The sequence below is a fragment of the Pseudochaenichthys georgianus genome, chromosome 15 (assembly GCF_902827115.2).
Source record: "Pseudochaenichthys georgianus chromosome 15, fPseGeo1.2, whole genome shotgun sequence".
Lineage (NCBI taxonomy): Eukaryota > Metazoa > Chordata > Actinopteri > Perciformes > Channichthyidae > Pseudochaenichthys > Pseudochaenichthys georgianus.
Genome location: NC_047517.1, coordinates 22,732,188 through 23,013,491, shown reverse-complemented (window position 1 = coordinate 23,013,491; position 281,304 = coordinate 22,732,188). Strand labels below are relative to the sequence as shown.

General features: G+C 40.1%; 26 protein-coding genes and 1 pseudogene across 39 annotated transcripts; 13 read left to right on the top strand and 14 right to left on the bottom strand.

Annotated features, from left to right (window-relative positions):
• Positions 1-28,053: 28,053 nt before the first annotated feature.
• msx3 (muscle segment homeobox 3) lies at positions 28,054-30,524 on the top strand. The gene is made up of 2 exons (XM_034100291.1): positions 28,054-28,579; positions 29,009-30,524. The coding sequence occupies exons 1-2, from the start codon at positions 28,231-28,233 to the stop codon at positions 29,410-29,412; spliced, it is 753 nt and encodes a 250-aa protein (XP_033956182.1). The 5' UTR covers positions 28,054-28,230; the 3' UTR covers positions 29,413-30,524.
• A 176-nt stretch (positions 30,525-30,700) lies between these two features.
• znf511 (zinc finger protein 511) lies at positions 30,701-33,310 on the bottom strand. The gene is made up of 6 exons (XM_034100282.2): positions 33,019-33,310; positions 32,824-32,897; positions 32,012-32,213; positions 31,744-31,868; positions 31,139-31,408; positions 30,701-30,865 (listed from the first exon to the last, which is right to left on the bottom strand). Exons 1-6 carry the CDS (start codon positions 33,292-33,294, stop codon positions 30,793-30,795), a joined length of 1,020 nt encoding a protein of 339 aa, XP_033956173.1. The 5' UTR covers positions 33,295-33,310; the 3' UTR covers positions 30,701-30,792.
• A 981-nt stretch (positions 33,311-34,291) lies between these two features.
• adam8a (ADAM metallopeptidase domain 8a) lies at positions 34,292-45,690 on the top strand. Its single transcript, XM_034100245.2, has 25 exons — positions 34,292-34,506; positions 34,620-34,729; positions 35,020-35,093; positions 35,197-35,275; positions 36,106-36,182; positions 36,600-36,831; positions 37,409-37,486; positions 37,581-37,649; positions 38,266-38,435; positions 38,635-38,716; positions 38,809-38,951; positions 39,044-39,221; positions 40,994-41,083; positions 41,257-41,452; positions 41,881-41,962; positions 42,060-42,240; positions 42,319-42,405; positions 42,978-43,062; positions 43,363-43,471; positions 43,578-43,776; positions 44,047-44,094; positions 44,179-44,229; positions 44,335-44,385; positions 44,488-44,568; positions 44,873-45,690. The coding sequence occupies exons 1-25, from the start codon at positions 34,461-34,463 to the stop codon at positions 44,915-44,917; spliced, it is 2,643 nt and encodes an 880-aa protein (XP_033956136.1). The 5' UTR covers positions 34,292-34,460; the 3' UTR covers positions 44,918-45,690.
• A 66-nt stretch (positions 45,691-45,756) lies between these two features.
• On the top strand, positions 45,757-49,954 carry spef1 (sperm flagellar 1). Of its 2 annotated transcripts, none has more exons than XM_034100293.2 (7): positions 45,757-45,969; positions 46,134-46,245; positions 47,142-47,289; positions 47,433-47,478; positions 48,848-48,932; positions 49,019-49,124; positions 49,740-49,954. In XM_034100293.2, the coding sequence occupies exons 1-7, from the start codon at positions 45,861-45,863 to the stop codon at positions 49,851-49,853; spliced, it is 720 nt and encodes a 239-aa protein (XP_033956184.1). In that variant the 5' UTR covers positions 45,757-45,860; the 3' UTR covers positions 49,854-49,954. The 2 variants fall into 2 exon arrangements, with proteins under 2 accessions (XP_033956184.1, XP_033956183.1); XM_034100292.2 differs by having other exon boundaries at positions 48,845-48,932; positions 49,740-49,953.
• Positions 49,955-53,316: 3,362 nt separating this feature from the next.
• erlin1 (ER lipid raft associated 1) lies at positions 53,317-60,687 on the bottom strand. Of its 2 annotated transcripts, none has more exons than XM_034100284.2 (12): positions 60,584-60,687; positions 59,444-59,567; positions 58,815-58,896; positions 58,084-58,130; positions 57,930-57,991; positions 57,701-57,826; positions 57,483-57,556; positions 57,169-57,227; positions 56,637-56,728; positions 56,429-56,518; positions 56,247-56,326; positions 53,317-55,434 (listed from the first exon to the last, which is right to left on the bottom strand). In XM_034100284.2, exons 2-12 carry the CDS (start codon positions 59,554-59,556, stop codon positions 55,273-55,275), a joined length of 987 nt encoding a protein of 328 aa, XP_033956175.1. In that variant the 5' UTR covers positions 59,557-59,567; positions 60,584-60,687; the 3' UTR covers positions 53,317-55,272. The 2 variants fall into 2 exon arrangements, with proteins under 2 accessions (XP_033956175.1, XP_033956174.1); XM_034100283.2 differs by having other exon boundaries at positions 60,509-60,668.
• A 1,551-nt stretch (positions 60,688-62,238) lies between these two features.
• Positions 62,239-69,902, bottom strand: LOC117459464 (inhibitor of nuclear factor kappa-B kinase subunit alpha-like). Of its 2 annotated transcripts, none has more exons than XM_034100254.2 (22): positions 69,645-69,902; positions 68,949-69,083; positions 68,770-68,867; positions 68,553-68,670; positions 68,397-68,466; positions 68,220-68,308; positions 68,018-68,107; positions 67,791-67,915; positions 67,524-67,631; positions 67,260-67,395; positions 66,945-67,145; positions 65,956-66,058; positions 65,488-65,611; positions 65,259-65,410; positions 65,100-65,161; positions 64,922-65,031; positions 64,706-64,755; positions 63,962-64,070; positions 63,537-63,684; positions 63,346-63,392; positions 62,914-63,013; positions 62,239-62,637 (listed from the first exon to the last, which is right to left on the bottom strand). In XM_034100254.2, the coding sequence occupies exons 2-22, from the start codon at positions 69,051-69,053 to the stop codon at positions 62,584-62,586; spliced, it is 2,199 nt and encodes a 732-aa protein (XP_033956145.1). In that variant the 5' UTR covers positions 69,054-69,083; positions 69,645-69,902; the 3' UTR covers positions 62,239-62,583. The 2 variants fall into 2 exon arrangements, with proteins under 2 accessions (XP_033956145.1, XP_033956146.1); XM_034100255.2 differs by having other exon boundaries at positions 68,770-68,864.
• Positions 69,903-73,407: 3,505 nt separating this feature from the next.
• On the top strand, positions 73,408-77,116 carry plaua (plasminogen activator, urokinase a). The gene is made up of 11 exons (XM_034100279.2): positions 73,408-73,600; positions 74,146-74,250; positions 74,345-74,390; positions 74,479-74,617; positions 74,700-74,782; positions 74,870-74,911; positions 75,004-75,184; positions 75,291-75,436; positions 75,530-75,670; positions 75,750-75,904; positions 76,623-77,116. The coding sequence occupies exons 2-11, from the start codon at positions 74,194-74,196 to the stop codon at positions 76,815-76,817; spliced, it is 1,185 nt and encodes a 394-aa protein (XP_033956170.1). The 5' UTR covers positions 73,408-73,600; positions 74,146-74,193; the 3' UTR covers positions 76,818-77,116.
• Positions 77,117-80,737: 3,621 nt separating this feature from the next.
• Positions 80,738-105,815, top strand: LOC117459459 (vinculin-like). 4 transcript variants are annotated; one of them, XM_034100239.2, is made up of 23 exons: positions 80,739-81,132; positions 86,998-87,068; positions 88,174-88,324; positions 88,913-89,021; positions 89,925-90,047; positions 90,795-90,955; positions 92,403-92,493; positions 92,588-92,735; positions 92,833-92,986; positions 93,564-93,739; positions 94,789-94,979; positions 95,410-95,436; positions 95,729-95,928; positions 96,217-96,345; positions 96,450-96,599; positions 96,705-96,813; positions 97,026-97,328; positions 97,416-97,543; positions 100,258-100,443; positions 101,579-101,755; positions 103,041-103,244; positions 103,562-103,666; positions 103,996-105,815. In XM_034100239.2, the coding sequence occupies exons 1-23, from the start codon at positions 80,965-80,967 to the stop codon at positions 104,140-104,142; spliced, it is 3,408 nt and encodes a 1,135-aa protein (XP_033956130.1). In that variant the 5' UTR covers positions 80,739-80,964; the 3' UTR covers positions 104,143-105,815. The 4 variants fall into 4 exon arrangements, with proteins under 4 accessions (XP_071061823.1, XP_033956130.1, XP_033956132.1 ...); XM_071205722.1 differs by lacking the exon at positions 101,579-101,755 and having other exon boundaries at positions 80,738-81,132; XM_034100241.2 differs by lacking the exon at positions 95,410-95,436.
• A 603-nt stretch (positions 105,816-106,418) lies between these two features.
• On the bottom strand, positions 106,419-111,238 carry LOC117459478 (AP-3 complex subunit mu-1-like). The gene is made up of 9 exons (XM_034100277.2): positions 111,051-111,238; positions 110,043-110,320; positions 109,508-109,679; positions 109,255-109,392; positions 108,683-108,768; positions 108,450-108,583; positions 107,981-108,188; positions 107,482-107,626; positions 106,419-107,401 (listed from the first exon to the last, which is right to left on the bottom strand). Exons 2-9 carry the CDS (start codon positions 110,313-110,315, stop codon positions 107,301-107,303), a joined length of 1,257 nt encoding a protein of 418 aa, XP_033956168.1. The 5' UTR covers positions 110,316-110,320; positions 111,051-111,238; the 3' UTR covers positions 106,419-107,300.
• Positions 111,239-113,156: 1,918 nt separating this feature from the next.
• Positions 113,157-122,835, top strand: LOC117459476 (adenosine kinase-like). 2 transcript variants are annotated; one of them, XM_034100274.2, is made up of 11 exons: positions 113,157-113,520; positions 115,166-115,240; positions 117,479-117,532; positions 119,144-119,222; positions 119,353-119,528; positions 119,817-119,925; positions 120,129-120,299; positions 120,415-120,450; positions 120,541-120,652; positions 121,150-121,236; positions 121,339-122,835. In XM_034100274.2, exons 1-11 carry the CDS (start codon positions 113,243-113,245, stop codon positions 121,461-121,463), a joined length of 1,302 nt encoding a protein of 433 aa, XP_033956165.1. In that variant the 5' UTR covers positions 113,157-113,242; the 3' UTR covers positions 121,464-122,835. The 2 variants fall into 2 exon arrangements, with proteins under 2 accessions (XP_033956165.1, XP_033956166.1); XM_034100275.2 differs by lacking the exon at positions 113,157-113,520 and adding an exon at positions 114,055-114,465.
• Positions 122,836-123,139: 304 nt separating this feature from the next.
• Positions 123,140-126,955, bottom strand: LOC117459493 (dual specificity phosphatase 29-like). Its single transcript, XM_034100297.2, has 4 exons — positions 126,789-126,955; positions 124,584-124,771; positions 124,285-124,508; positions 123,140-123,498 (listed from the first exon to the last, which is right to left on the bottom strand). Exons 2-4 carry the CDS (start codon positions 124,760-124,762, stop codon positions 123,275-123,277), a joined length of 627 nt encoding a protein of 208 aa, XP_033956188.1. The 5' UTR covers positions 124,763-124,771; positions 126,789-126,955; the 3' UTR covers positions 123,140-123,274.
• A 1,238-nt stretch (positions 126,956-128,193) lies between these two features.
• LOC117459496 (dual specificity protein phosphatase 13B-like) lies at positions 128,194-129,551 on the bottom strand (annotated as a pseudogene).
• Positions 129,552-131,451: 1,900 nt separating this feature from the next.
• LOC117459494 (dual specificity protein phosphatase 13A) lies at positions 131,452-132,682 on the bottom strand. Its single transcript, XM_034100298.2, has 3 exons — positions 132,464-132,682; positions 132,083-132,300; positions 131,452-131,987 (listed from the first exon to the last, which is right to left on the bottom strand). Exons 1-3 carry the CDS (start codon positions 132,586-132,588, stop codon positions 131,776-131,778), a joined length of 555 nt encoding a protein of 184 aa, XP_033956189.1. The 5' UTR covers positions 132,589-132,682; the 3' UTR covers positions 131,452-131,775.
• A 352-nt stretch (positions 132,683-133,034) lies between these two features.
• On the bottom strand, positions 133,035-134,322 carry LOC117459413 (dual specificity protein phosphatase 13A-like). The gene is given in 5 exon segments (XM_034100193.1): positions 133,035-133,137; positions 133,139-133,208; positions 133,478-133,689; positions 133,752-133,902; positions 134,313-134,322. Coding segments are annotated over 5 exon segments (546 nt in total).
• Positions 134,182-140,414, top strand: samd8 (sterile alpha motif domain containing 8). 2 transcript variants are annotated; one of them, XM_034100273.2, is made up of 6 exons: positions 134,182-134,266; positions 137,105-137,728; positions 137,817-137,912; positions 138,043-138,160; positions 138,332-138,482; positions 139,034-140,414. In XM_034100273.2, exons 2-6 carry the CDS (start codon positions 137,109-137,111, stop codon positions 139,336-139,338), a joined length of 1,290 nt encoding a protein of 429 aa, XP_033956164.1. In that variant the 5' UTR covers positions 134,182-134,266; positions 137,105-137,108; the 3' UTR covers positions 139,339-140,414. The 2 variants fall into 2 exon arrangements, with proteins under 2 accessions (XP_033956164.1, XP_033956163.1); XM_034100272.2 differs by lacking the exon at positions 134,182-134,266 and adding an exon at positions 134,759-134,898.
• A 4,860-nt stretch (positions 140,415-145,274) lies between these two features.
• On the top strand, positions 145,275-149,818 carry LOC117459473 (neuropeptide Y receptor type 4-like). Its single transcript, XM_034100271.1, has 2 exons — positions 145,275-145,415; positions 147,352-149,818. The coding sequence occupies exon 2, from the start codon at positions 147,422-147,424 to the stop codon at positions 148,775-148,777; it is 1,356 nt and encodes a 451-aa protein (XP_033956162.1). The 5' UTR covers positions 145,275-145,415; positions 147,352-147,421; the 3' UTR covers positions 148,778-149,818.
• Positions 149,819-150,316: 498 nt separating this feature from the next.
• On the top strand, positions 150,317-187,012 carry mcph1 (microcephalin 1). Of its 3 annotated transcripts, none has more exons than XM_034100252.2 (15): positions 150,317-150,410; positions 152,087-152,141; positions 152,236-152,327; positions 152,418-152,536; positions 152,809-152,893; positions 153,323-153,434; positions 153,512-153,643; positions 154,770-154,850; positions 155,236-156,315; positions 157,818-157,942; positions 161,185-161,222; positions 161,357-161,519; positions 161,611-161,688; positions 186,246-186,483; positions 186,574-187,012. In XM_034100252.2, exons 2-15 carry the CDS (start codon positions 152,108-152,110, stop codon positions 186,585-186,587), a joined length of 2,391 nt encoding a protein of 796 aa, XP_033956143.1. In that variant the 5' UTR covers positions 150,317-150,410; positions 152,087-152,107; the 3' UTR covers positions 186,588-187,012. The 3 variants fall into 3 exon arrangements, with proteins under 3 accessions (XP_033956143.1, XP_033956142.1, XP_033956144.1); XM_034100251.2 differs by having other exon boundaries at positions 186,570-187,012; XM_034100253.2 differs by lacking the exon at positions 154,770-154,850 and having other exon boundaries at positions 186,570-187,012.
• Positions 170,753-182,218, bottom strand: angpt2a (angiopoietin 2a). The gene is made up of 9 exons (XM_034100270.2): positions 181,710-182,218; positions 177,790-177,945; positions 176,622-176,743; positions 176,302-176,540; positions 175,879-176,006; positions 175,435-175,536; positions 174,864-175,030; positions 173,525-173,655; positions 170,753-172,036 (listed from the first exon to the last, which is right to left on the bottom strand). Exons 1-9 carry the CDS (start codon positions 181,977-181,979, stop codon positions 171,864-171,866), a joined length of 1,488 nt encoding a protein of 495 aa, XP_033956161.1. The 5' UTR covers positions 181,980-182,218; the 3' UTR covers positions 170,753-171,863.
• Positions 187,013-188,300: 1,288 nt separating the features above from the next.
• agpat5 (1-acylglycerol-3-phosphate O-acyltransferase 5 (lysophosphatidic acid acyltransferase, epsilon)) lies at positions 188,301-203,625 on the top strand. Its single transcript, XM_034100280.2, has 8 exons — positions 188,301-189,073; positions 190,029-190,098; positions 190,177-190,292; positions 191,479-191,568; positions 192,762-192,852; positions 194,013-194,174; positions 200,942-201,065; positions 201,540-203,625. The coding sequence occupies exons 1-8, from the start codon at positions 188,855-188,857 to the stop codon at positions 201,763-201,765; spliced, it is 1,098 nt and encodes a 365-aa protein (XP_033956171.1). The 5' UTR covers positions 188,301-188,854; the 3' UTR covers positions 201,766-203,625.
• Positions 203,626-204,658: 1,033 nt separating this feature from the next.
• Positions 204,659-208,418, top strand: tmem14a (transmembrane protein 14A). Of its 2 annotated transcripts, none has more exons than XM_034100303.1 (5): positions 204,659-204,753; positions 207,265-207,347; positions 207,446-207,547; positions 207,632-207,719; positions 207,900-208,418. In XM_034100303.1, the coding sequence occupies exons 2-5, from the start codon at positions 207,272-207,274 to the stop codon at positions 207,940-207,942; spliced, it is 309 nt and encodes a 102-aa protein (XP_033956194.1). In that variant the 5' UTR covers positions 204,659-204,753; positions 207,265-207,271; the 3' UTR covers positions 207,943-208,418. The 2 variants fall into 2 exon arrangements, with proteins under 2 accessions (XP_033956194.1, XP_071061778.1); XM_071205677.1 differs by lacking the exon at positions 204,659-204,753 and adding an exon at positions 206,663-206,683.
• Positions 208,419-208,490: 72 nt separating this feature from the next.
• LOC117459491 (glutathione S-transferase 3-like) lies at positions 208,491-210,570 on the bottom strand. The gene is made up of 7 exons (XM_034100295.1): positions 210,504-210,570; positions 210,287-210,407; positions 210,125-210,176; positions 209,776-209,908; positions 209,553-209,688; positions 209,293-209,418; positions 208,491-208,797 (listed from the first exon to the last, which is right to left on the bottom strand). The coding sequence occupies exons 2-7, from the start codon at positions 210,371-210,373 to the stop codon at positions 208,660-208,662; spliced, it is 672 nt and encodes a 223-aa protein (XP_033956186.1). The 5' UTR covers positions 210,374-210,407; positions 210,504-210,570; the 3' UTR covers positions 208,491-208,659.
• A 1,650-nt stretch (positions 210,571-212,220) lies between these two features.
• LOC117459465 (serine/threonine-protein kinase ICK-like) lies at positions 212,221-221,593 on the bottom strand. Of its 2 annotated transcripts, XM_034100258.2 has the most exons (14): positions 221,427-221,593; positions 219,591-219,844; positions 219,436-219,490; positions 218,319-218,440; positions 218,149-218,228; positions 217,924-218,056; positions 217,673-217,844; positions 217,071-217,238; positions 216,568-216,984; positions 215,906-216,114; positions 215,600-215,742; positions 215,092-215,208; positions 214,885-214,992; positions 212,221-212,982 (listed from the first exon to the last, which is right to left on the bottom strand). In XM_034100258.2, exons 2-14 carry the CDS (start codon positions 219,689-219,691, stop codon positions 212,831-212,833), a joined length of 1,977 nt encoding a protein of 658 aa, XP_033956149.1. In that variant the 5' UTR covers positions 219,692-219,844; positions 221,427-221,593; the 3' UTR covers positions 212,221-212,830. The 2 variants fall into 2 exon arrangements, with proteins under 2 accessions (XP_033956149.1, XP_033956150.1); XM_034100259.1 differs by lacking the exons at positions 219,591-219,844; positions 221,427-221,593 and adding an exon at positions 218,908-218,940.
• Positions 221,594-224,444: 2,851 nt separating this feature from the next.
• Positions 224,445-230,257, top strand: fbxo9 (F-box protein 9). The gene is made up of 13 exons (XM_034100276.1): positions 224,445-224,604; positions 225,489-225,560; positions 226,440-226,571; positions 226,677-226,734; positions 227,103-227,202; positions 227,414-227,541; positions 227,640-227,754; positions 227,944-228,062; positions 228,839-228,929; positions 229,010-229,105; positions 229,219-229,312; positions 229,580-229,734; positions 229,819-230,257. The coding sequence occupies exons 1-13, from the start codon at positions 224,602-224,604 to the stop codon at positions 229,925-229,927; spliced, it is 1,272 nt and encodes a 423-aa protein (XP_033956167.1). The 5' UTR covers positions 224,445-224,601; the 3' UTR covers positions 229,928-230,257.
• Positions 230,258-235,509: 5,252 nt separating this feature from the next.
• elovl5 (ELOVL fatty acid elongase 5) lies at positions 235,510-247,321 on the bottom strand. The gene is made up of 8 exons (XM_034100288.2): positions 247,235-247,321; positions 243,878-243,942; positions 243,371-243,558; positions 240,302-240,379; positions 239,561-239,732; positions 238,878-239,002; positions 238,056-238,190; positions 235,510-237,761 (listed from the first exon to the last, which is right to left on the bottom strand). The coding sequence occupies exons 2-8, from the start codon at positions 243,933-243,935 to the stop codon at positions 237,633-237,635; spliced, it is 885 nt and encodes a 294-aa protein (XP_033956179.1). The 5' UTR covers positions 243,936-243,942; positions 247,235-247,321; the 3' UTR covers positions 235,510-237,632.
• A 2,845-nt stretch (positions 247,322-250,166) lies between these two features.
• On the bottom strand, positions 250,167-260,714 carry gclc (glutamate-cysteine ligase, catalytic subunit). The gene is made up of 16 exons (XM_034100263.2): positions 260,088-260,714; positions 259,024-259,136; positions 254,477-254,659; positions 253,944-254,057; positions 253,489-253,547; positions 253,197-253,333; positions 252,990-253,064; positions 252,716-252,832; positions 252,372-252,510; positions 252,158-252,270; positions 251,985-252,077; positions 251,762-251,866; positions 251,585-251,666; positions 251,255-251,364; positions 250,994-251,114; positions 250,167-250,885 (listed from the first exon to the last, which is right to left on the bottom strand). Exons 1-16 carry the CDS (start codon positions 260,235-260,237, stop codon positions 250,704-250,706), a joined length of 1,893 nt encoding a protein of 630 aa, XP_033956154.1. The 5' UTR covers positions 260,238-260,714; the 3' UTR covers positions 250,167-250,703.
• A 1,231-nt stretch (positions 260,715-261,945) lies between these two features.
• Positions 261,946-265,873, bottom strand: klhl31 (kelch-like family member 31). Of its 2 annotated transcripts, none has more exons than XM_034100261.2 (3): positions 265,784-265,873; positions 263,794-264,996; positions 261,946-263,698 (listed from the first exon to the last, which is right to left on the bottom strand). In XM_034100261.2, exons 2-3 carry the CDS (start codon positions 264,966-264,968, stop codon positions 262,966-262,968), a joined length of 1,908 nt encoding a protein of 635 aa, XP_033956152.1. In that variant the 5' UTR covers positions 264,969-264,996; positions 265,784-265,873; the 3' UTR covers positions 261,946-262,965. The 2 variants fall into 2 exon arrangements, with proteins under 2 accessions (XP_033956152.1, XP_033956153.1); XM_034100262.2 differs by having other exon boundaries at positions 263,794-264,993.
• Positions 265,874-267,241: 1,368 nt separating this feature from the next.
• Positions 267,242-272,173, top strand: eloal (elongin A, like). The gene is made up of 11 exons (XM_034100260.1): positions 267,242-267,340; positions 268,077-268,133; positions 268,219-268,331; positions 268,424-269,300; positions 269,388-269,493; positions 269,565-269,732; positions 269,818-269,915; positions 270,643-270,823; positions 270,976-271,090; positions 271,568-271,683; positions 271,911-272,173. The coding sequence occupies exons 1-11, from the start codon at positions 267,263-267,265 to the stop codon at positions 271,970-271,972; spliced, it is 1,971 nt and encodes a 656-aa protein (XP_033956151.1). The 5' UTR covers positions 267,242-267,262; the 3' UTR covers positions 271,973-272,173.
• Positions 272,174-281,304: the final 9,131 nt, after the last annotated feature.

The window sequence follows — 281,304 nt, the reverse complement described above, 5'->3', positions numbered from 1 at the left end:
TGCAAGATTCGGGTTTCCCACATGGTGGTGTTGATGGTGGACTCTGTCCTTGGCTGCAACTCGCGGGCGGAGTCTTGGCTTTTCTCTGCTCCATGGCTAGTTTACAACGGTCGTCTTAGTGAGGTCCTTCGTTTTAGATGATTTGCTGAGTGGAGGGTGGGGCTTATTGCGTTGAATGGGGGTAGTCAATTATAGAATTGAGAGTTTTTAGAAAAAAGTTCTTTAAGCGTTGTAGATTTTTCATCTCATCTCCAGCAATAGGTCATCATTTAAGAACAAGTAATAGTTTTGTCAAGATTCTACAGAAAAAAGTCAAAAAAGTATAGAATGTCTGAAATATGGAAAAGTCATTGTGTACAAATAGTATGTTGAAAATCAAAAAAGAAAAAGAATACTCAATTCAATACAAATTAATGAATATTTTACCCTGTTCTAAAGTTTTGCACCCCTTAAAGAAAAACCCCTTCCTTACCAAGTACTTCATATTATACCCTTTGTTAAGTGTTGCGTACATCAAGGTGTATCTTAAAGTATCTTGGTAACAGAAAATAACTAAAATATGTAAGGTTATCAGAAAAAGAAAAAACCTTGTTTATCTGAACAAGTGTTGCATACACCAAAGTGTGTCTAAAAGTATCTTAGTAACACAAGAAAAAAGAGAAGAAAGCGTTGATGTTAACAAAAACTGGATTGTTCCACTGAAATAATAAATAAATAATTTCAAAAAGTGCTCTTAAAAAGAACAAATGTATTCAGATAAAAGTATTTTGTTAGACTATTAAGTCCAAGATGGTTACATTTAACCCCTAACCCATTTGTATTATATGTTTGTTTTCCTAATAAAGCCAGAGTCACCTGAATTAATTTTGTCTCCATATCTTTTATTTTTATTTTTTACATTTTGTAACAATCTTTAAACCTTTGTAGAGAACAAACACTGTGGTTAAAATGAGTGTCTTTATGACGTCTCTCACACCGTTGTTTTTTCTTCACAAAATTCATTTTTAAACACATCATCTTGATACAGAGATAACACATTTTCGTAAGACAACCCCGACACTCTTTTTACATAGGTAGAATACACAATGTTTTTCTTTGAGGGGTCCTTAGTTTAAAATGATCTGGTGAGGAGGGTGTGACTTGTTATGTTGAGTGGGAGGCGGAGTCCTCTGTAATGGTGAAATAATTTTTCACCATTATAATGTCCATCGATGTCTGACTCTGTTTAAAAAGTTCTTTAAGCTTTGTAGCTTTTTCATCAATCATTTTCAGCCAAGCAGTCAGAGGCACCCGCACAGATGTCTGAGTTAAAATACTCCAAAACAAAATCATCAGAGGGGTCCTTCCCCAGCGTTTCCAAATGGCTTGCACGGTAATACCATCGCCCCGATGGTCCGCTTTTAGTTTCCCAGACGGTGCTTGTCAGGACTCTTCTCACTTCTGGCAGCGGGGAAATAACTCTTTCTTCCTCCACATTGAGGGGCGGCGGTGAAATCTCTTCTTTGATCTCGCATGCTGTCTGTGTTTCTTTGCTTTTCTTTGCAAATATCTTGTACACCGCTGGTTCCACTATGGTTTCTTGATGCACTACTTCTTCCGATACCGTGGTTGCGTGGAGATCTCTGGAAGACACCAGAGTTAACACAGCCCAATATGTTGAGGTCAGTGTCGCTTTAACACTGCGGGGTCCATACGTTTCTCCATTCTTCAGATTGTAGAAATGCAGTTAATTCACCATATAGTTGAATACATAACCCCAAACATCGCCATTTTTCAGAGTCCATTCTTCATGAAGTTCTTCGGCTGGAGGTGTCTGAACCCGGCCCAGATACTGCATTTGTTTCTTAATTGGCGCTCCTAACGGGTGGCTGTACGTTGTCACAGGCGTCTCGCAGATTAAACCCATATCTATGCTTCTCTTGACCATTTTTATTTTTTGAAAAGTGACTTGGTGATTGGAAATGACTGGCCTGTTATTTAGTTTGAGCGTATTTATTTTCATCTATTTCCATCTCCTTACTTTTAAATGTTCTGGTGAGGAGGGCGGGACATGTTATGTTGAGTGAAGGCGGAGCCTTGTACAAGCTGGAGGCTTCATGGAGTGAAATGGAGCAGAAACACATTCTTTATGGGTACAGCAAAATTATAATATTATCCCTAGTACAACCTCACACAAAACTTAATATTGGGTTTCCTTATAGTGGTGTAAAGTAATTATAAAAAGACAAAGATCATGTTTTTAAAATTGTTTTATTATTTCCCCTCTTCAGAGAGACTTTTCTTATAGCTAGTAAAAAGTAATTACACATTAGTTCACAGTCGCTACAATTAAAAAAAGAGAATATCCTCACACAATATACTTGTAACTTTTTTATAGGGCTTCAGATATTTTGCATGTCTGCATAAACACGGGTTTCATCTTTCTTGAAACTGTCCATTTTACAAAAGAGTGAAGAATAATGGCTATTTTCTGCTTCTTCATCCTCTGAATTTTCCTCCCCCATCCCTCATCCTTCTCATCTCACAGATAGTGTTCTAAATCTGCATACCTTCCCTGCACTTTTGTGTATAAAAGCTGAAAAAGTAGATAATGAAGTGCTATGTTTTATTAGATTTCGTCGAGCATCTGACTCTTAATGTCAGTTTGTGATTTTGAGGCTATTTCAGTGAAAACAAGGCTGTTTTGAACATTTGACAGATTTATGCTTAAATTCTCTGAGAAAGTTACTGAAAAGATACACTTTTGTGTATAAAAGCTGACCACTACCATGAAAGTACTCTGTTTGAGGAGATTTCGTTAGGATTCTGACTCTAAAAAGGCAAGTTTTTTTATTTAAAGACTTTTTTACAGACACTCGGCAGATTTATGTGTAAAGATTTCGTTAAGAATCTGTCTCTTAGCCCCCCATCCCCCGAGAGCCAAAACATACTCAACCCCTGCAGCAGCTCGGGTGTGAACTCCCATACAGAATGTCAGTCACTGCGTAAAACTTTTTAGTGACACTCTGCAGATTTGTGTGTAATTCTCTCACAAAGGAACTGTAAGATACACTTTTTTATGTATGCAAAACCTGTCATTTTGGAGAAACCATCTCGAGTGAGCTATAATTTGAAAGTACACAACCGGGGGGGAAATATGCCCCTTCCTTCAGACTTCCTTACAGAGCCCCTCCTCCAACACACATGAACGCTCACATGACCAAAAAAGAGGGCACGAGATAAGTTTGTGCACAGATCTTTCGGCTGTACTCTGAACCCCGCACTGCTGCTGCATTCGTTTCTTGACTGGCGCTCCGGATGGTTGACTTGGTAAACTGTCACAGGCTGATTAAACCCAATTCGAGGCGTCTCTTGCCATTTTTCTTTTTTGAAAGGTGACTTGGTAAGCTGAATTGTCTGTCTTTTTTAATTTAGTTTGAGTGTATTTCTATCTTCATCTAATTCCACCCCCACTATCTGCTGGCTTCATAGCCATAAGGAAGAAGTGGGGAAAAGGGGGGAGGCTGGGAGGGGGCGGGTAGACAGTCTCACGCATAACTTCAAAGAGACACCTAGATTAACATCAAAGGCTTTCACCAGTGTGAAATCACACCTGCCTGTTATAGCACCTCACATCAAAGGGCAAACATCAAAGGCTAATTAGATTAGATAACAAAGGGCTCTGAGGGACAGGGGCCAGACAACATAACTTCAAAGAGTCTGCCTTAATCAACACATCAAAGAATTAGACAACAAAAAGGCACTACACAGGGGGGCTTTTCACACCTACCTGTTATAACACACATCAATGGACTAGACTACAAAGGGGTGTGAGGGGACAGGGGCCAGACAACATAACTTCAAAGAGACTGCCCTAATCAACACATCAAAGAATTAGACAACAAAGGCACTACACAGGGGGGCTTTTCACACCTACCTGTGATAACACACATCAAAGGACTAGACTACAAAGGGATGGGAGGGGACAGGGGCCAGACAACCTAACTTCAAAGAGACTGCCCTAATCAACACATCAAAGGGTCACGCACTCTCTCACTTTTTTGATTGAAACAGCATCATTATAACTACTTAGTTTATAACCCACTATATTTGATTTATTCAGTTTATGAAAAATACTTTATTAAGTCTTCTTAACATGACTCCAGATTAATTTGCTAAAGGCACTTGGGCAATATTTGCCCTTTTCCCCCCTAATTACATACACTGTATGTAAAGTATTTGTCGGTAACTATAACGTCTCCTATCCATAGGGTTGCAAAATTCCGGGAATTTTCAAAGATGGAAACTTTCCACGGGAATTTATGGGAATAAACTGGGAATTTTCAAAATGTAAGGTTGGCTCTTCATAGGGAACTTAAATATAGTTGGGGAAAGTATATTTTAGCATAATCTTGACAAAAACAAACAGATGCCATTCAAGTACACTTAAATATCCATGCCATAGCACACGCTTACTGCATGGCTATTGAGACACAAAGGTTCGCAACAGGCTCACAAATGTGAGAGTGGAAAAACTGGTTGGCATTTGGGCAAACCTATGGCTCTTTGAGCCTGACACAGAGCCATCCTCAACAAGTCTAGACAGTGACACTGAAGAGGAAGACTCATAGTTGGATGTTGATGAGGCCCAGGAAGAGCCTGTTGACTGAAAGGGTTTAGCCAAAATGCAGAGGATCGCTTGAAGGAAGATTTGCATGTTTAATGGGACTTTTTGGAGGGAGAGGGGCTCTTTTCATTAAACATTTTGAATGGGACTTTGTGGGGATTTTTGGATGGGGGGTGCATTTTTGTTCATTTTTTAATGAGTGGGGTTGGGGGGGATGAGTAACATTTAACTCAACATTCCTGTTTTCGTTCTTCAATGAAACAAATAATTGTTCAATAAAATAATTAAAACTTGTTCTGTTCTACTTAAAAAATGTAATTCAATTTAAAATCTGTTGAAATGTCATGTTTTTTTGTTTAATTTTGCATCGAATATTTCCAAAATTCCCCAGCTTAACTTCCCATGGAAACTTTCCGGAAATTTACCGGAAACTTTCCGCCCCTTTGCATCCCTGCCTATCCAGACATATTTCATATTGAAACAATTGTTTTTCAATATTATGATTCATTATATTTTATATTTTTAACAAAACATTAACAAAGGTTATATTTAAGCAATAGCTCATGACAGGCCGTGGTATATGCGTCGGGCCGAACCACGCCCCTTAGCTGTGATATAATGAGCATATACCACGGCCTGAAGTGAGCTATTGCTTTTATAAAACGGTTACCAAGTGTGGCAATATGAAAGAAAAATACACACTCTAATTTAAATAGTTTTTATTAGTAAATAATGATGTTCAAAATAAAATAGTCCCTCCGTTGCCTTCTGCACGAAACGTAGTGCGAGGTGGTTGCTATGCAACAACACTAAGCTAGCGAACATATTAGACAGAGAGCGTTGATCCATTATTTGGCTATTTATTTACATTCATTTGTATGTTGCCGTTTATTGTGCACCCACTGAAAAACTGTCCAGCATCAGTAGAATGGCTTACGTGGTTACTTGTATAGGTTGAGGTTGTTCTAGGCTGTTGCTTGGCGTGGCGAGAATATTGCTCCACTTTCTCCGGTCCCCCGAGATTTGACATAGTAAGACCCCCCCGGAGGTCGAAGTTAATCTTAAATGTTTCCATTTTATGCTTTGTAAGTTTGTTTCGTAACGGAAGAAATGTAAATATATTTATAAAACTGACAAGTCAAATCAAGCAATCTGATTGGTCGATAGTGTTTTTGCGGACCTTTTTGATTACAGATTTGAAAACATCGTTGCTTGCTTTAAAAGTAGCACAACTCATTATGTCAAACCTTGGAAAGTATCTAGAAATCCCTGCCCTAATGCCAAAGGAACTGCACACTGAATATGTTTTGCCGTTTGATGTCTATGTCTGGACCGCTGCGTAAAAAGGAGGGTTTCTGCCCCGTTACTTCGCTGCTTTCTTGTTCTCAGATACCAACGGTATACTGTTTTTCTCAGACGCGGAGGGATACTGATTTGTTGTGAAAAGTAACTTACAATTCTACCCGTGGTATACTATACGCTCAGTATATCACGGCTAAGAACCAATCAGATTGCTTGATTTGACTTGTTCGTTTTATAAATAAAAATATAATAAATATACTCGTTCAACTACGTATAAGTGTGTAACCCATTTCATTATTATTTAATCTCATCTTTTTTTTCCCTCATTGTACAATGAGTTCTACGCTCTGCGCCTCACAAAGTTGCTTGGATGACTTTTTCAGGTTTATACGTCTTCATTGATAATAACAGTATAGCAATAATCTTTACTTCCTGTTTTCTGTTACTGTGACCTGACTATTGTTCTTGCATTGGAGGCTCCATGTGCAACACACTCTCACTCCCTAAGCGTCCAGGAGCGACGTTTGGTCAGTGTCCGTAGCGTCCAATTGTGACGCTCCTAGGCTCCTTCAGCGTCATAAAGGGACGCAAATAGCTTACACTACCCAGAATCCCCAGCTATCGTTTGGACTACACCTTGTTGCTGGCGTCTCTGTCACGTGATCTTCAAATTTCTCCCTGCAGAAAAAGAAAACATGGCCGAACTTCGTTTTATTCTCGGTGGAAAATGCCTATTTTAAAGTTAGTTTGGCCATTAAAATGCGTTTTGATGTCATTTGATGCGAGAAATATGAGTTGTTATTTCAGATTATGTGTGCAGTGGATATACATGATCTTTAGTTTGCTAGTTATTACGAAGATTACTTCAGGAAATCGCGACGTTTTCATTGTTACCAAGGTGGTTGCTAGGGACGCTGCTATCGATATTATTTCTGTTATGTTGTGTAACTGTTTAATGGTGTTATCTTTATTGCTACCCCCTTCCCCGTCAATGTATAGTGTTGGTCCACAGCGCAAACATATTAGTTTAACAAAATCTGCATCTAAAGATGGCCTACGTTATTTTCCCCTGTGCAATTCCAGTCTCACATCTCACAGCACATCGTCATTAACAAATACCGGAAACAGACTGAAAACATTTGAAATTGTTACGTAAATGTGTGTGTCATCTGCATAGCTATGGTAACTTATTTTGTTGTTCTTCATTATCTGAGCCAGTGGTAGCATGTAGATGTTAAAGAGAAGAGGCCCCAAGATGGAGCCTTGAGGAACCCCACATGTCATATTTGTCAACTCAGATGTGTATTTACCTATAGAAACAAAGTTGTTTCTGTCCTTTAAGTAGGATTTAAACCAATTTAGAACTGTTTCCGAAAGTCCCACCCAGTTTTCCAGTCGGTCCAGTAATATGCTGTGGTCAACAGTGTCAAACGCAGCACTGAGATCTAATAATACTAACACTGAAGTTCTGCCACTGTCTGTGTTTAAGTGGATGTCGTTAAAGACCTTTACAAGAGCAGTCTCAGTGCTGTGGTTTGGACGAAAGCCTGACTGGAACACATCGAAACAACTATTTAAATGCAAGAAATTACTCAACTGTTGAAAAACAACTTTTTCAATGATTTTACCTAGAAATGGCAGGTTTGATATGGGCCTGTAATTGTTCATTACTGAAGCATCTAGATTATTCTTTTTTAAGAGCGGTTTAATGACTGCAGTTTTCAGGGCCTGTGGAAAAATACCTGAGTGAAGAGATTTGTTTACTATATGAAGTAGTTCTGAGGCCATGCAAGGCAAAACATCTTTGAAAAATCCTGTTGGAATAATATCAAGGCAGCAGGAGGAGGATTTCAGAAGTTGTATAATGTCCTCTAGGTTTTTATCATTAATCTGATGGAATTGTGTCATGGTGTCTGAATTGATATTAACTGGACACAGAGACAACACATTTGCTGTTCCTGATGCAGAGGCACTGACTGCTTGTCTGATTTTCTGAATGTTGTCAGTGAAAAAGGAGGCAAAATCATTGCACGCCCTGGTGGATAGAAATTCAGAGGCTACTGACACTGGGGGGTTAGTTAGTCTGTCGACGGTAGCAAACAAGGCACGTGCGTTGTTTTTATTTTTGGTAATGATGTCAGAGAAGAATGATTGTCGTGCGTTTTTCAATTCCAAATTATAAAGGCCAAGTCTCTCTTTATAAATTTCAAAGTGAACCTGGAGATTTGTTTCTCGCCACCTGCGTTCAGCTTTTCGACATTCTCTTTTTTCTGTTTTAACGGTCATGGCCTTTCTCCATGGAGATATTTTCTTCCCAGTCACTTCCTTTACCTTAATTGGAGCAATGGCATCTATAACATTTTTAATTTTTGAATTAAAATGATCTACTAGCTCATTTACTGAGGTGTTAGCAGGGGCAAGTGTGGAAGAAAAATTCTGAGTAAACATTTCCCTAGTATTTTCAGTTAAACATTGCTTTGTGGTTACCTCTTTTTGAACACTTGTGTGAACAGAAATAGAGCTCTCAAAGAAAACACAGGAATGGTCAGAGAGTGCAACATCAGTCACCACAACCTTAGAGATATTCAGACCCTTTGAGATAATTAAGTCCAGAGTGTGCCCCTTATTGTGCGTGGGCTCCGTCACATGCTGAGTCAGTCCATAGCTATCAAGAACACAAAACAGTTCTTTAGCCCCTCTGTCCTGGGGGTTGTCAACATGGATGTTAAAATCACCAACAATGACTAGACGGTCAAAGTCAATACACACTATAGACAGCAGTTCAGTAAGGTCATCAAAAAAGCTTGCACAGTATTTGGGTGGCCTATAGATATTTAGGAACAGAGCTCGAGAGGAGCATTTCAGCTGAAGGGCCACATATTCAAAAGAATCAAAGTTTCCATACGATGTCTTCCTGCATTGAAGGGAATCATTGAACAGAATAGCAACTCCACCCCCTTTCTTATGCATTCTTTCCTGACTCATAAAGCTAAAGTTGGGAGGGGTTGATTCGATAAGAACAGCTGCACTGTTATTTTGTTCAATCCAAGTTTCTGTTAAAAACATAAAATCAAGATTGTGCTCAGTGATAAAATCATTGATTAAAAATGTTTTTCCTGCCAAAGACCTGACATTTAATAAAGCTAGTTTAAGTTCATTAAACACACTATCAGTCGTGTTTTTTGTAACAAGCTGTGGCTGACATGGAATCACTGCTAAATTAGATAAACTTACACAAACGTTTGAGTGCTTCCTGTATCTAAGATGATTCACCGCTCTTAATCTATTACCTATCAACACAGATATCGAAGCTACTGGCAGGCAGGGCCCGGGCATGTCCTGGAAAGAGTTGAGAGTGCCATACGCCCTTGAGCCTGGACCCAGCAGATATCAGTTTGCAGATTTAACTGTTACACATGCTGATGTAACGCAAATGTTCCAACTTGGGATCAATAAAGTATATCTTATCTTAAGCTGATCGATGGCTACTGCCATATTTGCAAAATGTGCCTCTGAACCTTGACAAGTGCATGTTTCAGGCTTATCAATTAATGTAATGTAATGTTATCACAGGGGTCACAAACATAAGACCAGCTGTTAAATAAAGCTCTTCTGACCTTAGCTGGCATGTGGGTATATATATTAATACTGCCCATAATGGGCACAAGCAATTTTCACCCATTTATTAATTATATGTTTTAAATGTCAGTGTTTCCTATCCCCTAAACCTACAGGGATGTACACAGTTGAATATTGGCAACTTCTTATTATGGGAAATACGAAAACGTCTTTTAAAACTACAACTCCCAGTAGAGACGTGCCATAGAGAACATGTTGCGAAACACAATAGCCAGCATGTGTAGTTCTGGGGACTGGGTGGGGGAGGGGGGGACGAGGTGGACCGTTCAAATCCAGTTTTGGACAGTCTGCCGTGGTTCCATCCCATTTCAAGTGCTGTTCGAGAATCGGGTAACCCTCGGAGCACACTCTCCAATCACAGAGCTTGAGGACTATCACGGGGTTTGTCAAACAGAGCACATGGTGTAGTCCAAACGATAGCTGGGGATTCTGGGTAGTGTAGTGTCTTCTGCCATCCTTTACTCAGAAAAAATATTTGTTTCTCCGAATCGAAGGGGAAAAATACAAAAGCATTGCACACAATTTAAACCAATCAATGTTGTGTAATTAACAAGGATAATCTGGTGTTTTTTAGTCGATGAGTAGTGCAGATATCACTGTAAAATCAATCGACAGTAAGAGGAATACTTACTTCCGGGTGTACAATTCTCCGTTATCCAATGGGAATGGACGCTCACATTGCCTTTAAGGGCAGCCGACACAAACGAATGCCGTGCTTCCATGAGCGTCAAATCCCGCCGCAGATGGGAATACATTGCAATCAGTTGAAAGCTATTTGCGTCCCTTTATGACGCTGAAGGAGCCTAGGAGCGTCACAATTAGACGCCACGGACACTGACCAAACGTCACTCCTGGACGCTTAGGGAGTGAGAGTGTGTTGCCATGTGGGTCATTTTCTGTATACAACAATGCAGACTCCTTTGCTGGTAATTAAATACCTCGTTTAGGATTTATGTGAACCAGTATATCATTTTGAGTTGAATCAGACTTTTTATATGAAATCTATGACCATGAAGCAGCAATGCACACTCCCCCTGCTTGGCGTGCCTTCACAGGAACTTTCTCAGACAGACTCCCTCCTGCATACAGCTTTAATCATTTAAAACAACTAATTACACTTCACATACACACTGTAGGAGGACAGATTGAAGACAGATGATGGATCTGTGATCTAAACGCTCGCCACAACATAACTGAAGCAACTATTGAATATGTCAGCTTTAATCAACCTCTGCCAAGATCCTATCACACTGTAAAACTCACCGTTACAGAATAGAAAACGCTCTCTGATTGATGTACAGAATAATAATTACAACTCACTTTATGAAATGTGATATGTGGCCATTAGAGAAATCTTTGAGACTGCCATAAACTAATTTACTCTAATCTACATATACATCCTTCAAGAATTTGATTTAATTGCAGATCCCTATCAAGCTGTTTTGATGCTGTGCATGGGAGACTTTCATTCTTAAGAGACTATTTGGACTGTGAAGACTCTTTACTCTCCTTTTTTCACTATTCATAATAGCCTACAGTAGAAGAGTCATTATGGGTTTATAATATTAATGACAACAATATCATCAATTTAGTGGATGGCAGTGAAGTCCTCTGACTGCTGACAGTCTGTGAAACGGAGTAAAGAGACCAAATTGAATGTCTGTTGAATATCCAGGCTCAATCTAACTTCACCGCAGTGTACAGTACAACAGGAGCAGACAGACACGCCACACACTTCCTGCTCTGTTCAAGGGATGGCTCCAGTGCGTCTGCTGGTTATCTACCCTCTCTATCAGAACCATATGTACAGGTCCAATCTTACCCCTAGCCCCACTCCCAGGTCACTGAGTGGCCCAAAAAAGGCTTTCCCTCAGCAAGTAAATGCCAGACATCTTTAAGGTTAGTCTGTGAAATATGGAAAAAGGAGCGCCTGGCCTTGATTCTGCTTTTACTACACACTTAGACATTTAGGGAAATTTTCTTTGTTGCAAAGAGTTTCATGAATCCGTTATGTACACGTATATCACATTTTCTACAGGGTCTTGTTGAATACTTGACTCTTTTTGGATAATCAGCAGTCTGATACCACTGATATGATAAACAGATCATTGCTATGGAACCAGTTTTATAGATTTCTTCAGTAAGAATATGTGTTGTATGCTGGATAATGTCACTGAGCCATCCTTTTTGCTAAATGAACTCCAACAGAGTTGAACACAACACTGTAATTGATCCCCTTGTTTAAAGTGTTCAAAAACTACTATTTCTTCAAATGTTAGAAATATAAAAAAAACTGGCATTTATACCTCTCCTGTATCACACATACTTATGACTGTTACTCTGAAAAGCAGCCTCACCTACATTTTCTACTAATAGCTTTTAAACTATCCAACACTTCATCACCTTAGTGGAGTGACCGAGACACAACTCAGTCCGATGGAGAGCCGTGGATCTCTGCCAACCAGAGGCTGGTTAAACCACAGAGAGCGTGTTTTCCTGTAAGCCTGTGGGGCCATCAGAAGTTCAGGGAGCAGAGTCCTGTGGTTAATGTGCTGGTAGCTACCGGGCCCCCGGGCTTCACATAAAAGCTGCTTCACTGATGTGTGCGGGGGGGGAAAAAGCTTCAGAACAATTTATCCATCAAACCTCACTTTTTAGGCTCGAAGCTACAGGATGTTTTTTGTAGTTTCTGCGAGACCGACAGCATTTCCACAAAGGCTCACATTATGCTCTTCAATGTCACTTTAATAGTGTACTGTATGTTTGTCACCAGTAAGAATCTGGCAGCAATTGTCTTCATGAAGACAGTCTTATTTAAAGGAATAGATTGAAATATGCTGAGGTCTGAGAGAAGTGGTATGCAAAAGCCTTGCTAAAGTCTGAGTCCTTCATTTAAAACACTTTTTTTTATATATTAAACAGTTATCTCAACCTGGGATTTACGGTAATAGAGAAATACCAAGGCAATTTGGTTCATTCATTGTGACATTTTTGGTATCTGCAATTGAACCTGGAATACTTGGTTTGGTCAAAGTGATGCATGGTCTGAAACTTTTCGAAACGTCTGGATTACATAAAAAGAAAATACAGTCAACAGAAAAAAATGTAATATCCTCATGAGTTTGTATTGCTTTGATATGCTCATACAACAGAAGTAATTGAATAACTCTGGGATGATATTTCCCATGTGTCACTACAATTAGTTTTACCTACTTTGGTGGTGAAGAAGTATATGTAGACTGGTTTAATTATCAAACCTGAAGGCGAAACAAGCTCTAGAGATAATGGAGGTTCCACTGTCTTTAGGTGATGTAAAGATACTTTAATCTTCATAATGTGGGATTGAGCCCTGACACATCTCAAAGTCATCAGAGACTTGTGTCACGCCCTGGCTCAAGGACGGACAAAGGAAGGAGACCACACATGATTCATCCAATTGAAGTGCATTTATTTAAAGAAACTAAATTAACTATGAAGTCAGTTAATCAGTAATGTGTGTAGTGTGAACATGCATCAGTATAATACGAAAGAACAAACAAACCAACCAACCAACCAACCAACCAAGGTCCAGTAGAGCCTAGCAACCCAAGAGGAGAGAAAGACTGACTGCTCAGGCACCCATACTTGTAGCTGAGCAGTCAACCCAAATCAGGTGTCAGCAATCTCTCCTGATTTGGGGAGTGGCTAACCAGGGACCTGAGTCTAAGGCCTAGGGGCCGTCACACCTCCCCCCTTAAGAATGAGGTAGCACCTCAGATCCTGAAACAAAACAAGAATATTAGACAACATTTTCTTCCAATTCATAAATCTGAGTAACACGTCTCAGAGCACACACAAACTGCATTATAAGCCTATCAAAAGCGATACTAGGCAAAGAAGGAACTATGACCAAAAAGTACCTGAGGTGACTACCGAAATTTGCACAAAACCCGCAATCATTACAGCCTAACCCCAGGAAAAGCAACTACTGCTGCTTAGTGGACGAAACAGGGAATGCCTGTACGGCCAACACTTCAAGAAGAATGGGACGAAGCTCCCCTTGCCTACCCCATCTTACCCAAAGAGGTTACTGTATCTCTCTTTCACATACTTCCGTGTGTTACAAATGTTGCACTCTGACCTTCTAGCCCAATTGACATTGCCACATGTTTTGCACTTCCAATCATATACACTGAAGAGACCCCTGCTCTTTCCAGCCAGAGTTTTCCAACTATCTGTTCCTCCAGCTTTCATCATCTGTGCCCTCATGGGTTTCTTCCTGCCACATCTGTAACAACTGCTTCTTCTAGCAAAGTTCATCATTCCACACTTATCCCGGACGAGCCCCCATGTCACGCCCTGGCTCAAGGACGGACAAAGGAAGGAGACCACACATGATTCATCCAATTGAAGTGCATTTATTTAAAGAAACTAAATTAACTATGAAGTCAGTTAATCAGTAATGTGTGTAGTGTGAACATGCATCAGTATAATACGAAAGAACAAACCAACAAACCAACCAACCAACCAACCAACCAACCAAGGTCCAGTAGAGCCTAGCAACCCAAGAGGAGAGAAAGACTGACTGCTCAGGCACCCATACTTGTAGCTGAGCAGTCAACCCAAATCAGGTGTCAGCAATCTCTCCTGATTTGGGGAGTGGCTAACCAGGGACCTGAGTCTAAGGCCTAGGGGCCGTCACACTTGGTTTGCAACATTTGTTCCATCTGCCTGTCACACTGCATTCTTCTGCTTTTACAATATGTTAGGTGTCTGTTCTGTGATGTGCAAATGCAGATGAATCATGTGAATCACAAGCATTTTGGAAAATAAAACAATAACGACCAGGGAGTTGTCAGCAGGTAATGATCCCTGCCAATAAAACTGTGAAACACACACAAAGTCACACAGTGTTATTGCACAAAATGTTAGGAGTGCACCAAGAATAAATTGCCAACTATTTATATAAAGCATTAGGTCATGATTTTTGCCCAGAAACATGCTCTAAATGTGGCAGCAATGTATGGGGGAAACCACCAGAATGAATATTTGACTAAATTCCCATTTTACAATAAATGATCTTGGCTCCATTTTGGTTCTTTTTCTTGCCACACAGTTGTTGTACATCTATGTATGTGTAAATGCACATGTGTACTGCAATACTTATTTACACATAGCATCATGTTAACTAATCAGGAGATTAATATGTAATCGGCAGTGATGACAACACTGAGTAACTTTAATTGCAGCATCTGATCTCCTGGCTCCGTCTCAAAACCAATAACAGCTTATTACTGATAAGACTGTGAGGAATGCAGCTGTCATGTTTCTACTTGACTTAAAGCTGCGTCTTCAGCAAGATTTCTCCACAGGCAAAGAAACAAAAAGAAAACAATGAGTGGTAGACATCAGACTCCACGCTAAAACCTCAACCTCATACTGTCACGCTGTTTGAAAAGTCATAATGAATATACTGTAGGAAAACACAAAAGTCACTCCTCCACACTAAAACAATCATCAGCACCAAAACCTCATCATCACCGTCATTACTATCAGTAAATCTCATAAAGGTCCTCCCGGGGCTCAGGGCTGTATTTGAGGCTAACCACCCCTCCTTCTTTACTCAGACAGTCCCCCGTCATATCCCCCCACACTCACAACATTTAGGAAAGCTGGGGTTTTCTAAATAACTAAAATTAACTCAATGATCTACAATTAACTTAATTGATGCCTCACCAACACCCATTAAACACACATTAGACATCTCATGATGGAGTTAACTGCACCAATTACAGGGCTGGGGGAAGGACCTCCATGGAAGATTGGAGGCGAACATGAAGTATTCTGATGACGGTCTGGTGAACGGGACGCTGTCAGACTTGTGAGACGGCCGCAGGAAGAATTAGTGAGGCATCTGCTCAACAGTTGCATTCAGGCACTTCTGAAGCTGCCTTAAACTCTCAGTAGGCCTACTGATGCTTGATAAAATGTCTCCTCAATGGACAGGTGGGGTTTTAGGGGGGGTAAAATGAGCGGAGTGATGAGCCAGTCAGTCTGGGGCCCACTTGAATATCTGGCTCCACAGGTAATGCCCGAGACAGTTTTCCAGCAACAATAGCTCTGATGACAGCCGAGGCAGACGAGGGGAGGAGGACCAGAAGCTGCACAGCAGACACACAGAAAGAGGAACTTTCCCCTTTTGTCTATTATGTAACTGATGACAGAAAACTGAGAAGCCTTTTGTCTGACTAGGAGGAGACGCAGAGCAATAAGGTTGACCTTTGTGTAATCTGAAAAGCTGATCTGAGTATCTGTGTGAAAGATGGCCATTAGCGACGCTAGTGACACGGAGCCAATACATTGCTTTGACAGTGTGTATCAACCATGGACATATTATATTATAGATGCAATAATGAGAGAGAAAGTTCTGGTGGTCCCTCTCTCTCTCTTACACACAGAAACACACACACATCTCATAAACTCAGTAAACATGTGGGAGCTGTTAGAGCAACTTTAATGGCTATTTACTGTGTTTTGGACACTTCTCATTAAACACATTTTCCACTCGAGGAGAACTAATGTTTTGGAAAACTCACATCATGCCAATACTTGGCACATGTGGCTCAATAATTATAATATCTGCCCTCCACAGGATAAACCGAGGAACTGCAGAAACTTGACTACTGACGTGCTCACAGAAGTTCCACATATATAGCTTTATCTGCTAAACCTTCCATTATTAATATGCTTGGCCCCTGAAACAAACTGTAAATACAACAGTGACATATCACCACCGTCTAAGATAATATGGCCTACTTATATACTAGTAAATAGTAGACATATCAATGCTAGAATTCACTGGAAGTTGTGTTTCTGGCCACCTGATGAATGTAAGAAACATATTCACTGTTTTTGGTGTCACCTACTGAGATAAAGCTGGCTCTAGCAGCTCAATGTTGTTTGTTTTTTCATTTGGTCCTGTGCAGAAAAAACAACAACATGAGAGCTTTAAAAGTGAACCGAAACAGTAAATTATTAACCGGAAAACCAAAACGATGAGGTATATTCAGAGGTCTCCTATTTTACTCTTTTTCATCAATATATTATAGGTCTCGGATATATACAAAACATGTCTCTGAAGTGTTTGGCTCCAAATACCAAACAGATCACCCATTGTAGCATCCTCTGTTTCAGCCCTGTTTCAAAAGTGCTGATTCTCTGTCTGTTACTTTAGATGAAAATGAGGAGCCACTCCCCACGCCCCTCTGAGAGATATTTGGTTAAAAACACCACAATGGTGCTCTAGGAGGAGATTCAGGTGATAAGGAGGGGGGGGGGGTTACCTTGGTTGGTGATTGGCTAATGGTTACACAAGCCAAAACATCGTTATGACATCATAAAGTGGCCAAAATCTGATCAGCTCATTTTCAGACAGGTTTTTATATAAATGGATCAGGACAAAAAGTGAGCAAATCTTTTTTCCAGAAACTTTCAGAATCTCTTTACACAGAGGGGACACGTGTTGTTGTATAAAATATGGATTTTGCATAATAGGTGACCTTTAAAATATTGATTAAAGCCATTTTACCTAAAGCTATACAGAGGTAGTTTCTAATGCTATGTGGTTTTTTTGGTGCTTTTCTAACATCTGAGAATGGTGGTTTATGTCAGAAGGGCAAAGGAAGGCCTTGAGGGGTGGAGTACATCAAACAAGACATGAAGAGAAACAACTTTGGCCTCCTCTCCCCCTCAGCCTCCCCCTCTCCCCTCCTGCTCTGGCCACTGAATGCCTCCTCACTGGAGTCCACTGCGGCCCTGGATGCCAGCTGGAGTACCCCTAACCTCTGACCTCTGACCCCCAGCACCACAGAATTCATCAGAGCCGCCAGCTCGATGCACTCAGCGGGGAGCGCATCTTGTGAAACACTGGCATAGAGTACAGGTGTTACAGATGTTCTTAACTGCTGACCCTTCCCCTGATATTCACAACACATTCTTCTGTAAGATCACTAAATTCCTCTCATGTTCGTCACGCTCTGTGTGTGTGTGTGTGTGTGTGTGTGTGTGTGTGTGTGTGTGTGTGTGTGTGTGTGTGTGTGTGTGTGTGTGTGTGTGTGTGTGTGTGTGTGTGTGTGTGTGTGTGTGTGTGTGTGTGTGTGTGTGTGTGTGTGTGTGTGTGTGTGTGTGTGTGTGTGTGTGTGTGTGTGTGTGTGTGTGTGTGTGTGTGTGTGTGTGTGTGTGTGTGTGTGTGTGTGTGTGTGTGTGTTTGCGTGTCACAGTCCCATCTGTCCTGATGCTTCTGGGTTAAAAGAGGATCCTGCTGTTCCTAGATGGGAAGCTGCCCGCTACAGAGAGATCTGGTTACAAGAGCGCCACGCTTTCATCCTTATTAAAGAAACATGTGGACGCTCTGTGCAGTTGAAACATTTTAGTCTCTCCTCTCCTTTTTCACAATAAAGACAGATACGATGTGACAGAACTCTCATATTTCGAGGTTCATAATCTTAAAACATAACAAACTCAGCATATGAGAATATGTAAAGATGAATAAAAGTTATTTGTATCTCAGTGATTTAAGGCCTGTGCATCATCAAAGTTGAAATACCAATGGTTTCTTTGTTACACAGTGAAAGAAGATTGTCAGACCCTGACACAATACAACATAATTACTTAATCCTTAGTCTTCCTCATTTATCCACAACTAATTGTTGCACTGCTTCAACTGCTGCTTTCATTAACAGACTTATAGGAAGATTGTTTTATATTGTGTAATGAAAATCAATGTTGTTGAACAAGATTATGTTATCTGAATTGCAGGGAAATTATGTACATTTTTCAAACTATGTTCTGCTGCCACTTAAAGTTAAAATGTTAAAGAAAGATTATTGCTATTATATAAGATATTTATATTGAATAGACTACATGTAATGCTATAATAGTAGTATAAATAGCCTCCTTGTATCTGATTTAAGGAGTATCGTTAGAAACAATGCATTGTTCATCAACTAGCTGCTACTGTGTAAGACCCTATATTCAAGTCAGATTGAAAAGTTGCTCATTACATTCAATGCAGATCAGATTTCCTGCCACCACTATCCTTGGCACAGTCACAGGATGTGAGTCAGATCTTTGAATAGACTACCAGACTTTCATAAGATGAAGATGACCGTGCCTAGATGTCTATCGCTATAGATTGTAGCTGCCATGCCGACGCTCTGCTCCCCCCCCCTCGGTTCCCACGCTGTGCCCTGCGGAAAGCCTGGCTCCAACCTTTTCAAATCATAATTACATACCTGCCCAACGCAGACAACAGACACAGCATGAAAGGGAAAGCGCTCACCATCACTGATATGTGATGACTTACTGCCACTTACTCACTGCTGTATCTACTTTGCCTTACAGGACAGATCTAAAAATAAGTCTCTTGAATTCATTGCTTATTGCTTTTCTGTCAAAACTGAGAATAAAGTGGCAGTATCAGCTCAAAGTATCAAATAAGCACCAGTGTCCCATGGTTACATATGTCTCCAGGGATAAGGTTATTGCTGTTGGACTTGTTTACAGAACATAGATAACAACAAGTTCAGTGATAGAACTGGAGCAGAAGTTAAGATGTAAAAGCAGAAGCCAGATAAGATGACACACTGTTTATAGTTCTTCTGTCTGATCTGATTATGAGAATAACCATGTGGAGCTTAAACTGTAAAGAATATTAGGTAACATGTATTAAACCTACATCCTATTAATGCTAATAAAAATCACACATTTGTTGAAAGGGATATCTGATTTGAAATGTCTGTCTGAGCTCAATTTGCTTTACATAATTACTGACAAATTGCTCTGATCACTGTTTAATTAGATGTCAAGTTGTCTATTTAATGTTTTTTTTACAGTATAGTGCATTGTGAAAGGCATAACTTGAAGAAATACACATTCAATGTCAGGGATGTTTCACATATTACTTTTTTTTTCAAAAGCAGGTTCAGAAGGAGAAGCTTAGAATCGTTGGGCTTTGATTCACTCGAAAGTCATAAATGCCGAAAGTAATATTAAGAATCTTCATCATTAGTAATGAGAAGTGATGAAGTGGAAAAAGCTATGGATTAAGTGCTCAGACATAGAGCTGGGAGGTGCAGAGAGTTACAGACATGCTATAGGGGCCTAAAGGCACACGGCAGGAGCTTCTTTAGCATTCATAAGAGCAAAAAAGTGGAAGGCACCAAACTGAAGTATGTACTGTACTGCATGTACTGTACTTCAGGAAAAATTAACACAAACAAAGATACAGAGAGAGGTTTAACTCAAAATTCACAGCGATCTATGAAAATTAAACAAACACAATAATGATGCCCTGTGTCCTCTCCAAACAAGCCAACACAAAATGAGACTCACTAAAGAGGGTTACTATTACATTGTTGGTTTACATAGCCCTATGAACTTATCCCGGAGGAAAGCCGCTTGCCAGAACGGGATTTAACTAATGTAGCTAAATCACTCCCAGCTGGCCTGACTGCAGGAAATGCTTCTTTCTTCTCAAAACCTCAGAGCAAATGGTACATGAAGTGTGGTGCATTCATGGACATGTCTGTCCTCAACTTATAAGGAAATTCTGTCCTGGAATTCAAAGTGTTAATGTCCTGCAGGGCTGCAGCCACTACTTAACCTTTCAAAAGTGGTCGAATAACTTCAGAGGAAAGAGTTCAAGGAGGTGTGAGAAACGTCAGATCAGTGAGCATTGATTCCTTAATGATGGCAACCACCGCCGTGAGGTCAGCAATGCAGAGACTGTGGGTCTAATAGACATTTCTGCAGGCTTTAGTGTCATGCTTGTGAAAGCAGTTTAGCAAAGAGGTAAATAGCCCGGGGCCAGCAATAACAGAGTGGAACTGATTAGAGGAGGAGAAGGAAGAGTGAGACTGATAGCATCTCTTTACCCAACTTAATTATATTAGACAGCTAAAGGCTCCATAATCTCTCAAAGGACTGTGTGTTTGAAATCTCACGTGAATGTAAACAATAAGAAAGCATATGCTGCAGAAATATTTCTGGAGCATGGAGAAGGGGCAGAAAATATGGGCAACATTTCTTTTTGAAAGGAGTCTTTGACTAAATTAATTATAAACAATGCTAAACATGTAACCTCATGCTCATAACATTAAGGGGTTATAGTGGTTTACCAAAGCATAATAGTACACGTTTCAGAAGAACTACATAGGTTAAAGTATTCTGATTTCATGCTGAGGGTCACAAAAAATGTAATCCAAAGGAATTCAAACTAACAAATAACCCCCCCTCCCTTTGGTTACTCAGATGTTGCTCCTCATTCTAAAAACAGTGTTTGATAAGTAGCTAGATAATTAAGCCAAATGGACCATTTTGCTAGACGTTTAGATATTTCAGCTATAGATTGCATAAGGAGCGATATGTGATCAAATCAGAAAGTAAATGTATGGACTGCTGGGTGAAAGTAACCATGAAAAGTCTTCACTCTGAATGTGGTTAGTAAGACCATAAACCATAGTAGTGAATTAGCACGCAGTCATCATTTTAATTTAGGGATTATAGTTGTCACATGGGTTCTTTTTCTTTTTTTCTAGTGGGACAGGATGTGGTCATGCTGCAATTATCCACAAAGAGAAGGACTAACAATTTTTTTCTTTCCTTTATTTGCGCCTTTCTCCCTCCCCTCCCTCGCCCAGTCTCTCCGTTGCCAACTCCTCATATGTCAGTTAAAGCTATGGCTAATAAAAGTTACAAAGTATGACGAGGAGGTGAGAGTCAGCAGAGGGAGGTGCATTCTTCCTGCTGGCATGGGAAGAGTTTTGCCAGGATGAAGGGAGTTCCAGTGGTCGGGATGGGAGAAGTGGATAGCAGCTGAGTGTCACCCTCGTCAGCCCAGGACACGGAAAAAACATTTAGTTTGTAATAGGTTTCAAAGGTGCAGTATTACCATCAGAGATGCAGGATGACAGGACATCAAGAGCTACGTCTGCAGAGACTTAACAGGGAGAACTCATCCTCTCCTCTCTTCTCTCATCACCTCTGCTTGACATGGCTATAAGCAGCACTAAAGCAGCGCCCCAATAGCTCATCTCCATCTTCTCTGTGTCCAGAGAAGCCGGCCATTGTGAGGCTGTTCCTCTCTCCCCAAGTCAGTTTCCTATTGAGGCTCTGAAAGGGCCTTTGAGGGGCCCTGTTTTGGCTGTGCAGCTCACCTGCAGAGGGGTAACTATGGGTCTATTCTGCAGCCCAGCAGCTGCCAGGGCAGAGAGGCTGGCACCCAGTGGGACAGAGAATAGCAGCCACAGAGTCTTTCAATATGAAGCCACTTAGTAACAGAAGGCATGTGCCAAGCCTGCAAAGCCAGAATGAAGAGTCACCCTTTGGACTGGAGTTCACTAAATATCAAAAACCCATCCTCACTCACAACGTTGTATCTTCAGCTGTCTGTTTTTTAACTGGCTTTTTATAGTATATGAATCCACAGGTAGCAGCACCCAGAGAACATATGGGATGCAATATATACGCCTTAAATCAGGAGGAAGGAGGGAATTAAGGTAAAAGTTTTGTTTGTGGTTAATACAGTTCAACAGTGAAGCACATCTGCAAATAAGTACACACAAATGCTATCCAACAATTTCCACGCCCATGTTTAAGAGTAACCGCCAAACTCCTTGTCTTGCGACAGATCAAGCCATGACACCACTGTGAGGATCTCAGTGGCTGCAATCCTGTGAAGAACCCTTTACCGCACAAAGCCCCTTTTCTGTCAGCAGGCTAGCTCCCACACTGGCGCTAATTTACGATGCCCTCACAGCAATTTCCACAGTCAGAGAAGTTCAATTGTGTTTTCCAGCTCATTAAGCATCAGCACAACAAAGCTTTCATCTTCTCCTTCATCCCCCTCTTCTTTCTCTACACCCATCTTCCTCGCTTTATCCCGCTGTCATCTAATCTGCCTCTTTTCCCAAGCCTCCAATATAAAAAAGATTAAGCAGTAAAGGTAAAACGGGCTTCAAACTCTTTTCCCCTACATTCAGCTCCGTTTCGTTGTGGTTTTAGTCAGTTTAAAAGCACGGCCCCCTGGTTTGAAGCTTCTCCAGATACAGGCGCAGGGAGAATTTAATGGTTGTTTATTCAGGGGCCTCTGCTGTGCCCTCCCATCTCTTTCAGAGGTTCATGAGACGACGTGGAATCTATTGTAATCTCCGAAGAATCAACTCAGCGTATTTGTTCAGGTTGTCACTGGGCTGAGATCACAGGCACACATTCACATTCTCATGGAAACCCTAAATATATTTTAATAAAACAACACTTTTTAATGTACAATCTGTATTCACATGTGAGATGAACAAGACAACTAAAGCATATCCTTTGCCTAAAGTAAGGAGGTATGCGTTTGATGGCCTGAGAAATCTGTAGGCGAAAGCAAAGGGCTATTCCCACCATCGAGAGCCAGCACAAAATGCCCCTAAGCAAATCATGTGACCCTAATTTGTTCCACTTTTGGGTCCTCTGTGATCAACATTATTAGAGCCTCGGGGGTAATTATTTACTATGATTTATTGGCATCGTCGACTTGCCTAGAACATCTTTTGAAGTCAGCGTGAGTCACAAGCTTCGAGGAAACATGTCAAAGAAATCTGAAACTGTTTTAGAGGGAGATAAGTCACTCTCAAGACATGAGGTAATTTGCACTGATTACCCATTTTCATTCAAAGTCAAAGTTGGGGTTCTACAGACTTTTTAAGACTTTTTTTAATGCCACCCTGAATGAATAAAGGAAGAATGTTATGCACAATGTTCCACCTACCCTGGTCTTAGGTTTGCTAGATTGAATTGAGTTTCCTAACAGGTGCTGCTCTGTGATTTGTCGCAGTTTAAATTGTCACAGCATGTTGCAGTGCAGCTGCCATCATTTGGGTGGTTTCAGAGAAGTCAATTGTAATATTGTCGGGAAATGTTTAACCTAATTTGCAAAGAGTCAATCGGCAACAGCTGTCACAAACAGCTTGAATCAGATCTGTGCTCCTTTCTCAGCTCCCAGTGAGCCAACACCAAACTGTGTTGAGTCCCGTCTCCCAGTGTGCTTTGCGCTGACCTCTGCAATTCATTGAGGAACTGACTCTGTGACACAGACATTTGTAATTCTCTATTGATATAGGAATTTGAACAGAACAGAAACAGAATGGGTGTAGAAGATACATTATTATAGGTTGTGGTAACATTCTCCATAATTTGACTACAGAATAGCTACTAATACTGCAAGGCCCCGCTGTCCCGCTGTGACCCACAGGAATGCTGCTCTTGTTACACTCAGAGACTTGTTTGGTTTACAGTTTAGCTTCTCTATATTTCAAGACTCAGACACTGCATGGGCTAGCTGTGCCTCATTGTGTGTGTGTGTGTGTGTGTGTGTGTGTGTGTGTGTGTGTGTGTGTGTGTGTGTGTGTGTGTGTGTGTGTGTGTGTGTGTGTGTGTGTGTGTGTGTGTGTGTGTGTGTGTGTGTGTGTGTGTGTGTGTGTGTGTGTGTGTGTGTGTGTGTGTGTGTGTGTGTGTGTGTGTGTTTTGTGTGTGCATGTGTCAGGTTTCTCTGTGATGTCCTCTGCTCCTCAGCTGTCATCACTCTCATACTAAAGACGCCTACATCTGCTATCATGGCGAGACGATAAAGAGCGTATGATAATTTAACATCCCTATCCTCTGTGGGTCATTCTCTAACATCATCATCAGAGTTGTTATCATCGCAGAGTGCAGGCTTCTATATGAGTTCCCCCCTACTGTCAGCACTGTCACAGAGCTCACCCCAACCCCTGGCTCGCTCCAGGTCCAGAGAGGGTGTCCGGTTCCCTTTGTCCCCCCCTCCCGTAACCAAACCGCGACAATACAGCCACAATATCTCTGTGTCCACCTGTTAGCACCTGGCACTGCGTGCAGGACTCACTGCCGAGTCGCCATCAGCCAAACACTGTGCTCTACTCTGTCAGACGCCATGTGGAACGCGCCTTCCTGTCACCAAATCCAATATCCTACATACAAAACACACAGAGGCATAATAACCCGCTCGCTGCTTGCCTGTCAACGCTGGCAGCCAAGTCATGCTAACATATAGAGGATAAATGAAAAGCACTTGACCAATCAACAACCCATCACATAATTACAAAGGTTTTAAGCATCATCTGCTCTCCTGCATGTCCTCCGAAAGGAGAATATTACTGACCTATCATCCTCACAACGAAAGCTTCAAGCAGACAACCTCAGCTAATGCTAGTTTTCAAGGTAATGGCTAAAGAACATCTGTATTCTGAGTTTCAATAGCCTTAATTTAAACAAAAAATATGTTGTACAAACAAGTGCAGAAACATGATTTCCTCCCAGGAGTGACTGTATGCCACTGCAATTCATACGATTATTGTGTTTGTAACAGTTTCTTCTTCAGACGTGTTCTTTTATACTTGGTCATGTCATAACAAACAAATGCTTATTTTGCTAGGGAATTTTTAGCTAAAAATTTGTTTTTCAGCAGTATTAAAAACCAATGGCCCATGTTCATGCAACTTGGAGAAAGGGAGAATGAAGAACCAATTTGGAGCAGATCTGAATTAGCCTATAGTTGCGCAAGTTACACAAGACTTGTTATTTTGCTTATAGAAAAGGCCTGGTCTGCGCTCTCTTCATTTTCTTCACTGCGACCTCTTGATTCTGCCACATCATCATAAGATGCCAGCAGATTAAAGTTTATTTGAAGTATATAAAAATTTGTTTCCCTCAATAATGTTGTAATGGTATAAACTACATTTGATTCTTGGGAGACCCAATTTGAATGTGATTGAAATCCAGCTTTGTATTAAAAAGAGGATGTGGACAGCTTAAAAATGTAAATAAATATTTTTGGTGATTTACATTTCGATTTGAGACTTACTGTTACTGGTAATTCAAGACGAGAAACCGATTTAAAGCTGACTTGGTCATAATGGACAGAACGGTAATACTTGTGCGTATGGAAATCAACCCTTCAGTTGGTCTGTGAAGATAAAGAGAATTCTTAGAAAGTGGGATTTATTGGAAATGTCATGAAAAGGAAAAGTTTGTGATCCATTGACATTTGAACATACTAATGTTGGCAGGTCTACTCAGACACAGGATAATGTTCTGTTATGCTTCACCGAGTAGGCCTCCCTTCTCTTTTGAAGACGATACACTTTCACCGCAAAGTTCCCCGCTGTGTGTTTCATAAATGTTTATCCCACAGGACTCCAGCCCCCCTCCCAAAGTTTGCTTAGGATTGCTGTAAACCCTGCCAGCTCGCATCAAAGAGAAAGATTTAAAAAACTGAAATATATAAAGCCTGCTTCAACATGTTTGGTTTGAAAGAAAACTCTTTTGGAAACCACAATTACCTCCTTAAACAGTTCTCCACTTTTGAGAGTGGGCAAGAGAGAGAGAGAGAGAGAGAGAGAGAGAGAGAGAGAGAGAGAGAGAGAGAGAGAGAGAGAGAGAGAGAGTTGAAGTCGTGAGGCAGACTTTATCAAGTGTATCCCTCTATCTTTTTTTACATTTCAATATTACTATTGTTGTTTAACACTGGTCTTTTTTTAGCTTTTAATATGAGGACATTGGTCTGACGCTCCCCCGATTTTTAAGATTGAACTTTTGGATGGATTGCAATACAATTGTACACAGACACAGACTCATAATACTAACCCACTGAATTAGTGTGCTGTTGGGGGTGTCCATGAACACTTTCTAATTCACAATGGGATTTTTTGTTCAACTTAAAATGTAAATAAAGTGACAGGCTTACCCCCAAAATGCATGTTGTTTTTTATTAGTTGGCCCCTGGCCTCCTGTCAAAAAGATGTGGCTTTTTTTCCTCTTTTCTTTTTTGTATCCCTATACGAGCATCAGCAACAGGTCAACATTTTCACTTTTTCAGTGAGGCACAACATTTTCAGGATAAACTGTCTTTCGATTTTTGAAATATATATATATTTTGTTGATTTGTAATAAAAAAGTACTGCACAGACAGCGAGACATAGACAAAGAGATACTCCATTACAAAAAGTTGTAGCGCAGCTAATGCACTATACAGTGAATAAATAGGTTCTTAAACCAAAATACTCATTGTACTCTTCTTGCATGTGCATGCTACTCAGAGAGAAGAAGGATATCTAATTTACTCGTTCATTATAAAACAATTGAAAAGGAACACACCGCCTTACATCCCTTTTCAAACAGGAGAATAGTGAGAGTGGTAATATTCTCGGTAAGTAGAGGAGAATGTAATGTTGTTGGGCACTAAATTACAGTCATTGAAAGCTTGTATGGTTACCCAGCGATCTATCACTGTCACACAGTGAGGGAGAGGGGGAGAGAGAGCAGACAGGCGCCAGTCGCAGCAGGATCAAAGCAGAAATGTACCTCAGGGAGAGAAACAGTTAACTCCATTTAACCAATTGTCCTACAGACAGTCAGTCAGTGTGCTGCTGCAGGCCCAACAACAGTTCCCATAAGAGAAAAGAAACTCTCACATATTGGGTTTCACTGAAAATAATTTGACTTGATTTGAAGAGCTGCAAAACAAGGCCAATTTGGAAGGGCCTCTTCAATGGGCCTCTGCAACATTAGTTGGGGTTTTACTGTCTCACAAAAGGGTTAGAGACAATGAACACAATAGGATGAAGTATAGGCAATACACAGCCATTGATAATTTGATTACAGACCACATGATATGTTATTTATAGTGACAGTAACTCTGAAGAGTATATTCAAAATCCGGTGAATTAAAGCCCGGATTGTCTTACTGTTTTAATGAAACACCGTGATAAAGTGTTGTAACATGTAAATCCAACCTTTCAGACAGGGTCCTACAACAAGTTAAAGCACTTTTGGTCTCATAACAAAACATTTAATAACATTAACCTTTTTTGCAACTGACTCTTTGTGTCTCTATTTTGTAACTGTTTTCATTATTTTATTTATTTGGCCCTTCGGGGGCAGTGGAACAAGCTGTTAACACGTATCAACATATCTTTGCCTTATAAAGTCTTAGCAAACAGTTGCCAATGTCCACTTTCTTAAGCCGCAAAGCAACAACAGCATGCATTTGGAGTCATGCTTGCTCAGATTGTGGTCTCCACAGAAAATATATTAAAGGAAATATCTGTTTCTTTAGCTGCTAAATGCATCACTATTCTGACCAGATAGTAAGGTGTATAATTACACGGTCAATATTTAACTAAATGTTTCAGGCAATACTGGAAGCTAGCAAAGAAGTATGTGCAAATAAATGTAAATATGATGTTATCTTCAAAGTTACATTAAATTATACCAGAGCATCAGAGAGGGATCTGATGTAGCTGAGGGGGGACAACAGCAAAAAATGGGAGGGAGTCATAATTCTGCGCCCCGCCCCTGATCAGAGGTTTACATCTGTAAAGGCACCACAGGCACAATAAGTGGACCACAACACTGTCATTACAAGCCTGGCCTATCAGAAACAGTTTTAGCTGCGTCACGTGGGAACATGGACAGACTGATAGGCAGGCGGAAAGATGAGAGTGCAACTCATGGCACTTCACTCACTGAAGGAGAGACAAGTCCGTGCGTAAAAGCTGAAGTTTAACGCTGCTGCGCAACATTGGAGCAACCTGGGAGATAAAAAGAAAAACAGCAACGGGGCGAGCGGCAGGATATTTGGTTGTATGGCACCTCAGTCGTGCGTAATGAATCCTGAGCAGGGATCACCGCCCTCGGCTGCTCTGGGGGAGACCTCACCGGAAGACCGAGCCGCTGGATGCACAGGAGCCAACGAGCTGGACCTGTCATCTGTCAGAAGGTGTAAAACAAAAAGCTTAGATCTGCCTTTCAGTGTGGAGTCCCTCATATCAGACAGGACGCCGGACAGGAGACTCCACTCCCATAAACATGGTTCAGCAGAGGAGACCGAGTGTGCGTCACCCAGCGGACTGTACCGCTCCAAACCCGAGGCTGTGGACCTCAGTGACAAGGAAACGAGCCCCTGGTTGCAGACTCCTTACGCATCCCCTCCAAGTGAGTGTAGGATACACTTGTTTTCTAAAATATGAGAAACAAATATCTTTCAACGTTGAAACTGTCAAAATCTTTCTTTAATTTGCCTATATGGATATCCTTTATCACTAACCTTGCACGAAATACGACAGTGCATGTTGACCTATACAAATTAATCCATAACCAATGTCTTTTTACAATAGTGCACTGATGAGAAAACTCAATGTAAAAAGCCACTTCATAATCTATATTTTTCTATAACTAAAGGTGATGGAAATACTATTGCATTTAAAAGGCTTCAAATAACAGCTTCTGCAGCCTAATTATTCTGTGAATTAAATGGCTTGACTTGTACCCATACATGAAGTAAAGTTATAAAGTCACTTTTAAGTCATATCGATCATTTATTTTTATTTGCAATAATCTGACTCTCTATATCCACACTTTCAGGACTTCCCAGCCCCTCATCGTGCAATCTACGTAAACACAAGAACAACAGGAAACCCAGAACTCCCTTCACAACCTCTCAGCTGCTGTCTCTGGAGAGGAAGTTCCGTCAGAAACAGTACCTGTCCATCGCAGAGAGAGCGGAGTTCTCCTGCTCCCTCAGCCTCACAGAGACCCAGGTCAAGATCTGGTTTCAGAACCGCAGGGCCAAGGCCAAGAGGCTGCAGGAGGCCGACCTGGATAAATTCAAGCTGGTCGCGAAGCCGCTGCTGCCGGCCTTCAGCTTCCCCTTCCCCCTGGGCCCCATGGGTGCTCCGTCCCTCTACGGGGCTCTGACCGGACCCCGGCCGGCCTTCCCCGTCCCGGGACTATTCGGTGGACCATATGGGATGTACTACTTGTCCTAACCCTCACTAACTCTGAACTGCATCGTCTGGAAAGCTTCTATAAAAAACGCCTTGATACAGCAAATTACCAACACTGCAAAAAATCCACCATGAGTCAGACTACCTGTCGTGAATCCTATATTCGAACAAGCATATATGATATTTTCGTTATAAGGAAAAATGTAATATTTGTTTGTACACAAAAATACTGGTAGAACAATCTCGGCCACTAGTCCTTCATTAAGGCCTTAGAAACACGCGAAACGGAACTAAGTGGGATATTTTCACTCCATTGGCATTTTTAAAACACATCTTTATAATAGGCTAAATTACTTTTCTGTCAACAATTAAGCATGTGTTAACATTTTTATTTGCAGTGCATTCGGTATTATCTTTTATTTTATAACGCAGACTCACTGAGTTTATTGTTCGGGCTCCATATTCAAACTTCATATATTTTAAGGTTTTCTACTCCGTAAATATTTAAGTCAGTAGTTTTAAAGAGATTACACGATTATTTAAAACCCTGAAGTTTTGTGGTTTTAAGCAATAATTGCTTTTTTAAAGCACTTTTTACCTACATTCCCGAGGCCTTTGATTGTACGTTAACATACGACCAGAGAATATAAAGAAGAAATTAAGAAAACAAATTAAAGAACATTATTCTAAAAGAACATCCATATAATCAATGAGACCCATCATGAAACCCCCCTGGAGTGCTCCTTAGTGCCTTTTCATCACTTTTGTAATGAAGTCAAAAGTTTAGAAAGAACCTTTTCCTTATTTAAAAATATGTTTATCTTTGGCATTACTTGATTCTTTTTTTTTCATTTGAACCATGAGAGCTTTCAACGAGAATGTATTAAACAACATAATTCCCGTTAGTTTCTAAATTCTTAACACTTTTCTGTTTCAAAAATATAAATCAGCTATAAAATTAATCTGTTAATTAATGTTATTTAATTGTATTTACAGTACCTCAAAAGGAAAACTTTTTTGCACAGGTGTTCAAAGAGCTCTTAAAAGTCCTGTTTCATTACTAAAATGTAAATAAAAGTCATCAGCTATTTTTGCAAACATTCAAAAATGCTAAATGAATATACAGTGAATTTTATATCTGATGGGTAAAGAGATGTTTTGTACAATTATTAAAATCTTTTATGTAAATTCTGCCATCTGTAATTTTTTCTCTTGCAATTTGTCCATATAATTTGTCATTTAAGCATTGCCTTGCAGCGCTGCTTATCACCTGAATGAATATATATATATACACATCAAATATTTGTTGTAAAAAACATTTTATTTGAAGTCAGCGTCCCATATGACAGTAAATATATTGTGTTACATGACAGTGTATAAAGTTATTTATATTCATAGAACAGAAAGCAGAATTCTGTTGGTTTATTTCCTCCTTCCCCGCCGCCCTCTGAAGCCCCGGACAGAGCCGCGACCAAAACACACATTTGTGGGGACCCTGGGAGACAAAAACACAGCTGCCTCAGATGTCATTTAAATACTCTCGAGAATATTAGGAGGATTTCAATTCATACATTTTAATTATATAATATTGTGTTTAAATAAGACAAAAATCTCTTTCTGCAGTTTGCTAAACCTTAATTTAACTACATAATTGCACCTTAAAAGTTAACATTAAAACATCTTAAAAATGGCTGAATTTAAGCCTCCCTTATTGCAGCCGAAAGCTGCCTGGGACATCCAGTGCTTTGCAGACTTGTTAAAGACTAACCTGTAGGAGTATCGTGGTTCCAGTGGGTCGCTGCTTGAACTCTCTGTGCTGGGAGCTGCAGCATTAAGATCAGCATGCTCCTCAGTAGAGGCCGACTTTGCCATGCGAGCAGCTTCTTCCTCGGACCCATGCGTCTCCATGGATTCTTCCTGCTCGGGTTGGTGGGACAGACCATCACACATAACCTCACACACACCCTCAGACTCACACACATCGTCCACGACGTCCATGGTTGTGTCTTTCTGCGGCTGTTTCTTCGTCTGCCGGTTTCTATTAACAAAGACATGAATTAAGAATATACGCAAAACATTATATTTAAATACAATTATAATGATTTTACACTGGTTTAAGCAATATTATGGCTTATTTTTGTAAAACATTGTGTTAAACAACAATTATTGCCTTATATCATATTATGTTTACATAAAAAAATGAAATAGCTGATTGAAAAAAGACACATTGCTTCAACTCAAGACATTTTATAAAGAGGCATGAATCCTGTTTACATCAATAAACACCGACTCTCCAAGACCGAAAACTTGCAAAGAAAACTATTTCTTACTGAGGTTTTGCTGCCATCTAATGGAGAAAATATGCATTCTTACCCTTTGTCCTTTTTGGTTTTGTCAAATCGGAAGTCTGGAGGATACTTGTGAATTTTGATTAGGTGGTCCTTCCTGTGTTTACTCGTGCTAAACTTCTGTCCACAGCCCTCCACCAAACACTGGTACTGAAAAATGTAAAGGAAGTGTCATGTAAAACTTTAAAGACTCAGTGTTCATTTTCAAATAATGTTAGAGGGTTATGCTTATAGTTTAAGAGCAAGACAATAATGTGTCATGGGAAAGGACACAACCGCAGACTTTTGCTTACCATATCTTGCCTCTGAGAAAGGATAGTGAAGAGAGAGTCGTGCCACTCCTGAATGTGAATGTCTAGGAGCCGGGCACTTGGCAGGGAGCGGCAGCAGGAGCAGCACACGTGTCTGTGAAGGGAGTTGTAGTGGTGCTCATACTCCTCCAAAGTGCTGAAGATTGCACTGCAGCCGGATATGTGACAGGCAAACTCTGAAACACTGAGAAAAGATAACAAGAGGAGGCTGGTGACTTACAGTCAGACCCACACTGACAATACAATCCACATTCGTAAGTTAAGGAATATCATTCCTGGGGCACATTTGTACACGGCTGTTACATTGTTCTAATTTCTGGAGATACCTGTATCTTATCATTTAAGCTAATTGTTGTTTTTATGTATTTGTTTCCTAACCCCATGTGTTTTGGGTGTTTGTAAAGTTAACCCCGCATGCATCTTTATTTACTTGTATTTCCTCGTTTGTTGTTGCTTTAAAGTTAAGTTCCTACACTATCCTCCCTGAAATGAAATGGCCTAAATAATATATGTAGCAGTATTTATATTTGATACATCTGTTTTTTCATTAGTTGTAATTGTTAGTGTGATAGACACTAGGAAGTGTTTTATTGGTTGTTGGTTTTAATGTGTGTACATTATATAATCTGGCATATAGCATCTCTTCTTTTTTTTAGATTAATGTATGTTTATACATGGACCTTGTTCAATACAAATAAACATACACAATAGTTGTGTTTGTTGTTTGTTAACCACAGTCAGTCACACACAAGCTCACATTTTTACCAAAGCTAACCTTGGTTTTCTTTGCATACCTGAGTGTTGGCTTGTCCTCAGCCTCTGAGATGTAGAGGTCTTGCAGGTACATGTGTCTGTGAATGTCCCCATCCTGTAAAAACATTCAGCAGCAGTGAGTTATGCTGAAAAGGTAAGCTAGCTAATGTTGTAGCCACGGTTATATATGTGCTTCAGCAGAATGAGTACGGTTCATTTTGTTGTTGCTATGTTACCTCGAACAGCTGGTGGTCCTTGTTCAGGTGTATCAGCTGAGGGGTGTAGTTGAACGGGTTTCCCTCCTCACCCTCTTCTCCCTCACTCTGCCTCGGCTCCTGAGTGTTTCCTGTCAGACAGTCTTCATCGCAGCTCTTTACTAAAACATGTCCCTCTGTCAGAAGTCGTACCAAGTCTGGCTGCAGCATCGTTTTTTGAAACGTCTGTAAAAAGCTGCAGTGAATGTGAAGAGTTTTTATGTTTTGGTTGTAGTTGTCGCGGAATGACGACGTCATCTAGTATTTTGGCGGTTGTCAAATCCAAAATGATGCGTTGTCGCCATCAATTGGCCAGAATCAGCCTCAAGATGCAAAGTCCAGTTCAAAAAGGTTGGGATCGGGATATTTGATTTAATGCGTGTGGTATAATGCTCCACAAAAAATATAACGTTGCAAGGTTAAGGGTTAATTCGCCATGCGTCAACATATTTTACTGCATTATCTATTTAGTTTAAATATATTCTTGCTGACAGTGTAAATATTCCCGTGTAACGTTGAATGTACATGTAATTATTAGAAACTTTTGCTGCCCCACGTTAAGTAAATGTTTTTCAGGTTTTTTATATTTAAAAAGAGTGACATTAAGTATGTTTCCTCTCTGAATTAGAAGCCTGCTGGAGCGACATTATTAGTAGCCTAGAGAAGCGACATATGTATCTCTGAAAAAATAATGTTATTGTTGAAGCTGCTGTCTGGGACTTTTTTAATTTTAATTTAAAAATAATAATTTGAGAAAACAGCCTTCGATAAATCATCTCTCCAGTAGGTGGCGACAAAGTCCACTAATGGGCTTTGAAGGATTTACTATTATACTTCGCTATGTTCTGCTGTCAATATATTGAGTTGGCTACTGAAGATATTTTAATAAATAAGAAGTTTCCTATGTGTTTTCCTATAAATCTGCCAGCAAAGTATTTCTACATTCAGCGGAAGGCCTACTTAAGTTGTAATCTAGTTCACATTTAAATAAATATAGCATATGTGTAACTCTAACCTACTAGTGGTAAATGGGAAAATCAAATCCTCAGTGAAAGATACACTTAAAAATTCCCCATAGCCACGTAGAAACTTCAAAACCAAGGAGGGGAACTTTAAGGCTGAGCCCACTGTCTTTTTTTCACTGGAAAACGTCCACCCATTTCTAACCGATGTTCATCACTAGCTTAATTTCCGGCAAAAATCATGTCTGTAACCTAAACATTGGATCAGCACCTTACACAATTTATATAAATGTTGTAAAGAACAACGTTGGACTTTTCTAAAGCTCAGTTAATGACTCATGTGGTTTGTCAACCTCAAATGGTAATTTTCAGGATATTACACAGCAGAGAGGGGCGGAGAGCTGAGAGCCTATTTCCCTCAGACTACAGCTCACAATGACAGAGTCCGTCCGGTAGAGCAACATGCAATATTCTGGATATTTCATATGGATTTTCTTCTCCTCGTGGGGTACGAGTTTTCTTTATTTGTTCTCTTTGTCATTCTTGCTTTTTCCTGTTTGTTTTTTCGTTGTTCTTTCTTGTTTTTTGTCTCATTAAATAGCCTCTCCCTGGTACTTGCAGGAATAATAGCGGACAGCGTGAGGACTCTCCCTCATGTGATGAAGTACCAAACTGTGATACCTCAGAGAATAAAGGATTCGTCTCTCAGTAATGAAGCTGCTAAACATCAGGTAACACTCACTCTACAGTTCAACTTTTGATATATATTTGTTAAGAAATTAAAACAATATCTAAAGTTTAAACACACGTTTTAAGAATGTCTTAAAGTATCTTTGTGTGTGTGTGTGTGTGTGTGTGTGTGTGTGTGTGTGTGTGTGTGTGTGTGTGTGTGTGTGTGTGTGTGTGTGTGTGTGTGTGTGTGTGTGTGTGTGTGTGTGTGTGTGTGTGTGTGTGTGTGTGTGTGTGTGTGTGTGTGTGTGTGTGTGTGTGTGTGTGTGTGTGTGTGTGTGTGTGTGTGTAGACATATCCAGATGTGCTCCAGTACTCTTTGACGATAGCAGGGAAGAACTACACTTTGCATCTGGAAAAGAACAAGTGAGAAAAACTAAAATGTTGTTGGAAAAGTATATTTTTTCTGTATTTTTTCTTTCTTGATGTGTAAATACTATTGCCATAAAAAAACCTCTGTACTTTTCAGAGATCTTGTCGGGGAAAACTTTTCTGTGACACACTATTCTGATCAGGGCACCCAAGTCACAACTACTCCAGATCTGAGGGTATGTTGCTTAAAAAATGTTCACTACTATTTCACTATAAAAGAATCAATGTCATCATGCTTGCATTATGATGTGTTACATCAGAAACACATGCCTGTGCTTGTTAGCCTCAAATGAAAGCTGAGTACCACTAGTAGCACTTAGCCTGTTAATCAGAAGTCCTTTTTTTCTCCACTCTATTCATTCTGTTGAAATCGTTGAATAAATTAAGATGTGGGCGATTCAGCGGTCTGAATTTTACTGTACAGGCGTGAGATAGGTACGTGCAGGATATCCTGTGACACCTGCTCTGCCAGTTTCAGTTTTTTGTTTTTACATTGGCTTTCCTATGTTTTTTGTTTTTTTTAGTTCTGTAAAACGAGGGTTTGGCTATGTTGTTGAACTATTAAATATAAGAAACAGGGTCCAAGAAAATGTAAAATGCAAGTATTCCTTCATTTTGGTTACAGTATTTCCCAAATATATTAAGCTAACTGTCAAGTAACCCCCACAAATTAGTACATTCATATCTAATTGTCTTAGATTATATGAAAGACCTGCCTGTAACTTCTTATTCGGAAATTTCCGATGTCGTGATAAAAGGAAGTTGCCCAACTTCAAATGTCCTTTTATAAGAGGTGACACAATCCACTGAAATACTTGAGTCCAATGTGGAAGAGGAATTTACGTATATGGTTAAGACATTTCACAAGACATTTCATCTGACCATGACACACATCGCACAATATCTTCTTCTTCAAATTGGGCCAATTTCGCATTGTGCTTATGGAAAAAAAAGTGTGACTTAAATCTCTCCTCTTCCCTCTGACGAATAACTGCTGTCTGTTCAGGTTCACTGCTACTACCATGGGCACATAGTGGGAGTAGAGGACTCCTCTGCCAGTGTGGAACTATGCTCAGGAATAAAGTGAGTATTGCTGGAAGTCATTTTTTTGTTATTTCTCATTAAAACAAAGTTATCGTTTTTTGGAGTACTGTGCAAAACTTAATCAAGCCCATGATGATTTGACTTATCACAACAGTGTCCAATCAAAAGAGAGGATCAGTCCCTCATCATCCATTTCTCCTATTACAAAGACCATTAAGACTGCACCGTGTAGCTCTGCATCTGTAACTCAATCAACAAAGGCCATGCAAAGCTGCCTTCTGTCTTGCTATAAAATACATGTCTATTAGTGTCAGTATCTGTGGAAACTTGAAAGCTTGATAAACAAACACATGTCTTGTAGTCAGTTGCACTGAGATCTGTTTGAGAATTAGAGATGCTGTAGAAAAAGAAAAACTGCTTTGTGGGTCTCTAAGAACTTCCTGCTCTGCACTACAGGGGGTTTGTGCGTCTCCAGGACCAAATGCATCTCATCGAACCTTTGGCCGGCGCCAAGGTGGGACAGCAGGACGACAGACAGAGCTCCCAGACTCACAGTGACGAGGGGCTTCATGCTGTCTACAACTACAAACACCTGAGGAGGAAGAGAAGCTCCTGTTCCCATGGAAACACAACCACTTTCTATGATCATGGAGCTCTTCCGTCTGGACTGTTCCAGCTCAGCAGCCTGGTAAAGACACACAGAGTACACACATACAGAAATACTCCAGGGCTTGAAGCCGACAGCTGATATCCAATATTTTGTGTATCGTTCTTACATTATGCAATTTTGAGGGAAAAAAGCATAACAAAAAAGCATTGACCATAAAATACTACTTAGCTATAGCTCTGTTAGTGTAATACAACACTCTTCCATTGATATTTTAAAAGTCTTACAATATGAGAACCAACACAAATATGTAGATGTATACAAAGTTGTTTGCACTCCACATTAACAATTAGTTGTTTACAACAAATTAAGATGCAAAAAGGAAATAACTATAGGGAAATTAAGTAAACATTGAAAAGAAGAAGAGATACAGAGACAATATTTGTTCATAAGAATCATTTTGTGTCATGCAGTACTTTTGCATCAGGATAATTAACACATTCCACAGTTTGAATATTTTTGTTTGTATTATTTCATTATTATTTATCAGTTTCGAGAGGTTCTTTACAAATAAACTAATTCAAATAAAGTGTATTTATATAAAAAGCGTTCCGACTCTTTTAATGTTGTTAATATCATCCACCCTTTGTGCCTTCAGAGAAGCAGAGCCCAGACCAAAGACCGTTCAGGGAAACCCCGGACAGTGGAGCTGGTGGTGGTGGTCGACCACACAGAGGTTTGATATATTTCCTTTTTCTGACTGACCCTGTTATTGCAGATGTAGCCAAAGATAATGATCGTTTTACTAATAGAAACATTTTTTTTTTTAGTATAAGAAGTTTGGCAGTAAGAAGACCATTCAGGCTAGAGCGCTTGAAATAACAAACCACGTAGACAAGGTAAGTTTGTTTCTCCGTTGTCTATCACTATAAATGATTCAACCGTGTCATGTTTTTGCTCTGTTAAACAAAAAGCACTGATCGGATTAAATAAATGACCAGGGCCATTCTAAAGTAAACATTAGTATAAAAGCTTACTTCTTTTTAACTTTCTCTGACCTTGGACTAAGTACCCATCCAATTGTTCCAGCAATTATTTGTATTTATATTAGTAAAAGAAAAGACCTTCAACATCTGCCACGTTTCTGGACCCTTAATTTTCATTGTGTATTAAATACCAGAAGTCTGTCCTGATACTATGTGTTCCTCACTGACTGGAATCTGACCAATAATAGCAAAGGGATAGTTCTCTCTCTGTGAAAATCTAACTTTAACTGTGAATCTTCACACCAAAGCTGTTGTGCTTCACACATTTCTCCCAATCCTCATTGCATTCTCTGAAAGAGAAGTGCAAGCATCAGACAGCACTAGACCCAACAGGTGTTTCCTGGGACCGATGAGGCCTTTGGTTCTGTGATTTGTAGCAGTGCTTAATCTTTTGTGTTCTAAAATACTGTTCTGAACATTTTATTCAGTTTTTGGTTCCAGTTGGTGCTAACATGCTGCTGTGTTTCAGCTGTATCGCCCAGTGGGTGTCCGTGTGATGCTGGTGGCTCTGGATATCTGGTCATACAAAGATCAGATGGAGGTCAGCACTAACCCGGAGCATACACTCGCTCGCTTCCTCGAGTGGCGTCAGAGGAGCCTTCTGCCGAGGACCAAACACGACAACGCACAGTTCATCACGTAAGAATGAGCACACTCGAAATGATGGGTTTTTAATCCTCTTTTGATTTTAACACACATACACAGTAATGCTAACAGGAGAATTGAGTCCCTCCAAGGTTTCATGCTCTAGCTGCCAACTGAAAAGACAATGCCAAGATGATGTGTTGAGCTGTTAGAGCTGGCTGCCATCTAAACGTTTGTCCTGTTCTTCACTCAGAGGTGTGGATTTTGATGGCTCCACTGTGGGATTAGCCAACACCAACGCAATGTGCACCTCTAACTCTGGAGCTGTCAATGAGGTGATTATACTACATTTCTGTGTAAAAATATAAAGAGAACGAATTGGAGTTGTGTGATGTTAATCTTGGTTTTGACTCTACTTCACACTCAGGACCATAACACCAACTCAATAGGAGTGGCCTCTACTATTGCCCATGAGATGGGTCACAACCTGGGCTTGTCCCATGATTCTGAAAACTGTGTATGCGGCTCTTTAACATCAAAAAAAGGCTGCATCATGTCCGAGAGTGTTGGGTAAGCTTGCTTGCAGATAAACTGCCTCAAATCCACCATTGTATAAACCCAAGTTAAAGCTTGTATTCACATTTTTTTCTTGATCCCTTTAGCCTTGTGTATCCTGAGCGGTTCAGCAGCTGCAGTCAGGAGCAGCTCAGCAGGTTCTTGGAGGAGGTGAACCCTGCCTGTCTGCTGGACACTCCCACTACTGAGCGCGTCTACGGAGGGCCAGTGTGTGGAAATGCCTTCCTGGAGCCGGGAGAGGAGTGTGACTGTGGCACTGCAGAGGTTTGTGCATGGCGCTCAAATAGTGTATAAACCAGAGGTGTTGACTCGAATCACATAAGTCACACAACAGTCCCAAATGTAATGACTTGACACTTGTCTTGACAAAATAATAATAAAAACACTTAGGCTTTAACACTAATGACTTGTGATTTCAATTGGACTAGATCAGGGGTTCTCAAAGTGCGGCCCGCGGGCCAATGGCGGCCCTCGGAAATGTTTCTGGCGGCCCGCGATAGTTAATGTGACACGCTGAAATGCATGCGTTATATTTTAATCCTCCATGGTTGTATCTAGTAAGAATTAGAATGGAATTTAAGAATGGTAAAACTGCACCCCCTGGGTTGTCATTCCTAAATTATGAATGACAGCTTGTGGAAAGTTTGCTAGACTACTGGTTGCATGGCAACTAGGCATATCGCGAGTTGCGGTAATTGGTTAGTACAATAAAGAAAGGATTTGTTTTGGAATTATTTTGTGTTCCGTTTTTTCTTGGGCGGCCCTCAATCCAATATTGGGTACCTAAATTGGCCCTCACTCATCAAAACTTTGAGAACCCCTGGACTAGATACTTTTACCTGAGCCCAAAGATTAAATGTATGTTATTTCAAATATATTCAGGATTTCCCATCATTTCCTGATTAAACTTAAGTTAACTCTTATTAATTCCCAGGAAGTCAATACTTAATTCTCTTCAACTAATTTGATAGCATCTAATCTAGTTGAAGGAGACAATCATGACAAACTTTCACAAAAGTTACATTACTGCCAGTTTGAAAAAGAATGCCAAAGATCATTTGTTTAAAGGTGACATGTCATGCTTTTCCGGTTATTGCCCGTCCCCTTGTGTGTTATGAAGGTTTTTATGCATGTAAACGGTCTGCAGAGTCAAAACCCTCAAAGTACACCATGTAGCGAGTAAAACTCTAACACAGAAAATACCTCCCCAAAACGCCTCGTTGGAGATACGTCACTGTCCATTTGATTCTTCCGGGTACATCATGATGTCATGTCGTCCCCGGAACGAAATGGACCAATCCGTGGAGCCGTTACGTTACGTCCGCGGAGCCGTTACGTTAAGCCCCCGCCGATTGGTCCAAATTGACCAATCCACGGACTTCCTCACACACTCAGTGCATGCAGCTCTGCTGATTTCTCCTCCCTGGCTGCAGGCTGATAACAGACAGTTGGGATCGGCGGTTTATCAACCTTTTTCTTACTCAATATCAAGCCACCCTTATTGTTTTGACTTCGGCTGTGACTTTGTGTGTGCTCAGGGTGAGTTTGGCTGTGTTTCGCTGTGTATCGCTAAACAAGGAAATCACACCTCCACGGAGCTTAGCGCGATTCACAACGTCCCGACTGGTCCCGACTAATCGGAGCACACTGGGCTCACAGGGAGGGGGGGCAAGAGCTGCAACGAGCCGTTAAGGACAGAGAGTGAATACACATACTTTACAGAGATGCTGTATGCGGAACCAATGTGAGTTTGGAAAATTGCACAGTATAAATCTATTCTAGTAGACCACAACAATGGAATTATGATCAGTGGAAATGGCCATGACATGTGACCTTTAAGTACATAGTCAAAAATGAATTACAGAATGCAAAATGTGCTGTCGAAAATGTTATTAAAAATTGCATTGGGACTTGAATGCAAATATTTGAGACTTGCAAAACAATGACTTGGTCCCATTTCTAGGATACACACAATAACATAATCAAAGCACACAAAGTAGAATGTATCGTAATATTCTGTTTGTCTCACACTGAAGGAGTGCAAGAATCCCTGTTGCAATGCCACCACCTGCAGATTTAATGCAGGAGCCCAGTGTGCTCATGGAGAGTGCTGCCACAACTGCCAAGTAAGTAAAACTTACTATGCCCTCTATATTGTCGATGAGTGAAGTCCCGCTGATACTTATTGTGTTACCATGTAGCTAGACACTGTGTGAGCCTGCCGTCTGGCTGCTTATGTGTGAGTGTTCTTATTTCAGTAGTCGGTACATCCCCATCTGTGTTTCTCTCCGCTCTGCAGCTGAAGCCAACAGGCAGCGTCTGCCGCGCGAAGACAGGAGACTGTGACCTGGCAGAGTACTGCACTGGCTTCTCTGCCACCTGTCCCACTGACGCATTCACCCAGAACGGTCGGTCCTGCAGCCGTGGAAGAGGATACTGCTACAATGGACAGTGCCCTTCACAGCAGGAACACTGCAGGAGACTTTGGGGGCCAGGTAAAAAACACCAATGAAAAATAGTTTGTTCTAGTCTGTAGAAATACTCTGTAACAAGTTAAAGTGCAAGTATTATCCAATTTCAGAATACATGATTTATTGTTTTATTGAATTGCAACTTTTTATTCATTATTTTGCAAGCATCACTTTATGTTTCAGCTGTTCAAGGTGGGCTTTCATTAAAGCCGGGTAGCTTAATGCATAATGACACAACACAATGTTATAGCTGAATCTACAAAGAAAGTAGCCACTAATGTGGCCACAAGGGAGTCAAAAGTGCAGTAAAAGTTTAAAGCAGGAAGAAGTCGGGGAAAAAGTGCTGTTACAGTATCTTCAGCCAATGTACTTGGTTGCTTTCTACAACTGGATATATAGAAAATTAAGACTCCTAGGTCTGCAGCTAACTTGTTTGTCATGATTCTGTTTAGATGCTAAAGTGGCTCCAGATGCTTGTTTCAACCAATTCGGAAACTGCAGAAAGACGCTGTTCAGCCAGAGATGTTCAAGCCGGTATGTAATCAAAATCCAATCAACACTATCAGAGTGTTTATTAACAGTGCGGTATTGTTGGTTTTTGGTATCAATGCTTTGTGGTTCTTGGTTACAGAGATCAATCCTGCGGGACACTTTTCTGCACCGGGGGCTGGGAGTTTCCAGTCACATCCAGGAAGTCCTTCTACAAAGTGGGAAATGGAGAAGTATGCAATGAAGCAACTTTGAACCCTGAAGATAACTACCCTGCAGACCTGGGCATGGTGCCTGCTGGTACCAAGTGTGGCACTAACATGGTAGGAAAACTGTGTGCTGTGAGCATCCACCAAACCTCTGTGGACACCAGATGTTTTAACGGTGTCATCGTCTTTCAGGTGTGCTACAATCAACGGTGTCAAGACATCCCAAGCATAAAAGTGTACGGGACAAACGACTGTTCCGCCAAATGCAACAACCATGGGGTGAGAGATCTGCTGACCTCGCAACACTTTGCAGCGCTGTTAAGCCAGGGTTAAATCAGATTACTAATTCAATGTAGTTAGTTAAATTCAAATGACATGTAGATCTGTAAGTAGTAATGTAATTACAGATAAATTGCATACAAATGGGATACTTTTGGATTAACTCAACACCCAAAAAAAGGTTTCTTAAAAAAAAATTCTAACCTTGCAAATGCAAATAATATGCAATTTGCATATTATGTATCTACAGATGGTGAAATGTGTTTACCCATACAAAACAGTACTTTCACAAAATTGTGTTTTTAAATAAAAGGCCACCCTGAATGTCAGAAGTGCTTTGTATGAATGCAAAAAGTTTCATTAATTTGAAAGGGCTGTATATTGAAGGGAAAAAAAGTTACATTATCAAGTAATCTTTGACAATGTAACTAGAATTTTCTTGAATTTAGTCTGGAACAATTATAGGTACTAATGTATTGTTATCTGATTGTGTAATCTTATTGAATCCTTGACTACCCAACCTTGTGTATAGCAATAATGGCAACTCTGACAGTGACTCTGATCTCCGGCAGGTTTGTAATCATGAGAGGAAGTGCCACTGTGACCCTGGATGGGCCCCGCCTTTCTGCGATGTGGAGCAGTCAGAACTCCCTCAAGGTATTGAACAAGTCTTCATGTACTTGACCTTTTAATGGCTATGCTTCACACACAGGGCTGTTTGTGTCTGGTCTTCCTCTGCTCTGTTTTAACTAAGATTGATTACGTAAAATGCACTCTCAAACAATTGCGCTCTGTTCTGATGAACACTGTACTTAATGGAATTCCCCAGCCAGTCTGTGCAAATGAGGTAATGACGTTACAGTGAATTTGCTTCCTGGGCAATGACGTACTCTGATACATGCTCATCCTTTAGCATAAAGCAATATTGTCACAATCAATGTGTGTTTGTCGTTGCAGAGGCAGGTCTGGTGGTGTTCATCGTGTTGGTGGTTGGTTTGCTCTTGCTGTCGGTCCTGGTTATTGTGAGTTTGATATGCTGCATCAAAAGAAGGCGACCTGCGAAGAGGTACAGAAAACATTTGGTTATTTTTTTCATTTAGTCTATTTTAGATTACTTTGTACAACACTGTGTATGTTGTTCATCTTTAATTTAAGCTTGTATTTCTTGATAGACGACTCCAATCTACCTCTGGACAAACTAACCCGTTGTTTAAGACAAGTGGTTCACGAGGCAGCCCTCGCCTCGGGTCCACACACATCAGCCAGCCTACATTTGTGGAGTCTTCAGCCACTCAAGCCTGCAAACCTCTGTCCTCTGCTGCTGCCAGACCACATACTGGAGCACTGAAACCCAGCAGAGCAGCTCCAGTGGTGAGCAACAACACTAGCACCAACGCTGTTTGTGTTAGCTTCTAATTTAGACATGATATTTACATTGATGGCATCTATGGTGTGTCATGTCATTGCAAAACATGTGCTTCCTGAATCGTGCTATTCCACACACTGACAACCAATAAGATCCATGGATGCTAATGTAAATTATAAACAGGTGTACTGAAGCTACGAAAAATATTAAGGATTATGGTTGAAAAAGACAAATCAAGCTTTCGCCTCCACTCATCTCTCATTTTGTCCTTACAGCCACCTACCAAAGTGTCAGCTGTACCACAGCCATCACAGGTTCAACAGGTATTCAGATCAGTTTTTGTCTTTATTAAATGTTGCAGTCTTTTTGTATTGTATTTTAACCAGTACATCAATGTGTTTCTTAAGGTTATGAGGGCCTTTATGCAGCCTGTTTCAAGCAAGCCAATCTACACTGAGGTAAGTTGCATTTTGAAAATGTTTAATTCCTTTTTAAGGACACTAATGGATTTTTTAAATAGTTTATTCATGTTTGTTTACGTGAATTGTCTTTTTATTTCTCAGAATAAGCCACTTCCTCCATCCAGACCTCTGCCACCACTGGCCTCTAAACCGGTAAGTGACATGACATTTTACTGAAAATCTTCATGTTTGCATTCACACATTTAACTCTTCATGCCATCAGCACTTTTTTTAAATGTACATCTGCTCTCTAAGATCTCGAAGCCAAAGCCTCCGATGCCTCCAGTGAAGCCAAAGCCCTCTGCAGTCCGCTCTTCGCTGCCACACACTCAGCTGGTATGTATTTGAGTCAGCCACACTTTCCTAAATCTTCCAAATCCTGGCAGTTGGTATTCAGACATTACTAAAGTCATTCAAGGCATTCACATTTATAAAGACGTCTGTGGTTTGGGGCATTTTACCAACATAGCAGTGTAATGAACAAGCAGTGACTCGGGGTTAGTGAGTCAGTGAGCATATTCACTTCTCTGGGCCACCGCTGAATAACTAAGAGGCGTGAAACAAAGAGAGAAAGACATCTTGAGTTGTACTGAGAGAAGCTCATCAGCAGTATGTTTGTTAACACCATTTGTTTTTCTAGCTTGCAGCCAGAGCCGCCCTGATGCCCTCCAGCAGGCCCAGATGACAGAGGAATTATTCAACCTGTAAACAATGAGATCCTCTGACAGAGGACACTTTTGTTGTCCCACCTAAGAAGGACCTAGAAATCCTTGAAGGAGACACATGTCTGTTTTTAAAGTGGAAACCAGATCCACAGAACACAAAGTGACAGAGCTTTTCTGTCAAGTATGGTCTGCCTGAGGATTACCACTGTCTGTGTCTTGCTTATGTAAGCCTTCAGTATGTTAATGATGACCTGAAGCCGTAATTGACAGACTCTACTTCTGTGCTTTATAAATGACAAATGGCTAAGCTGCCATGATGATAATTTTTTGTATTTTTATTAAGGGAAATGTCTCTCTTGATCCTTGGATATGTGAACAATGTATGAGGCAATTGCACTTTTGATGCTGTAACTGTAGGTCCTATACCAATTCCCTCACATTGGTTTTGGTACTGCTTTTCTAAGAAATATTGTTAAATAGATACAAATATGGCACCAACATGGGCACTTTACAGATTGTTTAATTAAGGATGAACCACAAAAGTTATAACTTTTCCTTGAAATTGTTTTGTACTATCCAAGATACGCTTCACTTTGTGATACTGAATTATGACATGCTGCTGTTTTGTTTTATATGTTGACTTGATACAAGTTGATTGTAAAGCAGTCTAGTCCTTGATTGATGCCAAATGATTGTGGGATTTCCTTTTGAACGTTATTTTAAACCGTTCTTATTTATTAAAATCTTTTTTTTGTCCGTTTGATGAAGCTTAAAATAAAGTGAATCGAAAGAATCAATGTTTTAAGTCATTTTTCTCCGTCCTTGTCATCCATCAGTCGCTATAATCTGTTGCCATGTAACTATCGGTAGCCTAGCAACGTTTTAAACAACCAGTTGTCGGGACAAGCTAGCAAGCTAGCTCAGTTTACAAAGTGTCCAGAAACAGATGTCGTTTTAGGAAAAATGGACCAAAAACTGAACGAAGAGGAACTGCAAGATTTGTACGCATGGATAGACAACATACCTCTGTCCCGGCCCAAGAGACACATCACAAGAGACTTCAGTGACGGAGGTAGTTATTCACTGAGCTCCGGCCTGGCTATCTCATAAGCAGGCAGGAGAAATACGACCGAGTATAAATTGTGTTTCAAAGTCTCCAGCTACTTGTTTACATTAACGCAGCTTATCAGCTCATATATTTATTTATGTACTGACTCTCTGGTGAACCCTCTGTAGTGATGGCTGCAGAGGTTGTCAAATATTTCTTCCCAAAGCTAGTTGACCAGCACAACTACATCTCTGCAAACTCCACTCAGCAGAAGCTCGGTAACTGGATCCTTCTCAACAGGCAAGACACCAGATACCTTTATTTATCTGTTTGTTTATTCAACGTGTTTGTTGGTTGTTGACGTGACATTGTATTTTAACTTCTCAAATCACTTTTAACAAGTCTTGAGTTTATCTCCTAAATGCAGCAAGGTTAAGGATTGTACATGGAGTTGTTATATTAAGATTGAGCTAAATCCCAAAGTTGTCCTATGGGTTGACTGTCTCAAGCATCTTTTAATTAATTACATATTTCATAAACAAAAGAAAGTCGTACAAAATGTTGATACAGAGGCAGACATATATTATTCGGTGTCTATTTTACTTTAAATGACAATCAGTGTTTTCAGACATACTTCTAAAAGCATAGGAACTTCATTTATGTATGTTTTAAGTATAAGTGGCTTCACTTCTGGACTGGAGAAAGCTAAATAAAGGTATAATGAATAGGATATGAAGTTATTGTATTCTGGTCACTTCCCCTGAGCTGGAAAGATTTACATTTTCACAATTTTGCTCTGTCAATATGTCCACATCTCCCTAGAACATTCTTGCACAAACTTACTACACTAAAACAGTTGATATCGAAATCTCTTAACACAGTAAGTGACTTTTGCTTTTCAATTATTCAAGCTTAACACTGAGACAGAACTTTGGCTATAAGCACTACCAAGGGTCTAGCTGCATCTGGTCGTGAGAACCAATCCAACCCACTCCCACTCATCCTCTCCCAGGCTGCTGATATGGCACAGCGCCAGATACAGATTTATGAGTCTTCACTGTAAACTAATTGTCCCCCATAGTGTTTTAATAATGCATCATCACTTTCAAACTGCTGTTCTGGTTTTTCAGATTGTGATTAGTTACTTTATTATTTGTATTAGAAACATGTGTTGTTGTATTTGTTTCCGTGGACAGGAAGGTATTTTCCAAGCTAAACTTCCACGTGCCTGAGGAGACAGTGAGGCAGATTGTACTGAGCACTGCAGGAGTAATAGAGCCGGTACTGAGCGCCCTCAGGGAGAAGATAGACAAGAAACTGGAGCAGACTACAGAGAATATACTGGTGTGTTTATGCATGTGTGCTAAGAGACATACATACTGTAAGTCGTCCTGTTTGAATGCTTATTACAGAATAAAGGATTACTGTGGTCCTCTCTTTTCCATTGTAGCTGGAAAATAACCACATTTGTCTTTCTTTTAAACCAGAATTTGGAATACTATGACACCAGAAACCAGGAGAAACTTAATACAGGTGGAGTAGTACATTTGTTCTACCATTTAAACAAATCCTGACAGCTTTTATTCCTTTACGCAAACTTTCTTCCACACATTTATCAAACTTTTCTTTTGAATCACATGCCTTTTTTATATTTGACCTTGCATCAATATATCTGCAGAAGTTACAACAATAAGTTACTGTAATTGTAGAAATACAACACCCCCAAAATGATTATTTAAAGTTACTGTTACCTTGAATGCGTCAAGGAAACTCTGTTTTTCTGCATGCATGGTGAACAAAGACTCGAAGAAATGGAATAAACAATTACAATAGGAGCAGATTATACTCTACAAGTTTTTTTTTTTTTTATCTTTTGTTCACTGCGGAGACATTTCTTCAACATTCCGAGGTAACACAGAAGAAGAAGCGATCATTGGGTCATTGTGGGGGAGAAGTGTTCCTATAAGTCAGTGAAATAGAGAAATTAACTGGATTACAAAAACAAAGATTGCTGATTTAACATAAATGTGATGACTGAGTTTTGACCTAAGATTGATGATATTTCCCTCTGTGCGTGTCTCTTGTGGGCTGTATTAGCTGACACAGTGCACAGTCTGCAAGCATGACTGAAGCTCCGCAGCATAAAATGTGCCTTTTTTAGCCCTTGATGGGAAGTTGGTATAACTTTAGACACATTTTAAAGGTGCTGTATACTGACAAATACAAAAACGTAATACTTGAGACACACCAATGTTTTATTTTGTCTTAAGAGGATTGTTTGGTAGCTGCTGTGAAGGTCAAATCTGATCTGAAATCACGTTATTTCCAATATTTTCTTTACTTCCTGCCCTCTCTCTTTGCCCGCCTGTCCTGATATTATCAGCGATTGTGTCCTGCTAACTACTCAGTTCATTCTAATCTCTCCCCCGGATAACAGCGGCCGCACACAGACACAAACCGGCCTACATTTAAGGGCATCACACAGGACTGATTAGAGAATGGCACGACCTTTAGGGAGTGAATCGGTGACGTGTCTTTCCTCCGTTTCCCACACCTCATCCGTCCCTGAAACAACCCTGTACAGCTGACCTCAGACCAGCACCTCCTCCCTGCTCTTTCCTCTTCCATCTACACCCCATCCGCTATCAGTCACACAGCTCAGGACCTCATATCAGCTCCCAACATCACCAGATGGCTTTTATTGCTGGCCTGAGCTCAGCACTGGAGGACTTAAAGGTCTCCTCATTTTTCTCTTTCTCCATCTTCTTATCTTACCATTCTCTTTCATCCTCCCTTTACCCTGCTTGTGTCAATAAGATTTAATGGATGAATGCTTTTAGGTCTCAGTTGTTAGTCATAATTTTGTGTTCACATTATAGTGAGACTTTGTTGTCATCAGAAGGTCCTCAGACTGAAGCAGAATGTGTGGCTGAGCCGGCACGAGATAGCATGAAAAAAGATGAAAAGAGCAGAATAAAAAATGGCGGGTATGACTAAAAGTTACTTTTAATGTGTATTAAATTAATCAGAAGCAGGATTTATAATAATAATTGCTTTGGTTTGTATTTTACAGTAAGCCACAGAACACAGCACAGTTGTACCCAGACATGGACCCTTCTGTACGGCTAATCCTGCAGGAAAAAGAGAAAGATGTCATGGCTTTGCAGGAGACTGTGGAGGTACACACACACACACACACACACACACACACACACACACACACACACACACACACACCTGCAACAATAATTAATGTGTGACACAGCGATACCCCTAGGGTGCATCAAAACGGAAGACGATTTTGTTTACAGATGTTCTGACAGTCAGTCACATATGTGTATTTGTGTGTGTTTGTGTGTGTGCGTGTGTGTTAAACATATGTGTCATAAGCTGTGTCAGCAGTTGTCACTGAGTCAGCTTCTGCTGAGCGGATATCACTTTTTTTTCATTTCTGCCTGTGGCCACATCAGCATGTTGAGAAAGAAAAATGACACAAAGGTGTTACATTTCCTTACAACTTTAGGGAGTTTTCATCATTGAGATAATTCACAGCTTCAGAAATAAAGCTTACGTAGTTTAACTACATCCTTTTTGCAACTGTGTGTGTGTGTGTGTGTGTGTGTGTGTGTGTGTGTGTGTGTGTGTGTGTGTGTGTGTGTGTGTGTGTGTGTGTGTGTGTGTGTGTGTGTGTGTGTGTGTGTGTGTGTGTGTGTGTGTGTGTGTGTGTGTGTGTGTGTGTGTGTGTGTGTGTGTGTGTGTGTGTGTGTGTGTGTGTGTGTGTGTGTGTGGTGTAGATCCTGCAGATGAAAGTGAACCGGTTAGAGCATCTGGTGTACTTGAAGGACATGCGTATTGAAGACCTGATGCGGCATCGGGAGACATACAAAGCTAAAGGCAGTACTCAATGATACACACACATGTACACAGAGAATGTGTAATAGTAGCTCTGTGACTCTCTAACATCACCTCCAATAAACTCTTACTTTGTTAAAAACTTTAATCGTGGTTCATATACATATATACTACTCTGAGGTTATTACTAAAATGTATCACACTTGTGACTGTGAGACAGATGTGCTTTGTCTTAAAACGGTCTTGTTTTCCAAGTTGTATTGTGAAATGATGCTTCAAGAGATGTATCTAATTCGTCTTATACATAATGTAAACATTCTCCAAATCCTCTGTTTGAACACGAGTAGAGAGGAGCAGACTACAGATTTGAAGTATTAAAATGAACAAAATGATAGGCAGTGTTAATATACACTGTGACTGTCACATATTACATCACTCATTTTCTATGCAAGTCTTTTTCCTGCTTAAGTGTGAAGATGGACAAATATAGAATGCAGTTATTAATAACAACTTAATTTCCCCTGATTCAAGCATTAGTTTCAGAATAAACACACAGTGAAGCTGACGGATGACCATATATAGTAATACACTGACACAGATCACAGCCTGCAATCTGTCTATTGAAAGTGTACTTCCCTTTCTTGAAGGCCATGCCAGTAAATTGGGGTTGGGTGGGTTGCTCGATGTTGTCTGTCAAGTGTGTGTCTGGCGCTGTGTTGTCTTTGATGTTGCCCTCAGTTGGTGTGGAATAACAAGAGACAGGTTACCTGCTGAGCTGTATCTCCTCCAGCTGCCTGCTAATCAGGTTGATCATCTATCACCATTATCAGGCTTATAGCAATATTACTGTAACTGTGCTGCTGATATACAAATAAAATAACACTGAGACAAAAATAACTTTTTTAATATTTATACTTACGTGAAACAAATACAGTAATAAATAAAGAACACAGCTCACTCTGTATCTTAGCTACATTGTGGGAGCTATAGGCTATCTAACGTACTCAAAGCATCTGCACACTTACTGCAAACAACTTTTTGTATAGCTTTGGATCAGAAGGGAATGTAGCAGCAGTAAAGGTAAAACAAACATCCCCTGAGCCTTAATGCAGGAAACGTGTGTCAATCAGAGGAACTTGTGGGGCTAAGTATAAAGGGAATTGTAGCCATACGGTAGCCTATGATATACTCCAAGTTAAAGTGTCTGAGAGGGTTACTGTGTATTCAGAGAAATACACTCATGTTGAATGTACAGATGTTTTTATTTATTACATTAGCATTTAAAACATCCTTCATGACTCTAAACTGTGTGGTTAGGTGATGAACAAGTTGGCAAGCTAACTACTAGCACGCTAGCCAGCCAAGACATGCTCCAGCTATTCATTCCAATAAGCTCCAAGCTTCTTCCTGTTTCTCCTGCCATTTACTCCAGCTCTCCAAAAGACATGTTCTTCTACCGACTGTTGCAGACGGTCTTTAAAACCATCTGCAGATCTCTGTTTCGAGCAGTTTATACTCCAATGGATTATGTTGGATAAAGGTGGATGACACACTGCTAATCAGTCCTCCATTTCACCAGTTGACTTCACCCCTGCGAAATGTACCACGAAATTGACCAGTTTTACACGGTGTGACCAGGTCTTAACTCAAGGTAACCCTGAGGACATAATCAGGGTCTTTTTCTCAGAACAAAGCCCTTTTTAGAAATTCTCAAGACAAAATACAAATGTTTCACAGGCTGAGTATTACCCTCAAGGAGGAGACCTTTGTGTGTAAGATTGAGAATGAGCCCTCGGAAGACGAAGTGATCATTCGCAACAGGAGAATAAATGAGAAGAAAAACACAAATCTGTTCATCCAAACCTTTACTCATGACACTTATGAGACACATTACATTTAGGGCCTACATTTTACAGCCGACTAGAATATAACAGCAACCAATTGCATCTTGAAGGTCGCAGAAATTGACTGAGAAACGTGCTGAGAAATAACAAAGCCAATGCTCTTTTAATGAGTGAGTGTATTGCACACACACAGGATAGGAATGCGAGACACACTGCGGAACAGAGCAGCTACTGATGATGGTGCTGACTCCAGCTGATGAATCACATTTATAGGCCTACACGTGAGAGACCACCACACCCTTCTGTCTTCGGGGTGGGGGGGACAGATCCAGGGAGGAGTCGAGGGGAGGAGGATCAGGGACAAAAGGAAGGAAAAGAGAAGCCAAAGGAAGCAGCAAACGTGACCTTGACACCACTTCCTGTGAGGCGAGGGCTTAAAACTTGATGTGTGTGTGGCTGTGCACCCCCTGACATCAAATCAGACCACCCTTTAAAATGAACCCAGACATTCACAGAAAAGCCTGTTAGGTCAACAAGATGCGGATGAGTGAGGTTTATTTACTCACAAACATGTTTTAAGATCGTATTTCTCACTCATTTTGACATCAGGAAAAACCAGATGTGGTTTAGACTAAACACCCTCCCTCTGAAAGCGAGTACTGATGTTTTGGCTGTTTAAGGCCTGGAGGTCATAAGAGGAAGCCATCCCTCATGGTCATTCAGGCAGTGGTCACACGCACTCACACACAACGCTGAGTGCTTCCTGGAAAGCCTTTGTGAGTAGCTGACTGGCCGTGCTGAGGACAGGACTTCAGGCTTGGAGTCAGCCTCTTGGGATAAACATGTTACAGACTTGACACACACATTTCTGTTTTTGTAATGTTAGCAACTCATGAGTTAGAACAACAGTGAGTGTGATAGATTGAGTATGGTTATTCAGTAAATGTTCCTTCTGTCGCCACAAGCGCTCGTATATCTAAATAAATCCCAAGCTAACACATGTACATTGTATTTCAAATGTGTTTGGACTAAAAATGCAGTAGAGTATAATGATAGTGTTTCATGGTGTCACAGGATTTTGAACTTGTGATCATTTTTCACCCTTTATAAACAAGTGGAAAGAACTTCTACACCACAAATCTAGAAAACTTGTTTGGCCTACATTCAAAACCAAAAGCAAACCTTTCATTATCAGTTTAAGTGTCCTTAAAGCTATGGGAACTTTGGGTTTCACTGTCCTTTTCTTCAAATCCTTGTTTAGATTTGAATGTTAAGCACATTTATGCAAGTACAGTACCCAAGCATGATTTTAAAAATTCAACTATTATGTTGTCATGTTATATATCCTTTACCGGCTGCATCAGTAGTTAGAATACAATAATATATTATTAGAATACTTGTGGGCCTTATGAACAAGTACGTTTTCATACCGAGTATACTTTGATGCTAATACGTTTGTACTTTTACCTGAATGCCATGTTTAATGCAGAACTATTTCACTTGAGTATCTTTATACTGCCGTTTTAACTTTAACTTTATTAAACTGATCTTCTTTTGTCTTTCCATCCCCACGTGTCTCAGATATAAGACCAGAGCATTCCGTATCCATGGAGTTAGCTCTCCCCCTGCTGGTGTACATCTGTACTACATCCTATCCACACACAAAGCAGCACAGTTGGAGAAGAGAGGTACCAAAATAGGTTTTATTTTACATAAGAACATTGTCAAAACTTGAAAACATGTTTGCATATAAATCTTTTAAAACAAGGAGATAATGTTGAATTTTCACAGACCGTACAAAATAGACGAAAAAAAAAAATCATTTTCATGAGTGATTAATTCCCCTCTTTTGCATTTCTATTTGAACCCACCACCAAAGCAAATGCAGAAAGAAGCCTTTCGTGCCATTCGTAGGTCAAGTAAACATCACGACATGTTGTGAACACCTGAAGCGCCCACTGCTAGTTCTGTCTCCACAGAGTCTATGATGGTCTTTATGTACATCCAAGCTCTTAAGAGGTCTCACAGTCAAGTTAAAAGGAGCTTTTTAGTATATAAGAATCACTTAATCGTAAGCCTAGGCTAACCCATCAATATTTAAGGCTTGCATTCTGATAGTGGAAGAATTATGTAGTAGAGCTGAACAAAATCCAAAAGCTTAAACAGATCATTAAAACTAGCACCAACTTGCATCTTATTTAAGCCACAGCTTCATCAACATTAACCAAAGCTTGTTATTGTGTAGTACTGGAACTCATATTATCATACAAAACTGATGAGAAGTGTAATTCATTTCTACCTAAGTTAATACTGTAATCAGGAGCTGTGTATTATCTTCTTTAGCAAAGAATGAATAAACTTTGCATTCTATCAATTCTTGGATTGCAGGAAAATATAAACATTGATATTGGAAGTTAGCCATTGTCTTATTCTCTTCTGTTTTTATCCAAGACCTTATTTGCACCGACTGCGAATAGACGGTACAATAAAATGATGGTGGACTCAAAATGACACCTTTAATGTGGATTACCAAAGCTTTGATTATCCAACTGGTGTCACCAGAGTCCAATTTTTAATTTTCAGCAACATTGAGCAACTGTTTCAACAAAATAAAGGTCAATTTCCTGAGAATTTACATTTCACCACATCTGAATAAGCTGCATAACAAGAGTTGGCTGACAATTGCAGGCGCTAATAATCATCTGAATCAAATCACTACACATTTCCACATGCATGGATGGCTCTAATAATCAAAACCAGACGTAGGAAAGAAAGATGTGCCGACGTCTCAACGAGGAATACAAATCCGGACTCCACCCTATAAATCAAATGCTTTATTGGTTCACTCTAATATCAGTTACCTTATTTTCTATGGGTTTAAATGAGCTTTAAGAGGACTATCCTTTAGCTCACAGTTAATGCCACAGCAGGTTTTAGTAAAGCATCTCAAGTCTTTCTGAAGAGGCTGCACTCAACCACATCTAATAACAGCAAACGACCACCAAGCTACCAGAGCATAAACTACATTACTACTAATCTGACACCACAGTTTATTAACTATATAAACACACAATACCCCTCCACCTTTAAAGACTTGAGTATCCGTAAAGTTCTATTTGAAATCAGGGGAAAGTATAACAAAGTCAGGCCACTTTTTCTACAACGCTATTGTTTGAAATAATCTCAGTTTTCATGTCTGTAGGATTTCAGCTTTGAATTAATTAGTGTCACCTGTTAGATTCCAGTCCTACTCAACCAGAAATTAATCCTCCAAAATCATTCATCACAAATCTCTCCTCTTGCATACAACACACAAAGGATGCAGATCTAACAGCCAAGTTAAACACTGCACTGATTGCAAGCACATGTAAATCAGGGCGACTACTTGCTGTCGCTCTCTCGGGCAGAAGCATTGAGTATGCTGTTAATGTTTCACTATGGCATCATTCTCCTTCCTAAAACTTGTCCTCCAAAAAGATTAGAAGGTTAAAAAAAAAAAAGTTCCCTTTTTCTCGCATTTGTCTTGCTCTCACTCCTGCTTGTCATCAATCTATCTCACTCTTTCTTTGCCATTTAGTGCCTTATTATTCACCAAACCATCTGCAAAGCTTTCCCTCCCGTCATCTGGAGTTCAGTGCTCCATCTGAGCGTTGTGGGGGGCGCGCGCTGACTTAGGGGGGCTGTCGGCTCCCTCTACAAACATGTTGGGGATGTCTTGCCCGAAGTAGATCTTACTGTTAGCGGCTATGGATTGGTACTTCATCAGCTCCAGGTACTCCGGGGTTAACTTCACCTGTGCAGACGCAGAAGAAACACAACGATATGGAATAGGACTAGGGTTAGGTCATGGTCACTTCTGGTATGAGTCTAAATGTGACATGATGATTTACAGCATGGCTAAAGCGAATGTAACATTGCAGATGGCTCGCCTGTGGAGCATTTGGTTATATAAAAAAAAAAAGGGGCGAATTCAGGAGTGTGGAGGTGGTTGATAGCATCAACATTCAGAGGGAAGAGCTGAGGCGCTACAGCACACAACAGCAGTACTCCAACATATTAAATACACCGAGCTTAACAGCAGTTTCTTCAGGGTCCATTCAGCTCAGGGGGCAATGATTCATCGATTGCAATCAATCTCGTAATGTTGCAAAAAAAGAAAACAGTTTGGAATATATACTTCCCCCGCCAAATTACCCTTCCCCGTTACCATGGTTCTTGAGGGGAAAAAAAGTTTTTCAGAGAGCTGGGCTCCGAGCGCAAATGAAACCAAAATAGCTAATCAAATACCAAAGGGCTGTTTGTGTCAAATGATTCCTTTAAGTTAGGAAAAGTGGTTGAACAGCACAGGCAGGTTGAGATGTGGGAGAAGGAAGTACCTTTGAAACAGTTTGAGCATCACCAGCTGCACACATGTAACCAAATACATCTATTCAAGTTTCAGTATTGGTGGGCCCAATTTGCATAAATGATACATAAATGATGCTTTAAACGGAATCATTCCAGAGCAACTTTTCCTCAACCACAACGAGAGAATAGTAGATATATTGTTATATAAAGATCCATTAGATGTATTTGGATGAAATGATGCCAACAGCGTCTCTTTACCTTGTTTGATTCAGCAAACTTGGCAGCAGTGTAATATTCTGCATCAGCTCGAGCCCTCTCCCTGGCCAAGAAGGCAGAATCTGAAACAAAGACGGTGTTGTTGAAGATCGACACAGGACAGAGCTGCTCACAGGAACACACACATCATCTGACAGGAGAGAAGTCAAAGCAGGGAGGCTGACCCTCGATTTCAGAGATCTTCTTCTCCGTCTCTTTCTCCATCACTTTCTGCTGGAACTGGATCTCTGCGACCAGAGCCACTTTCTGAGCCTCTGTGTGACGGAGAGACATGCGAGCGTTAACAGATGTAACTTTAGGAGCAACTCAAATTCTAAAATGCAAATGAAGAGTCTTGCTGGCTGCTTTACAGTAAAGAAACATCACATTTACCAATAATGGCCCTCTTCCGTTCGGTCTCGGCCTCCTTTTCCACCACCCTCTGAGTCTGTGCTGTTATCATCAGACGGGTCTTCTCTGCCTCCCTACACACACACACACACACACACACACACACACACACACACACACACACACACACACACACACACACACACACACACACACACACACACACACACACACACACACACACACACACACACACACACACACACACACACACACACACACACACACACACACACACACACACACACACACACACACACACACACACACACACACACACACACACACACACACACACACACACACACACACACACACACACACACACACACACACACACACACACACACACACACACACACACACACACACACACACACACACACACACACACACGTTTTTGCAAATATTCTTCTCTCTCCGTGTGGTCTTACTTGAACTGAGTGGGTGGGGAACAGGCGAGAAATTGAAACTTGCACTAAGACTGCGCTAGTGAGAACAGATGTACACTCACATGAGTTCAAAGTTCCTCCTGATAGATTCAGGGATCTTTGGCTTGGTAACACGAACTGCCTTCATCAGGAGGTTGAGACGGTGCATAGGAAAGAAAAGGAAAAAAAGAGTTTTAACACTTTGCAATCTGCAAATGCATAAAAAGATCACATCAATTGAGATAACATTTGTATTGTGCTTCATTTTAGTCTTGTGTTATTAATCAAGCGAACCCCTTTCAATTACAAAGGTGGACTTTGGTCCCTCCCTAAAATAGAATAGAATCCCAATGTGTGTAGTGTGCCACTCAAGGTATGATTGCATGCATTTGAATACCTGAATTGTAAGCCCAGGTCCCATAATAGTAAGTTCTTTCTGCAAAGCAACCTTCAGGTTCTCATCGATGATGTCTGAAAAACAAAAAACAGCAGCTGTTTGAATACTCAACGTCCTTGGCGTCACATTTTAGGAATGAACACAAAGCACGGGTTGCACTCCTATGTATTGCATCACAATGAAACAATACCGACTGTTTACTGCGAGAGCAGACTCACCAAACAGCTCGATGTAGACTTCCTGTAATGTGTGCACGCTGCAGAACTGGTTGAGTTCATGGTGAATTTTGTTGAAAATGAGAGTTTTGTCATAATCTGCTGTGTAGTTCCTCACAATTTCCACCACTGCAAACAAAAGAACAAATGCAACAGTTGTTTAATGTCGAGCAGCTGGCACAGGCAATGTTTCAACCAAATGAGGGACTTTTGCAATAAGAACGTGTTGTACCTGCTGAGGGGACGAGCATGTTCACAACTTCTATTCTGTCGAAGTAGATCATCACACCACCGCTGTGAGGGAAATTAAAATTTGTTAGATACATAATCATCTTCACGAATGAGTGATCCATTTCTAACAGCTTCATCAATAAGCTCGGCTTCACCTCGTTCCACAAGGCACGTTCTTGATCTCGTCAGTTTGAAGAGTTGTCTGAAACGCACAACAAAAATCTATGAGAATCAAAGCATTGGATCACACATGTTCTGGTAATACTTAAGATTATTATTTTTCTACATGGTGGATCCTTTTATGTTTATTTTCCAGGTTATATTTGCCTAAAAGAATACTACATAAAGTGCATGTTTGTTCTAAGTTAACCAAAGACAATATGCACACAAGTGACACATTAACTTGTTAATCGTGAAAGTTCACAACTAACCTTGTGAAATAGGATGCTTAACAAAATAATGTTTATTCAAAGACAATTCAAATGGGTCATGCAATGTTGATCGAGCTCTGAGCATGAGATGCAGCAGAGAGATAGTCAGTGGACATTGACCAAAGATTGTTTTTATAGTATTTTATTATTGATGTTCAGCCAAAAACGAAGTGGAAAAAAAGATTTGCTTTCATATTTCTGGAATTTCATTTTTCATGCAAACAAAAGCTGATAACAGATTTATATGATATTCAATGTAATTTAGAGTTAAAGGTGGAATAAAAAATATTGTGACTGCAGTCATGGGTGAATTGCAACTGTTTGCAGACTGCTGCTGATTTATTTATAGAAGATCTCTTTCTGGATTTCATGCATCAGCCAACGCCTTCTAGTTGAATCTTACATTGCACAAGGCTATGCTAACTCAGCTAACTCAGCTAACAGGGCACGTTTACCTGCACTGATCTGAAGGTGGTGATGAAAGGCATCATAATGTGATATCCAGGACCGTTGGGAGTAGTCAGCAAAGCTCCACCCCTAAAACAAATACAAACAAATGATTTGGCTATCTCAACATCAGATTATATTTAAACAAAGGTGGAAAAAGAGACGGACTGAAACGTTTATTCAGGTGTAACAGTCATTTAAGAGGCTGTAGTTATGCATTTGTTATATCATTGCTTTACGTCACAGGGTGTTTCAGGGATTCGGTCTATACAATGACCACTCTCAACAGTTACCTCCTATATGTTTTATTTTATAGTTGTGAAGTTCTATTCAGTTTAATTTCCGTGCAGGGACCAGCGAGTGGGATCACAAACATGATGTCATGTACAAACTCAGAAAACTGTAAGAACATGCTCCCATTTGGACTTAACCTTTCTGGAGAGTGTGGCAATGGCCTCTCTTTTTTTCTCTTTGGACAAACAGGTTTGGAGTATGCAAACTCAGTGTCTACGGTTATATTTCCATATCCAAGCAATATTTACATGCATCATATTATCTTACAAACAAATACCTTTCGTATTCTTAGTACATATTTGTAATTACTTTCAGGCACGGATACAATACTACGGTTCTATACCTGTAGTACACAGCGAGGTGTCCTTCTTCTATCTTGTGAATAGAGGAGTGCAGCATGATGGCCATCACTCCAGCTATTGCTCCAAATATTGCCCCTACGTGCGGCATCGTCATCCTTGCTAGAACTCAATTACAGGGAGAGGAAAAAAAAGCATAAACATACAGAATATTTATACAACAATGAATACTCAGGGGACCAATAAGCCAAAGACCCAATAATGTCAGTGGCAGTGCAAACCGCAGTAACCAGTCTCTTGGGTAAGAAAGAGTATATATTAACATGTATTGCATAAAGACATTGTAATAAAAACTCTTAACAGTCTTCGTCAGCCAGCAAGATCAAGTAAATGCTCTGAAATGATTTGTGCTATCACTCTTCAGATACATTATTGTTGTTAATTTCGTTTTTAAACTAACAGCTCAGGAAGTCTTGTAATAAAACATTATACATGCGTCACATAGCTTGCATACTGTATTTGGCTGTTAGTTATCAACACCAGACTGAGTTTGAAAAAGGGAGATGTGCACCCAGGTCAAATGCGTTACTTGAACGCAACCCAGTCATTTAAAGTACTTTATTTAACATATACACACTTCTGCAGTAAGTTTATGCTTCATGCGTATGTGACAGCGAGGTTTAACCCCAACAACGTGACTGCTTTCATAGTTAGTATGTTACATTCTTTGTTACTCAACAAATAGAAAGAACAATTCACAAGCAACGTTTGGCAGAATATGTTGAACCACTAACGTTAATGCTAAGGTACACCATTAGCTGGCGTGTAGAATAAACATATTGCAGGAAACTAGCGAGTCATCTCTCTGTCAAAATATGAAGCAATGTTTCCTTTTATAAAACCAACAAACTGAACCGAGGATTTTGGTTCAGAGTTAGTTACAGCAAAGGCTGACACACAATTCGCTCGGTAACGTTAACCTTGCTAATGTTAGCTCGTTAAGCTAGCTAGCTCTCTGATTCGGGTTGGGTTCGGAAGTCAGCAACTCCGTCAGTAATGTTAGCTTATTGCTAACATTGCTATGCTGTAAAGCGTATGAGTTAACTTACCTGGTACAAAGCTTGAATTAAACTACGAATATCTACGCGTATGAGTAAATGGCTTGTTATGATAAATAAGATTACCACTGTAACGACGCGTATCCTTTTCTGGTTTTATGATGCACCGTCCCCCACAGCCCGCAGGTTTAGCTCTCGATTTTACTTGTTACATTATGTTGCGTTCAGGGACTGTCGGAAACATTATAGTTATTATTGCTCTACTTGTTCAAACTGGTGAAACAAAATTAAATAAACGTCAAATAAAAAACATTCGTCATTAAATAAAATTGAAAAATTGTTCCAAGAGATTAAATCCTGCTTTCAGTTTTTTTTAACATGTATTTAATTGAAACAAATATGAGGGATTACATTAAACATAATGTGGAGAATATTCCCTGTCTCAACGTTCTTATTATACATCCCTTTACTTTATACATGTATGTATATATATATATATATATATATATATATCAACAACATTGAGGAGAGAGAAACTACGCCAAACTATGTTGTTACACTTGTAACTTGAAAAAGTAAGGCAGACTGCCACGTGCAGTGCCTCATTTGGATGTGTCTGACGCTTGGAGCTTAACTTCCCTACGTTTCTCCTACAAATGGGCCTTGAGCTTGTTTGGAGGTTCTAGCAGGGGAGCGCAGCTACTGGTACACCGAAGGATGGTCATCATCCGCCGGGGGAACCGTCCTCTTCCACCGAGCGCGGGGCTTCGGGAGGGACACACATGGAGCGGTGAGGGAGGAAGGGGACACCCGCCTAGCCAGCCAGATCAGCCGAATAAACCCTAGCGATCAATGGGGTGACAGATGTCGCAGCCAGATCGCCCTCACATCCAAAGAGAGTAAAGGGGGCGTGATGTATATATAAGGGAGTAACCTACACACATTTACTGTCATGGTGTCAACGAATATATTGTTCCTTCGCTCCTCGACATGTATATAGTGTTCATGTTATGCGTAAACTACGTCCTCTTCCACCGTGAAGACGTAAAATATGTTAAGGTTATAGTAGAGGCGGAAAGTCGTCTTCAAATGTGACCAGCGAGTCGATTTCCCATGACGTTTAGCGAGAATATGTAAAACAGGGACACTATTTGCTAAAACCAACCAATCACTGTCTTCAGATGTATCGCCATTTACACACTCTTTTTACCCCAGTCTCTCCAACTGGCGCTGTTGCTGTGAGGCTAATAATTCACATTTAAAGATTACAAATATTGTAGTGTATTACTATTTCAGTGCATGGTGTAATAATATGTTGAGGCACTTATTTATGTATTCACTGAAATGTAAAATGACTGGTTTGCAGAGCCATGTTTTAGGTGTATATACCAGAGATTAAACTATACTGGGTTTTATAATCCATGGTATTATTTAAATGTTGAGATGCAGCACTGCTTTGCATGCTATTTTTATTTAGCATTGTTTCAAAGAAGGATTACAGATGACTTGAGTGAATTACTGATGTATGTCCTTCTTTTATAATTAAAACAATATGAAAGACAATATTCTGTTGAAGTAGGAGGGGGATATACTGAATAAGTACACTGAAGGAAAAATGTAATGCATGATGTTAATCATTTTTCTTCTGCTTGTTTTTTGGATTGCAGCAGCTCCCAAGAGAATTTTGAACCCAGGGTTTTATAAACAAGCAATTTCCTGTATGTGTTGAGACAGTTGTCTGGTCCGCTGTGCGAATGTAAATAACCACATACTTTCTACTTTCAACAGTTTAACACTTCAAGAAACTGTATTTATTCACATTCCATCATGCATAGTTTGTCAGCAGCAGTGTTTTACGCTAAATATTTAATAGCAGTAAAATAAATATGTCTTGGTTACAGCTAAAACTCCACAATACACATTTAAGTTAAAACATGAATAGCTTACCATATCATGCTGTCACACACTGTTTTACAGTATTACATGTATGTATTACATAAATGCAATGTAATGTATAGACACATCATGGAATCACAAAGCTTACAGGTAGTGTAACTCTGATTAGGCACTTGTTTACAGTTTATAACTTTGACTCTGAACCCTGAGTCTTTGGTCAGTTTAACTTTCTACAGCTTCTGAGGTTGGGCTGCTCCATATTGAGTCCAGCTCCAGTCCTGATCCTGGGCAGAAAACAAACACATTTAACAAATCAATAATTACATTTAATAATGAATAAATACTAAACATGCTTTTCTTCATCTACCATGTAATCAACATTTTCATGACATTCTGCACATCTCAAAACTTAAACCTTGAACATGATTAATCAATTACAATTATTGGTAGAATACTCAATTGCTAAGAAAATTGATGACTGCAGTCCTAAAAAAACAACATATAAAGAAGCGAGTTATTTTAGGGATCTGAACACACTGCTCAACTCCTGTGTACCATACCATGACACTGTGCTCCAACTCCTGGGTGGCGTCTTGCAGCAGAGAATTAAGTTGACTCAGATAGCGCTGATTCTCATCCAGTAACTGATGAACCGTTTCACTGAAACACACAAAACACTCTAAATTGACTGTATATTTTTGCAGGGGAAGTTTAAACTCTGACACAATAAGTGCCAGGAATGTGCACTAAATAAAACAAATATATTTCAGGAATGGGGGATTCCATAGTATTTTCATCAAGTCAAAGTTATTAAGGAGATTATTATGAGTCTCGCTACCTTTACAAGCTGCATGGTGCATGTGGTGACCTCTTGTGGCAACTTTGTGAATGTACAAATCCGTCAACTAATTTAAAGAGACTATTGAACTATTTCTGCACATTGTAGATTCAAACTCATCTGTGTATCTCCATATTAGTGTTTTAGATCTTACCTGCCAGTAGGTTGTACAGGCGACTGTGGAGGGGAATTGTTCTGGGCCTAAAGACACAACGATACACTGTTTTAGCTACTATATTATTTCACATATACAAAAAATACTGTATTGCAGTATCAAGCTTTACTTTTGAAAACATGGCTGACAGCTGAGAATATTTGCTGTAGGGCCTCTTGTTGTAAACTCACACAGGCAATCTTGAGAAGGTACCAGAACTCCTTCTGTCTCTTCATTTGCATCTGCATCACCGCCGCCTCTGCAGTTTTTATGTTTACTACGGCCCTCTCCAACTTAGGAAACAGATCAACGATGCGTCGCTTACACACCAGAATTGTACTACAGAATAAATGGAAAAAGGGTGAAGGATGGGAAAATTATAAAGGGCACGCAGGGAACTGTAAAATGATACCTTAGCTGTGCTGAACTTTGCAGTGTTGTACAGTATGTTTGCATGTGTGTGTGTGTGTGTGTGTGTGTGTGTGTGTGTGTGTGTGTGTGTGTGTGTGTGTGTGTGTGTGTGTGTGTGTGTGTGTGTGTGTGTGTGTGTGTGTGTGTGTGTGTGTGTGTGTGTGTGTGTGTGTGTGTGTGTGTGGTGTGCCTTGGCTAAAATTACCTCAGATGAGTGTACAAGTCTTTCAGCACTCTGTCCTGGTTCTGAACGGTTTGGAGTATCATCTTCACCATGTCCGAGCTGTCGCTGTAGCCATGTGGAGGGTCAGGACCTGTACACATACTCTTATGATCACTCCATGTAAACATAGACATCATTTATATCTATTAAACCACAGTAGGCCTGTCAGGATAACTCCTTTTTGTTTTAAGAAGATTGTCCCAGAAACATTGTCCCAGAAACAGTTGCAATAAAGGAAAGTAATTTCATTTTGGGACCATTCTGCCACTTACATGATGATAATATAATAGCATAATAATTCAAGTACAAGAGCTATTAACTTTAACTTCCTAACAATACTAAGTCAAATATTCCACACAACTAAATCCATAAATCAAATGGAAAATTGGGCTCTGTTAAAGAAAATGTGCTGTCTGTACTAGGTAAAACCTTGCTGTTTATTGTGGCACCATGTTAGCTAAAATGTTGGTGCAATTCTAGTGTAAACAAGCATGCATGTCAGGCAAAAGTCAGCTAAATTGATTGTTGTGTTCACATATTGTAAGTATAATACTTCAATGTTATTAATAATATAACATTTTGATTATCTTGACAGGCCTACATGCAACCTAATGGTATCAAGAGTACCAATCACTATCAGACTGCATTGTAATTGGCTATAAACAAAACAGGAGAAGCACCTATAAATCATGTCTATATTTTAAATGTGAAATAATTTGTACTAACTTTTGCATTTAGCTTTCAGTTGCTTGTAGAGTTCAATCGCCTTTTCCTCCCTGAAAAAAAACAAAGACCCAAAGTTAACTTTTGCAGACCACAGTTATATGATTGATTCATACGTTCTGAGGTCTGTCTATTAACAATCTGTTTTAAAACAGGCTTGAGAAAATGTGAACTGTTTTAAGGGAATGAATATAGAATTGATATAACAAAGATACTGACAGTTGTTCCATTACATCCCCTTGTCTTCTTGCAATTGGACTCCTCTGCAACTCCACAATCTCAGAATGTAGAGCCACTATATCTTCATCCAGATACCCCACATCTGCAACCTACAGCAGAAAACATCCTTAGAATTTTGTATTTTTAAATAACTGCAGCTAAGTAAGAATGGTCCTACCTTTGTAAACTCATCAGCCTTATCTTCATTTTCCTGCCAGGTCTTCAACATTTTTTCTGAAGCTTCAGAAAAACACACAAAAACAAGGGAAAGTTCAGCAAAGGCTCCCTAAAATTACTTTAAATCATGTATCACAGCATGAGATTAACATCCACTCACAGATACCGATGCTCCTCTGCTTGATGTACTGCTCCAGGTCGTGCTGGATGCTGCTCTTAAAGAAAGCCAGTTTGGCTCTCAGCTGCTGCGACTGGGAGAACAGCAGGTTCTTGTACCGAGTTAAGTTGGTGTTGTAGCGGAGCAGGCTCAGCCTACACACACACAAACACAAGTCAAGTTTGTTTCAGTGTGTGGGTGTATGTTTATGTTTGTGTGGTTGTGAACATACATGGCTGCCCTCTGTCCCTGGTACAGGCGAATGTAGTCCTCCTTCAGTCCGCAGATGTAGCTCACTGCTTCCCCCCACACCTTTCTCAGTGCAGACAGTGGGAGCTGGGTCTTAGTCTCCCTGACTGAGACAACACAACATTACCACATTAACTAAGTAAGATATAACTAAGTATTTGGGGGTTTAGAACATTAACAAAGATCATGCACTCTGAACAACAAATCACTGTAAACCGAGTAGAAAACGTAAAAAATGTAATCCACAAGATGTTTTTCAGTAGATCAGTAATAATCTTATTTGCTAAAGATCTAGCAATTTCTTGTACCATTAGTTTATTCTTTCCCTTTTTTTTTTTTTTTTACAAATGTGACAATCCTAAGTATTTATTATTTTAAATCATGAAGAGGAAACACATTTATACAACATCATTTTACAGTTTAGTAAAGTTGAGTAAGTTTCATATCTCACCTATAAAGTTGACACTGTCCGGCAGAGGTCTGGCAGTCAGCGGTCCAGAGTACTTGGTCAGGCTCTTATCAAACAGAAAGACTAAGCAGCTGTCCCAGCCTTGCTGAAAGCAACGAACAAACAATCTTCTTATATTCATTTATATATATATGTATTTGTCTGCACACATATTGTGGCTGAACGTACTCCTCATCTTCAGAGCTAGTGAAGATGAGGAGTACGTTCAGCCACAGACTCATCCCTCCACAACACAGCACCAAGTGCCTCGGACAGTCCTTTGTGCCTGTAGCCATCAGGCTGCAAAACAAGGGGTCAATAATTTAAAAAATCACTGGACATAAATATATACACTGTTTCCACAACCCATGTTAATATATTAGTAGTACACCAAATATGTAGATAGATATGTCACTATATGTACAGATGTCCATTTTCACTTGTCACTTTAATTCATTTTGAACTTCATAATTTATATGACCAAATATGTATATATGCTGACAGTTATTTTACTCTTACTTTTACTCATCTCCTATTTCATAGTCTTTTATTATTATTATCATTTACATTTTTTTTCTTGATTTGATTTTTGATTTTCTTAATCTGTGTGAATCTGTGCTGTCCTGTTTTTCACGCTTACCCTCTTGCTGCTTGTACAACTGAATTTCCCCACGGGATTAAAAAAGGTCCATCTTATCTTATTTTATCTTATTTGTGCAATTGTGTAAGCGACTTCTTTTCTTTATTTATTTTTTTCTCCACAGAACATCACAAGAAACTACATGTTTACCGTAATGCACTGTTGAAATATGAAGGCAAAAAAAATGGCACAAAAAAACGAGTTGATGTTACCAGAACAGTGTAATCCAGAAGTACCCAACCCAAACACAATATTTATTTAAATATGGAGATAAACATCAGTAGGACTTCTGTGCGTATGTACTTGTGGCTGGGTCGGTTTGACATTAGGTATTTCTGTGTGTGTCACATACCAATCCCTCTGGCAGACAGTGTGCGGGCGGCCTGCGTGGATCGAGGGAGATTCCCGTCTCCAGCAGCACCTCTTGACTCAGCGGGGTAATGTGTGTCTGTGTGGTTGTCTCCAGACGGAGCTGCAGGGAGTGTAAGCTCTCCTCAGCACCCAAAACCAACGAGTGCAGCTGGGCTGACGTCATGTCCAACACATGAATCACCTGGAGAGAAAGACACGCAGCGAGGGGGGTAGTTTTGTGGTAACTGGGAAATATAAAAACCAAAAATGCATGTGTCTTAATGGTCTTAATACAGGCAAGGTTCATATTATTTACCCTCATGTTGAGAATATTCTGTAGAGCTGTGTAGCATGAAGGCTTGTTTGTGTCAGGATCAAGCCCTCCACCACGCGTTGCAGCATCCCACAGTAACAGCATCTGCAGAAGAGACTCCACTGGTTCCAGCAGCGGCCTGTAAACACACACAAAGAAAAAAAAAATTGCAAGTAAGTTACGGCCCGTCCACACAGCGGCGTTGGAATCGGCGTAAGAATGGGAGACACTTGACTGGTATGTTAAAGTGTCTTTCTTTGTCTCTACCTGCTGAGATTGTTTGGATACGGGAGACGTGCGGAGAATCGGACTTCTCCATTCATGTCCTCTACTGCCATGATGTCTTTGGGACCTTTGTTCTTGACTTTACTTGTCCTTAAAAAAATACAGAGAAACATTCAACCTGAGATAAAAGGAAAATAAAGCCAACAATTTTTCAACATTTTCAAATCAAGTTTAGAAACCTGTATAGACCATGTTGCATAGTTATCAATATCAAATCTTGATAATTGCATCACTGCTTTGTTGACTCACCACTGTACGGGCTGCATATGGTGTAAAAATGGCCGAAAGCCACAAGTGCATTCAAAGATCACTGTCCCGAAGCTCCAGTAGTCCACAGTCACAGTGTAGGGTTTACTCTCAAAAAGCTCTGGAGCCTGGAAAAAAACAGATGCATTTTTAAAACAGGGCTTGATTGTTGACTATTAAACAACAGCAACATTGCTTGCAAAGCAAAGCATAACTAATGCAATAATTACCAGATACTGCAGAGTTCCAACAAAGGATGTACACAGACTGCCCTGATCGAGGTCCTTTGCATAACCCAGATCTATGATTTTATGGACAAGCTAGAAGGAAAACCCGTTTTTACAATGAGAGTAAGTTCATTAAACCATTAGATATATAACATTGAAGATTACACAAAGTGCAAAACGAAGTACAAAAATAAAGCAAGTTCACCTTTCCACCAATCTCCTGCAGAACTATGTTCTCTGGCTTGAGGTCTCTGTGAATGATCTTATTTTCATGTAGGTACTGGATACCAGCACCTATGTTTGTAAAGAAAACAATTTCAAATACATCCATGGATCGCATTTGGATTGACATGGGTTGAAGTAAAAGCTGAGGAAACATTACCAATGTCACTGATCAGCATGAGGACTTCACTCTCCTTCAGACCACAACAATGTTCTGGTTTATTCAATACCTAAATAAAAAGGAAAATAGGTTAACATTGCAATGTTTGAAAGCACAACACATTGTTTGGGTCTCTATAAAATACCCACATGGTACCTTGCGTAAGTCTCCTCTGGAGCAGTACTCCATGGCCAACAGAGGCAAGTCATTTAAAGCAATGACGCTCAACTCTTCTGGAACTTCTCTGGCCTGAACAACATTCACATGGTTCAGCCTATAACCGAAAGAGAGCCCAACATGTCATCAAGGGTTTGACAACAAGACAATGTACAGTGAAGTTTATCTATAGGCTTCTTATAGGATTTGCACTCACTTCTTCATGATCTGAATCTCTCTGCCCCAGCGGTCTTTGTTCTTTGAGTTCAGCTCCAGGCGGCAGAGCTTCACTGCAATCTTCTCTCCTAACTCCTGCTCCAAACACATAGTGGGAATATAACTATACGTGTGCTGTTTACATTCTTCTTAGCATGAAGGATAGAGGGCAGAACTTACTAGGTGCTGGTACAGGTAGACGTGCCCAAAGCCTCCCATCCCAAGTCTCTCCTTCATCTCCCAGGAGCCACACAGCTGGCTCTGTTTGAGGGCAGGCCGCTCCATAGTGTCAGGTCTCAAGGAGTCTGACCTCAGCTAAATAGAGACAAAATACAAAACCTGTCATTCTCCAAAAACATTACTGCAGTGCAGATCTTCAGCAAGGTTCTGTTCGTAAAGCCTTTTTTTACATCTACACATTGGCCTCTATGAATCTGCAGGTTGAACAGTGTGACTCTTAGAATAGAAATGTTCTTTACTACATATTAGTATGTATTATAAGTTATAACCCATGTCTTAATTTTAGGTTTTAGCAAACCCTTTCCCACTCGACCTAACATTCTAAAATATCTTTATACATATACTTTCACTCTATTTTGGCTGCTTTTTGTAATATTGTATTGGTTTGTATATTATTTTTTAAATAAACGGCTGTTGATATTGCACATTGATCATACTGCAACTGCATAGATTAGTAAACTTTCGTAGTAAAACAATTGGGAGCCTATTTTTGTTTTTGGATAGCATACATTACATTGTTACAATGTAATGTATGTATGTATGACAGATAGCCACATAGCTTAGACACAGATTGACTATGCTGAACAGAAAGTCCCCTAAAAGCAGTATCTCATTCCACCAACATTATAAACTCACCTGAAAGTCGACAGATGGCTTACTTGAGTTGTCAGAACATTGTTTTTCAGAGTTAGCTAACCCTGTTTACGGTTCGTTTTCTTACATAGTGTATCAGCAAGAAGGTTTAGCCTGCAAAATTATACCTTCACCGTTTACAGTCCATTCACGCGGCTTTCAAATTTGATTTTATGGTTTGTTTTGTTGTAGTTTTTAGTGGAAAGCTACTCGATATCTGAGCAAAGTGAAAGTGTAGTAGAATGACAGAGATAGCGGTTCTGCGCATGGGCGTCCGGTTGTGCTTTTTTTTTTCTGCAGGACTACTCCCTCTGTTGGGGATTTCCAATCACACCCACATCCAGACAAGCAGACAGAATGTAAAACTGATGGATTTACTACCAATAGTGTGTGATCTGATAAATAGGCCTATCTTGGTTCTTTCTTTCTTTCTTTTCTGTGACTTGGACAAGGTCTGAATTTGTTCTCTAGATGGTGCCAAATGCTCATTGGTAAAATAATAATCTGTTGGTGCTTTGTTTAAAATGTTATTACCAATACCTCCTTTTCCAGAGAGACAAATGCACACATTAAAAATCACAAATAAACACATTAAAATCACAGCAGTTGCTCCGCTTCTCTCAGTAGTCATTTATATTTTGCACTTTGAAACTTTGGGCCCTTCGGCCTGTGCCTGGTTGACCCATTCAGTAGATAGTTCTTAAAAGTGAGTCAGTTGTTAAGCCAGATTGCTTTATATGTGTAACATTGAACCGTATACAGTAGATCCTGGTTTTGGTTGCAGTTTTTAATGTTTTATTATGCTGAGCTTTTACAGTTGCATGAACAAGTTTTAAGACCAATACATCTATTAAATTGAAAAAAAAGTCCTACATTTTTTGTATCAACTGTATTAATAATTTAGGCCTTAACCTTAACCTTTTGTTTCATTTGTATTTTCTTTGGTTTTACACGCTCGAAAAATAAATAAACTAAACTAGATTCTGTGTTAGGCAGTTTAGGGTTTCAGATGTTTTCACCAATAAAGGAGAGCTCATAATTTCTCAATCTAGCAAAAGATGAGCTCATGAGAAAATGTGACAACATGGTCAAAGCGATGAATAAAGGCTGACGCAATGAGGGACAGTGCTGTTATTGGTAACAACGTTGACCAGCTTCCACTGTCTCTGCTTTTGTTGTGTGTGTGTTCCCCTCTGTGAGAAATGATTATTGAATGATTGAAGACATTAGTTCTTTGCTTAGCAATTGTTAAACAATGAGTCACATTTATTTTGTCATATATTAGTTTGATTTGATATCACTTTGCTTTCTCAAAAAGTTGCATCAAAAAGTAACCTATACATACATGTTCTGACTGAAATGACAGCTTTAGGTTACAATGGACCAAGTGAAAATAAAACAAAGTGTATTTTATGCAGACAAGAACTTATAGTTGCTTCTCAAAACTGATACGGGGAATTGTTCTCGTACTGAGCACCTTGAAAGAGGTCACTTTTTTCAGAGTGACCTGTTAGTGTCAGGTGATGTAAGTGTGAATAGATTGAAGTGTGACAATGGTTTCCTGTCTATTTACCAGGTATTGTCTCTTTATAAACAGGAGTGTTATGACTTGCAGGGTTTGAGCCACTTTCTTCCACTTCTAATGATCAGAATTCATAAAGTAAATTGACTTCCCTTCCTGCAGTTAAAATAAAGTTCCTTATAGAAGATGAGGTGACCCCCCTTTGATGATCATAGCGGTCAATTCTGTGAAGTCTATTTGAATTTCAGATCTTATTAGGCAGACATAAATAAATAATCACACAATAATCACACTCAGTTTTAGGCTTCTATGTCTCATGTTCTCCTTCCTCTTTTTCTGTGCACTAAGTGTGTCCGCCCACTGTCTCTAGAAAAATATACATGTTACTGTGTAGGATGTAAACCCTAATGTTGTAGGAGAATAACGCTACAATGATCTCACTTCTATGGTTTTATTGGGCTTGTTATATCAAAAATGAGTGTTAATAGTATACAACATAATCTGTTCACATGATAAGTCACGCATGAGGCCTATAACAGATACTCATCAACCTCTCACCCCTCTAAGACAATTGTGAAAAAGAAAGAAAATCTAGAAGAGATTTATAATAGCAAGTTGATGCCAGGAACTTAAGAATGAGTTTTCAGCCTTCGGGCACACAGGTGTCCAGACCGGGCTGTGGGAGGAAGAAAACTTGCGCAAAAATCAACAAACCAGCTGCCTTCAACCACAAAAGTCCCGGGTTTTCCGGGGTTGGCAAATTTCTCTGTATTACTTGCTTCTTCTTTTGGTTAAACACCTGTGTGAAGTTTTAGGTAGAAATGTATCAGAGAATATTACATGGAGTCACCAAATGCATTCATGAGTTTATTCAGTTGTTTCCTGCTTCCTGACTTGATGAATGTTGTCGGCATTTACTCATCACTTAAAGTTCTCCGGTCCGCAAAGCTGACAAAAAGGTGTCATATCTGGCCATTGTCACCATCAAACAAGAGGAAATGTGAGTAACACAGGCGTCAGAGCACTTGGTGAGGTAGACTTTAGAAATCCCCCTCTAAAACTCTTAACAATGTCTAGGGAAGTTGGGCAAAATGTGGTTGTGATGTGCTCTATTACGTGAGGCTTTGTTTATCTGTTGTTAAATGTTCTACATGAAGGCAGATAGGCTACAATGAAAAGTTATATAAGTAGCAAATGAATCAAATACCAATTTCCCTACTGGGACATGAAACTATTTAATCATATCCTAAACTCAGTTATCTAAAAATACTATAATTCTTTCATTTTTCAGGAATAGGTGAGTTAAATGAGTCTTGATTGATGATGCAGCTGCCTGCATGTTGTCACAGGCCTATGATTCAAGAGGATATGTAACTCAGTTAAGATGAATGGCATGGTGTGCTTATGTAAGGAGTGAGATCGCTACAGTATCATTTTACACAAAAACTAATTCATTAATAATGAATAAAGCGCCATCGACACACTCGATTAAGCGTCTGTATTATTTAATGAGGACGAACCCCTGAGCATAGGGATGTTTAAATCACAGAAATATCTTAACCTTAGTTGAAATTCCCCCTCCCCGGAGTCTGAACAAAATGGAATTGATGCAAAAGACATTAGGAAAGGTTTTTCTTCACAGTTATGATGCCTACAAAAAAGAAAAGCTCACTACGTGTTTCCATGGTAAATTGGACAAAGCCAGTACATAATTCATACAGTATGTATCATTGCCATGTGGAAAAAAAAATTGTTTCATACAATATCCTGCAGGACAATTTGAAGGGAACATGTGGAATTCATTAATTCAATTCCAGTTCTACTGAATTCATGTAGAGCACTTGAGTTTGCTTCGATGTTAAAGTAAAACAACAGCAATTTGTACATTAGAACTTCATATTATGGCAATACAAAATTGTCTTTTTTTCTATGATATATTCTTGTCTCTAATTCTCACATTTCTGTTACAGAACGAATGTTTAAATACTATTTCATTCCTGAATCTCAAACCTTGTAGCCTCTAGCTTTGAATAGGATGTGCTCTTCTGCACCCACAGCTACAACAGTTGTCACACATGACCAATTTAGGATATATTATTTTGAACATATCAGTGCAGTTTAAGGGGAAGGAGGGGGTGTTGGCAGCGCATGTGTCACAAGACATGACAAATTATTTGGTCAAGATTTTTCTGATCAGGCTTGATTTCACTGGCTCCAGTGAAATTGTCATACTTCCTCCTAAACCCCTCCCACTTGAAGCTGAGTGTTTTTAAATGGGAGGAAATGTAGGGAGATCAGCACTGCACCACCAGAGAGACCAACAGCACGAGTCCTGACAGGAGAGCATATAGCGGAGAATACAGAGAGGAGATAACAGTCATTTCAACTGGAAGAAAAAACAAAGACCTTCATCGGGATTGCAATTTTGGACAGAAAGGTATTTATGATTTTAAGCTGCTGCATTCAGCAACATATAGCTAGTGTATGACTGATAGGTCAAATCAAGTTAACACACAAATCTGTGAATCAAAAATAAAGTTATAACAATACAACTGTTTTCTTTTATCCTTATCAAGTTGATTCTGTGTCAAACTAATGCAATGTAGGCTTAATAGTGTGAACATACCATGGAGTAATCAACTAAATAAAGTGATATTGCACTCACTGTACAGATAGAGACTGTTTACAGGACCAAGTGCACGCAATTAGCATCATGTATCTGTTCATTTCACATTCAAATATCCACAGCACAGTATTTTCCCCAAGCAAAAAGTGTCAGTCAGCAATCAACAGAAATGTAAAAGGGTGTGAACTGGTGCAAAAAAACGCAGACACAGAAAGCACATGTCCGTTCATTAGACACACTTGTTTCTGTCCTGTCATGCACTTTAAGATTAACTCCTTATAAGGGCACAGGAGTTTCAAACTAAGACTTTCTGTGTTGTTTTGTTGCATCTCAGTTATATTTCTTCTTTTTTTCAGTCCATCTCCAGTTAAAAATATCCCCACAAAAGAGAAGTGAAACCAGAAATGAAGATGAACATTTTCGCCATCATCGCCGTACTTGCTGTATACAGTTTTGATTTGGTAAGCAATGATAAAAGGAAGTCATTTCAAGTGTAATAGTCATACCAAGGGGGGATAAAAATGTCTTAACCAAGTTTGCGTGTGCTTCTTTTAGGCTTTTTCTCGAAGATGGTCACCTAAACCCAGAGGCAAAAACAGGGGTGAGTCAACTTTCAGGACAAATCTTAATATTCTGCATTTGTTGCATCTGCTGAGAGATATTAAATATTCTTTGAAATGATCCTTTAGAGATGTGTCTATCCGGGGATGGCAGCAGTTACAGGGGATTTGAATCGGAGTCGGCAAACGGCAGAAGATGTCTCAACTGGAACATGTTTACAAGCCCTTCAGGAGCTTCAGAGGGACTCGGGGACCATAAATACTGCAGGTAAACTTAAATTCAACAATCTGGGTCCAGATGCGTAAAAGAGGGGTATCGTGTGTTTAATATTGCTTTACTTGAATGCTAGGAATCCTACCCAGAGCTTGATGCCATGGTGCCGTGTCCGAAGAGGAAGGAGGATTATGAAAGAGTTTTGCAACATTCCCAGATGTAAGGTTCAACCAGGATTTTAAAAAACATTGTAGTGTTGTATTTCTGACATTTTTGTAATGATCTCTGTTTTCTGATCCTATGCAGGCTCTACACCAACAGTGAAACCTTCACCGGCTGTGGATACAGGTAGTTTTATTATTAAAACACACTTTCTTCTCAATGTCATCTTGTGATTTCCTTCATTATCACTCACTGATTTGTCCTGTGTGTCCCTGCAGAACTGACATGTGGTGAGAGGACTGAGCGAAGGGCAAATAAAATTGTGGGTGGTTCATTCACACCCATAGAGTCCCACCCTTGGGTTGCTGCTATCTTTCATAAGCGCTCCGGTTTCCTCTGTGGCGGCTCCCTCATCGCACCGTGCTGGGTTCTGACTGCCACACACTGCTTCGTTGACGGGTGAGAAAAAACACAATGCATCATTTCCTCTACTGCAATTCTCATAATGGCAATATGACTCATATGGGTATGTAATTTTACACACTTGTGTTTGTTTTTTGTTCAGAGAGGCGACTAAAACCCGGCATCTGTCTGTATACCTGGGGAAGACTGCCATTAATGAAACAGATGCTGACAGGCAGCAGAACTTCACTGTGGAAAAACTGATCATCCACCAAGAATTCAATGATTACAACTATAACAATGACATAGGTGTGCAACATTGACCTGTGTTTATGTGTGACAGGAAAAGAGTCATGTGAGTGTGTTGTGTGCAGGACTCATAGCTTTGTCTTTGCCTTTCAGCACTGTTGAAGATCAAAAGCAGTAATGGAGGATGTGCGGTGAGGTCAGCATCTGCACGCACGGTGTGTCTTCCTCCTGCTCACACTCAGCTTCCAGCTGGATTTCAGTGCAGCATCGCAGGATTTGGGTTGGAGAAATATTGTATGTATACTGCAAAACCTCTAACCTACAGATTCAAGACTGATCTCTCAGCCAATTGACTAATTCTTACTTTTGTTAGCTGCAGTTGGCAACCGTTACTCACAGTACCTGAAGGAGACCGAGGTGCAACTGCTGTCCAAGTCTGACTGCACAAGGAAATCACAGTATGGCGATCGTCTCACTGAGAACATAATCTGTGCTGCTAGCCCTGACTGGAGCACCGACGCCTGCAAGGTGAGCAAAGAACCCAGTGTAAAGGAATGTCACTCTGAAGGCTTTAAGTGTTTGCACCAAAAACAGAAGTGCTTACAGAACTTAAAGGAAGTTATAATCTAAAATAGCAATATACAACATGTTTCAAGCTTCAGCAGCATTTAAGGCCTGCTCTTTCCTCTCCCTGAGGTTAGAGTAACTACAAGTGTATTCTGCCCTAAGGTTATGTTTATTGTTAATGTTCAGATTTTGGGATCTTCTAACCTTTTTTGCATTTTATATTTTCACGTTCATATGTTGTTGTTGTTGTTGTTGTTGTTACTACATTTCAGGATTGATATGGTCATATGCACAACAATAACCCTCCAAAATGTTCATTTCGATATGTATAAAAATAAAAACATGCACATATAAAATATGAATTTATCACAAATTGTTCAGAAAGGTTCAAACATTTTTATTTTATTAAAGCCTATAGATTATTGAGAATTTCAATGGAGGAATTTAGTTGTGTTGTTAATATTTTAACTCTGCCTTAAATAAAAAGTATATTAATCATACATTTTCAAAAAAGTTTAGAGATATTCTGGTGCACTATAGCTCAAGGGGCCCTAGTACATATAATGCCTACACTATCATGGCTTCATCACTTGGTTTATAGACAGTTGGTGTTCATATGAGCCTTTACAATGACTTACTTTTATCTGTGAGCACTGACTGACAGTTCCTCCCCCCTCAGGGTGACTCTGGTGGTCCGATGGTGTGTGAAGCGTCAGGGCGGATGTTCCTGTTTGGCGTGGTGAGCTGGGGAGAAGGCTGTGCCAAGAGGAACAAACCCGGAGTTTACACTCGAGTCACCAACTACAACAAGTGGATCGCACTAGAAACCGGGCTTCCAGAAATCACCAAAGGATCCATCTATCCCCTAAAATGAAGCTGTGGCAACAGATACGTTTTGGGCAATTCATCCCTGTAATGAAACGTTGGCAGCAGTTCATGTTAAATCAAAATAGTTTGCACAGAGATTTATTGTAACAGGTTTAAATGAATGTTTTTTTAAATATATTTTACTGTATATAGTTTATCCTTTTTGTAATGCTGCTTGTGCATCAAGATTGGAAGTATGGATTTTTTAACAAGCTATTAAAAAATACGTTTATTTATTTATGTAATTTAATTTAAAAATACATGTAATTTTATATAAAGGCTGGCCCTGCTATTGAGTATTTTCTTTATATAATAAATAAAGTATTTGTACAACATGTTTATTGTTTTCATTATTCTCCAAATGTGTAGGTTCCTGCATGCATACAGTCTTCAAATCATGAAGATATTATACACAATCTACTTATCATGGGCCCACAGTCTGATAAGAGCAGCGAGTTCTGCTGGATGAAATACATTATGTTTGTTATAAGTGAAGGGATATATATTTTACAATATTGACTGCAGACATTTAGAAACCTAACACTGAAGTAAACTCAGTGTGTTGAGTTTACTTCAGTTCATTAGGCCTGTAGTGAATGTGTCCTTAAGTCAAACACTGGAGGGCACTGTTGGGTAAAAGATACAGGAAGCCCAGTATCAAACCTACTGAAAATCACAAGTATTTGAATATAAAACAATAATGAAATCCAAACAGAGTGAGTATTTTCATAACTGAAGACAGATGTAGGATTAATCCACACTTGTCACACTTTTCAGAGACTGCAAATTCAGAAGTTTTGACTTTTCAACAAACTGCCATATGAGTCAGACCATGAATACTAAAGAAGACTTTAAATTAAACATTATATTAATTAAACATAAATATACCCATATTCCTGGGCTTTTGTTCTTGTATCTCTCAGACATCATGAATAAATCCACTAAACATCTAAACTATCCAAATGACTCAGCAGCAGATTAATCTTCTTATTCTGTAGTTGGAATAAAACAAATGGCAGCTGAGCTTTTATGCTGTAAATGACACATGGGACAGAAACCTAGCCTTTTGGTTGCCTGACTTGACTTCCAGTCTATATGTGCTGCATGTAATTCTCACCTTCTCAAGGTGAATAAAAGAAACATGCTGATGTTTATCTGGTATAATATAATATATTGTTTACCAAGGACACCATCTCAGTTTAGTGTGTTAGTATACTAACTTTTAATAATTAGCACTGTAAACATACCACATGTGAGACTCATGGGAATTGTAGTGGTTTTGCATACTAAGTCATAAGCCATAAACATTTTTTACAACTTAAAGGTCCCCTATTATACTGTTTTTCATCAATATATTATAGGTCCCAGATATATACAAAACATGTCTCTGAAGTGTTTGGCTCCAAATACCAAACAGATCATTGTAGCATCCCATAATCCCCTCTGTTTCAGCCCTGTTTCAAAAGTGCTGATTCCGTGTGTGTTACTTTAGATGCAAATAAGGAGCCCCTCCCCACGCCCATCTGAGAGATATTTGGTTAAAAAGAACACAATGGTGCTCTAGGAGGAGATTCAGGTGATAAGGTGGGCGGGTGTCACCTTGGTTGGTGATTGGCTAATGGACAAGCCAAAACATCGTTATGACATCATAAAGTGACCAAAATCTGATCAGCTCATTTTCAGACAGGTTTTTATATAAATGGATCAGGACAAAAAGAGGGGACACATGTTTATGTATAAAAGACATGAAAAAGTGTTTTTTTTCATAATAGGTTACCTTTAACGTTATGATGGTGCTATGGAAAGAAAGTGTTGGACATAAATGTATCTCCAAATTTCATGACAACCGAATACAAATTGAAACATTTCACTCAAAACCATACATTTTTTTATCTCATAATGGCAGTAGAAGAAAAATAGGGTGTATCTAAAAAAAATCGAAACCATCTTCTGGGTAGCATGAATGTTCGTACAAAATCCTGTCTGTCCCAGAATCAACTGTAATGAAGGCAAAATACTCTTTAGTTCTTCTATTTTTAAGGAGTCAGTAAGACACTATTGTTTATGCAGCATGGTACAAATAAAAGGAGCTCTACTAAACATCGTTCTGTGGGGAAAGCCAAGCGCCAACTCTTGTCAGACTACTTATGATTCCCAGGAAAGATTCAGTGCGGCGAGTGTTTACATGTGCGGCTGTCTACTGACTCACACCTCAATACCCCATACCTCCAACACCTACACCCCACTCCAAAAAAGCAACAAGTCACAGGAATGCTGAGCACCTTTGCTCCAATAATGAAAAACAATCAATCAATGCAAATAGAACAGCAACATACAGAGAGGAAAGATGTATTGTGGCGTAATCATTTGAAGCAGCTACATTTGAGAGCACTGAACAACCACAATATAGCTGGTCATTAAGACATTGTTAAAAGCATACTTCAAACCTTGCTTAGCAACTTGCTGCAATGCTTTCTATCAAAGTCTGTTTGGACAAGTGCACATATACAGATAGTTCACAGCAGTGCTACTGGAGCCTGTAACAGTTCAGACTATTCCTCCTCAATTACTCACAGAGAGCGGTTTACTTTTATGCTCCTCTACTCTGCCTCCATCCATATATGGATTTCAGATGCTGCGAGTATGAGTCTTACTCCTCTTTAAGGACAATTCCTTAGGACGAGGAGAGGAGGGATGAGAAGAGAGGAGACGAAAGGAGAGGAGAGGGGACAGGTTGAGAAAAAAAGATAGAGAGGATAATAAAAGGACAGAAAAGGAAAGGAGAGGACAGGTGGAAATGGAGACAAAGGATAAAAGGGAGTAGATGAAATTAAATAACACCAAACAAAACAAGAGGAGAGGAGACAGGCGGAATGAAAAGGAGAGGAATAACAGGGTATTTTCTGACAAGGCGGACCAGAGTGTCCAGTCTCTCTGGTTTGGATAGCAGCCGCTTGGCTACACCCAAATTAGGGTACTTTTCAATGGACACAGGGTCTTAGGAGTAAACAATATCACTCTTTTTTACTGCAAGGGGGGGTCTCAAGTTTCAAATCAAACACATATTCAAATCTGGGGTAGCAGAGACAAACACAAACACCCATAAGTTATTGTTAGATCTGATTATTTCTCTTTAATGCAACACGATTTCATGTGCAACCTGTCAGGTGGGTGTTAAACCAGTAGGACAGCTGTTCGTCAAGGTTCCTCTGTGTCAAAGCGAGGAATATGTGTAGCAGTGTAGGTGATGAGCAGGATCTGTGAGAATCCTTCTGCTGGACACACTCCTTCTCTCAGCAGCAGCAGCAGCAGCAGCCAGTTGAATCCTTGGTCTTTATTTAGACCTGGACATTTAGGCCTGGAGACATGAACTCCTGACCCACCTTTTAATGAACACAGATCGTATGTCAGGTGAAACTTTAGCTTCATAAAAACACAACACTCTCCACCAGTTATCTTCAACATCATGCTGCACCACCTGATCTCACCTCCAGTGTCTATCATGCATGTGGAGCTGAGCTTCGAAGCACCCTCCAAACACGGATCAGGTTTACAACCGTGTCCTGTTGTAGCCACCATAACACCTCTTGGAATCACAGTCTTTTCCCATCAAGTTACCTCAACAATTTCCTTTTTGGGGCCACTGGCATGCATGACGTAATTTGGGAAGCGCTTTCACTTGCAGTGTGTGTGTGTGTGTGTGTGTGTGTGTGTGTGTGTGTGTGTGTGTGTGTGTGTGTGTGTGTGTGTGTGTGTGTGTGTGTGTGTGTGTGTGTGTGTGTGTGTGTGTGTGTGTGTGTGTGTGTGTGTGTGTTTAACGTGTATGCGTGCGTGTGCGTGCAGGGAAAGCGTCAGTGCGCACCAACCCGCTTGGCAGCTGTATTCCTTGACTGTGATTGGGCGAAGTGCGGTGATTCCTTCTGTCACGATTTGGGTCGCTCCCACAGGAGGACACCGACCGTCTGAGTCCAGCCTTATTCGAGGTGCTCACCAGAGGAGACGGTGCACCCTGGGAGGAGAGACGCTGGACTGAGAACTCGGGATTTGTCCTCCAGTCGGTGTCGGTGAGGAGAGGAGAGGAGAGAGGGGGATCTTCAGTGCTGGAACCACCAGCCGCCTTTCTTCTTTCGGGGCTGCGGTAAAAGTCGTTCACGATGCCGGTGTTTCACACCAAGACCATTGAGAGTATCCTGGAGCCGGTGGCCCAGCAGATCTCCCACCTGGTCATCATGCACGAGGAGGGGGAAGTGGACGGTAAAGCCATCCCGGATCTGACAGTGCCGGTGGCCGCGGTGCAAGCGGCGGTCAGCAACCTTGTACGGGTGAGTCCCGAGCTGGAACCAGGGCGTCAATTCACTGAAATCTTTAGTCCAAAAAGTGTCTGCATCCAGTGGCATTTATAATCCAAAGTTCAAAATCTACATGTGTGGACACCAACTGTGACTTAGGCTTTTATTTAATCAATTATAAATGAGCCCTATCGGTCATCAAACTACCTTGCACTGCACATGGATCAGTGCGTTTATATATGGCTTTCACAGATTTATTGCAATCCCATCTTGATCTTTGCTCGCCATCAAAGTGATATCAAACTACCACACACACAGCCAGCTGACGCTCGTGCGTGTTTCACGAGCTCCTGCAGTAGTTTTTGTGTGCGTGTCTGACAGAGACACACAGAATAATGTCAAACTCTGTCCATATTGGTAATGATGATGAGCTCAATGAAGTTGGTGGGGCGGAAGGAACGAGTTCTGATTCAATTAACAGGATGCTGTTTTTCTCTCTTTCGCTCTCTCGCTCTCTCTTGCACGCACACACACACACACACACACACACACACACACACACACACACACACACACACACACACACACACACACACACACACACACACACACACACACACACACACACACACACACACACACACACACACACACACACACACACACACACACACACACACACACACACACACACACACACACACACACACACACACACACACACACAGAGTGTAATCGGAAGAGAGGGAAATGTCACTTGTGCCATGGACTCCATTAAACCGAGTTAGAGCAGTTAAGAACCTCAGCCCATTGTTAAACTCATAAATAATATATATTCTCTGTGGTCATTTATCAGACTCCCATCCCCCTTTCATATTAACTCCTTCACTCCTGGTTCTCTCCCAACCCAACCTTGACCCCTCTGCTTTACCCATTTCACCTCCTCTGTCTGGTTTATTTTCGGTCTCCTTGAATCTAATATGTCATTTTTTAAGAAAGAGTCAAGCTTAGGTCAGAGGATGTCTCTTCGGCATGCACTGACTGGAAAAATCAATACGGGCCACATCATTAATGCCAATCCGGGTCATTGTTATTGATGCAGGGGCAACCAGGCCTCAATCACTTAAAAAATAAATCGGCCACATACAGAAGGAAACACTGTCCCGTTTACGCCTCAATTATCAAGAAAAGAAGCTGGTTTCATGTCATTCTGATTTTAAATGTATAGTAGGAGACCATAGTTGATGGGGCAGACTTATCAGGAAAACTGTTAATGCAGGTTGTAAAGATTAAAGATTTGTATACACTCCTTTTTTGAAGCTTTATACTTCTGTGTTGAGCATCAGGACGGATGTATCTTACTCTCACCTAAATGTAAGTGTTTATTGTTCTGAATCACCTAAATACTACGTCCCAAGTTGTGGACCAATGTTATTACAAGTTTAGATGTGAGATGGGTTGGTGTGGCCCCTCTCGTACTGCCCCCCTCTGTTGGCTACTTTTTGGGGAAAAAGTTTGAAATCGTATTAACAGGGGAAACATGATTTCTTGTTGGGAAAGGACTAAACCGCTCGCTGACTTGTTAAAAAATATGTAGTTTTAGCTGTTGTGTATATAATATTCAGCCAGTGAAAGTGTACTTTAGAGGGTTTTTGCAGTGAAAAAACATTTTGATTATGCAAATTCATATTGGGCAGGTCACATTTATCACGGCAATAAAGTACATTTCACATTGTTTGCTTTGTTAAATTGTTCAATTGTACAGGGAATAAGGCCTCTTTTATTGTATAGCTGTCTGGACAACGTTTAGAATGCTTCTGCTTCCCTTTGCAAGGACACTCAAGATCAAGTTGATAAATATCTCATTAGCTGATCATGAAAAGGGCTATTGGGTTTGGTTTAGAAAATCTCCCTTTTACCGATACCATCCGGTCCTTGACATCCCTTTGCTGCCGGGCACACCTCTCCATCTCTCTCTTTCCATCTCCTTTCCATTCAGCTGATTCTTTTGGACAGTGAGCAGAAGGAGGCTATAAGCACCCCAAGGCACTTTGGCGGGTCTCATATGATGAAGATGCAAGGCTACAGGGAGAGAAAAGGGTTGAGGACACAGTGGCACTCAATGGTGTCAGACAGAGGATAATATTGAGGGATACCAGATAAAGGGAAAGTAAAATGCTTTAAAGTAAAAAATGCTGATAACTCTCCTCAGATTTCTTATTTGTCTTGCAAATACAGTTTCCATTAACACTCTAAATAAGAGCACAGCTAAACGCCTACATACAGAGGAGATCAAAAGTAGTTGTGAAGTCCACTGATAAAGTAGTGAGAGTTACAAAGTGGGTGACAAGAAAGTGTTGAAAGGGAGCACAAAAGGTGCTTGAGATCAGAGCTTGTCAAATCAGCACCGGTTGGTTGCTGGGTAGATCAACTTAATTAAATGTAAAAGGCACCTAAAGCTCAAATACACACAAATGAGCACATGCTTTATTTTAGAAAGATGATTCATTCCTACACCTGCGCAGTTTGGGCTTAGATATAACACTGTATACAGCAGCAACATGCCAGCATCACAAGAGTCCCAATACACACACTGATACAATTACATCGTTAACCACGGCCAGGGTGGGCTAGCTATGGGGGGTACTTCAAATCTAGGTCACGGAGACACTTAGACACACACATAAAATGGTGTCAGTCTCAATCTGTCAGAGGTTGTGGTGGGTTTCGACACTACTTAAACTTCAGATCTGAAGGATGCGGCTGGTGTGTTTGGTTTAAAGCGTAAACTTGCCGAAGTTGTGCTAATGACAGAGCGCTTCCTCAGTGTTTGGGAACTATCTGCTCCTGAAGGAGTCAACATAGATCCTGAGTATGTCTGGGGGAGGGGGAGTAAGGAATAAATAGATTTACCGTTGAGTGAAGTAACCACACACTGGAGAGAGAAAGAAAGGCAGAGATGCGAGGAGGAAGATTGTTGACTGAAACTGTTGCGGTGTGATGCAGAATGAGGAAAGAAGAGGAGGGGAGCAAGACGAGGAAAACAAGACACATTTAGTCAGACACCGGCACCCTGTGAGGGTGGGAAAGTGTCTCCGGCGTCTTCAGACCATACTCTGCCTAGCATCATAGCCCCCCCCCCCCTCGATACACACACATACTGTACACACACACATACACACACACACACACACACACACACACACACACACACACACACACACACACACACACACACACACACACACCACACACACTAACTGTCCTCGTCTTGCTCTGCCATGTAAATATGAGCCATCTCTTGTTGCTCATTGGCAGACCGGCGATGGCTCTTCAGTTTCTGCCCATCAGCTTCTCAGTCCATCTTAAATCTACTTCTGGCTTTTAGCAGAATGGTATCCATTTTAATTTTGTTATCAAGTTCTGAAATGTTTAGTTATGAAAACGTTTTTTCTTTTTTTGACAGAATGTTCCCTGTGTTTTACGACCCGAGTTGGTGAAGACAAACTAAAAGCTAAAAAGAGTGATGTATTCACTCCCTTTTTGAAAGAAGCAAAAGCGCAGAACTGAGTATATCTGGATATTTATCGCAATTAATCCAGTTATTGCAAATGTCAATGTTATTAGGCTAACAATGTCTTATACTGTATTATGTCCATATTTTACTTTTTTTCGATTCCTTAACACTACAAAACGTTATAATCTAATACTTCACAGTCAACATTTGAAATCATTCATTATTTAGAAAATTCATAAAAGCTTTACTTGATTTTATTTATTTGGAGTGTGTTCCTCCTTGATTACTATTGTGTTAACTTGTGTCTTTTATCGGACTGGACTGTTATTCCATATAAAATACAATTCCAATTATAATGTATTAGAAAGAGAGTATGAAAGCTGAATCTTCATTAGAGCTGATGCCTGAGGGTCTCTGATGGGCTAACCGATTGTGTCAGCTTTGATTGACAGCTGTCTGCTGAGGCATTCACAGCTTTCATGATGTACACACTCACACATACATCACACTAACAGTCTGTACAGCAAAACACTTAACTTCTCATTAAATATGTATTATTGATTCAGGCTTTGCTGTTTACAGGAAACTCACACAGCACTTTGTGCCGTCACCTGATGTGTTTCAGCAGATCTTCTTAGAGAGCTGCATTCCTCTCTGTTTAGAGTCGGGAGCTCACAGCGTTTGTTATACAAGGAAATTCACCCGGCTGCAATCACTGTAATCTTATTTTGTTTGTGAACATTCATTCTGACATCATTGCCAGACATAAAGGATCCCACAGACATAAATCTAAATTTATTTGTAAATATTGTGAGGGTGAAAAGACTAGAATGCAATCGTATAATTTTAATTTATATTGGTTAAAAGGAAATCACTGTCATTGCTGTTGTTCGTATCTTCACTTTAGTTTGATATAGAAATATAATAATAATAAATGATTATAATGCATTACATTTTTTATTAGAGCGCTTTTACAGGTGCTCAAAGCACTTTACAATTACATATTACACATATTAGACATGTACATGTCATTACTGTGGACATTACCCACAGGAGCAAATGCGGGTAAAGTGTCTTGCCCAAGGACACAACGGCCTGACGCAGTGGCGGCCAAGGCGGGTTTGGAACTGGAGTTCACCAACGCCCCTTGATCAACGCTCTAACCACTGCGCCAAAACCGCCCCAAATATAGATTACAGTAACGGTTTTCTGGTGTTTAGTTTAAGTTCCTGCTTAAAAATCTGAGTTTGGTCCTTTTAAAGTAAGAGTTTTCTGTGTTGCCTACATTAGTTACACAAAGATGAAAAGGTGCAGTGAAGGTGAATCTGTGTTGTCTCAGTCTCTGGAGCCAGAAAGTCTATTAACTGGCTTTCATCGACGCAGCAGCAATAGGCCGATGTCATCATCTCACTGTAATTGCATCTCAAGTGTGTGTGCGGGCGTATGCTTGTGAGTGTGTAGGTTGTATTTTGTGTTTGAGAGCCTGTGTTTTAGAGACATTTGGTTTTTCGGACAGACAACCGCATCACCATGTGAACATCTGCAGATGAAAAGAGTAATGTGTGTGGGGATGGATGGATGGATGGATGGATGGATGGATGCGTTGTGCCATTTCTATGACAAAACAGGCAAACAATAAATAGAATATGGAGGAAAAATACTCATGCCTTACTTTTACATTAACATGAGAAGTTGGTCTTTTTTTGTCAGCGACACTGAAATGTTTAACTGCAACAACAAAAACGGACTCAAAGCATTGTTTTACTTACAAAGTAAAGTACTGTCGGAGTGTACAACTAAATCCACAGAAAAAAAGTTGTCGAGGAACCCAATGTGTTGCAATACATTGGAGGGCATGAAAATGTCAACATTTTAGTTTGAAACTTTCTCAGGAAGAAAACACTGTTCGGCATTGACCGAAAGGCAAAATTCAAGGAACTCTATTAGAAAAATCAATGCTCACAGCGAGGACGCTCAAGTTCAATTACTTCAGTTTAAAAGAGAGAGCTTATTTACATCTAGGTCTCAGATATCATTTGTGCCTGATTTATTGTGGAAGTTATTACCCTCCTAGCAAACATCTTTGGTATTGTTTATGTGGTACTGATGACCATACAGACTTCCAGTCGAGCTGCATAAAAAGTATTTCCCCTGATGCGCCCTCACGCAGAATAACAGAACCCGGAGTCAACCTGAGCCCGGCCTGCCTCACCTCGATCCCTTGAGAGAAATGACATGCCCACATGGTTGAAATACGTGTGAATTGATACACACTCGTTCACCCCACGGACTATTAATAGCACTCACTTAAATAGTATTTCCTCTCTCTCTCTGCAGCTAATGATAATAAAATAAACGGTCCATCTGTGTGTGTGTTGCAGGTGGGGAAGGAGACGGTTCAAACCACCGAGGACCAGGTGATGAAGAGAGACATGCCTCCTGCGTTCATCAAGTAAGTGTGTCTCTAAAGCACTGTGCCAGAAAACAACTTGTTTCTTGATATGCCTCCCCCTCACTCACAGTCACAGAAATACCCAGTGACCAAATCATAGACAATGATCCACTTTATCTCAGCAGACAGAGAAGTTATTAAAAAGAGCATTCCAGACGATGTAATGTCAGGAAACGTGGCTGTGTTCCCAGCTGCAACAAAGAGCCACTTCTAAAGCCGAGGCCGGACTCCCTGCATCCCGGCCGCTGAGAGGCTGTTTGTTGTTTTCCAGCTTGCATCCAAAGAGCTGACATTAACTCAGTGTGCCAGCAGAGAGCTTCTACTCAGCAATACTCTGACCCAGACATCTGGCTTGCAGTATGTGTTGCAGTTTTGTGTATGTTCATGTTTTTTCTGTTTGTTTGATGTCTTTAATTTGTAGGCCTACGTTCCGTGTTTCCTTTTCTATTGTTGCTCAGTTTTCATGTATGAAAAATAAAAAAGCTTCCAGACCTCCAGAAAGTCCACACACTGCTCTCTCAGGCCCATTCGCACATACACGGGGACACTACACCATACATTTCACTCACGGGGCTTAGAAAGGGGCGTGTGGGAATGTGAACCAGACTAAATATAGATGAACCAGCAGCCATCGATACCCTGACCAATGGGGGTCAGAAAGAGGAGGGCTTTGTGCAAGTGCTCTTAAAATCCATCCTCAGGTTAAGATAATCATTGATCTCTAAGGAATAGCTTATCAAATAAGAACTGAAAGCCCAACATGTTAAGCATTTTACTATTGTTGATGAGCATCAGCAGATATAAATACAAATATGTTAGATTATTGGAAACACACTACACCCTGAATCCCAGATTGGATTGCAGGACATCAACCCTTTGTCATTGCTATTTACATGGCTGACACAACATTTAAAATGCATTAATAAATAGAAAAATCTCTTCTAACTCGTTGCACTTGTCTATATGTGCACCTTGTTAACCATCTCTTGTTACAAGGAGTGGCAGATGGTTTTCTTTGCTAGACATGAGATCTGATCTTTGTGATTTACAAGGCGATACATTCCTACGTTTGGTAAGTGTCTTAAGACGGCCTGTGTATTTTCAGGGTGGAGAACTCGAGCTCTAAGCTGGTCCAGGCGGCTCAGATGCTAAAGGCCGATCCCTACTCTGTGCCCGCTCGAGATTACCTGATCGATGGATCCAGAGGGATCCTGTCCGGGACGTCAGACCTGCTCCTTACCTTTGATGAAGCGGAGGTGTGTGTGTGTGTGTACTCATGCGTGCGACCTGGAATCACTCTTACTTTCAGGGAAATAAAGCTTTATATAGCTGCACAGAGGAAGGAGGAACTCAGCTCAGAGCAAGATAGTAATGGAGTCTAAAATGCAGCAAGATCTAATCACTGAGATCAAATGACTTTCCTCTGTCATAACTCAGGATGTGTGTGTCTGGTTCTGTGTGTGTGAGTATATGGGGATATGTACCAGCCTGTATGGTGTGTATTTGTGTGTGTGTGTGTCTGTGTGTTTTAAGTGGAATCACATTGGGCACGTGATTATGCTCGTAGGCTCATCACTAGCCTCATTTTTAAAAGAGCAACTTCACACAGTCACAAGACGTACATCACAAGACTGAACACACACACACACACACACACACACACACACACACACACACACAACATACAAAGAGACCACACAAAGAACAGGAAAACTAAGATTCATGCACACACAGAATTGTGTCCTTAATATTATAAAGAAGTTTGTATCTTAACATCATTATCAAGCCCTGTTTACGCCTGAATACATGATCTGCTTTTGATTATGCGTGTTGTTCTGTCTTAGGTGCGTAAGATCATTCGGGTGTGTAAAGGGATCCTGGAGTATCTGACAGTAGCTGAGGTGGTGGAGACCATGGAGGACCTCATCACTTACACCAAGAACCTGGGGCCAGGTCAGCAGGAGCTTTATTTATTTTCTTTTTTTAATAAAGAACTGCCTTCAAGCTGCTACTCAGATGGACTACTATAACAATGTGGTATCACTAAAACTGAGAATCACAGAGCAACTTTCAAAAAATGTGTTTGCGGATAAACATTGTAGGCATTTTTAATCAACAAAAGAATAATCAATATTATTACTGGACATTAAAAATGTAGTATAAGCAACGGTGAAAAATAGTTTGCGCTGTAAATCCCATTTAGTTTTCAGTCATGTATGAAAATCACGAGTATATTGGCATTTATAAAATGAAAACTGCTTAATGTTTGGAGTATTTTTCTATTGGTTTGTGATTGTTAGAAAGACAAATCAAGACAGGACAAGACAGGACAGGAATTGGACCCAATTTCTTGTCAATTCATAGCACAATTAACATTTGTATTATTTTATTCTGTTGGTTAAAGATCATTCCCTCATGATGAAAAACTAAATTAACTACTGGCCGCTCCTCTGACACTAAGATGCCGTAATTAAAGATCTTTTCATTGGCAGGAGATATAAACAGGCTATTTATCATCAGAGGTAAAAGGTCAATTGTGTTGTCAAAGCACTGTGGCATAATGAGCTGGAGGCAATCTGATGCCGAGGTTTTCCCACACTTGATTGATGCTGTCAATGAACGAGGTCAGTCGTTTGTGAAGTAACGATCTGTTTAGACGTGGTAGAGCCACTCAGGGGGTGAATAACCTGCGGGATGCCCTCAGAGTCTGATTGTTGGGATGTTGGTAAAACTGTGATGCTAACGCTAACAAACCCAAGGTCACGACCTCTTGCTGCTTTCTACCTTCTTGTTGGTTTGATTTAAGTAACCTCTGATGTTCACCGGACAATAAATCCAAATTTTATTTTTCCACAGGGATGACCAAAATGTCAAAGATGATTGAGGAGAGGCAGCAGGAGCTGACGCACCAAGAACACAGACAGATGCTCGTCAACTCCATGGGCACTGTCAAAGAGCTGCTGCCGGTTCTAATATCAGGTGTGTGTGTGTGTGTGTGTGTGTGTGTGTGTGTGTGTGTGTGTGTGTGTGTGTGTGTGTGTGTGTGTGTGTGTGTGTGTGTGTGTGTGTGTGTGTGTGTGTGTGTGTGTGTGTGTGTGTGTGTGTGTGTGTGTGTGTGTGTGTGTGTGTGTGTGTGTGTGTGTGTGTGTGTGTGTGTGTGTGTGTGTGTGTGTGTGTGTGTGTGTGTTTCACTGAGCATGAAACTGTTGTTATAGCAACGCTGATAATTACAGTCTTTAGTTGCTGGGGACAGACTACATCGCCCACTAGCTGCTTTGTATACTGCACCAGCAGAGGAGAGGAACACTCTTACAAATGTTTATTCAAAAACTCCCTTATTCTGTGGCTGTAAAGTCAGAAGGTTTGGACATGTAGCTTTGTCTTGCAGGATCACAAACCACTCTATAACTTTAAGATAAGAGATAAAGATAAGATATACTTTAATTGATCCCAAATTGTGAAATGTTTTTGTTGAAGCAGACAAAGGGTCAAATGTAACATTTTCACATTAAAACGTGAAACTGCCTTATTCAGTGGTTTAAATATAACTGCAGATAATTTGGCATTTTAAACCTCTTTAACGACAAAGGATGAATTCAGCTGTAAAGTATTTAAATTATTATAAACAATGTTACATTTTCTGATGGTAGTTTTCTTTTTGTATTATATATTTGATATTTCTGGTGTCATATGTAATGACAAATACATAAATGTTTCTGTCTTCAGCTATTAAGATTTTTGTATCAACTAAGACCAGTCGCGGTGCCGGTGTTGAAGAGGCAGAGATGAACCGGAGATTTACCTTTGAAAAGATGAGCGCTGAAATCCACGAGATCATAAGAGTCTTACAGCTCACTACATGGGATGAAGACGCCTGGGCCAATAAGGTACAACCTGGTTTGCACAAACTCAGATGTTCTTAATTGTATACCCCTAACCCCAAAAACATACTAAAAATCCTCCCAAACCTGAATCAGAAAATCACTTTTGCTTTTGAGTGCCTGTTTGCACACACATAGCCACCCACTCTATCCACACATCCCTCTGTTCTGCAGAGTACAAAAAGAATCACTCTTTACTTTCTGTCTCCACTTTTTCTTTTGCCTCGTTAGTATAACTCTTGGTTTTTCTTTTTCTTTTCTTTCTTTACCTTTCTCCTCCATTCTTTTCCTCCCTGTAGAAGGTAAGCCTGTTTCTCTCCAGCTCTGCAGTTTCCAGCATGCATGTGTGTCTGTGAGAAAGTGGAGGAAGTATTTCCTTATGCTTAAATATGTATCTGTCATGCTTGGATTGAACAATAAGTGTGTCATGTGTTTTAATCCACTGACCGTTATATTGTCCCTTTGTGCATATGTTTGTCTTTAATTGTCCATTTGAGTGAAATGGCTTGAAACAGATGACAATTATAAGCAAATGTGTTTTTTAAGAAGAACTGCTTTAGAAATGAAAACTGTTTTTAGTCATGGTGTTTTCCCTTCTTGTGCTGCTAATGTTTGTGTAACTGTGTGGTAGAGCTGTCAGTAGTACATAAGATGCAGATTAAGTCTCTCTGAAATTGTTCTTTTTGGCACAAGAGTTAGACATTGTGCCACAAGATCATTTACTGATAGAGTTGAGATGTGTTTCCCTAGTCTAACCTGTAACCCTGCATGTTTCTCTGCACACAGCTTTCAGACAATGATCTGTCTGTTTGTGTGCTTGTGTGTGTGTTTGCTGTTGACATACCCTGTGTATGAGTTGTGATTAGCACTTACTGTCAGTGTGTGCGGTAACAGCAGGCTCACTAGGACTCTTCCTCCACTCAGGTCATGAATTATAGAATAAGCTGCTTGGTGTCCAGACACATCCATAATAGATGAGGTGTATTGAGCGGTTCCGTCCCCTCTGAGTTCGAAAACAGATTTTTTTTCTCTTTACCTAATATTTTGTGGTTAGCTATGAGATGGTTATCCTCGCTTAAATATCTCCTTTGAATTGCTGTATTTAGCCAATCAAATGTCACGATGTATTAGGCCAATCAAATGACTGGAACCAATAGGCATGAGTGCAAATTATTGACCCTAATTATTCAAGATTTATTTAGTACTGCTTTAAAGATAATTTGAGGTTTTTGGATTGCCCACAATTAAGTAGATACATTTGGCTGCAATGCTTAACACAGTAAACATTTGTTTGTGATTTAATTATTATTTGTTTTTAGCACGATTATTGATACAAAATGTATAAATAAAAACGTCCAAAGTTATTCCTGGGAACTCTTTATTTACAGTATCCCGTAATGTGAAGCTGTGTCTTGGTATGTTTTGACAGAGCTACTTTCCTCTCTCCCCTCAGGATATGGAGGCTTTGAAGAGATATTTGGCTATGATTGAGTCAAAGATGGCACAAGCTAAAGGCTGGCTCAAAGACCCCCATGGACAACCAGGTAGCGGGACCTTTTCTGCTCTTTGCTACAAAACGTAATATTTGTTATGTTTTTCCACAATGAGATCCATCCTGTGGTGTGTCGTTGTCCCCAGGAGACCCCGGTGAGGTCGCCCTGCGTGTGATTCTGGATGAAGCTGGCAAGGTGGGAGAGCTTTGTGCCGGAAAGGAGAGGAAAGATATACTGGCAACCAGTAAGGCTCTGGGACAAATGAGTGACCAGGTTGCAGATCTACGAGCCAGGTAGCGTGTCATTAAAAGGGACTGTCAATTAAACTGTTATATTTATTGCCTTGTCTTCATGTCATTTTGCAACTTGTGTGTTTTTCCTTTATGACAGAGGACAGGGCCCGACCCCGGGGTGTGTGCAGCGTGCAGGCCAGTGCTCGCAGGGCTTGGACTTATTATTCGGCAAAGTGGACAATGCTGCTCGTAGACTGGAGGCTCTAATCAATGCCAAGCAGTCCATAGCCAGGAGGCTGGACGCTGCACAGGTCAGATTAAACAGCAACAGCACAGTCATCTATTTAAACCCTCCCTCCTCCCTGTATCCTATTAATACTTTTTCTATCCCATTTGTTCTATTTGATTTAGGGCTGTCCCAATATCAGTTTTTCACTACACAAAATCTTCACTTAAATTGACCTTTAACTTTGTTTATTGTACGTTTCGTCTCTTTTGTTGACAAATGTATTACAAAGTAATGTGAGTGCAGGTAGAGAAAAAGCCTGTAACCACAACTGTGCACAAAAAGAACAATCACCCTAATGGATAGTGAAAAAGGCAACCATATTACCTGATAAATAACACATCTGCATCATATGTATATTATTATTTTGGTATCCATATTTCCTTTTTTTTTCTTTCTCAAAATTCAATGTCAATATCATCAATACCTGTTAATCCTTAGTTTGTATGACATTTCTGTAAATAATTTAAGGTTGTAAGCTAGTGTGAGTCAGCTAAAGGCTACATATACAATGTTAGGCAAACCTTTCCCAGCCATGAAGATACAGATTTATGTTTCAATTTCAATCAGATTAGAACTAAGCCATATATTTACCTTTTTAGGCCTGGCTGGCTGATCCTAACGGCGGTCCTGAGGGGGAGGAGAAAATCAGAGCGCTACTCGCAGAAGCCAAACGCATCGCCGATCTCTGTGAAGACCCCAAAGAGAGGGACGACATCCTGCGCTCCATCAGCGAGATCGCAGGCCTCACCGCCAGACTGGTGGAGCTACGCAGACAGTACGATTTCCTTCTTCTGACACATGCACGACCAATGATGTGTTGTGACTCTATGTAATCTTTAGACCCTGTTTTTCTAGGTTTAAACAGCAACGTCATGTCATCAATAGATGGCATATTCTACCTGCTTGGAAAATCTGTTGTTGCCTGTCGACCATAGGCATCAGTCCTACAATAAGGTTTCTGTTTGAATATGTTGCGGGACAGATGGGTCTTTGGTATTTTGGTGGAGTGTCAGTTACAGTATCGGGGTCAAAACAAGGAAAATACAACTCAAGTTAAGGTTGTGCCACAGAATTTCCTATTCAAAATACAACTCAAATGCAGTCTGATGGCCAGGTAATTTGGTTTTTAACCGTTAATGGTACTTTAGTTCCATCACAGCAGGATGAGTCACTATTACAAATGTATTTTCTGTACTCCAGATCCACTCCGTGTATTGACCATACAAGGAAAACTGAGATAAACATGACAAGCAAATTAAATGAGCCAGCTGTTACCGAGATCAACACAACAGCTATGGATCTTGACTCTCAAAGGAGATAGATGTGGCTCCACTAGTACGCTGACTGCACTAATAAACTGTAAAACTGGCCTTAGATCTGTCATTAATGAAACACTCACAATAAATTACTTGGAGCTGTTGTAGCAGAAATATAGACCTAGATCAGAATTTGTATGAACTTTTTATCATCATTTCTGGTTACACTAATAGAAAATGTATGTTGACAAAAGGTGGCATCAACCTTTGACAGTATTTTCCTTTTAAGGCGGTGTAAAACAGGGGTATGGTGCGACATTTGTCAGGTTTGAAGTCTGTATTTAAGGGGAGACACTACAGGTGAACAGCATAATAAATATTGCGGACTATGGGTGAATTTCTTTCTGCTTGTCATAAAAAAATATTTATTAAAGCCAAACAGCCCAAACTGTTTTGGGCTGTAAAAAACAGTGTTATCCTATAGTGTCTCCCCGATGTATTTCTGTACCACATTGCTTTTACAAATTTAGGTTTTCCCTTTAATCATCTCTATCTGTTACTCTCTCAGGGGTAAAGGGGACAGCCCAGAGGCCCGTGCATTGGCAAAGCAGATCGGAGCGGCGCTGCTGAACTTGCAGTCCAAAACCAACCGCGCTGTGGCCAACATGAGACCAGCCAAACCTGATGTCACCCTGGAGGGCAAGATGGAGCAGGCCCTCCGCTGGGTGAGCAACCCCGGAGTGGAAGACAGAGGAGTTGGTGAGTGGGGTTGGATGACGGCTCTAGGGAGGGCTGATTTAGTAGTTCAAAAATAAACGCTTCCATGCCTTTTGTCAGCCTGTGTGGATGATGGAAAGTGTGTGAAAGTGGTCGGCTCCCAGGACTCTGAGCAGTTATGGGATCATGACAGATGTGAGGTGTTTAAGGTCCATGAGGAAGACACACATTCTCACGTTTTCATCATTCAGCAGCCATTTTAAAACATTTCTAAATTTGGTACAGAAATGACTGTGTTGTTGATTTATGTCATTTCCTTAAATGCCCGCAGTGAGTCACCGAATGACTAACTTATTTAGTCATTTAGGAAGAATTGTGTCGCTTTTAACGTTTTGTTTGATGCCTGTTGCTGTATCCCTGTTTCTTCATTTGCTTGTTTCCTATTTCCTCCCATGCTTCCCTATGGGAGCAGAGTGTGAGATACTACAGTGGAACACAGGTACCCGCCCACTATATGCTTGCTTAGAGGATATTACCACTATAACAATATAGATATTAATCACATCACATTCCTAGAAACTATGACAACTTCTCTAAAACACAGAAGTCATTTCTCACCCCTTGTATTTTTAGAATTTATGAGACCATGTTACCAACATTTACGAAAACACTGTGCTTCCATTCAGAGATGGTTCATGTCTATATAAGGATGTGTAATTATTTGTACTAAAGACACTGGAGTGTATCCAGATGTGATGTGAGAATGACTTGTGTCCTGTGTCACTCCCCAGGTCAGGCAGCGATCAGAGGGATGGTAGGAGAAGGAAAGAGGCTGGCAGGAGGCTTGATAGGCCCATACCGGCAGGATATGATTGGACGCTGCGACAGAACAGAAGGTCTAATGACAAATTTGGCAGACATGGCTGGCAGGGGCGAGGCTGAGGCTCCGCATGCACGAGCTACTGCCGCACAACTGCAGGACAGCCTCAAGGTAGCTCAACGGTCCCACAAACACACACATTTACTACCACAGTGTATCAGTGTTCAAACCCACAGAGGTTATTTAGAAAATGAATGTACAATTGTAAAGTTACTAAATATCCAAAATACGGGAATTGTGGGTTAAATGATGTACAAGACTTATAGAATATTTACATTGATTGCTGCATCCATACAAACATGGAGTAGTGTATACACGATGATGCATGGATGTTCTGTGCTCAAAGTACTGGCTCAGAGCTCCACCTAGAGGACGGATTTAACACTTTGCTTCTACTAGGACCTGAGGCGGCGCATGCAGGAGGTGATGACCCAGGAGGTATCGGACGTTTTCAGTGACACCACCACCCCTATCAAACTGCTGGCTGTGGCCGCAACCGCTCCCCCTGAGGCCCCTAACAGAGAGGAGGTCTGTAGCGTTAGAAAATCTGTGCTGTTAGGTGTGTAAAGAATACCAATCCAAAGAAAGAGGATGGTTAGAGAATTCTAAAGCAATATGAATGTTTGTTGTAGGTTTTTGAAGAGCGTGCAGGGAACTTTGAGGCCCATGCAGGCCGTCTGGGGGCAACCGCAGAGAAGGCTGCTGCCGTGGGATCAGCCAATAAGAGTACAGTAGAGGGGATACATGCTGCTGTGAAACATGCCAGGGATCTCACACCACAGGTGCTATTTTTGTTTTTTCTGTCACTGATATGCACGATTGCAAACGCTGGGTAAACCATGTTCAGTGTCTTTCCTACACTATCTGACATGTTTGTTGATGTCCAGGTGACCATGGCTGCTGTGATCTTGTTGAAAAATCCTGGGAATAAAGCCGCATATGAGCACTTTGACACCATGAAGAATCAGTGGATTGACAATGTCGAGAAACTCACTGGTGAGGATTTTCTTAACATTTCTTGTGTTATTTAAATAATACAAAGCGTAGATTCCAAAGTAAGTAAGTAAGTGGCAAGTATTAAATAAGGTTTATTTCTATAGCATTTTTCAAAGAACAGCATCTCAAATTTCTTCACAAAAAAATTCAAATAATAATACCTTAAAATAGTTAAACAAACGTATAAAACTTGGGTGTTTCCGTGCCCTCAGGTCTGGTTGACGAGGCCATCGACACCAAATCTCTGTTGGATGCTTCTGAGGAGGCTATAAAGAAAGACATCGACAAGTGCCGAGTTGCCATGGCGAATGTTCAGCCCCAAATGCTTGTTGCCGGGGCAACAAGCATAGCAAGACGAGCCAATCGGGTCCTGTTGGTGGCTAAGAGGGAAGTGGAAAACTCTGAGGATCCGCGGTTCAGAGATACGGTGAAAAACGCATCAGACATCCTCTCACACACCATCTCTCCCATGGTGATGGATGCTAAAGCCGTGGCTGGGAACATACAAGATAAAGGTACAGCCGTGCACTATGCAAACACATGTTCAAGATACTGTATTTCAGGCTTATTCACTCTACTACGCTGCACCTGTTCCTCCACAGCTCTGCAAAAGGCTTATTTGGACTCTTGTCTGAGGATCCTGGGTGCAGTCGGAAAAGTTAGAGAAGCCTTCCAACCTCAGGAGCCCGACTTCCCTCCTCCTCCCCCACCTGACCTGGACCAGCTCCATGTAAGCACATTCAAACACACGCTTTTCCTTTTATGCACAGTAAACCTTAAATGACACATAACTTTCCAACACAATATGAACTAACCCTTTAAAACAGTCTACTGTCGGTAATACACTGACTATGAAAAGTACTCGCATAACCCCTGCGAAAAAAGGAGCTATCCCTTTAAACAGAGGGAGAAAGTCATTTGTCATCCTCTCTGGTAGCAGTGTTGGGTGTAACGCGTTACAAAAGTAACGGAGTTACAGTAATATATTACTTTTTGCTGTAACGAAGTAATGTAACGCATTACTAATGAAATGTGGGTAATATATTACCCGTTACAATGCTCAGTAACGCAGTTACAACACATTTTAACCCGAGAATTAAATGGTGTTTTGTTTTTTAACAATGGACTAACATAGCGAGACATTCCGACACCAGACAAATTGTGCGGGTAGATTAGTAAACCTGGTGTTTACCCTTCAGGCTTCGCGCCGGGATCTTCGGGGCAGTTGAATGTTATTCACCCGCTATTCAAAAAAGAGAACGGAGCGAAAAATACTAACAACAAATTGTGTCAGGTGCGCGTGACCTGCTCCGCTGCGCGTGCATCATTTCCAAAGTGCTTCCACAGCAGTGACACACATCTGTGGATAATCATTTATACGAAAATGGTTAAAGCAACCATCACTAAACGCCAGCACCACTGCATCTACTGCAGACCGTAGCAACAGGTCAGATGGGGACATCACGTGACCCTCCGTTGTGGACACTAGCTTACTCCCGCCTGACTCGCCCCCGGAGCAGCAGTCTTCATCGCCCGAAACACCGCCGCCCCTCTGCGGCCCGCAGGTGCCAGCCAGGATACCACGGCAAAACAGAGCCTGCCCAGGTATATCTAAACAAGTACCCGCCTGTACAGTGGGGTTAGGTGGTCATTTTGCAGCTCGTGGTATACAAATAGACAAGGGCTAGAATATGTGAAAATAGTGCCATATTCTGCCATGCCTGTAGAAATGTTGGGTCACAAATAATGCATACAATAGCACAGATGCCTTCACCACGAATGGCTACAAAAAGATCTCATATCCCAAGCTTATCAACGAGCTAATGTTGCAGCTGAAATGATCTCCAGGTCACAAATTCAACCTCACATGATGATGTGATACCAGTTTTCAAGCACAGTAAATATTCTCTTCCCAGAGTATATGATGGGACCAAGGTGATGTTTAGTAGGCTACATGGTTTTAATAATACTTTTGCTTTTCAATGTTTGCCATTTCAAACCATGAGCTGGTTCAAATAATATTTGCCTTGATTTACAATATGTATCATTTGTTTTATCGGTACAGTTTTGAAGCTTTTGGGCTTTTCTTTGCCATAGTCCACTTTGGACTGTATGAGATATTTCAGGATATATATTTCACTTTTAACTCACTTGAAATGTTGTCTCACTTGCTTGGTTTCAAAACATAACAAATGCCATAATCTGTTCATTGGGGACATCAATGCTATTTTTCATTGCTGTTGCCGGCCACTATTGCTCATGTAAACCTACTACTGCTGCGCCCCCTGTAATCTCAGATTCACCCTGAGTCATTTTGTTCTGGAGCCGGGCCTGTACACGGCCATACTAAACAAAATACAGAGCCCATTCCGTGTCCTGTCAGTGTTTACTTCCTCTCTGCCTTATTCTGGTGATTTATCTGACGTCCAGCGCTCCGTCTTTTAACCTCTTTTCCTTTCTCTTTCTTGATCCTCCTTAGCAACCTTCATTATAGTCCTTGACAGTGGTCTGTACTGCTGTATTAACAACGTGTCATATGTTAAGAAGTTACAATCAGAATGGAGTATTCAACTAAGCCGTGTAATACAAGGTGTTAGTAGCCTTAAGGGCCTACACAGTTGTTATGCTATACCACATTGCCTTTCACTGGATGTATAATGAGCTGCACTAAATTACATTTCAGCATTTAAAATACCTAGCCATTCTTTTGCGGTTATTTTGGTGAAAGTAACTAGAAAAGTAACTAAAGTAGTTATTTTAAAAATAATACATTTATTATTCACTCATTACATTTCAGAGACAGTAATTTTGTAATGTAACTTATTACTTTCAAAAGAGAGTAATAAGTAATATGTAATATATTACATTTTCGAAGTAACTTGCCCAACACTGTCTGGTAGTGACCTTGAACTGCCAGCTGCTCCAGTGGAGCTGCTCTGTGTCCTAGAGCAGGACACCCATTAGAGTGGGGAGCCCTCAGGTGTAATTGAAAATGGGAGGGTGGGTGTTGCCCAGTGTATACTCACTAATATTTTCCTGGAAAATTACAGAAATTATATAATATTTACTATAGTAGAGAAATACTTTAAATTTAAATTTGTAACCGGTTAATCAGGGGCTTTCATTTTGAAATAAGAAATGGTCTATATCTCATTACGGTTAGTGTGAAAATTATTTAAACATTTTAAGCAATCAGATTGTATTGTAGAAAAGATAATGTTAGAACAAACATTAAAGACAAGGAGCTTATAGCAACTGCATTTAAATGTGATAAGAGTTCAAACAGGCCCGAAACGTTAACCAGATGTTATGTGTAAACCTTTCTTCTTCATTGGTACAACCACTGCATGTTGCAAATGTCACTTTTTCATTTGTTCCCAAACATCTAATCGACAACATACAATGTGTGTGACTACCAAAAATAAACTATCCATTTTTCCCCAGGTGAGTGATGAGCAGGCGCCACCTAAGCCGCCCTTGCCAGAGGGCGAAGTGCCCCCCCCTCGGCCCCCGCCTCCGGAGGAGAAGGACGAGGACTTCCCAGAGCAGAAGGTTGGGGAGGTGCTCAGCGAGCCCATGATGGTGGCCGCCCGGCAGCTGCACGACGAGGCCCGCAAGTGGTCCAGCAAGGTCAGTTCACATAAACATGGATCAAAGTTAACACATCCACTCCATCAAACATGTCTAATTTCTTACATACAGTTCTGGGTAAAATACACCAGCTGGTTCATAATATCCCTGTGTCATGTTAGTAGGAATGACTGAAGTGGTTTCACTGTTTCCCTGTGTTGGCTATAATACACTTGGTGCCATTTCATATTCTGTAAATATCCTGAAATCAAGTTTTTCCTGGAATTTTGAGTTTTGATGCTGAAATGTGACCCGATTCCAACTTCAGAGGGATAACAGGAAACTCTCACCCGCTCATGCTTATAACAAACGTACACAAAGTATATAGGACAAACAGTCATTTGGAGGAAACAATCCAGCCAACAATCATAACAAGAACACTGTATTTGCAGTAGACTTTGTACTCTTTCTCCTATCACTGTTGGTGTATGTCCTGTATGTGTGTGTCGAGTGTTTTGCATGGAAGAACTGTGTGTAGTAACAATGAATCTGTGAAAATAACTATTCATTATTCAGGAATAATGCCCTCTTGCTGTCTTTCTAAAGCTCATCACTCTTTTCCCCTTTATAGTTGACAGTTTTTCCATAATAATCTATGCATCAGAGGTGTCTTTGGAAACCGGGCACAAAGGATCTCTTACCTTTCGTGGCATTGCGTCACACTAAGCACATTCCCAGCACACTGCTAGCCTCGTAAATACATTAGAAGGATGCAAAGCACTGGTTTGGGCTGCAGTGAGATCTTGTTTTATGAAGCAAATGCTCAGTAAGGCATGTCATCCATCTGCTACCTGCCCACACCATCTACTCTTTCATATGTTTTGCCCCATCTTTGCTTGCGCGTGCAGTTTCACCCCACCCCACCTCTCCCCCCTCCTCCACAGTGCTTGTATTCGCCCCTCCTCCCTCCTGTAAATCCTGTCCTCTGTTCTTCCATTCAGTGCCTCCATACTGTACTAAATGCCTCCTTTTCCCATGCTTCATTCCCTCCTGCCATCCCTGGCTTTCTCCCTTTTCTCCACATTCCTCCTTTTCTTTTCCTCCTCATCCCCCCTTTCTTTGTGTCCCTACCTTTCCTTCCCATCCCAATTGATCCTCCACCCACAACCAACCCACCCCCCTCCGCCCCACCCAGCCTGTGGAGGAGGAGGCAGTAGAGGAGAGAGAGGTTTATGATGAAGATGAGTTTACTGATGGTGAGGATGACTATGAGCCAGAACTGCTGATGATGCCCTCCAACCAGCCTGTCAATCAACCCATGCTGGCAGCTGCCCAGGCTCTCCACCAGATGGCGCGCAAGTGGTCCAGCAAGGTCTGCGCATGCACATGCACATGAGTGCACACACAACCAGACAGGGTCAGGCAGTGTTTGGAAATAGAGCGCTGCAAAGATGATACACGGGAAGTTTGCATGATGCTGGTTTTCTCATAAAAAAGCCAATTGGATTTTGTATCATTGCAGAAACTAAGCTCTGTGACAAACTAGAGTTTTTTGATGTTTACATTTGTTCAGCATGTCAAATCAGCAAAATCTAAGAGTGGGGTATGATCGAAGTATTTTATTTATTAAAAAAGTTAAATCTCATAAGCGTGTGTTTAACCACAGACCATGTTTCAGGCTTCTAACAAAAAAACATCTCAAAGAACCAATCGACTTTGTTATGACGGATCTGCACATGCAAAGAAAATGCTAACTCATTGTTGGGTTTTACGACTCACTCCGAGTCCTACAGCACTATATGGTTCCCAATATTTTTGCGCTGCTGGGATCCATACAGCTGTTTTACCACCAACACACACACATCTACGCATGCGTACAGAAAAGTGCACCACACATCCACGCCTTGCAGGATAAAGTAACACTGGAGAAGCTGATAAGTGTGCACATACTGAGCACTGAATCATGGAAATGCATCGCACTCAGTCAGACATGGCTTTCACACTGTTATGCGGACACTACGCTAAGGTTGCACTAAAGGTTGCAGATTGTTTGAATGGCAAGTGTGTTTGTTGCACCACCTGGATACATGTGCCACTGGCTTCACAAGTCCATCTCTTATAATCATGGTCACTCAATGTCTTGCCAACCTGTGAAGCCAAGGATGACAGTTTCCCAAATAATTCTGGGTGATGTTTTGACATTAGACTGCCTGCTTGCCTGGTATAAAGACTTGCTTCTGCTTCTTAGTATCGGCGTGCGTACTGATGGCTTCAACACTGTGAACATCACCTAATATGTACTTACCTCACAATGGCTGTGATGTGAGGACCTCAACACTGTTTCCCTTCACTATGGATACAAATGTGTCAATAACCTTCTTTCATTAAGGTTCAAATATACGTGGTAACTTGCGCTGACACTGCATGCAGCTTTCTTCTTGTAACTATTGTGGCTGTTTTGCATTTGTAGTTGAAATGAATTCCTACAAAGCACCAGGATTATTATGTTCTCTATCCTACATGATGATAATCACAAACATTTTGAAAAGTTCCCTTTGCATTCCCACCATTTAACCAAAGCCATGCTCCTCTCCTATATCTTTCTCACAGTTCTTACTGCTTCCTCCTCTACCCCCTACTCCTCTACCTCTCTTCAGGGTAACGACATCATCGGTGCAGCCAAGCGGATGGCTCTGCTAATGGCAGAAATGTCTCGGCTGGTGCGTGGTGGAAGTGGGAACAAACGAGCGCTGATTCAGTGTGCTAAGGACATCGCCAAGGCGTCCGATGAGGTGACGAGACTGGCTAAGGAAGTGGCCAAGCAGTGCACTGACAGACGCATCAGAACTAACCTGCTGCAGGTGAGGACACTCATACAAATAGACGGATTGCAAGACAATGGGCACCTGGGAACCGACATACATGGTCCCACGTATCCCGAACAAGACACAGATGTCATTTTATGTCTTTATGGTTGTTAAGATCCTTTTTTTGTGATTATTTTGCATCTCTTTGTGTTAGGTATGTGTCTCTTATAGTGACATTTTGTAGGTGAATGTGGACAATTCAAGCCCCTCTGCCTTTGTGTGTAGGCCCATTAGTTATCTATCTATACACAGACAGATATAAAAATGTTGTCGTATAGAGAATCATTTGCATGTTTTTCTCCTTTCAAAAGGTGTGTGAACGAATCCCTACCATCAGCACGCAGCTGAAGATCCTCTCTACTGTCAAAGCCACCATGCTGGGACGAACAAACATTAGTGAAGATGAGTCAGAGCAGGTAAACTCCATACATTCCACACAATATGGAGTGCCACTTCAATACCAGCACTCTCTCTGTCCCAAGAGTCTGTTTAATGCTAAATGTAAAGCACTCATGATGCATGGGGCCAATTTCAGACCCATATGTATTATATTCCTGGATTATAAATGCATAGTAGAGGTAGAAAGTGGTAAAAAACACTTATATACATGTACCTGAGCACAGTACAGAAGGAATTGTACTTACTTTGCACCACTGCTGAATACTTCCTCTTGATATCCTTTCTTCATTTTGTCTGTTGTCATTTCAACACCGTCTGCTTCAATTCCAAATGTATTCTTGTCCAGGCCACAGACATGTTGGTGCATAACGCCCAGAATCTGATGCAGTCGGTGAAGGAGACGGTCAGAGAAGCAGAAGCAGCCTCCATCAAGATCCGCACAGATTCAGGATGCACCCTTCGCTGGGTGCGCAAGACCCCCTGGTACCAATAATCCAACCTGCTCACTGAAACTGTCAAACTTAGCTCTGATAGCACACCTCGGGTAAAGGTAGCAATGTGTAAACGTGCACTTATTCAAAGAGGAAACTGATGATAGGTACCATGCAGATTTATTCAATCGAGTTCAGCTTTGCTCTCCAGCTCTCTTTATCTGTAACTGTGGAATCACGTTGGCTTATCTGTGACAGTTTATAATATATATTTTTGGTATGTTGTGTTACAAGAGTAGGTATATATTTTTTGCATGGACATTTTTCTATTTTCTAAAGGCAAATTATGACATTAAGATACTGATCTAATAGAAGACATTTACTTTTAATTCAGTTCTTTCAGTGAGAATTTCTTATTGTCTATTGTACATACAGTCATTATTTGTTTAATGGACACTCAGCTAGGAGCTTTATACACTGAGTTTGACTCTAAAGTGTGGAGTCTTGTGTTGGCCGCTGAGCTCTCCTCTCTTCATGTTTACGTTAATAACACTGTTGTTAACTCAAGAATAATTCAAAGGGGAAACATCATCACTGCTGTCCGGTGATTTTTATACTTGAAGAACTAAAAAGGTCTTCTGGATTAAAGTGTTAGGATTTATAGGCAAATTATACAGTTTCAAAAAATGATTGTATATTTAAAAAAATGAATGGTTGTCAATAACTAATGTTGATTGCAGGAAGGTTTGTACTCAGTTGATAAGAGGTTTTCACATGATATTGGCTGCATGAATGTCAGTAAGGGGAAGGAAGAGGTGAGTTGAGATGTTTTTAATGTGTGTTTGAGTTCTTTGTTTAACCTTTATTCAACTTTAACAGTGAATAATGCCAAAGGATTTGTTTTACATGACTGTAAGCTTCATATAATCTATTACAATTCAGGTTCTTGCAAATATCAAAACAGAACTTTTTCTTCTGAGGTACTTTTTGAGGTCTGTTATTTTTTCTTAGCAAAAGAAAAAGTATTTTTTTTTTAACAAATTGTGGTGCTTTGTTTCTTTACTCTCTCTGTAACAGTTGAACTGTTTGGGTAGTTTATTCAAAATTCAAATATCAAAACAAGTCATTTTAAAAGCCATCAACCTCCTGCATTTAGATTTCCACTCTCCATGTGTGAGCTCAGTAGTCCCATCCTAAATGTTCTGAAGCATAATCTTCACACAGACTTAACCCCGGTGGTTTAAGAACAAAAAACATTATATTTGATTATCAGGCAGTGATGCCAGTGTTTTTTATTTGTTGTAGGTTTTTGTCTGGAATAATTACACAGCAGACTATTGATTTATGATTGGTAACTCAATATTAAACGCAATCTGATTAATAAATACATAATTTCAATTGCAACAGTAATTCATCAAGTTGTATTGCACACTTTTACAATGGCTGGGTAAATTCAACTATTACATGGAGAATCTGTATGCGTGTGTATGAGTGAAGCCTCTTCACTTTATCAGTATTAGTAAGCCGTCCCCGTGATGGTTAGTCAGGGCTCTACATGTTAACCACATTTTCCTCTTTATTTGGTCCTACTGAGCATGTAGCAGTCACTGATTCACAACAGGGTGAACTTCTGTGTGTACTTGATGTCTTTACACCCTGAATGTACTCTGATAGCTTCTCGCCCTGCCAACACATCTGCTGTGCCTTGGAAGAATAAAAGACTAATAATGATGAATGGAGTCTGCCTCTAAATTCCCCTTCTGTAAGTCACTGATACCAGAATATAAAATGAGATGTGAGTGTTGTGCGGTAGAAAGATTTGAGAAGCCGTTCAGTTCAGGTATGGAAGCCCATAAAGGACTTTGTTCAAATGATAGTGTAAACTTGAAAATGAAAATGTAATTCCACAGAATAAGGATCATTTCCCCCATATGTACATGACCTTTGAAGCCATGAGAAAATGGAAAAGCTGTTTAGGATGAATTGGAATTGACTAAGAATGCAGTATTTAATTAATTGGAGATTTCTCATTATTACTCAAAAAGCACACGTAAACAATAACTATGGTTAAATTACATGTTCTTTCAAATTTACATCATAAACTTAACCTTCCCAAATGCAGTCTATCATCATGCCAACAGCTCTGTGAAACTGTTCAAAGGCACAAATGCTTTAAGCTAAATGCTACCATCCCTATGCTAACAGTTTATAATTAGTGTGTTAGCATGCTAGCATTTACGAATTATCCCTAAACAGACTGCAAAGCTGATAGTCATTATTTTAGTAAACCAAAACTAGCCATACTGTGGATATGGCTAAAAGAGCACACATGAACACATCATTTTAAAGCTTTTTAAGAAATAGTATACACTGAAATACAGATTCAACTTCATACAGGAGCTTTGAGTAGTATTTTTCACGAGGACAATTGATTGTGCAAATCTTGTGCGAAATAAAGAAGTTGCATTCAGAATTAAGTGAGGATTTCTTTCAGGGTTACTGAATCACTAGCTTGTATGCACTGTAGCCCATGCAGATATAGTTGTACTCAATAAGTCAAATGTACCTTAGATATAAAGATATATATTTTGTAATATACTTTCCCTTAGGGTCTGAGATATGCAGTTTGTGCTGTGACGTAGCACCTTAACCTACCTTACAAGGCCACATTAAAGAGTGAATGTGTGCAAAAATACCTGCTTTAAAAGACACACTGCAGTGACTCAGAATGTAGATATAATAGATTTTTCAAAAAATAAACATTGATGTATAAAACGTTCTACCTTTATATAATGTAAAAAGGTTTTTAAAGGCATGGCAGCTTACTCTCAGGCAACATGCGTGTAAGATTGTATAGGTGTGTTGATTTAGTGAGGAGCAAGGCGGTGCTTAGGAGTGTCCCTTTTCAAATTCCCCATTAGCAATACTCAAAGTGTTAAAAGAAAGAGCAGAAACAGTCCAAAAAGGAAGGAAGAATGGTTCATACAACGAGGCATATTAAACTCTGTATAAGCTAATAGCACTTCAAAACGGTCACATTATTAAGGCTTCCCTTACAGGCCGAATATCCCATAGAGATGTATATATGTAATGCCAGACACATAATAAATAACTGTTCTTAATACAAATGAGTCAGAGGATAAGACATTTTAGAGAGCTGATAAACTTGCCCCCTATTTGGCACATTGAATTGTTGACCTCTGACCCTGACAGTCATTACTCAGGTCCGCACCTGGAAATTCCCCGCTTTAGTCAGGTATTTGACGCCTTTAAACGGTTTGTACTTCTCTCCATTCATTTCAAGACGGCTCACCTTAAGGCCTGTACAGAGAAGAGAGAAGTATAGTGAGCAATGAGGACTCTAATCTTGGCCTCAATAAAACAATAAGAGGTCTGTTTACCTGATATGGCCACCTGCTGAATCTTCAGGTCAATGTTGAGTGAGGGGTTGTCTTCAGGTTTTGGGGCCCCCGACTGCAGACTCAGACTGCCTCGCAAGTTGGGAAGCTTCTGGGGGTTCAGTTTTCCAATGTCCCAAACCAACACCTAATAAAACACAGACATACTCTTAGAAAGGACGATGAAAAGATTTTATTTTTGTCATCAGTTCTTTTTTCTCCACAACACCACCAGTTCTGATCCGACTGATCCCTCACACAACTTGTAAATAATAAATTGAGGCTCATTTATACAGCAGTACTGTATACAGCTTTCATAACACATACATTTTTGCTAAAAGCTTATGAACCTTACATTAGCAACTTTCTATTCTTATATTTGATAAGGTATTCAAGAAAAACAAATTATTTGCAAAAATTCAAGGTAACATGGAGGTAGCAATTCGTACACATATGATCCTTTAAGTTGTTCTTAAGGGTGGCCTTGTAAATACTTAGTTACCTTGGTAGTGAGGTCGTAGCTGTAGTTTCCCTGTGTGGCTGTGAGGTTGGCACTGAGCACAGCTTTAGGCATGTGGATGGTGACCATCAGCGCCTCCACTGTCTTCCCCATGGTCTGCTTGGGTCCTATTGTGATGTCCAGGCGACCACAAGGGCCCGTCTCAAAGAAGCAGATGTTTTGCTTCACGTACACCGGAATGGTCACGAGGCTGAGGAAGGACACAGACAGAATTGACCATGATTACAATAAACAGCCAAGCTCAGCAGGCAGGCAGCAACTAACTTGTGTTTACGACTAAACACGTTAACAATGTCGATTTAAAATCTTTATTGTGGAACATAAACTAGAGTTTTTCTCCACTTCTACCCAAAGAAATAGCACGACAAAGATTGTATTTTTGAGTTACAGAAAACATATTTACACGGATACTTTTTAAGACATGCATGTTTGTCTGTGTCTGTGTGCTTACTTTTGAGAGCTCACATGATAGTTCATGAGTGTGAAGTTCCCATCAGGCGGGATGAAGGAGAGGGCCCGCTCCGACTCCCAGCGCTTAAACCTCACACACGGGTGGAAACTCACGTCATCGAGAAGAGATGGATTCTGTCATCAAAAACGTCAACAATGGCAAGTGAATTTTCCACTCACACAAGTAGACCACATAAGCACAAAAAAACAAAGAGCTGAAAGCAAAGAACACACCATAAAGGTCATAGACAGATCAGGCATCCCAGTGAGACGCACGGAGGCTTCAATTACTCCCTGGATCTCTGCAAACACCGTCGTTCCTGAAATATTGAAGAAGATGCAAGCATGTTTGAAGTAAGGATGCGCCCATTTGATATTAGCCAAAATCGTAAAAAAGTACAACTTCATGTGGTAGAGTGGGTATAGGCTACAATGAGTATTCAGTTATATTCAGTATTTTACACCGAAACCTATTTAGAAAAATCTGATCTAAACTTTGTTTGATCATTTTTATGTTTAAAAAGTTCTGACCAATAAGAAATGCTGCTAAGAGATCTGTGTGGGAAAATTCATAAATCAAAAGCATCAGCAATATTGCCAAGCTTAGTCATTATATGGTTTTGTATTTCCTCTTTTAGTGGAAAACAATGAGTTCACAGTTTGAGCATGATGAGGTTAAGCATAAGGTTTAGCAAGCTGCAACTATTATTACACAATTGATTAATAACAGCCTAGTTGTTTGAGAGAGGGGAGTAACTTCTAACTGGTGCTTTATCTGTGGAGATCCAACAAGAGCTTGTTTGTACCTGATTTGTCCACAATGGCATCTATTTCCTCTATTACGTCAAAATATGCCTCATTATTGGTGTATTTAACACCAGCTCGCCTCCAGGGGATACTGGACAATTGACTTGTTGGTAGTTTATCTCCAACATTACTGCTTCCTAGAAAACAAAACAAAAAAAAGACAAAAAACATAAATGTACACATACTGTAGATAATTAGACAGAGCGTATTACGGTTTAGCCTTTATAACAGAGTTAGGTGTCCTCTGTTTACCTGTGAGCGTATTGACCACTGATCGCAAGATGGTGGGAGGCCTGATCATCTCTTTGAGGACGTTGGACTCTGTTGCGAGAGGGAAGCCGTTGTCCAGCATCTCCTCCAACAGCTCGTACACGGTCACTACATTGTCGTTGATTAGACTTTCAGAGCACTCTCCAAAGTAGTCCTATCAACAAAAATACCTGTTACACTAAAGCACACAGTAGACAGTCATGGGATGATGTGAAAATGCAGTGTCTCCATCATTCTGGCCAACACAACTTTGATTCACAATAATAAAATAAAATATGCTTAAAACTCTTACAATGGTATTAAAACATACTACAAATGACCTTCATTTTGAATCACAGATAGCAAATAGAATTTTTTAGTAGTAGTTTTTAGTCGTCGTTAGTAGTCGTTTTCTTTTAATGAATAATAAGATGTTGGATAAGGTTATAGTCAAACACGATGTCCCCATAGCCCTGCATGATTGATTTATAGATACGTAAATCAATCAATAATCAATACATAAAGAGTTTAATCACACCTGAATTGTGTCTGCCACTCTGTGCAGGAACTCAATGACAAACAGCGGAGGGACTTCAGTCTGGACGACAGACAGGAAGAAGAGCTTGTCTCTGTAAATGGAGATGAGGTAGTGGTGTGGGGTCTGCAGCACGGGGGGAACATTCTCCGGTTCAACTGCCTTCTCCTTTGCCTCGAAGAAGTAATCACACACACTCCTGCTGATGACACTCTTCCAGTGTTTCTCCAGGAAGATGTCTCCCGCGTGATTAATCAGGAACAGACTGTGGATCATCTCAGCTGAAACAATGACATGGTTGTTGTTTAGTAGAGGTCTGTTTTATTGAGTGGAACATAGATTCAGGATAACTTTTATTGACCAAGTATGTATGCACATACAAGGAATCTGTCCTCAATGTTATTACACAGAGACAGTTATCGGGAAGATTAGACAGGACTGTTAAGTACAAGTTTGTGAGAAAAATAGGTGTTTATAGAACATACAAGATGCACTATTGACCAACAATAGAAAACATATAACTTTTCTGAAACTTTAAACAATACAAATGGTGAAAAGGTTACTGAATAGATTACCTTGACTGTTATTTTCAGTATGGCACGAGTCCATATAGTGTAAACACAGCTAATATGTTAAATTATATATATTTATACTTTTTTAAAGGGTGCATCAACAAATTACAATACATAATAGCAGATCAAATCAGCAGAGTTACCCAAATGTTCTTTGTCAAATATTTGATTGTGCCCAAATCAAAACAGTGCAAATGTACGTGTGACGCAGTGTCTTTTGTTGTCAACATTTACCTACTGACATACTATTTAACTAACTTAAACCTCAGGTAACTTCCCCAGCTGGTTAGCAAACAGAGATTGTCAACTTCGAGATTTTAACCATCAGTTTGTTTATCAAAAATAATGAAATAATCGTGAGGGTTAGAGGACTAGCAGCGACATAGCAGAGCAAACAGAGCATAATGTGTAAAAAGTGTGAGATTGTTGGAAGTTTTACCTGCTAACTCCGGTGCCCAAGATATCAGTCAGTTGGTGCCAGGACGGCAGACTGGGTGAGCAGCCGAGGAGACGCCTGTAGATCTATGCACACGTTAACACAACTTAGTCACAAGTTCATATCAATAAACCACATGATAAAGATTCAAACACTATAAGTCAAGAAATACAATTAATTCCGGCCGGTTTAAACAGAGATAAACTCCTTTGTCGACCTGATTGATACTTTCAGATCAAAGTTTCGGACTTTTTAATCAGGCGAAGTTTGCGGGCAACCATTATTTAAAGTATTAGGATGCCCTGAGTGTTGTCTTTCAGGTGTTATTGCATGTCCTTTATTTTTACATGCAACGTCCCAAGGCTAAACGTTTACCCAGGTCAGGTTGTCAGGTTTGGTTTCATATCAGAAATGCAACGAGCTATCATCATTTTATTCTCAGCCATAATAAACCAAACTGTAGAAAAAGTGTAAGATGTATATTTATATTTTAACTTCATTTGGAAAACATTTTACTCACAAATTACTATTAAAGCACTACCCAGTTTTACATTGAGACTTGCTGGAGGAGAGTGCTAAAATATACAAAGTAAAATTATAACCAATATGTAGCCTATGCAACAGCAGGTTATTTTATCTAGTGTAAAGTGGGTTTTTAGAGGTTCTCTTTCCCTTTTCTTTATCTTGTGTTATTTTACTTAATTTGTCCTAAACATTTGATCAATTCTTACTATTGATTAGTTATACTTCTTAATTTAGTGTTCATATGGATAATGTATATTTTCAGTTAAATACAAATGGTGGATTGTGCCGAAGGAGCCACAAATCTGAAGAAGCTTTCAAATCAGTGAAACCATCTGGATGAAGTCAATTTTTTTCATCGTCCAGTACATGAGAATACTTTCACTTTCATTTCATTAGTAGTCAAATGTGCCCAAAGACTTAATATACTGCAGTTCACTAACAATTGTGTAGGCTATATCGAATATATGCACAAATATGCAGTGAAAAAAAATCACATTTATTTAAATCAATTTGAGCTTTTTTCCTGAAATTGGCAAGTGTCATCTTTGATCTTTTCTGCTTGGTACTGTTGGATCATTTTTGGGCACGTGTAAAAGTCCTTTCATAAGGAGTTTTATGAATATTTTATGTGCTTTTAGTTTAGCTTTTTGCACACATCCTCTAATAAAATGAAATACTAAAGTTAATAAATAATAAAGTTAATTTCTTGAATTTACTAAATTATTCCTCCATTTATGAATGCTATTGTTATGCTACATTCAATGCTGGCTAAATATACTGTCTATGCTTGATAGCTGTGCATGTATTATATGTTATGTTATATATTAAGGGTAATATTGGTATATTCTACATATATATATATATACATTATATATTATTGGTATATTAATATATTAAGATATAAGATTATATATTATGCTTATACTTATTATATTATTTTTTAATTATTATATTAATATATTAAGATATAAGATTATATATTATGCTTATACTTATATTATTATTTTATTATTATATGTTATGCTACATTGCTAGCTGTCTATTTAATGTTAAAATGAAGTAAACTGGATATAAACTCCCCAAATAGTTTAAATCCTACCAGTTTCACCAACTGTCTCTGCCACCTCCCGCCATGCCTGGTTCCTCCGGTTTAGGTCCCGGTAGGTGAACAGAGTACAGTCATACAGGACTGGGACATTTGCCACGGCAATGATTAATTTATCCTCCATTTTATGACATATGGAAAATAGTCAAGACCTGCCGTACACGCGGTTTGATTGGCTAGCGCTTGTACTGGCGGGAATTGCATAAACGGGATTTGATTGGCTGATGCCAAGCATCGAGCCTCAAAAGTTGAACATTGTTCAACTTTTGATGCCGATAGATGCTCGCGATGATTGCAAAGCCATGCCATGCTCCCCACAATGCAGTTCGGCGAAATTTAAAAAATCTTCTACGTCACCCCATTCAAATGAATGGGCGAAGCGTTGAAAGCATTTTTTGATGCCTGTAGTGTAGACGGGGGGCTTTGATTGGCGGAGCTCAGTGATTGCGTCACGCGTTGAGGGCTGCCTGCGAGACTGCACTCAGGTACCAAACATCCATTGCATGTTAGCACAACCGCGTTTCCACATCGGTCAATAAAGTGATAGCAACGTGCCCTCTCAACCATGGCCTCCGTCGAACGCAAAGCAAAGAAACGACTCTCAGAGGAGAAGAAGACAGAGTCTCCCACCAAAAAGACAGAGACCATGGCCTCCGACGCACCCAAAGCAAAGAAGGGAAGATTCTCAGAGGAGAAGAAGACAGAGTCTCCAAGCAAAAAGACAGAGTCTCCAAACAAAGAGACAGAGACTCCGACCAAAAAGACAGAGTCTCCGACCAAAGAGACAGAGACTCCGACCAAAAAGACAGAGTCTCCGACCAAAGAGACTACTGACAAACTAAGGTGACCAAAAGTTAAGAATAAATAAGCTAAGAAACTGCATCTGGAGACATGACCCTCCTTACTTGGTTGAATGAATGCTAACGCGCGCAAATCTTATATACATAACAAAGTTAGTTAAAAGGCTATAAATGAGTGCATTGAATGTGAGGCTAAACATTTCTTTAGAATGTATCCGCGTGAAGCAGCAAGCAGGAGAGTTGTTCGCATCTGATAACCATTGTACAACCCTTTTATGATTATCTCTTAAGGTGCCGCTTCACAGCTGCTGTTGTCTAACACATCCTATAACTTGTGCATGGGTGCCAATATCTAATCTTGAATTCAGCGTGACCACCACCTGCCCCTGCATGTTTATAAGTTGCAGAAATAAACACTTGCACCGGGTTGGACACTGCGTTCATCCAGTGCCAAGGACTGGCTCCGCTGCTTGGTGTAGTAACTGATTACTACAGAGAAAGCATGTCTGAGACACCCTGTCCCAGCTCCCAAAACAATGACTTGCGAAGTAGTGGCCGTAAATATGCAATGTGTTGGTGCTTTTCATATCGCAGTCCGGCACGATGCATCTCTCAGAAAACTACGCTATTCAACTAATCTGAAACCCGCTCTTGTTATATCATTGTATATTTGTAGGCACTATCATCAGCACGCTTCTCACGATGTTATAGTTTAAAAAGAGTGAGTGGATTGAGGTTTGTCTGGAAGACGAGCCAATCAGCAGACAGATACGGGCTGTTCCGGCCCTTCCTCCTCCCGATGCCTCCAATCAGTGAGGCCCGAGGGGGAGGAGCTGTTGTTGCAGCGGAAAATCGATCTACCCGGGCACTGAGCTTAAAATTGTGAAGTTTTTGTATGCTTGGCTCTTTCTGAGCCGGTTTGAGGTTGCTCAACAGGTCTGTCAGTGTCTAGCTGTTACACACAGAGAGACACCATGTCTTCTGCAAGGTAAGCTGCTATATAGCGAATGTATGGCTGGCATGGGTTCTGGGTTGGTGTAACTGGTTGCAAAAGCCCAGTAATCTTGTGACTGCATATTGGAAGATGTATGTGATGATGATGATAGGGAGGGTGTGGCATTTATTTTGGTTAGCTGCATTTTCTGTTTTCCTTTGACCAAAAAAACGATCTGCGTAACTACATCTATGTACATTATCATTCTCTCTACTTTCTCTACATTCTTAAATGTTGCTTATGCTTGTTTTTCTCAGGCTAGAAGGCAATGTTTGATTAGTAAATATGCTAGCATATGTTCATGCATATGTCAGGAGACTTGCTCCATGTGGGTTTTCCGGACACCGAGAGAGTGGACACTGGTAACATGAGTTTACATACTAAACACATGTTACCACAGTCTCTTGATGCTTTTGAAGAGTATTGTGCATAGATCATTTAGCATTTATTTTTATAAAAGGAAAAGTTGGAGACTAACCCACAAGCTAATTGGTTACTGATGTGTAAGACAAGTTCCAATGTCGCTGTTATACATTGACACAAAAGGAGAGAGTTGCTGTTTAATTAGGTTTTTTAACATATCAACGGACAACAATTTGATATGAAAGCCAAGCCTCGTGTTCAGTTGTTTGCACAGATTGCTATACCATGCCGTCATGTTAAAGCCCATGCAGAGCCTTTTTTTACATTTCAGCCCTAATACACTCTTTGGGATGGGAAACCCCTTACTGGACATCTCTGCTGTGGTGGACAAAGACTTTCTGGACAAGTAAGTAAAAGTAAACAAATATGACATTTGTTTCCTAGAGAAAGTGCTGTCATCAGGTAGTTCTGAAATCCTTAATAGTTATAATGGCAAAGCAATAATAGGAAACATTCTTCATATTCTCTTTTATGCCATTGTTGAAATAAATGTATATATTTTTAAAAGATTTAGATCCTTAGTCCGCACTTATCAGATCAAGGGCAATACAGACGTCCTGTGTCACAGAGGTCACTCCAATGAGAGACTGACATGGCCCCATCCACACGGACACGAAACGGGTTGTATCTGCTACAGTTCTCTATTGTATGGACGGTTTGTCCACACGAGGCCGCAACGGAACCGCGTAAACGGAGCCCTCAAACGGTAACGGGTCCCAAGGTGGCTAGGTCTGCGGAAGTAACGCTATGGGGGGCCAAATGGCTCCGTGTGTACGTCCTATACGATCATTTCCTGATAACGACGACGTCATAGCCGCGCCTCTCCCCACCTCCTGCTCACCCCCGCGTCACCCACGTCATTGTTGATGTGTTTTCGCCAAACAACTTCTGCTGCTCACTGCTGTAGCATGGTCAGTAGCTACTATCTGCTACTGACCATGCTACAGATGTTAGTGCAAAATCTACAGCTCCTCTACCACAACCATCAGCAACAAGTGGACATGGCGAACTACATGAACTACATGTTGCTAAATCCACCGCGGAGAATAAACAGAAGGGCAACCATGCTCAGGGGTCTTCTTCGCTGCTTTTGGTGAATTTTGTGGCGGAAGTACAACGCCACTTACAGGCCCGGCATATGTACTACAGCGGGTCGAGTGGTCTCGTGTGGACGGACACGCTTCTTGAGCCGATACCGTGTGGACGAAGACGTTTTTGATATCGAATTAGTTTAGTCTCCGTGTAGATGCAGCCTAAAAGAGAGGTTTGACGACGTAGTTCAATCAATGGAGATACAATCTAACTGTTATAAAGGAGAACAGAGCACAGAAAACAGATCTCACTAATCCGCGTCAACAGATGCTTTCTTTAATATATCCATAAATTAATGAGTCATAATACATTTCAGTGAGGTAATACATATTGGACTGTTCTAAAAAAACAAATGATGCCTCTCCCTGTTTTTTATTTGTGTACCATTGTAGTTCAATCACATTTTCTAACTTAAAAGCAGATGGCAAAGGTCAAAAAACACTCCTTTTGAGTTAATGGTGCTCATGCAAAAACCGAATTTGGGTTTTCGGCAAACCAGGGTGCATGAAAAAAGGTGCGAGCCAAAGCATGTCGTTTCTGAGCAGCAGTTTGTTCTGGTCTGTCCGAGCTCTGTCACACTGAGCTGACGAGGGCAAAAGGCTCCTTTGGGTTGCAGCTCAGAGTCCGCTCTCTAACCCCTTGCGTAAACTCCAGGATTAGAGCTAAACAAACCAACCCTAGTTCTAATTCAGTCTCATAGAATAAAGCTGCCCCTTAATCCCCAATTTACCTGTGGGTTTCGAGGAAACTAGACTCTGTTTAGCTTTATTGTCCAACAAATTGGTTTGGACTAGGTGCACCTTAATTCACATTTTCCATTTTAGGGAACAAGCCAATTGGCAGCACCACCATTGTGTCTGCAATGCATGCTATTCTGATTACTTATGGCGCATTTCCACTGCAGCGGGTAGCCCCGTTTAATCGTCCTCAAGCGGCCAGGCCAGTTTTTGGTGGCCTTTCCATATAGCGTAGCACCGGCTAGCGGGTACTTTCCCCTCTTTTTCCGGCCCCATAAACTCGTGGTTCTATCAGGCCAGGGCCAGGCCTGAACTAGTGACGTCAACACTCTCGACTGCTGATTGGTCAGAGAGAATTGTCACAAGATCGCGCGCGAGATCATCCCTAGCGTCGCATATATATATATATATATATATATATATATATATATATCTAGAAGCAAGCTTGCAGCATTTTTATACACAGCATTTTTTGACGTTCCTACATCTCATTGGGAATGATAAAATCCAGCGGGAGCTCGACGGAACAACTCGAAATGTGAAAGTGTTCCAGGATGTCTCTGCACAGATGCCCCGCCTACACTGCGTTGCAACCCCAGGTCCTAAACTGTAATGGAAATGCGCCACGGCCAGCGAGGCAGCCCGAGGCCTGAGCGAGGAGGCTTAGGGACGCTTAAACGGGGCTACCCCGCTGCAGTGGAAATGTGCCATTAGAGAAACTAATGCCTCTTTTTTTCTTCTCTTTCTATTCGTAGGTACACTCTGAAACCCAATGACCAGATCCTGGCAGAGGACAAACACAAAGAACTGTTAGTATCTCCTGTATTGCAAAATGTCTCTATGAAGTCAAGGTTGTGCTTTTTTCTAGTTTCTATAGGGAGAAAGGGAAAACGTCTGAATTCACATCAAGTTTGGTCCTGTCTGTTCTGGTGTGGACTAGTCAAAACAGGCGCACACCAGAAACCACCTCTATTCACCTCCATATTTCTAAAGATGTCCAATGGCAGCGCAGCAGATCCATCACAGACAGACAGTCTGAGCCAATAGCAAAGCAGGACACATCACCTCCCAGTCCCTCTGAGGCGAGAGTAAAAAAACAAATATTTGACAGCGGGAGATAAGAGAGCAGTGTGTGACTGTATGAGAGAGAGAGAGGACTGAAATGACTAAATCTACACAGGTTTTACATTATCAACAGTGCTTTCTTACAATGTACGATTTACATATTTAGTCTATGAATAACATTTGACAAATATGAATAAAAAGAAAAGAGCTAACTTTTATTTGACCACTCAAGGCAGTTACATTCCTATATATTATTTATTTAAGGGAAAATTGTACACATGATTTCCAACTTCCTGCCAGTCTTTTTCCTATTTGTTACAGTCCGCCCTTTCTTCTTCACTGTTCTGGGGTAAAGGGCTAACATGTTGGAGACTTGCCCTAGGGGTAAATACTTAAGTGACATAAAAGACTGGAAGCAATAAAGTACAGTGAGATAATAAAATAGTCACCCCCACTCCATTTCTCCCCCTCTGCAGCCTCTGGCTCAGTCTCAGGACTTCTGACAGCAGTCGCTCTGTTCCTATGGCAGGATGTTCACATAAATCACACAGGCAAATATCTGTCTGTAAGTTGATTTGGCTGCTATATTTAGACTGAATAACATGACAAATTACACTTTAGCCCCAAGTGGACCATCAAAGCGCTGCTTGAATCATTGGGTTACGTAAAACAGGCGTAAATGATTCAAGTAGAATCAGAATGTGTAATGAGTGTTCATTAACGTGTCTGTTGTATTTATGTGGAGGAAATATGGCTTCTGCATAGAGCACAACCAAGCTCTGGATAAGTTACTGGGTGTGAATCCACATCCATCCCCATGCACACCACAGGGGGACACTATTAAAGCTACAACTGAGCAATCACATGCAAAACAGTATGAAGTAAGAAAATTAAATAAGACTTAAAGGAATAGATTTTTTATTTTGAGAAATATAAGTATTTGATATATAACTGAGTGTTAGTTAAGAAAATAGATACCACTCATGTCCCCCATGAAGTATAAAGCTACATCCAGAAAACATTCGAAAAATCTAGCTTGTATTTTGTCCAACGTTTTAAAACATCCACCTAGTAGCACCTTTGAAACGAAATAATTGATGTTATATCTCATCTGTTTAATTTTGACAGAACAAACCTTTATGCTATGCTAAGCTAAGAACGTTTTTATGTTTGGTTTCAGCCATGATTGATACCTTGTGTGTGGTGAGGTTTGAACCTTTCATTTGTGAAGCACTTATCCAGCATTCCCAAAGAAAGGTGAACACACGGTATACTTGACACTAGATCTTCTGGAGAAATAGAAATCATGCAACATCTTACAAATGCATCACCTGCTATGTTTGTCTGTTTCATAGATTTGAAGAGATAGTGAAGAAGTCCAAAGTGGAGTACCACGCTGGAGGGGCCACACAGAACTCAATTAAGATCGCTCAGGTCAGTCAGTCGCACAAACTCACTTTCTGTCCTAAACATCAATGCTGCTTGAATTATTTCTGTAAATGTTGGCCACTGGTAGTAGTGTTAGTTGATGGATGCTGATCAGAGCTGTTGTATCTTTCTATAGTGGATGGTCCAGGAACCCCATAAGGTCGGCACGTTCTTTGGCTGCATTGGTAAAGACGACAAGTTTGGAGGGATCCTGAAGCAGAAGGCTGAGGAGGCTCACATCGACGCCCACTACTACGAGCAGGAGGAAAAGCCCACTGGGACCTGTGCTGCCTGCATCACCGGAGACAACAGGTGGGTCATTGTGATAAAGTCTTTAAATATTTGAAATTACACTTTTTATAAATCTCGACATTAAAAAATGTTTTGTTGATGCGGAGCAGACCAAAAGCTAAATGGACTGGAATAGGGGCGGAAAAAAGTGTTTTTCTGTTTCAATTGATTGTGAAGTCAACAAAGTGACAATATACATTGATTTCTTTGGATATAAAGGTATTCTGTAAACTTTAAAGTTATTGCATTTATAGTAATCACTAATCTCGTATATCCTCCCTCATAATCTCTTGTTTTTATTTTCCTCAGGTCTCTGGTAGCTAACCTATCTGCTGCTGAGTGTTATAAGAAGGAAAAGCATTTAGACTTGGAGGAAAACTGGCAGCTGGTGGAAAAAGCTAAAGTCTACTATATTGCAGTGAGTAGTAGTTACTATAGTACTATATGTGTGTTGTACACGTTTACTGTATTTCAGGTCCCTTCAGAAACCTCAACGTTGTACTCGTGGTAACCCACAGGGGCATTTCTGAACTACTGGTGTTCAACATGTGATTCATTAGAGCCCGTCAGGATATAAAAAGCAGATCAGTCTTGACCCAATTTGTCACCGTTTGCTCACAGGGTTTCTTCCTCACTGTCTCTTTGGAGTCCATCCTGAAAGTGGCAAAGCACGCGTCTGACAACAACAAACTGTTTTGCCTGAACCTCTCCGCGCCCTTCATCTGCCAGTTCTTCAAGGATAACCTCATGCAGGTTATGCCCTACGTCGATGTGCTGTTTGGCAATGAGACAGTAAGCCAGACATTACAGTCCATTCTTCAGATGCTCTCTAAATTAGCTGCATGTTCCTGTGGTGTGAATATAAGCACACATTTAATTTTTGTAAATTCCTTTTTTTGTTTTTCAGGAGGCAGCAGCGTTCGCTAAAGAGCTTGACTTTGAGGTGAGTGGACTGACGGTCTCATTTAGCATTTGCAAATGATTATTGCTGCATTTTTAAATGTATTTGCATTCATTTATATTTTGCCCGTAGACCAAGGACATCAAGGAAATTGCCAAGAAAGCCCAGGCTTTGACCAAAGTCAACAAAAAGAGGGAGAGGATCGTAGTTTTGACTCAGGGGAAGGATAAAACTGCTATGGCCAGTAAGTTTCCTTTTTTGTCTTTATCCCCTTAAAGTTTTTATATTTTAATAACTTATCAGCTGATTACAACAGACAATGGCAAACCTAAGACATAGGTTAAGTTAATTAATGCTACTCATTTGACTGAAAGGCTTTGAATAGTTCTTAATTTCCAGACTACAAGTTATATTGGTTCATGCTAACTGCCTTTTCTATTACTCAAAAACATGCCAAATTCAGAAGTAAACTGCATAAAAAAACACTGTAAATCTGGTATTTTGTGTGATTTTTAAATAAGAACTAATGACGCAAATGTGTCTGGAACAACAGTATGGCTGCTGTCCATCAGTAATGTCTATTCAACTTTGTTCCAAGTGCTGAATCGAATCAAAATCTAAGAAAATATGATTGTCAATCTCACATAGATTTGTTTTCCCCTTTTAACCTATTTTCTATCAGTTTCTTATCCTCTGTTAAAGTTTACCTACAGCCATACAATTTTCCTTCTGTCTGTTCAGGTGAGAAGGTCGAGACATTCCCTGTACTGAAGATTGACCCAAAGGACATTGTGGACACAAACGGTGCAGGTGATGCCTTTGTAGGAGGTAAGACTTAATCTCTTTTTCATTTGATACATTTTTAGATTGCCTTTATTTTTTCCCTGTCGTTGTGGATTTACCTTTACGTTGTTCTCCTCTCTGTTACAGGTTTCCTGTCTGGGTTAGTCCAGGAGAAACCTCTGGATCAGTGTGTGAAGGCGGCACACTACGCTGCTAACGTCATCATCAGACGAGCAGGGTGCACCTTCCCAGAAAAACCCGACTTCAAATGAGGAGTCCCGGATCCTTCAGTCCTTCAGCCTGAAATCACACACCCACCCACCCATAACTCTGACCCATTTTTTCCCACTATTTTCTACAAATACTTCCCCAAATTCTTGTAGCCACATTTTTTCCAAATTCCTTTGGAATTTTTTTTCCATCCATGTTATTCAAATAAATCTTCCGCACATAATTTCATCTGCACAAATATTTAGTTGGGTGCCTCCTGGCGTGTGCCTGTCCCTGTTCTCCACTTGGGGCTGCTAGAGGATCACGCAGCCAGGAGCCAATGGATAATTGTTTTTTTAGATAAATCACCTTTTAAGGAATCATGAAAATATCACATAATGTGATAATTTTATTTTAAACAAAGGAACTTTCATGGACATTGTTTAATTTTCCCCCAAACATTTTTGGATCAAACACGGCAAACGTCTGTACGCCAATCACACTGCTTTATTCCACAATGGGAGGACACACTATACACAAACAGGACTAATGAATCTAAATCTGTCAATGGAAGTTTGTATACTACATTGAAATGTGCTGTAGTGACTTATTTAAGATGAAATATTCCTGATTATGAGTTTGTTCTTGTTTTAAGATTTAATTTAACAGGCCAGTAATGAAACCAAATGTTTTTATTTTGAAATGTGTCAAAGCCTCTGCCCACTATGACCTGTGATGACTGTTAAATATCAGCTTGATTGTGTACATTTTGTTCAGAAGGTACCTTCAACATCAAACTTGTGGAAGTTTTTTGGGCAGGTGCTTCTTGTAATGGGTGCCTTTTTCCCCTTCCTTTCTCTGCATGTGTTACAAAGTGTTCAGAGGCCTATAGATGTTCTGTTAATCCACATTTCTCTGCACAGGGAAACTTTAAAACTAGACCAGTGATGGGATGATAAATCATAGCTTACTAAACTTTAATACCGTCCATTTTGATTTTGATTATTTACAATTATTCAGATTTTGACATTTTTGTCACTGCAACTGGCAATGAAATATGGAAAATAAATAAGGGAAACAAATCTGACACATCAGCCAAATTCAGGCTCGGGCTACTCTTGTGATATTGGGACAAAACATTTCAATATTGTTTAAACCTAAGTTTGTGGTATGTGCAGCACTGAATCCTTGAATTCAAGTATAGATCATGATCTTAAAATGTGATGAGGAAGAAGTATGTTTTCTGAATACTACAGGTGTTGTTTTGAAACTTCATCTTATCTTTTAGTGTTGTCCCTTTGCCTCTTAAAATACAGACTTTTTTTTATACCGGTAAACCAGAAAGCCTTATGTGACCATTTATTCCTGATCTCAATTGTACTCAAGTTGCCCATCTCTGTGCTTGACATTTACAAATTAAACATACAACAATAATTGTTTTGCCTATTGATATATTTTTTTGACTACATTTATTTAATATCTAGCAACATTTAATCATTTAAAATTAATTTAAATCCTTTATTTCTGCTGCCCAGAAAAAAACACATCCCTGAGCTTATCAAAGTCTACAAATTATTATCTTTGCCCAAAGCTGTGTACATTTCATATAAGTCGATCAAACTGTCTATAACTACTGATATTAGCTTTTTTAAAGAAAAACACACAGATGGCGTGTTAAATGTACTCATACGCTACAGGCTGATTGTTCGTGCAAGAAAAGTTTTCACCCATGACACAGTTGTGGAAAATATATATTTTTTAATGATACACTAAAGAAACCTGAAGAACATTTTTGATATACCTGAGAGGGATTTAGAAGACACATTTAAGTAGTAAACACAGATATTATCTGTCATTCTGTTATATTTGTGAGCTATTGTTGTTGCATGTCTCTTTTTTGTGCCAGCCTCTCCTCTTGTAACCTGATGTCCAGGGCTCTGAGCTGTTTCAGGAAGCCGTGGTTTGGCAGGATGCAGCGCCGCTGTTTCACATGCTCCACCGCATCCACCACCGTTAGGCTCTGCTTCATCATCAGGTAGGCCAAGACCAGAGCCGCTGACCTGCTGCGACCCATCACACAGTGCACCAGAACCTTGTCTGGCACAAAGCAAGTTGGGACAGATGGATTTGTTAGAAACAGTGAAGTATACAAGCCTCTTATCCAGAGAATGATCAATGAAGGGCTTTGGGTAACACTTTCTATGATGCCCATAAGATCTGGGAGATGATTCAATATCAACATTCTCAATCTTTCAATGGAATCATATTGTGAAATACAGTAGGCTATATCATGGTACACTACACACTATTGTGTAATTTTCATTTTTTTATCTTTAATATTTTCTGTATGCATGCTTCTTGGGAAATATTAAGCTGTCTGGCTCTTTTCTTGCTGTAACTAAATTGGAAATGTCCCCTGAATAAGCTCAATCTATTGATAATAACAAGCATACTAACTCAAATGTCTCGGATCTGTAATATTTTGAAGCAATCATCACCAAAGTTGTGGATTTCATTTGACATCCCACTTAAAAAACATATACAAAAATAGGCTTTTATACTCTTTGATACATACCTTTTATTTATGGACTGATGATTGTTATTCAGATATAAAATTATCTATATTTAGATAGAAGATGTTGGACAAGCCCAACCTTAATGCCCTGGTCTGGAATGCATCTTGAATATTTTGATAATGTGTTATGATCTGCTTATAGCCTTGTTTAATTTTATAAGCGCTAAATATTTGTACACATTTTTATAATGACTTGTAAGGTCATATATCATAATACTGATAACACAAGTATGCTTCTGAAGTTCTGAGGCACTATAGACGTTGATATCATTGAAAGGGTATCTTTTATTTAATGTTTCAGGACTCACTCTGCGGCTGACTGAGGGCTTCGTGGATGAACTGTGTTGAGGGGCAGAAGTACTGGGACATGTTGAAGGTGGGTTTGTCATCAGCCTCCACACCGAAGTACTGTATTTCCATGTCAGTGTAGTAATCAGCACCAGTCAGCACGTTATTAAACTTTCCCTCTGCTGCATTGAGGACATGTGTAACACCCAGGTCCCTGAGGCCGGGCCGCTCCAGAGCTGTTTTCCTGTTCCCATGAAACAGAGATCATGAAGCTGTCATCAATAGAGTCATAAAACCATCTCTGTGTGTGTTCACTCACTCGTCCCCGATGAAGATTCTGGGCCACACCAGGTTAACGTGTGCATACTGAGCCCCAGTGCCGGTCCAGAACAGCTGCTCCAGGTCTAAAGTCCCCGGGGTGATGTAGTCACTGTCTGGGTCGACCCGCACCGCCGCGTATGGGTTCCTGCCTCTGGACCTCACCTCACAGGAGGACATAGCTCACCTCTGCTGCCCAGAAACACACACATACACACACAGTCCTGAACTTCACCAAAAACACCAAACAAAGTCTACACATTCTTATCTTCACACTTAAATGTGTCCATGTAACTTATACATAAGTAGGCTAACAGTCTTGGAGCTGCAACCATTAGTCCATTTATTAATAAGTCAATCAACAAAAAAGTATCGATTACTTTATTTAGTTGATTAATTATCTTTAACCAAGTGTCTATTTTCACCCGGTTGAGAACAACAAATTATCGATTACTTTATTTAGTTGATTAATTATCTTTAACCAAGTGTCTATTTTCACCCGGTTGAGAACAGTCACACGCCAGCGACATTTAGCTTTTTAATACCTTTTATAATTTACTATTTAATATTACACTTGACTGAAGGATGCGTACGGAGCCCTGGAGGGTTCATAGAGAGACAACGAAAAAATATCTCGTGCGCACGAATTAATAAAACGTGGGCTGCAGTCGGATAGTTTAAAAATCAGCTCCTAAGTTCTAACCCTATCGTCTATTCCTTGACCTCTGAGTGAAACGTCACGGGGTTAAGGGATAGTGGATAGGAGAATTCAAAAGGATTTAGGAGAAGAGACTGCGGTACTTTAGAGAATCCGAATGCACTTTCACTATCCGACGTGTTTATGATGCGCCAGCGGACGTCATTGTGTGCGTCTGCTGCTGTGGGGAAACTATGGAAACCACAGTTTTCTATACAGCGGACTACAACATGGATGTTTAATAAGAACGAGGGACTACTGTAAACTCATCTAGAGACTCTGCACCGTGCTCTGATGCTGTTGCTTTATGCTTTATGAACGTGGACAACAGAGAAACATATTCTTCATGACCAAAGTTGGAATTGAAATAAAAAAGGAAAGTGAAACTTATGCTCGTCACCCTCTCCCTCCGGTCCACATTAATACAAATGATCCCAATACGTATGATTGTATAAATTAAAGATCTTAAAATCAATACAAATGTATTTATTATAAACGTTAGTCCTTATCATCTATCACTGTGTATATCACCATTCAAACATCTTTTAAAAGTTGAACAAACCCCACACAGCTCAGTAAAGACTGAAATGTTGACTTTATTTGATAATTTCAGTGAAAACTAACGTTCATATTTCTCTTTTTGATTATAATACTGATGCACGTTCAAAACAAAGCACTTTGGCAACTTACCACCTATGTTTTAAAATGCTTAATAAGCACCGTAACTTTCATGATATAATTTCTCGGTCATAATCGGTTGTTTCCGTGAACGGCCGACTGTTGAGTGACGGCAAATGCTGCGGCTGCAAGGCATTGTGGGGCAGCATTTTCTCCTCTCCTTTCGGTAAGGGAGGTCCAGTGGTTCCTACGCTAAAGGAGGTTATAAAGGAAGTTTGAAACCTCCTTTCCTATCATTCTCATCATTCTAGAGAATTCGAACGGCACTTATCATGGCTGCCACTGAGGGACTTCCGGGTCATTTCACTCCTTTAGGAAGGTTCCTAAGCTAAATGGACTATTCGACTTCAGCCGTGGCGTTATTTTTTCTCTCTCTATGAACCCTCCAGGGCTCCGTAGATGCGTCATGTGGGACACCATCTTTTCTATAACATAACCTTATCTTTTGATCCATTTATTAATGTATTAACTTTTCACTTTTCTTAATGAATCCCCCAGTTAGTTAATCTTATATCAACCAAGAAATTGATAACATTATTTCCATTTTCAAAGATCTAAAGACCCTCCAATGTCTTAGTTTCATACACTTCTGTTGTATTTGCTGCACTTTCTTGCTCATTAATATGTTAGCACTTTAATGCACATCATTCTCAGATTGAGTAGTTTAGAGTAAACAGTGAATGGTGTCCCAGAATGAACTGAAGCTGATCAGGTGTGTTATCTACTCATGATATTGGCTGTTAAAAGAGGAAAATACACCGATGGTGTGTTCAATGTTCTCATACAGGGTGATTGTTGTAAAAAAGTACTGGTAGAAAGTAAATTACTTACCTCTTTCTTGTAACTTTTTAAAGCTTTAAATCCGTTACTGAGCAGGATTGCAGACCAGCAACTCTTCCACAGCTGACATGTATTCATTAGTTGTGTGAGTGTGAGGCAACAGAGAGAAATACTGGAATAGTAACTGCTCTCTTGGGCTCTGTGTTTAAGATGATATTTTTAGGCAGCTGGGCGACAACACCTGACCTCAACAGTGTGACACACACACACACACACACACACACACACACACACACACACACACACACACACACACACACACACACACACACACACACACACACACACACACACACACACACACACACACACACGCACACACACACACTTATACTCACCTATACTCACTTACACATACATTTATGTGGTTTAATATCTCTAATGCCTTGTACAGAAACACAATAAATCATGAGAAACAATGCCAGAAAACAAAAATAAGTTAGGTAAGAGGCATGTTGCTGTGTTGTCATTCTAAGAATGTAACTTGTGTGTGGACAGGTGTGGGGACAGTTATTTCTGGAGACATAAAACTTAAATTCACTTGTTAATTCTTGTTGGGGCTGAGCGATAATGTAATTGACTGAGACTTTGTCTGATTCCATCAAACTGTGCAAACCCTTTTAGAATATTAAAATATAACTTACATTTCTCAATTGTATTATTTTGGGTGCTTTTCATTTAAACATTTCTTTATTTTTTGTAGAGATGTTTATTTATCTCAGCAAAAAAGATATCAATCAATTACATATATTCAAACTAATTAAGATCATAATAAATACATAAAAAAGATACATATAAAATATAAATGAGGATATAATATGACAGTTTTAATAAGCCAAAGTTAGAAGAAAATGTGTTATGTTGTTAGTGAAAAATTAAAGTAATAATAAGCTTAATAAGCTTAATAAGACAAAACAAGAAACAAGATATAACATTTGGTTAAAAGGAGAGAGTGGGTGTAATTTTTCAATCTCTTGTTATACCCGCATGTAAAAAAGGAATTACATTAAGCTTGTTGACCGCATTTGCAGACTGACCACTGTCTGTGAACTGTGAAAAAGGGTTTCAGACAGGTTGGAGGTTGAACTCCAGATGGTCTGCAGCTTCAACACCGTGACATTTCCCCCTCAAGGTCGTTGTAGAACTGCTGACCTGTGTTGATACGTTGCTGACCTATGAGGTATGTGAGTTACACCCATAGACCAGAGTGTGGCTTTATCTCGCAGACCTGCAGACACACCTCACGCAACCTGATTCATTGTAATATATTTACATTTCAAACTGCTGGTGGTGATATACCATATCACTCATCTCTGATGGACAGACTCGACTTGATTGACTTTTGCTGCTGGCTTCCTGAAATTGCATAAGATGTGTGCATAATGTTGATGTGTCTTTACAGTGTTTCAGCCTGCCGTCGCCTTCTCCTCTCCCTCTCTCCAGGCCCATGTGGAGGCTGCAGAGCTGCAGAGCTGCATCAGGAAGCCTTGGTTGGGACAGACGTCTCTGCGGCCTGACAGCAGCCACTGCCTCCTGCAGGCTCAGGCCTTCAGCGATCATCAGGAAGGCCACCACCAACGTGGCAGAGCGGCTCACGCCCATCAGATAGTGGACAAACACCCGTCCTGGGATAGTAATGTTTGCCGTTAATTCTTTCATCACTATATGTCCAATCCACTTAATTTATATAGCACATTTTAAAATGTAAAAGTTTGTAGAGTGGGCGACAATTTAACATTGGGGGGCAGGTCGTTCCAAAGCCTGGGGGCTACCGCTGAGAAGGCTCGGTCTCCCCTGGTCTTTTTCTTAGTTTTAGGGTCTACCAGCCGCAGCTGATCAGCCGACCTCAAAGCCCTTGAGGGGGTGTACACCTGTAGCAGGTCGGAGATGTAGGCCTACTGAGGGGCCAGCCCATTAAGCGATTTAAAAACAAACAATACAATCTTAAAATTAACTCTAAAATGGACAGGAAGACAGTGGATATATGCAGCAAATGTTTTACTTTATGAGGTACACAAGTACAAATTACTTCTACAGCCCCGCACCGTCACATGAAAGCTCATCATGTGCAGTGTGTATTGACAGATATGTGTGAATTCCATTGTTTGTTACTGAGCTCATAGTAAAATGGGGTGTTGTACTGGAAAACATTAATAAGGTGTTCTTGTTGTCATCCCTTGTTGACATCAGTCAGGGGGACAGAATATAAGAAACACCTCTCATTATAATGAAGTACAATACCCTCATTTATGACTAAAATCTAATAATAAAAATTAGACTTAATGGCAGAACAGTTGTATTTCATTGATTTAGATGTACAGGGGTACCTGAATGAGTGTGGATCTTATCACACACACTAACATGACAGTAAGTGTGACTGACTTGCCTCCCATGGTTAGTGCCGCTCGGATGTATTGTGCTGTTGGGTAAAAGAACGGACTGAGCTTGAACTCTATTACATCAACAGCCTCCACACCATCCATAATAATCCACTGTCATGTCTCTAGGAATGTGGGCCGGTGTTATACCCAGACTGTGGTAGGTGCTGTTGTCACGAGCAGCCACCCTGAAACACAATTACACATTCACTGCTGTATGGATCAGATATGTTTGTATTGACATGTGTGTGTGAACCTACTCGTTTCCTATGTAGAGGTTAGGCCAGACATGTCCTGTCGGTCGTCTGTTTGCCAGCAGGAATTCCTGCAGCGCTGAGACAGAAGGAGGTTCATACAGAGGATCTCTAAGAGACATACTGACACAAACACACAAAGAAGCACATACAAGACGTCACTGTGTTTAATTATATACAAAATTCCCTTGTCACTGCTGTGTTTCATAGCAATATTCTTCTTACAATGAACCTTTCTTAGAAACCACCCATCCATCCATCCATCCATCTTCTCCCGCTTATCCGTGGTCGGGTCGCGGGGGTAGCAGTTCCAGCAGAGAGCCCCAAACTTTCTTTTCCCTGGCAACATCAACCAGCTCTGACTGGGGGATCCCAAGGCGCTCCCAGGCCAGCGAAGAGATATAATCCCTCCACCTGGTCCTAGGTCTACCCCTTGGTCTCTTCCCAGCTGGACGTGCCTGGAACACCTCCCTAGGGAGGCGCCCAGGTGGCATCCTAACTAGGTGCCCGAACCACTTCACTTGGGGTAAGGACTCATTCCCTACTTGGAGTGGACAGTCCATCGGTTTCCTGCTGAGAACCATGGCCTCAGATTTGGAGGTGCTGATCCTCATCCCAGCCGCTTCACACTCGGTTGCGAACCGATCCAGTGAGTGCTGAAGGTCGCAGACCGATGAAGCCATCAGAACCACATCATCTGCAAACAGCAGTGGTGCAATCCTTAGTCCACCGAACTGCAGACCCCCTCCCCCACAACTACGCCTCGAAATCCAATCCATGTATATTACAAACAGGATTGGTGACAAAGCGCAGCCCTGGCGGAGGCCAACCCTCACCGGAAAAGGGTCCGACTTACTGCCGAGGACCCGGACACAGCTCTCGCTTTGGGAGTACAGAGATTGGATGGCCCTGAGTAGAGACCCCCTCACCCCATACTCCCGCAGCACCTCCCACAGTAACTCCCTGGGAACTCGGTCATATGCCTTCTCCAAGTCTACAAAACACATGTAGACCGGATAAGCGTACTCCCAGGCCCCCTCCAGGATCCTTGCGAGAGTAAAAAGCTGATCCGTCGTTCCACGACCAGGACGGAATCCGCATTGTTCCTCCTCAATCTGAGGTTCGACAATCGGCCTGACCCTCCTTTCGAGTACCTTGGAGTAAACTTTCCCGGGGAGGCTGAGTAGTGTGATGCCTCTGTAATTGGCACACACCCTCTGATCCCCCTTTTTAAATGGGGGACCACCACCCCGGTCTGCCACTCCTTCGGTTCTGTTTCCGACTTCCAGAAACCATAATGAATATAATTATCTGTAGTTAACAATAGTTATCTGTAGACTAACAATCCCCAAACTAACCTGTTTTCAGTCTGAATCATCCTGTGTGAACTCACCTACCTTCGGGGCAAGGCAAACTCTTTTCCTAGCTTGTTCTTATTTCTCAATAAACACTCACACTCACATATGACTGCTTCCTTTTATAACTCTGTAATCATACACTCATTGGTGGCATAACATCCCGCATCTATCAGCAGTTCAACTCCCAAATAAAAACCACATCTAAAGCATTTTGATTCATGTCTGATTCTTATGGTCAAAAATGTGGCACTATCCTGTGAACTTTGACATTAGCTCACTGGTTCAGTTTCCATTACTGCAGACTGTTATGTAACACATACCGGTGCTGTATGTGTCTCTATGTTGCGGAGTAACGCCAGCTGCTCTGCTCCTTTAAGAAATATGATCCATGCTGTGAATAACAATCCCCAGTGACGTATTTACTTCAGCTGCATTTGTGTTTACATCATGCAGAATTATTTACCATAAATAAGGAAAAGTAGGTTATGCTTATTGCATTTTGGCATTTGGTTTACATAACCTAAGGATATATAAGTTCAGGTATAGCAGTGTCTTTACTCTTTAAGATGAATATAAACTACAACAGTGACATTAACATGAAGATAACTGCACATTAATTCTTCAACACACTTTTTCCATATTAAAACCAGCCAGAATATTTCAATTAAATAACACAAAATGTCTTTAATTCATATTCACACTGAGTCATTAAGCTATATTTACAAAGCTTGTGTACATGCAAAACAATTCTGGCAGGGAACATTTGAATACAGTTTGAATATGAAAATAATACAAAGAGAATAAATACACTTTTTACAACACATGATCATTGCTGCTGTAGCCAGAAGTTAAACCTGTGCATGAAAAGTAACTTTAAAAGTAAAAAGTATTATTTACAGATATTTTCCGTACAGATTAAAGTGGAGTGTAACTCATGGGAATAGAGGTCTAATGTGATGAGGGAGGAGAAGAAAGAGAGGGAGAGGTGTCATAAAAGAGGACACAACCTCCGTTTGAATGTCAGCTGTTGATCCAGTTTGAGGAGCAAGGACAGAAAGCTCTTGTTCGGATAAATGGGTCGCTTTTGGACGATGTGTTTCAGAGCATCTCTCAGAATGAAATGCTGCCGCAACATTAAGTAAGCCAGGACCAATGTGGCTGATCGACTCATTCCCATGATGCAATGCACCAGCACTTTTCCTGTAGGAAGGAGAATGTGAAAGGAAATATTCTTTTTACAACAGCATAATAAACCTTTGACATGGGACAATGCGTGACACATTCATACACCGTACCATCTTTGCTCTTCAGGGCTTTATGTATGAAGGCAGCTGCAGGTTTGAAGTTCTCACTGAGGTCAAAGCGGTCTGAATCCTCTGCTGGGATGCCAAAGTAAACACAGGAGTCCCCATAAAAACTCTGGTCACCGATGCTGCCCTGCTTGGAGTGTGCTGTGTTCAGGACATGAGTGATGCCGAGCTTATTTAATGTCTTTCTATTCTGTGCCACCGCACTGGAAAACACACAAAACAGTCACATCAGGGAAAGAGTATTCAAATGATGTTAAGATGCAGATACACAGATTTGAAACTTTAACAAGCTAATAAAACGGGTACATTTTCTCCTGCAGAGCTGTTTAAGGTGTCCACAACATACTCTAAACACACAGGACTCACACATTTCCTATGTACAGGTTGGGCCAGACTTCATCCACTGGTGTGAGCTCCAGTGTGCAGCAATCCAAGATGAGCTCTAGTTCTTTAATGAGCTCCAGGTCCTGTGGCTGACTGGTCCCTGACATTCTCCCCTCACACAAACAGCTCCTCCAGCAGAGTGTGTGTGTGTCCGCTGTGCCCCCAGCAGCAGTGAGTGTGCGGCTCAGTGAGAGACGACAGCAGGTGGCTGTTTGAATGCCTGCTTGTATCCAAAATTAGCTCCCTGTGTTCAGGGAGTTCTCTCTGAGTGCATGTAGTTATTGCTGTTGCATTGATTGGTCTGTTCACTGCTGCCAAAGGTCTAGCTGGAAAAGACAGGGACTTTCTCTGTTCCTAGCCAGAGGTTGCATCAGGAGAGGACAAGGGAGGGGAGGAATACACACAGTTGAACTGGTGAGTGTGTACTTACAGTACAGTACATGGTACAAATGGAGACAGTCTTGCATTGTGTGAATGAGAACAGGGACTTCTGCAGCGACTTCTGGAGGACAATTATTTAGATTTATAACTATGGGTTGCTCTGCACTTTGTTTTATCTTGGCTCATTCAACCCTTCGTCCTGCAGTTTTCGGAGTAGGGCTATAAGCTGTCGTAAAAAGCCTTTGTTTGGGAAAATCCAGCGTTTCTATTGCACACAGCGTGTAGAGGACAAGACTGAGGTGGTGATGAATCGTCACACCCACAGCACAGTGCACAAACACCTTGCCTGGACGTCATAAAGACACAAACAAATAAATGTCATGTAGCCACAGCCAGTGTGTGGTGTCACTGGACAATATGTCTGCAGGACACACTAATACCATCAGCTAAAAGCTTGTTAAATATGAAAATGGCTGATACGTTTACATCACTCACCAGCCAAAAAACGAAACAACAAAAGAATCTAGTGAGTGAAAGGTAAAATATAAACATTCACAAGCCATTTGAGCAATGGACAAAAAGTAAAAGTTGCACACGTGTGGCAGCTTACAATACCTCCAGATGTCAAAGCCTGGTGTATGAACTCAGAAGCAGGGTAAAAAAAAGGTGAAAGGGCAAATGTTGGCAGGTCGTTGGCTGGGATGGTGTAGTATTTCACCGTGGTTGCATAAAAGTCATCACTGACCTTACAGCACAGTTTTCCATGCGCTGCGTTTAGCACATAAGTGATGCCCAGCTGCCAGAGGCCGAGCTCGTCATGAGACATAAACAAAACATAATAAATGCACCATTTTAGCCAAATGTTGATTTAAATAAAACACAGGATATTTACATGTCCCCCAGGTACAGATTTGGCCACACTTCATCTCCATGGCGACAGGAGCTTGGAGCTGAATGTAAAACCTCCTCCAGCTCCTGCAGAGTCGGAGCTAAGTCCTGCTGCTGTGTGTTGCCTCTGTGTTGGCTGCTGCAGCCTCTGACTGTCAAACACAGGTGGTGAAAGTTTGGCACAGACTCTCAGTTACACTCACACTCATGAAAATGTGGTTATATTTACATAGGTAGTTTAAAAACCACTGCTGTCAAATTCAAACCAAATAGTGCATGACATTTTCTTTTTTCCCCCTTTAAATCTAGAGAAACACTACCAGCAAAGTCTGAGTGTCCAGCAGATGTCAGTGTGCTTTGCTCAGCAGCCCAGCATGAGCCCAGCAGCTCTTCTTTACTGGTGTTGTTTATTAATGTCTCTTCCTGTTTAGGGTTGCTTAGTTGTCAGAAGCATGTTGGCCATGGAAGACTTGGCTCTTCTACTTCTTCTGCCAGCACAGTGACACTGGATTTATGGTAAGAGATAACTATTGTTTATTTTGTAAAAGAAGTTTGAAACTACTAGAGTACATCCTGCTACTTGTTTGTTTCTGGTTTGGCTATGTGTCTCTCTACTTTTGTTTATGTTAAAGTGTTTAAACTTTGCCACACTACCAATAAAAAGGGATTTCATCGCTCCAATTTGATTTAATGCTGAAATTAAGCGTTGTTTTTGGGTTCTGTGGTAAAAAGACTATGAGCCCTTTGTCAGATAGTGTCTCTCTCACACACACACACACACACACACACACACACACACACACACACACACACACACACACACACACACACACACACACACACACACACACACACACACACACACACACACACACACACACACACACACACACACACACACACACACACACACACACACACACACACACACACACACACACACACAGAAGGGCTTTCTCTGTCAGTGTCACTGCTGTGTGTCACTGCTCTCTGACTCACTTGTAAGCCAGCCAAACAAGCTGACATGGCACTTATGAATCCCCAAGTAAAGCCTCGGGCAGGGAACCCAGCTATGTTGCCAGTTAAATCTAGGGGCCAGTTAAAAATAACCTATTTCTCTCAGAGGGAATGGAGCAGAAGCTACCCAGGTGAGTTGCTTTAGGTTTCAGACATGTACATATCACATATTAATCAGCTGATGAGACATTTTTGGTCGTCTGGCTTGGATCCCTCACTCAGTCAGACACTATTTGATATAATGGTATACAACACTGTTGATTCATTAAGTAATTGACAAAAATCTAAGTTCCTGCTACTTTCAAAAGAGGATGTTGCTATCAATAGTCATATCAGGTGGGACTGGTAATCTTAGGGTGATACTCTTTCTCAGAAAATGTGGGAGTGACAAGAGAAACTGTCATTGATTATTAGACTCAAACACATTCAAGTGTTTCCCTCAACTCATATTATATCCTTTAAGACTACAATATAACTTTAAGCTGTGTGATGTTCCTAAAGTCCTAACATTTCATCTGATATTGTTGGTCTTTCCAAGTTTATTTTATTTTATCGTTCCAGCTTTTGAAATAAAAGGATCAGGGCTGAAACCAGCAACTATTTCATTTGATAATTAATCAAATTTTAATTTCGATTTATCTATATATCCATTTACTATAATTTAAGACCACAAAAAGCATCGAATTCTTGCATTGGAAAATCTGAAAACATCAAATATTTTAAATGTTTTATTCAATCTATGATCAAAAATAGTTTTTCATTCATATGGTAATCAATGAATCAACTAATTGTTACGTCTTAAGTGATGAGAGGCTGTTCTTCTTGTTTTACATTACATCAAACTGAATATTTTGGACTCCTGCTTGGCGAAAAAAAAAAACTATTTAAAGACATCACCTCAAGGTTTAGGAAATTGTAAAAAATGATTCTCAATTTTCTGATGTTTGACACTGTATACTGTGTAATACTGAGGCCCCTTTATGTATGAGATATAGATATCTCAGCATTTTAGTTCTAAAAACGACATCTAGTGCTGCTTCGTGTATTACTGATAACTGAAAGCTGCTTACATGGGTAATTTGAAGTCTGTATCAGCAGTACAGTCAGCATGTAGACTCATGTTCGGTGCAGATGTGTTGGTGGAGCTTGCAGACCTTTGGAGCAGGCAGGAGGACAGGGCGCTGCAGAGAGCTTATCAAAGGGTCAAAGGGCAGGAACGGGGAAAAGACAAAGCAAAGAAGAGGTTTTCATCAGTATCTAAATCTGTCTGAGGGAGAGAAACTCATTGAACTGCTTGTGTTGTGGATGGTTAGTGGCTGTTTTCTTATGAATTGAAACCTTTAACAGAGAGGATATCCATACTCAAGATTGAATTCCTGTTTTTGTTTGAGACATAATGTGAAACATGGGACTACCTTACGTGGATCAGGGTGTCATTACTTAGGCTGTAAGTCACTCCTCTGCTGTACAGTAACAGATGTGAACACATGTATTACTGTGTTGGTGTATTCACGCTCAGAAGCCGGCAGCATGTAGAGCTAACGGCAAATAACTGCATCCAGATCTGTCATAGATTAACATTCCTGCCACATGCATGCATTCAGAGCATGCTAGAGACTGTGTTATAGTGCTGATCAGTCATTTATAAAGGTGCATTTTGTGTGTTTTCACTCATAAAATTAAATATTAAGATGTGATACTTTTATATAATTTGGACAATTATATTTATTATCTATAATCATTTATTCAATGAACGGACAAGAAATTGTTAACAAGTCCAAAATCTGTTAAATTATATTTTGTCTGACCAACAGTCCTAAAATGAAAGACCAATAGATATATTTTTGCCAGAAAAATGAATGAAAGTAGCAATTGATCATTTGATTATGTGATTGAAAGAAGATTATTAATCAACTATCTTGATAAACGATGAATAATTTACTTTTTTTTTTCAAGCAAAAATGCCAGCTGGTTCCTGATCTTTCAGTGTGAGGGTTTGCTCTACTTTTCGCCTTTTAACTTGTTTTTTAATCAAGACCTGACATTTGAAGATGTCACCTTCTGAATGGACTGTGTGGCTATTTATTGACGTTTTTAAAAGATCAAACAACGCATTCGTTGTTAAATCCAGAGAACAATTAGCAGATGAATCAAGAATTAAAATAATAATTTGTCACAATTCTGGCTCATTCAGGGCAATAATACATATTGTGATCAATAGGATGCAAATTAAAAAGTAATGTCAATTGGTGACTGTCAGGCTGTTTTGCATTCAAATGTTTTTCTATGATCATACAGCCCTACCTGACTAACGCCTCTACGTGTCTCTATCTGCAGTGTCATGGAAGTGTTAGAGGACAGTGTGAGTGCCTGGAGCTGTAAGCAGGTGGCCCAGTGGCTGCAGGAACGAGGTTTCGGGGAGTATGTGGAGTTGTTGTGTGGCCAGCACCGCCTGGACGGGCCCAGCCTGCTGGCTCTGACTGAGGCCGACCTACGGGGGCCTCCGCTGGGCCTCACCGTCCTGGGAGACATCAAGAGGCTCACCATAGCCCTCCGCCGGCTCCAGGGACGGAACCAGGCGCAGATGGAGGAGCTGGGTCTCCGTCCTGCAGACAGCTCCCCTGCTGAGCAATTGCTGGGCACTGCAGGGAGGGAGTGGAGCTGCGATGGAGCTGACAGGAGGTGTAATGGAGGGGATCGCTTTTATAATGGGACAGAGCTGAGGCTGAGGAACGGTGACAGATCTGCGTTATGCTCAGCATCTACGGCTCACACACACTATAACGGGAGGTGTAGGCAGCACCTGTCGGGCAGGCTGGACCCAGAGGTGTGGAAGACGATCGTCAGCTCCATATACGTATTTTTGGTGTTTGGATTCACATCTTTCGTCATGGTCATCGTACATGAGCGAGTCCCGGACATGAGGACGTACCCCCCACTTCCTGACATATTTCTGGACAGGTAGAAGAGCAAGTCCATAGTCCATGTTCACTTTTCCTGCATCATATCTAATCTGCTTGCTAATACACTTGTTTTCTATCTCTGACAGTGTTCCCAGAATCCCTTGGGCTTTTGCAATGGCTGAAGCCTGTGGCGTCATCCTGTGTTACATGTTTATATTGATCCTACTCCTCCACAGACACAGGTAGTCCACTGTTCCTGTTTTCTATCACTGATGCACTGTGTGGTATAATACACATAATGAGATATACCTGATAAAGTACAGTTTGCAAATACACATTTGGGCATGTAATGAGTATGTGTCTCTATTTCAGGTCCATCCTCTTCAGACGGCTGTGTTCTCTGATGGGAACTGTGTTTTTGCTTCGTTGTTGCACCATGTTTGTCACCTCGCTCTCCGTGCCTGGGCAGCACCTGAAGTGTGCCAGTAAGGTGGGAAGCAGCATGAGATTATGTGCAGATTAGATTAAATGTGCCATTTTCAGCTGTTGTTGCTAATTGGCAGCCTTACAGTTTGTTCTGAACACATCATTCCCACTGTGATAACTGATGAACAGCTGCCTCTGTGTTTCACACCATGCATGTTATCTTTCTGCTCCTCAGACGTACGGTGATATCTGGGGAAAGATGCAGAGGGCACTACTGATCTGGAGTGGGTTTGGGATGACTCTGACAGGCGTCCAAACTTGTGGAGACTACATGTTCAGTGGACACACCGTTGTCATCACATTGCTCAACTTTTTTGTAACTGAATGTGAGTGATATTGCTTTTATTTAGTATAGTACAGCTGCATTTGTTAAATTATAAAGCTGACATTTTTATATAGTTCACCATTGTCAACAAATCCTGTAAAAAGATCTAAACCAACAACATTACTCAAACTGGAGTAAATAGTGCATTTGCATTCAGGCGCGGATTAATACACATTTAGTGTAGAAGTATGACATTACTAGGAATGAACACGTCACATGGTGCATACATTTCAAATATATTTGTTGAGATATGTGGCAAATAGTAATACGCCGTCAATTGTGTGAGTAAAAAGTGATTTTATTTTGGACTACTTTAAATCATGGATTAGATATGTTTTGGTGTGAGTCAGTTTTTCCACCAGCAGGAGTGTTTCATCAAGATTGTTTTACCATATAGTACACTGCTGGTGATCAGCTTAAGCTTCATCTTGACTTCACAAATAACACTTGTTAGTAGAATAACTTCACTGTTGTTTTTGGTCTTTTCATGGGATTTGTAGAAAAATGTGAATACCACTATACTTATCCTTTAATAACTGCTTTCACTTGCAGACACTCCACGATCTTGGAATCTTATCCACACCATCTCCTGGGTGTTAAACCTGTTTGGGATTTTCTTCATCCTGGCAGCTCACGAGCACTACTCCATCGACGTGTTTATCGCCTTCTACATCACCACCCGCCTCTTCCTCTATTACCACACCTTAGCAAACACCCGCGCCTTCCAGCACAGCCGGAGAGCGCGCATATGGTTCCCCATGTTCTCCTTCTTCGAGTGCAATGTGAACGGACCTGTGCCCAACCAGTACCACTGGCCCTTCAGCAAACCTGCCTTCATGAAATCTATGATCGGATAGAGTTTCAAAGTGCAGCTGCAGCAATGAACACAGACAGTTATATTAAAGCCTGAAGGAGAGACTTTTATTCAAAATGCTGCTTCCTATCTTGATGTGGGCGTTTTTTCCCCTCATTTCTATAACTGAATGATTTTTATTTTGTAACTAATCTTATACTAGTTTGACATTTTGGGAATATGCCTATGCTTTCTTGTTTTTTTAGCTAAATAAGATGACAGTTTATGGTTATCTTAGTTTAGCATAAATACTGGAGCTGGATTATAGGCCCTATAGGTACGGTTGGTTTTGTTTATTTTTGCTTTGATTAATCACTTTTATCGATCATGTTCCACTTTGGGAAGGTTCACTGGTGCTTTGGGCTGTTGGCTTCACTCAGCATCTACAGTAGAAAACTGAGGAGGCTTCACACAGCTAAAATGCAGGTTGATACTGTTTTGCTGCAAGACATTTGACACTTGTAACTACTAAGAAAGGAGGAACAGCTTATTTTGTTGTGCAACAGGAAAACTCCTCCTGTTCTCTAATGCAAGAGCTCTGTTTCAATCACTTTTTTTTCACTTTACTTATTGAACTCTTTTTTGTATTTGATATGTCATCACTGGGCTACTGTAGCCTCCCAGTTAAACTTAACCAAATATCTGAACATTTATTATAATGTCCAGTTTTGCCAGTTAGGCCTTAGTATGATTACTTTTTGTTATCCTAATTTGATACCGTTTTATGTTTTTATTCCAGATTGTTAATTATGTAATTATTATAGAAATCTGTGGAGATGGATTTGTTTGAAGCTTTATTGTCTTTAAACTTTGTTGCCCAGTACACAGACTGGGTTTATGGGCAACAAAGTTTCGAAGTATATTGTTTACGTCATGGTTGATCCAAAGTATATCTTTGAAATAATTGTTTACAATTTGTTTTTCTTTATTTGCAATGCAAGTAATCTATCTCTGCCTTTTGGCTCAGCAATACAAGTTTACACGAGGAAAACAGTTTTTATATTTTAGACTGACTGTTTCCTTGGCTGCTTTTTACTAATGTGTTTATTTTGCATTTGTTGAATAAAATTAATTTGACATATTAAAGGAAATTCCACATTGCTTGTGCTTTGTAAGAACAACATACAGTATCTATCAGTGGTGAAAATGCCATGATTTAGTGAGGTGTGCCTTTAATATCAATATAACTTCATACGTATTTCTCCTCACACCTTAAAACAAATATCTGATTACAGTCACATCACTATTCAAACATTATCAATAAAGTTATGCAGAGTTTCGCACCTGAACATAAAGCCTCCATTAGAGAGTCCTCACAGCGATCCACTTTCTTTTGACCGATTCACATCAAATCTGAGGATGGCAAGTATTTTATACTTTTATAAAGGGAAATTAGGACACTTTATATATTTTATTGGAATACTTAGTTGTAGAATTGTGGTTAAACATGTTTTATATAAGAAATTCTACGTCAATGAAGATATGGATGGATATATTCAATTTAAAAGATATCATTCTGTCCCAGTTTACCTCATATTTTACGGCCAAAATGTAGATACAATTGGATCGTGTGTTTAGCTTTAAATTAATGAAGGATTACATTTGAGTCCTACTGCACTCTTGATTATATTTATAGCAATATAGATATTGTTTGTCGTATAGTATTAGATGGGGTAAAATATGTATTGGCAAGTACATTTAAAAAGTGCTTAGGTAAATAATATCAATGGGGATTCTTTTCACAATTCAAATGATTTTTTTTAATTAAACTGGTGGGCTGCTAAGATTAAGATTCAATTCAATTCAAAACCTTTATTTATCCAGGTAAAATCCCATTGAGATCAATGATCTCTTTTTCAAGGGAGACCTGCAGCAGTAGGTTCCACAAGAAGACATAAAAACATAAACAACAGAACAACAAAAGGACATCATACAGCAAAATGTACCACATGTCCAGGTACCAACAGCATCTGATTTTGTAGCATCCAACCGAGCTTTAAAAACATGTAGTGGTACTAGCTTGGTAATTTTCCATTCTTTTTGCAGACTGTTCCATGTTAGTGGAGCTGCACATCTAAAAGCTTTCTTCCCTAAGACAGTCCTAGCACTTGGCACATTTAATAAAACCACAGCATGCGATCTCAGGCAATAAGTACTTTCAATTCGCAGAGAGATCAGGGAGCAGATATAAAATGGTAGTTTATCCAACATGGCTTTGTAAATGAAAAAGTACCAGTGACTGAGCCTCTGTACAGTAAGTGATGGCATAACCGCCTTGGTATACAGGGTACAGTGATGCGTAAGTGCTTTACAATTTGTCAAAAATCTCAGTGCACTGTGATACGCAGCATCTAACTTGCTCAGGTAATTGGCAGGTGCATTCATACACTGAACACAAATATAAATGCAACACTTTTGTTTTTGCTCCCATTTTTCATGAGATGAACTCAAAGATCTAAAACATTTTCTTTATACACAAAATAACCATTTCTCTCAAATATTGTTGACAAATCTGAAAAAATCTGTGATAGTGAGCACTTCTCCTTTGCAGAGATAATCCATCCCACCTCACAGGTGTGGCATATCAAGATGCTGATTAGACAGCATGATTATTGCACAGGTGTGCCTTAGAATGGCCACAATAAAAGGCCACTTTGAAACGTGCAGTTTTGCTTTATTGGGGGGGTCCGAAAACCAGTCAGTATCTGGTGTGAGGGGTAGGGGTAGGGGTAGGGTAATGTTGTGAATTGAGTGGCCCATGATAGTGGTGGGGTTATGGTATGGGCAGGCGTATGTAATGGACGACGAACACAGGCCACTCGATTCACAACATTACCCTAACCCTAACCCTACCCCGACCCCTCACACCAGATACTGCCTGGTTTTCGGAACCCCCCAGACCCCCCCCAATAAAGCAAAACTGCACGTTTCAGAGTGGTCTTTTATTGTGGCCATTCTAAGGCACACCTGTGCAATAATCATGCTGTCTAATCAGCATCTTGATATGCCACACCTGTGAGGTGGGATGGATTATCTCGGCAAAGGAGAAGTGCTCACTATCACACATTTTTTCAGATTTGAGAAATGGTTATGTTGTGTATATAGAAAATGTTTTAGATCTTTGAGTTCATCTCATGAAAAATGGGAGCAAAAACAAAAGTGTTGCGTTTATATTTTTGTTCAGTGTATATAACAAATCACCATAGTCCAGCACAGGTAAAAAGGTCACAGTGACTAGCCTTTTCCTGGCCTCAAGCGAGAAACAGGACTTATTTCTGTAAAAGAAACCTAGCCTAACCCTCAGCTTTTTAAGCAGGTTATTTACATGAAATTTAAAAGTGAGACAATCATCAAGCCAGATACCCAAGTATTTGTAACAGGTAACCACTTCAAGTTGTATTCCTTGCGTAGTTACAATATCCAAAGCAGTCTCCGAGATGATTAACAAATGAAAATATTTTTAAGATGAAAACATTTTCAAGTTATCTCAAAGACTAAATATGTCTTGTTCAAGGTTAAATGTGAATCCTCACAAATCTAACTTCTTCAGACTGAATCACATACATCTTATGACATGCATTATGGTTCAGACATACTGTAATGCTTGAAACATTGACATTTTCATTTAAAAATGAGTGTACTTGATCATTTGGAAACGAGATGAATACAAATCACCTAAAACATGCATTTGTGTTATTTACAACAGCTACAAGAGTCAGACACTGACATCCTTTTTCTGGGTATTTGTCACTTTTAAACTTGTGTAAACATTACGAATCAAAAGAGGCATTAACCCTTTTCTTCAATGTAAAGGAGGCTCATAATGAAGGTCAGGGACCACTCGTTGTTTACAGATGTCTTTACTCCCCCAGGCTTCTCTCCATAAAGGCTTCTCAATTCTCTAATTTCTCCTCCTTGACTCCTCCGCTCGCATCTCCTGTGGGCGGGACTAAGACACGAGGATAGGAGTCGAGGAGGGGAAATTAGAGAATTGAGAAGCCTTTCATGTGTTTGTTTGTCTGCTTGGACTGGGTGTCTTGTGTCACTCTGACTGCTCCTTCGAGGAGTTAGTGCTGAAAGACCTGAACAACTAGACGAGACACAATTAAACAACAGTCTGGCAAAAACTGGTCTGTCTTCATTGTTTATCATCATTGTGTATTGTCTTAACACCTGTGACCTGACTCAGAACTTCAAAACCACAGCTATGGACACACTATCACACATAGAGTTAGTCAAGGCCACAGATTTATCAGAGTTTGATAAGCGACTCCACAGATCCTCTGAATGTGGTCTTATTTATTTACAGGGTGTGTGGATAAGGATGGAAAGCAGCATGATTTTGGCACTGAATGGACCAAAGACTGCATTGAGTGCTCTTGCTGTAGCAAGTAAGATTATTTAAAATGTTTTATCTCTTTTATTTTCAAGTAATGCTCTCTTAGAAGCGGTAGCGAATGAGGCTATACCTTACGTCCTTTATGTGTTATAATCCAAAAAGCCCCTATCACCCTTGTGAACCTGTCCTTCCCCACTCTCCATCCCCTGGTAGAGACGATACTGGAGCAGAGGGGTTGTTTAGTTAAGAATGTGAGTCCAGTCTCCCTGAATCTTTGATCTTTTTTCTGTCTGAGTTTTGTGGAAGTTACAACACGTCCATGTTTCCCTGTTGCCAGCAGGACCCTGGGGAGCTATTTATCCTAGCGTATCATTAAAAGTATTCCTGCTGCGTTGTTTTCTTTGTTTCTATGACAAAAATAATGACAACAATACTCTAACCAACATTTTTTGACTGACTTGCCTTGCTTTTTAGGCCTGTTAAAAAGGTACAAATTGCCTATTGCCAGTGGCTCATCTCTTGCAAAGGAAATCTGAAATAAAATATACATTTGAAGTTAAAAATAAAAACACAACCCCCTGCTCTACACAAAAGAAAAGACACCCCTCCTTTTAGCGAGTAGAAACATTACAACTCCATCCCTCTTTTCTGTCTGTTTGGATTTCATTTTCATCTAAAAGTAATGTTTCTTTTTTTCTCAGGATCCCTGACGCAGACACAATTGATATTCCTGCAGAATGTGAGCTGGTAGTAAATAAGGAGGCCTGCACTGCCAAGATTGTGATGAAGTCAGACCCGACAAAGGAATGTAACCTCGTCTAAACGCACCAACAAGTTGTTAACTGTTTCATATTTTATCAACTATTGTATGCTGTGTACATTGAGTAAATAACCAATAAAAACAGATGAATCAAACGTTGTCTTCCTTTTCCTGTTTTAAGTTGTTGGTTTTAGACACATATCCTTTTAATTAAAATCCAAACATTATGTATGGGGTTCTGGAAGCAAACTATGAACAGATATTAAATATAACTAATAAAATGTGTAAAGAATTTATATTTAAAGCTCAATCAAAAATTCATCTGAACTTTATCTTATGGTGAGTTGTCAGGTCATTATACTGCTATATATATTTGTTTTGCCTGCAGCCAATAGAAACATTTCTAATCAGAATCAGAAACAGGTATTTAAACAATAAAAAATTAAACAATTTTAAGAAAACTACATTAACATTAAAATATAGCAATATTTACATTGAATGTGGATGGAATAAAGGTATACCCGTACAAATTAAATATAATACACACAATATGTGCAGTTACAATGTGCAGAATCCAATTGTGAAAACAAAACATTTAAATAATAATAATAATAATAACACATGACGCTTTTCTAAAAACTCAAAGACGCTTTGAAAGAGAATAAAACAAAGAAAAATACATAAAGAGAGATAATGGCCTGATTGCACCTGCCTGCTGTACAGTATGTCTCTGGAGCAGCAGGTGTCCTTTTCAGCATGCAATTGAATGAAATCACCACTGTGTGACAGCAGAGCCCGGTGCTCTGGCCCAATCATCACGGGGATTCGCTCGCCCACCGCCTCTGACAGAAAGACGTTCTGCTGGTGGTGATGTTCAGCTCCTTCTCCTGCTCTCCTCTCTGTGGACTCACAGCCGCTCAGAGCATTGTCTCCTCTGACATCTCAGCATCTCAGACACACTCCACTCCAGCCAACCAACCACGTGAGTGCTTTATTTTTTACACACAATTATCAGTTTTATCAGGAAAAGTCAGTGTGATTTTCAGTTAATTAGATGTTGAACTAATGCTGTGCTGTTTCTCCAATGTAAGCTTTTTGCTCAGATACATGAAAGTGCTGTTTTTCATCTAGAATTGCAATTGTTTTTGAAGAATGCACGGAACAATATGAGAGCAACTAATTTCAAAATGGAAAAAAAAATGAAAACCATAGAAATGATACTTAATGTTTCACATACAGTGTGCATTTCCATCCCATCTCATGAGTCCTAATTAATGATTTATTGCGAGGTCTCACCCACAATAATCACCCCCAGCACAGAATAATCACATTATGGTTATTATCTGAGGCTGAGCCCACTACAGCGCCTCCACATGCAAAATTGATTTTTAATTGTTCCACTGACTGGATATGTTGTGTGTTTCTGCAAAATAAATGCACAACCTCAAATTCCAGTTGGTTCTAATATTCACTGGTGTTTTGCTGGAATAAAAATAACTTATTTGAGAAGTATATTGTATAACAATAATTTCAAATCAGTGACTGCATAGAGACTCATTCATAGGTTGGGCTTTTTCTTTGATTCTATATCAATCAAGTACATGTGTGCCATCTGTCCTCTTGTGATTTCCATTTTCACAGACGTTTATTTATAGTCTAATGAATTTGTTTCGAGCAAATCCTTTTGTCATGCCCTCCAGGATGGCTTTATACATGTACATTCCCACCTTCACATTTCGGTCAAATTACCAAATAGTATTCTAAGAGGAATTGCAAGGATAAATCCAGTCACAAAAAAGACAGACATGAATTTTGGCAAATGCAGAATAAATTAAATTGTCATGCAGTGTGACAGTTTTGAAGCTACTGTAGAAGAATTTGAGAGAAACATTGATCACAATGCAAGTTATAAAATCATTATACAGCACAACTGCTCTCAGATATACTAAAGACAGAATCAAGGTGAGTCTCCTTCAAGGAAAATGAAAGCCAGTCTCAGAGAGAGATCTATTTTCTCAGAGATTGAGGACACTTAGCTGAGGCTGAAAAGAAGAATATGACAGACAGCACAGTGACAGGTCACAGTGCTTCTCATCCTGCTTCGATCTTTTTGAAAGGGGACGATCAAAATGGCAAATCTAGTTGCTGATTTGCTCATCATTGGAGGGTGACAGGCTCATATTTCTCTAATGCGACATTCCCACTTTTTCTCCCGCTTGTGTTCATGGTTCATATACTCTGTTACAGCTGTTTTCTACATCTGGTCACGGGTGACATTACACTTAGATGATTAAGGCTGTACCACCCTGCCTGCAGTTCCCTCGACACACTGACAGAGTATGTTAGTAATGATGCGGTGTGAAGGGACTGATAGCTGAGTGTGTGTGTGCTGTTAATGGAAAATGACAGGCTTGTTTTTTCTCGCAATGCTGCTTTTCACAGCACATGGCAGAGGTTTCAGGAGAGGAAGCTCAAATCTAATTTTAGGATTCTGACAATGGCATGCCCTTTCATTTCAATGTACTATACAATTGATTGCGCATTCAAAAAATCGAAGAATATGCCAAAAATAAATGCATAGTAATTTAATTGTCATTAAGTTATTATGTTCAGTCTTGAAACCTGACTTGAGGGTTCATTTGTGGGAGGAGAACTGACAAGTCTGAGTTCTTAAGATGCAAAGAAGAGAAATAGAAAGATAAGTAAGACCAAGAACTGTAAGTGGAATGATGCAATGCTAAATTAAGATGGTTAATCCCTCTTCAGCTAAAAGATAAAGGCCTATTTCTTGCCTCCCTTTCACAATGACAGAACAGTATCCCTTCCACATGAACAAAATCTTTGAGCTATGAAAGGGATTACATTTAAAATCATAAATAAAGATGTCTTTTTCTGTGCCTCCTGTCTCTTTGTCCCAGATGCATGTTTTAAGAGGACTGGGATGGACGGTTGGATCCTGAGGGCTGGTGACACTGAAGTCTTGGTGAGATGTCCTTGAGTGGCAATGCGAGCCACTCTTCTCCACCAGCTCTTACTCTGCCCTTCAACAGCTCCACCTCTTCATACTCCCCAGCATGGGAGGAGGGGAGAAGCACTCACGAGTCTGTGCAGGAGTGGTCGGGGAATAAGACGCAGCTCCTCTCAGACCTCGCTGTTCTCGGGCATGATGAGCAGTGCCCTATGTCTCCTGTCCTCACGGCGTGTCTGGTGGTTTGGTACAGCATGACAATGGTGCTGGGGCTTGTGGGGAACATCGGCCTCATCTGCATCATTGCCCGTCGCAGGGAGAAGGTCAATGTCACCAGCATTTTCATCTGCAACCTGTCATTCTCTGACACCCTGGTGTGTGTCTTCTGCCTCCCGTTCACTGTCATATACACACTAATGGACCATTGGGTGTTTGGCTCGCTGTTGTGCCGGCTGGTGCCGTTCATCCAGTGTGTGTCTGTGACCGTGTCTGTTCTCTCGCTGGTGTTCATCGCTCTGGAAAGACATCAGCTCATCATTAACCCCTCTGGGTGGAAACCAAGCATCCCTCAGGCCTACACAGTGCTTGTTCTTATTTGGATTCTGGCCTGCTTCACCTCCTCACCTTTCCTGGCCTTTCAGCTGCTAACAAGCGAGCCGTATACTAATGTCATGCTGCCCCAGTCTCCACTCTATCACCAAGCCCCTCCTTATATCAATGCATCTACACCTCAACCTGTTTCCTTCACATACAAAAACTCATCTTCACCTAAAAATGCATACAGCGCCCTCTTTTCTTATGCGCCCATTACTCCGCACATGGAGGCCTGTCTGGAGCACTGGCCTTCCCAGCAGCATAGACTTGCTTACACCACATGGCTCCTGCTGTTTCAATACTGTGGTCCTCTATTGTTGGTCCTGCTCTGTTATGTTAAGGTTTATGTGCGCCTTCGCCACCGCAAAGACATGCTGGACCGTGCCAGGACCCCAGAGAGCCAACGCATGACAAACAGCCGACGGATCAACATCATGCTGGTCGCCCTCATTACAGCCTTTGCACTTTGCTGGCTGCCACTCACCATCTTCAACGTGGTGTCAGACTGGAACCAGGAGGCTCTGCCCATCTGCCACCACAACCTTCTGTTCTCCCTCTGCCACCTGCTGGCCATGTCCTCTACCTGCATCAACCCCATCATCTACGGCTTCCTCAACTCCAACTTCCGGCAGGAGGTGAGAGAGGTGCTCCTGCACTGCCGCTGCAGCCCGCCAGAGGAAGAGTGCGAGCGTTTCCCCATGTCCACTGTGCACATGGAGGTGTCCCGTTCCTCTGTGCCTCTCACGTGCAGGAGCAACTCTCTCTTTGATATAACAACCTGAAGGATGTTGCACTAGAAGGATACAGACAGATAAACTGAATTACAGGACTTATTCCTGCTGGTTTTATACCTTTTATGGCATCACAATATATTTGAGTAGTTTAAAGTGCAACATTTGTTTCAGTGGTTTGAAGTGATGTTTGCCGTACGGTGTTGATTACTCCTAATCTGCAGTAGCAGTAGGAAGTGTATTTATGTAGAACAAAAGATCAACAGAATGTCATTTCAAATGAATCTGTTGCTGTGCCCCTAGACGTTTGAAACACATTGTAGTTCATAGTAAAATCAAACCATTTCACCATTTTGTAATAACAAATGATCAAACGTGTGTCCTGTTGGGTGCCAATTAAACTGTGATTTGAGAGAGCGTCTGCCTCACCACGAACATCAAAAAAATACCAAATGAGGGAATATCTTGCTTTATAAAGATGTTCATCCATTCAGTAACGTTTTAGAGGATTGTGCTGCTGTTAGGCTTGTGGTTGACCAACAATACTTTCCTATGTGTTTTCTTTTGTAGTGCTGCTGTTGTATTTCTTACATTTTATTACTTCTTTTGTATTTATGGCATGTGTGCTCTGAAATAGGTGTGTGAGTTGCTACAGTGAAACAAAAGGTGTCATTAATGCGATTCATAGAGGTAAACTGTAATATTTTATAAAATTGTTAGACAGTTGGGTTAGATGTAATAAAATATATATAAATGCCATCAGACACTTCTAATGGATGTTACATTTTGTACCGTTTATAGAGGTGCACTACATTCTCAAATATCTTCAAAGTATAAAGATTAAATATTGTGTATCTAATCCAAATGCTTGCTTAGAACTGTGTTTAAGTGAGACTGATGATGATATAGTCATGTATGTGCCTGGTTTAATAATCAAATTACTACCATATGCTGTATATTGGTATACCTCAAATGCCTTATTCTTTGTGTTAAATATTTTAAATAATGTAACAAGAATTTGTATTTTATTTAGCTCATGAATGCACTTAAACAATTTACACTTCTATTAATGTGTGTGTGTGTGTGTGTGTGTGTGTGTGTGTGTGTGTGTGTGTGTGTGTGTGTGTGTGTGTGTGTGTGTGTGTGTGTGTGTGTGTGTGTGGATGGGTGTGTTCTCAAGTGCAAATGTTTCATTATAATTATATTGATGTCAATTGCATTGTTGTATAAGTGTCTCTGCTCAGATGGTGCAATATGTTAACTTTAAAACATGTTTAATATATTTCTAGGCATTTCTAGTTTGTTGTTCTTTCACACTAACAGATAACGTGTAAAACATAAGCTTTGTCCAGTTATTCCAACGCACATTAATGACGGTTTCCTCGGTATATATGAAAATAAAGTCATTTTGACATAATTATGTGATTTTTCTTTCAAAAGAGACAAAAAAGATAGCAGTGATACTTACGTCTCCTGGTTTCAAATATACTTCTTATTTAGGGTCCTTCTCAGGAAGCTACGATGTTCCCTCGGCCATCGCTTCCGGAATAGAAGTGACGTTGTTTCCTAGCAACCAATGATAGCCCTTGTCCCAGAAGGCATTGCATCACAAACTGCAAGCGCGAACTAAGTGCATTTTAGTTTAGTTTGAATCTGAGCGTATTAAACTCCACTGTCGCATAAAGTAAGTTCATGGAAGTTATTACAATCATTGCTTAACATCTGTGTTCATGCCTTTTGTCAAAAGTATGTATAATACGTATGCCAGCAAATAACGGAAGTGTTAACCCAAGTTAGCCACACCAGCGTCAATGCTAAAAATAACCAAGTATGTTAGCTCGTCAATTTAGCAACGAAACGAAGCTAAACTAACCGTAACATGTCAACAACATTAGCTCTTTATGCTAGCTAATACATGTTTTATGTAGGTTAGAAACACAGGTGTTTGATACACAGTAATGTCATAATGTAGATGTCCCTTTTGATGCTAACATTACTCATGTATGGTTTACATAGATCACTTTAGGCGGTTTAGCTAGCTTATTTTAACTTTACCCTTTCCATTACAGATATTAGATATACTAAAAACCACAATATTGAAGTAATGGGTTTTTAAAATGCGGACAAAGGTCGGCAGACATAATGGACCCCCACAGAAAAGCAAACGTGTGTATCGGCAGATCTTCATACACACCAGACTTCCAGTTTCCTGTGCTGTTGTATTCGTTTAAAGTTTAAATATGTAGCAGCACAGCTTTAGATCAAATACCTGTATCTCCACTGGTTAGAAGTAGTCAACAAGTAGTTGGTAGATTTACAGAAATAGCTAGTGTAATGAATCTGCAATGTGCAATACAAACACTTTTTTTGTTGCAAATCTACTGGGCAATAATCATTCTACTCATTTGTAGTCATGTCTGAGTACTTAATTTAGCTTGTTCTCTATATACGTTTGCTTAAAAAAAACATTTCTGATTCTCAAATAATGTTCATCCTTGTAAAACACAAATACAGTGATAGTTGTTTTATTTCCTCGATCTAATACTTCATGATATGATAACCATATACAAATATTACAATTTTGGTTTCGACCGATGGTCAGAAAAATTCCTACAAATACGTCTCTTATTCTGTTAAAAATATACTTTGTAGAATGACTAAAGGCAAGGCAAGTTTATTTATATAGCACTTTTCAACACAAGGCAATTCAAAGTGCTTTACAAAAAAATGAAAGACATTAAGAAAATGGCATTTAAAATCAGTCATTAAAAAGAAAAGCTAATAAAATAAACATTAAAAGAAAAAATACATGGATAAAAGTTACAGTGCAGTCTAAGATGTGAATAGTTCAATTAAAAGCAGCGACAAAAAGAAAAGTCTTCAGCCTGGATTTAAAAGTAGTCAGAGTTGCAGCGGACCTGCAGGTTTCTGGGAGTTTGTTCCAGATATTTGGAGCATAATAACTGAACGCTGCTTTACCATGTTTAGTTCTGACTCTGGGGACAGAAAGCTGACCAGTCCCTGAAGACCTGAGAGATCTGGATGGTTCATAATTTAGCAGGAGGTCAGAAATGTATTTTGGGCCTAAACCATTCAGTGCTTTATAAACCAGCAGCAGTATTTTGAAATCTATTCTTTGACACACAGGAAGCCAGTGTAAAGACTAAAGGGAAAATAATCCAGAGTAGCAGCCCCATTCTCAACATTGATTGACTCCCATCAGTTTTTTGTGTTTAGCATGATGCCAGCAATTGATTTAATGTTTTGTGCTGAAAATGTGGCGCACTGAGCCACATTTCTGTGGAATGCTGATATTTTATCTAAAAGAATATCATCATTTTCTGTATTGGTTTTGTGTAGGTGAATCTAAAGGCACCAGTAATGACCACAGGCAATTACTCTTCAGTTCTTAAAGGTAGTGTACACTGTCTTTGTTTTACTACAGTTAATTCAAGCCAAAATGTATGCGTTATTGTGAAAATCTATAACTCTGTTCAATGTGTCTGCAGATGTTGTTGCCTATGTTGATGTTTGGTCATCAGACAAAACCGCAAACTATTCAAAACCATTTGTTCAGCAGCTGCAGGAAATGGGAGCTGAGGTGAGACAGCATGACACATAAACACATTTGCACTTTATTGATACCAATGACCTAATAACAGACATAATATAAATGCCTTTTCTTTTACAGGTACCAAAAACATTCAATAAACAAGTCACACATGTAGTCTTCAACAACGGTCACCCGGCTACATGGAGAAATGCAAAAAAAAGTGATGTGAGGCTCGTCTCTGTTCTCTGGGTCGGCAGGTAAGAATAACACTGATAGTTGTGTATTTCTTTTTTATTTTAACAAATCTTAAGTTAATTTTGTTTTATTGTCATGAAGTATTACAAAAGTTTTTTTTATTTTATTCATGTCTTGAATCTGTTAAAAAATGTTTTCTGTTTTATTGTGTTGCACTGTTGGAGGAGCCTGTGACCTAAGATTTTCATCGTCATAACTACGCTGTAGCTATGCACGTATGACCAATAAAAGCCTTGAAACCTTGATGGCCTATTTTTTTGTGTTTTTATCCCAGATGTTACGATGATGGTGTGTGTGCGGATGAGACGTTGTATCCAGCCTTTCATGATGAAAGCAATCCCGTGTTGAAGAACAAGAGAGTGAGCAGATTCAGATTTACATGAGATCTTTTTGCTGGACCACTGTCGTCAAGTTGTGCAGATGTCACTGATTTTATTTTTCATACACAATTCAAAAGCTACTGTTTGCCTTTTATTTTGTTCCACCTCTTTTTACACTTCACATAACTTACCCATAATAAAGAATCCAATCCAATTATATAATAATAACTAGGTTTACATTACATACAGTTGCTAATTCTCTTTTTCTGCATAAAATAAGCTTGTTATTGAATGAATCAAATTGAAGCCCCTATTTTGTCTCCTTTCAACTAATGAAACCTGTTGTGTGAAACATTCCAAAGCAAAGTCAGAACATCATGGCCTTTTCATTTAAAGTGATTTTGACCTTAAATGTATTTAAATGTGCATTTATTTACTCAAAATCTTTTTTGTGTTTGATTCCCAAAGCATCGTTGCATGCAGCCAAAAGATTCTCCAGAGAGGACACCGGAGAACGACACACGCATGAAGAAAAAATTAGACAAGATGATGAAAGACATTGTTCCAAGACAACCTCTAGGTAAGAGATTACACACTTAAAGAAACTATAAGAAGCAAAATGAAAAACTTCATCCTTTGTTTTGTATTTACCCACAGAAACAGATTATTCGCCCATAATAATTGATCAAGAGAATGGAATATTCTATAGCCCTGCACTGAAAAGATCTGACTATATGGCACAGCGTTTGAAAGACATGAAAGAGAAACGGGAAAACATCTCACCCACAGGTATGTGCCGTAGGGATCGACCGATATGGCTTTTTCAAGGCCGATACCGATTATTAGTAATCAAGGAGACCGATAACCGATATTTGGAACCGATATACATTTGCAGTAAAATCAGAAAATCTTGGTGTCAATATATGTAGAATAACACAAACTCCAACACAACTCAACACAACTTCTTTGAAATGCATTTAAGCATATATTATGTTTAATTAACTTTTAAACATCTTACAACTGGTTTCCTCTCTGTGCCCTTTTCTTTAGTGCAGTCATCTGCAATGAGTTAGAGAGAGAGACAAGAAGTGGGGCTGCAGGCTGACATGCTTAACTAACAATAATGCTTAATTTATTATATCAAAACAATGCCTGTCTATCTAGCATAAAATCCCAATAAGCTGCTAGCAACTGCAAAACACTAGTGATAGCTAATGTTTTGCAAACTATTAAAAGTGAGGCTATTACAGTAGACCTAACGTTAGTCGAGTAGCCTCACTTCTAATATGTTGCTAAACATTTGCTAGATACATGTTGGCTAGCTAAGAGCTTCACATATCAACCTGAAAAACTGCGAGGCTCCACCCGCAGCCCCCCTCCGCACCACAGTTACTGTGCTGGGAGACGCTGCACGCACCCCCAACTCTGACTGACTTCCGGTGTCAAACTGATAGAATTGGATCATAAGATCGTGGTGTTTTTGCAACTTCAGCATAGGGGATAGGGATGTTTATTGAATTTAGGCTTAACACATGTATGGCTCTGCCGCTCAGCGCTGCTGCTTGCTTCAGTCTGTGTCTGCGTTCTTTCGCACCTGCCTGTAATCTGAGAAGGTCCCGCCTCTCTGGCTGGCTCCCGCCCGGAAAATCTTCAGTAATAGCCTATCAGATAGCGCTGTGGGCGGGACATTGCTCGTGTACACAGAGTGGTGACTGCAGCCAGAGAAACGGCCGCATCAGAGGCAAAGTTTTATCGGCAATTTGATAAAAAAAAGGCCGATACCGATAATCGGTCAAATGCGGAATATCGGCCCCTTATGTGCAGCGCTAGTTTTTCAATGCAAATAAGATGACATGGTCTCTCAAATGTGAGTACTTTTGAAACAACAGAAATTCACATGTTCACTGTCTTTCAGCTTCACAAATGGTTGAATCCTGCCCATCATCTGGGCTGAAGCTGTCTCTTGGAAGCACACCAACCGTCTTAAAATTCACGTGTAAGAACATTTACTGTTACTGTTCACTGTTACCGTTTACATTTTTTCCAAACCCCAAGATTAATTTCTAAATTTCGAAGCTTCTAAAATAAGGAGCTGAATGTTCAAAAACGTTTAAACATAGTACGACAGCCCTAAGTGTCCTTGACCCCTTTGTTTCTTTATCTTTGAATACGAGCAGCTCTTTATCTGCCTCTTGGTAATTATGTCTCTTCACAATTTGTAAAGTGAAGAACAATGTGAAGTTGGAGCAGCGTGCGGTTGGGTTATATTGTGGGGGTCATTGAGGGCCTTTTGAAAATCCTGATAAACACCTAAAAATGACGATCAGAGAGTGGCTTAATGATGCACAAAACCTTTAGTTATTTCTGTTTTTTCCTATTAGGTGACCTGTCTGATGATGTGCCTGCTTACTCGCCTGATAAGGAAGAAGGGAGAACACACATAGAGGTTACTGACCATGACCATCTTGAACAACGCCAACGCCATAATGTGCTGAAGCGGATTATAAGTCCTGTGACATGTCCTGACTTCGAGGACATAGAAGGGACTAACCAAAAAAAGACAAGAAGGACTTCAGTCAGAAAAAAGCCAACTGAGAAATACAAACCTATAGAATTAGTAGGAAGTCCTTTCCAGGGAGTGAAATCTGCTGACAGCAAGAACTCTCATAAAGATACAAGGCCATCAGAGATTAAACCACCTAGTCCTTCACCTAACAAATCTGAAAAGGGAAAGCAAAATGTCAAATCATCCAAATCTTTTACAGAGACTAAAACCCCTTTATGTTCTGACGCTCCAATCTCTTCTAGTTCCCTCTCCACATCAACTATATCAGATAATGCTGCACTTGAACTGTCAAAAGAAACTCCTACTTCGTTACAGACAACACCCAAACGAACCAGACCATCATTTTCTTCCTTGGTACGATCTTTCTCTCCATTCAGTGAGTCTAAAAATGTTGCCTCAGCTTCCACTGATGGTGATGATGTGTTTGAGGACTATTTCTCCTCAGCTAACCACCATCAGAGACCACAAAGCCGTCCTTTGCCTTATCTACCTGTAAAGAGAGACATTCAGCTTCCCTTTGAATTGGACTCTGTCCCAAATAAGAGTAAACAAAGACGTAGTGTAGGCTTTGGGTCTGAAACCAACAGTAAAAAGAAGATGAAACTGGAAAAAAGTCTGCCGTCTGTTGCAAGCAGTGAGCCTCAAAGCCCCCCACAACAGGATGTTAAAGAGTCTCTGCCTGCATTGGAGGGTCCAAGTTGTGATGTAAAACTATTGGCTAAAAAACGAAGACAAAGCGCCTTGCCTTTTACAAACATCAACACAACGTCAAGGGATGCAGGGAAACAGAGAACAGCATCTTTATTTGTACAACCAACAACCTCAACAGATGCTCACACAATACCAGCGCTGCAGAAAGACTCTGAGGTCAATGCCTTTCCTCATACCTTGGAAAGTGAGTAGTAAGGCTAGAACACAAGAACACTTTTTCCTCTTTTATCTTCATTATTATGAACTGAATAAACTGCATTTTTATAATGGTGCAGGTTTGTACATTTTGTCTGTAATCCCTGGGTCATGTATGTGATTTTTAAAGGTTTGCTACATAATAACTTAAAGGTCCCATGTCATGCTTTTCCTTTTTTCCCCCTTGTGTGTTATGTAGCTTTTTCTGCATGTAAACGGTCTGCAGAGTCACAAACCCTCAAAGTGCACCCTGTAGCGAGTAAAACTCTAACACAGAAAAGACCTGTCTATGCTGCCCCAGAAAAGCCTTGTTGGAGATTTCTCTTTTTCCATTGTTTACTTCTTGGGTATAGTGACGTATTTCGGGTAGAGTGACGTAACGGCCGTTAAGTTTGGACCAATCCGCGGACTTCCACACACACACACACACACACACACACACACACACACACACACACACACACACATACACACACTCGGCGGGACGTTGCGAGGCTCGCTGCTGCGAGGAGCGGAACAGTGTGAGCTGGCTCACTGGTGTGGGGTCTAAAGACAGCGAGACCGCGGAACTCAGCCTGGGCACACACACAAACTCCCAGCTAGCCTGTGGGGGGGGGCAGGAGCTCCAACAAGCCGTTTAGGACAGAGAGTGAATACACATACTATACAGAGATGCTGTGAGAAACCAATGTGAGTTTGTAAAATTGCACAACATACATTTATTTTAGTATACCTCAACAATGAAATTATGATCAGTAGAAATGGCCATGGCATGGGACCTTTAAGGGAATAATGATTCATCCTATTTAGTTTTCTAAAGGGTGAATAATTATATGTGGGTGCCGTAAGAAGAATAAAGATATACCTCTAATGTGAATAAATGAGGCCTTTTCATATACTCTGTCTTTTAAAGACCACGTTTAAAATGTATATTATACATTTCATGTACACACACATGTGTATAGAGTGAAAGTTCGATATGTGATGTCTCCTCATTACCTCTGATTTCTGACATACGAGAAGGATGAATTGAAGCATTATTTACTCATCGATGTTGATTTATCGGTCAGTATTTGATAGACAGACACGAAGGCTTACCTCGCAACTTGCCCAACGCATGCTGATTCCAAAAAACAGTATAAGTTGTTAAACTGGACAAAGATCATAATTCAAATGTAAACCTTCTTTACCGTGTTTAGAAACATTACTGATGTGAAACAATAAATGTATTATTTTACAATAAAACAAAACTACAAATAAACAAGAATAGAAAGAAAATATACATGTTGAAATAGAAAATATACATGTAGATATTATATATACAAATATATATATATATATATATATATATATTCAAAAACTACTGGTTTTTAGCTGGGTGTAAATGGTAATTTGGTAGATTAACAAACAGAAACACATTACAGTGCCTCCTGTGTGATAGCTTGAGTGACAAGCCCCCCCCCTGTTTTGAATTGTTTGTCTTGTTTTCAGACATAGGTAGAGGAAATGAACGTACAGTTGCAGCTGTCTTAACAAAGATCCCCCCCGAAGACAAAGTAGAGACTCACAATGAGCAAGTCAGCTTAAGTGTCCAAAACATGGTTAACAACACAAAGGTAAGAAATCATTGTTCTACATGTTTAATTATGATACACTTTTTGCACTGATGATATATGTTTATGGTATAGTTGGTGATGCAAAAACAGGATGTTCTGGGTATGAATTAGCAGTGGGAAAATCACTTTTTAAGGTTCCGCTTCATTACATATCATATTTGCTCATTTATATTCTTTGTTGTGCTTACAACCAGCTAGATTCCATGTAGTTCACTTTGACCTAAATGGATTTACTCAGCCTTCTTAATGCTTCATTTACATGAGCTTTTACTTTATTTATCTTCCAAATCCATTGCATCTATGGCTGCAGAATATGACCTCATGTTAATACAGGCAGGTCAGGAAGAAAACGAGACATCAGTAATGTGTGTGTGTTTTTTTCCCTTTAAAGTATTTCCTCCATAAGGTCATACACTTCCATAGCCGTAGGCGTTTGACGCTTCCAGTCAAGAGTTTGTGTCTGGTCCTCAGGGTTTCCTGTGTTTGCCTCTGATGCTAGCGTACCACTTCCTCGCTTGTGAAATGCACCTGGCTCTGTTTTCGTTACGCTGCTAACCTCAACAAGCTGGGGCTGAAAAAGCCAAACATGACGTCATCTCTCCCGGGGATCTGTTACGGTTGACTTTATTGTAGCCTGATTACAGAGATGGTTTTTCTCTTGCTTTTGTAATGATCTTGATAAAAGATTTATGATACTCAAAGAATGGTTGAGAAAACAAACATACGTGCAATCACTGCTAAATGCACTTTAATACAGGAGTACATCTCCTCTTGCACTTTAGGTAGCTCTTTTATCTTCTCTTGCACTTTATATGTCGTAGCTGCTATATTGTACTGCCATGTGGTAAATACTTGTAGGCTATATGCTGCTCTTGCTCTTTTGCACTTTTTGCATATCATGCATTTTGTTTCTGCTATGTTTGTAAAATGTAAACTTCTTAAATGTTTTATGTGAGGGACTGCGGATGGAAATTAGCTCAAAGCTAAATCTGGCACTGTTACGCTTGACACATTTTTAATGTTTTAAAGGTGGGGTAGGTAAGTTTGGGAACACTTTTTGTTATATTCCATGGAATGCTCTTAACATCCCGATAGCAATGAATATCTTAAGTGCTTTGACAAAATTCTAGCGCACTCGAGCTGGTTTCTCAGAAATTACCTACCCCACCTTTAAGTGTTCATCATTCTGCATTGTCCCTGCCAAATAAACGATTAAATAAAAAATAAATGTTAGGTTGTGAGGCAGTATAGCTGAACACTTTCAGACATGACAGGTTCTCTGAGGTGATGCCTGCATGACTCACCAATCTTTGATGTGAAGATGGTCAGCAATGATACATTTTGTGGAGGAAGTTCCAGACAAAAACAACCTGTTTGGCAAGAAATTAACAAATAATAGAAGTTTAAAGCAACGTTTTGTTATTTGATAAAGTCAATAAAAGTCAAAAAGCATTTAACAGAGTTAATCTATTTCAGCTGAAAGGACAGTCTTGCACCAAAAGTTCATACAAGATCTGACAAAGAACAAAATAATCTGTTCTAAAGAATTGGAAATTAGAGGCTAGATGTGAATTCAAACCGTGGGAAAAACCATTGAATGAAGTTACTGTAATACTTGTGATTAAATGAGATTTGGACATTTCATTGCTGGACTTTGGGTTAATACACTGCAAATGTGCAATTGCTGAGACAAAAAAAAAGAAAAAACACGAGTTATTTTTAGCAGCCACCTTTGTTGCATTTCATTCTCTATTACTTTGTCCTCATTCCTTGTCAGCTCTCTACTGTCAATTCTCTCCTTATGATTTCTCTATATCAACTTATCCATCAATGAAAAATGTTGGTTTGTAGGTAATCAAATAGAAAGTGTTCTGGTGAGGAAGACAACATGAAAACGTTTGAATGTTGATTAAAAACCTCAGCATGTTAACTGATTTTATTTTACTCTCCTAACTGCTAATTGTAATTGGCTCTCAGACAGATTCAGTTGATTTCCATCTTTGCAGAGACCCATTATCCACATTATTTTTCGATTGTTCTAAATAGCATCATTTTCATTTAGCGCAGAGAATCAGCAATCCAATCCAATTCTCATACAGTGAAGAATTTCCTTTATCTGAGCTGGGAGTGCTTTTAACTGAGAGGCCGCGCTGCTGTTCACCCCAGCTCTTTGTGAGAGGCTCATTAAGGGCAGATCAGTCTTCAATGCCTGCTTTTCGCGCGGTTGCCAGAACATGTTCACTGCAAAAGATAAGTCCCCTTTGAGGAACCTTTAGAAAAGCTGCCCATATTTTGAGTTGGTTTGAAGGACGTTAAATTGAGCAGATTTTCTTGGCACCTTTTGTCAGTGCTGTAGTGTTAGAGAAAGATTACCTTGTTGTAGATTATTAACAAATCTAAACATTTTCCCTTTGAAGAAAACTTCTGTCAGGACAACCCAGGAGTGTCAGTCACGGGTGATGGTGACCAACTCAATCAATTCCCACCCTGCTCATAAGGGATGATATGTGTGTGTGTGGGACTGTTTTGGCAGGGCGGTGTGCAGCAGGCCTTAACCCCCGGCTTCCAGCTGGGGCAGCAGATATCAGAGCGTGGCAGGAAGGGGCCCGGGGGTCCCTGTTTGTAACTGCTGCTGCTCAGGTGTTTGTGTCCATGATGGCTGGCTGTATTGGGGCCAAAGTACGTGTCTGGATGCACCTCAGTTGTCGGGTTACAAATTCACAGTTCCGTTTTAGTGACTCTGAATATGTTTTTCCTCCACTCATGGCCTTGGTGTGTGATTTCCTTTTTGGTCGCTACGCAGCTACATATCCGGCAGAGTGGTTTAATGTGCGCGCTCTGTTTGGCTTTGGAATAATGATCCTTCTACCTGTCCTGTGCTGTATCATTCAACAAACAAGCTCACCATACTATAGTTCACATATTTCACTCCTGTTTTCTTTTATCTGCTTCTACAAACACAAGCCAAGAAACAAATCAAGCCAAATCTCTGCTCAATAGCTCCACTTATACCTCATCGTTTGCCAAATATGTAGATATTGGAACACAACGCAATATTTGTTTCCTTCCACTATGAGCCTTAGATCTACTACAAAACGGAAATAGGAATAAACGCATTAAACAAAGAATATTTGATCTCCATGAACATATTGTGAAATGGTTGGATTTGTCTTCATAATGAATATGTGGTTTAGAAAATGTTTTATTCCTTTCATAAGTTTTTATATTTGTTTTTGTTTCAGGCTATGAGAACTTTGGTTATGACAAGCATGCCCACTGAGTGAGTACACACATTTGTCTTAAGATAATGTAAATATCATCAGCTATCGCTTTTAATGCATTAAACTCTGCATGGTGAGAAATCGGGTAAATTAATACGTATTGTTTAACCATTTGTTTACTCACCTCTTGTAGGAAGCAGCAGACATTGGCTCAGGTGGTGGGGACTCTGGGTGGTTTTTCAATTGTTGACCAAGTTAGTGAGAGCACCACTCATGTGGTGTCGGGGGGTCACCGGCGGACCCTCAATATTCTGTTGGGCATAGCTCGAGGCTGCTGGATCCTGTCTTTTGAATGGGTATGTAGCTTGTACGTGTTTCAAAGCCGTCACCAGATTTTTAAAAGGGTGATAAAATGTAACAATATGCCTTGCTTTTTTGTCTGATTAGATCCTCTGGTGTTTGGAGCAAAGGCAGTGGATTCCAGAGGAACCGTATGAACTTTCAGAACAATTTCCAGCCGCACAGGTGAGTACCAATACTAGATTTGTAGCTCTAGTTAAAGAACACAAGTTCAGTTGCAACCCTCACTTATGTTCTCCAGTAGTGCAGACAATCAAATGTTTGCTCATTGAAACAGCAGAGTTTTTAAATGTATTGCACTCAATCGTTTAAAAGGATCTTTCATTGACAGAAAACAAGTCATTCAGTTTATGCTCCACTCGAATATAACAAAATGAATATAGTCATCTCATTTGTGGCACTAGGTCTTCTATCTTCTAGGTCTTCATTGCATTTTCCACTGCCTTGTGAAACTGCCATGACATCAATCTTCTACACCACACTGGTCTAATTCCTTTCCTCGGCAACCAAACAGACAAATGTGTGGATAATTGTACCACATGGGCAGCCTTTGTTTTTTAAATGTCATGACTTAAAAGATGTGACTGACAGTAACTGGGGAGGTTTGGGAAGGATGTTACATTTGGATAATATAAAATAATTGTACTATGAGACATAAACCAAGCAATTAGATGTTTTATTTATACATTTAACCATGAAATATAATATATTATTCAGTTTATTAATATTTTTCAATTTCTCATCATCGTTGCAACACCTCTTTTTTGAAACTCAAGAGAAAAAATGCTTGTAAAACCGAAGCCGAGGAAGTCACACAGAAACCTGCACATTTTTATTGCCAGTCATCCATTTTCAGTCCGCTTGTTTTTCCTGAAGCATCCTGTGTGAGCTGTGAGTGTCGCCTCTTCCTGAACTCGTCATACATGAATCACTGTCCGCTCGTGCCACTGCAGGGGGAGACATGGGGTCTTGATGCAGACCAATGTCGACACATTTCCGCACGAAATTGCATGATGGCTTTTGTTGTGACAGAAAATGTATTTTTCAGGTCGCCACGGCTGTTTGTCATTCCTTCTCTTTTATTCAGTTCCTGTACCATGTGTTGCATGGTGATGCCTTCAGATTGCTTTAATGATAGAAACGTTGGGTTACGTATTGTAACCCTTGTATATTAGTACAGGCGGAGCCCTCTACTGGACTCTATGGGTACTACCTTACCCTGCGAGCATTCTCCCACTGAGACTTCTATAGACGTAGCCGGCCTTGGGTGGGCCTACCTGAATGCGCGTGCATCACACCGTATAAAAGGAGGCCTCGCCTCCTGACTATCATCCTACACCTCTCTTCAGCGAGCGGAATAGGACAGACAGTGCCCTGAGTAGAGGGCTCCGCCTATGCTAATATAAAGCCGGTCACCCCGAATCAGTAAACAGCCCGGGTGCACCGACAGAGCGGTTAACTCGGACACTCTTTTGGCTGAGGTTAAGGCAAGAAGCAAAGCTGTTTTCCACGACAGTGCTTTTAGGGAGGAGAGCTCCAGAGGCTCCAATGGTTCTAAGACCTGAGCTCCGGGCACTAGGGGCAGGTCCCACTGCGGGGTGGAGGCGTGCACTACTGGGCGCAGCCTCCTGACCCCCTGTAAAAACCGCAACATCAGTGGTTGACTAAAGGCTGACCTGCCGCCAAAACCCTCATGGCAGGACGAGATGGCTGCTGCATACACTCTCACTGTTGAATGCGCAAGCCCTCTGTCCACCAATAACTGTAAGAAGGAAAAAATATAGCCTAACTCACAAGATAGGGGCTCTATTCTCCTCTCCTCACACCATCGCTGGACTCCTAGCCACCTTGGCCTGTAACAGGCTGTGGTGGATCCAGCTGTAGCTGCCTGGATAGACTGAATAACGCTGTCAGACAATTCACCCTGTCTCAGCCTGTCCCTCTCAGGAGCCAAGCCTGGAGAGGTTGGCCGAGAGTGGGTAATGCCCCGATTGCACCTGCCTCTTGAGACATCGCCCCCCAGAACTGGAGAACCGCCCAGGGCTGGCCCACCTTCATCTGTGTCATCTCTGAGTACCACGGCGCCCCGACGCTGTCCGGCTCTGACTATCTATAGGAGGTAGACCTCCCGCTCCTGGCACTCGAACGTCTATCCTGCGCTGGCTGTCTTCATCGGCGGCAGCTCTATCCGCTGCGAACGACACCCTCCCACCCAAAAGAGTGCCGAGTCACATGTAGCGTCCTCCAACCTCGATTCACAGTTCTCCACTGCCTTTTCTCTCTCAGCTGTGAGTCTCCCAGCTGTGAGTCTCTCCACTGAACACACCTGTTCCAGTTCAGTTAATCAGCGCCCATGCAGGCACATTCACATCACATTATTATTGCTATCAGGAAATGTACAACCTAACACTGGTATCCCAGACCTAAATCTAGGTCTGGGTTGGGATCTTGGGATTCATCCACTTAAATGTGTGCAGTCTTTTACCTAAACTAAATTTTGTCCGCATTTGGGCAAGCTCGACTAACGCTGATGTCATTGTTTTATCAGAGACATGGCTAAATAAATCTATTTTGGCCTCTGACATCTCCTTAAATGGTTACAATGTATATCGTACCAACCAACCTAATAAAGGTGGTGGCGTTGCCATTTATGTGAAGAATACATTTATTGTAACCACATTGGTTTCCAAATCAATTAGTAAACCATTTTTAGCCTTAAATATCGAAGTGGCAAAGGGTCAACAGGTCATGGTGGTGGGCTGTTACAGACCCCCCTCAGCTGTCAAGGACTCCTTGTCTTCATTGGCAAAACTTTTATCTCAACTTGACTACAAGGAAATAGTGCTACTTGGAGATTTTAACTGGGACTGGTTAACTACAGCGTCAGAGGATTTTAAAAACCTTTGTATCTCTTTAAATGTTACTCAGATTATAGACGGTCCTACTTGCCCTAACATTAAGTCCCCAAATAAATCCTCCTTAATTGATCTCATTTTAACTAATGTTCCCTATAAATACTCATCTGTGAGAGTATTTGCTAATGATTTGAGTGATCACTGTGTTGTAGCAACAATTAGGGACACAAAGGTCCAAAAGGGTAAACCTCGCATTATCATTAAGAGAGACACAACATTTTTTGTGGAGCAGGGTTTTGTACATGATCTGTTTGGGTTTGATTGGGGAAAAATCGATCTGTGTGATGATGTTGAAACTGCATGGTCTTATTTCTATCTTGGTTTTATGGAAATTATTGATTGACATGCATAAAATCCCTGCGTAACTTTGGAGTGAAGGGACGAGATAATCCTTGGTTTTCTGCTGAATTGTCTAGTCTCCTACATGAGAGAAACAAGGCCTGGGCAAATGCTAGGAAATTAGGCTTGGAGGTAGAATGGCTTCATTTTAGGCAGCTAAGAAATAGCTTCACATCACAAATCAAAAGTGCTAAGTCTAAGTATTATCTGTCAGTTACCACAAAGAACCTGAATAATCCTGAACATTTTTGGAAAGCCATAAAATCGTTATCCACCGGTGAAATCCGTAATGAGCTACCTCCTTGCCTTACCACAGCATCTGGCACTATATCGGACAGGGCCACTATGTTAAATTGTTTTAATGAGCATTTTGTGTCCTGTGGCTCTCTGTTTGATTTGAACACCACAGTCTGTGACTCTGGAAAATGTGGTTTGGAAAACCCTTTCAGTTTTTCTCCTTTTTCTATTGAAGTCGTTCATGAAGCCTTAACCAAGTTAGATCCTTAAAAAAACGGCTGGTCCGGACAACTTAGAACCTTTCTTTTTAAAGATAGCTGCAGATTTTATTGCACCACCTCTTACTTATCTTTTTAACCTCTCCCTCAGCACAAACACAATTCCAAAAATATGGAAGTCCGCTTATGTCCTTCCTCTACTAAAAAGTGGGGAGGCTACTTTATTAAATAATTATAGACCCATCTCTAAATTGTCAGTTCTGGCCAAGGTTCTTGAAAGCCTAGTGAGTGAGCAGGTAAAGGTGTTTTTAAGTAACAATGACCTACTATGTAAACATCAGTCAGGTTTCAGAAGGCATGGCAAGGCACGTTTATTTATATAGCACCTTTCAGCACCAGGCAATTCAAGGTGCTTTACAAAAATGAAAGACATTCAGATAAAGGCATTTAAAAACAGTAAAAGATAATAAAAGAAACATTAAAAGAAAAACAAAAATTAAAAGACATTAAGAAAATGGCATTTAAAATCAGTCATTAAAAAGAAAAGCTAATAAAATAAACATTAAAAGATAAAAGTTACAGTGCAGTCTAAGATATGAATAGTTCAATTATTTCGGTTCTTGATTTTTTATTTATTCACAGAACCTCCCTTTGGAAATCCGAACATTTCCGTCCCGATTGTTAATTTAGACTGATTGTTTTCACCATGTTATGCTCGCATGACATCCACAATCTGACCCTCAGGAGGGTGTACTAGCCCCCTACTCTGCTTTGCGTTCCATAACAAAGTCTTTAAGTGTTACCTGAACACCCCGTGTTACCAAAACACTATTTTTCACCCGTCGGTGCTGTGATACTTGTTCCTCAGTACAACTCACCTAAAAACTGATCGTAAACCCTGGCTACGATGGATATCCCAAATATCCTACTTTCGAGCAGTCCCTCTCATAAATGTCATGGAGAAATTAATTAAGTTTAAATTTAAAACATTAAAAGAAAAAATACATGGATAAAAGTTACAGTGCAGTCTAAGATATGAATAGTTCAATTAAAAGCAGCGACAAAAAGAAAAGTCTTCAGCCTGGATTTAAAAGTAGTCAGAGTTGCAGCGGACCTGCAGGTTTCTGGGAGTTTGTTCCAGATATCTGCAGCATAATAACTGAACGCTGCTTTACCATGTTTAGTTCTGACTCTGGGGACAGAAAGCTGACCAGTCTGAGAGATCTGGATGGTTCATAATTTAGCAGGAGGTCAGAAATGTATTTTGGGCCTAGACCATTCAGTGCTTTATAAACCAGCAGCAGTATTTTGAAATCTAATCTTTGACACACAGGAAGCCAGTGTAAAGACTTCAGAACAGGAGTGATGTGATCCACTTTCTTAGTGTTAGTGAGGACTCGAGCAGTGGCGTTCTGAATCAGCTGCAGCTTTCTAATAGATTCTTTAGTGAGACCTGTGAAGACACCATTGCAGTAGTCGAGTCTACTGAAGATAAAAGCATGGACAAGTTTTTCCAAATCCTGCTGTGACATTAGTCTTTTAATCCTAGATATATTCTTTAGGTGATAGTAGGCTGATTTAGTAACTGTTTTAATGTGACTGTTGAAACTCAGGTCAGAGTCCATGACTACACCTAGATTTCTGGCTTTATCTGTTGTTTTGAACATTGCAGACAGAAGCTCAGCGCTAACTTTTATACATTCTGACTTTGCTCCAAAAACCATTACCTCAGTTTTATCTTTGTTTAATTGGAGAAAGTTCTGACACATCCAGTCATTGATTTGTTCAATGCACTTACTCAGTGTTTGAATTGGAGCATAGTCTCCTGGTGAAATTGTTACGTAGATTTGTGTGTCATCCGCATAGCTATGGTAACTTATTTTGTTGTTCAAATCGAAACAGTTATTTAAATGCAAGAAATTACTCAACTGTTGAAAAACCACTTTTTCAATGATCTTACCTAGAAATGGGAGGTTTGATATGGGCCTGTAATTGTTCATTACTGAAGCATCTAGATTATTCTTTTTTAAGAGCGGTTTAATGACTGCAGTTTTCAGGGCCTGTGGAAAAACACCTGAGTGAAGAGATTTGTTTACTATATGAAGTAGTTCTGAGGCCATGCAAGGCAGGTTCAGGTTCAGGTTCAGGTTATTTATTTGTACCCGTAGGTAGATTCTGTTTGCAGAGAAAAATACAAGGGTTCCATCCTGACACTAAAAACAAACACAAACAACAGACACATCTCTAATAAAGGCCTAGTAAAAGTACAAGTATACCCTGCTCAACCAAATCTCAAAAATATTTAAAAAACATTTTAAGAAGGAAAACACTAGTACAAACATGGACATTCAAAATTCAAAATTAAATAAATAAATAAAAATAGGCATCTGTGTGACGCTCCTATGATGTGTTAATGTGTGCAATAGCTGCTGGGATAAAACTGTTTTTATACCGCAAAACATCTTTGAAAAATCCTGTTGGAATAATATCAAGGCAGCAGGAGGAGGATTTCAGAAGTTGTATAATGTCCTCTAGGTTTTTATCATTAATCTGATGGAATTGTGTCATGATGTCTGAATTGATGTTAAGTGGACACAGAGACAACACATTTGCTGTTCCTGATGCAGAGGCACTGACTGCTTGTCTGATTTTCTGAATGTTGTCAGTGAAAAAGGAGGCAAAATCATTGCACGCCCTGGTGGATAGAAATTCAGAGGCTACTGACACTGGGGGGTTAGTTAGTCTGTCGACGGTAGCAAACAAGGCACGTGCGTTGTTTTTGTTTTTGGTAATGATGTCAGAGAAGAACGATTGTCGTGCGTTTTTTCAATTCCAAATTATAAAGGCTAAGTCTCTCTTTATAGATTTCAAAGTGAACCTGGAGATTTGTTTTTCGCCACCTGCGTTCAGCTTTTCGACATTCTCTTTTTTCTGTTTTCACGGTCATGGCCTTTCTCCATGGAGATATTTTCTTCCCAGTCACTTCCTTTACCTTAGTTGGAGCAATGGCATTTATAACATTTTTAATTTTTGAATTAAAATGATCTACTAGCTCATTTACTGAGATGTTAGCAGGGGCAAGTGTGGAAGAAAAATTCTGAGTAAACATTTCCCTAGTATTTTCAGTTAAATATCGCTTTGTGGTTACCTCTTTTTGAACATTTTTGTGAACAGAAATAGAGCTCTCAAAGAAAACACAGGAATGGTCAGAGAGTGCAACATCAGTCACCACAACCTCAGAGATATTCAGACCCTTTGAGATAATTAAGTCCAGTGTGCCCCTTATTGTGCGTGGGCTCCGTCACATGCTGAGTCAGTCCAGAGCTATCAAGAACACAAAACAGTTCTTTTGCCCCTCTGTCCTGGGGGTTGTCAACATGGATGTTAAAATCACCAACAATGACTAGACGGTCAAAGTCAATACACACTAGAGACAGCAGTTCAGTCAAGTCATCAAAAAAGCTTGCACAGTATTTGGGTGGTCTATAGATATTTAGGAACAGAGCTCGAGAGGAGCATTTCAGCTGAAGGGCCACATATTCAAAAGAATCAAAGTTTCCATACGATGTCTTCCTGCATTGAAGGGAATCATTGAACAGAATAGCAACTCCACCCCCTTTCTTATGCATTCTTTCCTGACTCATAAAACTAAAGTTGGGAGGGGTTGATTCGATAAGAACAGCTGCACTGTTATTTTGTTCAATCCAAGTTTCTGTTAAAAACATAAAATCGAGATTGTGCTCAGTGATAAAATCATTGATTAAAAATGTTTTTCCTGCCAAAGACCTGACATTTAATAAAGCTAGTTTAAGTTTGTTAAACACACTATCAGTCAGGTTTTTTGTAACAAGCTGTGGCTGACATGGAATCACTGCTAAATTAGATAAACTCACACAAACGTTTGAGCGCTTCCTGTATCTAAGATGATTCACCGCTCTTAATCTATTACCTATCAACACAGATATCGGCAAAGCTATAGTCAGGCAGGGCCCCGGCATGTCCTGGAAAGAGTTGAGAGTGCCATACGCCCTTGAGCCTGGACCCATCACATATCAGTAAGAGTTTGTTGCGTTTTGTACACACACATCCTTATCAGGAGACGGGGGAGATGGTGCGGGGGACATAGCAGTAGCACCATGACTGCGACAATGAAAGTGGTGAATGATATTGCTAATATCTTAGACAAAAAGCAGAGTTGTGCAGCTCTGTTTATTGATCTTTCCAAAGCTTTCGATACCGTCTATCATCATATCTTGAAGCAGAGGCTGGCCAGTATTGGTATATCCAGCCATGCAGTGGGGTGGTTTGTGAACTACCTCTCTGAAAGGTCCCAATGTGTTCAATTTGATGGGCTGTCTTCTGAGTGGTTAAACATTTATGTTTTAGTTCCACTTTTATTCTATATCTATATCAACAGTTTAGGTCAAAATGTGGATGAAGCAACTTTACATTTTTATGCTGATGATACTGTGATGTATTGTGCAGGTCCCTCCATTAAGGAGGCTGGTGTTAAATTACAGGCTGTTTTTAATATTATTCAGACGCAGGTCTCTGAGCTTAAGCTTCTTTTAAATGTGGATAAAACTAAAGTAATGCTCTTTTCAAAAGCCAAAAAGACACCGGAGACCACTTTGGATATTGTTACTACGCAAGGAAAAGTACTTGAAGTGGTTGCCTGTTATAAAAACCTTGCCATCTGGCTTGATGATTGTTTCTCTTTAAAATGTCAGGACAATAATCTGCTTAGAAAGCTGAGGGTGAAGCTAGGTTTCTTTTTCAGGAACAAGTCCTGTTTCTCGCTTGAGGCCAGGAAAATGCTAGTCTCTGTGACTTTTTTACCTGTGCTGGACTATGGTGATTTGATATATATATGAATGCACCTGCCCATTACCTGATCAAGTAAGATGCCGCCTATCACAGTGCGCAGAGATTTGTTACAAACTGTAAAGCACTTACTCACCACTGTACCCTGCAGGGCAAGTCTGCCATCACTTACTGTTTGGAGACTCAGTCATTGGTACATGTTCATATACAAAGCCATGCTGGCTAAACTACCACCTTACATCTGCTCACTGATATCACAGAGAGTCACAAGTATTGCCTAAGATCCCAGGATGTGTTTATTACATGTACCGAGTGCTAGAACTGTTTTAGGCACTAAAGCTTTTATGTGCGCAGCTCCTCTAGCTTGGAACACTCTGCAAAACATTTTGAAAATGAGAATTTTGGTTCCCCTGCATCATTTTACAATTTCCCCACGAGGGATTAATAAAAGTTCATCTTAATCTTAATCTTAATTTTAAAGCACAGCTTGATGATATTATATTTGATACTCCTGGTACCTGTCTTTGTGAATAAGTTTGTAAATTGTACCCCTGCCATTATGTTGTATGTGTCCTTTTTGTTTTCTGTTACATGTGTAACAATGTGCGGCAGGTCTCCCTTGTAAAAGAGATCGTTGATCTCAATGGGATTTTTTACCTGGATAAATAAAGGCTACAAACAAACAAACATTTTGAGCATTTAGACATTTTATTTTGTACTCGACATGATTAAACATTGCTGAAATTGTTGGTGAAATGGTTGGTGAAATTGGGATCAATGCATAAGGGTTGTTTTTAAAGTGTAGAACAGGACCAATGCTGAGGAGGATTTTAGATTACCTCTCAGGCTCTCTGCCTTGTTTAATATTTAACTTGTGTTACTTTATATATAAGCGGGTATTAATATCAACCCCTCAAAGAAATCTAAAGGCAGTGTTTACTGGTGAGAAATTCTGTTTCAAGCACAACTTTCCCATTCATGTTTCTTTTTGCTTCAGTAGAAACATTACATAAATACAAATAAAAAATACATTAATAAAACACTTGAAAAACACATCATGTATGAGCAGTGGGAAGGTTCTAACTCTTAGTTAGATTAAAAGAGTTCCTGTACAATACAATTGTTAACTAACTAACATTAAGATGTGTAACAAATCTCTATCATAATGTTAAATAATACATCTACATATAAATTAAACAACCAATGTACATACATTCTCAGTAGAAAAACAATGTTGTTTTAAGAAACATTTTGACATTTTCATTTACATTTTAGGCATTTAACAGAAACATAACAATCACTTTGAGCAAGTTGTTTATCTGCTTGTTGTACCATAGTCTCTTTTTTTTAAACAATGATAGGTAGCTATTAAAAACCTATTTAAATGGGTGCTTAAACTATAATAAAATCTTTTAGATTGATAGAACATACGATAAATTAATGTCACATTTTTACTATGGCCTCTTCTTTGTGGTTAGAGCTTTTATTACACAGTGTAATTACCTTTATATGTACAGTCTATGGTAATTACTAAACGTATAGTTCTCTATATAGATCACAGACAAAAGTAATTTCACTATATATTTTTGTCATTTTGACAGCCCATATTTTACAACATTTTTCACAACTTGCAACGACCCATTGGATTCAAATTTTCAAACACATAAATATGCACAAATATGTCTTTCCAAAAGTATGTAAAAATGTGTTCATGAAGTGCTTTGGTTCCCTTGAGAATGTTTATTTTTGGTTTTTATTGCTGTTGTCGGGCAGAATTTCCCTCCCAGTTCGATCCACCTGTGTCAGTTCAAAGGGAGCCTGTAAAGTCTGCTGGTCGGATCATCATGGCAGTGGACTTCAGTGAGTAGCCCGAGCCTTTCCAGTAGTACCATTTGATTCCATTGAAGCGGTTTGAGTTCTGGCCCTGCTGGTAATACATCCCATTCAAATTGGACGGACCACAGGCATCAAACCACCAACCTAGAACATTCAAACACATCTCAACGTTATTTCCTCAAAGACGGTGTTGCATGCAACTCTGTAAAATAGGAAGGGAGTTCTCTGTCTTTCTAAGGTCTGATATGGAAATCTGTTTTAAGAAAAGGCAATTTGAGTGGGCCATAAGCTGTTGGTTTATTATACTGTCTCATAACCACTGAAAAAAGAGATTGAACACATTGAAATATTCTAATACGTAGCTACCCATCTTTAAGTAATGTTGTGGTGGCTGTAGGTGCATTTATACACTTCAAAATGTGTTTTTGAATTTAGAAAGCAGTGAATGAGAGTTTAACAGCACACAGCAATTCAGAGCAATTTAGATTTGTCTATATATATATTCATATACAGATTGCAGGGTTTGTAAACTGCCATTTTGAGACTGCCTGCACTCCTGTTAATCCTGAATATTGGCTGTTAAACTGTAACATCTACGCCAAATAGAGAACAAATAAGCATCAAATTACATTTGTCAAGCTATAATAGCGGTTGCGTGGCTTTTCTATAGCGTATTACATGTTATGGCATCACACAAACTGTAGAAGCTACTTGTAAACTGTGGCATTACACACAGTACACTGGCAGTATTTGTCATGGTGTCAAGGCAGACATTTCACATTCGGCTGCATCTAATTGGACAGTAAAATTGCTACTGCTCTTATGTAGAGATGCTGTCATAGAGATTTTCATTTATTGTGGACAGACACCCCTTAGCGGTTTATCTCCCAGGAGATGATATGTTGAAGAATCAGGATTAAAAAAAAAAAAAAATGTAAGCAGTTATAGCTAACCAGTCATAGTAGTTAATGGGAGTAGCTCGTGTAACATTGTTCAAGAAAACTGAAAACTACATTTTTTAGTCAAAACTAAGGCGTGCGATATGGTTTTACATAATTTGGTTTTAAACGGATGTACCACATTCATTTAATTGTGTGCTAATTCAAAACAGGCAGATTTATATTTGTAATGGCAGATTTAGCTTTTGTTTCTTACTGGGTCAGTGCCGCTCTGTCACGATTGAGCATAATGTGCATATGGAGTCCTCCGTAAGAGACCCCTCATGGGAAGAAAGGGTTTTCATGCTTCCATGCTCACTTGGCAGACCCTGTTAGGGACACTAACTTCTGGCAGCGAAGTCACTTTCAAGGGAATGGAGTAGGACCTTTAAGCTACGAGGAGAGAGGGAAAAGCTCTTTTCCCAGGCTATTAATGTCAGCCATTGTAGGGGCTGAATTCCCCAATGAGTTGATCAGTGATTAACTCCGAGCTAATTGTGCTCTTTGACCTGGCCACAAAAGTACGGAGCCCTTAAAATGCCCTTGAAGATTTTTGGGGGGGAAGTGGCAATATTTGGGTGGGTTGGAGTTTTTTGAAAACAAGTGCCCTCACAAAATCGACGTGACTATGATATTTCCTGGTGAACAAGAATTAATAAGCAGAAGTTGTTTACAAAGAAAATGTGTTTCTTACCCCCTGTTGTCAGTTGTGAACACTTGCAAACACATTTGTCGTTGTCCGCATCCTTTGTACTGAAATCACTTCCTGGCTGCCCGATGCTGCTTATTTTGCCTGCCGTTCCACTGAAGCCTTTAAGGTGTATCCTGTAGAATGGGAAAGGAAAAATGAAGGAAGAGGAGGAGGAAGTCCGTGATTGCCATTCCTCAAAAGGCAACGTCCAACTGTTCCTCGGCCATAGCTTGTACCAGATCTCAAATGGGGTTTGGCATTAGGATTTAAGTGTTTGCTATTGGCATTAAAGTTTCATCTTACTTTATTTGTGTTAACATTTCTGCTTTTTATTACAACCAGCTTGTTGATTTAATAATTTTAGCTATTTTTAATCTTTTAACCAACGTTTCTGCGTTATGCTATTTGTGCAGCATCGTCCTTGTAGAAATGATTTGGAGTTACTGAGCCAACTAACTGGAGACCAAATTGGTCATAGTCAAGTGGACTTTAGACAAGAAAGAGCTGTGTTGAATCGGATTATTTCAAGGTCTGTTTGTCAAATTGAAAGGAAGTATCCATTCCACTCCTGAAATCAGCTTTGGTTTGGAAAAGAAAATACTTGAGAGGGTTCTGTTATTGCCAAGATGTGCAGACTAAATGTGTGAAACAAGACATTTTATGTATTTCCTATTTTTCACCGAGCAGTTTTATTGCATTTTCTTTGGGCTGGTGCCAGTGCATTAGTATCAGGGAAGAAGATGGTTTTAGGAGGTAAATATGTCAGTCCAGAGGGCTCTGTTTTCCTTTGGACTGTATCATACACAGTTGTGAAATACTAGCTAGGAGTTAACAACCAGAGCTTATTCCGTACAAAATCACCACGAGCACGTTCAGCCTGAACATTAACTCTGTCTCATTTTCACCGTCAGAGAAACACTTATAGAGAATTAGCCAGATATTTAGACATTTCCCTCATTATTCCATTCATTTAATTGCTTAAAAAACCCAGAAGGGTTGAAACGGAAGCATAGAAAATGTTGTATCAAAAGATAATTGCAGCCAATTTGCTTATAGCTTTAGGAAGATATTTATGTATAGAATATATATCAATAACAGTGGGATACTGAGTGCTTCAGAGATGCTTTTATTTTTTCAACTAGGAGTATGTTTTCAATGACATTTATTCATTTGGTTATTATTATAATTGCAAGGCTTTGAGGCTGTGCTTTAGTAGACTTCAAAAGCACTGTTAAAAGAGACACTCATATGCTGATGGGCATTTTTGTCCTCAATTACTTGTTCAATAGTTTTTTTACCAAGCAAATAACACACAAGATTCTGTGTAGTCAGTACAACGTACCTGTAATTTTGTGCTTCACTGTCGAGAGAAAACTGATCATATTGTGAGAATTCTGAGTTTCCTTCCCAGTCACTCAGCTGGATCCTCAGTTTGTAGGACTGTTGAGTTGTCATTCTGGAGACAAATTCATTTCCTAACCAGAATTCACCTGAAGGTTCTCCAAACCCCTGAAAAGACATACAATAAATGTAATCATACCGTGTTGAACTCCTGCAGGAGAGGCTTGTGGGTCACTTTCTCTATTAACAAAACAGCAAACAGTCAATTTCACATTCAAAATGAGATACTTAAAAAAAAGTATGCCAGTTCAAATTAGCTTGAATTGTGGTAAGAATAAATGAGATGGCATGAAAGTATTTTTCTGCAATGATTGCTTATCGGGGACTTGAGACTCTTTTTGGCACTTTTATCTTCCATTTGGTGCAGGCAGTTATTTCCTCTAACAGAGTAGAATCCAGAGGCTTTTAAGACTCTTCCAGTGAAAAGCCAAAACCAAATCTGCTCTCTGTATTGTTTTGCAATTGGAATGAAAACCGTAGCCTAGGTTATATTTCTTCTTGATAGCTTTTACCTTTTTGTACTCTTGCCACGTACGGTGGAAGTCAACATGGCCATCAAAGCGTTTTTGTAGTACTGTCCACCCACCTCCTTCTGTCTCCATGTCACAGAAAGCCTTCACACACAAGCAAAAAAGAGTTGCTGCAATTATTAATTCAACATAAATGCTCTGTAAAGAATACATGCTCATTTTTAATTAGTCATTGCCACCCTATTTGAGCTTGGGCAAAACAAATGTGAGGTTGGAAAGTGAAATGTCTTATTCTCTGAAACGTTTCTAAGGAGATCACAGTTTCAGCTCAAGCATGCACATCATTAATGACAGTCTGAGAACATTTTTAATTTAACTTTCCCGCCTTCAAACACAATACAGTCCACTAAGCCAAGGGCTTTATTCACTGGGTTGTGTAAATGTGGGTGGGTCATAGTCCGGCTCAGTCGTTCAGGCTTACTTTACCTTAACCTCTATTGTAGTGTTGGGTAGAGTGAGAGTGTATACTCCACTCTGGGTGTTCCCTGACTTGAACACAGCAGCACAGTCCATGAACGTTGTAGGAGTGTCCTGCATCATGACAGTTTTGCTCTCTGCAGAAGAAATAAACACAAAATTGTACAGAATCTAACTATCCTCCTTTGATGAGGTCAAATTTACTGAGAATATAGGTCAGTTTCATTGCTCCATTGTTACTGCTTTAACAGGAAATCATGCGGTAATTAAAGATAGATAGCCTGCCTTTGTGAAGTTCACAGCGCGATAACAGTGTCATATTGATTTACAGCAGACTCTATGTATAGGCGGTTCCCAAGTATGGATGTGTTCTACAAACACACATTTAAGAGTGCATCCAACAGGTTATGATGACCTGAGGTTTGGACTCACCTCGAGACGAGCCGGCAGCGATGGTGTGAATGAGGTTGTTGACGGTGTCTAGTAGCTCCTGCTGCTGGAGCTGCAGTGCAGTGTTGTTAGGGGACACTTTGAGCAGCTGCTGCTCCAACTGGCCTATGATGGCTGTCTGCCTCAGTATTAGAGTCTGAAGTTGCTCTTTTTCATCTCGAAGCGTCTTCAGCTCCACCTGCCTCTGCTCCTCCATCTCATCCACCTTTTTCTCCAGAAATCTGAGGAGAAGCAGGCAACACGTTGAGCATCAAGCTGAGCCCATAACTGTTAGAGACCATTGAATTATCTGATGTCCTCACCTGCTTTTGTCATTTATCTTGCTGATATCATTTGTTTGGACAATTAGTTGTTTTTCCAGCTTGTTGGTTGACAAGGAATTTTCAAGAAGTTGCCGTTCAAGTCGAGTTGTTTGTTGAATTACCTAATAATCAAATAAAAAGGTAGAGCTGTTTAGCCGGGCAGTCTCTAAGAGACACCTTGTGAAATTGTTTGTTCGTCAATCAGTAGATCTTTAAATATAAAAGGAAAGTATAAGATTATGTAGTTCTCATCAACTTAAAGAAGTGCTCAAGATCCTACAATACTTCAAAAATGATACAGATGTATCTGACATTTCTCCATATTGTGTTGAAAATAGTATGAAAATTATAACATGACTTGTAGCAATTTAGAAAAGTGAAAGACATGAAACATACAAGAAGGTGTATAAAAAACCTTCACCACAACCTAAAAAGGTTTGTCTGTCAACAGGCATTTTATCAATAATCCTTTTGGACACCAAGTTCTGTCTTCAACAAATGCTTGGTTCGCACTTAAAAAGTGAACAAACAGCCATTTGAAAAAATGTGACAGGAAAGAACGACCGAGTTCCAATACAGCAGACATACCTGAACAAGGGAAACGTTAAAAACTACGTATTTTCACGGACAGATGTATTGAACTAAACTCTGGGGTTGGGGACCTTGCCTCTAATTTCCCACTTCGGAGGAACTGAACTCAGCAAAAAGCAGGTTGTTTACAGGGATCGCAGCTATGTGTCTGCAGTGGAGCTGTTGATGCCTTTGAACAGACGGATGTGTGATTGTGACAAACTGATAGACCCTTTCTGTGGGAATACTAGTGTGCTAATAACAGGAAATGCTGTACAGTTGGCTCACATAAGGTCATTGACGTGTAGCCACAATAATAAACTGACGCATTCATTCTTGTTTTTCCCTGTGCTTATTTTTTTTATCGTTTTCAAAGCAAGGTATTGCAGATCACACGTAGGTTTGTACCTTTGACGTGAAATAAATAGATTTACTTGATCATAAAATTGTATCATGTATGCCAAAAAAAGGACTTGCACCACATTTTCTTTAGCATGTTATATTGTTGAGAAGTTGTTCTGTTGCTAAGGTATCATGTTTGCACTTTTTAGTGTTGTGTGCTGTTGTATGTTAAAAGTAGCAGGAAGTTGGGGCTTACCTGTGCCTCCACGTTGGACAGTTTCCTTGTTTGCTCTGCGGTTTGACTCAGCAGGTTTGTTCCGATTTCAATCATCGTCGCTGTGTGGTTTTGTACAGCAGTCTGTTGGATTTGAACAATGTCCTGCTTCATATTATCCTGTATGTAGTTCTCCAGCTGCAGCACAGAAAAAAGACAATTTGAAAAAGTGAATTATTGTGCATGGCCAATCCTGTATTACATATTATTTTGTTTTTTATTTTAAATAGTGTAGAAATGTATTCTTCAAATGAAACCATATGATTTTCTTATCGTTGGTTAGGTGGATTGTATTTCTTTTAAATCAATGAAATGATTTGAGGGGGTTTATTAATCTGTCCAGATAAGACCTTCTCTGACTTAACCCTGTCCGTATGACACTTGTTGATCATAGCAATAATACAATGAGCATGGATGCCCTCAGGGTGGGAAAGGTCAACGTTTCATCTTTACAGGATTTGTTCTTAGCTACCTTACAGTATTGCCATTTTTAGACCAAGACCAATCATTAAGTTATTTCCTGCATGGTGCTCTTGAGAGGCAATCAGGTCACGCGACTCGTAAACAGGATAGAAGTGTTAAATGAGGAGTTACATCCTTTGCAAGGGTATGACATGAGTTTACCGCCGGAAACCAGCGTCAGTTGAGTATCTTTCTCATCTACAGTAAGTTTGCATTATCACTCAGTATTTACTCATCAGTCAGCAACCTTAAACAGCCACTTTTATTATTATTTGTATTGTGGAAAATAGCAAGGACATCTGCAATTAGTGCTAATTTTGTTTGTCTTCCTTTCGTGACGTCAGGTTTGTTTATGTTCGTGGAGACACAAAAGGATGTTGTAGGTGGAAGGCTGTCATTTGAAATGCAGGCAGGATGTCCCATCGACCGTCAAGGATCTAATCAGTTGTTTACTCCCGTGCCTCAAAGGCGTCAGTAGGAATGTCTGTTCCTCAACACATTGTTTTCTTCAGCTGTCATCAGCTGGCGCACTGTAAATAGGAACTAAGAAATTAGGAAATGACAAATTTGGTGATTATTTTTGAGACGTAAATCTGGCCTGATGGAATTGTCCATGGTTTCTCATTTACATTTGTTGTTAATGCATCAATTTGTAGATGCATGTGCAAACGTAAAATGATAGCAAATACAAAGCATATTCCTCTGAAAAGATGACGATAACTTGTTTATCAGGTAATTTACACTCATTTACCTTTAACCATTCCATCAATCAAGCAACCGTAAAAGAGGTTTATAACCTGAGTGAGGCACTGTGAGTAAATCAAGTTATCAATCGCTCTTTTTCTTTACCTAGCTATTCCCATGAAGGGGTCATGGAGAGCTGACACCTTTGACAACATTTTACCCTATGGAACTTATAATCAAAGTTACACTTTTATTATTTTGAAACTCCCATATATAATTTTTTAATGAATTAAGGTTGCATTCAATGTAGCAAGCTTTCAGCTGCTACAGAATGTATTTGTATTGTTTAGCTGTCAAAGAAATGTAGCTTTCTCCGACACATCTAACAGCTTGTCTCGGTTAGTGATTAAATCATCCTTTTAGCCATTTGTTCTGGGTCGCTGAACTTATTAAGGCCATATTCACTTCTGATAGACTTGAACAAAAACAAAGACTTCCAAATTTTTAATTCAGAAATTGTTTAGAAAAATGTTTTTGGTTGTTACAAAGCAAAAGTCATTTTCGTTTGAAAGGACTTAACATCAAACAAACAATGCACCTTTAAAAACACTCACAAACATACCTAAAGTCGGACTGTTGGAACTGCTGTTGACAAGAACCGTGTTGGCCTATTTTCATTCATTCAGGGTGATGATCACAGAGGGAAAAAACAGGCCAGTGGGATTTTCTAACACCTGATGGCAGTAACTGGGGTTAGACGGGTTCTGCTTGAACAGAGTGGCTTTCTGATCGCTGAAAGTGCTGTTCAGAGGGGAGAGTTTGGGCTGAACAGATTATTTTGCTGGCCTGATTAGTTTTGCGGGAGGGTTATGTTTTGTGTTTGGTCGTGAGGGAATTGTACAGGATAAAAGGTTTAAAGTTGAAAAGATGCATAATATTTACTAGTAAGAATCTGTTTTATATGTTGCTAGTTACAAATCCCATTTGTTTTTTAGGGCAAATAATCAAGTTAATATTAGTAAAGAACATCTGTGTGGTGAAACTTTAACCATCCCACCTTAGCTGGGATCTCCTCTCCTATATTTATCTTCATGTGCACATTAATGTGGTGCGCTGACACAGCAATAGAAGCGTCATGATTAATCAGTAATGCTTCTTTGTGTGTAAGAAATATGTAACCTGTCAATTTGTCCGCTGCGCTGTCGGACTTTGTAAAACGTTCACGTGTCTGGCGGGCTTTGATTTGTGAGGCAGCTCTTATTCCTGCTGAACAGATCAGAGCTTGTTTAATGTTACAAGACAGGGTTTGTGTGATCCATCCAGCTGTGATCTTGTGCTGTCTGGCTCCGCTTGTTTAGGTCTCATCAGTAATAGAAAGAGGGAGAAGAAAAGGAGCGAGACAAGAGGCCGTTCACTTCTTTCTCTCTCGCAATTATTTGCTCAGCAAACTGAAAGGGAAGTATGCATCCCTTGTGTGGACACCTGCATCCAGTCTTTGTCAATCATCAAACCCGAGTGTGTCCTTTAACACTAAAGGAAGTGTTTCACAGACACTCAGCACTCTAAACGCTCTGTTTACACCACTTCTAGTTCAGTCTACATTCCTAAAGAATAAGAAAGACCTTTTGAAAAACTGAAATATGGCCTTTTATTACATTTTGTTTTTTACGAGTTACATAAAACACTACATAAAAATGGTAAATTGATTAAAATGCTTATTTTACGATGATTTTGTCATCAGTTGTGTTAAATGCTGCCATTGAATCACTCAAACATGTTCTGGTATTGGTTCAACGTTACTCATGTTGTTTGGAACCTGTGGTAGTGAATTGTGAGCCTGGGTAATCTGCCCATTGCCTTAAACCAAAATAAGTTGTGATTTAATTCATTTAAAACAAATGATTTAGAAAAACAAGTTTCTGTTGAAACTCTTTTTGGATGTCAAAAATAGTAATGCGCTACCTGTTGAAATATATAACATTATATTCTAGTGGAAAACTTGTGGTCAACATTTAATGCACATTTTCCTCATGCTCAATACTAAGTGTTTAATTTTCTTTAGAATGCTTCCTATTTTTTTCTCCTTTCTGGATAATTGGAAAGGGAGATAATTGTCACCAGTGACACCTGTGGTAGAGGAAGGGTACGTCTTTAGCACATGTTTCCCTCTTGTACATCATAATGGTCTTGGAAACCTAAAAATCCTCTTTTCCTCTGAAACGATCAATTCAATTCAAGTTGGCATGTCGGATAAGAAACTTATATTTCCAATTCAGAAAGGCATTTAAATGAATTGATGATAAGAAATTAATAGACAACAATATGCAAATATCATCAATCATATTGAATACAGTATACAAAACATTAAGTAACAATTCATGTGTGCAGCTATACAATTTAAAAGTGTAATCACTCATTCACCACAAAACTTGTTTCTCTCAGTGCAAGGCAGCATGGATATTACATTTTCCGAGGTTCTGGGAGATGAAACTCAGGATACATATTGATTTATTTAAGAAAAACAAAAATCTTACTAATAATCACAGAAGTAACTAGTGTCGGTCTCAACCTCTGTTAATACAGCCTGGCCTTTCTTGGTAGTCTTTTTTTTATGGCCAGGCTGTGTCCACTCAGTCTTCACCTTGTAAACTGTTTTCAATCATTCACCTAGTTTTCTATCTATGACTCTCTCTCAGTAACTGTACCCAGGCAGTCACAGTCTCATGTATCCCTGTCACATTGTGGTTTGACACTACCTTAAGCAGCCACTGTGTGTTGTTCTCCATGATGTTCTCCAGTTGTTCCAGCCTCTGAGCTGAGTCCTCGTCGTCCACGGGTCCATCCTTCTGATCTGGATAGAAGTAGCTGCTGCTCTGAGTCTGGCAGTTCTCCTGCTCTGGCAGCAGAAAGGTGTAGCTGCACGGCCCGTTTTGAATCTGATATTGTCTTTTATCCGCATCACTGTATCCTGTCCCCAGACCAAGGCAGAAACTTAAAACTAGTAAGTCCACATTCAGCATCTTCATAATAGAGTTAGGTGCTAAGTCTGGTCTTTAGCTTGTTCTTAATCCTCTCTCAATGACTGGATGTCTTTCTCCAGCGGCATCCAAGGGTAAACAATCCTCCGAGGGTCTGCAGATTCCTTTTATTACCTCTCAGTGGGAGGAGGATCAAAAAGCCATCAAGAATTAGATGTAGCGTGTCATTCCCTTTAGGTTACTGGTGGCAGACTGCATGTGCTCGCTTTGCATCAGCCCCCAGCCACTTGTTTGAGCTACTACTGGCCCCTCTGATTAGCTGAGAGTCCAAAACCACTCGCCCCCCCCCCCTAGTCACTGAGGAGCAGTGAAGTGGGGATTCCTTTCAGTACGCACTCACTTCACATCACAGAGGAGCAGATGCACAAAACTACACACCTTCCACTATATCCTCTACAACACACATGTTTTTGTCTGCTTCAGTTGAACAGCTACTCAGGATGCAGCTGTGCACCTTCAGCATGCTCTGTGATAGTAACAGAGTTCATCCCATTCATTCAGAATTGTTTCCCGGGGACAAACACACTTGCAAATGTGAATGGAGGATCCAAAGGAAGAAATCACTCATTCCGCGGATTCTTAACTTGTCTGTATGCTTTATCAATGTTTTAAGCCAAATCTACTTATTTTTCCTTTTTCTGGAAGAAGATTTTTCCATTTTGAAACGCTTTTATGTCTTTTTTATTTTCCAAGTTCAAAATGTTATAAAACAGATATTCCTTCAGGTTCTATAAAGTCTCATATCAGTACAAACTACAGATGCAACTTGTTGACCGCTGACCACAAAATAGTTGCTGTTGTTTTTTCATCCGCTTTAGGGTGGATTCCGATGATCTCGTCTGAGTCACAAGTATAATGAGGCATTATCTGCTTGTGACCCTTTAGAACAGCAAATCTATGAGAAAGTTATTTTTTCTCTAACAAGAAAATGCATTTGTTTAAAGTGTGGTCGACTTAGTCAAATTGGAACTCTCAGCTTTTCATATGTGGGCATGTCGTGGGTGTTTTCTGTATCCTGTCCCAAACATTCATGTCTACACCAGCTTAAAAATAGCACAACAAAAAGGGACTTCACGCAGGGAAACTATTTCACTGTATATTGTAGGTGTGTGTGACTGTTAATACTGTAATTCATCAGACTTATAACTAGAGATTCCTAGAAAAGATTGGAGGTTTTCCAGACTTATTGAAGGCAGTGGTTTTTGGCAAGCTCTGATGTTGATAACCAGAGTATCTTTCAGTCATTCTTTTGGAAAAACATGCCTGAAATGCTTGTTTTACCAAGTTGTTATTCAGTGGCTTGAACAAAAACTGTTCTTTAAACGAGACGCCCCTCGGTTATGTTTTAGAAAACTAGATTTTTATGAACAGATATTGATACAGCTATATCAAAATGTTTTTTATGATTACTTTTTTTGAGGCACAAATGTAAGGTTTATGTCTTTTCCTCTAATTGGAATATTTAGCTCAGAGTGCTCTCATGCCTCAGTGGGGAACAGAGTGCAGGTGTGTGGAGCAGGAAAGACATTGCCATAGGAGGATGTTGTGTCCTCTACTGCAGGAATGTGTCTCCATCAAAGACAATCTCCTACTGATTCAGGGGTTTCACTCTTTGCTATCGTCTACTGAATAATCATTTACCTTGGCATTACAGCATTTCAGTCTCAAATGCACCATTTTTCATTTTGTATCAGGAAAGCCTTTGATCTTCCCTCTGCAGTCGGATAGAAACGCAGAAACAGAATTGTAGGAATTAGGCTGATATAATAGCTACTGTATAAGAGAAATGTGACATATTTAAGGCATATTACCAAAGAGGAAGAACTTGTCATCATTCCAAAAACATTGACTTTTTCAGGTGTTCAGGCGGATCACCCAAACTTCAGTGGCAACGGTGATAAACACGACACTAAACATGCTGTTGTACTACGAGCAGACAATGGGAGCACACGTTGTATTTTCTTATGATGAGAGAAATTCTTGCCTTGCTTCATTTGTTACAAATCTGTACAAGCCCTCTGCCTTTCTTGCACAACAAAGAGAAAAGTTAGTCTTTAGAGGCTGCAAATATATCGATTGAATTGTCAGGAGGTGGTGGAATTTCCCATCTGAAAAACCAATTATTCTTTAGCTGGCACTTTACAATGCAATGTACAGTGTTTACCAGAGAAAGCTTACTACAACTGGCATCTCTATGACCCGTCCTCTAGAGATTGGAAAAATCCAGCGCTCTGGTACTGAGAAATGCAACAACAGGCTTCAGCAAGTTCACAGACTAATACTTAATACAGATGTGAGTCATGAATAATGTATCTTTAAGCAGTATTATACTAGATATGAAATGTAGGAAAATCCAGACTGATGTTAAAAGTTAGTAGGCATGACAATTAGTTTGACCCTGAATAAGAGACCCGTGTCCATGTCTGCGTGGATATATGCACTTCAGTAAATGCTTGACAACATTTTCTGTACATAGAAATATATCCTCATTGATTTTTAGAGGCTTAGTTTTGTGTTTATTCATTTACTGTATATGTACTTTCTGATTAGCTCTTGTAACATGTTTGTGTTGGACTGTTTCTCCTCATTCTTAAAGCCTCTTTCTCACATAATAAACCTTACATATACTTTTCAATCATTATCTTAAAAGCACACTATGTGGGTTAATCTTAACTTGACCCCGTCTCTGAACTTTTGACCAATCTCTGATTACTTGGCGTAAAGTGAAACTTGTGTGAACATTGACAAAAGACTAAAAGCCTTAAAGCTGGTTTCCTGGCATTCAGCTTCAGAATAGAGCAGATTGTTCCCTTCAGTTTAGCAGCTGACCCTTGCTGGATAGCGAGCGGGCTGCAGTGAGAGCTCAGAGCATCACTCAGCAAACCCAAAAAGAAACACAACCTCAAAGAGATTCACATGCCCTCATTTAGTCAGACACAGTTGGTAATGCTACATGAAGAATGTGAGCGAAGGAAATGAAATCGAGCACATGAGTTGTCATGGTAGATCACAATATTTCCACTCAGAGTTGAACAGTTAGCAATGAGTTGTCTTAGTCACTGTGATTCTTAAATTATTTAAATTTAAAAATCTGAGGCTACTTTGAAAGTTTAAGTGCAATTATAATACTGCTGAATAGTTGGTTTGAAGTTATTTAATGTTATTGTACTCTAACAAACTGTTGTAAGTCCAGCAATAACACATACCAACACAATATGCTATTTGAATTAGATGTAATGATACATTAAGCCTTTCAGTTGTGCTAGTTTTTTTATGTGCCTCAAAGCCAAATGCTTACATCCTCTGCTGTATCTCTAGCAGCCACCTTCAGGCCACTCTCAGTATTGAACCCTATGATCGAATCACAGTTTCAAACTTGTGACTGTATGACTTTTAAATTAGTTTTTTCTGGCTTCAGTCAATATTTAATTTATTTGTTCATCAAGGACAAGGACAGCATACAGGTAGATGTCATGGTTAGCTTTATTTGAATGTTTATTAGAGAAAACATTGATCCATTCAAACGATAAGAGAGGAAAGTTTCTTGAACTCAATGAATACAGGGGGAAGTATGGCAGAAATCCAACAATGTTTCAGAACAATCTTGTTTAGAAGAGTTTGGAGGACAATTAGCCGGATGTTGATCTAACTCTTAATGCTCTCCAACGCTGTGTTCCAGTAAAAGTCGAAGGTCAACATTTCTCAGTTTAAGTTTCCAATCCCCAGGATGTTCAGGTGCATGACACAGTTGACTGATAAAGTGATATTCTTTTGGAGAGTGTACTCCCAATAGAACTCCAGCAGTGCAGCCTTCTTGCATAAATAAACAGATTTCGTTTTCCCAAGTAACTTTTGTGCAGGAGAACAACTTTTAGAGATTGTTTCCCATAACAATCTACCTCGTAACATTGGTGAACTATTTTGACATAACTTGTATTTACATGCAGAACAAGTATTACTATATGATGATGTTTATTTCTTAAATTGAAAGCAGGCAAATACACCTTACATTGCATTTTAGTTGATGGTTTACAATTTATAATGTATGCTTCCATTGTTGTGTGCCATCACACAACTGCTACTTCATAAAGTCAGGGTAGATGAATTTGTCCTGAGAATAAATTCTTACTTTCACTGAAGACATGTGGACATGTCACAGCAGGAAACACACAGGTGTAAATACCCAGCTCCCCCTGACAGGTGGTTTAATCTAAACGTGAACAAATGGGTACATTTTTACATTTCTTTTCCCAGATCTGTCGTCTCCAGAGGCACCTGTCGGCCGGGGAGCACCAGCAGGATCTGTTCCAGGACCAGCCCGCCATGTTTGTGTCCCAGCACTCGCAGCCACCCACCCAGAGTCTGGAGGAGCTGATCGAGCTCTGTGGAGGGACGGTGTGCAAAACTGTGCGGCAGGCGGGCATCTGCATCGGGAAGTACAGCGGCAGGAAACCAGAGGGAAGCAGGGTCCTGTCAGAGCAGTGGGTGCTGGGTAAGATCATTTCTGTGTAACATGCTAAATGACTATATTCTGCTGCTATTAATTGTTCCTCTCATTTGTTTGTGATTTTATTTCAGATAGTATCATGCATTTGAAGCGGCTGTCATACGATAACTACGACTTGGAGTGAAAGCTGTGAAGTTTATTTTGAGTGCTTTTAATGTTAGACAGTGCCTGGTCAAATGCCCACAGTTTCTACCTTACAGTGCTCTTGCCTGCTTGTGTTCAAGGGCCAGGTCCTCTCAATATTCAGCTTTTATACCATTTTATTCACTGGTTAGGTTACCATGGAAACCTGTTACCTCTGAGGAATATCAACCCTTCAAGATACTGTGAAGCATCGAAAACTGCACCGACATCAATCCTTCATTATTTTCCTTTTTTTATAAAGTAGTAACCACTACTGATATTGTTTTTCATTCTTAACAATGTGATTCTAAAATACTTGCTGACCCAGTTTAACAGTCTTATAACATAACATCCCTGTAACATGTTTGTGTCTTAATAAATTCTTTATCAAAATGTGGATTATCATGATTAGTTTTTAGGTTCAAATCTGAAATGTAACAAGATAAATGTAACTGTGTCTGGTGACAGGCAACAAATGAACAAGCTGCTGTCTCACTGTAGACTCACACTTGTCAGTCATGTGGAAGCAGCAGATGGAAAGTAAAAAACGTGCTCAATACATAGGTACCAGACTCTTACCTGAGAATATCTAGTTACTATACACTTGCTTTCACTATTTCAGTGATTCACAAGTATCATGGACATGCATGTGCATGTTAAGGTCATAAAGAATAAGGTGAAGCAAGTTTGTTAAGGTTGTTTAGACTGCACCATTCAGACCAGAGGCAAGTTGAAGTGCTTTAGGGGATTTAGAAATACTTACATATATTAAATAAGCAGTTTTAGATTGACAGAAGTTATGAATCTAATTTAAGCAGAAATATTTTCAATCGGCTTATAGTTTAGGCAAACTCCAGGACATATAGAGTGGTTTGAATAGTTAATAATGAATACATGTTTTATCTAAATCAATAACTTACCCCTTTGTCTTTACATTACACTTTTGGAGCTACTTTATCTGGGCAAGCCCAGTAATTATTGCAGGTCAGCACAATATGACTGATCTATACAGAACAACACCCTCTGCTATCTACCCGCCTTCTGCAATCATTACTAAGTGATATGTGTCAGATTCAATACTTTTTCAAAGTTTAGAATAAAACATTTAAATGTTGACGTTTGAATTCTATTATTTTTCACATGTTCAACAATTACATAGGAGTCCTTCGCAATGGAAATCTTAAATCTAGGGCTCAATTATACACGGCTGATTGAATATGCATAACAAACTGAAGAAAAAGATCCCACAAGTAAAACGAGAGTATGAACATAAAATAAAATGATATCAAATATAACATGTATGAATATGACATAACATGAATGTATGCGTACATGTGTATAATGACTCCTGCATTTCACTCCGGGTACTAATGTGGGTTTATCTTATCTTGTGTTGTTAATTTATGTAATCATATAACAGTCTTATAAATACATTGTAGACAAACAAGAAAAGTTGCTATAGCCATTAACTATATTATAGCATCAGACTGTATGGTTATGGGTTATAGCCATAGACTGTATTATAGCATAATTAGACTGTATGATATAGCCATTGGCTGTATTATAGCATCAGACTGTTAGTATGGTTATAGCCCTTTAACAATAATACCCATGTCGTGCCCCCGCCCATTGGCTGGCTTCCACTACGTAGCTTGACCAATCAGCTTCGTCGATGTTAGGGGGTGGCATTACGTAGGGAGGCGTGTGTGACATTTGCTGCATGATGCTAGTTTATGAACAGCTAGCTGGATAAAGATGAAGACCTGGGCAAGGAAATAGAACAAATTAGCTTTTTAACAACTAAGCTTCCTTTTGGGTTACACTTTGTTATCGTACCCATATTAGGGGAGTGAGTTTATTTAAATGTAGCGTTTGATAAAACTTCCTGTCAGGCTTAAGACGTTAATTAACAGTTAGTAAGCTAACACTTTTAACTTATACTGTACATATTCCGGTTTAGGTACTGTTTGTGTTTTGCGCTAACATGTATCAGTTAACTTCGTTCGTATGGGTGGACGTTAGCGCTTAAGCCGACTTGGCCCTTTTGCACACAAGGTTAACATTAGCTTTAGCCAGCTAGCTCCTCTTGCTGCAGCTTTATTACTTTCTTCTTGTACTTGTCAGGGCAGGTATGCTTTGGGATTGATAGGGTCTGCATCTTAAACACAGAGTGAGTCCTACAGCCTACTTCAGGGATCATTTCAGTTACTTTAGTGGAGCCAGAGGTGGGACCATGCTGCTCTCCTTGGTGGTGCACACATACTCGCTGCGGTACTGGTTTCCAGCCACGGTCATGCTGGGGACAGCTCCAGCTTACATCCTGTCATGGGGAGCATGGCGATTACTTTCCACTGTCTTACCAGCAAGGGTATATCACAGGTTGGATGACCGGTTGTACTGCATGTACCAGAGCATGGTCCTGTTCTTCTTTGAAAACTACACAGGGGTGGAGGTGAGTGATCCTTAATTTACTGTTTTTACTTGTGTGGTCACCCTGTGTGGACTGTGTTTATTAAGGATGGGGAATTTAAACCACTAGTATCTAATAATAATAATAATTTCAATTTGTATAGCGCCTTTCAAGAGCCCCAGGACGCTTTACAATGGGAAACAAGTGTAGTGATAGTAGAAAACCAGGAACTTGGCATAAGTGACAACTGCCTCTGAAATGCTGAGCTTGCAGTCTGAACTGGCCATCTGTTTTCCTGTTTATTGGCTACTTGTGTTGACTACAGGACCTATGAATAGCTTATAATGCTTAGTAAGGTCAGCCTAGTTCTATAAGTCTCGTTTTTTTTTTATATCACCTACCTAACTTGCCTTTTTTATCTTTTGGAATTGTGTTTCTGCTGCAAAACGATATTGCATGCTCAGCACACAGCATGCAGATCAGTGCATTTTTGCAGTAACTCTTAACACAATGTCAGATGGGGACTGCCTGCAGAGACTGGTAAACTAAATCTTGATGGTCCAGATGCTTGCAGCAGTGCAATAATTTCTGCATTCTTTGCCCTTGTGCTGCCACTCCTTTTACAGTGGGTTCAAGTTTGCAAAACAAAAGCAGCAGTAACTGTGTTTTGTGTAATAAAACTGCCCCTCCCGATTGCTGAATGGAAGCCACATAGTCGATTGTAGGGCAGTCCCCTCTTAATCTTCCTAATGATCAAAAAAGGAAGTCGACTAAGAATTTCTTTAGTCAGGACAGCACTAGTAGATTGGAAGAGAAGTTTCAATGAGTCTTTAGGGTTAATTGGAAAGCTGAGGTCTATGACGGTTTAGTTTCTTAGAAAAGTCTGAAGTGAAAACAAATCCCTGAAAGAAATCTTAATGTAGAAGCATTTTTCAAACTGATGCCAGTCCACCATTTTGCTGTGGTTTGTAATAGCTTTAACTTGCCTTTTCTGTAGGTTATTATATACGGAGATATACCAAAGAACAAAGAGAACGTGATCTACCTGTCCAATCACCAATGTACAGGTAATACATTTACATCTTAGAGAATCTCAGTCTAGTGTGAAGCACATAGAGTAAATGTACCAATGTCTTTTCTTGCAGCTGACTGGATCATTGCGGACATGTTGGCCATCAGGCAGAGCGCCCTTGGCCACGTCAGATACGTCCTTAAAGACGGCCTCAAGTGGCTCCCGCTGTACGGATGGTATTTCTCTCAGGTAATACAACTGTGTGAGTATTTGAATGTCATTTGTCATTGTGAATTACGGATGTAGAGAATGTGTACACTCATGTTGAATCACATTCCCAAGTGCTGGGCTGAAGTCGAATAGTCCATTTAGCTTAGGAACCTTCCTAAAGGAGTGAAATGACCCGGAAGTCCCTCAGTGGCAGCCATGATAAGTGCCGTTCGAATTCTCGAGAATGATAGGAAAGGAGGTTTCAAACTTCCTTTATAACCTCCTTTAGCTTAGGAACCACTGGACCTCCCTAACCGACAGGAGAAGCGAAAATGCTACCCCACAATGCCTTGCAGCCGCAGCATTTGCCGTCACTCAACAGTCGGCCGTTCACGGAAACAACCGATTATGACCGAGAAATTATATCATGAAAGTTACGGTGCTTATTAAGCATTTTAAAACATAGGTGGTAAGTTGCCAAAGTGCTTTGTTTTGAACGTTCATCAGTATTATAATCAAAAAGAGAAATATGAACGTTAGTTTTCACTGAAGTTATCAAATAAAGTCAACATTTCAGTCTTTACTGAGCTGTGTGGGGTTTGTTCAACTTTTAAAAGATGTCTGAATGGTGATATACACAGTGATAGATGTTAAGGACTAACGTTTATAATAAATACATCTGTATTGATTTTAAGATCTTTAGTTCATACAATCATACGTATTGGGATCATTGGTATTAATGTGGACCGAAGGGAGAGGGTGACGAGCATAAGTTTCACTTTCCTTTTTATTTCAATTCCAACTTTGGTCATGAAGAATATGTTTCTCTGTTGTCCACGTTCATAAAGCAAAGCAGCAGCATCAGAGCACGGTGCAGAGTCTCTAGATGAGTTCACAGCAGTCCCTCGTTCTTATTAAACATCCATGTTGTAGTCCGCTGTATAGAAAACTGTAGTTTCCATAGTTTCCCCACAGCAGCAGACGCACATTCATGACATCCGCTGGTGCATCATAAACAAGTCGGATAGTGAAAGTGCATTCGGATTCTCTAAAGTACCGAAGTCTCTTCTCCTAAGTCCTTTTGAATTCTCCTATCCACTATCCCTTAACCCCGTGACGTTTCCCACAGAGGTCAAGGAATAGACGATAGGGTTAGAACTTAGGAGCTGATTTTTAAACTATCCGACTGCAGCCCTGCTCTCATCAAATTATCTTTTTGTTTCAGCATGGAGGAGCCTACGTGAAGCGAAGTGCAAAGTTCAATGAAATAACGATGAAGAAGAAGCTCCAAACCCAGACTAAATGTGGAGCACCAGTAAGTAAATTAGCCTCTGGACTACATGCTTATTGACACAACAATGTCTGCCATGTCTTCCCCTAAATTATGAATGGCTTTACATTTTTCTGATCATCACAATCCTTTTTGTTAAAACTACTCCACTTGAATTCACTGCAGAGCTTTCTGCAATAATCAAACACAATTCTTTCTTCCAAAGATTCCCTCTTACCCTACTTGCATTCGGGATGTTGACCTTAATAGTGCTCAGAGTTTGTATGAACGGAACATCTGATGACGAGAGCAGTACTGAAGTGTGTGTTATTGTGTTGAGAGCTTGTTTCTTGTTTTAATCACTTTTTGGGGGATTAAACTGTTGGGGATTAGTGTGTGTGTTTGTGTGTAGGGGTGTGTACTGACAGAACAGTTCCTCGTGACCTAAAGGTACACTATAAAAGCTCTGTTGTGTCACACATTTGTGCACTTATTTTCATCTTCGTTCCTATTTGAATGAAATGTACCAATGGACATTTTGTTTAAGACACAATGAGAATGTGTTTGTTGTAGCCAATGAATAGACTCTTTAAATATCCTTGTGAATGTTATGACCAGTTAGAAGTGTGTGGCTATGCCCGAAGAACGCAATTATAGAAAGAGAAACATCTTCGTACAGAACTTGCTTCAAAACAAGTGTTAAACAGGGGTCAGCTTTAAATGCTTGTCAACTGTAATTCACAAATAAGTGATTAAGCGTTTTAGAGATGGCTGCATTGGTCCATTCTTTGAAAATATGAGTACTTTTTGTAGAAAAAAGGCCTTTTATATTTCGCAGAAGATGAAAAAAAATAAGGATTCTTCTATAAATGAATTACTGCTCAGTACAGTGCTGAAGTTTTTGTTTACATTTTTCACATCTGACCTCAAAGAAATGGGCAGAAGAATAAGGATACAGCACAACAAACTCAGATCTATCAAGCACTATGTAATCATAGAGGGTCCACATCCAGTCAAATGTAATCCCACTTCTTCAACTCATGGATTTAAGTCATTGCATTTGTGTGTGATTTGAAAAGAGCCAGCAATGTAAATGGTGTTGAAAATTGTCTTCTAAACATCATAAGTTCAGCACAGTGTTTGACGTTTAACGAATCCTGTCAAAGTTAGAAAATCCATTTTGGCCAGTGTAATAAGAATCTGAGCGGGCTTTGATTTCCTGTGTGTTCTCCCTGCAGATGTACCTCGTCATCTTCCCTGAAGGAACCCGGTATAATCCGGAGCTCAAGAGTGTTATCGCTGACAGTCAGGCTTTTGCCACCAAAGAAGGTACCGGCATGACAGCAGCCATTAACTGCCGCATACTAATTCAGCACATCCCACTCAGTCTGTAACTTGTTAGCCTTCGACCAATGAGCGTCACATAGATACAAAAGGTTTTTAGGAAAGGTCTTAATTTCATGGTGAGGGCTTCTGTTTATCTCCTTTGTTACAACAATTAGAATCATGATAGAGCAGGGCTGCTATCCACAATTATTATTTTATTATCAAATTATATTTAGATTTTTTTTACTTGAATTCTAGAATGAAATCTGTTTTGTCCAAGGTGACTTAATTTAATACAAAATAAAACCAGGATGTTCTGTTGATCAACCAATCGATTGGTCGGCAGCCCTATAACAAATTAAAGAATGGTATAGAAAATGGAAAGATGTAGAGAATTTGTTATCATAAAAGTATTTTGTGCGAAGATTTTTATACTCTTATTTAAGATTGATTTAGTCAAGCATTGTAAACTTTAAAACTACCAAATGCATTTGTGTTGTCATAGGATTATGAGTGTAATGCCAGGAAAGAAGTTCACTAAAACTGCTTATAGACGAGTCAGCTGGTGCAGCTCAAAGTTTGAAATCGACTTGCTGCTGGTCGATAAAAGAGAATTTACTGCTCACTAAGAATGGGTTTGGAACAGACGTCTCGGTTATTTTTGTAGCATGAGGTGAAATCAGCTGACTTTAAATGGTGATTTTACTGCAATGTAAATTAAATACAGCCTTATAATATGACAGCTGAATACGTCTGTGGCATCAATGATATTATTATGGGGCTGTTTGAGGGGAGCAGTGTTTCAGTTTGACTCACAAACTGCCTCTATTCTGCAGAGATTAAGCCGGTCTCTCTATATCACCTTCCCCCATTAATCCACACAAATCGCTCTGGAGAGCCCACATGTGCACTTGACATTATCTGCTATTAGTGAGGTATTAGTGGGCAGAGGGGGGTGTCTCCACGACTACAGAGGAACACACTGTGCAGTAAACACTATCATTCACACAGAATAAGTGTTTTTGTGTTTATTTTAAAGGTATTTTGGAAGGGAAGGGATGTAGGTAAGCACCTTCTATTGTGGAGGCTGATATATTTGCATACTTTATAGCCACACTGTGAAAATAATCTGTATTTGATTAATTAACTCTTCCCCTCCACAGGACTGGCTGTCCTGAAGCACACACTGACTCCCAGAATGAAAGCCTCTCACATCGCCCTCAATGCCATGAGTGACCACCTTGACGCCATCTATGACGTCACAGTGGCCTACGAGGGGACTCTAAGCGCCTCGGGTCAGAGAAGACCTGCACCATCGATGCCCGGTAAGCAGAGTTTAGGCATCTGGCACAGTCATTATATAGAAAGTAGTAGAACATTTTTTTTCAACACCTTCTCTCTTTTAACATGGTCTCCCTATGGGATCTGGGTATAATTGTCTTTAATGTGTTCAAAAATATTCTGTAAGGTGTATTCTCAGGGCTCCTACAGATGTGATAAGTACGTAAATACAAGCCAAAATACAGGGGAGGTTGACTTCAGAACTATCTCATCTGCCCAGTCAGAAGATTTCTTTAGCCAAATTAGCTTAATTTGAGAGTGACAGTGTTGAAAGGGGGATACAGAGGGGATTACAAGCGTAAATGATTCGAGGCCAGACTCAAGTCCCAAAACATGGGCCAGCAATTTCCAGTATTATCTAGATGATCATCACTATATACTTAAAAGTGTTGAAATGACATTAAAACTTACTGGTATCACTTTACCTAACACATATACAGTGGGGCAAAAAAGTATTTAGTCAGCCACCAATTGTGCAAGTTCTCCCACTTAAAAAGATTAGAGAGGCCTGTAATTTTCATCCTAGGTACACCTCAACTATGAGAGACAGAATGGGGGGAAAGAATCCAGGAAATCACATGGTAGGATTTTTAATGAATTAATTGGTAAATTCCTCGGTAAAATAAGTATTTGGTCACCTACAGACAAACAAGATTTCTGGCTCTCACAGACCTGTAACTTCTTCTTTAAGAGCCTCCTCTGTCCTCCACTCGTTAACTGTATTAATGGCACCTGTTTGAACTCGTTATCAGTATAAAAGACACCTGTCCACAACCTCAAACAGTCACACTCCAAACTCCACTATGTCCAAGACCAAAGAGCTGTCAAAGGACACCAGAAACAAAATTGTAGACCTGCACCAGGCTGGGAAGACTGAATCTGCAATAGGTAAGCAGCTTGGTGTGAAGAAATCAACTGTGGGAGCAATTATTAGAAAATGGAAGACATACAAGACCACTGATAATCTCCCTCGATCTGGGGCTCCACGCAAGATCTCACCCCGTGGGGTCAAAATTATCACAAGAACGGTGAGCAAAAATCCCAGAACCACACGGGGGACCTAGTCAATGACCTGCAGAGAGCTGGGACCAAAGTAACAAAGGCTACCATCAGTAACACACTACGCCGCCAGGGACTCAAATCCTGCAGTGCCAGACGTGTCCCCCTGCTTAAGCCAGTACATGTCCAGGCCCGTCTGAAGTTTGCTAGAGAGCATTTAGATGATCCAGAAGAGGATTGGGAGAATGTCAGATGAAACCAAAATATAACTTTTTGGTAAAAACTCAACTAGACGTGTTTAGAGGAGAAAGAATGCTGAGTTGCATCCAAATAACACCATACCTACTCTGAAATATGGGGGTGGAAACATCATGCTTTGGGGCTGTTTTTCTGCAAAGGGACCAGGACGACTGATCCGTGTAAAGGAAAGAATGAATGGGGCCATGTATCGTGGGATTTTGAGTGACAACCTCCTTCCATCAGCAAGGGCATTGAAGATGAAACGTGGCTGGGTCTTTCAGCATGACAATGATCCCAAACACACCACCCGGGCAACGAAGGAGTGGCTTCGTAAGAAGCATTTCAAGGTCCTGGAATGGCCTAGCCATTCTCCAGATCTCAACCCCATAGAAAATCTTTGGAGGGAGTTGAAAGTCTGTGTTGCCCAGCAACAGCCCCAAAACATCACTGCTCTAGAGGAGATCTGCATGGAGGAATGGGCCAAAATACCAGCAACAGTGTGTGAAAACCTTGTGAAGACTTACAGAAAACGTTTGACCTCTGTCATTGCCAACAAAGGGCCACACATGATATCAGTGCATTAAAACAACCCAAAGTGTGGAGAAAACAGTATTTCTCCAACAGTATATAACAAAGTATTGATGAACTTTTGTTATTGACAAAATACTTATTTTCCACCATAATTTGCAAATAAATTCTTTAAAAATCAGACAATGTGATTTTCTGGATTATTATTATTATTTTTTTCTCATTTTGTCTCTCATAGTTGAGGTATACCTAGGATGAAAATTATAGGCCTCATCTTTTTAAGTGGGAGAATTTGCACAATTGGTGGCTGACTAAATATTTTTTTGCCCCACTGTATATGTTATTGCCTCACAGACGGAATGAATTATGCTGCTCATTGCTTTGCTTCAATTAGCTTGAACCACGCTGTGCTTGTTGTCAGCCCCGCCTGACTAATTTAGTATTAAAGTTAATTACAGTGCTGGTGGAATCAACAGAACATCATTTACTCATTACAACTGGGTGTGAAGACAACTAGGATTTTAGAAATGATGTGTAAATAATATGAATTAATGCAGGGGCTGTATTGTTTTCTATTTCCTTCATGAAGTTACAAGTTGCATTTCACACCAGATTTCAAAATCATACATCATCGGCTAATCTGCGTTTATCTCCCGATGTTGCAGCCATTGACGCACAGGCGTCGTTTCCTTATTCCTCTAACATTGTGTTTGACCCCTCAGTAATTAATCACATAGAAAACATTACCTATTAACAGCAGCGTCTTCCTGTAAACAACATGACTTTTGATTATTTTGTGTTCCCTGTTGTTAGAGATCTGTTTGAATGTCTAAAAAAGAAACATCCCGCTTCAGGCAGGAATAAACATCGATGTGTTTCTAACAAACAAGAGAGAGAAAGAAAAGCATTCTTCTCATCATCACGCACTTCCTGGTCTCATGTGGTGGCGAAGGTGATTTTAGTGATTTCAGAAGGAAGTGGAAGTGACTCGAGGCCGCGTTCACACCGCAGCTACATGAGTCCAACATCTGAGTTTCACATACGACAAACCATTCTCACTCTCTTATGATCAGGTTTAACCATTTCAACATATGTGCTGGTACAGTGTATAGTACTTTAAGAAAATCAAGACATTGTCATATTTGATAATTGGAAGTGTTAAAAATGTACAATCGGTTAATTCTTTTGAAAAAGAGGCACAGTAAATGTGACGTTATTGTAATATAGCATTTTTAACCCTACTGATATGACCAGTAGCAGATTGGTGTTTGAACAACAAAGTAAACAATTATAATTATTTAAACTATTGTAACAAATGAATCCCTTTTCTCTAAGTTAAATAATAAATTATATTCTGAACAACCATAAAACCACGGTACATTTTTGGGAAAGTTCAAACATGATATTTATATTTCTGTGGCCGATGGGGGTTAACAAATCATAGATTGGCTCTTTCTCATTTTTTTTTTCAACCCACTTCAAATGAAACTGTATCGTCCTTTGTCCACATTACAACTTTAACCAAATGAAAGTCTTTCTGACAGACCAACTAAAAGATGGAATGAGCTCCCTGCATTACTTTAGTAGCAGTTTGTTCTCATTGTCTTCAGACGACTGAAAACTCATCAACATCTTTCAGCTTGACTAGAGTTTATTAAGAAAGGTTTGGGTCAGGAGCCAGTGTTTGCGGCTACAGAGCAACATGTTGATTTCCTTTCTTTATTCCAGGCGGTGTTTTGGAACATTGTTTTGCAGTCGGGACGCTGAGTGTAGTATTTTCTTTTTAAGAGTGATCCTGCAAAATAAATCCTGTTTTTGTGTGTCTCTGCTCCTGATCCTCCGTGCACACACACTCCGTCTCGCGCAGTGTTTATTAAAGTGGCCCATATTGCCTCTGAAGGTCGATGGAAATCTGTTCACAGCTGATTGAGGCGCTCTCTCCGCCGCTGAAGCAATCTCTCGCTGCTGACTTCGATCAAGTTTCCTCTTTTGGCCGCAGTGCCAGGCTTCCTGATAATATTGCATGTTGTGGAAACAGGAACTCTGAGGTCTCGGGGGATTCACGTGTAGCCTTGAGCGTTCACACTTGGCTACATTTTTATGTCTGACCTCGGACACTTTTCTTTCTCTGCTCAGGGCTCTGACACTTTGAATGAAATCTCCACTTGACACTCAATATACAATACATATTTATTTTAGGAACTTTTATAATAATAATAATAAAGCTTTATTTAGATAGCACTTTTCATACAACACATGCACAACACAAAATAACCATTTCTCTCAAATATTGTTCACAAATCTGAAAAAATCTGTGATAGTGAGCACTTCTCCTTTGCCGAGATAATCCATCCCACCTCACAGGTGTGGCATATCAAGATGCTGATTAGACCGCATGATTATTGCACAGGTGTGCCTTAGGCTGGCCACAATAAAAGGCCACTCTAAAATGTTCAGCTTTATCACACAGCACAATGCCACAGATGTCGCAAGTTTTGAGGGAGTGTGCAATTGGCATGCTGACAGCAGGAATGTCCACCAGAGCTGTTGCCCGTGAATTGAATGTTCATTTCGCCACCATAAGCCGTCTCCAAAGGCGTTTCAGAAAATTTGGCAGTACATCCAACCGGCCTCACAACCGCAGACCACGTGTAACCACACCAGCCCAAGTCCTCCACATCCAGCATGTTCACCTCCAAGATCGTCTGAGACCAGCCACTCGGACAGCTGCTGCAACAATCGGTTTGCATAACCAAAGAATTTCTGCACAAACTGTCAGAAACCGTCTCAGGGAAGCTCATCTGCATCCTCATCGGGGTCTCGACCTGACTCCTGTTCGTCGTCGTAACCGACTTGAGTGGGCAAATGCTCACATTCGATGGAGTCTGGCACGTTGGAGAGGTGTTCTCTTCACGGATGAATCCCGGTTTTCACTGTTCAGGGCAGATGGCAGACAGCGTGTGTGGCGTTGTGTGGGTGAGCAGTTTTCTGATGTCAATGTTGTGAATCGAGTGGCCCATGGTGGTGGTGGGGTTATGGTATGGGCAGGCGCAGTGGCGTTTTTATATGTACAAAAGTGGTGGGGCATAAAAAACTTAGATGTCTATAGCTTCTGCAGTGAGGTTCATGGCTGGTGAGGCACTGGCACTGACTTTTCAGGTTTACAAATATTATATTTTGACCTAAATCAAAATATAATATTATTTTCAAAAGCTTTTTTTGTCTGATGCTTCAATTAATTTTAAACAGACAGTTCAACAAAAGGATACCCAAAATTTTTAATTTTATCATTTAAATATTGAATTGTTCTCTCTTAGTAAGATCCCATTTTCAATAAAATTGCAGTCTTACCTTGACTTGAAGATGAAGTCCATTTGCCTTTCCTTCTGGACAAAAATCTCTATTACTTTTTTGTAAAAGACCTCCTTATGTTCTTGTAGTTTCAAAAGTCTATCATAAATCTAATCTAATCAATAGATTTATGATTCGAAAATTATAAAAGTAGGGTAGACATGTGGATATTATCCGGCTGAACAAAACGTGCATTTATCTAACAGCTACATTTCCCACAGACCTTATTTGGAGCTATTTTCTAAAATCCTATGCAGAAATCTCATTGTTTTTTTGTCGAGGGAAGCCATGCGCAGCTTACTTCCGGGTTTTAGGACGCCTCACTGCAGCTCTCTCGTCTCCTCTTCACACACCACACTTTTCGCGGCACACGTACTTACAGCCAATCAGCTCTGAATTATGTGAGATGATGTATGGTGGGGATGGCAGCACTATGCCCCTATGGTCATTATTTTTTTGCCACACACATTAAATAGGAAAATACTCTGAGCATGCGCAGTGTAGTTTTTACAGTCACCGTTCACTTAGACAGAGAGAGGTAGGGGCAGGATCGGGTTTTGTCCCACATGGCTCTAAACAGCTCAATAGGCACACACTGTAGACACTAATTAGAAGAACACAGACTAAAACAGCAATGTACAGACGAATCAGATGGCCAGTCGCCACTGGGCAGGCGTATGTTATGGATGACGAACACAGGTGCATTTCATTGATGGCATTGTGAATGCACAGAGATACGGTGACGAGATCCTGAGGCCCATTGTTGTGCCATTCATCCACGACCATCACCTCATGTTGCAGCATGATAATGCACGGCCCCATGTTGCAAGGATCTGTACACAATTCCTGGAGGCTGAAAACATCCCAGTTCTTGCATGGCCAGCATACTCACCGGACATGTCACCCATTGAGCATGTTTGGGATGCTCTGGATCGGCGTATACGACAGCGTGTTCCAGTTCCTGCCAATATCCAGCAACTTCGCACAGCCATTGAAGAGTGGACCAACATTCCACAGGCCACAATCAACAACCTGATCAACTCTATGCGAAAGAGATGTGTTGCACTGCGTGAGGCAAATGGTGGTCACACCAGATACTGACTGGTTTTCGGACCCCCCCAGACCCCCCCAATAAAGCAAAACTGCACGTTTCAGAGTGGCCTTTTATTGTGGCCAGCCTAAGGCCCACCTGTGCAATAATCATGCTGTCTAATCAGCATCTTGATATGCCATACCTGTGAGGTGGGATGGATTATCTCGGCAAAGGAGAAGTGCTCACTATCACAGATTTTTTCAGATTTGTGAACAATATTTGAGAGAAATGGTTATTTTGTGTATATAGAAAATATAATAGTTCATTTCATGAAAAATGGGAGCAAAAACAAAAGTGTTGCATTTATATTTTGTTCAGTGTAGATATGAGATACGTATTGGTCTATGAATCACTTATGAAACTGTGGTTCACCGGAGTGACCAACAGGCAGTGGTTCGTGCCCGGCCTTGGCTTCACATCCAGCAGCTCCACTCCATCACTGTCACCTTGTGTTGATTTTAAGTGCTTACTCTACGTGCCGTTTTGCTGAAAGGCTTTTCCTGTTTTTGTTTAGTCTCTTTATTTTTCTGTGTTTGACAGAATTCCTGTGCAAAGAATGTCCCCGAGTCCACATATACTTTGACCGCGTGGACATAAAGGAAATTCCTTCAGAGCCACTGTTTTTCCGCAGGTGGCTGCATGAGCGGTTTGAAATCAAGGACCGGTAAGTGTGTGTGTGTGTGGGTGGGTGGGTGGGTGGAACAATTAATCATTTTGAAATTGCATGTTATTCAATCAATAAGTGAACTGCAGTTATGTTTTTACATATTTTGCTTCCGCACACCACCAGTGTTATGCACAGATGTGTAGCTTGGCTTCAAAAACATATCCTAAAAATAATACCGTCTTCTAACTCGTTCTTTAAGTCCGTGTATATGCAGTTCCCTTTTGTATAGACCTGTGATTCTGGGGCCAGTAACATTGGTATAAACAAAGGACGTGTTTTAAATATTATATTCAAATATAATTTGGTTTGCCAAAAATAGTTAATGGCGGATAGAATTGCAGCTTAAGTGGTCGCTGGATGAATCTGAAGCTAATAATACATCTATTTATAGTTTAAGTAATTAAACTATAATTTAATTGTGATTTTCTGAGACGTGCTGAAGTCCTAAGAGAGTTATCTGTCTTTTCAAAGGCTGCTGACGGACTTCTACGAGTCAGAGGATGCAGACAAAATACGCACGTTCCCGGGGGAAGGCAAACATTCTCCTCTGAGCCTTTCTAAAACCCTCCCGTCCATGCTGATCTTGGGGGGGCTGACACTGCCGCTGCTGCTGACGGAGAGCGGCAGGAAGGTGTACGTGGGGACCTGGCTGTATGGGACTTTGCTGGGCTGGCTGTGGGTCAACGCTTTCCCCTAACCAGGCAGGCAGCTGCTGCCACCATGAGACGCACAAAAGCCATGGAGAGACCTCGCCATTTCCCTGCATCGCTACAACACGAGGTGTGTTCCAGATGCAGCGACTGCTAAGAGGCTCAGAGATTTACCCCTCATGTCTTGCTCAGTGTTGACCTTGAGCTAAAGTTGAACAGAGATATGGAGAAATGTCAAGCTTTTTGTGCTACTTGTTACCTCGCGTTACTTGGATTTGCAGCCTGAAATGAGGAAAAGGAAAGAATCAGTGGATATGGTGAACAGTATTAGATTCCTCAGAATAGCCCTTGTAATCTACTATCAAATAAAAATAAATGATATATACTTATCTTAAAAGAATTCCCCCAATCAGATTTAGCCAAATTAGTATTCATGCATGCTTACTTTCCCATCAAGCATTGGCCAGTTTTAAATATGACATATATATATATATATATATATATATATATATGAGAATAAATTGGGCTACAAACATGTTTAATGATCATGTTATGCTGCTCCATGTAGCTGAGAGTACACCAGCCTACTGATGATGCATCATTAATTATTGACATTGGTTGTAATGTTATTTATGCCAAGTCCCATGTTCAGAGGTTAATGCACTTTGCTCATTTTAAGTGATATTTTTACATGAGTAAAACAAAAATAGATAGCATGCAGTCCCCTATAGGGGCTCATAAACACCAGCTGCATTGTTTACCATAAATATTAACGAGACGTCACTTTGTTTTATATTCTGATGATGAATGTAGCTGTTAAACAGTCTCATTTATGCATAATGATAAAGTAAATGTTTTATTTTTATTTCCAAGATTTTGATTTGACAAATATTCTTTGAGTCTTTGTTGCAGAAACACTGGCAGGCACCACAGTGAGCTCACATGGAAGAATGTGTGTTTAAAAACAACTGTTCCAATATTGCTTTAACCTTAAACGTAGATCCTTGCCAAAACCCGGTGTTATTTATCATAATGTTCTACACGTGTTTTATTTTGAGCAATACTTGTTTAATGCCAGCCTGGATAACAGCAAAGAAACTTTCTTGGGGCCTATATACATAATAAGGACTTATTTTATAATGGTTTATTCAGAGTTCCATAACTTTTATATGCATTTATTACTTTGAATACCATGTTACAGCTCACACGAAAGTGTCTACCTAGCAAAAAGCTGACAAAGCCATGTATATCACAGGTTCCTGTGCACTCGAAGCCATTTGTATTATAAATGTCACTGTAATGTTAAAGCATTGTCCATTGTTGTTGTTTACTGTACTGAAACCATTGCATTTTTCCACGAGTCACTTTACATGTTTGCTGTCTCGTCCTTGTGTAGAGTTAGTCTGATATGTTTTTCTCATGGTACAGTAAATCATACTTTTTACCTCACTTGAATAATATCCTTCCTCGTTCTTAAATGCCTCTTGTCAGCCATTTTGTAGTCATTTTTATCCTGACAAGATCAGACTGTATCTCATCAGGAAAACTCTATGTAGACCGAATTTAGATGCCAACGGATTTTGGAAATGTGTGCCTTCTCTTTGGAGGAGTTGGTCCTCAGCCCTCTCTCTCACGGAGGCCCACAGTGGCTCTTTTCCACCGGGTGACTGCATGTGAAAGCCTGCGGTCACATTGTCTACAGTTCATAGTGGCTTATTTTGCTTGAAGAATGCATTGATTTTCACTTTTTGAAGATTATTATTATCAAACGATGAATCCTTTAATGTATGTGATTTCTGGAAATGGGGTAGAGTGAAATAAAATGGTTTTCTTTGGAGAGTAAAGTTTTCTCTTGTTGATTTACTGTTCTGAAAACAAAATTATTAAAAGTATATCTGATTGCACAATGTTTTACTTCTGTGTGCTGGTAAACATGTCAGGGTGCCATTTTTCACATCAAATGAAAAATGGAAATGCCTTATGCACGACTCCATGCCTTTCTTTTATTTACACTGAACTATATTTTTTATGTTAAGAAACTTAATGAACAGAGCAAGAATTAAAAAAATAACTCCTGCTGCACAATGGGTGTAAGCGTCAAGAGGGAGAGATTATTACCAGATTACATTTTCTATTCGTCCCATAATGTCCACTCCCCCACCTGCACACCCCACTGACTGCCTACTGTGCATTGTGTATTACTCTGGTTAGTACATGTAGTTTTACTGTGGGCATTGAAACGGACCAACCAGCACCGCAATGTTCAAATAATACTACATTATGTGCAAATTAAATGGTAATTTAAATTATGAGCAAATGTTAATCATGTAGGTTTTACAACTGGATTTAAACAAAGTATTCTAACAAATGTGTATGCTGTGAATCTTGGGCTTTTCAATTGTAAAAGTTGCCCGGTTGGTAATCCAGTTTTTTTGTATGGCTAGTTAAAGAATGATAATTTTCATATTGATCAAAAACAACGTGATTACAACTACCTACATGTAGGTACATTTTGTTTGGTACGGTATTGTTTCTGCACAATTCAGAACATCTCTGATGATACAAGTATAAAACATTTCTGGTGAAAATCTGAAGAATTCACGGTTTATGTATGTGATATTCATACTAAATGTTCACCATTTGTTTCTATTTGACCTTAATCTCCACAATTAGTAAGACAATTTCAGTCCAAAACATGCACTGACAACAAATCAAGCCAACGAGAAATTCACTTTTACTGACATCATTTTTACAAAGAATGCTCTGTTGCATAAATATTACATGTATAACGCAAGATACCTTTCAAATATTGACTCTTAGGGGAAGTGGTGCTAAATAGCTAAACAAACTAGTCCTCTACTGGAATTGATTTGTAATGTTTTCAATCGTGTATCATTTTTCCCTCTTTATCAAAAGTCTTTGAACACAGCACAAACCAAACTGCGCATGCGTGTTGTGGGCAGTGGCAGTAACACGGAAGTGCAGTCACAGACTGGAGGTTTCTAAGTGCTGCTGTTCACTTGTTTCGACTAAAGGTATGTAATATTTACCAGGACCAGGTGAGTTAATGCAGAAAGATAATTTCATAACAAAACGTATGTCACTTTAGGTAAATTATTAAAATACGTGCGTGGAGAGCTGTTTGTCTTCATCGCTTCATCTGCTGTGATTTTAGAGTCTCACAGCGACACCTAGAGGTTTGTCACAGTTACTGCGGGGAGATAATGGGGTCAAAGCACTTAAGTACAAGTGTTATTGTGCAGTGGAAAAAAGGGTGATTTGCATTGACAAAACGGGTTTGATCCTTCATTTAGGAAACACAAAACATGTTATTTTGCTGATATATATATATATATATATTAGGGCTGTCAGTCGATTAAAAATATTTAATTGCAAATTAATCGCACATTTTTGATCTGTTCTAAATGTACCTTAGAGGAATATTTTTCAAGTTTTTAATACTCTTATCAACATATGAGTGTACAAATATGCTTTATGCAAATGTTTATTATCATTTGAACAATGACAAATATTAAACGCAACAACCTCTGAACATTACTTGACTCAATTCAACCTGGAACCTCTCTCCTTCAATAATACAAAAGCGTCTATCGGTGCTGAGTGTGCTGACTTTTCGTACAATGTCCCACTGTCTGTCTTCCTGCATAAAGTCAAGTGCTCGGCGCAGTTGTCGGCGAAATGTCGCTCCTCTGTTTACATTTAAACAGCTCCTTATATCCGTTAGCGCAGCTAGCTAGCACCAGATGCTAACAACAACAATACACGTAAGGTCTCTCTCTCGCTCGAGCCACACATACACACACCCTCCCGGTCCTCCCGATGGCCAGTCGGTGCCTGCCGGTGAGCGTGGAAGTGTGGTCTGCCGCAGGCAGCAGGAGCGGGGCTGTCAGCATCAGCTTAGATGGTATTTTAAACTCGATGCGCTCTGAAACTACGGGGCGGCCGAGGAAAAAAATACACATGCGTTAATCGCGTTAAAATAATTAGTGGCGTTAATTTTTTTTTGCGTTAACTCATTAACTTGACAGCCCTAATATATATATATATATATATATATATATATAATAACAATTATATTGATTATACAATTATTTTAAACCTCTACTTCCATCACAAATACAATTAGACTAAACCTTACATACTTTCTAAAATAGATGTCAGAACTCTATTGAAACATTACATGTAACAAAGAATAGTAAAGCAAGACAAAACGTTTTTTTTTTATCAGAGTTGTTTTTATTTTTCTGTTTAAAGTTTAGGAAAATAAAAACTTGCCAGTTTTAAAATCTAATACGCCTATATCCTAGCTTTAATACTCGTTTGCATGGACTTAATTCTCCAAAATGTCTTAACTTCAGTATTTAATAAGCTCAAAATACTGTTTAATTTGGCATTGTTTGATTTGGTTTGCTGCTTAAAGGTTCAACACTGGCTGAACAACATTTGCTTACAGTTAAATGCAAAAGAAACAGTATGCATGATGTTCAGTAAACGACCAGTCAAAATCGAAGGATCCAATGTGTTTTTAAACGGAGCAGAAATAGAACTAGTCCCCCACTTCAAGTATCTTGGAGTCATAATGGACTCAAACTTGACTTTTAAGAAACATATTAAGAAAGTATCCAATACCATTAAATTCAACGTGCAACATTTTAAACAAATTATACCTTTCTTAACTGCCAATGCTGCAAAGTCATACCGCCACTGTATGATTCTATCCCACATCTGTTTTACAAACTGGTAGTTTGCTTGTGTCACAAACCTGAAACCCATAGAACAGCTGTACAAGAGAGGTGTTAGCCATCCTTGAAAAACACAATTTCTTGAGTTTTGACAATTTTAAGTCTTTTAAAAGTATGTGTTTTTTTTATAAATGTTTACATGGACTGGCCCCCCCTCCCTTAGGGGAATTCATCCACAGAAAACACACTGGACGCTGCATAGGTCAGAAACCAGAGGAGACTGTGAGGTCCATCGTAGACGGACCACTTTTGGACAAAATGTACTCCATTAAAGGCAGCTGTTTCTGGAATAGCCTCCCAACTGAGATACGTGATTGTCCCACTCTCAATAGTTTTAAAGTTCAACTCAAAGAATGGTTGAGAAACAAACAGACGTGCAATCACCGCTAAATGCACTTTAATACAGGGGTATCTCCTCTTGCACTTTTAGTAGCTCTTTTATCTTCTCTTGCACTTTATATGTCGTAGCTGCTATATTGTACTGCCATGTGGTAAATACGTGTATATGCTGCTCTTGCTCTTTTGCATTTTTTGCATATCATGTATTTTGTTTTTGCTATGTTTGTAAAATGTAATTTTCTTAAATGTTTTATGTGAGGGACTGCAGATGGAAATGAGATCAAAGCTAAATCTGGCACTGTTACGCTTGATACATTTTAATGTTTTAAGTGTTCATTACTGTGCATTGTCCCTGCCAAATAAACAATTACATAAAATAAATAAAGTCTTACTTTATTACATTATTACTAATCGTACCTCACCCTGTACTGCACTTGTTCCCAGTTTTGAGATGGCAGTGGACTGGATTGGATTTGGCTATGCTCTCGCCATCGCCTTTGGAGGATATATGGGTTACTCGAGAAAAGGTTATATCCTTTTCATTTTGGCAGAAATCTTTACGAAAAGTATGTGTCAGGTAAAACATGAGCCCTGATAATCATTGTGTGTCCCCGTGTGATTGTAGGCAGCGTGATGTCCCTGATGGCCGGTTTAGTTTTTGGTGGGTTTTCTGCTTATGGGGCATTCAACATCTCTTATGACCCAAAGGACATCAAGGTCTCTTTGCGTGAGTACAGCTGAGCATGTCCCAAATAAATACAAATATAAATCAGAGTATTGAATTGAGTTCATGGTGTTTTCTTACTTTCAGTAACTGCTGGAGTCCTTTCGGTCCTGATGGGAATGAGATACAAGAAATCTGGGAAAATATTGCCTGCTGGCATCATGTCAGGGCTAAGGTGTGATTCAACTTGATAAACAACACAAGTTAATTAATGTCAATGTGTATAACCAGGACTAGGTATTGCACAATTTATATATATTCTTTCTACATTTTATATATATATATATATTACTATTATATTGTAAAAATATCAGACTGATGTATTACTTTTTGATTTGCTGTCTCTGTCTTACAGTTTGTTGATGGTGTTTCGGCTGTTACTATCCCTCGTGATGTGACAGGCTGGACTGACTCTCTATCAATGAACCAGCCTTGTTTGAATGAACAGCATTCCCAGCATACTAAAACAAGCCTTTTGTTTGGTATCATTACTTAACTAACATGTGACCAGAAACAAAGTGGGTGTTTTAGATTTAAGATTAACATACTGTATATTAGTGCAGTAAGTCTGCTTTGGTGATCTTATATAAACAACTGCTTTTTCTTGTATTATGTGCATGAATGTAAATGTCATGCTGTAAGATTAGCAGATGTACATGAGCTTATGTTGGCAGGGGACTAACTCTATTCACTACAACTTCGGTGTTGCTGGCTGCTAATACCATCACGGTTTTAAATTACAGAAATAGGGACGCCAACATATGTATTCTTGAAGGTTCACATGCTATGTCTTTAACTTCAAATGATATTTACTGTCAATAAGTTAGTGATTTTTGTATTCATGGAAAAACATAATAAACAAATCCTAAAATAATGACGTTGTTTATGTAAACTGTGGATATTATACAAATCCTGTCATTGAATGAACAAAGAAACACAGCAGCCATTAAATGTTTGTCAAATATGTATTCAGTGCAAACTACATAGATTCCAGTCGAGCTAATGCTAACGTTCGTGATGGTTAGGGAAGTATTGAAATATAGTCGATCCTCGTGGACAAAATGCTGTCCTTGCATTATCAATCATTCACCCTGCCTGTGAGAGGAGGACAGAGTTCACAGAAATGGTGATTTGATGTCGAAAACCTCCATGATGGTTTTCACGTACACATCGTCTGGCTGCGGCTTCCTCTTGCTGCCGGGCTGCAGGAACCTGCTGACGGCGGGAATTATGGTCATCCTGCCCTGGAAAGACTGGAGGAATCAAAGAAAAAGCTATCAGTGCATTGTTGTTATAATAATGATCAACTTACTGGGAGTTCTTAGTTAAAGATTTGTTGTTGTTTTTTTACTTAAATCCAGTCTTCAGAATCAGAATACCTATATTTGTCCCAAAGAGGAGGAAATGTACATTGTTACAGTAAGTAAAGATAGCTTCATATAATTAGGAAGCATGCATACAAATATTTAAAATAAAAGTAGAAATTACACAATTTACAAAATACACATCCAGTACCAGTATAGTTTTGAGATAGCAGCCAGGTGGAAGTATTAAAGGTGGAAGTATATATTGCATGGTTATTTATGATATATGAATTGCACATAAGTAGTATTGCACAAAATGGGGTGTTATAGTCTTTGTTGTGTGTGTTTGGGAGTCTACCAGGGGCTGTGGTGGTTGTACAGCCTGACCACTGCAGGAAGGAAGGACCTGCAGTATTATAAAGTGTGTTTCTTTTTCAAATTGACCTTGAGGTTGGGGAATTCGGCAAGGATGCCAGCAAACTTCTCCTCCAACATCAGGGTGCATTCGAGCAGCTGCACATCTGCACAGCTCAGTCTACCTCCAACCAGGTATATGGGCCCACTCAAAGCCTGAGATGTACACAACGCATACTTTAGTTTGCATATATCATACAAATTAACAGATATATTTTCCAATTTTAAATGTTTTAACCAAGCTTGAACTGTTATTTGATCACACTTATTTAAAGTAAGCATGGTGGTACCTTTTCAAACACAGGAAGGTAGCGGTCTTTTGCTTTATTTTGAATGTTGTCCAGTTTTGTTTTGACATCTGCGGCAAAGGGCAACATCATGATCATTTCCATGAGATCCATCAATCCCTCTGAGTGGGTGTTGACCCTGAGGGAAAGCATTGACACCTTCATCAACTAAAATCACATGTAAAAGAAGACTCTTGTAATGACTCTTCTAAAGAATGGACCCTACATGAGTTTGTCTTTGAGATCTTTTCCATGAAGGTTGTGCTTCTCTGCAATGTAGTTTAAGATTGCCTTTGTCTGAACAAGCTTCATGCCATCCATTTCCACCATTGGAACCTGTTGAAACATGAGGTCTCCATCTGCAAAAGAAACACAGCAGCGGCACACCCGTGTGGTAAAACAATAGCTTTGTCAACAGGTCATAAAACATTCGAATCATTCACCTTAACAAAGATAACAAGTGGGATAACACATGATAAACTTATTGTAAATTAAAATGTGTGACTTGGAAATTGGCCAGAGAGAATCAAAAGGTGTATTTTGAACTTTGTACAACATTTTGGAAACACACTAACCACTCAGGAGTTTAAGATACTGCTCCCGAGTTGTCAAAAACACCTCATCAAACTGTAAACAGAGATTACATGACATATTTAGGATATATTCAGGAGGTTTGAAGTTCCTTAAAATCAATAAGGATATTCTCATGTTAATATCACCACACACCCTTTACTTACGTCCACTTCTGCAACAGTCAAGAGCCAGCGGATTGATTCCATTTTCCCTCTCCCATCGAAATAGTGAAGTACAACTTTCCCAGCCATGGCGATAGTATTTCGGAAGTGGATCGATTAATCTCTAAACCACACAATTAATATCACACATTAATAATACAAAATACAAATACGCACGGAAAATGATACCCAAAATGAGTTTTAATGTCTTGAATCATACCTGTGCACCCTCAGCGCTGCCGTGAAGAGATGTGAGCACAGTTAAGGTAGATCTTTATATAATGAAGTTAAGGTGGGAACGAAATTTGAAGACGTTTCATTGGTTGATTCTAGCCAATGAAAACGCGGATCGTTGGCTAGACATCATGGGAAAAATACTAACTGCTATTCTTTTACTGACTATTTTCGGCAACTTTGAAGTATTTGTACATTTTAAGTTAATAAACAGGAATGGGGAGATAAGGCGAACTATTATACCAACTATAAAAACTTATGTCGATATTCCACACCGTGACAGTAAACGGTTCTGTTTTACTCCCTTATATATATACCACGCCCCCTTTACTCTCTTTGGATGTGAGGGCGATCTGGCTGCGACATCTGTCACCCCATTGATCGCTAGGGTTTATTCGGCTGATCTGGCTGGCTAGGCGGGTGTCCCCTTCCTCCCTCACCGCTCCATGTGTGTCCCTCCCGAAGCCCCGCGCTCGGTGGAAGAGGACGGTTCCCCCGGCGGATGATGACCATCCTTCGGTGTACCAGTAGCTGCGCTCCCCTGCTAGAACCTCCAAACAAGCTCAAGGCCCATTTGTAGGAGAAACGTAGGGAAGTTAAGCTCCAAGCGTCAGACACATCCAAATGAGGCACTGCACGTGGCAGTCTGCCTTACTTTTTCAATGTTTGTACAATTTATTCTTAATAATGGACTTTTAATTAATGTGATCGTACAAGTTTGAGGTGCTTGTACTTTCTCCGTTTATGCTTTATATTTATACTCCATGTGAGGCCGACAAGTGAGCTGCCCGACCAAGCAAGTAGGCAAAAATATAACCCGGTGTGGGCATTTATTACACTCGAGCACACCCTACCAGCCCCAAAACAGCCCCAAAAACAGACAGGGCAACAGAGCCTAAATATACACACTAATCAGCAATTAGACAGGTGGGGGGAGGATACAACACAGGGCACCAGTTGCACACAATCAGCCGTAACAGACATGGGGGAAGGGAACACTTTTCTGAATAAAACCAGCAAACAGAGATAGACAACCTAAAACACAGACACATGCACATGCATTTCGCAAAACACATTAATATTCATTACAGTAACCCAGTTACTCAATATGATTCTGAAATGGGCAATTACGGATAAGGAGTACTTCTACTTTAAGTATGGTTCTTTAAGTATATTTTGATGCAGATACTTTTGTACTTTTAAGATTTTGAATTGAGGCTTTTATTTGTAACAAGTACTGATACAAATGTGTACTGCTACTTTTACTTAAGTACCATCTCAGTATTTGAGCTCATGTCCCACACCTCTTACATCTCCAGCACTGTTTATTTGACACCATATTATTGGGTTATGTACTTATACCAGCATCATCTTCAGGACAAATGCAGCGAGGTTATCCATAAAGGGCCTCATGCATTGCTAGTTAGTTGATTCAATTGCAACATCCTTCTTTCAATCACACTATGTACCAAAGTATGGATGGATACAATTAATTATATGATGTGCCCACTGGAGAAGACCAGAAGCAATGCATTCATGCAAGTATAGCATTAACAGTAAACTGCTTCTGAGGGGTTAATCTCCATCAGATTAATACAGCTGGCCAGAATATACCCGGGCTGGAATCTAGTACAAAATTAATAAAAACATTCACTTTCATGGTACCGTGAAAAAATGCACAAGTTGGACATATGGGTTCCCAGTCAACAGTTTAATTATATTCAATTATCACACTCACTTTAGCCAAGGGGGTATAACGTGTTGTCTTGAATCATTTTAATTCAGAAATAAAACTGAATTGTACATTGTGGCAACCATTTGCATTGTTTGATTGAAAATAGAGCAAGGCATTGCATTTGATTAAAAACATATAATGCACAAATAATAGTAACCTGATTGACAAGGCTACCGTCATAAAAAAACAGCAGAGAAAAAGGAAAACACACCAAACTGTACAAAAGCAAAGTAATTAGTTGCAGCCAAATACAGGTCACAGTGAAGTTTCCATACAATTATAATATGCATATTATGTATACAGGTTGGTGAACATTCAATGATACATCTGATACACAACTGAAGTTGTGACCTCTGTAGCTTTAATACAGAAATACAAAATGAAACACTGAGGAGCAAATCTGGGCTCAAACTTTGGCCGCTTGCATTTAAATATAGATATTTTTACATCTCACAACATTCATAGTACACATAATGAAAAACATTAAAGGTTATTGCTGTGTAAGATGTATGTACAGACTTATATTATAAAACAACTAGGCCTACTCTTTGGAGGTGAAAGAGTTTGTAGTGAGGGCACTAGCGGTGTCCATATTTGGCAGACCAATCCGTTCGCCCGTGGATGGTTTGTGTCGGTGGGCGAGGCAGCAGACCGGGGGTGCTCTTGTTGGGTGACGGCACGTTGGTGGAGGTGTTCATCGGACTCCGGCCAGACTGCCATGTTGCATAATCTAAAACGGCATCAAAACAACAGGTTAAATCAAATGTAAAAAAAGAGAGGCAATGTTAGGTGGCAGGGCACTGAAAACGTGACACATAGGCCCCTTCTCATTTCTCTAACTCCCCTCCTCGACTCCTATCCTCGATACTTAGTCCCGCCCACAGGAGATGCGAGCCGAGGAGCCGAGGAGGAGAACCGAGGAGAGAGGAGGGGAAGCAGCAGGCAGTTAGAGAAATGAAAACTCCTCTCCTCTGAGCGGTCATTTTAAAGAGACGTCCATTAATGATGACAGGAGGCACAGCAGCCCTCTGTCTGATGGACAGATGTGTTCATGACGACTTATATATTTACTTTGATTCATTCACAGTGCGGTATAAAGAGACAATAACAGGCTGCAGACGCGCACGCGCGCGCACACACACTTTCTAAATCAAACAGAGCACTCTTATAATAACGTAACACTATCAGAGACTGGATATATCCCCCCCCCCCTCTCTGGTCGCTACAATGAGGGAAATAAATTACGGGCCAAACGTTTTATTTACAAGTATTAAAAGTAAGCAGAGGACACCAAACCAACTGAGACCTGTCTGTCCGCTGCATCTACTCACACACTGTACCAGACACACTGTACCACACACACCTACACCACACACACACACACACACACACACACACACACACACACACACACACACACACACACACACACACACACACACACACACACACACACACACACACACACACACACACACACACACACACACACACACACACACACACACACACACACACACACACACACACACACACACACACACACACACACACACACACACACACACACACACACACACACACACACACACACACACACACACACACCTACAGCTAACAGCCTAACAGCCGTTGTGTATTTTATTATGTGAAGCACTAAATGGTTTTAGAAAAATATGGACTCTTTGTTTGTAGATATCTACTAAACTACAGCAAATAAAGAGAGTAGGCCTGTTATACTGAGTGATATATATTATACACACTGCTCTGCTTTCTGCACCTCACAGCTGTTCTCTCTGGAAACATCGCGTTGCGATGAGAGCAGTTAATAAAATAATATCCAGGGGATGCATGCAGAGCTGTCATTGGCTGAGATAAGTCCGGCCGTGCGTCACGCCTCTTTGAAACATCTCTGTTCCCGGAAATGCATCCACGAAGGAGCCGTGGAGGACCCATCAGTGTATCCTCGGTTATAGCTCCTCCAGAAAGTCTCCTCGACGCTCGGTCGTTGGTCCTCGAAGTGCATTTAAAGAAATGAGATGTCCTTCAACATGGCGCGCTGAAATTCATTTCCGGGTCACTACCAGAGGACCGAGGAGTCGAGGAGGGGGATTTGATGAAATGAGAAAGGGCCATAGAAAGCTGAATGTAAAGGGCTGCAGGGAGGATGTTTTGTAGGCCAAACTGGAAGCATCACAAAAAAGCCAAAGGGATTTTTTTTTTTTTCCTTTTTTTTTTAAATCAGAAAATATGTCTGGGCAAGGAAAGGTTACTTGCTTACAACAAGATAATCTTAATGAAAATGTCAAACCTATAAACAAACTACACCCCGATCGCATGACTGCCAACATCACTACTACGCTTCCAACTTCATTGATTTTTAGAGCTCGCCTCTTTTACCAAAGCTTGATCTAGCTTGTAAGTTACAATATTTGAGAGTATACGAATAACCTGGCTGTAAACGCAGACTAGCGAGAACATGAGTTTCCCAAGTTTGGTGTGATTGTGTTTAATTGTCTCTGAAAATCGATGTAGTCTTATTACGCCGCTTGACGGGTCTTAGATGAGTTTTAGGACTCATTCCTGCAGCACTCTATAGCAGAAAGCTCTAAGTGATGAAATGTGTCCTCACTTGATGCTGTTGATTCCACTGAAGGACCCTGAGGTCCTCTGTGACCCGCAGATCCCGTGTCTTTTTTGTAAAACGATGGCATGTATCCGCCTGGGATTGTATTGGTACCTGGTATTTACAACAAACAAAAACAGATCATTTCATTAGACCCTAGTGAAGTTGCAATGATTACCATGCAGTAAAGTGCAGGAGGTCCTGGGACATTACCGTGAGCGCCTCTGCTCGGCAGAGTCCCTCCAAATGGAATACTGCTGTTGCCCCAAAGATGGCTTCCTGCAAAGTCTTTACTGGCATTTATGGCTACGTTCTTTTTTGTGCTAATACCTGAAAAAGACAGTAAGAGATTATCACAGACATTTTACAAGAAGAATTATAAATAGAAAAAAGAAAGTGACAAACAAATTCCAATCTACCGTTGTGCTTTTTAAGGTTACCAACTCTTTTGTAGTGATATATACTGTGCACATTTGTAAAGACTGCATTTAAGATTGCTTCCTTAACAGATCTCAATCAGAATTGAATTGCAGTTTTTTTAAATCCTGCATTCATCATATATTTAATGTCACAATATTCTTTGGTTGATCTGCATTACTTTAACAGTACAATGGTACCAAAGCAAAGGAGTTATTTTGGATCTAACTGAAACGAGTTGGGTGTAAAGCACTTGTTGACACAGTTGATTTTTATTTGAGGGAAGTCTTTACATATATATTACCAGGTAAATATCTTGACTGCCTCAGGTAATGTTGTTTGGCAGAAGCGGTTCTTGAAGGCTCCTGATAGGCTGAACTCTTGTTCAGGTTTAAAGGCGCATCTTCCTTTCCATTGGGTCGACTGTAATCCAAAACGTTTCCATATCTGAAACACAGAAGGCATTAAATGAGAGAAAGGTAGTGTGTTACCTGCTTGTAGTAATACTGATGTTAACACTTCAGCTCTCTTTTGTAGTCTTAGTTTGCACATTCGTACAGCCACTTTCTCTTATAAAAAGGTACCGCACGATGACCGATCATAGCCTCACCTGCTCAGTGAGTCCTCCCCCTGCCTCGACTGCTCTGCAGAGAAGTTTGTTTTTCCCAGAATACTTATGGATGTCAGATCCGTCTCTTCATAGTCGTCCCAGTCTTCACCCTTGTGGTGTCCCATGCCGTGGCCCCAGCGCCGCCGCCCCCCTTTAGGCTTCACCTGATAGCTCAGTAGGTGTTCTTTTTCTGACTCCTGTCTCGTTTGCTAAAAGAACGGCATCAACCATATGCATGAGGAGGATTTTTAAACAATTTCATTTTCAAGGGATAATAAGTTATTTAAGCCTGCTTTTGATGGAACCCATCTTACATAATTTGAAAAATAATAATAGGTGATGATCATCAAAGTAAAGTGATGTAGTTATAAGTAGACATGGGGTGATGTGAAAATGGGCTTCAACCTCTTTAAATTATACTTAAGCATTCTAAATGTACGTTATTATGTACCTACATGTTGTTGATAAAAAAATGCTTAGTGAAACACAAACATGCAATCTTAAATAAGTTAATAAGGCTCTATTGTTCACTCATGTAATCGATGTTTCCATGCAACGGCTTAATATATTTATTCATCCACTTGAAAATATTAAGATGGAATGTTTGCCATCAATAGAAACAGATATATAATAAATACACACTCTTATGTTTCCAGCCTCACCTTGCTCTGGAGACTCTTGTCCACGATGTAAGGGAGATGGCTCTGTGGCGTTCCTCCGCTCTGCTCCTGCTTCAGGATGTGCTTCTGTTGCTGCTCTCGGACCAGCTCTGTGTGCCGCTGGTACGCCGCCGCCTGGGCCACCGCAGACACAGCGGAGGGCTGGATCTGCTGCAGGGGCCTGGAGGGGGAGCAATGTTGGCTGGGGGGGGGAGGCTGGGAGGGGGAGCAATGTTGGCTGGGGGGGGGAGGCTGGGAGGGGGGCACCGGCTTCAGCAGCAGGGGTTGCTGCTGCAGAGACTGCTGTGACCGTAAAGGGGCCTGCAGCGGCACGAGGCCTGGCTGAGGCCGGTCCTGATCCAGGATCTGCTGAGGAGTGCCCAGAGCCTGGCCCACGTGGAAGTACGAGTACCTGAGAGACTGAAAGACATCCAGGTTTGAATAAAACAACGTCAGCTTTCATTCTGCATGTTGAGCTATGAAGCTATGAGGAGGTCAGACATTACCTGGGCAGAGGCTGGTCTCTTCTTGGGATCCCACTGGAGCAGGTCTGTCATCAGATGAATGGCTTCAGGGCTGGCATTTGGGATCAGAGTCTTCAGATTACTGGGAACGCACTGAGGCCAACGGAAATTCATAGCACTCGCCAAATGGAATCCCTCCGGCCAATCATTCTAGAGGGAGAAGACACAGGCCATTTGACACATCACATTTATGTAACGTGATTAAGAAATGTCAAAACAAAATCGTTTTTGTATTCACTGTTACAATAGTAGTAGTTGAATAATGACTGCACTTGGTTGTACTCTGATTTAAACCAAAATGGGGGAGATTATAATCTGGAGGATTCCGTAGGGTAGTCCAAAACGATGTCAACTTTTTATATACAATGTTTGTGTCAATGTACAAAAAAAATGTATTACTACTACATAGAACTTATGTTTTTGCAAACAAAAAATGACAGTCAAAGTAAAAAGAAAGCCTCTGGTCTCAAATATATTTATTTTAAAAAAAGTGTATCTCTACCGTGAGAAGGATTACTCAACAGTACTGGGTATGACAAATACAGTGCTCTGTAATTCTGCTGCACAAATGTGAAAGATCTTACCTTCTTTGGTGTACCCAAGACTTGGCACACTTTGAATATGGTGTCTACTTCACTGGAGCCTGGAAAAAGAGGCCTGAGGGTATAAAGCTCTGCCATGATGCAGCCGATAGCCCACTGGTCTATGGGTGAGTTGTAGGATGTGGATCTGAGGAGCACCTCTGGGGCTCTGTACCTGGTGGAAAAACAAGAGAGGGTACTCAGACTTGAGTAAATAATGTATTAAACACAGTATTATTCTGAGAGATACTCACCATCTGGTGGAGACATAGTCTGTGTATGGTGGTCGAGATCTAATTTCCCGGGCAAGCCCAAAGTCGGCTATTTTCACCAGCTCCGGGCCCATGCACAGAAGATTCTCCGGTTTCATGTCCCTGTGAAAGAAACCTAAAAAAAGAAACATTGCATTATTCAAATTGTACAAAATGTCCAATTTGTCACAGGATAAGTGTAGCATCAGAGTCGTAAATAAGACATACCATGTTTATGAATGAACGCAAGCCCCTGTAGTATCTGAAACATTATATTTCTCACAGCAGATTCAGGAAACAATCGAGTCCTGCAGCAAGAAGAACAATTAGAAAACTCCAGCGGTTAAACAACTCTAAGCACACGATTAAATAATGCTACAAGTAAAATATATACACACCTGTCTTTCATGAGCTGATATAGATTCTCCTTCATGTACTCAAATATAAAGTACAAGTGATCATTTTCTCGAATGACTTCCTTGAGTTTGATCACGTTGGCATGGTTGAGTTTCTTTAAGGACTGAAAGAGAAACAGATAATGTTAGAATATGAGAAATGAAAAGGAGTAGAAATAAAAGCCATGCTGGAAAAAACACAGGTCACTGCAGCACATTCAAAAGCACGCCCTGCAACTATGACACAAACTCTTCTTGTTAAAACATGGCTATTGTAAGAACACAATGGAGCTTGGGGGAGAAATGCTGCAAAGGTGGGATTTCAATTTACAATTTAAAAGAGGGAAAATAGAAAGCAGGGTGGAGAAATATACACCTTTCCCATGCACTGGGACGCTATAGGTTTACCATGCTACATTTAAGTAAAGGGGAAAGAAGCTGCAATGGGATTCTGAGATTTTGATGTGACATGCTGTGATTATGATCCAATTAGCAGGACTCTCAGGACCAGCGTGTTGTACATGTTTTCTGCATTAAGGTGGAGCTCTAGGAAAGGAGGGATGGGAGCCCAAGCTCAAAACACAACAATCACCTTCAACTCTTAGAGCTGGTGTGTGACTTTGAGCTGTGAGGAAATTTAGACAGTAACACAATGAAATGGTGTGAAAAAAAACAATAAAGAGTATTTGACATTTTCAAAACAGACAGTAACAGGAGGGGCACCAACACAACATCATGTGGTCGCTGCATCAGAACAGCTAGTGTGAAATGTAATGTTTGGTATTACATATTGATGTTCATAATGTATGTACTTAATTAAAAAAGACTCAAGAGAAATACAGAACATATGTGGGAGAAGGTATACAGATCACCTAAAATCAGCAGTTGTATGGTTGTTCTACTTCTCCAAAACATTCATTTTAAGATAAGCTAGTAATACAGCAGAGCGTGGGGATATTTCACCCCAAAAATGTGGAGAATGGAGCTGAAACTCCACATAAGACAAGATATATTCAAGTAAAGAAAAGGGCATTTCCTTTAGGTTGGTTTTTGGGTAGAATTTTTTCATAACACTTATGCTCCTTAATAGTGTGGGAAAATGTAGAAAAGATTAACTCACCTTGACTTCACGAAGGTTCATGCATTCTTCCCAGGAGTAGAATTTTCTTTTCATTCTGAAATGTATTTTTCACATTAACTCATTTATTGAAAATTACATCATATTGTATATCAGAGAAAAAAGATGCCAACATAACATTTTTGAGGATATTTAACCTCTTTATGGCAACTAGCTCTCCTGACTCCAGACTGCGGCCGAGGACGACGGAGCCGTAGGTGCCATCCCCGAGCTGTCTGATGTTGGTGTATCTATTCATTGTGCTCGTCCTGCCTTAGCATCCGGGAGAAGATAATAATTGGGTGGTCAGAAGAGATGCTTTTGCCTCCTGCTGCTGCATGCAGCCAGATTTTCCGGTGACAACAGAGCAGAGCTGGAGGACTCATGGTGTCCTGGACCTGCCTCCTTCGAGCTGAGAAGGTGAGGGATGGACAACAAAAGAACAAGTTAGTTTCGTAGGCAAATGAACTAAAAATGTACATGGCTAATTTTATACAAAGTAGGATGTGATGCATCCAACTGATCCTCCTTTAACGGTAAGATCAGCTGCAGTGAGCAGAGGCTGTAAAGGTGGGGGCGGGGCTTTTATACGAGTAGTGAAAACACTTCCGCGTAGTCTGCTCTCGTGTATCCTCCCTTTCGTCTCCTCTGGAAGCCTCCTCCCTCACCCCTCCTCGACTCCTCCGTGTGCATTTCAGCAATTGGGACGTCCTTCAACATGGCGTGTCTTGACCGATTTCCGGAACAAGTCCCGGAGGAGGGGAAGAGAGGAGTCGAGGAGGGACATTGAGATGAACCTATTGTTTCTAAATGTTTCCTGAACTTCATGTTATGCATTACTGTACAGAGTATTCTTTGTTTGTAAATATTTGCCGTCGATTTAGCAGTATTGCCTAATATAACATTTCTTAGTGGTGCAAATACATTTCAAATGGCCCGCCTCAATCTAAGTTACAAGGTTTATGTAACACTCTTTTTAAACCATTATAAAATATGCATATCAAGAAATCCACTTTGTACCAAGAAGGCAGGTTATTAAAGAACCACAGTTTTTCTGAATTTGAATGTCCTAGTTTTTTTCTGCATGAATATTAAATAAAGGATTTCAAGCAACGATCCCAGCACTCCTGTGAGGTATAATCTATATAACTACAATCCCCCTCCACTGAAGAAATGTAGTTTACTTGTTGTGAAATCATTTAGATGAACTTCAATGTGCAAAATGACATCTGTATGTTGTCTGTTTCTTTAAAACCACCTTATGAAGAGGGAAATTGTCTCTGTGCTAACATATACGATGCAATTTCACCTAAAGGTCATCATAATTTTGAAGGAAAAAAAAGCTTAAACAAACACAACATGTACATGTAACTTTAACTGGTAACTAACAAAAGACATTCTGTACAAAGTACAAGTGTCTCACCTTATGACATCTTTTAAATAAATAAGGATGAAAATTGCCCAAATTTTACAATAAGTATTGCATCATCATATCAGTGCAAATGTCCTTTATCAAAGTTAATGATAGCAGCTGTTATAGTCAGTGGTGATGTTTACTGACTCACATAGGTTTCTGATATAGTCAATTACATCTTCCCTAACATGTTACCATACTACCTATTTTTCTGTCAGCAAAAGTACCAACTATGTGTGTTTCCTAGTTTAGTAAAGCAGAGTGAACGCTAACGCAACGGCACTTTAGCACAAAAATATATATACATCCGATATAGTTCCCACTGTACTCATCTATAGATTTGGGCTTAATGCGTTATGTTGCATTTTGCAACTAGGCTCAGCTTTCACGACTCCTCTGAGCAGTTATTGGTAGTAAACATGGTACAAGTAACGCTATCTTATAATTGAGTTGTGGTGCTGGTGCTGGTGGTGGCCCAGCTGCTGACAACATTAAAATGCTAAAGGAGAGAAAACTGGCCTGTTTGCACTGAATGGGCTCATAACTCCAAACACAACGAAAAGCAGCAGACAGCACTCACCGTCCTCGCTTCAAATCGACAACAAGACATAGCAGATAATTTGTAGTCGATGTTCAACAACTGTCTTAGTGGAATAATCAGCTGTCTGGCAGCGTAAGAAGGCAGATAACCGCATCCAGATCCAGTGCATCCACACACAACATCAATAAAATTTCATCTAGGGCCTTTCGTCACAGAACTCATCATAATCTCGCGATGCTGTAAAAATTGTTTGCGGTGTAATTTCAACAAATCACAGCTCTCCTCCGTCAACAAAGACACAACACGGGATTGAAATAAGTCACTGCATCCTTCTCTCCAGCGTCCGAACCGATAAGAACCTGTATACAGTCTATGGTCCGAACACCTTAATGTCTATGTAACAATATTTTTAATATGTAAAGGCAATTCATGTCTTTCTTCTGTTTCCCTTCTTTTAGTCCACACCAGGTCCACACGCTGCATTTATACGTGCCAGGCATACCTCGCAGAGTTTATGTAATATTACATTCAATTCAAAACAGGGATTCCCAGACTCATAAACAATCTAAAATATAGTCCCGAGACTTACATGGCATAATAAATATCGTTCATGATAACATGGAAAATAATTAAAAAAACAACTGTGTACCAAAAATACCACTTTATACGAAAGATTTTTCGGCACAAAGCAAAAACGGAAGTGACCGAGTATGTACGCTCTTGTACCACCCTCTTCTTCTCTGATCAAATTAAAAGTGAAGGAGTCGACTCTCGTGCACAAGCAGTATTTTAATATTGGGGTTAGATTGATCCGTCATTTTTTGTTTTGGTTATTTTCATGCTTCGAATGTCCCTCTGAAATGTAGTGGTGTAAAAAACTCAAAAGTATGTGACATCAAACTATATCAAAATTGTACATAAGCAAGGTAGGGTATATACTTTACTCCATACTGACACACACAGCAGTGGGTACAATGTTGATCCTAAGTAGATAAGGTAAAATACATAAAATAAAAAAGTTCTGATTTGAAGAATTCACTTCTTTTTTTTTAAACAATAATTACTATTATAAGCAGCCTAACCACACTTAATCACTCTCACACACACACACACACACACACACACACACACACACACACACACACACACACACACACACACACACACACACACACACACACACACACACACACACACACACACACACACACACACACACACACACACACACACACACTCACTTTCCTTGTTCTATAGGAACTTGTAGAGGCTGTGCGGTCAATTAAATCATTTTGATGCCTTTGGCAAGTCATAACTTGGTTGGACAATCTAGCCAAACCTGCACATAAAAAACATGTCTGCTTTTAAATTAGCTACATTGCTGGTGGACATCCTGTGTGGGCTGTGCTACTGGATAATACTGTCTCAAAAGCGTTTGTATCTCAGAGATTTTGACACATACTCAGGTGAAGTCAAACAGGCTGTACTTGCCTTTATTACAGCTGACTGTTCTTTGATATACATTGATAATTGCAATTGAAGGTCAACATTTAAAATGGTTAACAAATAGGGGGAATACAGATCTTTAGTGAAAATAAGATGTATACAGCACAAACGTAAACAGCCACTGCTGAGCATGATATGGAGCTACTACACCTGGAGCTGCTACATACTGAGGTAGGCCTTGATTGTTGAGTGTTAAATATGATGCAGAACTGTGTAACACTGACATTGGTTACCAATCAGATTCAGGGACCAGGAAGCCCATTGCAAATGTATAGCTTTCTTCAATTAAGTAGAGGGGGGTTACCTTGGTTGGTTATTGGCTTATGGTTACACAAGCCAAATCGTTATGACATCATAAAGTGGCCAAAATCTGATCAGCTCATTTTCAGACAGGTTTTTAATAAATGGATCAGGACAAAAAGTGAGCAAATATTTTTTTCTGAAACTTTCAGAATCTCTTTACACAGAAGGGACACATGTTTATGTATAAAAAACATGACAAAGTGTATTTTGCATAATAGGTGACCTTTTAGGAAAAATGTAGGTACTTTTTTAGTATTTTTTTACTTGTATACTTTTACTCCACTACATTTTGTTTAAAGATTTAGTTACACACTTCTTTGAAGATTTAGAGTATTAATACAAAATGTGTATCAACCAATACATTATTATATATATTATAGGTTAAGCTACAATTAATAGAAATATATGCTTAAATGGCCTATTCTGCAAAAGGAGTATATATACTTTTTTTTTTACTGAAGTACAATTTTGAATGCATGACTTTTACTTCTAACTGAGTATTTTTACACTGTAGTATTGCTACTTTAACTGAAGTAAAATATCTGAGTAGTTCTTCCATCTCTGGTGACTTATGTAAATATACACCGTTTGCACATACAAACACACAACAAATGGCAATCAATTGCACAACCCTCAGGGCCAACTTTTACATATATATTTTACGTAACATGTGAGTGTTGAGAAGCATTGTGAAGCGTGTGTTTCTAAATATCTTATTTAGTGGTACGTGTCTATGTTCTCAGAGCTGGAACAATACAATTATTTAAAATTGTATTTATATTTATTTAATATCAGAATCAGAATCCGTTTTATTTTCAAGTAGGTTTACACAGAGCCTATAAGGAATTTGCTTTGGTATGAGGTGTATACAGAGGCACAGAAAGAAGAAAACTTAGCAAAATAAAAAAATAGTACTATTATAAACTATTTTAAGACTATTGTAAGAAATGAAAAAATAAACACAATATTTACACAAAAGATAATTATGTGGTGAAACTGGGTGCAGTAAAACATAATAAAATATGACAATACTATACTATATGTGGAGAGTTATGCTAATTCATAAAGCGGTAGCGTGGAGCAGAAATGTGCAACTTTATGTATAATTCGATTATTTGTTGATGTTTATTACACCATTGTTCATGTATTCATTCCTTGATGAAGTCACGTTTCGTCCTCCATACATGGCTGCAGCAGGTCAACCTGCCTGCTCCTCTTTCCTAACTTCGCCACACTGCCTGACTTCCTGTCAGTCACTGAGCTCCGGGCCACGCAGCAGAATGGCTGCGTTCCTGCGAGCTCGTAAATATGTTCGTTGTGTTATCCGTTTCTCCGACCGTGACCTGTAAACGCTACTGTTGAAAACGTGTGACGGGAAACGAGGATAGCTACTATATAAGCCGCCATGGTGGGTCACCATGCTTTAAACTGTTGTTGTTATTATTCAGGAAGAAATGTGTTAGCCAGCTAGCCAGCTAACGTAGCTAACGTCACCTTGCTTGAGAAGTTGCTGCGACGTGTCTCTAATGGGGTTCACTTTTTACTAAACATTTTATTGAATAGATTTGAATTTAAGGTACTTCATAAATCAACGATAAACGTGCATGAGATTGCATTGAGACACTTGGATTCATTTCGTGTATCGTCTGTTTAGGTAACGTTAGCATTAACCAACATGGGGGTGTGTGCTGTTGTTTTTAATGAGATTAGGTGTTTACCTTCAGTTGCCTTCAAGTTCTTTGCACAAGTTTCCGACTGCAGATGCAGTTTTTTTCACATGCTGATTATTATGCATGCTTTCTTGTCTTTGCATTATTTCCCTCAACTAACACTGCATGTGTTTTTGATATAAATGACACCGTTTGTAAAAGTACGACTGTGCAGAAAAAGTGACTAACATTACAACAAACATATGAAAAAGGTAACAATAAACAATGTTTGATAAAGAAATAAACATCAAATGTGTCTTTATAAAGATTAAAATCAAATTGTGCAATAGTAGCAAAAATATCCTGTTCGTAGTATGTATGTTGTTCCTTTATAAACTGGGTATAACCAGAAGGTCTACGATTAAGCATGTACTAAGCAGGGATTGAAAAACAAGCACGGATTCGTAAACTCTTGTTTTTGTTGACAAACGTTGTATTTTGCCCATCCCTTTAATTTGTAGAAGGCGAGGCAAAACAGCTGGGTGGACTGAAGACATCTGGGGAAAAAGTTATTTACAACCACCAGAGCCTGGTAGCTCCTGGGATGAACTTTAAATAATATTTCCCTTTTTTCCTTGTGCAGGCTGAAGAAAATACTGATATAAGCAGCATGATCGAGGACGAGGATGAGGATTCAGATGATCCAAATATTCAGGTGAGAAATCTTCTATAGGCTTAACTGAAAAGTAGAAACGCTGTATTGGCACATAAACACATATCTTCTAAACTTGGGATTGTACTTGTCACACTGTTTCTAAAACTAGTAGCTCCTTGGTTTTCTTCAGTTGGGATTTGCATGGGCTATGCGACAGTTGTATGTGTAAGCCAAAATGTATGAGCAAAGTAATGTAATTATTATTTAAGTACAACAAGAAACCATTATTTTTTTGTGACCAACTTTATTGTGTTCTAGTTGCATATATATATATATATATATATATATACAGACGCGAATTATTTAAAAGATAATACAGAAAGAAAGAGAAAAAACAAAGGAAAGAGATAGGGATTCCCTTGCCCACGACAATAGTCCTATGCATATGGAGCTTGGAATCATCCTTAGTTGACAGCATTTCCTGGTTGACAGGTAATATTTGTGTATCATTTCATACTGGAAATTGTGGTTATGTGATGTTAGAGAGATGTTATTCCATAATCTTTTACAATAAATAGCCTGTGTGTAGTAAAATAAACCTTTATTTTGAAATAAAAATACAGAATCCGGAAGGTGATTTGTGATGGGTTTTTTTTTCAAATAAGTGAAGAGAAAATCTAACTTTTTAATTACAGCAGCCATGTAAAAGCTAAATGTACACTTTTTCACATGGTTCCTGAATCTTTTTTTTAATTATATTAAGTTTAATAGTAAGTTTGAGTACAAGGTACAATGTTTCTAATGTGTTTTATGCTCTTAATGTCTTTCATTTTTGTAAAGCACTTTGAATTGCCTTGTGTTGAAAAGTGCTTTATAAATAAACTTGTCTTGCCTTGTCTAGTCTTAATACCACTTAATACCTTTGTTATTGAATTGCAGACAGAGCTGACTGCTTTCAGAGCTCAATGGATGTCTGAACTCAAAACGAGCTCTGGAGCAGGTGGATGGAGTGGCCGACAGCTGCGAGCGCAAGGTCTGAAGAGGACACAAGATATCGCACGTGAGGAGAAAGTAAGTGTTATTGGGATTTCTCCAGGTCATGTACTTGGATGTCTTGCAAAGTGCTTTCACTGGAAGGTGCTCTGCTGCTGAATGACTGACGTTTCCCCCCCTCAGGCCACAGAGCTGTTCCTGAGAGCTGTTCAGGAAGAGCAGAAAGGAGCCGTCTATGTGGGTACGTATGAAGGATGTGTGGTGATCAGAATGACCCGTGAAAGGGTGAGAGATGTAAGGTGTATCACCATAAGAAACAATTATTCAGGAACTAATGAAAAGGGCACAATGAATTCACAAACTAACTCAAACTTGTGGAAAATGCTAGGCAGATCTTATTTAGATAATACATGCAGTTATAACCGTCAAATATCATCTTAAAAGAAACAAGGGAAGTTCATATGTTCATATGTAATAACTACTACCTTTAACAGTTTGAGTTTGTTTAATCCACACAAATAGTTTTATATTTGATTTATGACATTTTTTAAATTGATGTCTTTACATTTTGATGTTGTTGTAACTTTCGACGTCTTTCTTTACTTGTAGCTATCAAGTTCTACCGTATGGCTATGCAGCTGGTGCCTGACATTGAGTTCAGAATCAACTACAGCCGCCCTCCCGATGCAGACCAGGCTGGAGGGAAATAGTAAGCAGCTTTTTATTTTTGAAAATGACTAAATCTAAATCTGCAATGTTTAAACATCCTGTAATTTTGTATTATTAGCTAAAACTTTTAAACTTAAGTATGGGAATGAACCTCGAATACATTTCATTATCAAAGAGCTGTTGTGCTACACTAAAAGTGCTTGTTGCATTGTTTTTAAATGATGCAAACTGTACTTTTCTTTTAATTGCAGCAGGGAGGACAGTGTTGATGGTGAGATCGAGGATCTACTCTCATATTTTGAGCAGGATCTTAATCTGGACTGTTCCCTTCCAAAGAACTGCACTCCTCAGTTGGATTTCACTCAGATGCACATCTCAGGTACCAAACTGATTTTCATTTAGATTGTAGACATGTCTAAAACCAATTATAGACTTATATATTTTAACACATTTGTCTCGTGATTTATTTGACTGCAGAATTGCCCCGGGAAATCCTCATGTACATTTTCCGTTGGGTTGTGTCGAGCGAACTGGACATGCGAGCCCTGCAGCAGCTGTCCTTGGTTTGCCGGGGGTTTTACATTTGTGCAAGGTGAGCTCCTCTGTTATTACAGATATGATGTGTGACAATTTGCCTCTCAACATTCCTGATGTTGGAACGGGCAACTGGGGACTTTACATTTTGAATGCACAAAAGATGTAATTATGAAAAGACAGTTATATATGCAGGGTTTTAGGTTTACTCTTACTTATTATTTTTGACTTATTTTTTTTCCTCCAGGGACCCTGAGATTTGGCACTCCGCCTGTTCAAGAGTGTGGGGAAGGAACTGCACTAAAATTGCACCTTTCAAATCCTGGAGGGAGATGTTTCTGCAAAGGCCTCGTGTGCGTTTCGATGGTAATCAAATGCTTTATCGGTCACTTATTTTGGATTCTGTGTCTTAGTTTACAGTATGATACCGTTACTGATATGTTATATTTCCCAACCCATGTCAGCCCTATAAAATAACAGTTTAAATAATAACATATATAAATAAATAAATAAAACAACAGTTGTTTTGTTACAATATTTTGAACAATTTTGAGACATGCATGCTCCTAACAATATGGAGTGTGAAATTGCTGATCAGTTTTTTGGTTTTGTAGTAAACAGCGCAACTAAGAAACTGGTCTTGGGGTTTTATTATTCTCCACAACAATGATTAATTTATGATAATAAAATATTGGTGCAAGCCTTATGATTATCTTTGTATGCATTATACACTCAAAATCAATGTCTCAAAATATTGCTAATGCAAACAATATTACAGCATTCTTAACTCTTCTATTATCACTACATTTAACATGATACAACATGACTGTCTGGCAGTGGCTCAGTCAGTAGGGGTTTGGACTGTGAGCCGTAGGGTCGCAGGTTCAAGTCCCTGAACAGACCTAAATATGGAGTGTGGACTACTACTTGGGGAGGTGTGCCATGTTGCCCTTGAGCAAGGCACCGGACACCATCCCCACTCCCCATTGTTCCCTGTACAATAGCTGCTCTTAGTACTAAGATGGGTTAAAAGCAGAGACCAAATTGTGCTATGTGTGACAAATATATAGGGTTCATCCTCCAATTCTATATATTTTTTTATTTACTTGATGTTAAGCTTTCCATGCATTTTACTTTCACAGGTGTTTACATCAGCAAGACATCATACATACGTCAAGGAGAGGCATCACTGGATGGATTTTACAGGGCTTGGCATCACATTGAGTACTACAGGTAAATTGTTGACTTCAAACATTATCTTTGATTGTGCGTTGTATAAGTATACAGGCTAAAAGCTGAAATTGTTATATCAGGTACCTGCGCTTCTTCTCTGATGGCCACGTAGTCATGGTGACCTCCCCTGACGACCCTCTGAGCGTTGTTCCTCGTCTGCGCACTAGGAACGTCAGGTACACCTTTCCCTTTTTCTGCGAACTCAGCTAGAACGATTTCAATAAATAGTCATTTAACAGACTGAGTGGCAGTACTTTTCACAATTGTTACATTTTGTTCGATTTGACAGAATGGAGTCTGTTCTGCACGGTCATTACCGTCTGTCACAGGAGACGGACAATCAAACCAAAGTTTTTGCTGTTGTCTGCAAGAAGAAGGAGGAGGTGAGAATAACCTGGGGGGGGTTTTGGGGTAACATAAGGATGTATATGAAGGAAAAAGACAGTGTTCACTGTACATCCTGTAAAGCTCTGATCAGATAAAGAAACTGAGATTCAAATATGAGCTGTTGCACCACTCATTCCTTCATTAGTAGAGTCAAAGTAACACATTACTGAGGCACATGAATGTAAATTGACCATTTCCAAAAATAAAACAGTTAACCTCTCAGTTCATGGCTCAGCTTGTAAACTGTGTTATTCGTTTTACAGAAAGCAACCGAGTTTCAGAAGAATCGGTTCTGCAGGCGGAACCAGTCTCCGGAGGTTGAACACAACTTCCACGTTGGACTGCATCTGTCCTCTGGGGGGCGTCAGAGTCTCAGTAAGCTGTCGTGGATCCATCACTCCTGCCACATCACTTACAAGTAAGAGATACAAGTTGTAACAGTAGTTAAGATGTGTTTTATCCTCCATTTGTTTTAAAAATTGACATTATTTTTTTTTTATAGGCTGAGTGGGGAAACGATTATCACTGCGTTCGACCTGGACAGCATGTACCAGCCCTTCATCTTTGCACGTGTGAAGAGCTACACTGCATTTTCCATTCAGCCTCTTTAAGCAGCCTGGAGACCTGCACACAATCCCAGCAAGACAACAGCAAAAGTTCCTCTACCATTATCACAGAATGCATTCTCCTCAGCTTGGTTAATTTGTGCTGCAGCTTGAATATGATGTTATATAATCGAACATTCATGTTACTTATGAGATCACTTTTTGTTGATGGTTTACAAAATAGAATACTACTTATTTTCTGATTTCAGAAACTATAATAATGTGCTGAGAGCTAAAATAATTAGCAACCTTTCCCACCTGTTCCAAGCATTGAATGTTTACACTGTGTTTCATGGTTCACCTTCTCCCTCAAATAAAAAGTGGTGAAAATGTAAAGGATTACGTGTATTGTCAAGTACTACATTGAAGGAAATTGGGTAAATCTTAAAAAAACTGAAATATAAGACACTCTGTAGTGATGTAAAACCAGGCCTTTATGTATCCAATAGGGATGTAACGATATATCGAATATCGCGGTAAATAAATGTCTCAATACCGTCGTGAGACTGACAAAATATACCGCGATTTTTATTTATTTAAAATTGAAAATTTAAACATTTATTCAACCAGATGGTCCCATTGAGAGCATCAATCTCTTTCTCAAGGGAGACCTGTCCAACATGGCAGCAAGTTACAACATGAACATAAAACAACAGATAACAATAAAAGACATCGTATTTACAGGGCTACATGTACATACCTAGAGACATTGACAAGTACCAACAGTATATTTATATCTCGCCCTGTCAATAAGCCTCACCTTCTTGGCAAAAACTATTGTTTTTGAAATGGTGGAGAGACAATGCACAGTTTTACCCACTGCTGTTACCCATGGCCAAAGCATATCTCTCTGTCCCAGCAACATCAGTACCAAGGAAGAGAGTTTTTTCCACATCAGGGGATATTGCAAACGGCCAAACATCCCAGCTTCTACCTCGAAAGGTGGACATGCTCGAGTCATATTCCTAAAAGATAACCTTGATGATGCTGAGTTAGTGAGTTAGAGGTGAGTTACTTGAAAAACTAAAGTGAAACTTGATTTATTCTATTGCAGGGTCTGATTATTATATTGTTGACACTTTAAAATACTACTATCCTACTAAAATGCTGTACAAATCAGATGTATTATGTAATAAAGAAAACAAATTCAAGTAAAAAAAAAAAAAATTACAACAAAAATTCACATTTTCTTTCTTCATTTTTCAATATCGCGATAAATATCGTACCGTGGACTTTTATCGCGATATTATCGTACCGTGAGTTTTTGGTATCGTTACATCGCTAGTATCCAATATAGCTATAGGAATAGAGGAACAATGTTACATCATAGAAAAAAATATGGAGATCCTATTACACAACCTCAGTGAAAAGGCATTGTAAATGTGATTTCAGACTTCTACAGTTTATCATTTGTCTTGCTGAGGACAGGCATTATCCACGTATTCCATTCTCTGAGAACCAAACACAGATTGATCAAACAGGATTTGCAGAGGGAATAAAATAATGAATGTGAAAGTTGTATTGGATTATGCAAAATGATTTGTGGCATGGTTGACCTGACCTTAGTTGATTTTTCAACAAAGGAACTCTCCAGTAATAACTCAATAAAAATGGCAAGACAATTTATTTCTGTTTAGCTCAACTTCAAACCAATGCAGCATTGTATTACTACTCTGGACAATTAGGACATATGTACAATGTTTTGGGATTTAAGTCAATCTTCTATTTTATATAAAAATCTTATCACAACGCAGCTTACTGAGAGCCTGGGTCGGTCCAAATGTAACAAAAATATGCCTACCAGCACGACTAAAATATACCACTCTACATCTCGTCTGTTAAGCTGTTTAAGAGTAAAATAGGACAAAGTGGTTTTACAGTACATGGGTTTATGTGCCAGACTATTTGTTGGTCGGGTGCAGTTACATCCTGGAGTCTCGACTGGTTGCCTTTTCTTACCCTGGCTTTTGAATTTCACAGTTTTGATGTTGATTCACACTTAAAGGCTGATGTAGAGAATTTGTCCAATACATCATTAACAAAGAAAAGAGTAAACTGACACATTCTTATCATAGTGCATCTTTCAAGGGATAACTTTGAGACTATCAACCCGCTGTTTGTATCGTGGCTGGCCAGAAGACATGCTAGCAAAGCTCACAAACTGTCGCTCTGTCCTTAATTAAAATGTGAGCTGTGTATGAAACACCAGAGCGACAAGTCTGCATGGTCCAGAGGTGGATCAAGAGAGTGATAGCCATAGTGGAGTAAAGGTTAAACATTTGTTAAAGCTTTAGAAGTTTGTTTTATACTAATGTACCTTTAGAACACATCTATCGTCCTCTTGAGTTTTTCACTTTCTACAAGAAACCATAATATCTGTGTTATTCCCATTGTAAAAACTCAATTTTACAAATAAAGAAGAAAATAATCTGATTTAAAAACCCAAAGACATGTTTTTTCCAGTGCAACATTTTATTTTATGTAAATTAGTTTCTCGTGCGCACGAGAAACATACCCGTTTTCCTGACTTTATTTTTTTTCTCTCTCTCTCTTTTTTTTTTCTTTGTCCCTTAGGGGCCTCTATGGAAGCCTGTTTGTGCCACAGGAAAAAAAAAAAAATCATGTAACTCATTATAATGACTTAGCTATCTCATTATAATGACTTACTATCACATTATAATGACTTACTATCTCATTATATTGACTTAATATCTCAAATCAGGCCTCCCTCAGTAGACACACATTTAGGTGGCGCAGCGTATGTTTCGGAGAGATGTGGGATAGGCTTGACGTGTTATTGAGCTCAACCTTGTCTTCTAAGAAGGTAACAGTAAAAACGGTGCCTACTTCCAGTGGATCAAATCAAATCAAGTTTTATTTATATAGCACATTTATAAACGATTTTTGGTCGAGCCAAAGTGCTGTAGATATAATAAAAATAGCCTACAGTAGAGACAGTGGAGCCACGAGGGGTAGAGCGCTGGTTTGTCCTTGCTTCCTTTTTGTTTTGTTTTCTTTCATTTGAGCCACCGTGCCACATTAGGCAAGGCAAGGCAAGGCAAGGCAAGGCAAGGCAAGGCAAGGCAAGGCAAGGCAAGGCAAGTTTATTTATATAGCACTTTTCAACATAAGGCAATTCAAAGTGCTTTACAAAAAATGAAAGACATTAAGCATTAAAAAAGAAAAGCTAATAAAATAAACATTAAAAGAAAAAATACATGGATAAAAGTTACAGTGCAGTTTAAGATATGAATAGTTCAATTAAAAGCAGTGACAAAAAGAAAAGTCTTCAGCCTGGATTTAAAAGTAGTAAGAGTTGCAGCGGACCTGCAGGTTTCTGGGAGTTTGTTCCAGATATTTGGAGCATAATAACTGAACGCTGCTTTACCATGTTTAGTTCTGACTCTGGGGACAGAAAGCTGACCAGTCTGAGAGATCTGGATGGTTCATAATTTAGCAGGAGGTCAGAAATGTATTTTGGACCTAAACCATTCAGTGCTTTATAAACCAGCAGCAGTATTTTGAAATCTATTCTTTGACACACAGGAAGCCAGTGTAAAGACTTCAGAACTGGAGTGATGTGATCCACTTTCTTAGTGTCAGTGAGGACTCGAGCAGCGGCGTTCTGAATCAGCTGCAGCTTCCTAATAGATGTTTTAGTGAGACCTGTGAAGACACCATTGCAGTAGTCGAGTCTACTGAAGATAAAGGCATGGACAAGTTTTTCCAAATCCTGCTGTGACATTAGTCTTTTAATCCTAGATATATTCTTTAGGTGATAGTAGGCTGATTTAGTAACTGTTTTAATGTGACTGTTGAAACTCAGGTCAGAGTCCATGACTACACCACATTAGACTTCCTCCATTCATGTAACGCAGTAAACAGAGTCGATGTGACCCTCAAACCTGCAGGCCTAAAGGATATATACATAAAGATACACTATGGTCTACTCGGATAGTTTGCCATCTCCGTTCTCCACGAAATATCTTCAAAAAATGAGCTGATGTAGTTTAGCCAATTGTTTGCAAGTGTTTTGATCGAACAGGAAAAGTTTCACTGTTGTAGATATTTGATAGTGTGTGTGACGTACTATGCAAGAGGAAACAGGCCATCATCAATAGCCATAATGTCCATTTATCGCCCACCTCATTAAACTTCGTGGAGTCCTCCCTCTAAAAATAAATTGCACCATATATTTGATTTCACATTTAGTTTTGACATTTTTAAACTGAGGCGCAGTATAGTGTATGTAAATCAGTTTGTATATAGAGAATTAATGATTGTAACTGTATGATGGTCTGTAGGGCATTATACTGAAACACATTGCTTACCTCAAGACTTGAGACAAATCTCTCTTTTCTCCCTCCTGACGTTTGTTTGGCCTCTCAGTCAGATTCTTTCTTTTTTTACCTTTCCTTGTACCTAGGCCTTCTCTCATATTTGGACATGTTATATATTGTATAATCTACACCTGAAGCACTATGGTATAGCAAACTAACACAAAAGCTGGTCAATGTTATGTGTAATCTATTTAAAGAGGCATTTATAGACACTATATAGGCCCACACGCACTCATCTGCAGATGATAAAATCCTTTTTTAAATGATCTATAATTGGCTGATGTTTGAAATAAAGCTGAGTGTCTTGTAGCTTCAGTGATAGTACAGTATACATGTTGCTGTGTTTAAGTGTTTGATGTCCGGAAAACACTCAGAAACAATCCAGTGGGTACAGCTACAGTCACAAACAAATAAATATATGATTGTAAAGATATACGTTTGATTAGGAGTCATAATACAGTGTATGCTTTGACCTTGGTATATATTCAGTATCCAAACAAGGCCTGATTTATCCTCTCATATTACCAAAACTTATAAGTCAATATAATGATATAACTAAGTCATTATAATGAGATAGCTAAGTCATTATAATGAGATAGTAAGTCATTATAATGAGATAGTAAGTCATTATAATGAGATAACTAAGTCATTATAATGAGATAGCTAAGTCATTATAATGAGATAGTAAGTCATTATAATGACTTACAGGATTTTTATTTTATTTTTCCTGTGGCGCAAACAGGCTTCCATACCGTACAGTAGTACCATACACACAATAGGTTAAATTCAACCAAAATATGTTATGGTTTATCATTTTGGAGTAGGCTACCTTTCAATTCTTTAATATTATGCTGTACAATATTTGTTGATAATGTTATTCAAAAGATTCTCTTAATTAGCTGATATTGGATATTTTTGACTGACTTCTAGTCATGCACTGCTTTGAGCTAAAGGCTAATGTTAGCATGCTAACATGCTTTGAATGACAATGCTAACATGCTTGATTAGCTGGTATAACATTTACCAAGTTCACCAACTTAGTTTAGCATATTAGCATGCTACATTTGCTTATTAGCACTGAACCAACCAACAAACTAACATTACCATTCATCCTCTTTACTAAATGTTTTAAAACCAACATTAAATAGGTTATAAGGCTCAGTAAACTCTAAACTCTGCAGATATTGTTCGTCTTCATATAATATTTACATCACTTCAAAGAAAGGAAAACGAGCTTACAATCTCAATTTGTTTTTAATGTTTTACATTGAGTAAAGCATGAGTCACAACATGTGAACCAATTTTTACCCCATCGATTTCAGAAAAAATATATATCTATTTTAACAGTCTATAAAATGTATGTTTTATGTCATTACCTATGTGTGTGCTTCTTTGGCCTTAATTAACTACGGTGTAATTTGATGCTTATCCAGGTATCCAGATTATCTAGATATTGCTAATGTATGAACAGGTTGTCTGTTATAAGCAGATCTTCCTGACCAAATTCCTGAAGCAGATACAATGTGGCCATTAATTCAGAATGTAACAATAATTACTGATGCAGTAGACCTGAATCTAGGTCACCTATACATTTGAGCATCATGTGATGCGCATTCAGTGGTTAAGGCCATACAGAAACTCATTAAATTGATTCAGCATGGTAGAGCACCGCAGCAGTGCTCCACAGCGAGGGTTTTAGATTTACACAGTTTATAATGCGCACATTGTACCTTTGTTTTCAATACCAGCATTTACTTTGTTTACCCTGGCAATAGTTTGGGTAAAGATAAAATAACATAAACCAAAGGAACACATAGGAAATCATAGTTAAATCATTACAACCTTCTTTATCCACTCAAAAAACTAAACAAATAATTCTCATGTAATTACTTTTTCTTTGCATTTTTTAAAAACATGTTAAAATTGTAAAATGAGGAACAGTTTTTGGAATTTGTTTAAGAAATAATTTGACATTTTGTTTTACTTTCTTGCCAACGGCTAGATGGAAAGATTGATACCATTCTTTCATCTGTGCTATAAATACTGTACAAGGCTACATACAGCAGGCTAGTTTAGCATAAAGATTGGAAAACGTGAAAACAGCGTACCTGGCTCTTTTGTTACCGCTGTATCCCCTGTTTCCAGTCTTTATGTTAGGCTTAGGTTATCAGCTGCAGTTTAACTTATACAGTGGGAATATTGATCTCATCTAACTCTCAGAAAGAAATCATAAGAAAAAGTACCTCTCCCTTTCCTTTAACATATAGGATAAACATCAGTGTTGCATTACGTATGTGTCAATTGCTATAGGAATAGGAATGATATTTTCAAAAACGAGACATAAATAGTCAGGCACAGGATTTGAACTGGAAGTCTGAAATGGACCAACATGAATCTGGTAATAGCATTTTAAAAAGATGAAAAATATCACATTGGAAACCAAATCGACTGGTCCAGAAGGCACCCTATTTATGTAAAGACTCAAAACAATACATTATACAACGAAACAATTCTTCTAAATAGTTACCAATGAATAGCTGCACCGTAGACCTAATGAGCATTGCTTTATTCAATTAAATGTAATAAATGTAAATTAATTAAAGTTATAATTGAATTTACGGGATAAAGCTACAGTAGATTTTAGAGCCCAGTGTTATCATTTTATAACATAGGGAAAGATAAGGAAAATATAGTGTTATTGTGCTCATTTAACCCAACAACTGTCCTCATTGTGTGTTGAACTAGTTTAAATACAAACTTTAGCAAATACACTATGTACACTATGCTTTGGATAATGCTTTAGTTAAATGGCTAAATATTCGGAATTCGAGAACCTGCTCTGCAAATATACAAGGGAAAGTATGTTACAACCAGTCAATCAAAATGCATTTAGGTGTTACAATGGGAATAATCTAGGATTATGCAACAGTACAGATAGTGAGATAAAGCAGACACACAATGCTGTAGTTACACATTAGGGGTTGCTGAAACAGAGACATCATCAAGTGTGATGAAACTTTCAGCTACCAACAGACTTTCTCCAGCCTTCATCTTTGGACCTCTTGTGTGAAAATGAATGTGTGTTTGAATGCTGGTAGCAAGAAAGGGATTTGTTTTGCTTTCAAGTGAACATATCCTCTAGGGTAGGGGAGGCAATATTGTGCAACCATACTACAATACTCTTCTGTATACATTTAATAATTCAATAACATGAGTAGGAACGTGTGCAAACAAGTGGAAAGTCGGTGGATATATATGGCTATGGCGTATTTCATCTCGACTGAGTGCTAAACTATTCTAGATAAGAAGATACCTCCTAGCAGCATAAGCTAACACGCTAAAGTGATAATTAGGTGGCGGTTTCTCAAATGTCAATCCACCCTCAGTTTGTTGTGTTCAGTGGTCTTCGTAGATGGCGTGCCATTTACATGTCCATTGGTCGATAGAAGAGAGCCGTTCTGATGCTCCTTCTTTAGAGAACCACTGTGCTTCTTGTACGTCTTGAAAGAGAGGCACAGGTAACATGTTGTTACACACAAAGATCATCAAAATGTAATAAGGTTAACAGTTTACTCTTTAAAAAATGTATACAGGAACACAAATACTATTATTGTTTACATGGTAAGTTTGTGTGTTTTAAATTAAACGTTCCATCATAGTTCTCTTTGTTAATAAACCCAAAGAGCCTCCTATCAGCAACAGAACTGAAAAAGCTTATAAACCAACATTGCAATAGTTTATTATTCAGAAGAAAATATAACTCATTAATAATCGGTTCAAAACAGAAAACCAACCTGTATGTAGAAGTTTGAGAAAAGGACAATGAGCACCACCATGTAACTTATTTGGAAGTACAGCCATCCCTTGGGGAAGCCACATGGCCATATGACCGCACACATCGTCTGGGACATGGTTAAAAAGAACTGGATCTGTGGAGGAAACGCAACACACACAGGCCGTCACATATTAAATGAGAAGGTGACACAAAGAGAGCCTATGGAAACATATTGACCCGGAGCCTAAAATATATTTTAATGGACAGTGAAAGAGGGTGCGGCAGAAAATAGTCCATGGACACTTTTGACATCCAACGAGAAACATCAGCTCCATGTTGTAAAGTGAATAAATCAACTATCACATGTTTTTACATTTATGATTTTTGAAATGTAAAATAAGGAAATAAACTTCAATTCACTACATTTTAAAGTAAAATATTGTTTTGTAGTCCAACACATTTATATGGCAGTTGTAGTCACCTGTTATTTTCTATGCTGGATTAACATTTAAACAAAGTCATTAAAATATTAAATGTACTGTAGCATTCTTCTGCAATGTCTGAAAAAAAAGAAATATTGAAATGTTTTGCATATTAAACTGTCCAACAATATATATAAAATAATAAAAACTTGTTTAAACTCGACCATCTACAATAGTAAAAGGCTACCTAGACATTAATGCATCAGTAATAATAAGTCTACAATATAATAAAGAGCTTATTCATGTGTAACTACATCATAAGCAATTGAGCTTTCCTTATGTGTATTGTTTACTTAAAAAAGATAATTCAAGTGAACAAGTAAAAGTTATTTCACGGAAGAAACAACAGGAGGACCCACCAGCTGTAACTTTGTGATGTACTTCTTCCACCAAAGGTACGGCCGCATGGCTGGTATGGCTGACAGACCGTAATAAGAATACATCACAACGTGGACAAAGCTGTTTAGGGAGGCACCAAAGTATGCTGCGGAGACACAGAGGAGAGACACAGGACGTTATTCATCTACTGCAGGCAATAAGTGTCAGTAACTATTCAGGAGTGCAATGATCATGGGGAATAACTTACTTTTCATTAGGTCGCTTTGTTTGGAACCATTACTACAAAGTTCATGTTAAATCAATAGAAGCCATTCAAAGTAAAGTAATACAGAAATAATACAGTGAGCGTCTGATGAATAATGAAACATGTTAGATCTGAACAGTTTTTTAAATTAAAATCAATAGTAAAAGGCTCATTGATAAGGAGGTTTTCAGTGGACGATGCAGAACTCCTTGCAGACTGCTGTTTAACACACAGATCTAATAGAGCATTACAAATATGTGTGTGTTGCAGAGAGCAGCAGCATTCAGGTCAATAAGTCTCACTTTAAGGCTGTGTGGCTAAAACAGGCTGTATTCAAGGCAAATGGGTTTACCATTGGAGTACTTGAATTATTTAGATTGCCTGGGGTCCAAACAGTACATGTGGTTACTATAGAGTGATTTGAGTCACTGGAGGGCAAAGTTGTGTTAAAACACTCACAATGGCCGCAGGGTACCCAGTTCATTACGAACCACCAGATATTCAGCATGCTAGCATGGTGGTAGATGTGAAGGAACGTGATCTGGTGGTTATTCTTCCGTAGAATAAAGAAAAAGGTGTCCATGAACTCGATGAGCTTGGAGAAGTAGTACCACCACAGGACCTTGATGATCTGAAAAGAGACCCAGTGAAAACAAATGGTTAGAAAATTCTTTATTATTCCTGAAGCAATCAATACAAGCAGAAGTTCTTCAAAAGTTCCAACCATGCAAGGTGAAAAGCAGACGTCTGTCCCCAAGGTCCTGAAAGGTCAGGTAGAATCATCAAGTAATTAAACTATCCGAGGCCGTAACAGAGTCATAACATGTTTTTTCAATCACAGCAGAACTGCAAAGCCGTGCACTTTTCACTTGGAACCTTGTTTTCACCTTCAGAGCTCAGGAGGGCAGCTGCAGAGAGTCATCATGGTGACATGAGTCGGATTAAATCGACTCCCTGTTTCTGCGGCTTATCCACTGGGATTTAAAGGTATTCACCCAAAGAAATCATAGCTAAGAAAATAAACACATTGTGCTTAATATTAAATATATTTCAGCTGTCCTAGAAAAACTGCTATTTATACATGTACTGCTTTGTTAATAATATCAAGAAACAGAACGGGAAATAAATGACTTTGTTTTAAAGATGACAATTGAAATTAGCAGCAATAAACATCAAAATGTTAATGTTAATCAGACTCACCTTATTATCCACTTCCTGTGCACTGTGAGTGTCCTGGCAGTAGAAGTTGTAGCCCCCATGCCAAACGGCCGTAACAAGCTGGAGAAAAAAGCCATTATGATAAATAGATATTTTACCGAATCCCTGAGCACATACAGCACTGCAATGCAATAAGTGAAAACATGTTTAATAAGTGTCTTTCCCTTCCCTTAAACTAATAAACGCATAAACAGATAGCAGATGTGATAACATAATTTAGTCCCACATCTGTTGGTGTCAGGTTGTGGTGACGCAATCAAATTAGATTAAAAGAAAGAAAAAAACACCATTAGATCACCATGCTACTTATATGTATTTTACGATGTTGATTGGTTCTCAGGTCAATTTACAACATGATGTTATCACAAAGCATTTGATTCGTTAATCATTTATGTATCAAAGCATTTTTCACACAGGTAGAGAGACTACTGTAGGTGAAGTGCAGATACATGAATTTATATTTGAAATATGAATTCATAACAATCTAATTTTGCATACATGTGCAGTGACCTACAATGTTTGCCTGTACCTGCTTAGCACACCTGTGTTTGTAACACACATTTTCTAGGGTTTTTTATCCAGACCTGACAAAAGCCACTAAATACATTTATATGTTAATAGAGTAGCACTTACTGTGAAAAGTAAACTATTGTGCATTTGTAAAATCTGTGTAATGCCCCTTTAAAGGTCCCATGTCATGGCCATTTCTACTGATCATAATTCCATTGTTGAGGTACACTAGAATAGATTCATATTTTGCAATTTTCCAAACTCACATTGGTTTCTAGTATGTGTATTCACTCCTAAACGGCTTGTTGGAGCTCCTGCCCCCCCCTCCCTGTGAGCCCACTGTAATCTGATTAGTCAGCTCGCCAACTCTGTTCTGATGAGTCTACCACCGTTACAGCGGAACATCAGTGATTATGTGTTACAATGGCGTTAGCAACCATAAAATGACACCAATAAGGACAAACAAATGAGGCTGAGGCCATCAGCGAGGCTCCACTAGCACCCGCAACCCCCCACCCCCAAACGCGGCGCACCTACAGTGTAATCCTCAGTTTCGCCGCTGAGAGAGTGTGTGTGTGAGGAGCTTCACGGATTGGGTCCATTTGGGTATGGGCACGTCACTATGACCAGGAAGAAAACAATGGAAAAAGAGAAATCTCCAACGAGGCGTTCTGGGGCAGCATAGACAGGTATTTTCTGTGTTAGAGTTTTACTCGCTACAGGGTGTACTTTGAGGGTTTGTGACTCTGCAGACCGTTTACATGCAGAAAAACCTTCATAACACACAAGGGGACGGGTAATAACTGGAAAAGCACGACATGGGACCTTTAAATAAAAACATATGCAAGTAGATGGCATGCTTAATGCTGATTCACCGGATCAATAATGGATTCACTGTATTTGTCTGCTGCCGTAAAATGCTTCGCTAACTCACTTCAGAGCCAAGAAACTACCACTAGTTAAGAACCAGCTAAATAATGGGTGGGGGGTTTATTTTATCATGTGTGCACAGACATTTGCCACCCTCTTGGTTGACATGCCTCCTTCATTGTTTCTACAATCCTACGGCTGCAGGAGTCAGCCTTTGAATGAACCAGATTAATCTCAGTCGTTATGTGGCAGAGCCCTGTGCCCTGGAAGCTTGACCCTGTACTTTGATTCACATCAGGTGGCATTGATTTTGGACTGCCAAAAGTTCGCCCCATGGCATTGTGCAGAGTACAGGGTCTAATGAATCACAAAGCCAAAAGTCCACTGGGGCCTTACGCAATGCAGACAGAAAGAGAAGAAGCTTGTTCTGCCTGCGCGATGTGGAGGAGAGTACAGATACTTTAGACGTACACGTCAACAAATGGATTATTCTGGTTAGGACTTCCTGCTGTTAATGGATACACACCATGAAGGATATGATCACTATGTTAAGTAAAGTTTGGGCTATTGCTCATTCAGCAAATTCAGCCCAGACTCTGCCACCTTGCCAAATAAACTGTTTTTTTACATCAGTGCAACAAAATAGGGCTGTGCCTTTGTCTGCGATGGCATATGACGGATTTGATGATTGAAACAATGAGCCTGTCAGCGTCCAGCTGTGACGCTCTCACTCCCTGAAAGAGGTAGCTTTCAGTGAGAGACGCCAGGAGAAGCAGGCCTGATTCTAAGAAGAGTGTTAAAGAAATAGATAGACATAGATTTTAGGGGAGAATGCATATTTCTTGCTGAGAGTTACATGAGGAGATCTCATACCTGTCTGCTAAATATAAAGATGCATCTATTAGCTTAGCTAAGCAAGACCAAAAACAGTTTGGTAGCATGAGTGTGCTGTGCAAGATATATTGTAAAGCTTTAGAGGTGTTGGAATAAATACTTTGTTATCTTTGGACAGAGCCAGGCTAGCAGTCATGACTTTAGCTTAATGTTTAAAGGAACAGTTTTGGAAAAACTCTTTTGGCCTACTGTCTTTACACGAAGCGATACCACTTACATGTCTGTACGCTACACATCAAGCTGTAGCCAGAAGCGGTTAAGCTTAGCTTAACACAAAGATGCAATGCAAACATCAAATTTTGATTTATTTTATTTGTTACGCTAAGGTAAGCTAAGGTAAGCTAAGGTAGCTTCAAAATTACCAGAAAGCAGAGATTGGTAATGGTCTAATTTAATGTCACCCTTGATAAAACGGTCTAGTAAAGAATTAGAGGCACATCAAATGCATCAAGTTGTTTTTACATTCTGTTTTTGAACTAAATACGATTAAAGCTAGTAACATTTCCTCTACCTCTAGAGTTAATGCTAAGCTTAGCTAACCAGCTCATGGCTGTTGTTTCATATTTCAGTGGTAGCCTATTAGTCTTAATTCTGTCTAAGAAGCAAAGTATTTATTTAATTAAACATTCATATATTTCTGGTAATATTCACGCACTAGAATTTGAGTGAGGCTCAGATCTAGGTCAGTTTGTTTTCGTAATATGTCCCTAGTGTGACACTGCAGTGATTGCTTCGGCCTACTTCAGCACATCTCTCTATGCCGCTCTCTATGTTTACCTCGTAGAACATGTAGAAGGACAAGAGTGTGAGGCCCAGATTGTAGAGCACCAGGAGGCCTCTGCTGGAGTATGGCTGCCTGTGCTTCATGTACTTGGGCCCCATCCACACGATCAGGAGGTACATGACTGTGAGGGCAAAGGTTGGTGGGTAGTTGTCGAGCAGCAGCCATCCTTGCCCCCGCTGATCTGAAACATGAAGATTGAGAGGCCAGTTTTCACCCTTGATAAGTTCCACATTGGCAACAGCAGATGAAGTTCAAATAAGAAAAGCAGCAGCAGTGCACTGTGGAATGTTTGCTCAAAACCTAGAATGGTTACCAGCCAGAAGGTAAAGAGTTGAACAGCATGTAGTGAACGCCTGGGATCAAGAGTTTTAGGTAACACCTCATTCAACTGTATAACTTTGCTGAGATTTTGCGATAAACATATCGTATGCAACATGTTGGTGGACAACACATTCAAGACAACAGCAAAACAAGTCAAATTAAGGAAAAAGAGGACTCACCTCTGGGACCCATCCATGACTCTAAGTAAGTGTTCAGTTTATGATTAAAGGTCTCCATTTGTCACCTAAAAACAAAATAAAAAGCAAAATAATGATTTAAAGCAGCATGAATATGGTATGATATCATGTCAAGTTGATATAGCGATGTGTTAACAAACACTAGCCTATTTACGCATACAGTCCAACGCGAGTATTTATTTGGAGTCTTTTTATTATCCAAGCGATGAATGTAAATAAACAGAATATGGAATCATTTTCAGCTTTATAGAATGAGTTTGAAAATGTCTAATTATTTGCTTTAACAATTGAGCATTGAAGGCTTTCTGACATATCACTGCATATACAATTTGAGTTATGTCCATTCTAATGTTGTTTAACATAAATGTGTTTTCTTTCTCATTTAAAATAATACACTAAAGCAGTCAGATTTGTAACCAATTGTTCTCCTTGATGCATCGAATACCACCAATGGGTTTGGAATTTAGCTGAGGTTATAGGTTGCTAGATGTTCCTTTTGACTCATAATCTGAAACAAATGTGAATCCCCAGTGCATTTTTTTAGCCCGAAAGGAGCGACAGTTAAATGAATGTTTGTGCACCATGTCTGTCCGCCTCACGCTCTCTACAACGTCCCATGTCCCACAAACTAATTCTTCACATCTTGTGGTTTCAAATAACGGAACAAGGAGGCCACTTCTGTAAAACAAGAAGCCAGCAGCCAGGTGGGGATAATTACATCATCAATGTACACTTAGAGATGTTGTACAGTGATTCTTCGAGTTGTTGAAGGTAATGAAATGTTTTCCGTGTATTAATCACACAATCTTGTCCAGCCCAGGCAGTGTTACTACATTTGACAAAACGTGTCTAAATCTTAGTGCAGTTTTAGAAAAGGTATAGTATTTTCTGTAAGAGTACTTTTTCCATAATCAGTATTTAATATACAATGTAGTATTGGACTCCACCACCATGCAGGTGACAGTCAGGTGACCCCTGTGATATTAAGCATAAGCCCTTCACCCGACTGTATGAATGTCTGATGGATGTTCACCGCTGGATAATTTTTTCTCACTCAAAGAAGTTTTAAGTTATTATTTGTTCGTCAACTGTTCAAATGTGTTTTTTAAACAGAAGGATCTGAGTTAAAAGATTAAAGATTCTCAAGATTCATGTTTAAACAATAGAGGAAACTCACTTCTTTTAAATTAGGGAGTGGACATTTTCCTTAACATTTGCGAAGAAGACAACATTGCAAGATGAATGTGTTTTGATGGACATTACTAGAACACTTTTTAACAATTCAAAAGCCAGAACTGTTATTTGAAACCAACTGTGGTGTCACTTAGATTTGGTAAGGACAAAGCGATGAAATATTAAATCATCCATCTTTGCTGACTAAATCATAGCCTTTCTGACTCTCAGGTGTTGAAAAATGTATATCCTGCATCCCTACTTGAAATCATACATTGTAAAACCAGTGTTGTAAATTACAAACACAAAGTGTTACACCACTGGCACAACAACCTCTACAGAGAGATCTCATGTAAAGTTATGAAAGGATCATTTACACTGCCAATCAAAGACACGACCAATCCCTGCTGCTGATTTTCTCGCTGTAAACCTGTAACCATCAGGCAATTCATTATCATCCCAGAAGTATTTGCACTTCATTTCATTTTCACTTCAGGCATTGCACAGTTGCCTCCTTACATCCACAGAAATTCTTCATTCCGAGTTACACATTTAATTTAGTAGTAACATCTCAGTCTGCTGCACCACCGGAGAGTTTCTACAGCTGCGTCTGCTGCTTGAAAACATGGACTACATTCTGTATGATCTATCTTACTGATGTCATGCTTCCTTCTGCAGTTATGAGATATATTGACTCTTATGTGACCGAGGGCCATATGCAATTCTGCATTGGTATGTTCCTCCAGTATCTCTTGAACAAAATCTAAAATATCTAATCAACAAATCTGATTTTGAATGCAATTGGGTACAATCATTTGACTTCAGTCAGATTGTATGAGGGGAAGATAAAAAAACATATTAACAGAATGCCTACTTCACAGACAGAAATGCGAGTCCATCTATCAAATGTTGCTTAAGCATCTCAATTCAATCTGTGGCTTTTACATAAAGTAATATGATATTATAATATGACTAACATAACTGAATGGGCACAGCAGTGACTTTGTTTACATGCATTTAATACATTTACTTCAACCCATCCGAAGAATAATTGTTTGCTGTATATTTTAATCATCTGAATTGCACAATAGCTCAAAATGAACAATACTTTTACATGGTATTTTCTGAAACAAATGACTTGTAAACATTGTGGAATATATGTCCCAATTGAAATTAGAATTGTATGTCCAGATATAGAGTTTAATCATATAATGCACTGCTGCCCAGTCAACAAATCGCATACAAAAAACGGTCAAAGTCTGGTTAGAATCAGAACAGTAATATCCGTGCTCTGATTATAAGAGATGCATTAGGCTGCACCAAAACATGATAATCTGCCAGGCCTTAATCAGAGTGCGCTGAGCCACAACAGAGAGCATGTTAGCAGGCTGTGCAAGCTACATGCTGGAGCTATGTAAAATACGTCTGGAGTCTGGACAATCAGATAAACACTAATGCATCATCTGGACTTTGGTCAAAACAAATAGTTTCATCACTGCAGCTCATAATGATTTAATCCAACAGTCAATGTAAAAGTTAGCAAATCAAGTTCATTTACCAGTTTATAAGAAACAGTTTCACAGTTTATTTCTACATACATTTGACTCTATTGAGATTAATTGATATCCTGATATAAAATAAACAGTATGGTAATGGGGAATGTTATGTGTATTTATTTCTCATGTCTTGAGCCCTGAATATAGACAGACAGATAGATAGATAGAAAAACAACAGGACCATAATCAAACTCTAAATACATATAATTACAGTGCCTGAGTGTAGTCTATACTGTAGTATAGCATATATTTAAATGGCTCTCTAGAAGTTTCCTGAAACAAAATTGCAAGCCAGCCCTAATACAGCCACAACAAGTCTTATAGTATTTTGGCAATATGATGCAGTTTAGCAAATGCATGACAAAAAACATTGCAATTTAGTGTAAAGCAGCAGCCCGTAAAGTAAAGATGTGACAGCAGTTATCTCATTACATCATGCTCTAATTTGATAACTTCCACAGAGGAATCAATTAAAAAAACACTTATCGCATCCTGTCGATCGCATCCAGGATAGAGGTCACCGCTTCAGCATCACTCAAACTCATCGCTTGAACAGCAACATCATTATTTTCCTTTAAAAAAATAATAATATTATTTTAGAAAGCCTCACCATAAAGTCACCACCCGGTCGCTGCGAAATGTAGCGTGTGGATGTGGAGAGGCAGCTGTGTGCCGCGGACAGCCTACCTTCAGAGGCGGGGGGGGGGGGGGGGGGGGGGGGGGGGGGAGAGAGAGAGAGAGAGAGAGAGAGAGAGAGAGAGAGAGAGAGAGAGAGAGAGAGAGAGAGAGCGAGAGAGAGAGAGAGAGAGAGAGAGAGAGAGAGAGAGAGAGAGAGAGAGAGAGAGAGAGAGAGAGCACAATGAGCCGCCTGTCGCTCAGCGGAAAATAAGGGGAGGACCGAGCAGCCTGGCCCGGTGCCTGCAGGAGCCACAGCCGGGAGTCACAGCCCGGAGCCACAGACCGGAGGCGACCCGGAGTGCTGCAGCCACACCGAGCCAGAAGGATGACTGTTTAAGTAAATAGTAGGAAATATGCTTCTTGACAATTATTAACGAGGGATGTGAGTACTGTAAAAGGGCTGCTGCAAAGGGTCAATTATAACATTTCTTTTTAATACTATGACATATTTGTATTTTTCATTTAATGCTAATTTACACTCGTATACTCTGCACCCATTGTACTTTTTATTCTACTACATTTATTTTAACACTCAAAATTACTTTATATTCAAAAAAAGATATGATAATCTGGTATAATGCAGTAGCCTACTGTACTACTAATCTACACAGTATTTAAGTTTACAATTGTATCTGAATTTGGTCCACATTGATAAACTACATTACTAAAATGCTCTTATATGTATAAAAACAGGATCAATAAAAATCACGTGAAAAGATCCATTCTGCATAAGTAGTTTTTACTTTTTGTACATTAAGTATATTTTGATAATAATACTTTTGTACTTTTACTTAAGTCACATTTTGAAATCACGACTTTTACTTGTAATGGAGTATTTTAAGACCATAGTATTTCTACTTTTATGTGAGTAAAGGATCTGAGTACTCCTTCCAACACTGCATCGAAGAGTGTAGTTGCAGATTGCAACCAACTGAACATCCACTCACCTCCCCCTTCTCCAGGCATGTAGACAACCTAGGGCCAAGACAAATAACTAAAATATGTAGTTAAAGTAGTACATTTCACTAAAGTTATTGTCCTCTTCTTCCTTTATTGAGACAGTTAGGGGACACCTGATACCACTTTCCCACTCATAAACTTCATCAATGGATTCAACCCAGAATCATTAGAATATTGATTACATGGAATTGCCCTTTGAATCAAACACTAAAAGTTTGAGCCGGAAAATAAAAAGAGTAAGCTGTAAGACAATAAATAATAAAAGGATAATTCTCTATGGGTTCGACTACATAGTTTTACATCATGGATATGATTTGTATGATAACATTGACAAGTAGAGCAACCTCAGTTTGATTAATCTTGTTGAAAGAGGGCTTGGTTATGGTTACAAGACCCTGATGATTAACTCAGAGGTGTGTTTGGATAACAACATTTCACTCAAAGTTATGTTGCAGACTTTGTGTAACTCTGAAGGCATATGTTTCTAATGGTCTACCATGACTGACTTTCTTTGTTTAAAAAATAGTAAAACATTCAGTGTACATACAGCATCAGCACATTGACATTACGAACTGTCCTGGAAAAGGCACAGGTGTAAATAATTAAATGTTGTATAATTAAAATGCTTCTGTTTTAGAGTCCTTGTATTATGCATGCTGTATCACTGTCACTAGCTTACACAGTCAAATAGAACAGAGCCATTATTGTTATTAGTAACACCTGTGCTTTCTATTACAGGTCAAAATATTGCTGGGAAAAACGGCCTGTTTCTCCCTCAGGATTAGTGGGGACAGATGGCTGTTCTAACATTCACTGACCTGCTGCATATTAGAACAAATCACATTAAACCTCACGTATCGATTCTCTGTAATGTTTTTTTCTTTGCATTTGTGAGCTTTACAACAAACTACTACATGGCTGTTCTCTAGTCACTATATTCTTCCAATATGCCTTCATTTTGCGTGTGCTTTAACTTGCCTGTTTCTTGTCTCTCGGCAGGATGTACTATTCCATAATCATTATCTGGTCCACAAGGTCAAACTGATGCTCTCATTTCCCCCTGCAGCTCAGTATTATGTAAAGCTGTGATTCTTTAGCACCACCTTGTGGATAATAGTGTTCAGGTATTGGCTGTTAGAAGCGTTACAACAAAAATGAAATGCACTGGTATACTTATGTAGTATTTACATTTTTTTTCCAAAAGAGGCTCTTCATTCTAAATGGTCAACGAAAGGGCCTGCATTTTCTACAGATTGATGAATTCATATAGTTTTTTCTTTTTAAATAAACAATTTTAACCTCCAAGATCACCAGGAAGTTTATCTGCTACTATGTTTTTGAGGGGATAGCAATGTACAGTTTGTCTACTCTATATGATACAGGCTGAGATGGGCACCATATTTTGTTAGCAAGGCTTTTAGTGCAGATTTGGCTCGCCCAGGCAATTTTGTAATGCTAGCATGCTCACACGCTTAAATGACTTTTGAAGATTAGCATGTAATTATGGTAACATGCTGAATTAGCTTAAACAACGGCTGCATTATTTTCCTTTACTAGATAATATAAAGTTATTTTAGTGGTAAGAATGTGAAGAGGTGCAGTTCCAACTGCTTCAGGACTCATGATCTCACTCTGACCTTTGACCTCTTCAGGGGAGGGGAGGCAAGGTAAAGTCACCCGAAGGGTCTTGCACCATCTGCATATACAATTTTAAAGCAAACAAATTCTCACAATGAACATGTTGAGGCAAACATCGTGTCCTGGCTGCTAACCAATATTTAAAAATGAAAATATTCTGACAACCGGCATTCTTGTAGGAGTGTAATGCGGCTAGTTGGATTGCTTTTAGGACCGGTTAATCGTCATACGGCTCATTTTGAATAAAAAACACATTTAATACTATATCTTCAAACTTGTGCAGATTTATTTTAAAGCAGCATCACATTTCAAACAATGCTTCACTTCTTTCAAGGTCCCATTACAACGTCAGCAGAGCAAAGAAAACATTTATCTGAAAATGAAAAAAAACCTCTACCAAATGCAAAGAAAGCTCCAATCTAGAATAAAAAAAAGGCCCATGAAGTTGATGTTTTAAAGAGAGGAAATACAGTATTTATAGAACTCAAGGTTAAAAGCAGACTACTGTACAACTCTTTGCTACATTTACATTCTCACACACAGATAGACTTAATTTCCAGAGAAAAATAAATACACATCTGATTTCTATTACACAACCGTAAGCATGTCTTAACCCTATTAGAATAATTCTGTAATCATAACAATCTGATACAGTATATATACAAACATTTGATGCAGGTGTTTTTTCACAACACACATGCCGTTTTGCATTCTGTTCAAATTGGACCGCTGTCATGAGCCACACATTTGGTCTTCCTTTACATGCACATTTCAATATTGACGGTGTCTTTCTGCAGCCTCTCTCATTTGAACCTGTTCACTGGGTTTCCAATGAGCTCCGGGCACTGCTCCTCCCCTTTTGCTATCTTGTCGCACTTCTGGAACAGGTCGTAGTTAATCTTGTCAGTGAGGACGCTGTCCTGCTTATACTGTGGATGCTTGGCAACAAATTCCCTCATCCACTTGGCCATGGTCATCAGCTCGCCTGTTTCAGATCAGAAAAGTAAGAGTCACGCGCAGAGTTGAAGCTATAGGAACAGAAAATCTGCTTCTGGATATTAAGAACATTTTTTTATTTTAAATACAAGTTTACCTGAGGCACGCTTCTTGATGAGCTTCAGATAGTTTAAAATGGTGCACCTTGTGTCCACATCCACTTCCATGTTTTCCAGGTAGCAGTTAAGGATGGGGATAAGCCCTTGAAATACTCCCTCCTAGTGATAAAAACAGCAGTAATTGTTAGATTTATATACCAGTCTTTAGGATTCATCCTCTGGAGACCATGAATGTCTTAACAAAAATGAATGCAAACATATCCAATAGTTGTTGAGATATATTAAGGAGAAATAATCACCTTTCCGTTGATGATGGTGTCGATGCTCATCAGTGTGTACTCCTCGTTTCCACCATCAGTGTCCAGGCCATTCTCAGCCGTGGCAGCGCCATCAAGGCCCGGGTTGCAGCCTATTGATGGACAATCAGAATGGATCAACCGCTGCTTCCTCACTTTAAAGAGATACTTCACTCCCAAAAAGACCATTCTTAAATCAATTACTCTCCATGTTACCTTAAATGTATGAACACAACTTCCATGGTTACACAAGGTGATATACAAATGGTGATTTTGTATAATATTAGTCCATTTAAGAAACAACATAAAGTTAAACTTTTTTTTTTAACCCACCTTTGAAGATGTCCTTTCGGAAATAGAACATGCCCTCCTGGACTGAGTTTCTCTTCTGTGCTACCTTCATGTTTTCATCGACCTGATGAAAGACAGTTGATGCATCAGAGCACCCTGTGCAAAGTATATATACACACACACTTTTACAAAGAACTAGGCAGTGCGGCTGTTTTTTACCTTTGACAGAGGGATCAGAAAGTCAAGTTTATAGGACAAGATCACTCTCGTGAGCAGGACGACGAAGACCACATATGCAGCGTTTTCAAAGTCAGTGAGCTGCACCTGAAAAGTCAAATGCAGCTTACTATCATTTCTGTTTTTGTATTTGCAAAGCCATGTTACCAAATATAAAAAAAGATTACAATATAAGTCTAAGTTAAGTAACTTAGTTTTTTTTTACCTCCATGGGACGAAACTCGACTCTCCAGCCAATGTCGGAGTTGGGAGGTGGAGGTTTGAACCTCATCGTCTGCCAGTTAGTCGACTGCAGGCTCTGCAGGAAGACAAAATAGACGTTATACTACTTTTAGACACAGGGTTTGATATTTTCTCGCATAATACAGAAACGCTCACCTCAAAGTGATCAGATTCGTTTTCGTCGTCTAGGTGGATTTTCTCCTGCAGGACGTAGATTGGATCTCGGATGAAGAGGTGTGCTATGTGTTGGGCCAGCAGTTTGTCGATTCCTACACACAGGAATCCAATTGTTAACTTCTAAACTGCATAAGCATTTATTAGAAATGTTCATGTTTTGACATTTCTATTTCTATCACTTCCTCTCCTGTACCTGCGTCCAGCAGCTGCTTCTGGATCTCCTCATCTATTGTCAGATCGATGTCATTGTACTTCTCACCGCAGCTGGACAGGTAGCTGTCAATTGAATCGTATCTTGACTTGAAGATCCTGTATTTGTTGTTTTTCAAAGGCTGCAAAGGGAAAAAAGAACATTTTATACATTATACTCAAAATACAAGACAAAAGCATAAACAGCTCTTCTGTCAAATTAGTTTGGTGTATGTTGTCTATGATTATTTACACGAATAATAAGAGGTAAGACTTCACAAAGCCTATTCACAATTAAATACTTTTCACCAAAGCGTGTCTTTGTTTGCAAAGAGCCTGTCTGCTCACCACGTGTCCGCGCTCCTCCCGTGTCCTGTCGTCCACAGAGGCAGAAATAACTCCCCAGCGACAATCGTTATCCGACACAAAACCCCGGTAGAAGGGTGAAGCTGCACTCAACGCCATCTGTAGAGAGAAAACGATTGTCAGTAATAGCAATTATGTGAACAAGAAACTAAGCAACACAATGTTGTACCGCTTATTTACTCATATTACAGAAAAACATTGGGATTAAGATCGTTAGTTATGTATCAGTCCAGCTGAAGAGGATCTATCCACTCACCAATATGGGGCAGAATGTTGCTAGTTGGTCATAAAGGTATCTCGCCTCATCAATGCTACAAGCTTGGAATGTCACCTGCAAAAGCACCGTAAAAGAGAGGCTGAAGTACATTTATATATCACTCATTGGGATTGTGAAGCTGCGATTGTGCAAAAATCATAACAATCCAGGCTACAGCATCTTATGTACAAGGCTGTTGGTCAGTACCTGCAGGCAGCAGTTGCCCATGCCGAAGCCCATGGCGTCCATGTATATATGGTCAGGCAGAGCCGCCTGCGCTGCCTCGCCATCGTCCTCAGGGAACTCCTCCACGAATGGAGATGGAGTGCACTTGTCTTTGAAGACTGAAACAGAAGGAATATTGTTTTGTTTCTCAAATGTTTAGGAAAAGATTGATTGGTTGACAGAAAACATTTATAGGAACGACGAAGTAGATGTCAAATACAAAAAAAAATAACTACAGTAACTCATAATACCGATACATTTGATTTAAACTTACTTGGCACATTGATTGCAACTTTCTCTCCCCTTCTGTGACGTATGTTTCTGGTAAGAGCGCTGAAAAAGCAAATACAATTATAAGTAATAAGTATGGTATTGTCCAGATGCATACTGGATTTTTGAGGCAGTTACCCTATATTGAGCAGTTTTAAAGTAAATTGGAGGACAGTATAGGCTAAATATTTGCTTGTTGCGTTCAAACGCGTTTAAAGAAAAAGATACACAACAGTCGGTCATTTCTCAGAAACACATACAGCAATACCGATATAACAATTAATATTGGCTGATTTATCGAAAGACAATTCATATTAACTTACAGCCTCTTAAATGATATGTGTATTTAGTCAAAGTTGTTGCTCATCATGACCAAAAGGAAAACATGATCCTGCTTTATAGTAAACTAATGTGTTTAGTTTCAGTGAGGAAAACAAAGACTTTAGTTATGAAGCCTACCTGAATCTCGGGTGTCTGTTGATGGCCTCATCTGGGAAAAACAGGGACTTGGACACGCCCTTGTCCACGGGGGTCGGCTGGTACTCTGGCTTAGTGAAACCCGGGCAACCTAACCTGAACAAAGGATCAAACACAAACAAACGTTACAGGGATGCACCTTACCATTAGAGCTGTCATCAATTATTCAGCCAATCATTTCCCCATGTAATTATCTTTGTGTGAAAACGTCAAAGAGAAAAGTGCTAATTTTCTAAAATCTAACCAGATATTTATTATGCCCAATATCTTCCTTTGAGAAGGGAAGATCATGAAATGCTCACATTGGACAAGATAAGATCAGCGTTTAGCTTGAAAGCCAAAATTATTCATTTATGATCACATTTATTTTCTGTTATTTCCTTTCTGTAGAATGACCAATTTATGGTTGCAGTTCTATAAATAGCATGAAAACAACTCTTTGTTGCACATGGCTTGCTGTCTAATGATGAATAGTGTAGGTTGTTGGAGCACCTGCTCTTGTAAAAACTAAGCACCTTGGGAATGAGGTGATGGTGCAGAGCGTTTCGTTCTGGTTGAGCACAGAAGAGGCCTCTCGTCTCCTCTTCCCCATGTTGCCCTCCACGGTGTTGAACTCCGACATGGTCCCTCCGTACGGCTGCCCTGGAGTTCCTTCGATCATGTAGCTGCCGTACTCCGGTCTCCAAAGAGTGGGGTGGCTGTACAAATAGGAAAAGTGTTGTGAAAACAGTCTCCCTTTATAGGTCAGCGAGGAAAGAGGCCATGGAGGAAAAACGTTATCGCGCCGAGGACCTTTCTGATTGAATGAACCGACCGCTCGTATGTCCGCCGTAATCTTGGCACGGCAAACAAATGCAACGTATTTGTGCTCCGGAGCGTGCTCGGTGGTGTGTGCGACAGAGGGGCAGTGATGAGGAATGCATCGGCTCCACTATTCCCACTGCCCCTGGTATTTCCCCTGGGTGAAGTTGGCTCCACAGATTCAGACCGACGTCATGGGCAGAGCGCAAACATAACACTCAGAAGCTTGTACCAACACGTTTACAGCGGCACCCACAATGCCTCTTATTAAAGCAATGTCACTACAGATTGGAAATAGAAACAGCGCTCCTAAGAGAAGAAATTATTGTTATCTCTGACGGGTGACCTCAGAGAAATCATCTCTAAATGTTTGAGAGTCTATCCGATTTTCTTTTTTTTACCATATTAACAGTTTTGCCAACAAAAAAAACTGCCTCTTGTTCAGATTTGAATATGCTCACACCAGCTAATAAAATGTTCTCCGTTCACAGCGTGTTTAAGTACATTTGGATGGAGACGTTTAAACAAATGTTAATGTTTTTCTGCGAGTAACTATGTTTGGGTATAAATCGAAGAGAGTGATGAAACACTGAGACTATGTGTGCACCAACACTGTGTTGCTACCCCAGGTCCTAAACTGTAATGGAAATGCGCCTCGGCCGGCCAGCGAGGCAGCCGAGGCCGCTTAAACGGGGCTACCCCGCTGCAGTGGAAATGTGCCATAAAAGCCCCGTAAAGAGTAGAGCAGCACTTAATGATTGACAGGGAGAGAGAGGAAAATGGCTCACTGGTGATATATAAGTCATGAATGGGAACAGGAGAGAGAACAGGACGGTGCAGTTAATGCACTCGTAATCGTTTGAAGACTTTGAATCCTGACCGTGTTTGTGGTAAAGATCAGGGTGTGCACAGCTAGAGGAGAAACGCTGCTGCATTGTAAAAGGGATCAGACTTGTTTGTAATCATCACATGTTTTACGGATGATGAATGAACAATGACTTTGAAAGTCAAATTCTCTAATATAGCCTATAGGCATGCAGGCAAATGCAGTGCTCATTCACTGGAGCTTCCACAAACAACAAATGATGCACATTATTCAAGTTTACATTCACTCTGGATAATAACACGGGGAAAAATGAGCGGAAGCGCTCTCTTTTTCTTTTTCTCTCTCCCTCTCCGTTATGACCGGCCCGTTGGCCACAACAGAAAAACCAGGAAAGACGCTTAAAGTTTCCAATAATCTCTGCACTTTATTCTGCAACACCAGGATCACGGTGAGTCCCTCCGCAGCAGGCTTGGAGAGAGACATGACGGGGCTGGTGACTCCGGGCAGCTGGGCTTAAGTAGCACCTCCGGCCAGGTGTCCCTGATCACGCTGATTGGCCTCTTCAGCTCCACCCCATCGCAGGACCTGCAACATTCACAGGCCCCAGGCTCTGGGGCCGTCACAGCCCCCCCCCCATAAAGTCAGGGTCCCCATCGGAACCCTGGCACCCCAAATCAAACACTCTTATGTCACCTACACAAACGAGAAGAAAGACACTGAAAAACACTGGAAGGCATCGGCTACCTAAGCACACTAACACGGCATTGAGCTACTAATCAACGACTAGTTCAGCTAACTAGTGTGTTACGTTTTTTTCCATGTCACGGAACCTGGAATGTACCCCACCTTGGTAAAGAGGTTCACCAGCAAAATGCTCCCACTGAGGTACCCAGTATCCCATCCGAACATTCTCCCGAAGCGAACACGACCCTTCACCCCCACACCAGGAAGAACACCCTCCATCCGACTCTTCAGAGACTCACCATGAGAACCAGACCAGGGAACATCAACACATGGCATACAATGCCGCTGTGGGGTGTTACTGATTTTTCCCGTCTGCACGCGCTTCATTGCACGTGTCGCAGCGCATGCTGTAAACACATCAGGCTTACCACTGCTAACCCGGGACACTGGCGCCACGATAGCAGGAGGTGCCCCATCAGCCCACACCCGGCTCCCCGCTATGTCATTACCCAGCACCATGGTAACCCCATCTACGGGCAGAGCCGGCCGCACGCCAACCGCCACCTCACCATTGAACAGATCTGAAACCAGCATCATTTTATGGAGAGGCACCTGAAGAACATTTAACCCCGTACCAAGTGTCGGAATGAACAACCCCATGTATGTGTCCTCTGAGAACGGTAAGGCAGATGCTAAAATTAACGAATCAAATGATCCAGTGTCTCGTAATATTTTCACCCGCACCTTCTTATCGTTCCCCACCAGAGAAACAAAACCTTCAGTCATGAAAGGCAAATAAGCCTGTAGTTCTGGGCTAGACCCCTGTGGCTTCACCTCACCGTCTAAACGCCCAGTCACCTGCTCAGCGACAGGTGCCACGAACATTGCTGGCCTGGGACTATCACTAGTCCCTTCCTGCTCAGCTTTAGCACTAAATGTCTTTTCTCCAGTGCCCTTGCTCATGACAGTAATGACACACATTGCCAGGCTCACGTGCACCACGTCCATACCCTCTCTCTTGCCCAGCAGATCTCAATGGACGACCAAACCACGCTCCCTTACCGGAAGAATTTCCACCGTGACTGCCTTGTACGGCAGCACCTTCACCAACGTGTGTCAAAACATAGTCGCAGCTTCAGCAGCTGTCCTGACTGCATGCTCACTGATACACACCGCAATGTGCTCCGGTACAGAATTTTTGAATTGCCCCAAAATAACGAGATCCCTCAACGCCCCGTGAGAATCAACGTCAGTTGCCGCACACCAGCGATCGAAATGGGTGGAAATATCCCGGTGCAAACTCAAGGTGAGATTTATCACCTCTTCCAATTCCTAAACCGCTGACGATAAGCTTCAGGCACCAGCTCGTAAGCCCTGAGAACGGCAGATTTAACTCAATCATAGCGCAAATAGTCACTGCCACTTAAAGATGAATAAGCCTCCTGAGCCCTCCCGGTTAACACACACTGTAACAATAACACGTGAGTGGCCTCAGGCCACCCCCTTACACCTGAGAGACTTTCAAACATTGAAAGCAGGCTTGGAGAGAGACATGATGGGGCTGGTGACTACGGGCAGCTGGGCTTAAGTAGCACCTCCGGCCAGGTGTCCCAGATCACGCTGATTGGCCTCTTCAGCTCCACCCCATCGCAGGACCTGCAACATATATTCTCTCTCTCTCTCTCTCTCTCTCTCTCTCTCACACTCTCTCTCTCACTCTCTCACACACACTCTCTCTCTCTCACTCTCTCTCATACACTCTCTCTCTCACACACTCTCTCTCTCTCTCTCACTCTCCCTCCTGACAGCCTGTCAGTATCTCATGCAGCTCACTGATCCAGTAATGAGTGACACGACAGGGAAGAATAAATATATGTATAATAACTAGTTTAGCTTGTTCCAGAGGTAGATCAAATAGCTAGCTAAGTAGGTCTAACTCTTGTGTATTTCGCTCCGCTCACCGGTCCGTCTCAGCAGGTGGAGCTGCAGGACTTCTGCTTCACACGCGTTGCATTCCGCTATTTTACTGTCTTTTTCGGACACCTTGAAATACTGCCAGACCGGTGAAGCCATTTTGGCGAGTTGTTTTGCAGCGCACAGAGAAAAGTGTGATGTATTTTACGTCATGCGATCAGCATGTTTAGAGAGCACCGATCGATCGGTAGAGACTGAGTATCGGCCGATCGATCGGAGCATCCCTAGTTTGAAATAGCCACACAAATAAAGTTTAGAAACTGAATGTAGCCCGAATGGCGTGCTCCACAACAAACAAGAGAAATGCAGAAAAATCCCTAAAAGTTATTTTCAAGTTTGCAGCAGGTGAATAATGTTAGCTTTTCTTATACACTTTACCAACATAACCCTCAACTGGAGCAGCTACAGTGTTTGTAGTAAATTGACTTCTATACAGCCTGTACTTTTATCATGCACTTTATCAAGGTTAAAGTAAGCACCATACTTTTAAAACCCGAAAACAGCCAGTTGTTAGATCTCTGTAATCCAGAACAAAACCACAAACTGACAACAGCACTCTTGGCATATGACGTGCATTCATTCAGATTAATGAATTTAAGCGTTGTTATTTCTGAATGCGAGACAGATAACTTTGACTTGAGCAACAGGTGCATATTGGGGGAGGAAGGACACAAAGTTAAAGAGAAAAAGGTTCTTGTTTAAAACGACACAGTATCAAGACGGATAGATCGTATGTATTACATTCAGCTGTGTTTATTCTGTGGCAAGCTTACTTACTTGGGGTTTATATTTTCGCCCTGTTCTTGGAGGGTTTCCAAATGATCTCCGGCTGTCAGTACGAGCCGAACCTTCTCATCTTTGTCGTCCAATTCAACCAACATGTACTCAACCTAAAAGCAAATCATCAAACATAAGCAGGATCCATGAAATACATTCTTGTTAAGCACTCTTTTCATTTCTTTTACGGTTTTCAATCATCGCTAAACTAAGGCACAAAGCAGCCATGTTCAAGATCAGACGGCAGCACATCAACTCCAATTCATCAGTTATGTTTCCTTGACTCGGACTCTGCTACCCTCTAATCCCCTGTCTGAAAGAGGGATTAATCTATAAAAACAGCATTCCACAATGTTCAAAATCAAAACACTTTGTTCAAAGCTGGAGCACTCTGAACTTTTGTGGACTGGGTGGCGGGCAAAAACTAATATGTTCCGAACTGTTTGTTAACAAAGGATAATGAAACAGGATGGAGGTTAAAGTTTATTCAACATGGGGAGTCTTCAGGTATTACAGGTAGTACTGCCTGGGGTGTTTTATTCATTATGCAGTCACTAGGAAACGGCATGATTGTAATAATAATATACATGATACTTGTATAGCGCTTTTCTAGACACTCAAAGACACTTTGACAGAGAATAAAAAACAACAAAAACAAAGAAAAGTACAAAAACAGATAAACAAAACAGAAAATAGGGGGTGGGATGGTTAGTGGTTGAATGCAGTAATACTCAAGAATAACATTTATAAGCAGCTCTTTAAGATATACTTTTTGTAAGTGAATAACCATTAGTAACTAGGCTAACAATGCAACAAGTGACAACAACTAACACCTTGTTGACAACTAACCTAAACACATTATGCAGCGTTTTAGTAGGAACATGTGCATGTAGATGCATGACAATCTTTTTAAGATATTACACAATGTAAGGTTGCATTTTAATTTTGCAGAAACGATCATAAAAACTAATGTTATTTATGTAAATGAAGGATCACTATTGCATCACGCAGAGAGATCAAAGGCAGCAGCAGCACTTTCTAAGATAAAAAAGCTCCTTTCTTACCTCATCGCCCCATTTCAATACATCTTTCTGTCGCTCCTTCAACTTGTTGTAGATGTTGAGAAACTGAATAATACCGTGCTTTCTGATGTGGTCGGCATACTTCTTGGTTTCCTCCCAGTTCGTTGGAGAGCCCTGTGACAGCAGACCCATCGCAGAGACGGACTAGAGGTGCTGCTGCTGTTGTCTTAAATCAACTTACACGCTGAGCGTTAGCTAGCTAGCTAGTGTGTCCACCTGGGGCGGAGCTAGCATGAAGTGTCGGTACAAACAAACGACAGAGCCCGGGTCCTTGCGGTGCTGTCCGAGGGTTCACAGGCGGAAAACAGGTGTTTTTAAGTTAAGCGTTAAGCGTGCCCTGTCGGTAACCTTAGCGGGGCATTCAGAAGAAACAGGCCCTTGCTCATCACTTGCTAATGTCTGCACAGCCCGGTAAAGCACAACCCGAGAAGCTGGTGTGGCCTGCTAGACTCGACTCGGTTACCGACCACGTTACTGGTCCGTTCAAGTGTTGTTATGTGATGTGCTGACAGCAGAGTGAACCGGGAGGTCAGGTCGTTTTTGCCAATCCCAGTCTTCTGCACCTCAGTCTCGCTGTGTTGTGCATATGTACGCCCTCCTGGTTTTACGCACGTGATGGCGTCAGGCGGGGCGGGAGCATAGGGCGGGAGGGCGGGAGACGTCACGGTGACTCAGCATTCCTCGACCCATAGGCTCCTCCCACACCTGTCAATCATATCAGGTAGTGGTGCTGCGTTCATGTAGTGCTGGAAATATTGTGTTACTGATAGCAAGGTTGGTACACCTTACAAGATAAGAATTAACTTCTCTGTGATATACAAAGTAATCCTAGTTGTTTATGCTCATATTTCTCCCAAATACTGGATCCTACTTCTTTCTTTCTTTCTCTTTCTTTTGGCGAGCTTATTTATTTTCACTGGCTTTTGCTGAAAGATAAAAGTTACTTTGTATTTGTCCCTTGTCTTATCATTTCGACAACCCTGTTTAAAACATCAAGAGTCAAGTTTATAACCAACCTTTGGGAAGGACCTATTTATCCAGAGCACCTGAATGCAACAACCTGGAAGAAACATTAATGTAATAATGACACAGCACCTTTTTATATAGGTGTGTGCAGAGCCATATATGGCGCTGGGTGTGTGTACTTGAACATGCACGGGTGGATACGGTGGATACATAAATTATAGGGCATTGAATTGCACTGACATCTGCGCAAATAAGGATATGGTTAAACTCTCAAAACACTTAATTTTCTCAGATTTTTTGACTTAGACTCTTTGGGTTTGATTTGACAAGAATACATTAAAGATTATAATAATAGTCCTTTATTTGAATCCTGTATGTCTAAGACCCTCACTCTCACAGTGCTACATATTTTTACAGTGTAAATTATTAGAAGCTCTATGTGTTTTTTTTATTAACTAAAGGCAGACTCAAAGCCTTTTCCTGAAACATTACCTCAATGGTAATGAACTTTACTGCACATACAGAATGTATGCCCTTTTCACCACCAATGCAGGACTAAAAACAGGAAATCAAAAGTGCTTATGTCATGATTATATCTCAAAATTGCCTCGTCACTTTACAATCCTAGTCCACAAATACTGCAGTTAACCCCACACAAATCTGGTGTCGCTGAATCCTTGCATTGGCTATCTTCAATTATAACTGTACTTTGTCCGGTAAGGCAAATCTATTTAAAAAAGTTGAAATACCAAAATGATCCTGTGTATGTGTCAACCTTTTTGCTTATAAATTGTGCTAAACCTTGACCTGACTTGTGTTGCACAAGTACACCTCTTCAGAAACCCACATACAATATAATAAAAATAATAAAACCTTGCATGAAAATTATTTTAATAAATGATGATGGCTCAGTGTAGCTTACACTTCATCTATTTAATTTAAAAACAAACAAAAAAATGAAAATACATGAGCAGTCAGGGAATACATCACTTCCAGGAAAGCTCAGGCTGACATTGTTTTTCCTAACTTCTATTTTATTTTTATTTTTTACAAAATAGTTTATTGCTGTCATATTGCAACCCATTTACCCTTCATGACTCCAACATTTTCCCATCAAAATCCACTTCTTTGCTCTGATAGTGTTTATGAAGAACCAACAACACACCACACAAGACATCTGAGTGCTGTACATGAGACGCATGTAGAGCACTGCAGCTTTACTGTGTGTTGTGTTGAACAAATTAATCACAAGCACCTACTCCTGGTAGGAGATGCCAACACTTATTCCAGTTCTAGCCCAATATTCTGTTCAAGTATCTAAGAATCACAGTAGCTATTATAGTTGTCATTAGAAGGACGGTCACAAAATCCTATATTATTGATGATAGTGCTGCATACAAACAACACACTATTATAATGTTATGACGCTGAGTGAAAAAGACAATCGTGTCATTGATTAATCTAAAAAACAGCAGTGATTTTCCATTTTTATACCTTTCATTCGACTCCTAAATTACATTATATTTGCTATAGAAAGAAGGGCTAATACACTTATCCCAACTTAATTGGCCCCAAAGGTACATTTCCGTTTTGAAACGACAAGATTAGTTAGGTCTTTATTGTGAACATAATTTGACCTTAATTATACCAATTATTAAACTCTAAAACAACTGAATATAGACATTTGTTTTTAAATATATTTTAAGATTCCAAATTTGTAGTCCTTTCTTTTTATACATTTTTGCTCATCTGAAAAAAAGTTGATGACAATTTAGATATCATCTTAGCCACGAAAAAACCATCTATTGGTAGAGTTAAAACCAAGATTTATGCACCAGAAAAGATAGAGAACTTTAGACATAACATGTGAACTACATTATTATGATCTAAACTTTTATATACTAACTGGTGCTGAAGACACTGAACTGGCTCTGGACTCTCGTGTTTTCCTTGTGGGTATGGTGACGACACAGCATGAAATGCCAACCGTAGATTCCGGCAATTCATCATCCTCAGTCCAATCATTGAGGTCAGGGTTGTACAACTGAATGCATTTCTTGTACTTCTTCTCGCCCTCGTTCCAGCCTCCGAGGAGATACACCTTGCTGTTCAAAACACAAATACCAGCCGTGCTCACTCCTGTGTGGAGAGGCGCGCAGTAGCTCCACTGCCCGCCGTGAGGGTTGTAAGACTCAACGGCGAGGACATCCACCCTCTCCCCACGACCTCCCAACTGACTACCACCAATGACGTAGGCCCGGTCTCTCACGGTGGCAGCGCAATGCCAGCCTCGAGGCGTGCTCAGACTGCTCTTATCCTGCCAGCTGTCGGTGGAGGGGTCGTACGAGCACACAGCCCTGGAGTAAGCGTTGTTGATGTAACCACCGGATACAAGGATCTTGCCCTCAATGAGGGAGCTGCCATGACAGCAGCGGGGCACCTCCATGGGAGCTTTCATCTGCCACTGGTTGGAGGAGGGCACGTAGCACTCCACCGAGGCCTGAACGCCATCACCATTTCGCCCTCCAATGGCAAACAGAAGGCCATTGAAGATGTTGAGGCTAAAGTGTGTGCGCTTCTGGATCATGTTGCTCAAGTGAATCCAAGTGTTGAAGCGGGGGTCATATCTAAAGATAGTGAGAGGGATTTACAGTTCATTTCTCATTCTACACAAACTGACATAACAACATTTGAAAAGTCAACTGTAACTGTTAGCTCTTACCTGCAGAAGTTGCCAACAGCATGTTTAGCTTGGTTCCTTGCATCATTCTGGTCCTCGCCACCTGCCACATACAGGAAGCCGTCCAAGACTGCCACGCATTGATTGAAGCTCTTTGCTGGCATTTCTGTCAACTTATTCCACACGTTATCTTCATCTCTGTAGAGAACTTCTTTGCTGAGGGATTTCTCTGTCAAGGCAGGGCGTCCACCAACTGTGAATATCACCTTGAGGCCACCACGCACCTTTGTTCTGCGGGACTGGAGGATGTTCTGTTGGTATGGCAGCAGATGGTAATTCATGGCATCAACAAGGAGACGGTGGCACTCGGGGTCTTGCATCATTCTGGGTGCACTCTGGACATGATTCACCAGGTCTTGGGCAGAGATGGTGCCGAAACGGATGAGAGTAAGGAGATCCGCAGCATACTTCAACCTCTTCTCATCAAAGTCCAACCACTTCATGGCGATCTGGAAGGCTGTGATCTCAGAGGGAAGATGCAGGGAATCGTCTGAGAGGAAATCACTGATTTGCTCGTAGGTGAGCTTCAGGAACTGCTCCATCTCAGAGAACTCAATGAAGTTCTCCCGCATGAACTTCTGAGATGCTTCCTTGGTTTCTTTGAGGTCGTAGGCATCAGCAATGTTGCCCACATACATGCAGTTCTCCACGCTGAGCTCCTGCATGAGGAAATCACTGCACATCTTCACTAAGGTGCGGATCTGCAGCATCATGGCGGCGGCGATGGTGCTGCCAATGCTGTACAGCGACAGGGTCAGCTTTCCAGAGTATGCATATGTAATCGCTGTGGCGAGGCCGGCAGGTGAGAGGTCGTTCAGGTCGATCGTCTGGAGGGTTGAATCCTTCTTCAAGATGTTTCGAATGTACTCGCTGCAGGATACCATGACTACCTTGTGAACATCAAATGACTTTGACTTGGTGGAGATGGTTAGATCGCAGAGGAAGCTGTCCTGCCTCATGCTGCTCAAACCCTCCAGCAGGTTTGGGGCATACACAGAATCAGTAACTTCGGTTGAAATGCAGTTGAAGCCATTTCCTCCTTCCAACAGAGTGTTCAGCCCATTGATCTTGTTGACAGGGCTGTCCTCGACCATTATGGTAATTTCATTTATGTCTCCTTTATTCTTTTTGGTCGATTTGTTCTTTTTGGGTGCCATGGCAGCAGCGGAATATGGCCCAGAGCTTCTGAAAATATTAATAAAACTTGTCAGAAAAGGGACAAATTATGCAGATAAATCATAAATACATTATTTGGTACAAGTGAAACTTGATGGGATTTAAGGGTTCACAAGACTACTATATTCATATATTGTTATAAATGATTTTATGCTGTCTTGCGGACCTGTTGTCCTTTCTTGTATCTAAGTATTGATTGCCCCCTACTCAACTTTATTTATTCAGACACTACCAGGATCTGACACCTTTGAAAGCACACATGCTGCCAGGTGATGCTGGAGAGAGAAAGAGAGTGCGTAAACAGCCCCCTCTTTGCATCTGTCACAGTTTATCAGCTGTAGGTCCAGGAATAGCAACTCTGGACGGCTCACCCATGACGTTCCTTTTATAGACTTTGAGATCTGAGCAGCAGGCCTCATGTCCTCTGACTCTTAAAGTTCAAATTAGGGCAAACACTCTCCTTTCTTTACTTAATTGTGTTTAACATTTGATTAGGCTTGTCCTGAATAAGTAATGAACACAATCTACAAGACAAAAAAGTTTCATTGAAAAAAACAATCCTCACATGATTTACTCTTAACCCTAGACAATCTGAGACATACTGTCACCATGCTATGTTAAAACAAAAATCTCTACAACTTTTTACAATATGTCAGTCCTTTGAATCCTACCTAAGTGAGGAAAGAGGTCAGTTTCTGTTCCTAAATTACTAACAAACACTGAAGCATTATCTGCAACAAATTGGTTTATCCTTTTGAAAATAGTGATAGATTTAGCATTTAGAAGCTGCACTTACCTGCAAAATGAAGTTGAGGCTGGGGAAGAAGGAACTTGTGCCTCCAGTTACTGGAGCAAGAGAGAGAGAGCAGCAGTCAGCCCAGCTGAAAGAGACTTATGGTTAACTCCTCCTCTAGGAGAGTGAGTGCCAATCAAGTATTGTGATATGCTTGTGGCAGGAGGGGGACCACAAAACCCCGATCCAACATAGGGTCTCACAATAGCTTCCAATCTGTTGATGTCAACAAACTGTGAGGGCTAACCTGCTACGTCACATGAAAAGTTTCATTCGGCCATTGTTTAGAAAAAGGTCATCAGCTTTCTTAGCAAAGCATCTTGTCATAGTATCAAGGAAGAAACACTTCCTCTATATTTTTAGAATACTCTATAATTACCTTGATTTATTGATGGGCCTGGTCTTGAATGCAATACATCAGAAAGTTGAAATATACATGGGTACAAGACTTTAGCACCACCTCATTACAAGCACATGAAGTAAAGTATTTGCCCAAATGGAGTGTCATTAAGCTCAGAGGAAATAAAAACGTCTCAAGGAACAGAAAAAAGGTAGGACTACATTTCACAGTGTGACAAGACATATGAGTGCATTGCCCAAACAAATATGTCCAGCTCATATTGTATGGTTTCTTCGTTGATTGATGAAAACTAAAAGATGTACACATTTAGACATTCGTTTTCTCAAAATAAACCATAAACCAAGTGAGATAAAATCGTTTCTTCATCGTTTCTTCAACATGACTCAATTATAAAATGAGTCATACAAATATTTTTGTTAATTTCTGCTTTGAAGAATGAGAAATATTTGTTTTATTTACCAATGTATTGGGCCTAAAGTTCCTAGAGGGCCCTGCAGGCTTGTTGGAAAGTTAATTTCCTACTTTACATAATTAAAGGTGGGGTAGGTAAGTTTGAGAAACCGGCTCGAGATACACTTTTTGTTATATTCCATGGAATGCTCTTAACATCCCGATAGCAATGAATAGCTTAAATGCTTTGACAAAAAATCTATAAAAAAAAAAATGTCATCTGTGGAATCCGTAGTAGCCTACTGTAAAAAGCACGACCAACAATTTTAGCCAGCCCGGCTAAAGTAACTGGATGGCCTACCTGCCTGTCAGCTTTCCATCTGTGCTCAAACTTATCTCGTGCCCTCATTGGTCATGTCCCCGTTCGTGTGTGTTGGAGGAGGGGCTCTGTAAGGAAGTGGCAGATTTTTCCGGCTGTGTATTTTCAAATTCTAGCACACTCGAGCTGGTTTCTCCACAATTACCTACCCCACCTTTAAGTTCTCTATAGACACACTAAGTAAATGTATTGTGTCATATATTTCACGTACAATCCTTAATTGTTTGATATTTTCTTAACCATGCGTTCCACTCCCACATCGATTAATTTATCGGCTCCGCCCATTATAATAATGTCATCAGTGGGCGCGCGCTGCCCGGTGTGAGTGGACGGATGCTCGTGAATCACCGTGATGGCAAGCAGCTCTGATGTGGTGAAGAAAGTAGCGCGGTACAAACTTCAACTGACAGACACTGCAGAGTCTACTACGGTAGATAATGTTCATTTATTTATTGTCCACAACAAGCAGAGCTGATTGGAAACGTTTCTGGGTTTAGGGATGAAAATGTTTGCAGTAGGCCAACTACCGTTTAGTGAGTGCATATGACACGTCAAACAATTGGTGCAGAAACACTAATGCCGGTTCGGAAGTTTTTTATTACAAACTGATAATGTGTAAAACACTGATTGAGAGCTGTCCCTGTCAATGACACGTGCCTCCTGCCACACAGGAGGCCCTTCACTGTGGGAGTCAGGCTGTTTTCAATGGGAGTTTCCCTCCTGCTATATTTGTCAACTCCTCCAGTTGTTCAACTTGTGGCTGCTGTCCATCATCAGTGGAGGTTGTGCGCTCTGCTGTTTAACTCACTTGTATGCCTAGATGGACTTAACAAATGGCCAATATTTGAAATAGATTTAACCTCAAATAAATACAAAACAAATGAACGTGTACCTGAATATAATATAATATATAATATAATTTTGTTACACACTTTATAACTGGCAGCAGCTTTATCCATTTATAGTTCACAGTAAAAGGATCCACCTAAGAGGGTGTTTGAGTTTCCCATACATAGCAACTGCTCTAAATGCACACTCAGCAACTGTGGTGATCCAAAGCCAAGAATACCATATTTGGCATGACAGGTTTTCCTTGATTCTAGTAGTAAAACAATCTTGAAAACCATTTCAAGCTATAATTAATGTTTTTATTTTTCTCTTTCCAGGTTGTAAAGATTTTGCAGAAACTCAAGGATCTGGATATTACATTTGACATTCTTGCTGTAAGTCTCTGTTAATTGACTTTGTGTTAATATATGAATATTTTCTTTATTTTCTTTGACTGCTCTGTGTCTGCGTATAAATTAGGAAACTGGAATTGGAAAAGCAGTTAACTCTTTCCGGAGACATAAGCAGGGTGGAGAATTGGCCAAGTCGCTAGTTAGGGGTTGGAAAGACTTGGTCCCCAAGGAATCTACAAGGTGACACATATTTAACATATCCTTAATTTAACAGTTTACTGTAATTTCATTCGTTGACATCTTAATCTTGATTTGTTTTTTTCTTGATGCAGCCACACAGAAAATGGGATTTGCGAGAGTTTGCCTGGTAAAGTCCAAAAGTGTCAAAATAATGGAAGTTTGACAATAGAAGATTCAAACAATAATTGCTTACCATCTTACAGTAAGAACTCATCAGATGAGGCCCTCTTCAAAACAAGTAGTGAAAAAGCTGATGCAGAGAAACAATGCAAGGTAGGGAAAAGACACAAGAGCCAGGATGAAAATCAAGGAAAAAGTCAAGAAACCCAGGACATTGTTCAAAATGAGGTCTTGAAAAAGTACATTCAAACCAAAGAGGATCAGATTGATGATTATGTTGTCTCCAAAAAGAAGAAAAGTGATGAGAGCAAAAGAAAATCAGGAGACACTGTAACTCTGCCTCAAATCAAAAACTCAGAGGACACTCATCGAAAATCAAGGTCAGAAAAGAAATCAAATGAGCAACAAAAAGAATCATCCAAACAAGCCAAAGAATCTTTTTCATTTAAATCCATTGAAAAACATTCAGAAATGTTCAGAAAGCTAGCTAGTTTCAAACATGAAAGGTCTCCAGAAATATCTAGGAGATCAGAGGGCCAAAACAAAAAAAACAAAAAAACAAGTAAAGAGACAGAGGGCCCTCTAAAACACAAATATGAACAAATGGGACATTCAAAAAACAAAAAAGCCAAAATAGAGCTCAACGATGAGAAAAAGCGCTGTGAGGAATCATCCTTGTCTTTTGAATCTTTCTTGAACTATGATGGGAACGCTTCCAAGAGAAAACAAAGATCTGGAGTGAAGAAACCTTCAAAGACAATCAAGACTGTTGTAAAAGCAACACAAGATGCTGCAATAAAACCTAACGGGTCACCTATGATGTCCATAAATGATACCTCGCCAACAAAGGTATGTTTGACAATAGTCTAAAAAATGACACTTTTAGAGTTCAGGCTGTGGTTGAGTAAAATTGACTTTGAATCATTAATGTTTCAGACGTTTAAGGAGTCTGTAATGGAACTGATTCCATTCGCCATTCCTTTACCCGATTTGCTGCCTGAATGTGAAAACCAATTCACTGTTGATTACTTTGAGAAGAAAGGTACCTTATTAATACAGCTGTACTTTCAGATTGGTTATGTCGTTATTGACACTAATCCTTTTGTCTTAAAGATGAGAAGGAGCCTGATTTCTGTGAAGTCTCTGAGGAGTCTGCAGGCTTCACCGGTCAACGCCTGAACAAAAAGATGCAGGTGTACTCCGGTGCCAAGACCGTCTTCCTCCCGGCCATGATGAGCTTGCACCAGCAGTGTATCCGCGCACTGCAGAATAACATTAACTGTGAGTTACGCAAAAAATAAGCTTTTCTGCTGATCAGTGTGTCGGTTTGTTGGATTTATATTCAGCTGCAGGGATCTCTCCTCAGTGCTTTATGAAACTGGCGGAGTCCCGTTTGCGATCCTCGAGCCGGTGTTGGAGAGGTGTACACCCCAGCAGCTGCTACACATAGAAGAATGCAACCCAGTAAGAATGTGAATATGAATACATTTAGTGCAGACACACACTTGGTGGCCACTTTATTAGGTACAACTGCCTAGCTCTGCATTGGACCCACCCTTTTTTTATGAATATGTTACTTTTCAGTCCCTTGTTAGTATTAATGTTTGGGTAAATCGTCTTCTATGCAATGTCAGACGCAAGTCACATGAAGTGTATACGTTTTCAAGTAAAAGGCCTGCATTCAAAATGTTTCATAAATAAGTAACCATTTTAGAATAATATATATTATATTAGTGGATTAAAGTTATAGCTGCAATAAAGTGATTAAATAACTTATAGTGCTGGCTTAATTTACAATACTAGATCATAAAGTGTTTTGTATAAGAAATCTGAAATTTAAGTAATCTTGTATAGTAATTTGCCTGATAAATGTAGTGGAGTAGAAGTATAAATTAGCATAAGGACCTCCAAAATGTACTCGGGTACAGTATTTGGTAAATGGACTTGGTTACATTCTACTATTTGTGTCTAGTTTAAAGTAACCTCTCTGACCACATGCTTTATGCTGTGTTAATTAGCAGGTTTACCTACAGTGGCCACTGAGTGTATGTCAGTTTATTCTGAAATTACTTTCTATGTAAAACTAAACTCTATAGACCTTGGGTAGAGATTAGAAGTTCCTGTAGTAATGTATATAACTTAGATTGAGATGTCTATCGGTTGTTAGCCCTTTATCTTTTTGTTTCCACAGATCTACATCGGAGAGACGGATCACTTATGGGGGAAACATTGTCAGAGGGACTTTAAAGACTCCAGACTTCAGGAGTATGAATCCTGGAAAGAGATGTATGTCAGACTGTCTGAGGAAAGGGAAAGGAAACTAAAAAGACTGACAAAAAGCATCGTCTCGGCAAATTCTACCAAACCCAAAGGTGTGTGATGTTCAGCATTTTGTGTGGATCATGGTAAAAGTTCTAATCAAAACCATACAAAATGAAACAATTATTAGTTTATACAAATGTTGTACTGTTGAAAAATAAGATGTAGGCCTATCGTAATGCACACAGTTTTTTATTTTCTTTAGGTCGGCAGGTAAAGATGGCATTTATTCACACTGTTGCCAAGCCACCGAGAGATGTGCGAATTAAGCAGGAACTTCATGGAACTGCTTCTCAGCCTCAGCCTCAGGTCAGGTGCAGGTGGGTTTCAGCATCCTAAATATAGAGAAATATCTACACAGGTTTGATGATTAGCTTGTGGTTTTGTTTTTTAATACTTTTTTCAGGTATGTATATATTTGAGCAATGTTCCTTATTATAAAGTTCATAAACAAACAACATTTTAAATCCCATGGTAGGGTATTGTTTTTGGCAAACGCGTAGTAAGCCTTATGCTTGCTCTCCGCTTCCACATAAAAGCCCTAGACTACAAAGTGATCTCTTATCAACAGCAGCTTAGTGAGGTCATAACCTGTGGGCTGAAATGCTTTTTGGGTGAGCTTAGCTAAACAGGAATTAGAGCAATGTGCCTCGCTTCCTTTTTGTTTTCACATTATTGGAAGATATGCTCACTAGCTGTAGTGATGGAGACTCATTTGACATGCATTGATTTGGTTTTGTAGATAATAATTGTGTTCATAGAATAATGCACTGTATTGTTATTTCTTCATTTACCAGTGTCAAGGCTCCGGACAGCAGACCGAAGCCGAGTTGTAATGAGCCCAGCAGGTCCAGCAGCAGCAGCAGCAGCAGTTCAGGGCCTAGCAATACACAAGACCCTCGCAAAAAGACAAGTGAGCGTACAAACAATTACTGTAGATGCAATGGTGTTACATTTGCTTCAGCTGTTCAAACTGACAATTTAATTTCATGTCTTCTTTTTTTGTCCAGTCATACTATGCAATTTATTTCATTTTTAAAGAAATCCGTTTTGGTTATTTGATTTCAGGTCATAATGAAAGTTGACTAAACATTTTACTTACATTCTTACTACAATTGTTTTCCCCTTTTCTTCACACAGGAGTTGCTCCAATGATGGCAAAGTCTTTAAGGGCATTTAGGAATCAACTGGGGCGCAGATAAATGCTCTAATATGATCTGGTATATTTACAGTGTGTGGATGTGGAGGAAAAAGCGCTCTGTCATGCATTAACTTTGAACAATAGAAGGCCTGTTATCACCTTAGATTATTATGTGTTGTTTGTCTAAATGTATAAGCATTTTCCATTATTTTTTTTCTCTGTGAATTTCCTTTACTATTAAAGGCACAATGGAAATAGCAACTTTATGTGATTTGATATTTTGTCTTTTAGTCTGTTTGAGCTAAACGATGTTGCTTGAGCTAAACAAGGGTATGATTTAATGGGGTGTGTCTCCCTCTATAGGAAGTATAGAGAAGTGTGTTTTTACTTGGTACATTTCTCCCACAATCTCTTTACCACACATACAACCTCGGATTGTCCCTCGATAAATGCAATTTTATACATGAATGTGTTTAAAAATGTAAAAATATTAAATTAGTTTAATATATTTTAACTCTAAATGTAACCACATTCAACAATGAACCCTTAAAAATAAGTGTTGAAACTTATAACAAACTGTATTAAATACACACATAACATAACTAGGTTAATCGCTTTAAACGTTTTTAAATACCAAATTGTTTGTGTTCCAATCAACCTGGTTTTAAGGCAAACTATTTTGAGAAAGTTCAAGTTCAACAAATTGTTCCACATAATGAAAAGAAAGCAGTTATTTGTCGGCTCACTGTAATCTGTTGTTTTTATAGGGAAAGGCATCTGCTGTCTGCCAATTCTCAAGGACCCTTCCTGTCTATTTTAGTTTTTTAGGACAACTGTTTGAGATATTAGAGGGAAGGCTTTGAAACTGAAGCAGCCTTCAGCACCATCTGTGGCAGTCTGCTAAGACTGCAACAATAATCTATCTTCACGTTACATTTATTGGTTTGAGGTGGGCTGCTAGTTTAAAATTGTGTATTTTCTTACACATCTTGTGCTGTAACTAAAGGAAAAAGTCTATTTTTATCATTCATTTGCTTATACCCGGCAACCAAAATACCTGCTTATTTTTTTAAAAACCGATTTTAAAAGTCTTACACTCCAAATGTCTAGAGGTATATAGCTTTAGGTTTAAGCATAAGCCAGACCTTACTTACCTTGGAGAGGGTTGGCTGTATGCCCTCATGGTAAATTACATTTTCCTTCCACAAGGGGACCTCTGTTCTGAGGGCTGAAGGTGACCTGACCTCTGCCCTTGGAGAGAGATACCATTTATTTATTTTTGGATATTAAAATGAGGCAAAAGCTATCATTGGGCCTTTCTTATTTCTCTAATTTCCCCTCCTCGAATCCTCGGTCCTCCGGTAGTGTCCCGGAAATGGTTTTTGGCCCGCCATGTTGAAGGACATCTAATTTCTCTAAATGCACATCGAGGACCGAGCGTTGAGGAGGCTCTCTGGAGGAGCTATAATCGAGGATACACTGATGGGTCCTCCACGGCTCCTCCGCGGATACATTTCCGGCAACAGTGATGTTTAGTCGTGACGCACAGCTGGACTTATCTCAGACAATGACAGCTCTGCATGCATATATGTATATATGTACATATATATACATATATGTGTATATATATATATATATGTGTGTGTGTATATATGTCTGCATCTGTAGCCTGTTATTGTCTCATTATACCGCACTATGAATGAATTAAAAGTAAATATATAAGTCATCATGAACACACTCTGAAGAACCAGCACCTTACCGTGGTAGAGAGGTTTGTGTGCCCTGATGAACCTGGGGGCTGTGTTGTCTGGAACCTTGTGTTCCTGGTAGGGTCTCCCATGGCAAATTGGTCTCAGGCAAGGGGCCAGACTAAGATTGGTTCAAAAGACCTCATGAAAGGAAAAACAAGAAGTGAGGATACCCGGCCCGGAGGAAGCCCGGGGTCCCCTTCTGGAGCCAGGCCCAGAAGGAGGACTCGTCGGCGAGCGTCTGGTGGCCGGGCTTGCCACGGAGCCCGGCCGGGCCCAGCCCGAAAAGGCAACGTGGGCAACACCTCCGCTTCTCTGTCCCGCGGGCCCACCACCTACGGGAAACATCGATGGGGTCGGGTGCGCTGCCAGACGGGTGGCAGTGAAAGCGGAGGGTCTCGACGGACCAGACCCGGGCGACAGAAGCTGGCTTTGGGGACGTGGAACGTCACCTCTCTGGGGGGGAAGGAGCCGGAGCTTGTGCGGGAGGTGGAGCGGTACCAGTTGGATCTGGTTGGGCTCACCTCTACGCACAGCGTCGGCTCTGGAACCTTACTTCTGGATAGGGGTTGGACTCTATTCTTCTCCGGAGTTGCTCAAGGTGTGAGGCGCCGGGCGGGTGTGGGGATACTCACAAGTCCCCGGTTAGGTGCTTCGTTGTTGGAGTTTACCCCAGTGGACGAGAGGGTCGCCTCCCTACGCCTGCGGGTTATGGGGGGGAAAACTCTGACTGTTGTGTGTGCTTATGCACCCAACAGCAGTTCAGAGTATTCGGCCTTCTTGGAGACCCTGGAAAGAGTCCTGTATGGGGCTCCTGAAGGGGACTCCTTAGTCTTGCTGGGAGACTTCAACGCACATGTGGGCAATGATGGAGACACTTGGAGGGGCGTGATTGGGAGGAACGGCCCCCCTGATCTGAACCGGAGTGGTGGTTTGTTACTGGACTTCTGTGCTAGTCATGGATTGGCCATAACAAACACCATGTTCGAACATAAGGATGCTCATAAGTGTACGTGGTACCAGAGCACCCTAGGCAGAAGGTCCATGATCGATTTCGTTATCGTATCATCGGACCTGAGGCCGTATGTTTTGGACACTCGGGTAAAGAGAGGGGCGGAGTTGTCAACTGATCACCATCTGGTGGTGAGTTGGGTCGAGTGGCGGGGGAAGCCTCTGGATAGACCTGGTAAGCCCAAACGTGTAGTTCGGGTGAACTGGGAACGTCTGGAGGAGGCCCAAGTTCAGGAGGCCTTCAACTCACACCTCCGGCGGAGCTTTTCGGGCATTCCTGTGGAGGTTGGGGACATTGAACCAGAGTGGTCGGTGTTCAAAGCCTCTATTGCCGAAGCCGCGGTGGGGAGTTGTGGTCTCAAGGTCTTAGGTGCCTCAAGGGGCGGTAACCCTCGAACCTCCTGGTGGACACCGGTGGTCAGGGAAGCCGTCCGACTGAAGAAGGAGGCCTTCAGGGATTTGTTATCCCGGGGGACTCCCGAAGCAGTTGCAAGGTACCGACAGGCCCGAAGGGCAGCAGCCTCATCCGTGGCCGAGGCAAAGCAGCGGGTGTGGGAGAAGTTCGGAGAAGACATGGAGAAGGACTTTCGGGCGGCACCAAAGTTGTTCTGGAAAACTGTCCGACACCTCAGGAGGGGGAAGCAGGGAACCATCCAAGCTGTGTACAGTAAGGATGGGACGTTGTTGACCTCAACTGATGGAGTGTTGGGACGTTGGAAGGAACACTTTGAGGAACTCCTGAACCCGACAACTCCGCCCTCTATGTTAGAGGCAGAGCTGGAGTATGACGGGGGATCAACGCCAATCTCCCGGGGGGAGGTCACTGAGGTCGTCATACAACTCCACAGTGGCAAAGCCCCGGGGGTGGATGAGATCCGCCCGGAAATGCTGAAGGCTCTGGGTGTTGAGGGACTGTCATGGTTGACACGTCTCATCAACGTTGCGTGGAAGTCGGAAACGGTACCGAAGGAGTGGCAGACCGGGGTGGTGGTCCCCCTTTTCAAAAAGGGGGATCAGAGGGTGTGTGCCAATTACAGAGGCATCACACTACTCAGCCTCCCCGGGAAAGTTTACTCCAAGGTACTCGAAAGGAGGGTCAGGCCGATTGTCGAACCTCAGATTGAGGAGGAACAATGCGGATTCCGTCCTGGTCGTGGAACGACGGATCAGCTTTTTACTCTCGCAAGGATCCTGGAGGGGGCCTGGGAGTACGCTTATCCGGTCTACATGTGTTTTGTAGACTTGGAGAAGGCGTATGACCGGGTTCCCAGGGAGTTACTGTGGGAGGTGCTGCGGGAGTATGGGGTGAGGGGGTCTCTACTCAGGGCCATCCAATCTCTGTACTCCCAAAGCGAGAGCTGTGTCCGGGTCCTCGGCAGTAAGTCGGACCCATTTCCGGTGAGGGTTGGCCTCCGCCAGGGCTGCGCTTTGTCACCAATCCTGTTTGTAATATACATGGATCGGATTTCGAGGCGTAGTCGTGGGGGGGGGGGGTCTGCAGTTCGGTGGACTAAGGATTGCACCACTGCTTTTTGCAGATGATGTGGTTCTGATGGCTTCATCGGTCTGCGACCTTCAGCACTCACTGGATCGGTTCGCAACCGAGTGTGAAGCGGCTGGGATGAGGATCAGCACCTCCAAATCTGAGGCCATGGTTCTCAGCAGGAAACCGATGGACTGTCCACTCCAAGTAGGGAATGAGTCCTTACCCCAAGTGAAGGAGTTCAAGTATCTCGGGGTCTTGTTCTCGAGTGAGGGATCAATGGAGCGTGAGATGGGCCGGAGAATCGGAGCAGCGGGAGCGGTATTGCAGTCGCTTTACCGCACCGTTGTGACGAAAAGGGAGCTGAGCCGGAAGGCAAAGCTCTCTGTCTACCGGGCCATTTTCGTTCCTACCCTCACCTATGGTCATGAAGGATGGGTCATGACCGAAAGAACGAGATCGCGGATACAAGCGGCCGAGATGGGTTTCCTCCGCCGGGTGGCTGGTGTCTCCCTTAGAGATAAGGTGAGAAGTTCGGTCATCAGGGAGGGACTCGGAGTTGAGCCGCTCCTCCTTCGCGTCGAAAGAAGCCAGTTGAGGTGGTTCGGGCACCTAGTTAGGATGCCACCTGGGCGCCTCCCTAGGGAGGTGTTCCAGGCACGTCCAGCTGGGAAGAGACCAAGGGGTAGACCTAGGACCAGGTGGAGGGATTATATCTCTTCGCTGGCCTGGGAGCGCCTTGGGATCCCCCAGTCAGAGCTGGTTGATGTCGCCAGGGAAAAGAAAGTTTGGGGCTCTCTGCTGGAACTGCTACCCCCGCGACCCGACCACGGATAAGCGGGAGAAGATGGATGGATGGATGGATGGATCATGAACACAGTCCTGCCCATCAGACAGAGGGCTGATGTGCCTCCTGTCATCATTAACGGACGTCTCTTTAAAATGACCGCTCAGAGGAGAGGATTTCTCATTTCTATAACCGCCTGCTGCTTCCCCTCCTCTGTCCTCGGTTCCCCTCCTCCTCGGCTCCTCCGCTCGCATCTCCTGTGGGCGGGACTAAGACACGAGGATAGGAGTCGAGGAGGGGAATTTAGTGAAATGAGAAAGGCCCATTGAGTCTTGAGGAGTTCATTTTTACTTGTGCAGGATGTGATGAGTCAATTTTAAAGAGACTCCAAAACATTTGTTCACTGATCAGGAATTGGACACATTCCTGCATTTGGACCCAAAGTAAAGCTAAAGAGGATTTAAAAACCATGGGGAGTCACGTTAGCATGGAGGGATTACCAACTGGGCAAAGCGTGTGCACATACCCAGGGGCCCCACAAGCCCCAGGTTCACTGTGCAGCGCTCAGTTATACTGTATATTGTTGACACTTTGTTAATGACTACACAGCATAACTTATGTGCAATATTAACATTGGTAAGAGAACAAGAGGGTCCTTGTGGCAAAATCTTTCTTCAAGATCATTATTTCAGCTGATATTGTGCTTACATGTGTGCACTTTAAATCTGTCTAAGTTTAATAACAAAATCACAAGGTCAACTTAAGACCATGTAATATTCCATCATATAAATACCGTTTAAAATACAAAGTGGGGAAGAAAATGTCAAGTTGCATTTTTTTTTTAAAGTTTAAATCCACTTTGAAAACAAACAAACTAAAGTACTAAATATTACCAGCAAAATGTTAATGTTGTAAGCTGAGATGGAGCTAACAACTGTTGTTTGGTAGGTATTTAATAATAGCCACAAAAGGATAGGCCTGATCATTCCCAGCAGCATGCTGGACCAAAAACTTACACCACATTTAGTAGATTTTATGACATTTCTAATTTACAAACGGACAGAAAAAAAATCATATTTATCCTGTTTTTCAGGTCTCAGGCTCGAAAATGACATTCCCAGAACAAATGACCATATCTTCCCTTCTAAAAGGGTCAAATTAATAATCTTTTTTCTCAAAGCAAGGTTTGAACTGGTAGAAGTGTCAGAATCAATATCGATGTTTTTATTTTAAAGTAAATTCAGATTTAACACAGTAAAAAAATGTAAATTATTGTGTCCGTTCAAAAAGTTTGTTTTACTTATAGTGAAAACCACCCTTGAATGATGGGATGGTAGACTAAAAGCTTTAGGAATCCAAACTACAACATATAATAAGTACCCTGTATCAAGATTGATGCAAAACAAGTGAAATTTGACCTTTGTAGAGAGATTTAGCACAAAAAAAACACTTCTGGGGTCATTTGGGTGGATTTGACCTATCTCTGGCCCCCCTTGTTCGATTTTGCTGATTGACATCTCTTTCTAACCGTCAGAGCCAATGGAATCGAGGGGAACTCCCACATACTCCTTATTTGGTAATGTGTGTGTGTGAGACCAACCCAGTCTCACAAAAAAACGTGTAATAACTACGTTGGTCCACAACGTAGGACGTAGTATTTCTACAAAAACGCCTCTGAAATTGTAAGATCCCTGTATACGTTTCTTTTTTCACCATTCATTCCAATGGCTGGCGTCTGTCATGTGATCTTCACATTTCTCCCTGCAGAAAAAAAAACATGGCCGAACTTCGTTTTATTCTCGGTGTAAAATGCCTATTTTAAAGTTAGTTTGGCCATTAAAATGCCTTTTGATGTCATTTGATGCGAGAAATATTAGTTGTTATTTCAGATTATGTGTGCAGTGGATGTACATGATCTTTAGTTTGCTAGTTATTACGAAGATTACTTCAGGAAATGGTGTCTATACAACGTTTTCATTGTTACCAAGGTGTTAGGGATCCTGCTATCGATATTATTTCTGTTATGTTGTGTAACTGTTTAATGGTGTAATTGCTACCCCCTTCCCCGTCAATGTATAGTGTTGGTCCACAGCGCAAACGTATTAGTTTACCAAAATCCGCATCTAAAATTGTGGCATAGATATGTTATTTTCCCCTGTGCAATTCTCCATTTACTCAACAATAACACATAATTATCCTTGTGTTTATTTATTTGTTTGATTAATAAACACAAGTTGGAGTCCTTCAGGACCGAGGGTCAGAGCAGCTCATTTGCTTTACAGAATATTACACCCGGAAGTAAGTATTCTCTCCGCTTCGCTTGACAAACCTCGTGATAGTCCTCAAGCTCTGTGATTGGAGAGTGTGCCGAGCGTCGAACAGCACTTGAAATGGGATGGAACCACGGCAGACTGTCCAAAACTGGATTTGAACGGGTCCACCCCGTCCATAAACCTTAGAAAATCTTGAAATCTTGAAAGGGATGTGCAAAATAGTCATTATATACAGTCTTTAATGAACTATTAGTAGAGAATAACAAGTAATGAATATACTTTATAGGGATCCTATTAATATCTAATAATACAAATAATGAAATTCAATAACATGCTTTAACCACTAGGTGTCCCTTTATATCAGCTGTGCACGTTTATGGTGTAAATACAGCCTATCTACCAATTGGATCAAATATAAAAGTGAGCCGAATTAGTGTTGATACTGCAAGGAGACGTATTGTGTGAAAAGAAATGTAAGATGTTGTTTAATGGCTGATATATTTATGATCCACGTCACGTTTTCAGTGTTTGCGGCAGTTCCTCATGTTTGTCTAGAAGTCTTCTCATCAGGGCTCTATAAATAGAGAACTACGGCAGATATGTAATATTTAATGCAGCCGAACCGTGTATTACAATGCCGTTATGTGATGACCTCCAAAGAGAAAAGCAAGCACACTCGGAATAAAGTGTTTTCGGTCTGTTTCCGGTATTTGTTTATGACGATGTGATGTGAGATGTGAGACTGGAATTGCACAGGGGAAAATAACGTATCTATGCCACAATTTTAGATGCAGATTTTGTTAAACTAATACGTTTGCGCTGTGGACCAACACTATACATTGACGGGGAAGGGGGTAGCAATGAAGATAACACCATTAAACAGTTACACAACATAACAGAAATAATATTGATAGCAGCGTCCCTAGCAACCACCTTGGTAACAATGACAACGTTGTATCGACACAATTTCCTGAAGTAATCTTCGTAATAACTAGCAAACTAAAGATCATGTACATCCACTGCACTAATCTGAAATAACAACTAATATTTCTCGCATCAAATGACATCAAAAGGCATTTTAATGGCCAAACTAACTTTAAAATTGCCATTTTACACCGAGAATAAAACGAAGTTCGGCCATGTTTTTTTTTTCTGCAGGGAGAAATGTGAAGATCACGTGACATAGATGCCAGCCATTGGTATGAATGGTGAAAGAAAACGTAGGGATCTTACAATTTCAGAGGCGTTTTTGTAGAAATACTACGTTCTACGTTGTGGACCAACGTAGTTATTACACGTTTTTTTACGAGACTGGGTTGGTGAGACTGCCGCTTAGCCAAGACCGGAAGCTGCGATAACTCTGGTGGCTACCATTAGCAGCTAATTTTTACCCTCCGATTTTTACATACAAATGGAATTATCGATTATAAATGAAAAAAATTATTTCCCAGAAACATTATCAACCTATGGATTAACCGATTCAGACGCGTTTTTTCTCGTTTTAATGCCATTGAACAAGTATTTTGATCAGATTGACAGCTACGGTGAGAGGATCTCCCGTAAAAGCTACTTAAAGGTACGTGTTGTGATGTCTGATTTTGCTTCCCCTGTCGCGAGTTCGGATCACTTAGTGATGATATATATACCTAAATAATCTGTGGAACCTCAGCTTTAATCGGATATATTGTATGTGCAGCTACGGTAAGTAATAAGGATATCTTTTATCTTGAGTTCTGTGCCAAAGTCTGTTAGCATTTTTCGCTCAGGGGTCATTTAGATGCTTCTTATGAGACTTGTGTTTTGTTTTGGTAAAAATGGTTTGTATCGTAAATTAGCTCAGATTATTCCCGTTAATCTGGTATAACACATTAATAGGTTCTTAAATATTAAGATCCCCTGAGACACAGTGTCGTGAAAAAAAAGGACCCGCCGAGGGGGTCCTTGGGGCTTAACAGGTTAAATATTTTGACACTGTTGTCATACGAGGAACAAGCTCTGTGGTAAATGTTTCTACATTATTATACAGATACTACAGCTGCCTATGTATACATGAAATCAGCATTATTATGAAATAATGCATAATCAGAAACC

Coding starts and splice junctions, on each gene's coding strand:
- msx3 (XM_034100291.1), top strand. CDS start 28,231: ATGGCACCTCAGTCGTGCGTAATGAATCCTGAGCAGGGATCACCGCCC. Junction 28,580..29,008: donor TCCTTACGCATCCCCTCCAA/GTGAGTGTAGGA, acceptor CCACACTTTCAG/GACTTCCCAGCCCCTCATCG.
- znf511 (XM_034100282.2), bottom strand. CDS start 33,294: ATGACGTCGTCATTCCGCGACAACTACAACCAAAACATAAAAACTCTT. Junction 32,898..33,018: donor AGGACCACCAGCTGTTCGAG/GTAACATAGCAA, acceptor ATGTTTTTACAG/GATGGGGACATTCACAGACA. Junction 30,866..31,138: donor GAACCACGATACTCCTACAG/GTTAGTCTTTAA, acceptor TTTGTCTCCCAG/GGTCCCCACAAATGTGTGTT.
- adam8a (XM_034100245.2), top strand. CDS start 34,461: ATGCAATATTCTGGATATTTCATATGGATTTTCTTCTCCTCGTGGG. Junction 35,276..36,105: donor CAACTACTCCAGATCTGAGG/GTATGTTGCTTA, acceptor CTGTCTGTTCAG/GTTCACTGCTACTACCATGG. Junction 38,436..38,634: donor GACAACGCACAGTTCATCAC/GTAAGAATGAGC, acceptor TTCTTCACTCAG/AGGTGTGGATTTTGATGGCT.
- spef1 (XM_034100292.2), top strand. CDS start 45,861: ATGGACCAAAAACTGAACGAAGAGGAACTGCAAGATTTGTACGCATGG. Junction 47,479..48,844: donor CCAGGAGAAACTTAATACAG/GTGGAGTAGTAC, acceptor TGTTGTCATCAG/AAGGTCCTCAGACTGAAGCA. Junction 49,125..49,739: donor CTTTGCAGGAGACTGTGGAG/GTACACACACAC, acceptor TGTGTGGTGTAG/ATCCTGCAGATGAAAGTGAA.
- erlin1 (XM_034100284.2), bottom strand. CDS start 59,556: ATGACGATGCCGCACGTAGGGGCAATATTTGGAGCAATAGCTGGAGTG. Junction 57,827..57,929: donor CATGCTCGTCCCCTCAGCAG/GTACAACACGTT, acceptor TTTTGTTTGCAG/TGGTGGAAATTGTGAGGAAC. Junction 57,557..57,700: donor AGTCTACATCGAGCTGTTTG/GTGAGTCTGCTC, acceptor TTTGTTTTTCAG/ACATCATCGATGAGAACCTG.
- LOC117459464 (XM_034100254.2), bottom strand. CDS start 69,053: ATGGAGCGGCCTGCCCTCAAACAGAGCCAGCTGTGTGGCTCCTGGGAG. Junction 64,071..64,705: donor ACTGAAAGCTAAATGCAAAA/GTTAGTACAAAT, acceptor GTATGTGTACAG/GTCCTGACCCTCCACATGGC. Junction 62,638..62,913: donor AGTTGGAGCACAGTGTCATG/GTATGGTACACA, acceptor TTTTCTGCCCAG/GATCAGGACTGGAGCTGGAC.
- plaua (XM_034100279.2), top strand. CDS start 74,194: ATGAAGATGAACATTTTCGCCATCATCGCCGTACTTGCTGTATACAGT. Junction 75,185..75,290: donor ACACACTGCTTCGTTGACGG/GTGAGAAAAAAC, acceptor TTTTTTGTTCAG/AGAGGCGACTAAAACCCGGC. Junction 75,437..75,529: donor CAACTATAACAATGACATAG/GTGTGCAACATT, acceptor TTTGCCTTTCAG/CACTGTTGAAGATCAAAAGC.
- LOC117459459 (XM_034100239.2), top strand. CDS start 80,965: ATGCCGGTGTTTCACACCAAGACCATTGAGAGTATCCTGGAGCCGGTG. Junction 95,929..96,216: donor AACTGCAGGACAGCCTCAAG/GTAGCTCAACGG, acceptor TGCTTCTACTAG/GACCTGAGGCGGCGCATGCA. Junction 100,444..101,578: donor CCCGCAAGTGGTCCAGCAAG/GTCAGTTCACAT, acceptor CGCCCCACCCAG/CCTGTGGAGGAGGAGGCAGT.
- LOC117459478 (XM_034100277.2), bottom strand. CDS start 110,315: ATGATCCACAGTCTGTTCCTGATTAATCACGCGGGAGACATCTTCCTG. Junction 107,627..107,980: donor GCTACGACCTCACTACCAAG/GTAACTAAGTAT, acceptor GTGTTTTATTAG/GTGTTGGTTTGGGACATTGG. Junction 107,402..107,481: donor TCAGCAGGTGGCCATATCAG/GTAAACAGACCT, acceptor TTCTCTGTACAG/GCCTTAAGGTGAGCCGTCTT.
- LOC117459476 (XM_034100274.2), top strand. CDS start 113,243: ATGGCCTCCGTCGAACGCAAAGCAAAGAAACGACTCTCAGAGGAGAAG. Junction 119,926..120,128: donor CTAAAGTCTACTATATTGCA/GTGAGTAGTAGT, acceptor GTTTGCTCACAG/GGTTTCTTCCTCACTGTCTC. Junction 120,300..120,414: donor TGCTGTTTGGCAATGAGACA/GTAAGCCAGACA, acceptor TTTGTTTTTCAG/GAGGCAGCAGCGTTCGCTAA.
- LOC117459493 (XM_034100297.2), bottom strand. CDS start 124,762: ATGTCCTCCTGTGAGGTGAGGTCCAGAGGCAGGAACCCATACGCGGCG. Junction 124,509..124,583: donor AGAATCTTCATCGGGGACGA/GTGAGTGAACAC, acceptor TCATGGGAACAG/GAAAACAGCTCTGGAGCGGC. Junction 123,499..124,284: donor AGCCCTCAGTCAGCCGCAGA/GTGAGTCCTGAA, acceptor GCTTTGTGCCAG/ACAAGGTTCTGGTGCACTGT.
- LOC117459494 (XM_034100298.2), bottom strand. CDS start 132,588: ATGTCAGGGACCAGTCAGCCACAGGACCTGGAGCTCATTAAAGAACTA. Junction 132,301..132,463: donor AACCTGTACATAGGAAATGT/GTGAGTCCTGTG, acceptor TGTGTTTTCCAG/TGCGGTGGCACAGAATAGAA. Junction 131,988..132,082: donor AGCCCTGAAGAGCAAAGATG/GTACGGTGTATG, acceptor TCCTTCCTACAG/GAAAAGTGCTGGTGCATTGC.
- samd8 (XM_034100272.2), top strand. CDS start 134,879: ATGGAGCAGAAGCTACCCAG. Junction 134,899..137,104: donor ATGGAGCAGAAGCTACCCAG/GTGAGTTGCTTT, acceptor CTCTATCTGCAG/TGTCATGGAAGTGTTAGAGG. Junction 138,483..139,033: donor CAACTTTTTTGTAACTGAAT/GTGAGTGATATT, acceptor TTTCACTTGCAG/ACACTCCACGATCTTGGAAT.
- LOC117459473 (XM_034100271.1), top strand. CDS start 147,422: ATGTCCTTGAGTGGCAATGCGAGCCACTCTTCTCCACCAGCTCTTACT.
- mcph1 (XM_034100251.2), top strand. CDS start 152,108: ATGACCACAGGCAATTACTCTTCAGTTCTTAAAG. Junction 161,520..161,610: donor GGATCCTGTCTTTTGAATGG/GTATGTAGCTTG, acceptor TTGTCTGATTAG/ATCCTCTGGTGTTTGGAGCA. Junction 186,484..186,569: donor GTCAGAGCAGTGGGTGCTGG/GTAAGATCATTT, acceptor ATTTTATTTCAG/ATAGTATCATGCATTTGAAG.
- angpt2a (XM_034100270.2), bottom strand. CDS start 181,979: ATGAAGATGCTGAATGTGGACTTACTAGTTTTAAGTTTCTGCCTTGGT. Junction 177,946..181,709: donor ACACACAGTGGCTGCTTAAG/GTAGTGTCAAAC, acceptor TCTGTGCTGCAG/CTGGAGAACTACATACAGGA. Junction 175,537..175,878: donor ACACTACAATAGAGGTTAAG/GTAAAGTAAGCC, acceptor TTGTGTGTGAAG/GCTTTCTGTGACATGGAGAC.
- agpat5 (XM_034100280.2), top strand. CDS start 188,855: ATGCTGCTCTCCTTGGTGGTGCACACATACTCGCTGCGGTACTGGTTT. Junction 191,569..192,761: donor AGACTAAATGTGGAGCACCA/GTAAGTAAATTA, acceptor TTCTCCCTGCAG/ATGTACCTCGTCATCTTCCC. Junction 201,066..201,539: donor CGGTTTGAAATCAAGGACCG/GTAAGTGTGTGT, acceptor GTCTTTTCAAAG/GCTGCTGACGGACTTCTACG.
- tmem14a (XM_034100303.1), top strand. CDS start 207,272: ATGGCAGTGGACTGGATTGGATTTGGCTATGCTCTCGCCATCGCCTTT. Junction 207,348..207,445: donor TATGGGTTACTCGAGAAAAG/GTTATATCCTTT, acceptor GTGTGATTGTAG/GCAGCGTGATGTCCCTGATG. Junction 207,548..207,631: donor GGACATCAAGGTCTCTTTGC/GTGAGTACAGCT, acceptor TCTTACTTTCAG/TAACTGCTGGAGTCCTTTCG.
- LOC117459491 (XM_034100295.1), bottom strand. CDS start 210,373: ATGGCTGGGAAAGTTGTACTTCACTATTTCGATGGGAGAGGGAAAATG. Junction 209,419..209,552: donor ACCTTCCTGTGTTTGAAAAG/GTACCACCATGC, acceptor TGTACATCTCAG/GCTTTGAGTGGGCCCATATA. Junction 208,798..209,292: donor CCGAATTCCCCAACCTCAAG/GTCAATTTGAAA, acceptor TGATTCCTCCAG/TCTTTCCAGGGCAGGATGAC.
- LOC117459465 (XM_034100258.2), bottom strand. CDS start 219,691: ATGAATAGATACACCAACATCAGACAGCTCGGGGATGGCACCTACGGC. Junction 218,229..218,318: donor TATCAGCTCATGAAAGACAG/GTGTGTATATAT, acceptor TTCTTGCTGCAG/GACTCGATTGTTTCCTGAAT. Junction 215,209..215,599: donor GCAGTCAAGATATTTACCTG/GTAATATATATG, acceptor TGTCTTTTTCAG/GTATTAGCACAAAAAAGAAC.
- fbxo9 (XM_034100276.1), top strand. Junction 226,572..226,676: donor ATATCGCACGTGAGGAGAAA/GTAAGTGTTATT, acceptor TCCCCCCCTCAG/GCCACAGAGCTGTTCCTGAG. Junction 226,735..227,102: donor GAAAGGAGCCGTCTATGTGG/GTACGTATGAAG, acceptor CTTTACTTGTAG/CTATCAAGTTCTACCGTATG.
- elovl5 (XM_034100288.2), bottom strand. CDS start 243,935: ATGGAGACCTTTAATCATAAACTGAACACTTACTTAGAGTCATGGATG. Junction 239,003..239,560: donor CTGGGTACCCTGCGGCCATT/GTGAGTGTTTTA, acceptor GTGTCTCCGCAG/CATACTTTGGTGCCTCCCTA. Junction 237,762..238,055: donor TCTCAAACTTCTACATACAG/GTTGGTTTTCTG, acceptor CTCTCTTTCAAG/ACGTACAAGAAGCACAGTGG.
- gclc (XM_034100263.2), bottom strand. CDS start 260,237: ATGGGTCTGCTGTCACAGGGCTCTCCAACGAACTGGGAGGAAACCAAG. Junction 252,833..252,989: donor CAACATTCTGCCCCATATTG/GTGAGTGGATAG, acceptor TTCTCTCTACAG/ATGGCGTTGAGTGCAGCTTC. Junction 252,511..252,715: donor GGGAGGAGCGCGGACACGTG/GTGAGCAGACAG, acceptor TTCCCTTTGCAG/CCTTTGAAAAACAACAAATA.
- klhl31 (XM_034100261.2), bottom strand. CDS start 264,968: ATGGCACCCAAAAAGAACAAATCGACCAAAAAGAATAAAGGAGACATA. Junction 263,699..263,793: donor GCTGTTGGCAACTTCTGCAG/GTAAGAGCTAAC, acceptor CACTATCTTTAG/ATATGACCCCCGCTTCAACA.
- eloal (XM_034100260.1), top strand. CDS start 267,263: ATGGCAAGCAGCTCTGATGTGGTGAAGAAAGTAGCGCGGTACAAACTT. Junction 267,341..268,076: donor ACACTGCAGAGTCTACTACG/GTAGATAATGTT, acceptor TTCTCTTTCCAG/GTTGTAAAGATTTTGCAGAA. Junction 270,824..270,975: donor AAATTCTACCAAACCCAAAG/GTGTGTGATGTT, acceptor TATTTTCTTTAG/GTCGGCAGGTAAAGATGGCA.